The sequence below is a fragment of the Lontra canadensis genome, unplaced genomic scaffold (assembly GCF_010015895.1).
Source record: "Lontra canadensis isolate GAN:19392208 unplaced genomic scaffold, GSC_riverotter_1.0 scaffold7, whole genome shotgun sequence".
Taxonomy (NCBI): domain Eukaryota; kingdom Metazoa; phylum Chordata; class Mammalia; order Carnivora; family Mustelidae; genus Lontra; species Lontra canadensis.
This window is the reverse complement of record NW_022631001.1, coordinates 25,125,097-25,335,486: the sequence shown is the minus strand read 5'-3', so window position 1 is coordinate 25,335,486 and position 210,390 is coordinate 25,125,097. Positions and strand designations below refer to the sequence as shown.

Sequence of the window (210,390 nt, the reverse complement as noted above, 5' to 3'; positions counted from 1 at the left end):
TGAGCTGAGAGTGCAGGCAGGAAAGTCTCCCAAAGGAAATGAAGGTGCTGATAGCAGAAATGGGAATGGCAAAACAGCCATCAGTGAAAAACTGAGATATACACCCTATGAAGTGAGCTCAGGAGACTGATGTTAGAAACGAAAAACAAAAAACAAAACAACACTAAACTTCCTTGTATGACCCCAGGCTGGAAATTGATGTTTAATCCAGCCATGAAGGACGCGTGATTTATTAGGAAACTTCAGTGTCTCCAGGAAGGGGCGAGGTGGACTGGGGCAGATACCCTTGGCTGATTCAGGCCCTCACTCCCTCCCCTTTTAGCCTTCGCTTCAGAAACAGGATTTCCTGGAGCTGGAGCTGCTGCTGTGGACCTGGCTCTCAGACAAGCAGAAACCTCTGGTCAAGGACACATGATACCAGAAAGAGAGATGTTTGCAGAGAGTGCCGCCCTGGGGACAAGAGAGGAGGATATTGGCTGTGGGCAGAGCTGCCCTCTGAAATGGTACAGGGTGGTGGTGGGGGACAGAGAGAGAAGTGGCAAAAATTAAGAGGCTTTAAGCTCTGGCAGTAGAAATCAAATTCCAAGCCACAAATCAATGCCTCCATTTCTAGGCAGGAATGATCAGTGCCACTTACTGGTATGTACAGTGAAAGGGGGATTCATATGGTTTAGAGACAGCAAGAAAGAGACAGGTGCTCCCCACGTGTGTTAAGACTGATGAGACCTGTGTTATGAGTCAGGGTACAAGTGGGGACAAGATGTGCTTGACAGCAGCTTGGAGAATCTGGCCCTGCCAGGACAGCTGCAAGGGAGAGGGAGACCTTACAGGAAAATTATAATTCCCTGGATTTCCTATGCAGAATAGCTTTTATTCTCTACCTCTCTCTACCTGCTCTCTGGCCCAGGAAGCTGACCTGTGTAGACTTAATCAACAGGAGTCCTGTACTTCTGGCTTCAGGCTGGGTTTGGCCAGCAGAGAGTCCCAGCTGGAGACATGAAGATGGAAGCAGAGTGAGGTCAAGGTATTTCTTCCCTTGGCTCCCTTCTTATGGCAGAGACTTGGGCTGGCTCTGCCCTCAACTAAAGGTCACTCCTCTTCTTAAGGAGGCCTACTCCACAGGACTCTCATTCTACCTTCTTGTCACTGTTCCCCTCCTCCCCTTGGTCATTCAGGCCTAGAGGGGATGACAGTTTTACATTCTTGCACTTGAGGCTCCCCTGCACTTTGTAAATAGTCCCTATATAAAGAAAACCTTCCATTTTCAGTCGAGTGGGCCATCTGTTTGTTGTCAGGACCTGAATGATACTGTCCCTGAAATTCTCCCTTTTAACAAAGCAGGAGGAGGAAGAGGGGGCAGTGAGAGGACAGTCCTCAGAGAACAAGAAAGAGCAGCAGAGTTTTGGCCGAGGAGCCCCTGGGGAGGCAGAAAGGAGGTAGATAAGCTCAGCCTCCTGCTTCTGAATGCAGGCAGAAGTCCTGGGCATCTTGCCCCCCCCCCCCCCCCCCCGCTAGGGAGGTCTCGTACCCAGGGGGATGGGCAGTTGTTGGCACTGAACAGGTCCCTGTAGCCGCTGGTCACACTGAAAGGCAGACTAAGGAATTCCAAGGACTCATACAAGTTTCAAACACTCACCATGACCAAGAAGGCCATCTTGTGGCAAGGTGCCTCCGAGGGAATTCACTAAATGCATCATTTTTCCCCTTTCCAAGAGATGAGGTGCTGGGAGCTGGGGCAAGCAGGGGGCTTCCTTGTGCTGTGGCTAGGCTAAAGGAGAGTTGAAGGGGTGGGCATGGGGCTTGTCTCTGAGGGCAGAGGAAGTGAGAGAGAGGATCCAGGCTGAAAATTCCACCAACTCTCCAGGCCCCTTTTGATGCTACTGCTTCCACATTTCAACCAAGAGTGGCTCCAAATCTCCCTTGTTTCTCTTCCCCATCAAAGCTCAGTATGTGTGTGCATGAGGCCTGGGGGAGGGAGAGAGGCTCCCTTGAAGAGGCGGGGGTGGGGGCGGGGGTTTCCAGCATGAGAGGGGAGGAACTTCTGCCCCTGGACGCTCACTGAGCTAGAACCCCACAGGCTCATCCCAGGACTACTGCTGGAATAAACTATGGTGAGAAAGCAGAGACAACCTGAGCCATGCTCCCCTGAGAGTGGGGGCCTTTGTGAACATAGACAGTGAACCAGAGAGTTCTGAAGGTCGAAGGTTCATCAGAGGGCCTATGTGAGCAAGCTTGTCATGACCAGGATGTGGTGGGCCTGGGAGGAAAAAATGGGTCTACCCTGCCCAGTTCCTCATAGTCCCTGTGGCTCCATGAGACAGAGCACAAGAGTTAGAGGAGGGTCAGGAACCAGGGAGCTAGATAGCAGCCACTAGGCCAAGCAATGGGGCCCTGACTTGAAGGAGGAGCTGGGGACAGATAGTCAATAAAGAGGCCAGGTCACCCTGATCTGCAGAACTCCTTGACAATGAGGGGGCCATAGAGCTGAACAGCACTGAAGAAACTACGCATATCTCTTCTGGGGAGACCACTACATCATAGAAGCCACCAAGGGCAGAAATTCCCAGAATAAGCTCGGGAAACCCTTTTCACTGCAGGGCAAAGTCAGGGTGACAGGCGGTCTCACGAAGCTTCCTCCCCACCCCTAGGAGTTGTCCATCCCCTCACCAAACCCCTACAGTCACAATTCGGACCTGGGTAGGATAGGATAGATACCAGATTAAAGTTTTAAATTGGACTGGTCTGATTTTTAATACCCAAATGAGACCAGAAAGTTGTAAAAATTCTACCTTTGTTATTAAAAAAAAAAGAGTCATGGGGGCGCCTGGGTGGCTCAGTGGGTTAAGTCTCTGCCTTTGGCTTGGGTCATGATCTCAGGGTCCTGGGATTGAGCCCCACTTCGGGCTTTCTGCTCAGCGGGGAGACTGCCTCCCCCTCTCTCTCTGCCTGCCTCTCTGCCTACTTGTGATTTCTGTCTGTCAAATTAAAAAAAGAAAAAAAAGAGTCATGGGAGTGACTAGGATTGCTTCACATGTCTGCCGTAACAGGTTAAAATTCCTCCATGACTGGTTGCCATCATAACATGGCCACTGGCCATTGCACTGACCTGAGCCAAAGAGATGGCCTGTGAACCAGAATGCCTGCAAAAGTCCTCAGATTCATCCCGACCAGGCCATCCTGGGTGACGAGGCCACTCCTGAACAAATCACTGTGGCCGAGAGACCACGTTTACAGATTATAGTCAAGCTTAGATCATCTTTGCACCCCGGGAGCTGGCTTCCCTGGAACCACAGTGTTCCCCAAGAGGATGTGGGTGTTACAGGGAAGGGAGGATGAATTTGGGGAAGGGTTGCATTACAGATTTTCCCCATTCACTCCTCCGAGAGCCTTGAGTTTCTGCCCTAGGAAGGGTGTGGAAATAAAACTTAAAATTCCAGGTGTTTTATAATTCCCAGAATAAGAGCCGGTGGCACGCTTGAAGACAATGCCAACAGGTACATGGGAGGGGCAGAGCAGAATTCAGTACCCCTGCAGGAAGAAAAAGGGAGCACAAGTAGGCATGCGGGGAGTCCAGGCACCTGCCTGCCCGGTGGACACCACAAGGGAAGGGGAACAGGACCCGGCTGCTGCAGGGAGAAAAGTCATGTCTGAGGGGGAGTTTTCTGAAGTCAGACTGTGAAAGAGAAAGTGAAAGAAGCCACAAAAAGAGCCCCCTCCTTTATTGCCTGAAGGAAACCAGTTAAAAAGTCGATCTTCCTGTTATGGACCAGAGTGGGGAGACAAGGGGACCAAATGCAATGTGGTACCCTGGATGGGATTCTGGAACAAAAGGGGACATTACTGGAAAAACTGGGAAAATCCAGTGAAAGTCTGCAGTGTAGTTAACAGTAACTACCAATGTCAGTTTCTGAGTTGGGGTAAAGGTACCATAGGAAGGTAAGATATGAACAAGGGGGAAGCGGGGGAAAGGGGGGGGAAATGGACCCCTCTGCACTATCTCTGTGCATTTTCTATAAATCTAAAATGACTCCTGGGGCACCTGGGTGACTCAGTCATTAAGTGTCTGCCTTTGGCTCAGGTCATGATCTCAGGGGTCCTGGGATCGAGCTCTGCATTGGGCTCCCTGCTCAGCAGGAAACTCTGCTTCTCCCTCTCCCACTCCCCTTGCTTGTAATCCCTCTCTTGCTGTCTCTCTCTGTCAAATAAATTAATAAAATCTTCAAAAAATAAAAAAATAAAATGACTCCAAAATAAAATTTATTTTTATATAAAAATTATTTTTTATAAAGTCAGTTTCTCATGCTATAGATTCACTTTTACCATGTGGTAAAAGCCCCACATCGGGAATTTTACATATAAATGAACACACGTCTGTCTTTAGGTCATCAAGTCATCTCCGGTACAGCTGCGGAAAGAGCCAAAGACCAACCATAACCCCTCTAAGATCCCGTGAACTGGCCTCGTGTGGAGGAGGTGGAGCCTGTGAGGCACTCAGCACAGGGCCAAGCCCGTAACTAGCGCCCAGGGGAGGTAAGTAGTCTTAGCCCTTCCCATACCTGGATATGTTGGAATGTGCCTGCCTTCTCCTCGTGGCCTCCCACAGCCCCCGTCTTGAAGGTGGGGTGAGTTGTTCAGCCGCTTAATCGAGTCTTTCCACAGGACTGAGAACCCCAGCCCTGAGTTCTTTGCATCTTTGGTCCCAGCGGGCTATACCTCACCTCCTGCCACGTGTGTGGACAGCCTGAGATAACTCTGTGCTGGACTCTGACCCGATTAATGTTATTGAATCCTTACATCGGTCTGGGAGAATAGGGATCACTGTCCCCATTTTACAGAGGGGGAAGCTGAGGCTTGGAGAGGCTGGTGTTTGCTCTCAGAACAGCCTCCTGAGACAGATAAGACAAACAAGGCCAATAACTCTGAGTAAGCAGAAAAAAATGGGGAGTGCTGGAGAGCTTGGAGAGGAAAGCTCAGTTTTGCTTCCCTTAGTCACGGGACTTTCGAGCCAGGAAGGTTTTCAGGGAGAAGAGGATGAAGAGAGCATCCAAGAGGTAGAAACAATGAGAGGCTGGGCACTGAGATAGGATTCCTTGAAGTCTAGCCGTTCTCAGGCAGTCGTTCTGCGTGGCCTAAAGCCCAGGATCCAAGCAGACAGTGGGTTGGGACCATAAGCAGAGGGATTGGTGGGACCCCATAGGGCTCTTTACATCCCTGTCTCTGGGCTGGATCCTGCCTGAGGCTAACATCCACATTCCCTCATCTGTAGCTAAGGATTGCCTACTCCAGGACCTCTTTGTTTCTGTTGGAAGGAGATCCCTGCTAGGGCCTTTATGGGTCACTGCTGGGAGGACCCAAAATAGGGCATAGATGGGAGAAACAATTTAGTATCTATTTTGGGCAAAGCCCTAAAATGGGCTGTGGGGATCAAAGTGACTCAGTCGCCTTGTCCTAGGAGCACTCAGGCTGGGGAGCATACTGACTGCCACAAACAGGTGATGAGCTAGTCCATGAGAAACAGGGCCCAGGACTGTGGGTGCTCAGAGAAAGCCCCCAGCTTCTGGGGGTGGAGGTTCTCCCTGGCCAGACTGGGCCAACCTGGTAGCTGGGTAACCAACAGAATCAGCAGTCCTAGTGGGAAGGAGAACCCCACGTTCTTTGGCTGCCTCTCTAGGAGGAGAATCAGATCCAGGAAGAAGTGGGGCCCCTCCAGAGGCCCAGCAGGGTAAACCAGGCCTCCCCATGTGAACAACCACCTTCCCACAGGGGGGTGGGATCTGGGAATGGCCCTGTGAGCAGGGCCTGTTGAACAAGGGCTTGGCTTCCAGAAGGTGTGATGGTCTCTCACTGTTCTACATGACCTCTATAGCTCATACAGTGGGTGTGATGCTCTGAACTTGCCATTTGCCAGCTGTCTGGCACCAGACCAACTCAGAGACCTATTCTCCCTTCTCCTGCTAAGGTACATGGTGCCAGTACTCTCTCAAGTGCTCTGGCCACTTCTCTGAGGGTGTGCACAGTGCTGAAGTCCCCTGGGCCTAGAGCCCAACTCAAAACTTGCATTTTGCTGCAGAGCCTCTGGGAAAGGGTTGCATCTATGATGGTGAGAATACAGGCAGTGTGCTCTCACCATCATAGATGCAACCCTGATCCAACTCAAAAGTGTTGTCCATTACTTGGGGATCTTTCTCCATGCACCATTCTTTCTATTGTTGCTAGATGAGTAGGAAGGAGCCAAGACGATTCCCTCTTGGAGGAAACTCCATGATTTCAGGGGAAAAGAGCCTAGAGAGACCAGAGGTGTATGGGACGCTGAGCACGAAGAAGGGAACAGGAGCATCAGGGCTCTCTGTTGTTCTTGGGGTCTTAGATGAGATGTGGAAAGAAAGACCATGAGGCTGGACACAGGTGGATCCTGCCACAAACAACATGGACCTGAGATGATTGCTATAGGTGGGGGGACAGAGTGGGCCCCCATGGACAGGGGTCCTGCATGGGCCTATCCCTGACTCTGTCAGGATCTCAGGATCACAGGATCCTGGATCATCAGAGACGAAGGAGCTACAGAGCCCCTTGCATCCAATCCATGACATTGAAGGGAAGACAAAAGTCCAGAGGGAAAGATGGCATGGCTTAGATCATCTAGTGTGTCAAGGCGAGGTCCAGCCTCAAACTAGGGTCCTGCCTCCCAGATCAGAGCATCTCCTTTCCCTGCTCAGGCAAGTCCAACCCAGCAGGAAATGTTCTCTCTGGGACTGGGGAAAGGGCCTCTGGGGAAACTGGTGTCTCCACCTTCTTTCTCAGATAATGAAGTATCAGAGATGGGCAGGGACTTGCCTGAGGTCAGGCAGCCAGAGAGCAGCAAAACCCACTCATTAGACTTAGGTGTCCTGACCCCCAGCCCAAGACATCTCATTGCACAGTGTCTCCCAAGGAGAGGAGAAAGGAGCTCACATTCACTGAACATGTGTTATGTATCAGGTCCCTGATACATATTCTTTCCAATCCCTGAAACCTGGGAGACAGATATTTGTCCATGTTTAACAAATCAGAGAGCAGGCGTTCAGAAAGGTGAAGCAACTTGCCCAAAGCCACACAGCTGGTGGTTGGCCCCACAAAACTGAAGCTTAAGTCTGCTACTTCCAAAGCCCGTGCTCTCATTCGTAATCAGGCTAAGCTGGGTTTGGGACTCAGGGTTGACAATGCAAGGAAGTAGCTGGGGAAGCCGGGCAAACTCCAGGCACTGCCCAGGCTCCCAGGCTGCCTGGTTGTACCAGTGATAAAGATCAACAGAAATGACCTTGGGACAGCAGGATCTTGCCTCCCCCTGACAGGTTTTTTTGTTGTTGTTGTTGTTGTTTTTTTTAAGAGTGTATTGATCCACACCCTGCAACAAAACCACACAAAACAAACAGCTGATGGCATAGTTTCTGGTGTTGCTAAGATACTCATTACCACGTGGCTTGGGGCCAGGACACAACTGGCTTCAGAAGCTTGGACTTCTAGAAGCTCTAACATGGAAGGGCCTCCCAAGCTGTCAATCTACCCCAAGTAGGGGTAGACTTCCCAACTAGGCCCATCCAACCCTGTTCCTACCTCACTGACTATCTCTAGAAGCTGCCCCTTTTGGCTTTCTCACTCTGAGCTGAGACCAGCATTCTGGGACATCCCCATAGTCTCCTCTGGGGACCCAGAGTTAGCTGTTCTATGGCCCTGAGTGACCCTATTAAGCTAGGAGGACAGTGACTCCATATTCTCTGCTCTGGGTCTGAAACTACCTGGCCAGGGGCATCAGGGCTGAAGTCATTCCTGAGAAATGGGCACAAACCTAAAGAGAAGAGCTGATTGTTTTCCTCCCACTTTTTAGGCTTTACGCCTCTGCTGATACAGCCAGACATTAAACCCACCTTTGTGGTGATCATATCCCACTGTGTTCTTATCATCTCAGATCCCAAGCCTTTTAAAATTGGTCCAAGAATAGGATCTTGCATTTCCTTTCTAATTTCCATCTTGTAAATATTAGCAATTCATAGTGATATGGTGCTTTACAGTTTCCATAAAGTCCCCTTGGGGGCGTCATCCCCTTTCATGCTTCAGACAGTTAACTGGACCCCAGAAAGATGACTGATGTGAAGTGTCCCTTGGGGAGGCTGGTCCCAGCAGGAGTTCCAGCAACAGCTGCTGGGATGACCATGAGCATTAAGTGGTCACAATCCCATGCTCTGAGGAGCCCAGAGCAGGGAAAACCATGTGCAGCTGTAAGGATATCCAAAAAAGCTTTCTTGAGGGATGGCTCAGAGGCAGCCCAGAGCCTGTGGCAGGGCTCCAGGAACAAGTGTGATCGGAAGACAGCAGGATGAGGAGAGAATGAGGAGTCCTCCTGGTTTGGGTGGAGTCCTTCCCAAGGCAAGGATGGGCCAGATGTTCTGGAAAGTTCCCAGCCAGTGTTTGGGTCCCCTCAAATAAGTATTACCAATCTTCCTTCCCTCTCATTGGCTGAGGAAGAAACAAAAGCTCAGCCAGGACTCGAGCCAAGGTGTCCTAGATGGCTCCCTAGCCAGGGATCTTCATCAACCCTGAACCAGGCTGGCCCAACAGTCAGTCCGGCGATCCCTTAGTTGGCTTGAGGAGGAGAAAATTTTCCCCTGCCCTCTTGGGCGCGCGACTGGTTGGGAAGACAGGCTTTTGCATTTTGAGTGAGGTCATTTAGGCAAACAGATTCCAGGAAGGCTGATGGTGGAAATTGGGCACTGGTGACAAGCCTGTAGACATCACTCTGGAAGTGGACCAGCATCCCAACTCATGCTCCTGTTTCTGGGCCTAGGAGGGGTTGTTTGGGAGCTGGGTCTGACTGGATCAGAGAGGACCCACCCCAGTCCAGGGGCCAGGCCTATGGGTGGGTGCTAGCTAAACTTGCACACAAGGGTCCATTGTGGTTGCATGGGCAGGCCCTGGGCTCCGCCAGCTCTTCCGGCTCCCGGAAAATGCTTCCCATCTGGCAGCTCCTGGAGCGGTCTGTCCTTGGCCAAGGCACCAGCCCCACACCCGGCCTCTCTAACCCAGTGGGGATCCTGGACTCTTGCAGCTTCAGAGCTCTGGGGTCCAGCCCCCACTTCACAGCCAGAATCCCTGAGGCTCAGGGCAGTGGGCACAGGTCAGAGCAGCACACCAGGACCAGAATCAGGATCAGAACCTAGCCCTCTGGGGTACCTGGCTGGCTCAGTTGGAAAAGCATGTAAATCTTGACCTCAGAGTCATGAGTTCGAGTTCTACATGGGGTGTAGAGATTACTTAAAAAAAAATTTAAAAAAAGGAACCAGCACTCTGGCCATTTTTTCAGTTCTTACTACCCACAAGACGCAGTAGCATTTGGACTCAGAGAAGGGAAGGGTCTGTCCCGTCATACAGCCAACTGTGGCAGAGTCTGGGTGAAATGACTGGTTCCTAGGTGGCTGCTGGGCCACCCGAGACTTCTGGGGAGATCTGGTACTTCTTGGTTCTGCTGTGTGGCCTTGGGAGGTTGGCTGTTCTCTGTGTCTGGAGGTTAGGGGGATTTCAACTGGCAATCTAGCTCTGATGTCCTGAGTTTTCAAATCAGGTATGGATGCACGGGGATGGGATGAGGAAAAGAAGCTCTGGAATTTGGGGGTTTGGCAGCTTGCACCAGGGCTGAGGCTCTGGGGGTCCTGAGGGCCCCCAGCCCTTGCCTGGGCTGACAGCGCCACCTGGAGCCTAATCGGTCAGGGGCGTCCCACTGAGGCTAGCACGCTGAGCATTCCTTCCGTGAAGGCCCTCGGTGCCGCCCAGTGGTAGGTGCTGGGATAAAGAAGGGACTCCGGTCCCTGACGCAATGGCAATAGCCCACGATGACTGCTTGGCATGAAGTGACAGCAGACAGTCCAGGACGAGGAGGGGCTCTGAGAACCACAGGGCTGTGGAGGAGAGGAATTACCATTATGGCGATTCTCAATGACTATCCTCTGGGCCAGTCCTGGGCCAGATCCTGGGGACCCTCAAGAAGTTGACTTTGGGGGCACCTGGGTGGTTCAGTGGGTTAAAGCCTCTGCCTTCGGCTCGCGTCATGATCCTAGGGTCCTGGGATCGAGCCCGGCATCGGGCTCTCTGCTCAGCGGGAAGCCTGCTCCCTCTTCTCTCTCTCTCTCTGCCTGCCTCTCTGCCTACTTGTGATCTCTCTCTGTGAAATAAATAAATAAAAATATTAAAAAAAAAAAAAAAAGAAGTTGACTATGGTCTAATGGAGATGGAGGGAAGTAGAGGTGGGAGCCCAGGGCCAGACACATGGAGCTGGGTCTTGGAGAATAGTAGTAATTTACCTTCTGTACTGAGGGCATTGCAGGCTCAGGGAAGAGCCTAGGGCCAAGGCAAGGAGAGAGTTCATGTGTGTAAGCTTGAAGGCAACAGCTAGGAGAGAGGAAGTGCCAGAATATGAGGTCAGAAAGGTCACAGCCCTGGGTACCTGTGGCCAACACAGCTTCCTCACAATTCCCCCCACCCACCTCCTGCTTTGTCCCCCAGTGCTGGCGGGAATAGAGCCCCTGCCTCAGACTCTAACCCCATCTCCTCTAAGTCAAGCTACCCAGCTGAGATCCTGATTTCCGGCATTCCCTTCCTCCCCAAGCCAGGAGCTGGGTCAGACTGTCCACAGGCTTTCCACAGGCTGACACCATCCTGTGATCCCTCTGGCCTCCAGGGAGCCCAGGCATAGCTCTTGGACCAAGGGAAGAATCTCCAAATACTTACTGAACTCTGGTCTCAAGTTCAAGTTCCTCAACCTGGGCATAATAACAGTGCCTACCCCAGGGAGATGTGGTGAGGATTAAAGGAGAAAATGTGCAGAAAGCCACATTACTAACATGGGTTGATGCCGGCTATGGAGGCTTCTTCCCACTTCCCCTCTGGGCACATCCCTTCCAGAAGGGAAAGCTCTGGGATCCAGGTCATTCCCCCGACTCCCCGCCTCCACTACCCTCCCCAAGCCCTCGGGCCTTCTACTTTCCTGAGTCCAGAGAGGCACAGGGAGATTTGTTTATTATGTTTTTCTACATTTTTTTAAAGAAAATGTAAACTACACAGGAAAAAAGAAAATTATAAACAAACATCCATATGCTCCCCTGGATTCAATAATTAATGATTTGCTTTATTCACCTTATCGCTTTCTTTTTTTAAAATATTTTATTTATTTATTTGACACAGAGAGAGAGATCACAAGTAGGCAGAGAGGCAGGCAGAGAGTTGGGGGCGGGGAGCAGGCTCTCTGCTGAGCAGAGAGCCCAATACGGGGCTCAATCCCAAGACCCTGAGATCATGACCCAAGCGGAAGGCAAAGGCTTAACCCACTGAGCCACCCAGGCGCCCCAGGCTTTCTCTTTTTTAAAAAACCTGATCCGGGGCACCTGGGTGGCACAGTCAGTGAAGCATCCAGCTCTAGGTTTTGGCTCAGGTTGTGATCTCTGGGTCATGAGATGGAGCCCCAAATCAGACTCCACACTCAGTGAAGAGTCAGCTTGGGATTTTCTCTCTCTTTCTCCCGCTGCCCTTCCCCACACTCTAAAATAAATAAATAAATCTTTAAAAAGAGATTTTTAAAAATCTGAACCATTTGGGGGCCCCTGGCTGGCTAAGTTGGTAAAACATATGACTCTCAATTCAGGGTCATGAGTTTAAGCCCCCCATTGGGCCTGGAGCCTACTTAAAAAAAAAAAATCTGAATCATTTGAAAATAAGTTGCAGATACTGTAACACTAGATGACACTTAAGACCTGAGCACGCAGCTCCTAAGAACAGTGGCCTACATAGTCATCCTCACAATCCTGAGAAAAGGATGAATCATTCCATACTATCGTCTAATGTCCAGCCCATATTCGTATTTCTCCCAATTTTCCCCAACTGCATTTTACACCTGCTTTTGGGGAGGAATGGGGAGAGATCCAGGATCTAATCAATGTTCACTCATTGTATTTGATTGTTGGTCTCTTCATTCTCTGGAAAACACTTCTTTTCTCCCCCAAATAGGAAAAATTACAGAAGAAAATAATCTGTAATCTGACCACCTTGCGCTACCCACTGTTGGCATTTGGGCATTTTTTTCTTTCAATTAAATGATTCCTGGGGCACCTGGGTGGCTCAGTCAGTTAAGTGCCTCGCTTTGGCTCAGTCATGAACGCAGAATCCTGGGATTAAACCTCACATTGGGCTCCCTGCTCCGTGGGGAGCCTGCTTCTCCCTCTTCCTCTGCCTGTCGCTCCCCCTGCTTATGCTCTCTCTTTCTGTCAAATGAACGAATAAAATCTTTAAAATTTTTTTTAAAGATTCCTAATATATATGGCATTTTAAAAATGACATCTCCATTGAGATATAATTCACATATTATTTAATTCACTCATTTAGAATATACAATCCAATGGCTTTTAGAATATTCACAGACATACACAACCCATCATTACAATCCATTTTAGAATATTTCTATCACCTCAAAAGAAAAAAATCCTGCACCTTTTAGCTATCACCCTGTAGCCCTGAGCAACCACAAATCTACTTTCTATTTCTATAGATTTTTTTCTATTTTTATAGATTTCTATAGATTTCTATAGAAATTTATAGAATATATATAAAAATAAATAAAAAAGAAATATATAGAATATATATAAAATAAATAAAATAAATAAAAAATAAGAATATATATAAAATATATATAAAAATCTATTTTTATAGATTTCTATAGATTATTTCTATCTATTATGAACGTTTTATATAAATGGAATATATGGAGCACCTGGCTGGCTGAGTCAGAAAAGCACGAGACTCTTGATCTCATCGTCATTAGTTCAAGTCCCATGTTGGGTGTAGAGATTACTTGTATAAATGTTTTTTAATCTTGAAAAAATGCAATTATGTAGCATGTGGTCTTTTGTGCCTTTTTCCATGTAGCATAATATTTTCAAGGTTCATTTGTGTTGTAGCATGCATCAATACTTCTTTCCTTGTTATGGCCAAAATGATGCTGCATTGTATAGGTCTACCACATTTTGTTTATCCATCCATTAGCTGGTGGACATTTGGGTTGCTTCTATCTTTTAGATATTATGAATATGTTGCCGTGAACATTTGTGTTCAAGTTTTTGCATGAACATACGTTTTAGTTTCTCCTGGGTAGATATCTAGGAGAGAATTGCTAAATCACATGATAACTTTGTTTAACCATGAGGAACTGCTAAGCTGTTTTGCAAAATAAGTGTAACATTTCGCATTCCAACCAACAATCTGTTAGGATTCTGATTTCTTTTTTCTTTTCTTTTTTTTTTTTTAAGATTCTATTTATTTATTTGACAGAGAAAGAACAAGAGAGCACAAGCAGGGGGAGCGGCAGAGGGAGAAGCAGGCTCCCCACAGGGCAGAAAGCCTGATACGGGACTCGATCCCACGACCCTGGGATCATGACCTGAACTGAAGGCAGACGCACAACCAACCAAGCCACGCCGGTGCCCCAGGATTGTGATCTCTACACATCCTCCCCAGCATATGTTAGTTTCTAACTCTTTTTTTCTTCCAAAATGGAATTTAAATTCTAGTTAGTTAATATATAGGGTACTATTGGTTTCAGGAATAGAATTCATTGATTCATCACTTATAGACACCCAGTGTTCATCACGACCAGTGCCTTCCTTAATGCCCATCACATATCTAGCCCATCCCCCATCTAGCCCATCCCCCACCCACTTCCCTCCATCAACTCTGTTTGTGCTCTATTGTTAAGGCTCTTATGGTTTTTTCCCTCTCCCATCCTTTTTGTTGTTGTTGTTCCCCTTCCCATATATTCATATGTTTTATTTCTTAAATTCCACATATAAGTGAAATCACATGGTATTTGTATTTCTCTGACTGACTGACTTCGCTTAGCATAATACACTCCAACTCCATCCATGTCACTACAAATAGTAAGATTTCATTCTTTTTGATGGCTGGGTAATATTCCATTACATATATATTCATGCTTACTGCATATGCTTTATCCATTCACAATGGACATCTGGGCTTTTTCCATAGTTTGGCTATTGTTGATAATGCTGCCATAAACATACCTCTTCAAATCTGTATTTTTGTATCCTTTGGATAAATACATAGTAGTTCAACTGCTGGATCCTAGGGCAGCTCTATTTTTAACTTTTTGAGGAAACCCCATGCTTTTTTCCAGAGTGGCTGCACCAGTTTGCATTCCCACCAACAGTGTAAGAGGGTTCCTCTTTCTCCACATCCTCTCCAATATCTGTTGTTTACTGTGTTGTTAATTTTCACCATCTGACATGTGTGAGGTAGTATCTCATCATAGTTTTGATTTCTATTTCCCTGATATCCAGTGAGGTCGAGCATCTGTTAGCCATCTGGATGTCTGACTTTTTTATCATGACCATCCTTGTGGTTAAGACGTATCTCATTGTGGTTTTGATTTTCATCTCCTTGATGTCTAATGATATAAAGAATCCTTTCTTGGGGGATGTCTGGGTGCCTTAGTAGGTTAAGCACCTGCCTTTGGCTCAGGTCATGATCCCAGGGTCCTAAGATCAAGTCCCACATCAGGGCTCAGCAGAGTCTGCCTTTCCCTCTGCCTGTTGGTCCCCCTGCTTCTGCTCTCTCTCTCTCTCTCTCTGACAAACAAATAAAATCTTGGGAGGGGGAGATAAAAAAGAATCTTTTCTTGAGTTTATTTATCTATTCATTTATTTTCCATCCTCTCTGGGGAAATGTTTAGTTAAATCCTTTGCCCATTTTTTTAAAATTTGGGTTATTTATTTATTTGTTTTTTCAGGCAAGAAAACCTTTTATTTTAAACCACAGATAGTCAGCAGATGGCCACAACTACCCATTTTATTAAAATCACATAAAATCTAGATTTAAAAGCATCACTTATTACTGCTCTAGAAAAACTCTGTGAAAAATTCAAATATGTACAATAGAAATACCACAGTATGCACGAGACTCAGTTTTTAGAGCCAGTGCATGGAATGTTGCATGAATTTTGCACACAGCTTCCAATATCAAATTGACATTTATTTTACTTGAGGATGATACAAATTTCCAAAAGGCATGATTATAAAAAGACAAAATGTCCATCCTTATATATCTTTGTATGCCAACTAGTAGTATCCTTAAAATTAACATTTACAAAATCCTTAGTAAAACTAGTTTGTTTTTCTTTTTTAAAGATTTTATTTATATATTGACAGACAGAACACAAGTAGGCAGAGAGGCCGGCAGAGGGTGAGGGAGAAACAGGATCTCCGCTGAGCAGGAAACCCGATGTGGGGTTCGATCCCAGGATCCTGGGATTATGACCTGAGCCAAAGGTAGCTGCTTAACTGATTGAGACACCCAGGCATCCCATAAAACTAGCTTTTTTAAAGTTGTCCCAAGTGGGACATAATCCAACTTCAATGTTTCACAATTCATTCTACCTTGTGATCTACAGGTTGTTTTCTGTGCACCTTCTGCTTTCGTTTCACCATTTCCAGATGGTGCAGGACCTTCCTTTCCAGCTTCACACCCTCCCTCTTTCCTTTAAGTACCTTTGTCAGTCTTCGTTCCAGGTTCTTTGTGCGCAGATATTCTTCCTGGTTTAGGTTCAGGTTTTGGTGGAGTGGGTTTTGCAGACAACCTGGCAGACAGTCTGGTGGTCTCCTATTTCGTTGCTTTGGATCCATTCTCGCCCTCTGTATTCTCTGGAGACTTTGTTTAGGGCATGAAGCTTATGTTTGTTACAGCAGCAGCTGAACAGTAAAGCAATGGGCTTGATCAGCGGACACCGCGGCTCGCACAAAGGGTATAGCAGAGCCTGGCTTCTCAGACCTGCACCTCCTGGGTTGTTCTGGGTTTGTTTTCTTTTTTATTATTATTGAATAGTAATCTTTATATATATACATATATATATTCTGGATCTAAGCCCTGATCTCATATATGATTTGCAACTATTTCCCCCTCTTCTGGGAGTTGTCTTACCATGTTCTTGATGATATTCCTTGAAACACTAATGTGTTTCATTTTGATGAAGTTCAATTTGTATATTCTTGTTGTTGTCAATGTGCTTTTGGTGTCCTATCTAAGAATCTGTTGCCAGATCCAAGGTCCTAAGATTTACTCCTGTGTTTTCTTCTAAAAGGTTTATGCTTTTAGCTCTGACATTCCAGTGTTTAATCTATTTTGAATTAACTTTTGTTACATGGTATAAAGGAAGCATTCAGCTGCCTTCTTTTGGATGAGACACCAACTGTCCCAGCAGCATGGAGCTGAGAGGATGAGGAATGCTGGCTGCCTTCCTGTCTCAGGAAGTTAACAGAGCCTGCTGCAGGGAGCTGGAAGGGGAAGGAACCTGGTATTCTTAGTTTCAACAGTGTATAACAGAGTTTCCATCAGGTTGAGGGGGGGTGGGCAGGGAGACAGTGAATCATGGCTCAAATGCTACAAAGTCACTGTTCTTACCAAGATTTAGTAGATTTTCCTGAATTTGCTGTATGCCCCTAGGATGATTTCTAGAGAATATATACATAACATTTCTAACAGTTATGGTTGTTCCACTGGGAAGAGGGTCTGCAGGGCTCCACATACCACCATCCAGAAGTCGGCCACCAGCTCTTTACTTTTTATTGCCAAGTAGTATCCATTGTTTGTATGTGCCACACTTCATTTATCCATTTACCTGTTGATGAACACAGGGTTGTTTCTTATTTGAGATATTACAAATAAAGTTGCTGTGAATATTTGCATAAAAGTCTTTGTTTGGACATAGGCTTTCATTTCTCTTGAGTTAAGGCCTAGAAGTGGAATGGCTGGGTTATATGGTAGGTTTTCCCAAGTGGTTGTACCATATTACCTTCCTGCCAATGGTGTCTGAGAGTTCTAGTTGCTCCATATCTTCATCAACACTCAGTATGATCACTGTAAAAAAAAAAAAAAAAAAAACTTTAGCCATTCTAACAGATGTTATTGGCATCTCATTGTAATGACTAATGATTGATGTGTTTGAGCAATCTTGGATCTGTGTTCATGCGATCGGTCTGTAGTTTTCTTTTCTTGTGATGTCTGTCTGGTTTTGGCATTAGGGTGATGTTAGCCTCCTAGAATGAGTTAGGAAGTATTCTCTCTGCTTCTATCCTCTGAAAGACATTGTAAAATATTGGTATAATTCTTTCCTTAAATGTTGGGTAGAATTGACTAGTGAACACATCTGGACCTGGTGTTTTGTGTTTAGGAAGATTATTAGTTATCGATTCAATTTCTTGAATAGATATAGTCTAATTCAGATTGTCCATTTCTTCTTGTGAGTTTCTGCAGATGGTGTCTTTGAAGGAATTGGTCCATTTCATCTAGGTTATCAAATTTGTGGGCAGAGTTGTTCAAGATAATCCTTTAGTATTCTCCTGCTGTCCTTAGTGAATTCTTCCATTTCTTTTTTTTTTTTTAAGATTTTATTTATTTCTTTGACAGACAGAGATCACAAGTAGTCAGAGAGGCAGGCAGAGAGAGGGAGAGGAGGAAGCAGGCTCCCAGCTGAGCAGAGAGCCCAATGTGGGACTCGATCCCAGGACTCTGGGATCATGACCTGAGCCGAAGGCAGAGACTTTAATCCACTGAGCCACCTGGGCACCCATTCCTTTTCATTTCTGATATTAGTAATTTATGGCCTCTCTCTTTCCTTCTTGTTAGCCTAGCTACAGGTGTATCACTCTATTGATTTTTTCAACAAACCAGGTTTTGATTTCATTGACTTTTCTCTATTGATTTTGTTTTCCTTTTAACTGATTTTTGCTCTAATTCTTTAAGATTTCTATTTTTTTAAAGATTTTATTTATTTATTTGACAGGGATCACAAGTAGGCAGAGAAGCAGACAGAGAGAGAGGAGGAAGCAGGCTCCCCTCTGAGCAGAGAGCCCGATGAGGGGCTCTATCCCAGGACCCTGAGATCATAACCTGAGCCGAAGGCAGAGGCTTTAATCCACTGAGCCACTCAGGCACCCCAAGATTTCTATTTTTAAGTAATCTCCACACCCAGTGTGGCACTCAGACTCACAACCCTGAGATCTGGAGTCTCATGCTCTCCTGACTGAACCAGCCAAGTGCCCCTTTGCTCCAGATCTTCCAATTTCTTTTCTTCCATGTCCTTAGGTTTTAATTTGCTCTTTTTTTCTGGTTTCCTAAAATGAAACTTAGAATAAAGATTTTAGATCTCACTTCCTTTCCAACATATCAATGCTATAAATTTCCCTCTCTGCACTGCTTTCACTGCATTCCACAGATTTCGATAAGTTGTTTTTTCTTTCTTTCTTTTTTTTTTTTAGTTCAAAATATTTTTAAATTTCTCTTGAGATTCTTGACCCATGTGTTATTTGGAAGTGTGTTATTTAATCTCCACTTATTTTGGAATTTTCCAATTACTTTTCTGTTTCTGATCTCTAGTTTCATTCACAACTGTGCTGGGTACAACCCCTTTCCTGGATGTGTGATTTGCAGCAGTTGCTAGCAGTCAGTGGCTTGTCTTTTCATTTTTTTAACAGTGTCTTTCAAATAGCAGGTGTTCCTTATTTTGATCAAGTCCAATGTATCAATCTTTTTTATTTCTGAATCATGTTTCTGGTATTGTATCTATGAACTCTTTGTCTAAATCAAGGTCACAAAGATTTTATTTCTCTGCTTGGTGTTCCTTCTAAGTTTTGGGTTACCTTGTGTGTATTATTTTATATTTTGCCTTTTTTTCCCAAAACCTTTCTTAAAAATTTCAAGTCTATGGAAAAGTTAAAGGAGTAGGACCACGAACACCCACATACTCTTTGCTGACAGTGCATCGGTTGTTAATAATTTGCCACATTTGCTTTATTTCCCTGGATACTTTCTTCCTTCCAGAAACATTTGACAATAAGTTGCAGAATTTTGTAACACTGACTTTTCCCAAAGTCTAAGCAAGCTGTCCTGGAAATGTGCTTTAAAAAGCAGCAACAGTAACATGTGTCACTGACTACAGTGACAAAGGTAGCACATACCCAGTGTGGAGGGCTGGGAAGAAATAGAGGAGTAAAAGAAGAAAACTGCCCTCTGGCTTTATTCCAACTCCAAGATCACAGGGGGCCACTTGCCTGAGAGGTCACTGGTGAGGATGGACAGGGCTCAGGTGCAAATCCCTGATTCCCACTGTAGCACCCCCTTCCTGGGGCCACTTCCGGCTGAAGAGCTCTCAGCTGGGAGGCCAGGATTTCCCAATGAGACCTTGAGCCGGCTCTGCCCTCTGTGGGCGTGTCTACGGTAAACATAGACGCCACGCGGCTTAGCCGCCCTCCCAGGAGGCTATTTGTGTCTTTACTAGGGTAACTCCTCGATGGTGAAAGGGCTTGGGGCCCCTCCCTCCAACACCCCACCCCAGACTGGCCTTAGGATCCCTGCTGCTTTTGCCTGGAACATTCCCTTCCCCCCTCTCCAACCATCACATCCTATTCTTAGAATCACCTTGCCTCTCCCTCTTTACTTGCAACCAATCATTCATTCACCTGTCCTGGGCCAGGCTTGTGCTGGAGGCTACTCCACACTCTTATCTCACTTCGTGCTCACAATTACCCTTAAGGGAGGTTATCATAGCCATTTCAGACTAGGAAACTCACCCTGAGCACACTGGGCAAGGTCAGTCACCCCAAGTTAGGGCAAAGCCAAGCATGTGCAGGCCACTATCTCTGCCTGTCAAGACATCGGAGCCCTTGTCTGCAACCTCAGTGCCCTATGTGCAGAGAGGTCAGGTCTATGCTGACCTATGTGAGATCTACACCCTATCCCCCTGTGTCTGTGAATCTAAATCTGCTTCTTGCTTTAGAGTCCAGATAGCTTCAGGGTTGCCTCCTCCACGAAGCTCTCCCTGATTCTCACTGAGAGTGATCTTCGTTTTCTGGACACTCTCACACTCTAGAATCAGTGGCCTGATTTCTTCTGTCTCTCCCATCCCCATTCAGATCCTCCTTCCAACTGTGCAAGAGCCTATACGCTGGGCATGTAATCAGCTTCATTCAATACATTTTAAATTTTATTTTAATTTGTTTGCATTATCTCTAATATTTATTGATTTTCTCTTTTTAAAAAAATTGTTTATTTGTTTGTTTATTTGTTTGTTTATTTATTTCAGAGAGAGAGCACGAGCAGTGGGGAGAAGGAGAAGCCGGCTCCTCCTGAGCAGGGAACCTGATGTGGGGCTCAATCCCAGGGGCCTGGGATCATGACCTGAGCCAAAAGCAGACACTTAACCGACTGAGCCACCCAGGTGCCCCTTATTGATTTTCTTTTACCTTCTTGTATAATATATTTTCTCTTATTAATACATGTTCACGGGGTGCTTTCAGCTCAGGTTATGACCTCAGGGTCCTGGGATTGTCAGGATCAGGCTCCCTGCTCAGTAGGGAGTCTGTTTCTCTCCCTCTGCCCCCCACCACTCATATGTGTGCTATCTCTCTCAAATAAATAAAAATCTTTAAAAAAAAATACATGCTCACATTATCAAAAATTTAAGAAAGAAGAAAAATCATTCCAAATTTTCCATAGATTACCATATTAACATTTTCATAGATTATTTTTTGGTCTGATTTCTGTGGCCACATATATTTTAGGAGTTAAGACCACACTGTATAAACAGTTCCAACGCCTGCTTTAAAAAAACAACAACAACAGCAAAAACTGAGGGATGCATGGGTGGCTCAGTCATAGGTGGCTGCCTTTGGCTCAGGTCATGATCCCAGCCTTCTGGGATCGAGTCCCACATCGGGCTCCTTGCTCAGTGGGGAGCCTGCTTCTCCCTCTGCCTGCTCTGCTTGTTGCTCCTCTCTCGCTCCCCCTGCTTGTGTTCCCTCTCTTGCTCTCTCTGTCAAATAAATTAAAACATTTAATAAAAATATTGACATTATACCAAGGATATTTTCCATGTCACTAAAAGTTACCTGGATCATACCCATTAAGATGGCTAGAATATAAAAAAGATAATAAAAGAGGGAGCAAGGATGTGGACCAATTTGAGCCCTCATACACTGCCAGTGGGAATGCAAAATGGTGCAGTCCCTTTGGAAAATAGCTTGATGGTTCCTCAAATAGTTAAGCATTGAGTTAGCAGATGATCCAACAACTTCACTCATAGGTATATATTCAAGAGAAATGAGGGGCACCTGGGTGGCTCAGTGGGTTAAAACCTCTGCCTTCGGCTCAGGTCATGATGCCAGGGTCCTGGGATCGAGCCCCACATCGGGCTCTCTGCTCAGTGGGGAGCCTGCTTCTTCCTCTCTCTCTTTCTGCCTACTTGTGATCACTGTCTGCCAAATAAATAAATAAAATCTTTAAAAAAAAAGAGAGAGAGAGAAATGAAAACATGTATCTGTACAAAAATTGTACATGAGGGGCATCTGGGTGGAGCAGTCAATTAAGCATCTGACTCTTGGTTTTGGCTCCAGTCATGATCTCAGGATGGTGAGACTGAGCCCCGCATGGGGTTCCACACTCAGGCGTCCGCTTAAGACTTTCTCTCCTTCTCCCTCAGCTATACCACCAAATAAATAAATAAATATTTAGAAGCAAAAAATTGTCATGAGTGTTACTGTCATTTTTCATAATAGCTGAAAAATTGAAACAACCCAAGTATCCCCCAACTAATGAGTAGATAAATACAATATGGTAATCCATACAATGGAATATTTTTCAGCCATAAAAAAGAATGGAGTGACGGGGCACCTGGCTGACTCAGTCGAAGGAGCTTGCAACTCTTGATCTCGGGGTCATGAGTTTGAGCCCCATGTTGGGTGTAGAGATTACTCAAATTAATAAAACTTTAAAAAAAGTTTTAAAATGAATAAAGTACTGATATATGCTAAAACATGGATAAATCTTGAAAACATTCTGCGATGTGTAAAAAGTCAGACACAGAAGACCACATATTATATGATTCCATTTCCATTAAATGTCCAGGAAAGGTAAATCCATAGAGACAGAAAGTGTTACCTGTGGGCTGGTTGGGGGGAGGGGAGGTTTGGGAGCAAATGAGCAGTGACTGCTAATGGGTATGGGGATTTGTTATGGAGTAATGAAAATGTTCTGAAATTGATTGTGGTGACGGTTGCCAAACTTTGTGAATATCCTGAAAATCATTGAACTGTACAGTTTAAGTGGGCACATTTTATGTTATGTGATCTATATCAATAAGTCTGTTATTTTAATTTTATTTTTTAAATTTATTTTAAAATAATCTCTACACCAATGTGGGGCTCGAACTCATGACCCTGAGATCAACAGTTGCATGCTCTACCGACTAAGCCAGCCAGGCGCCCCTCAATAAATCTGTTATAATTAAAAACAAAAGAACTCCATGGCAGCACTTTTAATGTGTTTAGATGTTATTCTTTTGTACAGCTGCATCATAATTTATTTAGATTCCTATTGTTGGAACTTTATGTTTTCTATTAATTCCTTTGTTTCACAACATTTCAAACACAAAAATGAATTGAATAGTATAATGAACCCCTGTACCCATCACCCACTTCAACAATTGTCACACAAGTGCTGTTTTTACAGACATGGATTTATGAACATTCTTGTGCATAAATCTTTGGTCAGAGTCCACACTGTTTCCTTCCATTTATACTGAATTCAATTCAGTCCCCACCACTCCCTCACAATGCCCTCCCAGCATACCCATGTGATTTGACGAATCAGACACCGCCCGACTCCTGGGGGGCTCCCAGTCTGATGATGGAGGCAGATACTGGATTGAAGCGACCAGTAGGGGCAGGGGCTGTGTAACTGGAGTGAGCCCTCAGCCTATTACCCAGGAGGAGCCCCTCCACACACCACGGTCCTTCCTACTAAGGAGCCAATTTCCCAAACCTCTGCAAGCCCTGTCTTTCTTCCCTTTTGCCACACAGGGGCGCAAGAGTCTTTCACAACCTCTGAAATCGTCCATCAGCATCGTGGGTGGGTGGCTCCCGTGAGTGAACTCTGTGCACCTTCTCCTGGTGACCCTGGCCTGGTGATGGCCATCTCTTGGTCTTAGGATTCTCACACAGGAAACGAATGAGGTGAATTCAATGAGCCATCTGGACCCAGCTTTAGCCAACTCTCAGAAGCAATATGTCCTTGGGGTCCGTTCCCCAGCACCTGCTTCTGGGTGGTCCAGGGGATCCTTGTGCATGCCGCTCCACTCTGGGTCCCAGGAGAGACTAATGCCTACCAGGGCAACTTCCCGCTTTTTAGAGGCCCACAGGAGGCCTCAGATTTGCTGAGACACTCCAGGTCCTGAAGCAACATTAGGGCTGTGGGTGGTGGAAGGAAAAATGAGTCACCAGGGACTTCTAAAGTCCCTCTGGCCCAGCCCAGAGGATATTCGGGCCTCAGGGGGAGGGCATGGTCTGTTGAGGACCATAACGTGCCTGGCACAGCTGAGGGCTGAGTCAAGGGACAAGGTGTTTGTTTTCCTAAGAGGGCTTCTCCAAAGTTGGAGTGTTTCCAGCCCTCTAGCCCCTCCTGGCTCAGGCAACAAAGGGGACCCTGGGCCAGGCTCTGAACTCTGACTGGATGTCTGTATCTCCCTGGGGAAGTCTCCCAGCTGGGATCCCAACACACCCCTCCTGGCCTTTCCTCTCCTTGTCCTTGTCCTTCCCCCAATGCCCCCTCATAATCCAGTGAGCTGGTGGCCAGAAGCCACTCCCCAAATGGCCAGGCATCCCAGTCACCAGGGGGAGGAAGGGCCCGCTCACGTACACCAAGCACCCACTGTGCGTGTGAGCCTTTCCCTGTGCCTGTCACTTTGTATCTGTTATCACATTTCTTTTTCACAGCAGCAGCCTCATAAGGCAACCATTACACACTCATTTAACAGATGAGGAAGTCAAAGTCAGCCCAGCAGCACGAGGCTCACTCAAGACCAGGCTGGTCTGACTCACGCCTGTGTCTCTTTCCTTCTCCCCACCTGCTTTCTGCACACACTCTGAACTGCTGTGCAAGACACCTACCTCACCGACTGCTATTTCACTCCTGCACACACCCCTGCCCAACCAGGGGCTCCCATGCTCCCCAAATCCCATACGCCAAGTGGGGGTGGGGGTGCACTGATAGACCACATGAGCCAGACTACTGAGGTATGGGTAGGGATACCTGTGAAACAGAAGGCAGGGAGCCTGGCCTTGGGGTCTGGCTGCAAAGTAAAATTTCATGATCCAAGTGTGGCCTGCAGCCCAAGCTGGGACCTTTCTCATAACCCACTTCAGAGTTTCTAAATCAGAATCTGCAATTTAACAAGATTCTTGGAATATCAGGGCAGAGAGGAGGGAAGTGAGCAATTATCCCTGAGCAAGAGGGGGCTGGCTTTGGGTCTGACCCTGGTGTCTCCAACCTGTGCCCCATCAGCAGGCTGAAACCTTCCGCCTCCTCTCCTGTCTTTGGCAGTTGGTGCTACTGTGGGAGGTTATCCAACTCAGCCTTGGGAAGGTAGGTTGGGTCCCTCCACCCTGTTTGAAAAGAGTATAAATAGCCAGGTCCGTCTCCTGGTCCTTCCCAGGGCTCTGACAGGCTGGGGGCTGGGAAGCGCGTCAGGGCCCCAGCAACTGGCAGAGGATGGCTGCTCTTCAGTCCCTCTCCTGAAATGTGTCCATACTTGTTTGTGACTCTCCCGCCCAGCATCACGGTGGGGTCATGGCCAGAACTCTGGCCGACCTCTCCCTCCTTGAGTAAGGTGAGGGCTGCGTCCCTTGGGGCTGTTGGAGCCTGAGGCCTGGGCCGGTGCCCCTCCCTATCCCTGCTGCGGCTAATTTTAGGGCTGTCTTGACAGCTGCCTCAGCTCACCTTGGGTCAGTTCCCTGCTCAGCATTAGGGTCACTTGGGGTCAGATGGGGAGTGGGCCAGACCAGCCCCAGCTTTGACTACAACACATAAAATTAGACTCCTGACCCCTGGGCCACCATCCCCGTGGCCTGGAGAGCGCCCCTCAGTACTGAGGGGTGGGACAGGAGCTGGTCCTACTCTCAGTCTAACAACCCTTCCTAGGCAAACAAACCAAATCCTGAAGCCACAGAGATCAGAGAACTCAGGACTTGAAGACCCTCTAGCTCAGTACCTTGCCTGCAGAAGGGAAAGGGCAAGGGGCCGAGGCCTGGACCAGAGTCACACTGCAAGTGAAGGCAAAGCTGGGGCTGAAGCCCCAAGGCCGGGTGCAGGTATAGATGGGTCCAGCATTTGAAGTAGCCCATGAAGGTCAATCCTGGGCCTTGGTACCTCCCTTCCTGGAAGATGCAGAGAGGGGACAACTCTGATGCCACCCCAACACATACTTCTTAAGCCCCCTTACCATGCCCAGCTCTCTGGGATTCAGGAATTGATGGCACCTGGAACAGTTAGTAGAGGAAGGGTTTTAGCCCCACAGGGTTGGAGTCCTTCTCTCTCACCAACATTCTGGTCCTTTGTTTCCTCCCTGTTGACATGGTATATGTTTATACATATTCACAGACTGGTTGGGACAGAGGGCGATGAATGGATGATGGGAAGAGCACTGGGAACTCAGGAGTGTGAGGTGCCCACTGGGCTGCCAGCTGGCTGGGGACACAGGCTCCTTCCCATGGGGAACCAGAACCCGAGTAGTTCCCACAGTCTTCACCCCCGTTGTCTCCATCCACATCATCTCTCACCCAGTGATGTTGCAAGAGGAACGGGAAACAAGTCTTTTTTTTTTTTTAAAGATTTTTTTAAATTTATTTATTTGACAGAGATCACAAGTAGGCAGAGAAGCAGGCAGAGAAAGAGAGAGGAGGAAGCAGGCTCCCCACTAAGCAGAGAGCCCCATGTGGGGCTCGATCCCACGACCCTGGGATCATGACCTGAGCCGAAGGCAGAGGCTTTAACCCACTGAGCCACCCAGGTGCCCCAGGAAACAAGTCTTGAAGCTGACCTGGGCAAGCGGGAAAGGAAATGCAAGCCGGGGTCACAGAAGGAAGCTGTGGTTCTCTTTTCCTCTACCCGCAGCCTTTGCTCCTTCTGTCCCTCTGTTCCAGCCTTCTCTCATGCCCTTGTCCTGTTCATTCATTCCAACCACCCACCTCCCTAACTCTCCTGTCTCTTCCTGAGATCTCTCACCCTGGAGCCCTCTGCCCCAACCCTCAGGGTTCCCTGGTTGGGTTGGCAAGTGGGAGTATGGATGATTGCGTGTTCGTATGGGACTCCGTTGCACAGGGCTGGCACTCAACAAAATATTTAATGGCCCACCTCCAATCCTTTCTGAAACAAGGCTGTGTGCACATGAATAAATAGATAAACGTTGACTGACTCTAAAAACACACACATGCACCCTGAGAAAAGCCTTGTTTATCCATCCTCCCTGGATAACAAGTTGATTCCCACCGTGGACTCTCCAGATGATTGAAGGTGGAGGATTCTCTGGGTTAGGAAGGAGGGAGTCCTTCCAGGTGGAAGGGATGTCTTGAGCCAAAGCTGGGAGCTGAATGCTCAGTAGTCTGCAGAACAGCAGTGTGAGAGGAGCTGGTGAGACTGGCAAATCATGAACAGCCCAGAATGCCAGGCCAAGGAGCAGACTTTCTCCTGAGGGCAGTGGGGAGTCATGGGAGGGTTTTGAGTGGGAGAATGACGAGGTTGGATTTGCTACCACTGGTATTTCATCTCTGGCTCCTGCATGGAGTGTGGATTTTTTTTTTTAAGATTTTATTTATTTATAGGGACGCCTGGGTGGCTCAGTTGGTTAGGCAGCTGCCTTTGGCTCGGGTCATGATCCCAGAGTCCTGGGATCGAGTCCCGTATCAGGCTCCTTGCTCAGCCAGGAGCCCATTTCTCTCTCTCCCTCTGCCTGCTGCTCCCCCTGCTTGTGCATTATCTCTCTCTCTCTCTCTCTCTCACTCTCTGTCAAATAAATTTTTTAAAAAAGATTTTATTTATTTGACAGAGAGAGAGAGATCACATGTAGACAGAGAGGCAGGCGGCGGGGGGGTGGTGTGGGGGGAAGCAGGCTCCCTGCTGAGCAGAGAGCCCCATGTGGGCCCAGGACCCTGAGATCATGACCTGAGCGGAAGGCAGTGCCCAATCAATTGAGCACCCAGGCACCCTTGGAGTGTGGATTAAAGGCAGAGGGAGGGGAGCTGAGGAACCCTCGGCTTTCAGAGTCAGGTGAGAGAAGATGGAATACGAACATAGGTGAGGCTGAAGAAGTTGAGAAGGGGACGATACCAGAGGATATCAGAGAAGGATGGCCAAGACCAAGTGACAGATCAGATGAGGGCAAGGAGGGAGGGAGAATAGGCTCTGTGATTCCAGGCCCAGGTGACCAGCTGGCTAGAAGTGCCCTTGCTGTGGTTGAGAGCTGAGCAGGTCTGGGGAAAGATGCAAAGATCAGCTTTGGACACATCAGAGAGATGGTCTGACTAGAAATGGGAATCTCTAGACTGGTCAGAGGGCTTGGGCAAGGCAATCTGAGTAAGAATCTCTGAATGACTTGGAAGTGTCCCACGTTGCCCCAGGGTAGTCCTAGGAGCCCCAACCACCTATAGTGTCTATGACCCACAGGACTTGGACTTGGGCCGCTGCGAAGGATGAGGACGGGATCGGCAAAAGGTCTGACAGAATGGAGGGGAGAGTGTGGGACACCCCTGGAGGTAGGGTAGGAGTGACTGATGCAGGGTCTGGGATGGAGAGGAAGGAGAAAGAGGCCAAAGGTGGGATGAGCTGGCAGGCCTTACAGACCAGCCAGCCTGAAGCTATCCTTGTAGAGACAGGCAGAAAGAGGCCTGGTGAGGGGTGGGAATGGGCCAGTGAGGCAGACGGGCTGGCAGCTCCTGGCTCCATGCTGTCCCCTGGGCCACACTGTGTGAAAGTGGTCCTCTAGGTGGGACTCTGGGATTGAGCTTCCTGACCATGTCCCAGTGTCGTAGTCTTGTCTGGTTTAGCAGGGTGTGTGGGGGCAGACAGGTGACACTCCGAAACCTACTGTCAATCCATCTCAGCGCTGTGCTACTACTGTCTCATTCCTGGACTGAGGCTGGGCCGAGACAGACGGGAGCCACATTCTGGGACCTGGAGACTCACAGCCCCTCAGAGAGCTGTGCTCCTGGCAGAACCTGCGTTCTGCGGGATGCAGCAACTACGGGGATGCGGCAACTACGCCATCATGGAGCATGTCCCACACAAGGCGAGAGGGAAGAGGGGCAACAAATGCTTATCCAGCCCCTACTTAGTGCCAGGCACTGTCCTAGGATCTTGAGACATTGAGCACGATTTATGTTTTAACTGGAGACTGACAAAAACCAAATGAATACATGATATAATGTCAAGAAGGACAAAGCGAGATGAAGAAACACAGAACAGGATTGGGGGGTGGGCAGTTTTAGCAGGGAGCATGGAGTACTCATTTGAGAGAAAGAAGCTCATTGTGGACCCGACTGGCTGGGTGACCTTGGTCAAGACCCTGCCCCCACACCCCACCGCACTGGGAATTGAGCTGAGTCATCTCTGAGGGCCCTTTTGGCTGACTGTTAGAAGGGCCTGAGTCGGATGGCTAGGCAGTGAGCCTTCTGGTAGACCAGCCTCTCCCACAAAGTGGAGCCCCACCCACCCATTCCTGAACTGACTAAGACCCCTTCTCCCCGCCAACTTCACTCGTCTGGGCAAGGAGCCCAGCAGGAGCTGAGGAGCCCAGGGCCTTGGCATTGTTCCTGATCTGTTCTGACAGGTGGAGGTGACTCACCTGGGGGTGTCAGGATCCGGGAAACTGCCTGGGGGGTAGGCATGGGGGTGGGGGGCAGAGCAGGAACTGAAGACTCCTGCCTTGCCTTACCTGGAAAGGGCCTGGCCTCTGGGGTCCTTCTGCTCTCCTGTAGGCCCAAGTTGCTGCCAAGGGGGTGTGAGGGGCCCAAGGGCTTGCCAGGGCCTCGGTCTCCTCGTCCACATATAGGGGAAAGGATGGAGCGAAATAACCTTCCACGTTCCTTCCAGCTCCAAATTCCTGTTTTGTTGAGTGTGTTGCAAGAGGCCCAGGACCTCTCTGATGGTTTCCCGGAGCCTCCTTGTTGGGGTCAGTGGCAGATTCTGAAATAGGGAGTGGGCAAAGGTTTGCCAGGTTTGGCAACTAAAAATTTGAATTTCAGAAAAGCAAGGAATACTTTTTTTTAGCATAAGCGTCACTCATATTATTTGTGCTGAAGAATTATTTGTTGTTTCTGATATGCAAATTTCAGGGGGTGTCTTGTATTTTATCTGGCGGTTCCAGGTAGAAAAGGTGGTTGGAGCCAGGACTTAACCGCAGGAGGGTCCTAGCCTCTCAGATGACCAGAGTTCTGGCCCCCTACCTAGCTGCTCCCCGAGTCCCTTATCCATGGACTTCTAGGATGACTTGCTGGACAGTAGTGAGTGAGGAAGGGAGAACCAGTCGTTGGGGAAACTGAGAGCTGTGAAGAGAGGCTCAGGGCCCCAGGAGGCGGCACCTGAACTCCTTGTGCCCTGTGCACCATCTCACCTCACTGCCCCACCCCCCAACAAGGCAGGCCGGTCTCTCCACGGGTTCCTGCACCACCCGACTCCTGCCTTCCTCCACACCCCTGCTCTATGCCTGCCCCCCTTCAGGCCTCTACACACTCTACCCACTGCAGGGACCCTCCCCTGGTGGTTCCTTAGCCTCAGGACTGACTCCTCAGAGTCCTGCGGGACAGACCCAGCAGCCCCTGCCCCCATGCGGCACACAGTCCAAGCGGGGAGACAGACACACCAGCCACCTCAGAAGGGAGAGATAATTGCCCTTTCATGGGACCTGATGAGGCTTTGTGCAGGTGGGGCCCACGTTCTGCTTCACGGAGGCCCTACCCCGGAGCAGGCTTCCGTCAGTATTAGTGGAAGAAATACAAGTTCTGAGGGAGGAGAGAAAAGGGAGGGCCTCTGGGAACCTTCCCCGACATTGTTGGAAGAAGGGCTTTCCGCGTGGAGGGAAGAGCACATCGAGGGCCTGGTGTGAGCAGTGAAGGCGCAGGGCGCAGGTGTGGCTGGCGTGGAGGGAGGACGAGGAGGGCCAGCAGGGAAGGGAGGTCCCCATGCCAGTCGGCGAGCCGGGAGGGTCCTGCTAGTGCACAGGACAAGTGACCTGGGGACGCCCGACACTCTGTGCCATTGATCAAACAGTGGCTCGTCCTCCCACGTTCTACATTTCCAAAGGGCAGGGGCGGGGCCTTCCTCTTCTACGTCCTCCAGGATGGGGCCCAGAAGCCAGCATGGAAGATAGGTTGCTAGAAAGCCGAGGGCTGGCCGAGAGGACCAGTCACCCAGCCCCATTCTCTCCCCTTGGACACTGGATGGTGCTGGGACAATTTTAGTCAGTGATCACAGTCACTCAACAGTATCAGGAAGGTGACTGGCTTTCTGGCCTTACATGAAGGCCCCTGTGGCTTTTAGTATCTGTTTGCCCCCCGGGACACTTCACCACCAGGGTCCAGGACAGCGACTGGTGAAGTCTTCCTACTTGTCGTCAAGTCCACGACAGGATGAATGAGCCAGGCTCCCTACAGACACCATCTCCTGCACCCAGATTAAAGGAGACACTAAGGCTAGGGAGTTGAGGTGCTGGGAGTTTAGGAGTTTAGGCTAAGCGGGGATTTCTTTAAAAAAAATTTTTTTTTAAGATTTTATTTATTTACTTGACACAGAGAGAGAGAGAGATCACAAGCAGGCAGAGAGGCAGGCAGAGACAGAGAGACGGGGAAGCAGGCTCCCCGCTGAGCAGAGAGCCCGATGCAGGGCTCAATTCCGGGACCCTGGGATCATGACCTGAGCTGAAGGCAGAGTAAACGGGGATTTTAACCTGGCTTGTCCAATATGGAGGCTCAGACTCCTGTGACATGAAGCTGCCCTTATTTTTTAAGTCCTCTCCAAGGTGGTACTTTATTTTGGTGGTTTATCCCATTTTTTTTTAAATTTTGTTTATTTATTTGACAGAGAGAGAGAGATCACAAGTAGGCAGAGAGAGAGGAAGGGAAGCAGGCTCCCCGCCTAGCAGAGAGCCCGATGTGGGGCTTGATCCCAGGACCCTGGGATCATGACCTGAGCCGAAGGCAGAGGCTTTAACCCACTGAGCCACCCAGGTGCCCCGGTTTATCCCATTTTTTATCTTTGCTATTTCTGCCGCAGATGCGGACAATGCTGTTGCTTGTCTGTGGACTTCTGCACTGTCTTTTGTCCAGAAGCAGTAAACTATGGAAGGATGGAAGAAAGCAGGAAGGGATGAGCTCCTCCTGGGGTTCATTTGCCCTTTCCCTGGAGTACCGCACCCTTCCTCCAGCCTGCAGCCCTGCCCTCCCCTGAGTCATGTGGCTCCCTGGCACTCTTGGGACAGCTGGGTCCTGTGCACGCACACAGCATTCCTCCTCCGCCACACGGGCTCCCACGTCCTCCCACCCATTACCCGACAAGTGCTTCACACACACCCCCCACACTGCCCTAAGTGTTCAGTCGCCTCGATCCAGGCTTACTGCTGGGCAAGATTCTTTGTGAGTTTGCTGTGTGCCAGGTCTTCCCTGCTAGACCATGGAGGCCTTGAGGACAGAGGCCTTTCATTCCCCCATCTGAGTGCTCAATAAGCAGCTACTATGTGCCAGGCACAGTGCTGGGCACCAGGGTAAAACGGGGGACTGATATGCCCTGAGACTCCATGGCTGACCCTGGGTGTAACAGCCTGGGCCTCCTTACAGTCCTTCCACTAAAGGGCCCATGTTCGGCATATCAGGGCTCCTCCAGGGGCTCAGACCATACCAACCCACGTCTTGGATCTCCTGGACTTCCCTTGCCTCTCCAGGTGTGTGACTGGCAGCACAAGTTCTCACTGGAGTGGAAAAGGGGCAGTGTTCACGATGATTCGTCTGATGAAGTCCTGGAGAATATAGAATACTATTGGATACAGACATGCACGAGAACTTGAGAGCCATTCTGCAATGGTCTCCTCCCCATTTACCCTCCCCAGCGACCCACAGTCAAATTTGTCTATGGGTTCATCCTTTGCTATTCCTTCCTTTGTACGCACTGGCTCCAGGATCCAGCTGGCCCTCTTTCTGTTCTGGCTTCTCACTAATGGCCTTGTGGCCTTCGTGGCAGGTGTGAATCCCCTGGAAACTCTGGGCTACTCATCTGCTTTGTCCAAGAACCTCGACAGGAGTCTGAGACCTTGTATACCAGGTGCTGTGTTAAGCCCATTATATGAATAATCTTATCTCATTCTCCAATAATTCTGTAGAACAGATATTATCATTATCCTCAGTTTATAGTTGTGGAAACTGGGGTCATGGGGTTTAAGGAAGTTAATAAGTAATGGAATCAGGATTTAAATCTAGAGCTATGTATTCCAAACCATTCCTCTTTTTTTTTTTTAAGATTTTATTTATTTATTTGACAGAGAGATCACAAGGAGTCAGAGAGGCAGGCGGGGGCGGGGGGGTGGGGGGAAGCAGGCTCCCTGCTGAGCAGAGAACCTGATGCGGGGCTCAATCCCAGGACCCTGAGATCATGACCTGAACTGAAGGCAGAAGCTTTAAACCACTGAGCTGCCCAGGCACCCCCCACCAAACCATTCTCTACCTCCCTGCCCTGCACGTGTAGTTAAGAAACGCCTTGGTCTAAGGCCTCCGTGATATCTTCATGTACCAAATGGAGGAATGTTTGCTCAATAGAGAAGATGATGATGCCTGGTTAATGGGCAGGAGTGTTTGTGAATATTGTGCTGGATTAAGATATTGGCCTACCGTTGACTCAGAACATAACCATTAGCCCTAAGACCACACCTCATGGGAAGACAGTGAGATGTCTCATCTAAAGTTCTTCCTGGTGTAAGTCCCCTGGAGAAGGTGTGTCCAGTGCCTGGGAAGAAGGACTTCTGTATGGTCCTAGGCTATTGAACAGAGACCATGGCTCTCTTAGTTCGTATTTTTAAAGGTATTAGTGTCTACAAACATGCTGCCAAGTCAGGAAGAGGCAGTCAGGGACTTAGAAAGCAGGGTCACAATTAGGCAAGAACTTAGCTCTCTCTCTGGGGTCAGTTAACACCTGGAGAACAAGTGACACCTGCTACAATTGTTCAGTAGTGACACCTACAGACCGGGGAGTACTTCACGCTCTACTCCCTTCATTTCCCCATTGTCATCTCTGTTCCAGTCCTTGAAAGGATTTTAACCCCCAACCGGTTTCCTCTATTGTAAGATGGAGATCTTCCTCAGCTTACAAAGGGCTTATGTCCCAAGAAATCCATCATAAATTGAAAATAGCATTAAGTCAAAAATGCATGAGTATATCTAACCTATTGAGCATCACAGCTTAGTCTCTCTTCAATAGCCTACAACCCTACAAAATCACCTAACCGAAGGCTATCCTATTTTATAACAAATTGTTGACTATCTCGTGGAATTTACTGAATACTGTACTGAACGTGACAAGCAGAATGCCTGTATAGTACAGAGCAGTTTTAAGCGTATTGGTTGTTTACCCCCAAGACTGCCCAGCTGTCCAGGAGCTGCACCGTCTGCCAGTGACCAGCATCACCAGAGAGCCAGGAAAAGATCAAACCCCAAAACCTGAAGTACAATTTACTGCTGAATGCGTATCGCTTTTTTGCCATCCTCCAGTCGAAAAATCTTAAATGGAACCATCGTAAGTTGGGGACTGTCTGTATTCATGACAACGAAAGAACGGACGTGGATTCATTATTATTAACTAAAGGAAGTCCATATTTTCTTAGAATTTCCTTAGCTCTTACCTAATGTCCTTTTCATGTCCAGAATACCACATCACGGTGCCTCTTTGCTTCTGCCCCCTTTCTGGTCTGGGACTGTTGCTCGGGCTTAGCTTGTTTTTGATGATCTTGACAGTTTTGCGGAGTACTGGCCAGATATCTTGTGGACTTCCGAGTTGAGTTTCTTTCCTTTTTTGGGGTAAAGTTTATTTATTTGTGTTAGGAATGTCTAAACCCAATGTCAGCCCAAACTTACAACCCTGAGTTGATGCTCTCAAGAGTGGCATGCTCTTCCCACTGAGTCAGCGGGGCGCTGCTCTGTTTGAGTGTTTCTGACGATCTTCTCTTGGTTAAACTGGAGTTACAAGTTCTTGGGAGAAAGATCATGCGCGTAGAACACCAGTCTCATCACATCAGGTCAAGGGTATCTATTACCAACATGACTTAGCACCATGGTTGTTAACCTTGATGACGTGGCTATGGTTGGTTCTATCTGTCAGGTTTCTCTGCTGCGAAGTTTCTCAGAGGCCTTCTGTGTCAAGCCAACCCCAATCACTAAGGTGGGAGGGGAAACACCTGAAATTCTGCATGGTGGTGATAATAAGAACCAGTTGGAGAATCTGCAGTGCGAAAGGTGAATTTCAGAGGGTCCCTCCCCTCCTTCAGTTTCAAAGGCTTTGGGTTCTACCAGCTCTAGCAGGGGGCAGGTCTCCTTCATCTCTATGTTCCCATACTTTTTTTTTTTTTTAAAGATTTTATTTATTTATTTGACAGAGAGAGATATCACAAGTAGGTGGAGAGGCAGGCAGAGAGAGAGAGGAGGAAACAGGCTCCTTGCTGAGCAGAGAGCCCGACGCGGGACTCGATCCCAGGACCCCGGGATCATGACCCGAGCCAAAGGCAGAGACTTTAACCCACTGAGCCACCCAGGTGCCCCTATGTTCCCATACTTGGCAGAAGGCTCTCTGCTGAATGCATTGGGTATCTTTTTCTTTTGTGGATGCATTTTTTGAAATTTGAGCTATAATTCACTTAACATAAAAGTAACCATTTTAAAGCAATGGCTTTTACAGTGTTGTGCAACCAGCCCCTCTATCTCGTTCTGAAATGTTGTCATCACCCCCATTCCCCTCTCCCCTCAGCCCCTGCCTCTCTTTTGGTTATTTTGTACAAATGGAATCATGGAACATGTGACGTTCTGTGTCTGGTTCCTTTCATGTAGAATAACGTTTTCAAGGTTCATCTGCATTGGAGCATGTATCAGAACTTCATTCCTTTTTATGGCTGGGTAATATTCCTTTGTAGGGCTAGACCACATTCTGTTTATCCATTCATCCATTGATGGACATCTGAAGTGTTTCTACCCTTTAGCTATTGTGAAAAGGGCTGCTAGGAGCATTCATGTGTAAGTATTTGTTTTTAGTACCTGTTTTTCAATTCATTTGGGCGTATACCTATGCATGACTAGATTTGTAAAGAAGGTAATACTTCTTCACAGGTTTTTAGGATGCTAAGCAAACTCATACAGAGGCTCTGGTTAAGGACCAGGGCCTGTGAGGTGGAGATTTCTGTCTTGGGCCTGGTTTAGGTTATCATCTTATTATCAGTAAGTTGAATAAACACAGCACACATATATCAAACTCAACCCCAACAAGGAGCCAAGAAAATTCACAATGCATTCACAATGCAAAGCCTACATTAGGTTTCTTCAAGTGACCATCCAAGCACAGAATGTGGGAGAATAGTGATGCAAAAGGGGGCTCGGAAGGCGCCTGGGTGGCTCCGTTGGTTAAGTGTCTGACTCCTGATTTCAGCTCAGGTCATGATCTCAGGGTTGTGAGATAGAGTCCCGTGTCAGACTCTGCACGGGGCATGGAGCCTGCTTAAGATCTTTTTCTCTCCCTCTGCCCATCCCCCCCACCCCAACTCTCTCTCTCGTTCTCTCTTTCCCTCTAAAAAAAGAAAACAGGAGCTCAGAGTTTGAGCTGACCAGAAGCTCAAAGGAGCCAAGGCATGGGCTGCACTAACAGGGGCAAAGGGTCTGGAACTCAGAAGACTGCCTTGCTCCACTCCACAGTCTGCCGGACCCACTTGGGCTCTGAAGCCATTCTGACGTGCTCAGGTATGCTCTAGATCAGAAGAAAGTGACCAGACTACAGAGACCCAGGAACCAGGTCATGCAATTGGTGGCCAGAGGTCTCAAGTGTAGGCAGGATAGCTGGAACAGGGTCTTTGTGGCCTGGGGCCTGCAGGGCTGGCTGTCAAGGCTGTCAAGGAGGAAGGCTTCTTTCCTATCAGCTAGTGAGCTCCCTTCCTTCTAGGGTTGGGTGTGTAGAATGAGCAGGGGACAGATTGAGAAGGACATCAGGTGAGCTCAGGCGATTGCCCTGGGGTTTTTCAGTTCTAAGAAAAGGACTCAGCCAGAGAGAGGAGCAGGGAGAATATATCTTGAGGCCTTCGGTTTTGTCTCCTCCTTCTCTTTTCTCTCTTCCTTCCCTTCTACCTCTCTTCCCCTCCTCCTCCTCCTTCCCTCTTTTCCCCCAGCCATTCTATCCTGGGGAGAAGCAGCTAAATCCCACACAAATTAAGGGCTTTGTTCAAATGAGGGGCTGAAATCCACAGGGCAGGATTTAACCGGTTAGGTGATAAAAACCCAGAAAAAAGCTTCTGTTGTTATGGTGACTGAAAAAAAAAACCCAAAAACAAAAAAACACCAGAGGTTACAATTATGGATACATTATGACGAGGTTAAAATGCATTAAAAATTCTGGTATAAAACACACCAAAATCTTTTTTTTTATTATTGAACTGTAGCTGACATACACTGTTACATTAGTTTCAGGTGTATGACACAGTGATTTGATAATTCTACACATTATGCAATGTTCACCATAGTGTACTCACCACCCAGCACCCTGTAATGTTATTGCAATATTATTGACTATATTCCCCACGTTGTACTTTTTCAGCCCCAAAACACACCAAAATCTTAACATCCGTTATCTGGATCAGGACTGTCAGAATTGTTTATTTTGTGTTTTCCACTTTTCTGTACTTTTCGTATGTTCTGTAATAATTTCTATAGTCAGGGAAAAAAAAAACAATTAATGCTTGAGAATGAATTTAACTGGGGTAGATGTGGGTGGAATGGCGCCCACAGTTCTCACCTGGCTTCTTCCTGCTCTGCCCTGCGCTGGCTGGGTGACCCTTCACCTCCCTGTCCCCACTCTCGGTGGCTCTCCTGGTCCTATGGGATCACCTCCACAGGCCCCTGTTCCCAAGCAGGCACGTGGGAAACTATGGCTGCACACTGCCCCAAGAGACTCTACAAGCCTTCAGCTTATTGCTTGGTGGCTTGTGTCTTGTCCTTCTTGGCCTTGATGGGGCTCCACTGATGGTTTGGTTACTGCACGTGAGGACGCTTTAACTGTGGTCTTGGAGGAAAGACCGCCTGCTCACTTCCTCATCTCTCAAGGATGGCAGAGTACTGCGAGTGACAGGTGCAGAGACCCTCACCCCCACCTTGGCTCTGGCGGGCTGTTCTGGACCCTGGGGGGCATGGGGGAATCCTGTTGAAGTCACATAAGGCAGGTCTCAGGTCTCAGGTCTCAGGTCCCAGGTTGGGATGTTCCTACAGCTAAGGGCACTGTGAAGGAAGACATGAGGGCAGAAGGCCTTTCTATCTCTTCACATTCCAAGGTTCTACACTTCCAAGACTCTGAAATATTTAGGGGGGAGGGGGCTGTGGCCAGGCAGTGGTTGGTGCCTTCTACCCAGGATTAAAACCACGGGCACCACTGACACATGCCAAGAATGGCACTGGAGTTGGTATGGCTGTTGGTAGGACTTCTCCTGAAGGTGAGAGAGACCAGCCCCTGGAGGTCAAGGTACATTTGTCTCTGAACTAACTTGACAAACATTTTCTATCATGTGCTAGGGAGAAGGGTTATCTGGGCTGAGTGCTGGGGACACAGACGGTGATCACCCAGTTCCCGTCCTTGGATGGAGGCCAACAGACCCAGAGCTGGGGGCTCAATGTTAAGGCAGAAGGGCACACAGAGGATGCAGAGGAAGGACCCTTACCTCTGGGGACATGTACTGAGGGCTGGTGCTTTTCTCCCTCCAGCTCCAGGAAGGCCTCCAAAAACCTGGGGGACCCATGCTGGTGACCTCAGAATGACTAGGATTATGCTGAGTTGGCCTGGGGCCCAAGCCTCAAATACACTTCATCCTGGCAGCCCAGCTCTGGTCCCTGGACATTAGGAGAGAGTCATGGCTGTCTCATGAAGCCCATTGGGCAAATGAGGAGAGGCTAGTGGTTTACGGGTGTTGAGTAAGTGCTGGGCTTCCTGAAACTTCGTTTCTTTCACTCCCCACTTCCTCTTTCAGGGTCAAGCTGGGGGCTGGGGAGTAGCCACAGGCCCACATTCAAGTATTTTTCCATTCAGCCATCAGCTGCTCACCACCTCCCCTGCTCCTGCCTGTCTCAGGCTTGCAGGACTCTGAGATATCCATGGGGCTCTGCCCTTCTGGGTCTCCCCAGCTCAGCTAACAGCATCTATCCCTACAGCCATGGCAGAAATCTGGGCATCAGCCTGGACTCCTCCCTCATGCCCCTTCACATCCCCCTTCTATTTCCCTGTAGTGCCCTGTACTTCTCCTGTCACATTATTTATCATCTTGAAAAAGCTCCCAGAGTCCATCTTTCCCTTCTAGACTCAGTGAAGGCAGTGACTGTGTTTATCTTGTTTCCTGCCATATTCCTGGCACCTGGCACAGTGCCTGGCACTTAACAGATGTTCATTAAACAGTGCTGAATCAGTAAATCCCTTTTTTTTTAAGACTTTATTTATTCATTTGACAGACAGAGATCACAAGTAGGCAGAGAGGCAGGCAGAGAGAGAGGAAGGGAAGCAGGCTTCCCGCTGAGCAGAGAGCCCAACGCGGGGCTCGATCCCAGGACCCTGAGATCACGAACTGAGCCGAAGGCAGAGGCTTTAACCCACTGAGTCACCCAGGTGCCCTTCAGTAAATCCCTTTAATCCCATTTCCTTCATATTCCTTGGATCCATACTCTCCTCCTCTCCCCCAGCCACAGCCTTTCCCCAGATCTTATCCTTCACCAACTACTGAACAGCCTGCTCATTGCCCTCTCTACCTCATCACCTCTCCTATCTAATTTATTTGCCACACTATACAGCCAGAGTGCTCATTATAAATTGCCCATCTGCTCTACTCAGAACCCTTCCTGGCTCCCCATTCCTCACAGGAACAAGGCCACATTTCTGGGATGAAAAAGGGATAGCAGATGTCACCAATCAGCCTTTCTCTACTCCCTGTGAAAATGATCAGGAAGATAAGCAAAAATACAAAACTTGCAGTGATTACTATACACATTAAAGATAAGAGAGGATCACAAGGCAAAGTACAAAGGAGAAATTACATTAACTAGATGACAAATGGGGACAGATTGAGAAACACATTCTTGGATGACAACATCATCTGCTCCTCCCTCTGAAACACAACAGTCTGTGTCACATGGTGTCATTAACAGACCGTGTCCCTCTCCTTTCTTTACTGCAAGCTCCTTAAAGACAAGGACCATATCTAATTTATCCTGGTGTCTCTGGCACCTAGCTCAGCAGTTGGCCCATAGTAGGCACTCAGTAAATAATTGTTGAATGAATGAATCAGAGGATTAATGAATTAGTGAATGAAGAACGAATGGCTTCCAAAGTCAATAAAACAAACCAACCCTGTGTATTTTTTTTTAAGTGGGGGAGGAGGGGCAGAGGGAGAGGGAGAGAAAGAATCTTAAGCAGGCTCCATGCCCAGCACAGAGCCCGATGTGGGGCTCGATCTCGTGACCCTGAGATTACGACCTGAGCCAAAATTGAGTGGGATGCTTAACTGACTGGGCCCCCCAGGCGCCCCAACCCACTGTCTCCTCTTCTGTCAGGGACCCACTGACCAGATGGACTTCTGGTCATACTCCGACAACACAGGATATGTTCTAAGCCAGTCAGAGTGGTTGAGGACCCAGATTCTGGGACCAGAAAACCTAGTTAGAGTCCTGACTCCACCAGTTATCAGCTGTGTGAGCTTAGTCAAGTAATATAACCTCTCTGTGCCTCACCTTTATCATCTATAAAATGAGTATAGTAATAGTACCAATCTTAGAGGGTTGTTGTCACAACTAAATTTACATCTGTGTGTAAATTTAGTGTATATCTATATATATTCAGCATATATATGCACACATACCTATATGTAAATTTACATGTATCCTATATACTATCCTGTATATACTGTATCTATTAGATATATTGTATATTTTCTATATATAAATATCTATATAATGCTATATACATATGCATTTGGCATTGCTGCTTAAATGCCAGTGAATATTAATGATGAGGCGATGATATATCCTTAATCCACCCCATCAAATTTCTCTTCCTGTGTCTACACTGTCTGCCTAATAGTGGTACTGAGACTTCAATCGTTATGACGCAATGCCACATAAAGTTGAGAGGGTGAAGAGGTGGTCCCTGGCCTGGCTTTATTTCTGCCTGGTCAAGAGAAGGAACAAAAACAATCAGTAAGGAACCTATGAAAAGATCCTATACACAAGGAGGCAGAAAACTCTCCTGAAGATTCACATGAAGAACTTACTATCTTTGAAATGATTTTCTATAAGAAACAGAATAAAGCTCTGAAAGTCATCTGTTTGGTAGTCTCAAAACAAACACCCACCCCAGGAGGCTTTGATATAGTGGTTATTTGCTGGGTGCCTCCCAAGTGGGCAAAGGATGTGAACAGGCAGTTCACAGAAATGGCAAAGCAAATGGCTCTCAAGAAGGAAAAGATGCTTCTCTCACTCCTAAGAGAAATGCAAACCAAAATTATAACAAGACATGAGTTTTCACCTATCAAATTGGGGGAAATCCAAGACTTTGTTTTTGTACCCCCCTCCCAAGATTTTTTTTATTTATTTATTTATGTGTCTTTATTTATTTATATTTTAGAGAAGGAGAGAGTGAGAGCATGCATGACTGTGACCAAGGGGAGGAGCCGGGGGAGAGAAGCAGGGGCAGGAACAGAGGGAGAGGGAAAGGCAGCCTCTGCGCTGAGCCTGGAGCCCAACTTGGAGCTGGATCCCAGGACCCTGAGATCTTGACCTGAGCCAATACCAAGAGTCAGACGCCCAATCACCCAATCGACTGAGCCACCCAGGTGCCCCCAAATCCAAGACTTTAATATTGCAGGATTGTGAGGCCCTTGTGAAATCCATTGTGAAATCCATTTTAAATCCTTGTGGGGATTTTACTTCAAAGAAGTCAATGCCTCCCTCCCTCTCAGCTATTTAGCTGAATATTTCAGTTATTTAACTGAGATTTCCTCCTCTCCAGCTCCGGGGATGACCCTGGCTGGCTGAAGCTTGCTAAAGTTCTCGTCCTCAAGAAAAGATCATGGAATAATATTGGGTGACCTTGGACAAGCTACTTGGTACTCTGAGCTTTGTTTCCTCATCTGTAAAACACAGACAATAGCACAGACGTGGAAAACATCCAGAACAGTGGCTAGCACATGCTCAGTAAGTTATTTATTGACTTGGTAATCAGATACATATGAATTTCAATATCTGTGCTTGACTAAGCTAAAGGTTTATACAATTAACAAATCAGAGTTTTACTTTCTAAAGCATTATTGAAGATAAAAACAAGAAAAGCCTAGAAGGGGGCGCCTGGGGGGACTCAGCGGATTACGCCTCTGGCTTCGGCTCATCATTTATGAAATAGATATAAATAAATAAAGCTATGCTTTTGAAGGCATATTTTCTCACATTCTCATATATTTTTAAAAGATTTTATTTATTTATTTGACAGAGAGAGCAGAAGCAGGGGGAGCAGCAGAGGGAGAGGGAGAAGCAGGGAGCCTGACATGGGGCTCGATCTCAGGACCCCGGGACCATGACCTGAGCTGAAGGCAGAAACTTAACCAACTGAGCCAACCAGGCACCCCTTTTTTTTTTTTAATTTAAAATTTATTTTTGAGTAATGTCTACACCCAACAAGGGCTTGAACTCACGACCCTGAGATCCAAGACCCAAGCTGAGATCAAGAGTTAGATGCTTAACTGACTGAGCCATACAGGCACACCAGGATTTCTTACTTTTAAAGTAATCTCTGCACCCAATGTGGGTCTTGAACCTACAACTCCGAGATCAAAAGTTGCACACTCCAATGACTGAGCCAACCAGGTGCCCCAGAAACTTTCTATAGATTATTGACTAACAGAGCATCAAAACAGATAAAATACAAAAGAAGGACAGGTTGATGTAAACAAACAAAAAAGGAGTAAGAGAGAGATCATCACCAGCCTAATAGGTTATTTAGGCTAAAAATAAGTATGGATATACTTTATTTGAAAATATATGTGTGTGTATATAGTACAAGTAGACTAATAAAACATCGAAAGATGGATCCTATAAAAAGAGAACACATATCTCCTTTTTAAAAATCCACAGAATGCATAAAATGAAATTCCAAAAAATAAAATATACACAAACTCCACACTTCATTAAACCAACTGATGGGGTCTTAGAATATGAGGTTGGGTGGGGTGAGGTCTGGAGCCGACGACCAAGAAAGAATTCTTGAGAAGCCTTTGGTGCAAAATGGTGGTTTATTAAGGCACAAGTGAACAGGACCCATGGGCAGAAAGAGCTGGTGGTGGGGAGGGGTGTGGGTGGTGGTGGCCTTGGGGCTTGGGGCTAGAGGAGTAGTGATTATACTCCACACTTGAGGAAGTAAGAAAAGGGAAGTTTCAAAAAACCATTCATATACTAAAGTGCACGGACACACACCTACAAGATACCAGAGGTCTGTCCATTGTCAAGCTAAGGCTGTTTTCCCCTCTAGCAAGGTATTAACATTAAGATAATTGGGAGATTTTTGGAAGAATGTCACATAGGTTCCACCCGGGAGTGGGGGGTTGGAGGGTTGCAGGGGGTCTTTAACGCTTTGCCTTCAATGTCCCCCATACACGGGCAAATAAAACTAGAAATTCATAACAGAAGTTTAAAAAATTATAAGAAATAACAACAAAACCTAAACAGTCCCCTGAAAAGACTTACGATTGAAGTCAAAGAAAAATTAAAAATACCATTATTTTTAAAATAGTGAAAAAGAAAACTTTACATTTAAAAACACAATAGAGCCAAAGCAGAGGTCAGTGGGAAATCATAGCCTTCAATGCTTATGTTATTTAGAAAGAATGACAATACCCAAAATAAGTATTGGTTTTTAATAAAATTGTAGAAAAAGAACAGAAAAACTACCCCAATGGAAAAGCTACTTTTTATTAAGAGAAAAAAAATAAGACAGAAACGAATTACTTAGTAAACTACTATAAACTAAGAAATAAATTCAAGTGCATTTAAAAAATATATGACCTGCACTGATTGGTATTTGCCATCATCTATCAGCCCCTTGACAATCTCTCCTCCCTCAGTCTTGGGCACTCGATTCCTCTGATTCTGAACTATGGACCCCTTGCTATCTGAACTCAGGAACCAAATAGATTGATACCGCTAAAATCTTTGAGAGAGGGCTGGTATCCCTGGTTCTCTGAGCTCTCGTTCCTTGCCCACTACTGCCATCTGCTAGCAATGTCCAAGGGCCCTTCAAGGCCCAGCTCAAAGGCCCCCTCTTCCAGGCTTTGTGGGATTAAACTATGGCTCAAGCCAGAGAGGGATAAGCAAGGGAATGGGTAAATCCAACATTCTTGGCAGAGTGAAGGTTAAGTTCCACTGTGGGGGGTGAAGAAAGCTGCCTAGTTGAGGGGGCATTTGAGCTGGCTCATGAGGAAGAAAGGGATCAGCCAGCAAAGGTCACGGAAAAAAACACTCCAGGAAGAAGGAAAAGCATGAACAAATGCAGAGGTGTGTGTGTGTGTGTGTGTGTGTGTGTGTGTGTGTAAGCACCAAGTGCTTTGAAGAAATCTGGGACTTCCCACATGACTGGGCTGTGGAGGCCTAATGGGGAGTAGGGACCGGGGAGTGTGAAGAGGTCATTGGGACAGGTCACAAAGGGCCTTGAATGATACACGGAGGAGGTTATGCCTCGACCTCCTGTGGGTGATGGAAATTAGCCCGCAGTTTCTGAGCAAGACTGTGAAGTTGGGACTGTCAGGTGTCTAGCTGCCTGAGCCCCACCCTCATTGAGGTGGGGGAAAATGGGGTAGTGGGTAGATGAGGGGGGACTCTAAGCTGGCAAGCTGTCCAGGAGGGGAGCCAGGGAGAGGTAGGGTGTGGGGTTCTAGCCCTGGAGGCAGGGGCTGGGGGGAAGGGCTCAGCCCTATCTGTTTCTCTTCCTCCATCCATTTCCTGGCTCCTGTGTGCCACCCCCATCCCCATCACAACCAGGGAGGGTCTAGGAGACGGCTCCTGGCACCTCCCTCAGTCATTGTGGGGCTTTTCTACCCACCCCTTTGGCCCAGCCCACACAGGGGCCTCTGTGGTCAGGCCTTTGTGTCTGCACAGTGGCCCTCTTTGTCCTGGGTGGCCCCCACCACCACCTCCCTCCTGCCCCTCTCTTTCCTTCTCTCTCTCTCCTGTGTCACAGAAAGCACCAGTTTTGCAGAAAGATCGAGAGGGCTCTAATCTTGGCTTCTGCCACTGAACCTCTATATGACCTTGAGCAAGTGTCTTCTTTCTCTGAGCCTTACTTTTGATTCCCTGAAAAGACTCTGTGTGAGGAATCAAACTCCTGGCAAGAACTGATCTGCTCCTCAATTCTGAGACCTAAACCACAAATGATGGCCACGGGGACCCCTGCCCAACGTCCATGCTCTTCTCTGAACCTCCTACCTATACCTCCAACCTCATCCTGTCTACTGCCTGGGCAGGTGGCTGTCATTCTCCCACTTGACAAACAAAGACACCAAGGCCTGAGGACAGGGCTGACTTCAGAAGTTTGTGACCTGGATGGTTACACAGCGCCCTGTGCTTTGAAGGACCCTGCACTGATTTACTGCTTTGCTGTCCCATCTTGAAATTCTTACCTAGTTTTTGTACAAGGGCATCTTCTTTTTTCCTGGGTCCCACAAATTATGTAGCTGGTCCTACTTACAGGGAGACTATGGGGAGGCTTGCCCAGGTCTGGACGAGGCTTCCTGCCTCCTGGGCTGCCTCCCCTGGGTGCCTGCATCCTGGCATGCCAAGAGCCAGAGCTTCTAGTTTGCATTTGGTGTCAGGGATCTGAGCCCTGCCTGGGAAACCTGAGGAGCAAGGTTCCCAGCCCGCTGGCAAGGGAAGGAGGGAGGGAGGCAGGGATGGTCGGGCTGATGCAGCGGTTCGGCCCCAGCCCTATGTAACCAGAGCCACCGTGTGGGTACCAACCCCACAGCTCAACCATCACTCCAGCAATTCAGCAGGACCTTCCTTCCCTGGTAGTTACAGGGTCGGGGGACCCACCTCGGACTCACTGTGACTTTGGACATTCACTTCCCCTTTCTGAGCCTCAGTTTCCCTGTTTGTAAAATAGTCATGATAACACCTACCTCACAGGGCTCTGGGGAAGATTCTTTTTTTTTAAGATTTTATTTATTTATTTGACAGACAGAGATCACAAGTAGGCAGAGAGGCAGGCAGAGAGAGAGAAAGAGGAGGAAGCAGACTCCCCACCGAGCAGAGAGCCTGACACGGGGCTCGATCCCAGGACCCTGGGATCACAACCCGAGCCGAAGACAGAGGCGTTAACCCACTGAGCCACCCAAGTGCCCCTCTGGGGAAGATTAAAGGAGAATCTTGAACATGAGGACCAGCACAAAGGTGATCACTACATCAAGTGCCTACTCCCTCATATAACAAATATTCACGAAGGGTGACCAGTGACAGAGACAGTGCTAGGTGTTGGGCATTTAACCATGAATAGGAAGACCCCGGCTCTGCCTTCAAAGAGACGCCCACTGGTGGGGGGAGATGAGGGAGTGGTAACCGGTGTGACAAAGGGAGGTACCAGGAGGGCCTTGCTGGCAGGGTGCAGAGGCGGGCTTTCTCCAGAAGGCGGTGGAGCCACAGACGGCTGGGAGGGGCGACAGATGCCCCACCTGGGCCTGGGAAAGAGGGCTTGGAAGAAGTATCTCCGCTGTGCAAGGCCAGGGGCCTTCATTCCCAGCACCGATTCTCAGAGCAGAAAGTTTTCTCCGGGGAGACGAGAGAACTAGATGGAAGATGAGAAGGCATCAGAACGCCAAGAGCCTCCTCAGGGTCGGAGAGACAGGAAGACTCCTAATGCACAGGGAGAAGTGCTCTCGGGCTCACCCTTCCCCATCCTGACCTGCTGCTGCTAATGGAACCCCGCAACCGTCTCCCTCCCTTGGCTCCATTAACCATCCTCTTGGGGACCATTACATGCCTGGGTCTTTACCACCAGTCTGCCTGGGCTGCTTGGTTCTAGGGAGGCTCCGTGGAGGCCCCTCTGACCGTCCAGAGAGGGCCTTGTGTGGGGCTTGTTGTGGGACTCATTGAGCCTCAATTTCCTGGCTCGGTCAAAGGGTCTAAAATCTTTCAGCCACAGAAACTTCCATATTTTCTCGACAAAGGATTGCCAGGAAATGTAAATAAGTACGAAGATAAAAATAAAGGCACTTAGGTGGCAATGGATGGGGCGGGGGGTGGGGGGTCCTAAGCCAAACCAAGCAGAGGGAGGACTCAGCTGAGGGATCTGGAACCTGCTGGACTTGATCTCTCAAGCCCAGTGATGAGAATGGGAGAGGAACATGTTAAGAGACCCAAATTTCCAGCCCCTCCTTAGAGGGGATACTGACCCCTCAAATAGGGGCAGCTCAGGAGGATGGGCAAAACCCTAAAAAAACAAAAACAAGACAAAAAAAACCCTTCAGGCCAGTGAGAAAGTGACTATTACCATTTTGCAGAAGAAGAAAGTGAAGCTCAGAGTCATAGGAGAGGTGAGGCAAGACTCCAAGGGTGTAGGGTTCAAGGACATGTCCCTTTCTTCTGTTTCTCAGGCCTTTCTAAGTCACTTGTGGGAGCTCCGCCTCTGGGTGTCTCAGGAATGCAGTTTCTTTGTCAAGTGAGGGAGTTGGACTAGAGCAGGAACAGGACTCTGGGCTGCCCACTCTGGAGACTGAGGCAGAGCTCTGGGTCCTCTTCTTGGTATCAAAGGAATTTTTTCTCTTGAGCTTAGTAGTAGTAGAGGTCTGAAGGCTTGGGAGAGAGAGGAGGAGGGTGTTGACTGGAGCCTCCAGTGACCAGGGAACTTCCCCACATTGGGACCCCAAGGCCTGGGCTCCGTAAGTGGGAGGCATAGGATTCCCAGCCCCTAGAAGCTGCATGGACCGACTTGGACAATAGGTAGAGAAAGCTGGACAAGAGGCCTTTGTGTCTTCCAGGCGGAGGTCCCCGGGGGACTGAAGAGGCGGCTCCGCTATACAGGGCTGTGTGTCTGCTCTGCTCCCGCTCCTGGCAAGACTGCAGCCAGTATCCTTCTTGGACCCATTCAGGGCCCCTCCTGGGGCCAGCAGCCAGGCCTCGATCAGCTGATGGACCCAAGGAGGCCAAGGCCCTGGGCAAGCTCCTTGGCCACAGAAAGATGCCTCCTCCACTCTGCACTTTTCAGACACCCACTATCCAAAGCCTCAAATGGATGAACGTTGTGATTGCCTCTATGTCACAAGAAAAGAGGCCTGGGGAGGGACTGGAACTAGGGGTCAAGACCTCCCTGAGTTCAGTGCTAAAGCAATACTCCTGACACCTAGACCAGAATGAGAGAAGGGGGCATTCACTCATTCATTCATCCATTCAATGTTAGACAAGTATTAAGCCACTCCTGGGAACGCTGGCTCCAGCTGTAAGCCTTCCTCCTCCTGGCACTCATAGTCTAGAAAAGGAACAGACATAGGGTCCCTGACCAAAGAAGGCCATCAGAGTGGAGTTGAAAGCAGAGAGGGGAGTGCTGTGTGGAGTCTAAGAAGGCAGCTCAAAGGAAGCAGCTCAAGAGGAGAGATGAAAAAGCCAGATGTTCAGGAAATTTCTAGAGTCTATCAGGCTCAGTAAAGGGAGCATAGGTGAGACTCTCCCAGTAGCTCCTTTCTCTCTGGAACTGGAGAGACGCAGGACCCTGAACGTATGTCCTCTCTAGGCAATGGGGACACCCTCCCCCCCGCCTCCGAGTCACAAGCAAGGGAGGCAGGTTCTCAGCGTGGTGCTGGGAGCAGGTACCTGGCTGGAGAGGGCGCGGGTTCGCTGAAAGGTCTCCCGGTGGACAGCGGGACAGGAGCCACACAGGTGCCCGACAAACTTCGCAAATTTCATGTCTCTGAACACCTGCCCACATCTTGCGTGAGGAAGGCGGGGGGGCCTCCGTCCCGCCGGGCGCTAGGTCGGTCGCCACAGACCCCAGCCCGCTACACGCCTATCAGCCCGGCGTCCCCGCGCGCGTGGCACGGTGGTGTTGGTCCCGGCGGGAGGGGCGGTGCCAGGGTCCGTCCAAAGTCTGCCCCGCCCCGGCCTCAGCCGGCCTGGGCAGGGAGCTGGGCGGGGCGGGCGGGGCTCGAGGCACGTGGCGCCCGGTGGCGGCGGCGGGACGCGAGCGCAGGCACCGGAGTTGCGTCCGGAGCGCTGCGGGCTGCCGAGCGCCCCCGCCGACCAGCCGGCGGGGCCGCCTGGAGGGATCGGAGGAGGGGAGAGGCCGGCAGGCGCGCCCGGGACGCGGCGGCTGCGCCCCTGGGCGCTGCGCATGGCGGTCCGAGGGGCGCTGGGCTCCGCACGGTGCTAGGGCTCCGGTGGGGCCGCAGTCGGACTCTGTCTCCACCCGCGCGTGCACCTCCGGGAGTATGATCCGAATCCCCGGCGAGAGTGTATCGGCGTCTTTGGGAACGTCTGAGTATCAGCGGGTGAGTGCGTGCGCCCCGGCGGGTCGAGTAGCTGAACCTGTGGGACTTGTTTGTGTGTGTGCTCTGGTGTGAGCGCCCCGAGGCGCGGGCAACACCCGCGAGCCCCTGGAGGCCCGTTGCGCCCCCGCATCCCGGGGGCCACTGTGGGCCTCCATCCCACTGGGGCCTTGTAAAACTGGAGGTGAGGGTGGGCACGGGGGCTGGGGCAGTGGCCTGGAAGGACAGTTAAGCCGCTCTTGGGGGACTTCTAATCCGGAAGGGTCAGATTGAAGAAAGGCAGTGCCCTAGCTTCTCTTCCCAATTGTCTGTGGCAGGTTGCCGCCCGCCCCCCTTTCCCCAGGAGCCAGACCCAAGGGCCAGGCCCAGCTGTGGATTAAAACTGCCAGTTAGGGGTCCGTGGGGGTGGTGGCTGCTGTTCCTTTATGCATGGCATCCTCGATTACCCTGGGCCTGCAGCCTGAGGTGCCTGGTTTGTTTGGGGCTTGAGGCTGGAATAATGGGGAGCTTTTGAGGGCTAGGGTGAGGCCCTGGTGAAGTCTCAGTTATCTGTGTGTGGGAGTGGTTGGTGTCTTGAAGCAGACAGGGCCCACAAAAGCTCTTTGGAGATTCAGACCTATATTCCAGTCCTGCTTGGCCGCCCTGTGACCTTTTCTGAGCCTCAGTGGCCTCATCTGTGAAAGGGGATTAATAATACTATGGAACTTGAGGGCCATTGAGTTGCTGGTGTGTGGGTCATGTTGAGGTAGCGGTATCATCCTGGGTAGGCTCACTGCTTGGGGATCTGAGTGGGGTCAGTCCCTGGAGGGAACTTTCTGAAACCCTTATCTCCACTATTCTCTTTCCTGGGCTAACAAGACCCAGCCTGAACCCCAAAAGCTGGGACTCAAGGCCTCCAAGAACTGCTCCTTGCCAATCTCTCCAGCCCCTTCTCCTCCCTGCCCCATCATGCTCTAGTGATTGCGTGTAGCACTGCCTGAAATGCCCTCCTAGCCTCATCTTCCTAGGTTGGAGAATTACCCAGCCTTGGGGCCCAGCTCAGATGTCCCCTCACTGGGGAAGCTTTCTTTCCTTGATCCCACAGTTGGGTTGGAGCCTTTTCTGACTATTGCCAGTCCCAGTGCTGACAGCCCTGGTTCCACCTTGGGCTGTTACAGTCTCTGGCTCCTCCTTCCCTCCCCAGAGGTCTGGGGCCCCCTGGAGGGCATTTCTTTTTCTGCCAGCGCCCTGCACAGTGCTGGGCTGAACTGCCAGAGCAGTCTCCGCCCCTGTCCCCTGCCCCCCGTCCCCCCCCCCCCCCCCCCCCGTCACCCGCCCCCCTGCCTGCGCTTTCCCAGTGAAGGTGTGCCTGCAGTGGAGCTCCGGGTCATCACAAAGAAGAGGTAGAGAATCCATTCATGGAGGTAGGTGGCGTGGGTTGTCAGAACAGTGTGTTCTGGGACACTACAGGACCCAGAGTGTGCAAGCTGAAAACTTCAATTTCATCTTGAAGGCCATAGGGAGCCATAAAAAGTTTGTGGACAAGGAAGATTCATGGTCAAAGCAGGATTTCAGAGAGATCTTTCCAGCTGCGGAGTGAAGAATGGATTGAGTAGTGCTGTACAAGGAGGTCAGATAGAAACATCAGAACCACCCAGGCATTATTTATGCTCTGAGCCCTTGACCCCTCAGCCAAACACTTCCCTCAGGCCTTAGATGCTCCTGCTGAGGAATTTGGGGATACTTAGGACTCTCCCTCCCCCAGTGGGACCTGCAACTGATCCCATCCCAGCTCTTCCCCCAACTTGCTGGCTGACCTTGGGTAGTATCTGCCCTGCCAGCCTTTTAAAGGGGGCCAGCACGGGTAAGGTCCTAGCAAGAGCATGTGCTCAGGGAGACCAGGGGCCAGAATTGTAAGCCTCCTCTTCTTCCGGCCTTGGGCTGTCCTGGGGTCCGGCCAGAGAAGTTGGAAGATCACAGTGGGCGACCCTCATAAATGTTTGGCGGGCTTGGGCTGCAGAGTGAGGGTATGACTCCTCCCTCCCTCTGCTGCTCTTCTCGGGGATGCACAGGGCTCTGAGGCTCCTGGAGCCTCTAAGGACCAGTTAAATGCTTTGATTTGGCTTCTTTTCTGGCTGTGGCCCTTAGGCCATGGTGCCCCTCTAGGTGTCAGTTTTGCCATCTGTAAATCGAACGCGGTGATCCTTGCCTCAAATGCAAGGTTGCTATGATGGTTCTTCAGACAGTGGTCAGGAAAGGGTGTTGTAAGCGGTGGAGGGCAGTGCACAGGGAGAAGTGTGATACTCAGAGACTTAAGTGCATTTTGAAGTTACTAGAACGTGGGTACAGTAACAAGGGGTTGTGCTAGTTATCAGAATTTTTTTTACAGTTTTATTATTTTTTGAAGATTTTGTTTATTTGACAGAGAGAGATCACAAGTAGGCAGAGAGGCAGTCAGAGAGAGAGGAGGAAGCAGGCTCCCTACCAAGCAGAGAGCCCAATGCGGGCCTCAATCCCAGGACCCTGAGACCATGACCCAAGCTGAAGGCAGAGGCTTTAACCCACTGAGCCATCCAGGCGCCCCATTACCAGAATTTCAACTACTGACTGCCTTCCTCCCCCTGTACCCCCCTCTGCAGAAACAGCTTACTAGGAAATATTTATAAAAGTTCCTCGTTATACTCTCTACCAACCCTATGAGGGAGGAATTACTATAATACCCCATTTTGCAGACGAGCAAAGAGAGATTCAGAGTTTCCTCCCCAAGATCACAGAGCCAAGGTGGAGCTAGAGCTTCTGGCTCCCTGACCCAACTTACTTCTCCCCACTCAAGACAAAAGCTTCTGGAGCTCCTGGAGGAGGAAGGCCTGCTCCTCTGGGTTTCAGTCTGAAGGGAGTTTGAATCTTGCCCTGAACACATGACTTGAGGTCTTGCTTGTGGCCTCATGGACCATGCCGGTCACAGGACCAGGGAAGCCCAGCTGATCCAGTGAGAAAAGGTGGAGGCTTTCCTGGTGAAATCCTCTCCCTGAACTGTCCTCTGTGGGCCCGGCTGCTGTACTCTTTTGTCCGCACCTACCTCTTGGCTGCCTTTGGGTCCTCAGTCCTGGCCTTTCCCAGCCATCGGGTCCTGGTGGGGCGAGGCTGGCCGTGGGGCCTTCCCTGACATCTGCTAACCCCCAAGATCAGCTGCAGGACGAGGCCAGCCTGCTGTCTGTCTATCCGCATCACGGAGCCCAGGCTGGACACAGATCAGGTGCCGAGGAGCGTTTGGGAGATGAAGGGCCATGTGGAAGTGAGAATACGGAGGGGAGACAAGGGCCTTGCTCCATGGAGAGCTACAGCGGGCACTTGAGCAGAGGACTTCCTCTACTTCCCTGTTATGGCATCTCCTAGGCCTGAGTATTTCCAGTCCGGGGTGAGTAGCTAGAGTCCCTGATGGGAAGGTGGGCAGCCTGGGCCCTCCTGGGCTCCTGCTTCCTCCTTGGCCCTCTACCATGTCACCCTGGCACTGTGTTGACGGTGACAGTGATAACTCTTGGGCCCTGGAGCATGGGAGGAGGACCTCTTTCAAGCTTCTTGGGGCCCACATGACCCTCTATACTCTCCCTCCCTTGGGGGAAGGCGCCTGGTGTTGCTCTGGTTTCTTGGTGAGTGCCCAGTTTGCCCAGCCCCAGCTGTGGGAGGAAGAGTCTTGCTCTGGCTGTGCTATGGGCCGCCAAGGATGCTCCCCATCTCTCAGAGAATCCAGGGCCAAGAAACCTGCGTCTCTCACTAGACTGTTACATGTGTAGGCCCCTCCTACTCCTCTCCTCTCAAGGTCACTCAGTGTCCTTCCCTACTTAAGCCCTGCCATGGCTCTCCATTGTTCTCAGGATCGAGGCCCAGCTCCTCAACCTGGTATTCAAGCCTTTTCATGTGAGTCCCCCGGACCCACGCACATGCTGTGCCATCCACCCCACCATTCTGGCCTCATACGACCTCCTGGCCGCGCTAGCACACCCCTGAGTCGCGCAGGCTCTTCCTTTGGCCTTCAGTGCCCTCCTCCTCTTGTTGTACACCTGTCAAACTCATCTTCTATTGGGTCCCAGCTCAAATGACCCCTCCTCTGGGCAGCCCCCACAGGCTGGTTAGCTCCATGGCTCCTGGGCTTCCCTTGGTCATGGCTTAGTCACCCAAGTGGACTTAGTCCACATCTGTGTCTTTCTCCCCGTCCAGACTGGAGCTCCTCACCAAGTCTGATCTGAGTCTGGGTCTGCAGGATCTCTCTGTGGTTGGGCACATGGGGACACTGGCAAGTGTTTGCTGAGACTCTGTGGCTCCAGGGACAGTGATCTGTGATTACATTGCTCTGAGAGCCCAGCCTCCTGTGGAAGGCTATCAGAAGCACTGAGTAACAGACTTGAAGAAACACTTAGAGCCAGAGACTCTTGGAATTGGATGGACTATCAGAACCAGTGAAAGAAATTCTGAAAGCACCCAGAGTGAGACAGTCCCAGAAGCACAGGCTTACTTGTACCCTGCTCTGTACTTGAGCTTGTACTTTTTTTCTTGTACTTGTACTTTTTTTCTACGTTGACTTTTCCAGTTCTCCCTTTTCCTCCCAAGCTGGATTCTTCCTGCTTCTCTCCAGACCTGATGACCGCCCCTTCCCAGAGCCTTCCCTGCCTACTTGGACTGTGACTTGGCCCCTCTGAGTGGTTGGTTACCCAGGAGGGGCCCCTGCTGAGAAGGGTTCCTGTGTCTCTTTGCTAGATAGACACAGCCCCCACCCACATCAGGACAGAGCATGATTTGCTACCTGCGTGGAACATCACTGGCTTCCTTGTCTTATTCATTCCCCCAGAGCCATCTGGTAGAGTGGGAATTCTCCCCACCTGATCAATGAAGAACTGGAGGCTCAGAGAGGGGAATTGACTTGACCAAGACTGCACAGCATGGGTGGTTCTAAACTGGAGCCTGAACTCAGGGTTCTTTCCTCTTGACCCTGGCTGAAGGCATCTCAGTGTGAGAGGCCAAGGTGGAGTCCAGGGCTCGCTCTCCTTGACCCTGGCTGAAGGCATCTGAGTGTGAGAAGTCAGGGTGGGGTCCAGGGTGGTTCTGGACAGGCTCAGGTTCAGCTGTGTGTCTCTAGCGCGCTGGGCTGGGCCACGCCACGCTGAGTCAGAGGAAGGACAGGTAGTTTGGAGCCCTGCTCAGGGCTGGGGCAGAGGGTGCTCAACCCACACTGAATATAATTAGAACACCAGACCTTGAGGACAGCCCTTCCTCTTAAGGATTCTCAGTCTCCTGATCTGAAAGATGGGAGGCCAGCCTGGTTGGTCTGACACCCACACTCAGATGTTCTCTCAGTGTGTGGTTCCCATGGCCAGATTCTAGGGGCTTCCAAGAAGGAGAGAGCCCTCCAAAAGGGGCTGCCAAACCCCAGGGTCTCCTGGGGGAGACTGCACAGGCTTCACACTGCAACAGCACCTGCAGATAACATCTGAGCTCACCCGCCCAGCCATTGCCCCAGACCAGCCCCAGTGCTTGTGGTGCAGGGAGCACACCAAGCAAAGCTGGGAGCTTGTTGGCCCTCCACCATGTGGAGGACACTTGGGAAGGGGTGCAGAATAACTTCCAAGATCCTTCATGTCCTCCTGGCCAGCCTTGCCTTCTCGGAGTCCCTCAAGCCACAGGGATGACTGTCAGTTCCGGAGACACACTGTGTGATCTCTTGCTCTGATTTTTGCTCATTCTGCTCCTCTTCTCTTTCCACTCACCTGACTGCTCTCCATCTTCTGAAATGCAGGTCAGATGTTCTCTCTTCTAGAAAGCCTTCTGTGACCACCCCTCCCCCACTTCCCATTAGAGGCCCTCTTGGCAGCTTCAGCCCTAGTGCCTCTGCTTCCTTCAGCCCTGATCACCCTGGGTTGTCAGTTAGTGCTTCTGGGTCTCCTGCCACCCTCCCTCCACTTTCCACCTTGACAGTGAGCTCCTTGAGATCACAGAAGGGTCTGACCCACCTTGGATTCCCCAAGTGTCCTGCATGGGGACAGGCATAGATATGGCAATCTTTGTAAAGGGTGAGTGAATTAAGGAGTAATTATGGGGTCTACTTCCTGCCAGGGTGGGGGGTCCCCTGAACTGCCCTCCCTTCTGAGGATGGCCTTCAGGTGAGAAACTTGATCTATAGCCAGAATGGCTGTGACCTTGCTACTCTGCCCTGATTTCTCTGGGTTTCCTGCCCGTCCTGTCTTCCTGGGATGTTCCCATCCTCCCTGCCTTCCCCACCTGCTGAAATTGTATCTTTTTAAATTATTTCATAAAATGAGTCTAAATCATCTCCTTTAACTATCTCAACAACCTTATGCCATGGGTGCTCTTCTTAGATTGTAAAATTGGGACTCTGGTCGTGGAGCTGACACTTGTCCAGGAACCCTAGCTGGGAATGGCAGAACTGGGATTTCCCGCCTGCCCATTGTCCACCCCTGCCCCTCAGTGGTGGTCTGGGTCCAAGTCCTCTGTTTGCCCGCATAGCACCTCACGCCCAGCAGGGGCAGGGTGCAGGGGTTTCCAGAATGGTGATGTCACACTTCCCTGCCAGGCTGGACAGGGCCAGCCAGGTAGGCGGGTGAGTGGGCGGTCCATTCATTCTGCAGCTGCCCTAGTGGAGAAGCGGGAATGTTGTTCAACCACTTTGGAAATTCTGTAGCCGGTCTGGAAACTGCCTCAGCCCCTCCTCATGGCTTTGAGTTAAGTAGCCTGGGGCTATAAGGAGAAGCCCATGTGGGATAGAGGTGGAGGCCGGTAGAAGGGGGCAGTTAGTCTGCCCCTCACTCATTGGTGACTTTGGATGAGATCGTGGGCTACCCTTTCTGGCCTTGGTTTGTTGTTAGTGGTGGTGTTTGGAATTGCGAAATGGGTACGGTAACCATCAGAGGTGTTTCACTCTGAGGAAAGTAGTAGATTCTAGTACCTGGAGTTCTAGAACACTAGGGTGTTCCCTCTGGCAGAGAACTGACCAGAGAGGCAGAGTCATGGGGCTCAAAGAGGGCTGGTCGGGGAGCTTCCTGGAGCAGAGGATCTGGGTTGTAGAGGGTAGGAGATAGTGATCAGGGGCACAGTTCCTAAAGTCAGATCAGGGCTGCAATTGGCTAGCTTTGTTAGCCTCTCTGAGCTTCTCTGGATTAAATGAGAGGCGGTCTACCTAATATGGATTGGTTACAGAGAAAGCACTCCACTCTTGTTATGACATAAATGTTAGAAGATAGGACTGTGGGACTGCTGTGCTTGGGATGGGAAGATGAGGCTGAAGGCAGAGAGACAGAGTTGTCCAGCGGGGTGACCCGGGTCTGCTCAGCCAGAGAGCCTTGAATGCCAGTCTCAGGAACTTGGTCATTAGCCTGAGGGGAATAGGGAGCCATGGAAGGGTTTTGAGTTCAACAGTATAGGGTCAGATTTGCGTTTTTGGAAGAGCCAGTGACTGCGGTGTGAAAGAGGGACTGTAGGGGGCAGGGTGGGGGCGAGGATGAGAGCAAGCGTGTGGGCTGATGCAGTGGCCTGGAGAAGAAACACAAGCCTGAGGCCGTGGGCTAGGCAAGAGGGACCTGTCTGAGCCGTTGCACTGGTGGAACTGACAGGGCCTGGTGAGTGGGGGTGACACACGGGTGGGAAAGAGCTATAGTGTGGAGCATATATTAGAGTTTTACAGCGTGGAAGGACGGGTGGGAGAGATCCTTCTCTGAAATGGGAGAAAAGGCTTCGAGAAAGTGCTCTGCTCCACCTTGTCTGTTAAGTGAAGGCATCTCCTGAGGAGATGAGTAGGGTGGGGGGAAAGGTGAAGCTCTTTCCTTGGTCACCGGACTCCTCAGCAGGTTGGCAGATCACTAAGACGTTTCTCCGCACCACCCCTCCTGCCCTGTTCCTGCACCGGCTGTCTCCTCCTCTCTTCTTCCCACATTGGCACCACCCGCCCCCCTTGCACTTTGCTTCCAGCCTGGAGACCTGGCTTTAGCTGTCTCAGACCAGCACCCAATGCCCCCCGTTGTAGGGAAATGGAGCAGATGGAAGAATGAAGGAGATGTCCTTCTCTCCGCTGATGAGCCTGAGGTTCTGGCGGATGCTGGGACTTGCACATCCGGAGGGGTCCCTCCCCCAGGGAACCAGCCACCCCATCAGTGAAACCTTGTGCCTGTTGTGTGCAAGGGTCTCGCAGACAAGACAAGAGATAAGAACGAGGGCCAGAATCCGGGAGGCCTGTGCTCGTCTTGGCTCTGTCCCTGGAGTATGGTGAGGTCTGGTGTCAGGGCCTCAGTTTCCTCCTCTGTCAAATGGGAGTTTGGTGCAGGTGATTTCTTTCTTTCTTTCTTTTTTTTTTTTTTTTTAAGATTTTACTTATTTATTTGACAGAGAGATCACAAGTAGGCAGAGAGACAGGAAGAGAGAGGGAGAGGGGGAAGCAGGCGCAGGGCTCCATCCCACAACCCTGAGATCATGAGCTGAGCTGAAGGCAGAGGCTTAACCCACTGAGCCCCCAGGCGACCCTGGTGCAGGTGATTTCTAAAGGCTCTTCCAGGCCCTGTCTAGGACACCATGTGGGCATGCGTGCATGTGTGTGCTCGTGCTGTGTAGACATCTGAATGTGACTGTGTAAGTGTCTGGGTATCTGGCTATGTCCATGTGTGTTCATGTGTGTTTATAACACCTATGGAGGAATGATTACAGGTGGGACAGGGAGGAGGAGGATTCCAGAAGAGGCCTAGCTTGAACAAATCTGTGTTGGCATGAGTACTGTTGAGTGTATACCAGGCAACTGTAGGGACTGAAACACAGACCAGGATGGGGGTGGGGGGCAGTACATTGGAGATGGTGCTCAGCCCTGCAGGTTGTGAAAGGAAGACTTTCCCCAGCAGAGCCACACTCCTGTGAAAGGGGCTGCCGGGGGGGGGGGGGGGGACGGGGGAACCCTCCCCCGGCCCGACCGCGCCCCGGGGGAGGGGGGGGGGGGGGGGGGGGGGGGTACTGGGAGCAACCATCTCTGCACCACGTGAGCCAAGGGTAGATGGCTAGGGGTGTGGGTGGGCAGCGGGCACTCCTACTGGGACAAGTACACCAGAGCCTGCCTCTTCTGGACTGAGGTTAGAGCATCAGAAGTGGGCCTGGGAGGGCTCTGCCCAGGTGACTTCCTGCAACCAGCAACCCAAGAGCACCTGCTGTCTCCACTTCCACAGAGCCCACAGCATGGCCTGCCCTGAGAAATGCTAGAAGCTGGGTGCAGTCCCAGGCCTTGGGACCTGTTTTTCCTGTTTCCCGAAGAATCCCCTGCGTCCTGGTCCAGGCTTGTGCATTCATGAATGAGAAACCTGAGCAGGCGCTGAGCATCCCGATGGAGAGCAGGTGCTGGTCAGGTATGGGCGTGCTGGGAGGCTGGGAGGGCCTCCCTGGCTGGGAGGCCCGTGCAGCTTCACTCGTGCACGTGTATATGCTGAGCAGGGTTCAGTTGAGGGGGACCCTACTCTGCTCCCTCATCCCAGGCTGTGATGAGTTCAGGTTTCAGAGTCAGAGAGCCCTGGTATGAAGCCCATTTTCTCCCATTCCTAGCAGTGTGACCTTGAACGAGTAGCTCAACCACTGTGGCAGTATCTGCTGAGGAGTAAGTGGGGGGGTGGTGAAATGAAGATGCTGCATTGAAGCTGTTCAGCCCAGGCTCTGCCCCTACAAAATGAGGGGTTGCGGGTAAGGGGGCACCAGGACTGGGAACTCCTGATCCAGGCTGACCCCATGACCTGAACCAGGGATGAGCAAGATGAAAGAATGTGTTTGGCTCAGACAGCTGACGCACCTCCAGGATGCCTGGGTCCAGTTCCCCTCCCCCTGGCATTTCCCTGGCCTGGCCGGAGAATGGCAGGCCTCTTGAAATTGAGAAGCAGTCCAGGTGCCTGCCTAGGGCAGGAGGAGGAATAGGCCTCGGGTGGACCGGTCCCCAGGAATGTTCCCCAGGAGGGCAGCTAGGGTAGGCAACTGAGAAATCTGTGTCAGGGCCACTCTGGGAGGCCCTCAGAGGGATAAGGGAAAGAAGAGCCACTGTCATAAAGCTCAGCCTCGGGGTGCCTGGGTGGCTCAGTGGGTTAAAGCCTCTGCCTTCAGCTCAGGTCATGATCCTAGGGTCCTGGGATTGAGACCCACATCAGGCTCTCTGCTCAGCGGGGGGCCTGCTTCCTCCTCTCTCTCTGCCTGCCTCTCTGCCTACTTGTGATCTCTCTCTGTCAAATAAATAAATAAAATCTTTAAAAAGAAAATAAAGCTCAGCATCCCCTGGACCCCTGTATCCTTTTGTGCTTGCTTCATTCATTCATTCTCTCTTTCTCTCATTCGTGTCATACCTGCTCTGGATCAGGCCTCTTCCTGGGTGATTGGGACAGAGAAAAGAATCAGATGGATGCAGCCCTCTAGGAGCACCTGGAATGTGTTGGGGGGTAGAGGGTGGAAGGACAGATTGCCAACAGGGTGTGAGGAACGTCAGGGTGGTGGAGGGGCAGAGCTTCAGAGACGAGGTGACATTTGAGAAGAGCCTGGAGGGGTGAGCAGGATGGGGTACAGTGCAAGTGGGTTCTGGGAGGGCTTTCCAGGCAGAAAGAACAGCGTAAGCAAAGGTAGGGAAGCCTGGCAGGGCACTTACAAGGCAGGACCAGCCAGAACCGGGCACAGAGGGACTGGCAAGTGGTGTTGGACAAAGTTAGATGGGAGCTGGGGGTGAGACCCCGAGGGCATTGGGGGTAAGGAGACGCAGAGCAGAGGGCCAAGGGAGAGGGCTGGGGATTTGGTTATCTTCATAAGCAGGAGCTGGGGGGCCAGCCAGTGGAGGGACAGGGCAGGCAGGTTCATTCTGGATGAAGGCCATGGCAATGGAGTCCCCAGCTGGCCTGAGTGGGTGGAGGCCAGGATATCTTAAAACAGGTGGAAAGGGCAGTTTCCTTGGTTCATGATTGACTTAGGGAAGTCCCCACCCATCTCACTAGCATCAGAAATTCCACCTTTAGTGATTAGCCAGAAAACTTTTGTGTAGAGATACTGTAGCTTGGGGTGGGTGGGGTGGGTGGGGTGGGGGGTGGGGGAGAGGGCCCTGACCCAGAGGAGAGACTGGCCAGACCTCAGCATGGTCATATCTGACAAGGAGTGCCTCTCTCCACATACCTGCTCCTCCTCCCCACCCCTGAGCCAGGCATCCCACCAGCCTCCCTTTCCCGCCCCTACCCTCCCCAAACTCCCTCTGGGCTAGTTTCTCCCCTCTCAGCATCCCGAGGCCTGCCCCCAGCCTGGGCCTTAACATCACTCCTCTGGCTGACCACAACCCCCTGTTGCACAGCCTTCAATGAAGACCTGTCTCTCCTCCGCTGGTGACCTGAGAGAGCTTCCTAAAGATTCAGGAGAAGGCCACTGTACCAGAGCGAGGAGCAGGGTTCTCTCCTGAGAATAGGCAAGAGCCACAGAGGGTTTCAAGCAAAGGAATGACTTTGTCTTTACAAAGACTCCTCTGGATTGGGGGGAACTGAGGCTAGAGAGGCAGGGAGGGTGAAGGCAGCATGGGCAGTGTGGAGCCGGGATGGAATACAGGAAATGCTTTGATGCCAGGTCCTGAGTCCTGGCTCTGGGCCAGAGGGGTCCCAGCAGGCCAGCCCTAGCCAGAGTTCCCCCTGGGGAGGGGGGTGCTGCCCCCACTCAGTTTGGCACCACATAACCTCCCTGTCTCCTTCACCCTGGGTCAGCCCTGCCTCCTCGAGAAGGAACCTGTGTCTCTGGGAGGTACACACTCCTTTCTTCCTGTTTGCACATTTGCTGACAACAGGAGACACATAAGATTCTGGGATGAGGGGTGTGGGGCATGGGCAGAGAAGGGAAACTGAGGGACCTATGTGTCTTTCAGCCTCCTAATCTCAGCCTCAGGGGGCCTGAACTATTGTTTCTAGGCTGGGCAGGAAGCTCATGGCCTAAGAGAGTGGGTGTTACCGGCCCTACAGAATCCTGAAGTCCCAGCCTCTCAGGACCTCAGGTTCCAAAAGGAAGGGAATTGTACAGCCCCAGATTCCTAAGATAGGGAGAACTCACATGTCCTCTCCCCTCTCTGTCCTCCCAGACACACCCACACACAGGACACAAGCCTTTCCGCAGACTCTGCTAGAAGAGCCTCTTACCCCCCAAACAGGGAGTTCACTGCCTCCTTCCTATGACCCTTCCATTGTGGGGTGGACCTGGATAGGAAATGCAGGCATCCCTAGCTATGTGACCTTGGCCAATTTATTTTAATGATCTGTATTTTAGACTCTTTTATTTTATAGTAAGAAACTGTCTATGGTTTTTTTTTTTTTTTTAAGATTTTATGTATTAGAGAGAGAGAGTTCATAAGCAGGGGGGAGGGTTAGAGGGAGAAGCAGACTCCCTGATGAGCAGGGAGCTGCTTCATGTGGGGCTTGATCCCAGGACCCTGGGATCATGACCTGAGCCAAAGGCAGAGGCTTAACTGACTGAGCCACCCAGGCGCCCCTAAAGGAAAGAACTTTCTAATGCTTCCAGGAAGATAGGGACTGGCCAGAAGCAGGCAGTGGGCACTGGGTGTGGGCGGAGCCAGCCATCCTTAGAGACCCCTTTCTGTGAATCTGAGATGACACTGCGGTGGAACCCCCAGCTTCTCAGATTCTAGAGCTCAGGGTCCTCGATTTAGAACTCTATGCTCCTGAGGTTCTAGAGTGGGGTGGCCAAACTTTTTTTTTAAGGCCAGGTGGTAGTTATTTTAGGCTTTCAGGAACATACGATCTTTGTCACAACCATTCAGCTCTTCATAAATAGGTGGGGATGACTGTGTTCCAGTCAAGTTGTTTTGTTCTGTTTTGTTTTGTTTTCAGAACCAGACTGGTAAGCTGCCTCTGGCCCTCCGGATGTAGTTTGCCTATCCCTGTCCTGAAGTTTTAGAGGTATGTGGCCCTGCTACTCAAGGAGCTCACGCATTCTCCACGTTCTAGGGTTCCATGGTTCTGGGCCGTCTGGGTCGGGGAGAGAGTCAGGTCAGAAGGCTACAAAGGCCTGGAACCTGGTTGGGCAGATCTGAACCAAAGGGCTCTGTGGGTGCGCGGGGTCCTTCATGGCCCCCATCCGGTGGGTGTGTCAGGCTCCCCACCCCAGCCCCAGTCGTGACACTGACGGCTCTTCTCCCCCCACCCCCCAACCCCTGCCATCCCCCTCCCTCTCAGGGCGATGGCCACAGCCCTGGGACGCTGGAACGGCACGGCCAATAACTCTTGGGAAGGGGCTGAGCTGGGCTACAAGTGCCGTTTCAATGAGGAATTCAAGTACGTGCTGCTGCCCGTGTCCTATGGCGTGGTGTGTGTGCTGGGGCTGTGTCTGAACGCCGCGGCTCTCTACATCTTCCTCTGCCGCCTCAAGACCTGGAACGCGTCCACCACGTACATGTTCCACCTGGCCGTGTGCGATGCGCTCTACGCCGCCTCCCTGCCACTGCTGGTCTACTACTACGCGCGCGGCGACCACTGGCCCTTCAGCACGGTGCTGTGCAAGCTCGTGCGCTTCCTCTTCTACACCAACCTGTACTGCAGCATCCTCTTCCTCACGTGCATCAGCCTGCACCGCTGCCTGGGGGTCCTGCGGCCGCTGCGCTCGCTGCGCTGGGGCCACGCGCGCTACGCCCGCCGAGTGGCGGCCGCCGTGTGGGTGCTGGTGCTGGCCTGCCAGTCCCCCGTGCTCTACTTCGTCACCACCAGCGCGCGCGGGGGCCGCATCACCTGCCACGATACGTCCGCGCCCGAGCTCTTCGGCCAGTTCGTGGCCTACAGCTCCGTGATGCTGGGGCTGCTCTTCGCCATGCCCTTCGCCACCATCCTGGTGTGCTACGTGCTCATGGCTCGGCGGCTGCTGAAGCCGGCCTACGGGACGTCGGGAGGCCTGCCGCGGGCCAAGCGCAAGTCGGTGCGCACCATCGCGGTGGTGCTGGCCGTCTTTGCGCTCTGCTTCCTGCCCTTCCACGTCACACGCACTCTCTACTACTCCTTCCGCTCGCTGGACCTCAGCTGCCACACTCTCAATGCGGTCAACATGGCCTACAAGATCACTCGGCCGCTTGCCAGTGCCAACAGTTGCCTGGACCCTGTGCTCTACTTCCTGGCCGGGCAGAGGCTCGTGCGCTTTGCCCGAGATGCCAAGCCGCCCACCAACCCCACTCCGGTGGCCCCAGCTCGCCGCAGAGTGGGCCTGCGCAGGTCGGACAGGACTGACATCAAGAGGACCAGAGAGGTATCGACCACCAGTGAGGACTCTAGGCGGACAGAGTCGACACCAGCTGGTGGTGAGAACACTAAGGACATCCGGCTGTAGGACCTGAGCCCCTCAGGCCTGTGCAAGTTCATATGGGGGCTGGGGCTATCGGGACTAGGACTTCTGCAGATGGGATATTCTCCCTAGATAGGGCCCATTAGTGACTCATGCCTGATGGTCAAGGGAGTCGTGACCTCAGTGCTCTGTCATTTGGCAGGGGCTCAGCATGCTGTCTGTGGCCCAGAGATCTCAACAGTCCCTAGGATGCCTGTCACAATTTGTGTGTGTGAGTTGGGGAATAAGGCTTCAAGAAAGGCAAGGGTAAGGCCCCTGGCCTGGCTCGCACACGATAGCTGGCGGCGCCTGCCAGGTCAGGTCAAGGCTTGATCAAAGCCTGATCAAGTCAAATGGAGAACCGGGCCCAGAGGGGAAAGCGACTTACCAAGGTCACAGTCTGGGCCTGAGCCACCTGGGAGGGGCATGGTTACAGGCTGACCAAAGGACCCTGGTAAGGTGCTAGCACTGAGCCAGAGCTTCCTGCAGAGGGGTCTAGGGCAGGTCTGGATGGTTCTTTCCTCTGAGGAGGAGCCCCATCCTTAGTGATGAATGGAAACATCAGGGAACTGATGTCAGAAACACAGCTGGAGGCACCCCTGGGCTGGGAGCCAGTTTGAGGCTGTAACTTGTACTGATGTGGTTGTTACCTACTGTGTTGTGCCCTGTTGTGTGGTTTGAGGATGACGGTACAGCCGAAGAAGCTCTCACCAGCCACATTGGGGTCCTTTCTCCAGCCTGTACTCCTCTGCCACCTGTCCTCCCATTAGCTGCCTCAGCAGGCAGGAGTCAGGTGGGGTCCTGTCCTTGGGATCCCCCCACTTTAGGGCTCAATGGCTATGACCAGTCATGTGCTGGTAAATGCTAAACCATCTAACTGGTTCTCCAGGGGGGTGAGGGGAACCCTTTATTTGTAGCCTTGCCAACAGCAGTGGTGCAGATACTCCTGCCTTGGCCAGTTTCAGACTACTAATGTGACATCAACCTCCTTTCACAGTTCCTGAGAATGTAACACTTGGCTCTTGCAAGCAGAGCCAAGAGGCTCCAGCACACCACCGATAACGCTGTGTGGTTGGGGCTGTGGACCACTGGGTCAGAGAGGCTGCCTGGAGTGGGGGACACTCTTGGGCTGTAGCTTCTGAGAAAAGCAGTTCATCAGAGAAGAACATCCAGGTGCAGGGTGCATCTTGGGCAAAGACATGGGGACAGGAAAGCAGGGTATGCAGGAACTGGAAGCAGGCCGGGCAGTCGGTGCCCAGGCTCACAGCAGGAATGAGGCTGGGGTTGGATCACCAGGATAGCAAGACAGGGCTCCCTCCTTGCCTTTCCCTGAGGTTTCCTTCGCATAGGCACTAAGTTCGGGAGAGATTCATTTCTCTTCCTGTCCATTCCTCTGTCTCTTGGGAAAATCCAGCTATGTGGCATAATAGTTCGTGCTTAGCCTGGGTCAGGGCTTAGGTTGAAGGAGATCTTTCTCACCTGTGACAGATTCTGGGTCCACCCGGCATGACTGTGGAGATTTGTAGAACTCAGATGAACAGGGCCCAGCTCAGCTTTAGGACAGGGGTAGGGCAAAGCTGATAGGACAGGGGTAGGGCAAAGCAAAACAGGGCCCAGCTCAGCTTTAGGACAGGGGTAGGGCAAAGCTGATCACTCTTAATCTCAAATGTAAAGACTCACTCCCTTCCTCGGGGACACCCCTTGCCCCATCAGCCCACTCTGCCTGAGAGAAGATTCTTTTCTCACCCAAATTCTGCCTCCCTCTTATGACTTCTTCACCCTTCCCACTCTACTTTGTCAGAACAGAGCACCCTTTCCTCAAGAGTTTGAGTCTAGCTCCACAGCTCCCTGATGCAGCAGGAACCCATCAAAAGCTAGGACCCAGAAAAATTATTCTGGATTGCAATGGTGGTGATGTGCTCAAAGTAGTGTGAAATGCTCACCTCCCACATTCTAGGTCCTATACTTCTGTTAATGTGACCAGAGTCCCTGTGAGCTTTTTTGTGACTATTTTTTGCAGACTGTCCTTGAGCCTTTCCTGCAGGCCCAAGCCTGTCTCTTTCCTACCAGTTGCTGCTCAGGCTGAACCCCATACCCAGGTAAGATTACACCTAAGATTGTAAATGCTGGGCTCTGATTCCCTCAGTCCTGCTTAGACCCAGAGGCAGGAGGTTGTACCCTATGATTCTGGGGGCTCCTGAGTGTGCATCTGTGGTTGGGGGTAGGGCTGTGGTCACCACAGGCCCAAGTACCCTTAGTCCCCATTCCTTTCATGTTCTGCCTATCTACTCCTCAAGTGGCTGTCCTGGAGACCCTGAGAACCCAGGGCCCTACAGCACATGGAGCTAACACTATGACCTAGCCCCAGGAGGTCTTCCTTGAACCAGCACATTCTCAGCACAAAGGACCTGGGAAAGGAGGGCCTTACTCACCATCTAATCCAGTGTCAGACACTGGATGGGGGGGGGGCGCGGGCAGGCAGAGAGACTTTAAGGGAACCAGGGTCAGGCTCAGGGTTCCACTCCTGGACACCAGTAAGACTGTCTGACCCCTCGATGTGGACGTCTGTCGTTGCTGCTCAGGGCCTAGACCATCCACCTAGTGGGTGAGGTTCTGACCCCTGCCTTGTGTTATTTTCAGCTGGAGTGAGAGCAGGATTTTCCACTCCCAGCCCCTGACCATTGTCCAGTAGTGACGTGGGGGGACCTGCCTGCTCTCAAAATATCTCCTCTTACTCACTGGGCCTCCCTGCTCCCTCCCAGCCACCCCACCTCCTTGCCCTGACATCACTTCCTGGGGCTGTTGACTCTTGAGGCCACTGTGAAAGGGCATAGTCACCTGATGGGGACCCTGGGGATTGTCCAGCCCAGCTGTAGACTTGAGAGGGGTGGGGCCTGACCCAAGGTCACTCAGTCGGTCAGCATGGAGCCTGGATGTGTGCCAGCAACTCAGGCTGTTACTGCTGCTCTGCTCCCTTTAGTTCAGGTCCATGCCTTAGTGGGATTCCTGTCATCACCCCTGCTGCCTTAGCACCCTCCCCTCCCCCCACCACATGGAGCTGGTGGGTGGAGCTGTGGCACTGAGCTCTGAGGCCTGGGTCATAGAAGAGAAGGGGAGCAGTGGGCGGGGAGGTAAAGGTCTGCTGTCCTCCCTGCAGCGGCTAGTCTCGGTGAGCTTGGTGCATCCAGGATAGGGGCCCTGGCACGTGAGGGGTCTCTGCCCCAGGCGGAGGTTGGGCAGCTATCCCAGGGCTCAGCAGGGAGGGCCCCCAGAGCTACCCCTCTGTCACCACCCTGTCACAGCAGACTTGAGCTCTTCTGTTCCGAGTCAAGCTCATGAGGAAGGATACTCCTGTATTAACTCACGACCCAGGCACCTCTCGTTGCTCTAATTTATTCTTCCCCATGACTGTGTGAAATAGACATTATCATCCCCATTTAGCAGAGGAGGAGACAGGCCATGAGATGTGAGGACTTGCTCCAGGTCATACAGGCAGCCAGGGGTGAGTCAGGATGGAATCTTAGGTCCATCAGATAGATTAGTTCCCTTTCGGGCATCCCAGGCTGCTTGCAGCCGCTGCTGGGCAGGAGGATGTGCAAGCAGCCCTTCCTGGGATTCGAGCTGGAAGGGGCGTTGTAGTGGGGGTGGGGAGCCCTTACCAGTGCTGCCTGAGTGGGGTCTCTGTGTCTTGCGGCTGTGGCGCCTCGGGCAAGTTACTGAATCTTGCCAGGCCTCCGTTTTCTCATTTCTGAAAGGACATACTCCCTCCATGCTGGACATTGGATTGATAACGCATGAAACATTTCGAACAGTCCCAGGCACTGGGTAAGCATTTCCACGGCTGGCACAGTGCCAAGGTGAGGCCAGGCAAAGCGGCTGGACCTTGCCCTCGTAGAGTTGACATAACAGTGTATAACCACGCTAGGATGTATTATTGGAGGAGAGGAATGTCCAGCCAGTGAGCCACAGTGGGCCTCCCGTGACCAAGGCTTCCCAGGATGGAGCAGGAGGAAAGCAGGTCTACCCTGGGGTAAGGTGTGGGAACTCCCTCTGTCCTGCTCTAGGTGGCCATCAGGTCCATGGGCGCGTGTGTGCGTGTGTATGTGTAGAACCTTGTTGCCAGGCTGTGAGAGGGCAGCATGCAGAGGCAAGAGGGGGATGGGGAGGAAGGGCGTTGATACCAAATTCTGGTCTCTGTGGTCCAGAGTGCTCCCACTCGCCATGGCAACAGGCTTAGCCATTTTTCCCTAAGTGATGGTTGCCGTTATGGGGTGCTGTAACAACTACTTGGTTCAGCCAAGACCCCGGAGACCCAGACCAGCTGGGAGCTGGGCCAGAGCAAGCAACAGATGGGCAACTTCGCTGTGTGGCCGGAGGCTAGCTGCCTGCCCTCTCTGGGCCACTCTCTGGAGCTTGGATCCCGTGCCTCCCAAGTCCCAGTTCTCCTGCCTCAGGGCATCAGCCACCTTGCTCTTCAGCAAAGGCACAACTAGCAGTTGCTCCCCCAGGCATTCTCCCAACCCCCTGGGCTCTCAGTTCTGAGGACTAGAGTCAGCAGCAATTCTCCCCTGGCATCAAGTGACAGGAAAAGCAACTCCATGGGCAGCCCATGGGAACTTGGAGCAGAGCTGGTCCACTGTTTAATGGCCCTGCCCCTTGCAGATGGAGGGTGAGAGAGGTGTTTGCCTTGCCAAGTAATATGTGCAAGTGGTTGGGGGGAGTTGAATTCCAGAAGCCAGGCTCTCCTCCTCTCCCCTGTGCAGCAGATGTCTTAGGGAATCCCTTCTCTCTGGGCCTCAGTTTCCCCATCTGCCATGCGGCTTGGCTCTGCCCAGCTGCTCTTCCTCCAGTACAGGCTTCCTGAGCTTACCTCCGTCTTGGCTCCCGTTCAGCCAGGTGTCCAGTCTCAGCCCTGTCCCAGTCAGGAACAATGGGCAGGGCTGGGCCAGTCAGTCATGGCCCCAGACTCAGTCCCCAAGGGCTCACCCTGGACTATTTTCAGCTGTTGGAGATGGAGTCAGAAAAGGATTTTCCACTCCCAGCACAATGGCTGCCCTGGGCCATTGTTCAGCAGTGACCAGGAGATCCGCCTGCCCCAAAATATCTTCCCTGCCCCTACTCCCTGGCCGTCCCCACCTTGACATGGCTTCCCTGTTAGCTCCCAAAGGCTGTTGTGAAGCAGCACATGAGGCCCCTGGAAGACAGGACTGGTTGGAATCCGTTTTCCTTCCTGGCAGGGACCCCAGGGATGGTTTGGCTGCTTAGAGGGACAAGAGGCCCAGAGAGAGCTGTGCCTTGGCCAAGACCACACAGCAGTCAGCATGGAGACTAGATGCTGCCCTCATCAGCACTGAGCTGTGCCTTCTGAGAGCTTACCTTGGAGGAGCACAGGTGGGCTCGCTGGAAAGAGGCCTGGGGGACGTGGGTGGAAGGGGGTGTATCTTGAGAACCTGGAGCACCCGGTTCAGTCCTGTTTTTACCAAATGTGGCTTTAGCTTGCACTGAATCCGGGCTTACCAAGTTGTGGCTCTGGGGAAAGGAGGAGTTGGGGGACCCAGGGAAGTCAAGGTAGGAGGAGCAGTGTTCTGTCCCAGCTCGGCTATCACCAGCTTTTTGAGCACAAATTCGATTTCTTTGTCTGTAAAATGAAACTGTTAATACTTCTTTTTCCAGTTTGCTGAACAGTGAGAATGCAGGCAGGCACAGACACAGCTATTTTATTTTTCTATCAGTCCTGCCTACCTAATGTCTAATTTCCCTTTCCCATCCATAAACTGTTTATATGGTAAACTCCAAATAGTTGAGTCACTTGTAACAAAGTTCACTCCACCTGAAGGTTCCAGTCCCTACTTAATTTAATGCCCACCCCTCCTCTTCCCAGTGCTAGGGGGTGCCTCCTCACCCCTCCTTTGGGTCCCTCTCTCCTCTGGGTGTTGGGCAAGGTGGGGAGGAGGAAGGGGACCAGTGTGTCTTCCCCAGGACTGCCACAGCCCTTTCTTGCTGTCCTTGCTTCTCTGGCTGTGACCACATGACCATCAGTGCCTCTCTTCGTGGAGCCCTCCAAAAGCCAGCCCACACCGTTGTAAAGAATCTCTTCGTTCACATAGTCTGAGTGTGCCCTATCTTGCTGAGACTCTTGCTGAGACTCTTGGCTCCTATGCCCCAGTCCCCTGAGTGATTTTTCTAGAGCTCCCCTCACCTGGCTTGGTTGACAGCTCACAAGAGCAGGGATGTTTTCAAGGTCACTGAGTCCAGTGTTCAGCCTGTGGAATCAGCATGGAGGGTGGTAGAGGGCTGGGGTAATAAACTCAGAGAAGGTGTCTGGCCTTGTTTTCGGGTTTCTGTTGAAAGTAGGGTATTTTACCCACTATGTATCTTCAGATTTATGTCCTGGAGCCAAATTCCAAATCAGCAGCCACATGAAAAGTCCCACCTCATTGTGGGATTAAACTGTTAGACCAGCCTTTGTGACCAAAGCAACTGCAAAATGCGGAGGAGGAAATTCAAAGCCTACTCCATGGGTCACCACGTAGCCTGTGCTAATGTGTGTATGTGTGTGTGTTTATGCCTGTGTTGAGTTGTCATATCTGTGTTCTAGGGAGAGTGCTGGGGGGGAAGGGTAGCCCCCACAGACACCAAGTAGATACCTGGAGAAAGCAGAGGGAAGAAGGTCTGCCAGGAGGTCAAACTATTGGAAGGAGATGGGCTTGGAGGTGGCAGGAGGATTTGGGGAGTCTGGAGAGGACCTGGTGTATGTGTGTGCTTCATGGCCCTCTTAAGGTCTCTATTCTTAATTTACCACCAAATCCCCAGCTGCCAGCTCTGGGGACCCCTTTCTGCTCCCCTCATTCCCCACTCTTCTTCCTTTTCCCCAGCTCCCGCCCCTCCACACTCCCCATTTTCCTCCTCTTTTTGGCTCCCTGTAACAAAGGGAAGCAAACGGGCCACTTCAGAGCATCAGACCTATTCATTCTTGAGCGCTGGCTTTCCTCCCTCCATGGCCTCTGCTTGGGCCACTGTAGGTCCCCAGTTCGCGGACGCTGCCCTGCTGCCCTCTGGTGGCCAAAGTGGCTGCAGATGCAGGCCCCGGGGCTGCGGTCCAGACCTTCCCCTGTGTAAGTGATGAGAGGAAAAGGATCCTGCTGGCAGCCAAGTTGTTGGAGAGAGCGAGGCGCAAGGGTGGGACTGAGAATTGAAACAGGGAACACAGTTTGCAAAACATACACTGACTTGCAAAACAGGTAATAATACTTGATCAAGCCATGCTGTCCATCTCAGACTATCTAAGTGCACACATAATGTACTTAGACTCGCAGATTCCAAGAGAAGACTGCGGACAAGCGGATCTAATAGTAAGACTCCTGGAGGACTCCCATGTTCTCAACATAGGAGTTAGAGCAACTCCCTGCTCCTCAAATTCTGACCAATCTCTGACAAAGATCATCCTTTGACTAACTCCAACCCCCCATGATCCTATAAGCACCCTTCTGACTCCCCACTTTGGAGACACCCTAGGGATCCCCCACTGTGAAAATATTTGTTCCATCAAATAAGAAGCCCAGATTTGTTGGCTGCAGGTGTGTTCGTGGTGGAGCTGCCCGCACTGACAAGAGATTCCTGCAGAAGGAGTGAGAGCAGGTGACATTTCAGCTCTCTACCCACCCCCAGGGGCTCTCAGGGACTGCCCCATGTAGAGCCCTCCAGCCCCTAGCTAACCCATCTCAGTACACTCTGGCGCCAGGACAAAGTGCGACACTGGGTGTTTTTCTTCCTTCAGAGGAAGCACACCATGTCCAGATGTTGGCTTTGTCAAGACAAGACTGAGGGGCAGACCCCACTGCTCCATCCTCCCGGCATTGCCCCCGCCAGCCTCCCCAGTCTGAGGTTTCAAAGATGCTCCCTTGACCCTCTCTTGTTCTTCCAGGAGCAGGGGCAGGGGTGTCCCTGAGGATGGTGCCATGATGTCCTCTGGCCATGTGTGTCCCTTTGACCTCCTGCTTACCTTCAGGGCCCCAGACGGGGTTCCCCACCTTCACTGGCTGTCAGGAAGGCAGCCAAGCTCTGGTTTGGAGAACACAGATGAGTGTTTGGGAGAGGGGTGAGAGGCCCTCCTAAGGGGCTTTCTCAGGCCTCTGCCCCCAGCCCTGCCCCATTCCAGTGCCTCCACCCCCACCAGAGCCCCTGACTTCTGGATGCCCCTAGAAGTCCTTGCCTCCTCACAGGGTAGCCTCTAAGACTGGACTCCACCCCCTGGGAGGTGTGACCAAGCTCAGCTGGTCCTCCTAGCGCCATCAGAAGTCAGGGTCCAGCCACTGCAAAAGTGTTGTATGTAATTTGGACCCCACCAGTACATCAGTACGTAAAATTTATATGACTCTCAGGCATGTGGAAGCAGGGAGTGGGAAGTACAAAGGTGAGCCAGCCCTCCAAGCCCCACCCTCACATCTTCGCTCTAAACCTGCAGCCCTCACCCACAAGCTTTTTCCTCCACCTGAATCCAGGTGCCTTCATTCACGACACTTAGCACAGAAACCTTGGGCTGTTTCCATTTATATCTTGGCTCTGCCACTAATTAATCAGATGATTAATGGGCATTTCAGTTTCCTCATAAAATTTACATTTTGTTGGTACTATCTCTTTCTGCTAGGGTGGAAGCTCCCAGAGGACAGGGGTCGTTGTCTATGTTGGTCACTAATTTATCCCCAGTGCCCAGAACAGTTGCCTGACAGATGGTAGGTACACAACAATTACTTGTTGAATGAATGAATGAATGAATGAATGAATGAATGAATGAATACAGAGCGATTCCATAGTGAGGAAGAATGAGATAACCTCTATAAACTGTTTCGTAGACTATCTAGTACCAGTGAATACTCATTAGACATTAATGCCTTTCATTTGCAAAACAGGTCAAATTAATTATTTCATGTAAGTTTCACAATGGCTCTTTGAGGCAAAAACATTATCGATTCATTCATCCACTTGTTCAACAAATATTTACACAGAGTCTACTCCTATATCCCAAGTATTGTTGTAGATCGTTGGAAACCATTAGTGATTAAAAGAACAAAGAGCCTTCCCTTGTGGAGTTCACATTCTAGGGGGTTGAGAGAGACAAAAAGAACCAGTCTTAATTAAATGTAAATTCCATGGTATGCTATAAGGTTAATAGCAGAGCAGAAAGAGGCATTGGGAGGGTGGGCAGGTAGAGGGTAAGGGGTGGGGGTGGGATTTTAAAGAGAATGGTCAGGTGAAGCCTCAGGTGGTGCCCAAAAGAGGGCATTTGAGCAGACTTGAAGGAGGAGTGGGAGTTAACCAAGGGGCTCCCACTGCCTAGGTAAGGAGGCAGTGACTGGGGTGCAGGCAGGAGATGGGGGGAATTCTCGTAGGACTTGGAATGAGGCAGAAAATCACGACAATCCTGCTTGCATTTTAGAAGGATCTGGCTAGGGGCACCAGGCTGGCTCAATTAGTTAAGCAGCCGACTCTTGATTTTGGCTCAGGTCATGATCTCAGGGTTGTGGGACGGAGCCCCATGTTGGGCTCCAACACTCAACATGGAGCCTGCTTGAGATTCTCCCTGTCCCTCTGCCCCATCCCTGCTCCCACTTGCTCCCTCTTTCTCTCTCTAAAAAAATTTTAAAAAAGAAGAGGGGCGCCTGGGTGGCTCAGTGGGTTGAAGCCTCTGCCTTTGGCTCAGGTCGTGATGTCAGGGTCCTAGGATCGAGCCCCACATCGGGCTCTCTGCTCGGCAGGGAGCCTGCTTCCTCCGTCCCTCTCTGCCTGCCTCTCTGCCTACTTGTGATCTCTGTCTGTCAAATAAATAAATTAAAAAAAAAAAAAAAGAAGAAGGATCTGGCTGCCATGTTGTGCATAAACCAGAGTGGGGTAAGAATCAAGCAGCAAGAGCAGGAAGGAGCTAATGCAGGAAGCCGGGAGAGAGATCTGGGATTGGGACCAGGTGGTAGCATTGGAGGTGGTGAGAAATGGACCAATGCCAGATGTATTTGGAAGGAACAACCAGTAGGATTCCTGATAGTTTTTCCTGCAAAGTTTGGCTGCCAGTGAAACTGTGGTCCAGAGGAGGTCTGGTGGGCTGGGACACACCCAGAGGTCCCTGAGTGGGTAGAGAATGGCGCTCGGGATAGCAGGAAGTTCCCCAGGTGTGGGGCAGTGTCTGGGGGGAGGAACGGGCAGGATGGGAGGAAGGGTTCTTCTGTTGCAGGAGGTCACAGACCAGCCCAGGGCACCAGGGCATTGATTTGATCAATGGCTTTTTCCTCTTCCTGTGAATTCCCCAATGATGGCCTTTTAATTGGGTCCCTTTGTTCCAAGACGATAAGCTGAGCAGATGCCAGGGTATTTGCCTGTTATTAAATAGATTAGAAAATGGCCCCATGTTTTGGGTTCTGGAAAATTCAGAGCAGATGTGTGGCTTCTCTGAGAAGTAATCACAGGCTTCTGGTTCAGGGCAGAGCCCACGCCAGGCATCTTGTCTTTGTCCTTGTCCCTGCCTGGCTTACTGGCTAAGGGTCTCCTCCTCCTCCAAGACTCCCTTCAAAATCCCCTCCTCAGGAAGCCTTGCTGATCACCGTCCCTGCCCCCTGGCCTCACCTCCCGGGGCAGAGAACTCTCACAGGTAGGATGAAAAATCCCTCAACCAAGAGCCTACTTCCAACAGCGGACATGGTCTAAGTGGGGGTTTTTAGGGAAGAAGGACACCCAAAAAGCATTTATATCACAAAAGTCAGTAAAAACCACTTTTCCATTTCCCCCAATTCCCCCCCACAGAGCAACTGGATTCCGAAGAAGAGGTGAGGTGGGTGCAGGCAGGGAGGGGAGGAGAGAAGTGTCAAATTCGTATCATGTGTGAGGAAAGGAGAGCCCTCTTGCACTGTTGGTGCAGCCACTCTGGAAGACAGTATTGAGGTTCCTCAAAAAGTTAAAAATAGCACTACCGTACGATCCAGCAATCATACTGCTGGATATTTACCCAAAGAATACAACACTAATTGAAAGGGATACTTGCATCCTGATGTTTACAGCAGCGTAATTATCTACAATAGCCAAATTATGGAAATAGCCCCAATGTCCATCAGCTGATGAGTGGATAAAGATGTAGTATATACATACAATGGAATATTACTCAACTGTAAAAAGAAATCTTGCTATTTGCAACAACATGGGTGGAGCTAGAGAGTATCATGCTAAATAAGTCAGTCCGAGAAAGATAAATGGCCTAAGATTTCACTCATCTGTGGAATTTAAGAAGCAATTTCTTTTACAAAAGAAAGAGAGACAAACCAAAGAAACAGACTGTTAACTCTAGAGAACAAACTGATGGTTCCCAGAGGAGGGGGAACAGGTGAAACAGGTGATGGGGATTAAGGAGGGCAATTGTCATAATGAGCACCGAGTGTGGAAGTGTTGAGTCACTATACAACTGAAACTCATAGTACACTGTAACTAACTGGAATTTGAATAAAAACTTTAAAAAATTAAGTGTGCAATTCGCCATTTCAAAATTCATGTCATGGGAATGAGATGGAAATGTACACTTGCCTGGAGAAAAAGAAAACCATTTCCTGCCAGTAACTCATTCAGACTGTTAAAAACAAACAAAAATGAACAAAATTAAAAAAAAAACTGGTTCCTTACATGTTAGACATTGTCCACTGATTTGTCGTGTAAAAGATTAAGTTATAGTTTTCTTCCCTCATTCTCCCACTGCAATTTCTGGGTAAAACAATATTCAGTGCTTAACATTTTTTGACCTCGCAAGTATTGTTTGCAGTAACATAGCATTCTATGATTACATTTTCTTTCTTGCAGAACTTTTTTTTGTTTTTCCTAGAATTAATAATTGTCTCACTGTATACCCTTAGGAGGGACATATGCTAAGGACAAAGACAATTACAAGGAAACCTTAAACAGTATTTGTAATCATAAGTGGCCATTGAGCGCTAGAAATATGATCCTTCTGAATTGAGTTGTGCTGCAGGTATAAAGTACACAATGGGTTTCAAAGACTTGGGTCCAAAAAAAAGGGATGGTAAAAGACTAATTTTTTATATTGCTTGCATATTGAAATGGTAACATTTTGGATATAATGACTTAAAATATATTACTAAAATAATTTCATTTCTGATTACTTTTCTAATGCGGCTCCTTGCATATTTGAAATTTACACCTATAGCTTGCATTGTATTTCTGTCTAAATCTAGGCAGTGATTGTCATGACTACCGACAGATGGAGCAGTCCCTAGGACCTGGACGCACTGACCAATAGAACATCAGAAAAAAGAGAACTAGATGTGGTGCAAAAAGAAGTACACACCACTACCTGTGAATTTTTTTTAAGATTTTTATTTATTTGTGTGCATGCGATGCGAGAATGAGAGAGAGAGAGCAAGTGGGGAAAGGGCAGAGGGAGAAGGAGACCCCTTGCTGAGCAGGGAGCCCGATGCGGGGCTCAATCCCAAGACCCTGGGATCACAACCCAAGCCATCCTGAGATCACGACCTGAACCACAGGATACACTTAACGATTGAGCCAAGATTCTGCATTTCTTTCTTTTTTTTTTTTTTTTAAAGATTTTATTTATTTATTTGTCAGAGAGAGAGTGCACAAGGAGGCAGAGAGGCAGGCAGAGGCAGAGAGAGAAGCAGGCTCCCCGCCGAGCCAGGAGTCCGATGCGGGACTCCATCCCAGGACCCTGGGATCATGACCTGAGCTGAAGGCAGCGGCTTAACCCACTGAGCCACTTAGGAGTCCCCCACCTGTGAATTTTTGACAAAAAAATGGAGCCTGAGTCAGATGTCTGGATTTAACTACCACTTTTCAGGAGATGCAGGGTACATACGAATGTGCTAAATGACAATGTGGACAATTGGCTAGATTCACAATCTGAACACTTTTATAGGATAAATGACCCAGTTTCCTCAGAAATACAGGGAGGAAAATGGAGGAGTAGACACAGACATGGAAGTCAAAGCCAGTGTCCCTTCTCTCCTCACGGCTACAAAGTAGAAGTCCCCAAGTTCCTAAATGTTCAGAAGCCATTTATCCTGAAGGGAAACGGGGAGGAAATCTGAAAGAGCGCAAAGGCTGGACAACATTTGGGTTTTCTCCCCTGTTATAAGCTGCACTATGTTTCCCCCTCAAATTCATATGGGAAAGTCCTGACACCCTGTACCTCAGAATGTGAGGATGGGAAGACATGGAGAAAACAGCCATCTACAGGCCGAGGAAGGCCAAGATCTATCTCTCACAGCCCCCAGCAGGAACTGATCCTGCCGTCACTGTGATTTTGGACTTCTGACTTCTAAAACTGTGAGGGGAAAAAAAAAAATTCTGTTGTTGAAGCCCCCAGACTGGAGTCCTTGTTATGGCAGCCCCAGCAGACGAATCCATCCCACTGTCAGTGGGGCGGGCACTCATGAGAATCTTCCCGTCTGTTATGGGTCGGGGGGTGGGCTGGTTTTCTTTGCCCATATCTCCCCAGACGGGAACACCTGGTGGAAACTATTTTCCAAGGCCTGAGTTTCGCCTTTCTGTGTTGACAAGTTGTCACCATGGTGAGAGCCCTGGTCCAAAGCACTCTATTCAGGCCAAATTCTCCTGTTCACCCCCCACTTCAAACAGGGCTTCATGGACTTCTCTTTTCACCCCCAAAATGTTGATGATCTTTGTAGCAAAGAACATCAGCTCGTCTACCAGTTGCGTGACTCAGCTGATTTTCCTACTCTTTATTGTCATTTCCAAATACCATTCGGTGACCTTAATGGCCTATAATTGCTCTGTGGCTGTCTGTAATCCATCATTGTTATAAGGCCAGCCATCTTATCAGGTGTGTATGTGTGTGGGGGGGGGGGGCGGGGAGGGAGGTATGGGATTTGTTGGAACCACTGCGCATAGGGCATATGCTTAGGCCAACCTTAGGTAATGGGAATGGCACCAACCATTATCTAGATGATACCTTCCTGGTCCTCCAAACAGCTTGCACCAGCGCCTGTGTCAATGAGATCGTTTTCACTGCGGTGGGCACTGATATCCAGGACCCAGTCTTCGCTGCTTTCGTTTTCACTCAATCTGCTCAAGGCAAATCAAAACTCTTCGGCACCTACTGTTCTCACACCAGTGCCCCTTCTCTTTTCTTTGGGTGAGCGACATTTGTGGGTCTTACACACTCTTCTCGGGGGTCTATGAATCAGGGTCTACGAACTGGTGTAGTTTCTATTCCAATGTGGGCCCATGCTGAAGCCCCTCTTAAAGCCAGAGGGGAAAAATGGAAAATCCTGGTTAAAAATCCAGGAAAGGAGTGATAATGTAAGGGGATCTAAATTTTTATTTCATTGGCATTTTCTCATGGTGGCTTTTGTTCCTAACTAAGTTCATTCTACATATGGAGAAATGTTTGTTTTTTTCTTAAAATAGACTCTTTATCACTTCCGTCATAGGTAATCTTGGCTTGTTCTTTGCGTTCTCATCTACACACCGTGTAGACAGGTTTGACTAAGTGTGGCTGCTTATACATTACACACTTGTCCCTTCTCTTTGGCACCCCTTTGTCTCCTGCCCTTTCCCCTATTCTGCACATATACTATGAGTCCATAGTGACCTGGAGAAAAGTTGAACACTGCAACTGGCTTACCTAAACCCAGAAGTGCCAAATATTCTGGAAAGGGCTCTCTTTCTTGTCAGTTCTGTTACTGGAAGAGGCAGCAGGATTCCAAAGAAATGCTTCTCTTTCAACCTGTATAAACAGCTCAGAGTGGACCCAAACCGTCTTGATCTTGGTTTATTATTCCTAGTCACCCTCGCTTTGTTATTCCGGCCTTTCTTGTCTGCTTGTAAGAGTGGCGACATCTAGGAGCTTCTGCCAGCCATATCTTCAAGAGGTCGCAGGTGGAGGTTATTTCCACATAAAACCATGCTCCCTGGTGAGTAAGGACCTTTGGGACCCCCCTCCACAAAAGAGAAGGAAGTCAGGGCTTTGTCCTTTGAGATGTGAATCACATCCCCTTATTCTCAAACTTTGGAGACAAAAAATAAACTGTAAAGAACAATTATGTTGCTTCTTATCTGATAATTTTCTTCTTTTTAAGGCTTATTTGGGGGCGCCTGGGTGGCTCAGTCGTTAAGCATCTGCCCTCGGCTCAGGTCATGATCCCAGGATCCTGGGATCAAGCCCCGCATTGGGCTCCCTGCTCAGCGGGAGGTCTGCCTCTCCCCCTGTTTGTGTTCCTTCTCTCGCTGTGTCTCGCTCTGTCAAGTAAATAAGCAAAATCTTAAAAAAAAAAAAAAAAAAAAGACTTGTTTGAGAGAGAGAGAATGCATGCATGCAGGGGAGAGGGGCAGAGGTGGGGCACCTGGGTGCCTCATTCACTTAAGCATCTGCCTTTGGCTCAGGTCATGATCTCTGGGTCCTGGAATCAAGCTCCACATCAGGCTCCCTGCTCAGTGGGGAGTCTGCTTCTCCCTCTCCCTCTGCCACTCCTCCTGGCTCATGCTCTCTCTCTCTTGCTCTCACTCTGTCTCTCCATCTCAAATAAACAAAATTCATAAAAAATTTTTTTTTTAAATTTTTAAAGAAAGGGGCAGAGGGAGAGAATCTTCAAGCAGCCTCCCCGCTGAGTACAGAGCCCAGCACAGGGCTCCATCTCACGACCCATGAGATCATGACCTGAGCAGAAAGCAAGAGTTGGGCCCTCAACCCTACTGAGCCACCCAGGCACCTCGATTTCTTATCTGATGATTTTCACTGCAGGACAGCAATACTCTGTTAGTATTTTTCTGATCTGCAAGTTGCCAGAAAACAAAGTGAGCATCATGTATGTCGATACAATAAAACATTACATGATAAAGAGAACCTATGACCATGCCACCATTTTGACACCATTAATGCCCCAAACAGCCCTAATCCAGGGCGATTAAAGGACTAGTTACGTATCCAAGAACTCAGGGGGGAGGGTGGTTGGTGGTATGAAAGTTGCACAATATTACCTAAAATGGCATCAAATATTCTTTAAAAATTGTAGCCCTTGCGGCGAGTTTTGTCATTTAAAACCGCTGAATGTAAATTTGGGTAAATAGGGATGCCTGGCTGGCTCAGCTGGCAGAGCATGGACTCTTGATCAGGGTTGTGAGTTTGAGCCCCATGCTAGGTGTAGAGATTACTTAAATAACACTTAAAAATAATTGTAGGGGCACTTGGGCGGCTCAGTCAGTTAAGCGTCTGCCTTCAGCTCAGGCTGTGATCCCAGGGTTCTGGGATCAAGCCCCAGGTCAGGCTCCCTGCACAGCAGGGAGTCTGCTTCTCCCTCTGCCTCTCCCCCTGTTCATGCTCTCTCTCTCTCTCAAATAAATTAAAAAATATATATATTTTTAAAAATCATATAAATAATTCATCTGCTTCTTAATTTTACAATGAGGTTCAGCATGGAAAAATCAGCTGAACACCAACAATAACAAACTGTCAGCCTACAAGTTTAGGTATGTGGGTCTACCTAACTTTGTCTCACTGATAAAACCACAGTCATCAGAGCACCTGGGTGGCTCAGTGGGTTAAAGTCTCTGCCTTCGGCTCGGGTCATGATCCCAGCATCCTGGGATCAAACCCTGCATCTGCCTCTCTGCTCAGCGGGGAGCCTGCTTCCTCCTCTCTTTCTGCTTGCCTCTCTGCCTACTTGTGATCTCTGTCAAATAGATAAATAAAATCTTAAAAAAAAAAAAGTCATCATTAGGACAAAAGTGGTTTCCTATACTTCCTTCATTTCCTCAGTGCTTGCTTCTCCCTTTCTTAATTTATATGCCAAGAAATATCAAATTGAATATCAATTTGAAATATCAAGAAGTATCAATTTAATTGGAATATCTTGTTCTATTACTTAAATAAAGCACTCCAATAGTTAAAGAGAGGATTTGATTATTTACTCCAGGTTAGGCACAGTGCTAAGAGTTTTACTTACATTGCTTCAAACCACACAGGAGGACAGAATTATTATCCCCCTTTTTATAAGGGACTGGCTCTCTGAGAGGTGCAGGTGAGGGTTTTGTTCTGCCTTTTCTGTTGTTCCTGTTAGCAGGACCCCCGGCTCCAGTTCCTTTCCTTAGAGATTGGGTGACCTTGGACAACACCATGGGTCTCTCCCTTTCTTCCTCTGAAAAAATGGGAGTAATCATGTGTTCTATATAAGGCCTAAGAAAATTAATGTGTGCATTGATGCAAACTAATTAGAAAATGGTAAACCCCTGGGACACCTGGGTGGCTGAGTTGGTTAAGGGTCTGCCTTTGGCTCAGGTCCTGATCCCAGGGTCCCGAGATCGAGTCCCACCATGATTTATCTAACCAGTTCCCTGTGAATAGATATTTAGGTCATTTCCAGGCTTTGGATATCAATTTTGTTGATTTCTTCAGGACCTGAAATTAATGCAAGTATCAATTCTTTCCTCATGGTGATGTTTAAATTATGGAACCAAACAATCACGTCTGGGCGTATCTCAGATTCAACAAGTCTGATTTAAGAGGGACGGGAATCTGTTGGCACCAAGTGAGAGATTTGCCTCCTGATCTCAAGGTTCAACTCTCATGTTACTTGACTCCTGGCTCCATGTGTTGATTTTGTCACCCCTGTGCCCCCCAGCAGCCTCAGTGTTATGGAGCTCAGTGAGGCCGTAGGGGCAGTTGAGCTGCAGACCTCTCTGGAATGTCACCTCTTTTGTCAAAGGTATTATATTCCTTTTATTTATTATTATTACTATTACATTATTACTTTTTTAAGATTTAATTTTTAAGTAACCTCCACACCCAGCGTGGGGTTCGAACTTACAACCCTGAGACCAAAAGGGCGCCTCTGCTTTCAGAGCATGTTAACTTCTGAATCAGGAGCAGCTTTGATGGGCATGAAGCTGGTGGGAAGGAGCTGAGCTGAATGGAAAAACACCTAAGTCTCACCTCTGAAGTCTTGAGTTCCAGTTCTGAGCAATACTTCCTAGATGTGTAACCTAACACAAGTCATATAAGTAGTCCCTCTGAGCCTCAGTTTCCTCAACTGTAAAATGGGAATGATCAGAGTGGCTACTCAGACTCCACTTACAAATGAAGCATGATGATGAATGTAAAACATTTGGCGTAATACTGGTTCAGGGCACACACGAAATAAATAGTAGCATGTTTTATTAGTAGAGCTTGGCAGGATAAATAAGACCCACTGAGAAGATAAGGAAAGGAATAACATTCCAAGAGGGGGAGAAGCATGTATAAATAGCAGAATTTACAAAGTATGAACCCTCCGCGCCAGCTGTGGGAGGGAGGCAGGGCAGGGACTGCTAACCCAATTTTGCATCACTGGGGAGACCGAGACCCAGAAAGGGGCAATGATTCACTCGCATCCACCATCGCCCTACACGGGGAGGCAGAAGAGGGATCCAGAGCCCCGAGAAAAAGCTTCCATGGCAGAAATTCCTGGGTCACTCAGACTGGCAGCTGGAATAGTGTGGGGATGGGAAACGGGGTACCGCCATGGGCTGGCCATGGCTTCCGGACTGACAAAGCAAATAGGAGCAACAAATGGCTCCTGGACCTCAGGAAAGGGGTTGGGGAGTCCCGGGGCCATGGCTAGGGCTGAAAGAGCGGTGCTGGCCTCAAGAGGAGGCTGCAGGCACATCAAGTCTGGGGGCTGACTGGTGCAGGGTAGTCTCGGGAGTCTCTGGAAATGCCAGACCTAGCTCCTCCAGCTCCAGGTCTCACTGGACGCCTGCCAGCTGCCAGCTTTTGAGGTCATGGGCCAAGGCTAAGAGGGGGAGGAGAAGGGAGAGGAAAAGGAGGAGGTAAGTTTGCTGCCAGACGCAGTTTAATGAAAGGTTCTTAACCTCTCCTGGGGCCAGCAGGGGATGCTGCCTGGCTCCTAGGCCAGCTCTGAGCCTGCAGCCCTCTTCCGCCTTCTCCCAAGCCTGTCTTCCCTTGGCCTCAGTGACACCACATTGGTCTCCTGCTCAACTCACTGCTCTGGCTGCTCCTCCTCAGTCTCATCCCTGGGTGTCTCCTCGTCCTCCTTTAACCAATGGCTCTATCCTAAACGTTCTTTTCTGTTCTTCTCTCTCCCCTTAAGCAATCTCACCCACCCTCTGGCCTAGAGAACATATGTTAAGCCCCAAATCGGTGTCTTCCATCCACTGCTAACCTTGGGTGACAGGACTTGATTTTATTAAAGAGTCACCAAGTTTCTCTGCCTTGATATGGGGGCAGGGATCAAATCACTTAGCTAAGTTAATCAGAAAAGGCATTTCCAGCAACTGGAGCAGTCTCCACTGAAATCGGGCAAGGCTTTGCATACTCAGGAGGCCCTAGGGACAGTGGGTGGATCAGGCAAGGGAGGCTGAGGCCTGAGGGAAGGATGCTGGGGAACAGTCAGGGCCACCAACCCAGCCCCCACTCTCCCAACTCCGTCACGGATTTCCCTCCTCTGCCCACCTTGGAGAACCAGGGCTCAACCTATTGGGAGTAAATGGGACTCCTCTCGCCCAGCCCATGACCCTCAGTACCCACTATTCCTCACACCCCTGCCGCTTCTCATTGAAGGTGTCTGGGACTCTACCCAGGGGCTTTCTCTGGTTGTTTGGAGCACCCTTGGCCACAAGTGCCAGACAGTTTGGAGACCAGCCTTTAACCAATGACAGCTGGAGTTGGTGGGTAAATTTGCTCCAGAGTCCCTCCTTCAGGTGGGACCTCTCCGAGGCCTGTTCTGTGCTGCCTCCTAGTGGTTCCCAATGAGATTGACCCCCATTGATGACCTGCTCACTGACCACCCTGAATTCGTTTCCTTCTCTTTGTCACACTTCCCCAGACCCTACTCACGCTTCCCCGGATCACCTCAGAAATTAAGTACTTGCACTTAAATCCTCAACTCAGGATCAGTTCCAGGGGAACCCAAACCAAGATACCCCCCAGTCTCCCTCATATTCATATCCAATCTGCCTAGGTCCTGCTGATTCTACCTCCTAAAAGCCCCACAACTTACCATCTTCTTTTTCTTCTTAAGATTTTGTTTATTTGAGAGAAAGAGAGTGAGAGAGAGCAGGAGAGGGGAGAGGGTCAGAGGGAGAAGCTGAATCCCATCTGAGCAGGGAACCCGATGTAGGACTCAATCCTGGGACTCCAGGATCATGACCTGAGCCGAAGGCAGTCACTTAACCAACTGAGCCACCCAAGCACCCCAACCCATCTTCTAATCAGCTCCTCACTTATCATCCCTCCTCCATCGCCACTGCCTGGACGACTGGTCCAGCTTTCCCACTGGTCCCCTGCCTCCTCTTCTGCCCAGTACAGCAGCCAGGACAAGCAATCATTCTAAGACAGCTCTCTGATTATATTCCTTCCCTGCTTAAGCCCTTCCATGGCTCCCATCGTCCTCAGGATAAACCAAGAGTCCCAGCATGGCATTCGAGTCCCTGCAAGACTTGGTCCCCGCCCCTTCTTCAGCCTTGTCCTGTCTACTCCTCCTTGCTACAGTAGGACTGTGATTCACAAGGTCCCCAGAATTCACAATATTCTCATCCCCATCTGCATGCTGCCACCTCCCCAGATTTTACCCAGACAATTCAAGTTGTTCTCGAACACTCAGCCTAGGACACACTTGCACTCTACCACCCTCTGTGCCCCTGTCTCAGTGCAAGTCTCTGTGTCCCAATGTCCACCACATCCTGCTTTATCCTCTCGCCACACTGAACACTTCTCGAAGGCATTAGCCACAAACAATTCATCTTTGGATCCATGGTCCTACACATGCCTGGGAACATAGGAAGGGTCAGAGAATAAACACATGATAAGGATGACTCTAAATCCTCAAAAAAAAAAAATCTATATTCATTCCCTCATTTAGATAGTTGCAAAACCCAGCGCCAAGTGTGGGGGAACATGGGGCTGGTGAACACCAGACATGGTCCTGCGCTGAGAGACTTCTCTGCCGGGAGGGGAGAGACATGGAGAGAGACAACATTAGGCAGAAATGATTGGGTATATCAGAGGCCAACCCTGGGGCCTGGCAGCCGAGAGCAGCACTGGGCCCTGTCTGGTGGGGAGGAAGGCAGAGAAAGCTACTGACAAGAGGTGCCTCCTCTCCATGGGGCCCTGCTCACCCTCGGTCTTGGTAGACCGTGCAGGGAGTCAAGAAAGAAACAGAGCCCATCAGTGTGTCCCTTATAATTCCACCTCCTCCTTCCCCTCCAAGGTGACCTCTACCCTATTGGTCATTCCCACTCATATCTTCATGCACTTTTACATGACTTTGACATTATCTCACATGTTTTTAAACTTGGTGTTTATGGTATCATTCCATGTGCTCCCTCCTGTGTATGTTTTTCAGTCATGTTATGCTTGTGAGACATAGCTTTGTTGCTATGTGTTGCTCTGGTTCCCTAAGTTTCTCTGCTATAGAGAACTCCATTATATGACTCTACAGCCATCCCTTATTATCAAGACATAGTCCATTCCTAACAGCAAATTCATGAATAGTGAAAGCTCATAGTACAGAATTTTAGCTGGGAAAAACAATAGGTTCCCAGCTCACCTAAAAACTTCAACTGATTTCCCCCCAATAGCACTAAAATTCTTTAAAGGTATTAATAATCAGCAAAGACTTCAGCCCAGTATAAAGCCATACTGTCCAGTACAGTATCTGCTAACCCCACAAGGCTATTTAAGTTTAAATGTAAATTAATTGAAAGATACAAATTCAGGTTCTCTGTTGCACTAGACACATCTCAAGAGCTCAATAGCCACATGGGACTAGAGGTTACCCAGTGAATGGCAGATATGGGACGTTTCCCCCATTGAGGAAAGTTCTAAAACATTTAAAACACTGATTACTCCATTATCTAACACTGAATGAGCTTTTTTCCCTGTTTTCTCATGCACAGAACAGTTCCTGTGTGTGAAGAAGGAGGACGTGGGCCTGGCCAGGCCTCTCAATGAGTTTTATGACTTCCACATTTTCTTCCAATGTATGGGCTTCTCTAAGCCTCTTGGGGTTACCTGCTTTCTTCTCAGGCTTTCCAACTTCCTTAGAAGACATTTTCACGTAATGAAAGGAAGATGGTGACAATTATGGATCAAATGAGTTTAAGGGACATTAGCATGGGGCACGATCCTGTCATCTTGGGAGAACAGCTGAGTTTAGGACCACCCCCCGCTCCACACCTGCTTACCCAGACTCACTCTGGTGAGCACATGGAGCTCCATTATGTCAGGTTTTCTACAAGTAACATTTTTGCGAGCCATTATAACAAACGCCAGGAGAGTGAGAGTTCAGACAGCAAGGGATACCTGAATAAAAATGTATCTTTCCATTCTCCTGTTAATGGACATTTAGATTGCTTCCAGTGTTTTGCCTTAGACACAATGCTGTGATGTACATTTGAAGCATCCGTGGGTTTCTCCTGCTTATGCATGTTGAGTGGCATGGCTCAGTCTTAGACTCTGTGCACCTGCAACTTGTAGATATTGACAAACTGTCCTTGGACTTGGTTGTGTGCATTCTAGCCTTACCAGCAGTGCGTACAAGTTCCTGTCTCCATGCTCTCGGCAAAGCTGATATTCTCAAGCTCTTCAACTTTTGCTAATTTGATGTGTGTGAAATTGCATTTCACCGCAGTTTTAATTGAAATTTCCCTGGGTGATTATGAGGTTGAACATATTTTCCTATGTGCATGGACTGTACTTGCTTCCTCTTCTTTAAAACGCCTGTTTGTGTGTTTTGCTGTTTTCTATTAGGCGGTTTGGCTTCTACTGATTGATACTTGGGCGTTATTCATATGTGTTGAATCGTAACCCTTGTCTGTTACACGTATTGCAATTATCTTCTCTCAGCCTGTGGTCTGTCTTTTCACTTGTGTGTGTGTGGTCTGTGTGTGTGTCTGTGTTCGCGTATGTCTGTGATTAACTGAACTTTAAAAATTTTATTTGACTGGAGTTCACCAATTTTTTCCTGCATAATCTTTTTCTCTTTTGTTGTTTTTCTTTAAGAAATCCTTCCCTAGTACTGGCCCACAGCAAGAATTCAATAAATGTTTGCTGAATACAAGCTACAAAGGGAGCTGAAAGGAGGGGCTGGCTTCTGAGTGTCACAGATATTGGGGTGAGGTGACAGGGCTGATGAATCACAGAGATGAGGACATGAGGGAGAGTAACGTAGAGAAGAGGATGCTTTGGTCATCAAAGGACATCAAAGATGTCCAAGAAACAATGGGTCTGGGATGCGGGAGATAGGCTGGGCTGGAGGTCGGGACTGGGTGTCTGGCACACAGAGGTAATTGAAGGAGCCTTCCCCAAGGGACAATGTGCGGAGTGAGCAGAGAAGAGGCAGGGACAGAGCCCTGGGAGGATCTGGGAAGCAGGAGGAAACCCAGGAGGGGTATTGTGGGGGCCACCCTGGAAGTTCTTGACAGTGTCTATGGAGTGACACTCCTTTGGAGACAAGGGTTCCTAGGTTCTTGGAGGGGCTGTGTTGGGAGTGCTGGAGGGACTGAAGTAAATGGGAAAGGACTGCAGTGGCGGTGAAGGGAAGGGAGGGGACAGTACCTGGAGAGCCTGGCCCCAAAGCAGGGCTGGGGGAGATGCTGGAGCAGGTTCAGACTGGCAGGAAAGGAGACCCGGAGAGAGCGGGCTGCCTGAGGGTACGGGGGACCCGACTGCAGAAGCAGAACAGCTTTGGGCACTGGCTGGGGCCTTCACTGCGGATGACAAAAGAGCCACTTCTTGGATAGAAGGTTGCTGAGTTGAAAGGTTGGGGGCAGAAACCTGAGTGAGCCCCCTCTAGAAAGCCTGACCTCAGTCCTAGTGTCTGTCTGATGCAAGAAAGGGCCAGTGAACATTTGTGAGTGAATTTTCTTGGTGAGTCCAGTAGAGGGTGGGGTCAGCAGCTAGGATGGGGATATCGGTGAGTTAGGGTTTGTGAGGAGGGGGGATTTGGAAGGGCCACTCTGAAGGCAGAGGAGAGAGCCTCTCTAGCTGAGGGTTTCTAGGGTCCCAAGTCCCTTGAGTCACAGGCAAATACCTTCTCCCTACAAAGGGATGAACCAGACAAGGCTTTGCCTCAAGATCTATCCAGTCGACACTAGACATCCTTGGGTCTGTCCTCAGAGCTCTATCCCCCACTCCCTACCAGAGCCTGCCACCATCATCTCTTTCCAGACCGTGGAAAGCCAGCCTGCAGCCTATGGAAAGCCAACTATAGCCAGTGTCCTAGTTGGGCTCCTGCTGCCACCTTCCGCCTCTCATCCATTCCTCATTCTCCATCCAGCACCTGGAGAAATCTACAAAAGTGAAATTGGATTATGTCACTCTGCTGCTCCAAACACTTCTGTGACTCCCACGGCCCTTCAGACAAGGGCCAGATTCCTGACCATTGCCACAAGACCTGTCTGGGATGGCCACTGCTGCTCTTGTAACCCATCTCCCACCATGCCTCCCAGCTCGTGGGGCACCCCCAAGTCTGGCTGCGCTTCATTTCCTGGAACCAGAGAAGCCCTTTCCTTGCCTCGAGCCCTCTGTGTCATTTCGATTCTCTTCCCCTCACTGTGAAATGGCTGAGGCCAGCCACTCACTTTGGTCTCAGCTTAAATGGTACTTCCTCTGGGACGTCTTCCCATATTTCTTGATTTAAACTGGATGTCTCCCCTGCCGGCATTATAATCTCTCATAAAGCCCTTCCCTTTTCCTTTTTAGCACTCATCACAATGTATAATCATGTATTAATTTGTGTGACTAATGTCTGTGTTCCCCACCGGCTTGTAAACTCCATGAAACCAGAGCTCTCTGGACTGTCTTTGTGCATTTCCAGTGTCTACCACAGAACTTGACACATACTAGGAACTCAGTTGTTGAATAAAAGCTGCAGTGGTCACCGAGCCACTGGGGCTGGCTTATCTGAGGGCCATAGGTCAAAGAGGTTTCAGGGATGAAGGAAGTGGAGGCCAGAGTCCAGTAGGAGATTTTAGGAGATAAAAGAAGAGAGGCACAGGGAGTGACAGTCCAGGAGGAATGTTGACATTGATTAAGCACCACCTATGTGCCAAGTGCTGTCCCGTCACACTATCCTGACACTCACCACCCCCAGCATCACTCCAACTCTCATCTTTAGTGTGATGCCCCACCAGCTCCACGACCTAGGGTAAAATAATCTCCCCAAACCTCAATTTCTTAATCCGTAAAATAGATCTGTAACATCAGGCTCCTGGGATTGTTATGAGGATCAGGGAACAGTCTCTGGTGTGGAAAGTGCCACCAACCGGGGCTGTAGGGGTACTTGGGCTCTAGAGCCAGACTGCCTGGTTTCAAATCTCAGGTCTGCCACTAACCAGCTGCATAACATTGGGCAAGTCACTTCATCTGTTTGTGCTTCCGTTTCTCCACCTGTAAAATGGGATTTTAAAAGTCCCTGGAATTGCCATGGGGATTAAATGAGGTAACGTATTAAAATACCTAACATAGTCGGTGTCTGGCACATAACAGGTACTCAAGAAATAACACTTATTATTCCTTCCTCTCTGCCACCAGCTCAGAACTGCAGAATGTCAGAGCCCCAAAGACCCGAGGAATCACCACTTTCCACTGCCCCCAGTACAAAGAGGGAAACTGAGACCACGGAGCGTTAAGGATGCCGGAACCTGGACTAGAGTCCAGGCGGTCCTGATTCCCAACCCAGAGCGCCGCCCCCGACGCCTGTGGCCTCTTCCAGACTCTTCTCGGCACCCCCTGCTCTCCCCAAGGGGCGGGCAACCCAGCCGGGTCCAGCCTGGGCGGGACTCCAACGTGGCTGCGCGCCAGCCCGGCCACGCCCCCGCCCCAGTCCTGGTGCTCGCGCTCGGGCTGCGAGGCACGCGGGAGGCGGGAGACGCTGGGCTGGGAGCTGGGACCGCCGCCTGAGGCCGGTTGATTTGCGGGTTCGCCTCCTAACGCCAGAGCTTGAGGCGTGCGAGTTCGCCTCTCAGCGCCGGAGCGAGCCCCGTTCCCCGCCTGGAGCCGGCTGGTGCTGCGGGGCGCAGGTAAGGGCGTGCGGGTCGGGGGAATCCAGGGGCAGGAGGTGCCGGCAAGCGCGGGTCCGGGGTATGCCTGCCCGCTCCAGATCCAGGCTCGCAGCCCTGCCGGGGTGGGGTTCCTAGGGGTGCGTGTGTGTGTGTGTGTGTGTGTGTGGTGTTGACAGTGTGTAAGACATGAGTATGGAGTATGGGAAATGTGTGTGCCGGGTTGTATGCATTAGTGTGTGTGTGTGTGGCGTGTGACCAGTGGATTGTGGGGTGTGACCACACGCAGGAAGTGTGTGCAGTACCTCCCAAAGCTCTGGGTGACTGTGCGGGAGGAACCCCGGGGTTCCGTGTGTGCCTCCGGGGGTGTGCACACTGTGGCAGGCGCCGCGGCACAGTGGTGCATACATACGCCCGTTGTGCGGGTTTTGAGATGTGTATTCCGTATGTGGCACATGTGCGGCCCTGTGTGGTGTGCTGAGCCGGGTGGTGGAAGGTGAGAAGCATTTGTGTAGCCGTTACCCCGGGGAAGAACATTTTCCGTGACCCCAGGGTGGTTCTTACTTTTCCACACAGCACCCCTAAAGGCTCTGGAGAATGAAAGCTCACCCCAGATCTGGGTGGAGGAAGTGCAAACAGTCCCGCACTCACATTCACACACACAGCTTCTCTGAAGTCGCCTAATCTTCAGCATTCATGTGGATTTTGCATTCCTCTCTGTAAGATTTCCGCATTTGTTTTAATGTAAAATATTGTTTGGGTAAGTTAGCATCCCGTGAGTCGACTCAAGGCTTGGCAGGGTTTGTGCTGGGGTGGGAGCCCTCTGGCACCTGTAGAGTAGGAGTCCCCTGCCTGTCCTCCAGACTGGGGTGGCAGGACTTAACACAAGGCGTGGCTGGTGTGTGGTTGTGCTGTGTGTGCCTGTGTGCAGCACAGGTGCATTATGGGAAGCTGGAGTTGTGGATGGTGGTGTGTCTGGGATGTGAAGGAAGGGGGCCCAGTGATGTGGGGGGTGTACCCCACATGAGGGGACTGTAGTGGGGTCTGTTGGTTATTTCTAGTTCAGCAGCAGGGGAGCTGAGCTTCTGGGGTGCAGTCCTGACCATCAATGAGATTCTCGCTTTTTCTCCACTGGCTGGGCAGAAAGAGGCTGCAGGACCACTGGGGACTACGGGGAAGGGGGTCCCTATAGCAGGCTACCACCTGGGTCTGTTGAGGTGGTTGTGTGATCCAGGCTTGGTTAAATCCCAGCTCTGGCACTCTCTACATGTGGGACTTTGGTTAAAACCTGTCTATGCCTTAGTTTCTTCCTTTGTAAGATGGAGACATTAATATAGTTGCCTCATAGGGTCATTGTAAGGATATAAAACACTAGCACAAACTCCAGCCCATAAAGTCCCTTAACTGTGGGTAATAAGACTAACTGCCGGTGATAAAACTATGATGGGTGTGATGGAGCCCCTACATGAGGGGTTCCCTGTCTGCCCCCAGGAACCCCGATTCCCACAGGGATGACAATTTCTCATGAGCTGGGCAGTTGGGAATCTGAAAGCCTTCCATCGAAGCATGTCTAGGGAATCCATTCCTGTCCCTGGTCTCCATCACTCTGGTACTCTAAGTGACTCTGTGCTCCTGGGAAGATGCAGTCTGAAAAGGGAGGACGCCAAGTTTCTGGCAAGGCCGGAATGGAGTGTGGGAGGGAGGCTGGGGTGAAGTGCGAGGGTAGCCGTCTGACAGAGGACTCTCTCTCCTGATAAACACTAAAGGAACAGAAAAATGCTGGCGTGTGTGTGTGTGTGTGTGTGTGTTTGGGGACTGGCAGGGTCAAGGGTGCCCTTTGTCTAGAATGAGGAAAGTCAAGAAGGGCAAGATCAAGGATGTTTGGTCCCTGGCCCAAGGCAGGCCCTGGGAGCTGGAGGGAGGAAGTGAGGTCAGAGTTAGAGCAGGTGGGCCTGAGCTCCAGGCTGAGGCCACCCAGGAGACCCCTCAAGCTGGGCCTTCTTTAGGGGAGGGGAATGTTTGCATTGGTGGAGCAAGAGCTCTTGTTCCTGATGACTTCATTGGGGCAGTTTAGAGAAGGTGCCCAGAGGCCTCGGAGGAGGAGGGGACATAAAAGGCAGTGTTGGGAGCTGTGGAAACATATTTAGGGAGGGAACCTAAATATATCCACTGTGGTGGCAGGGTGCTGCGATGGCCTGGCAGTAAGGCTCAGGACAGGACAGAGGCAGACCAGTGTCCCCACTGTCCCCACGCAGAGAGTGCTTTGGCCCCAGAGACCCTGTGTGCTGCTCCAGAAGGCCTGGAGGACAGAATTTTGCTGGGTTTCGGGAGACCTGGCCCATCCCTGACTGGCTGGGTGACAAGGCCAGCTCTCTCTTCTCAGCTGTCAGATTTCCTTTTAATCCACAATCCCAGCTGTAATTGTCGGTGATTCTATAGCCCTAGCCCTAAGAATCTATAATTTCAACTCACACATTCTTGAAGTCTATAACCTAAGCTCTGACTTTCTGTGCTCCGGCTGTCACATTCCCTGATTCCAGCTTAAAGTGTTCAAGGATTCTGACCCTGGCTCTGGAAGCCTGAGACACTTTCAAGCTTATAAACTGCCAGAGAAAATATGCTAGTGATCACTTCTGCAGGATTATCTGAGAAGCTCCAGGAAATGTCTGTCCACAGCCAACCGCAGCCATTGGAGCTCCTCCTGCCATGGTCAGGGAAGGGGTAAGGGGAGGTCCCTGGTAAAATGACCACGTGTTCCCTGGAATGGGTGACAGTGAACCTGAAGGCCCTTCCCCAACAGGGCAGTGGAGGTACTTGAAACTCGTGGCTTTCAAGGGAGGGGGTGGCCGCGGAGAGGGAGTAGTTTGGATCCAGGGTTGGTCATCGTTCCCCTCGGGATGAGGGAACTGTGGGATCACTGAGTTCCTGAAGGGGACACAAAGAGGACAAAGGGAGAGAAAAAGAAGTGGGGCTGAGGAGACCCCAAAGGCAAACCTCACTGTGTCGGGGACTCTCTAAGTACCTTAGGTTATAGAAAAAACTCTTGTGGGGTTCGCAAGAATGGCACCATTAACGCACAGCTGTGTTGGAAGTCAGCGTGGGCTGGGGAGTGGAAGGTGGACGGCCAGGCCCCTTGTCAGCCTGGACAAGTCACTTTCCCTCTCCAGAACCCACTTTGCTCACCTGATAAACTGTCACACAGGACTAAAACGCCCTGACCTCTCGCTCCTGCTCCTGAGGATAGTAGTCTTGTTGTGGGATACCTGGACCAGACTGTAGATATTAGTCGAACAGGTGAGGAGAGCCTGAAGAAATGAACGATCAGGTGAAGAGTTAGGAAAATAGAGCACGAGGCACCGTGACTGTGACCTCTCACCCCTCCTCTCTGCTCCGCCTCAGTCTCAGCCACATGTGAGAAATTGGTCTCAGAACTGAAAGAACTGGGGAGGCTTGTCCTCTGGAAGAATGCAGGATTGGCTGAGAGTTTATGAGATTGGGGAGGGTGGGGGGACAGACTCCCTGGGTGTCACCTCTTGACCTGTAGCCTTTCCACCCAGCCCTGCCCTGAGCCCAGACAGCAGGCCTGCTAACGCACAGTGCTCTCCATGAGTTTTTTCCCGCGACCGCCCCCAAGCAGGGGAGAAAGGAGCTGTAGCTTGGGGGGCAGTGGTTCTGGAGGCTGGGGTGGTGAGCAGGAGCCTCCCAGAGGTTGGGGAAGAACAGACGCCAGAGTCCTGAGCCTCCAGGCTGTGTGAAGCGGGGTGAGGAAGGGAGTGGCATTACCATGAATGAAGAGGGAACAGGTAGCTCACATTCACCAGTGCTTACTGTGTGAGGTGCTGTGCCCAGTCCTTATCTGTGTGCTCTAGGTCCTCCAGCACCCCAGCAGGATCTAAAGGATTGGGTGGATTCTGGGCTTTTCCCTCCATTTGGTGATCAAGCCCCATTGAACTTTCATCCCGAAAACCTCTCCAGTGGTCCCCTTGTCTCCTTCCCTGTGACTCTGGCTCAGCTCAGGAACCCTCACAGCCTCTCTACTGCTAGCCCCGTTCTTCCCTCCCTTTTTATTTTGGCTGCCAGGGAGCTCAGTCACCATCTTAGTCCAGATTTCTCTACCGTTTTTTTCTGCCCAGCTTCTCATAGGATCATGTGGCCTGTGTGGCTATTGTCTGCGCTGCCTCCAGCCCTTTGAGGACAGAGTTGTAAATTCTTTTTTTCTTTTTTTTTTTAAGATTTTATTTATTTATTTGACAGAGAGTGAGGGATCACAAGTAGGCAGAGAGGCAGGGAGAGAGGGCCGGGGGAAGCAGGCTCCCCGCCAAGCAGAGAGACAACGTGGGCTCGATCCCAGGACCCTGAGATCATGACCTGAGCCAAAGGCAGAGGCTTAACCCACTGAGCCACACAGGTGCCCCCAGAGTTGTAAATTCTAAAAAAATCACAAGTAAAATCTGATTATTTCCTAGGTTCTTAGGAGGAGGTTCACTGTCTCCTTAAGTTTTTCACTTTTTTTACGGCCTATCTCACCACACTGACTCCTACCCAGATAGGCAGACATTGGTGCTGAACAGGGCAGTGTATTGGTCCAAAGCATTGTGTTCAAATCCTGACTCTGCTACTAGTAGTTCTATCAGTCTTGGGTAAGTTACCCAACTGCTCAGTGCCTCATTTCCCCATCTGTAATACGGGAATAGTAATGGTACTTCCCCTTTAGGGCTGTATGAAGGTTGAATAAGATGTTATAAGCACTGTGTTTGCCCATATAGTTGTTACCCAAATGGGCCTTTGCCGTCCTAGAAAGGCCAGTGGGAAGAAGAACTGGGTCTCTATGGAATGTTCTATATCAGTGTTTCTCAAATGTCACTGTATGCCTGGCTTCTTTGGGGATCTGATTTGGTAGGTCAAAGCAGGGCCTCAGGGTGCATTTCTAACATGTTCTTAGACGATGCCAGTGCTCCTGAGCGAAGTTCCCACTTCAGTCCGTGTGGTGAGGACCAGATTGGCTGTGGTTGGAATCCAGGAGGAGAACCAGAGTGCGGTGGAGGCACCTGGGACCAGACCCCACCCACACCATTCCGGAAGCTCCGTGGAAACTGGACTCCAAGCCAAGCCGGAAACAGGCTGAGAAGCTTCACCACTAGGTCACTAATACTCAGAAAAGCTTGATAAACACAGAATGAGTGAATGAATCACAAATCTCTTGCAGTGAGGGCTCTGGGGGAGGCTGGGCCCTCTCTGTCTAGCAATGGCCCTGTGCCCCCCCCCACAACTCTCTTTCCCCCGTTCTGCCCCTGTGGCTCCCAAATCCTGAGTGACTAATTAGTCCAAGGCCTCCCCTTGAGCAGGAAACACACAGGACTGGGCAGATGGAGGACCACACTCCCAAAAGGACTTTGGCCTGCTCTCTCTGAGCACTCTGGGCAGGGCTTGTGCCTGGTGGCCAGAGAGGATGGGCCAGAAAAACCACTTGGTGTCCTTGGGAAAACCTCAGCCTCTCTGGGCAGAAGCCAAGGACTCAGCTCTTCCCTGTGCACCCCTCTCCTGGTTCTGAAAGGTCTTGGAATGAAACTGGCTGCGGAGCCAAGCGGTTGCCCTGTGTATCCTGGGCTGCATGAGAATGCACACTTATGCAGCTGCCTGTGTGCGTGGGGGTGTGCCCCAGAGGGCGCCAGCTGCCTGGGCCCCTGCATGTATGTGTGGGCCCATGTGGGTTGTGCGGAGTTGTGTCTGGGTCTGGGTGTGCTGGGTGTGCACCAGCGAGGGACTGCCCCTGCCAGCACGTGCTCCTTCCTCCCCCACCACTTCTCGGATGCCCCTCTGACCCTCCCGATGATGGGTAACAGCAGATCCCAGACAAGAGACAGAACGGGGTGCCCAGGTTGCAGAGAAGGAAAGCTGAGGTGCAACAAGAGGGCCTAGCCTCACTCTGTCTGAGGAGACCACCAGGCATGCTGTCTGCAAGCCTCAAGGAGGGTCCAGGCCCTTGGGGACCCCAGAGGAACCAGGTCTAGCCCCAAGCCTGGGGCCAGGTGGTATCCTGTTTCAGGCAGAGAACTCAGGGCTGTGTTTCCCTCCTGGCTCCGGGGAGCAGCAAGGCCCCAGTGAGCTGTAGCCTTGGGTGTCTGGGTTTCTGGGGCGTGCAGGACACTGTTGCTGCTTACTGGTGGCTCATCACGGGCCTTCTCAGTGGTCGAGTCTGCTGTGGGCAGAGAGAGCTTTATTGGACAGATGGAGAAACCCAGGTTCTGGAAGAGGGGAGACTTACCCCGTGGAGTGGCCAGAGCTGTCCTATGAGCCCAGCCCAGAGTGAGGAAGGGGAGACCCTAAGACCCAGTTGGCAGCAAGCTGCCTGTGGGGTGGGGAGGGAATGGGACTCTGAAGTTCGTGTTTGGCAATTATCCAACAAGGACATGGGGCATAAAATGTAAAGACTGAGGGGCTCCTGCTAGTGCTGGAGGACAGGAGGGTGACTGGGGGGGGGTCAGTGCCCACGTGCCACAGAGGGTCTGAGGACCCCCTGAGGCAGGGCTTTGACCTGGGGCACACACCCATGGTGAGGAGACTACGCCCATGGTTGAGCTGGGAGCGCCTGAGCCTGAGTTAAGCCTCTAAGCCTTCCTCCTCCTCTTGCGTAACTGCTTTTGTTCCCAGAGAAAATCGAGAGCCTACAGGGACCAGGAACCCCACAAATCTCCTGGGAAAACAAGGCTTGTGAACCAGAGGTTCACAGGAGTGGGCACACGTGTGCATCACACGCAGAGACACAGACACAGGCTGCCATGCATGTGAACTAACATAGACATTCCAGGGTCACTCCCATGGGCACACATGTGTGCCCTAGACACACGGGTGCAATTCTAAACACGTGTACCCCTGTGAATACCTGTACAGTTTCTGGGTCAAACCCACACATGGCTGACACCCCCTCCCTTGTAGACCACATGTACCCAACATTCATCTAGTTTCATCCTCTCACAGCCCCGGGGTCCTGAGACAGAGGAGGGTGACCCTTATACCTACCTCAAGCCTCCACCTTCTCCTCCCGAAATTGCCTTTCCCAGATCTCCTGGCCTTGTCCCTCTCCATGTCTCCCTCCTCATCTTCTTAAAGAGGAGAGGCTTTTCCTGTCGGCCAGCAGACTGGGAACAGAGGTGCTTTTGTCTTTTATGAATTTACACTCAGATCCCATTAAGCATCAAAGGCCTGCTCTGGGGGCTACGTCAGGGTCCCACAAGCATGAGGAGGGTGTTTTTCAGACAAGCAGGGGTGTTAAGGATATAATATCCCCTGTCACATGGATAGCACTGAGAAGTTTGCAAACTGCCCTCTTGCCAGTGGCTTGCTCCTTCTCTATGACAGAAAGAGATACAAGTGTCTGCATTTCTTGTCAGATGGATGAAGAAACCAAGGTCTACAAAGAGATGGGACCTGCCCGAAGTCAGACAGCAGGGTGAGGCAGAGTTAACCAAAACCCTAGTCACCTGAGCTTGAGCTGGGGAGAAGTGGTCTCAGCCCCCTGGGGCATAGAGAAGGACATTTTGGCCTGTCTACGGTGGGAGAATGGGGCAGGCTGCGACTACCAGGTACCAACGGAGGAGCACCTCACAGTCATTTGCCAGGAGCTGGCTGAGGGCACAGACAGCCCCCCTAGGCCAGCGCTCTGCCGTGAGGCTCAGCCCTGAGTCTGCCCTTGTGGACATGCCAGGGGAGAAGGCGGGAGGGGGAGCAAGGACACCTTTGCCCCGTTGTGGGATCCAGGCCAGTCCCTACCTGTGCCTATCTGGGTCTTGTGCTCTCTCAACAATGGGACGCTGGAGTTGACTGGAGAATGTGGAGCCTTCAGAAGGCTTCCGCATGGCCATGAGAGGAAGGCAGGCTCAGGATGCTCCATGCCAGAGCCCTGATGGTCCTGAGCTAAGGCCTGTGCCCCAGAGCCTGGGCCCACTTCTGAGAACCCCTGAGGCAGGGCCTGGCACAGAATGGGGACTCAGGGCTTGGGGTCTCCTCTGGGCTGGGTGGCGGGGGAGGATGGTGATGGCACCTGTCCAGCTTGGCTGAGATTGCAAGCCCCTGGCACTTTGCCCTCCTTACCCTTCCTGATGTTGCTCTCCAGCGCACTACCTGACCTGCTCTGTAGTTACTAAACTCACTAACTAAAATAGACTGATCTCCCTGGTAGAATGTCAGTGGTGTGAGGGTGGGGCTTTGTTTTGTGTTCTCAGATGCCTTGGACATTACCTGGACAGAGTAGGTACCCAGTAAGTATTTGTAAAAAACAAAACAAGACCAAAAAAAAAAGAAGAAGAAGAAGAAGGAGGAGGAGGAGGAGGAGGAGGAGGAGGAGGAGGGGAACCAATCTTCTGGAGGGAGAGGGGCTGTCCCACCTGGCTCTAGGCAGAGCCACCCTGTCTGCCCTCTCGTCAAGCCCAAGCTCGAAGGCGGGTTACAGCTGTCAAGAGGATGGTGGCTCAGGCTCAGCCATTTTTTCTCCAAATCACCTTCAATCCAAGGAGTCATCTTAGGCCCTTAGGAGGAGCGGGTGGCATCTGGAGTCAGAGCTATAGACGACAGAGCTGTTAAGTCAGGGTCTCAGCCTCTCTTAATGGATCTTCCAGACACTGTTAAAAAAAAATCAAGTTATTTGCTCCCGATGGCAACAAGAAGCAGGGCCAGGACTCTCTCCAGACCTTTCTGAGAAAGGCCAGGAGAGGGCTGAGGGGTAGGGCAGAAAGGAGGAGGAGAAAAATGGTTACTGAGGAGTGCCTCCTGGTGCCGTCATGAAAGGCAATCTCAGACTCTCGTCCCAACAGCCCTCAGACTAATGGGCGAGTACACCCAGGTAAGCACACCCAGACGATGGGGGGCCCCGCTCACAACTGGGTAGTGGCTGAATGAGCTTGACTGGTTCTTGGGATTTGAGCCCCAGCCCTGCCTCTTGCCATCTTTGTGCTGTGGCAAATTACTTCCCCTCCTTGATTTCTTGGTTTCTTGCTACCTCTTTGGACTTCTGTGAAACATACACGTGACAGTTTGCAGCACAGGAACTGGCTAGCTCTAGGGGTTGTTCTGGGAGTCAGAATTTGCTCCAACACTTCGTGGACCAACGTGGAGCTTACTAACTGCTGGGTGAGTGTTCTGAGTCAATGACCCTGAGCTCCCACCTCCTCTCAAGGCTTCACCCCAGTCCCCCTTGCAGCCACTGTGGCCGATCACAGGCTGGAGTGGAGGTGGGAGAAGATGCGGGGATCTTCCTCCCTTCCTGATCCTGGTTGTACCTGGAGCCTGCAGCCTGCACAGGACAGAGGAGATGAAGACTTTGGTACTGGGGCAGGGGGCAGGGGGGCGCTCCGTGGAGGGGTAGAATAGTGAAGATAGAATTGGGAGCCATGTTCATCTGGTTTTGAGTTTCGAGTGGCACAGGACATGTTCCCACTTAAGGCCTCAATTCTCACTCTATAAAATGGGGATAACGATGACACCCCCTGAGGATTGAAAACTGTTAGGTATTGTATGCTGGTGAGGGTTCCCCAGGGAGGAGGCTAGGTTCTGCCCTCAGAGCCCTCTGGGAGCCTACGGTGGGAGAGGCTAAGAAGGATTAGGTGACCCGATGGGGGTCCACAGAAAAGGGGATTGGGAAACTCTTGCCTCTGCCATCCCAGCTAAATCAAAGGACAGCCTAGAGCCGACCACGTGTGACTGGTGGGGAAAGTGAGTTCTTGAGGCGCAGTGTGACTTACTGAGGGAGAGTGAAGTGGGGTGAGTAAGTAAATCTGGGGTAGGAAGCTGCATTCAAACCTTCCTGAGGTTTCTGGTGCCATCTAGCTCCTGCTAACACCTCCAGGGTTGGGGGACGGGGGACACTTAGGCAGCACAGCCCTGGGATGGGCCCTGGGTGTGTCCTGAAGATGTCTGGGATTCATGTATCATGTTTGCTCCGGAACGCGTCCCAGGCCAATTCAGGGACAACCTCTCACCCCTCAGTATGGAATGAGATGATAAGTGAAAAGGCTCTTTGCAGACTACAAAGTTCGTGCCTCTGAGGGGGCATGAGCCTGTGTATGCAAGCCCTTGGGGGTGTACGCACAGGTGAGAACATGAAGCTTGTGAGTGTGTGCGCACATGTGTGCAATGTGTGTACGTGGACATGTTCCCCTGGCCTGGCGGGGTGGGGTGACCCCACGCTGCCCAAGGCTCCCGGTTTAGCTAGGGCTTTTCTCCTCTACACTTCTTACAATCAGTGTGTGTGTGTGTGTGTGTGTGTGTGTGTGTGTGTGTGTGTGTTTCCTCATTGCTTCCTAGTTTACCAGAAAGGGAGCAGGCCATGGTCCAGAAACCTAGCAATTGTCTCTGAGCCTGCTGACTCTTCTTCCCTCCCGCCCACCATCGCCTCATCCTGTGATTGTCCCTAGAGGCCTGACTGCCTGTCGCTCCCAGCCTGGCGTGGTCTGCAGGGCTGGCGCCTTGCCTGGCTCCTCTGTGTGGCTCACCTGCCACCCACATTTCCTTCCAAGACTCTGGGCTGGCTGCTGTCATGCCGTTCTCCCATCCAGCCCCCTCCAGAAGTGCTCTTATGATTCCCATCTTACACGTAGGAAATGAAGCCTGAGTGAGGGGAAGTGGCTTTCCCAGGGTTACCCAGCCAACTAGTGGCATTTCTGGAGTTTTTTAACCGTGACCCGACTCCAGAGACTTTATTCTTAACTGTTGTGACTCACCTAGTGGGCATGTGCTGGCTGGTTGGCCGAATGAATAAATGAAGGAGAGAACAAATGAATCAATCAGTCAGGCGGTACTGAGCGGAAAGAGCAGGTGAAGTGAGGATAGCAATGGCTGCCATTTATTGAGCACCTACTAGGTGCCAAGTGCTCCAAAGTCCTGAGACTGAACCAGCGAATACAACCAACCTTGTTGCTCTCCCCATTTTGCAGTTGAGGAAGCTGAGGTTCAGAGAATTTAAAGCATGGGACCTGGGATTCGAATTTGTCCTCCCCAGAGGAGGGAAGAGTCGGCAGAGTCTGGCGACTGGTGCTCTCTGTAGCAGAGGCCAGACAAGACTCTCAGGCAGCTGTGTCTACAGAGTTCTCCCCAGTGACACTCCACCCCAGCTCTCTGGTCCCGGGCCCATTTCCCCATTTGTCTCTGAAATGGGTTCCTATTTCAGTCTGGTGGGTACTGGTGGCCCAGCTCAGACTCTTCCTCTCTGACTGTCAGCATGTCTAGTAAGGGCCAGAGCCCCAGCCTGAGCAAAAGGAGGTGGCCTCCTGTTCCCCCTGCCCCAGGGCTGGCCTTGTCACTAGCAACTGCCATGGGAGGGCAGGCCTGGCCAGGGTGCTGCTGTGGGTCTGTGGAGATGGCCTAGGCTAGGTCTGTGGTCTCCATGCCCAGCGCTGCGCTGGATGCCAGGGACCCAGGAGTAAGTAGGTGCAACTTTCCACTTAGCCAACTTGGGACGAGTGCTGAGCCCTGGGTGGCTTGCATCTCTAGTAGTGCAGGCAGATCCTGGTACCCTGACTTCCAGCGCAGCACTTGTTTGGGAGTGGGGGGTGGCTGGGACTGAGCGAGGGCTGTTCTGTGGCCCCAGGAGTGAGCTGACCTGCGGTGTCTAGGAGACAGATCTCAGCCCAAAGGGATGACATTGTATCTGCTGAGCCAGGGGGTTGAGAACCAGCCATTCAGGTCAGCAAAGTTTTCCTGAGCACCTCCGATTAAGGGGCAGAGACGGGGGGAACCCTCTGCATAGGGAAAAGAAATCAGACGTTGAAATCAGAGCTGAGTTTGAATCTAGGCACCAGTATTTGCTGGCCGTGTGATCTCAGACAAGTTACCTAACTTCTTGGAATTTCAGTTTCCCCACCTGTAAAATGGGATGCTAGAGCATACCTGAAAACTCACAGAGTGGTAAATAAGACCGCATAGCATTACTGTAGGTTCCTACAAAGTGTTAATTCATTTCCCGCCTCACCCTGGAGAGCCCTTCATCTAGGGAGGAGACACTCCTCTAGGCAGCAGCTGGTCTGGTGGTTAAAGCAGGAGACAAAACTTGTAAAGATGTTAGGAGGAACCCTATAGATTCACCAACATTGACATCATGGGGCACAGTCTCATTTCTCATGTCTCAAAGGGGAAATAGAGACTCAGAGAGGCTGATGTGTGAGACATCCTGAAATGTCTCTGTTGTAAAAAGTTGCTAGAATAAAGCAGATACTAAGTTAAAATCCAACAGCCCCCATCCTCGGTTTCCTGACCCTCCCGGAAACCTCCCTGTCAGACTCCCAGGCTTAGAGAGATTCACTAAGGACTTACTTTGTGCCAGGCCTAAACCACAGCTGTATCACAGATGTACTTTACAGTAACAGCAACAACCATGAAAGGCAGATACTATGTTTAATAAATGGGTAACCCAAGGCTTAGAGGGATGTGTAACTCGTTCAAGGTCATACAGCTAATAGTAGCAGACGAAAGTATCCCAGGGAAGACTAACCCTGAAACCCTGACTCTCCTACTCCACGGGGCACTGGTTCCATTAAAAATGTCAAACCTCAGATAAGAAATACATAAAATAAAATGTTAAAATGGGAATGACAACATGAAAAAGCAGTAATTAGGACAATAGAAATCAAAATCACAATATAATACCACTTTACCCCCATTATAGTGACTTTAACGAAAAAAACAGAAAGTAGCAAGTGTCGGAGAGGAAGTGGGGAAATTGAAGCTCCCATACATTGCTGCTGGGAGTGTGAAACAGCACAGCCACTTTGGAAAACAGTTTGGCAATTTCTCAAAAACTTAAATGTAGAGTTGCTATAGAACCCAGCAATTCCTCTTTTGGGTATATATCCAAGAAAGCTGGAAGCATGTATCCATGCAAAAACTTCCTACAGTGTTCATCGCTGTGTTATCCATAATAACCCAAAAGTGGAGATAACCCAAATGTTCATTAACTGATGAATGGACAAACAAAACTTAGTATTTCCCTCCCGTGTAATATTACTCACCTGTGAAAATGGAATTCTGAGCCATACATACATGTATGAATCCTAAAGACATTATGCTAAGTGAAATAAGCCAGAAACAAAAAGGCATGTATTCTGTGATTCCCCTTTACATGAAGTCTCCAGAATGGGCAAATCTATAAATACCGAAAATCAGTAAGTAACTTCCACAGAATGGAAGGAGAGAGGAATGAGAAGTGCTAACGGGTACAAGCTTTCTTTTGTGGTAAGGGCAATGGTCCGAAATTAGATAGTGGGGATGGTTACACAGTCTTGAGAATATACTATAAGCCACCAAATTGTACATTTTGAAAGTGTGCATTTTATGGTAGGTGGATTACGTATTGATTTTTCAGAAAACAGAAGCAGGAACATACAAGGGGCCCAGAAGGTTGAGACTAATGTGGACGCTAGGGCAGAAGCACAGATAAATTCGACTGTGAGCTTCCTGGCATCTGGACCAAAAAGGGAGAAGCATCCTCCCGGAGGAGGAAAGGGCCAGCTCCAAAGGAAGGCCAACTCTCCCACAGTTTCACTCTAAGGTGAGAGTCCTCCAAGCCTGAGTCGGCTGACTATCATAATAAATTGTCGAAAACACGAATTCCCTCCATCTCCCACCAGCAATTCTGAAACAAGGATCATCAAGAACTTTGAAGGGCCATCCAAGCTGACAGGTTAGCCTACTGCGCTTCTGACAGATGCTGGCAGAAGACCTGACTCCTGGTTGCAGATGGAGAACTTTGTTCCTCAGCAACAGAAGCAGGGAGAATGTCGGTATTAGCACTGGCTCGGCAAGCCCCAGTTCCCACAAGGGCAGTAGAACACAAGGCCGAGTAATGCCTGCACACACAGTGGGCTGCGTTCTGATAAAGGAACCTGGACCTGAGGCAACTGGAATCTTTTACAATGGGCAGTCAGCCTGCCTGATCTTTGCCCCAGAGGAAGGCATCACCAACTGTGCAGGGTTTTCCCCTCCTGATGTCAGCCAGTTCTGACACCAGCTCTGAGGGGGTAGCCTGGACCTCACAGGGGAAGGGTTCAGTCCCACAGGACAAGACTGTCCCCCAGCTCAGATGCCAGTCACCAATCCTGGACCTCGCATGCTTCTGACTGACTAGCTGTATCTCAGGAGTTCCTACAACCCCCTTCTCAGGTTTGATAATTTGCTAGAATGGCTCACAGAACTCAGGAAAGCACTTTATTGAACTATTACCAGATTATTATTGGTTTTTTTTTAAGATTTTATTTGTTTGAGCGAGAGAGCACAAGCAGGGGGAAGGGGCAGAGGGAGAGGGAGAAGCAGACTCCCCGAGGAGCAGGGAGCCTGATGTGGGGCTTGATCCTATGACCCTGGGATCATGACCTGCCCCGATGGCAGATGCTTAACTGACTGCGCTACCCCGGCGCCCCCTACCAGATTATTTAAAGGATACAACTCAGGAACAGCCAAATGGAAGAGGTACATAGGGTGAAGTATGAGGGAAGGGACACAATCTTCCCAGCTCTTGACCTGTTCACCAACCTGGAAGCTCTCCAAACCCTGCCATTTTGGTTTTTTTAAGAAGGCACCATTACATAGACATGATTGCTTAAATCACTGGCCATTGGTAACTGACCCAATCTCCAGCCCCTTTCCTTTCCATGGAGATTAGGAGCAGGGCTGAAAGTTCTAAGTTTCTCATCAATATTTGTTCTTTCTGGCAACCACCCCCATCCTGAAATCATTCAGAGGCCAGCCAAGAGTCAACTCGTTAGAACAAAAGATGCTCCTATTATGCAGGAAATTCCAAGGAATTTAGGAGCTCTGTGTCAGGAATTGGGGACAAAGACAAAAATATACATACATATACATATATATGTGTGTATACACACGTAAGTGTGTGTATATATGCATGTATGTATATACATATATATAAAGATTTATTCATTCTAGAGAGAAAGCATGCACGAGCTGGGGTAGGGGGAGAGGGGGAGAGAGAATCTCAAGCAGACCCCCCCTCCACACTGAGCACAGAGCCCGATGCAGGGCTTCATCTCACGACCAACCCTGAGATCATGACCTGAGCCGAAACCAAGAGTTGGCTATTTAACCAACTGAGCTACCCAGGTGCCCCCCAAATATGTTTCTTACAGCACACCTAAAAGTCACCATTTTAACCTTTTTTGAACGCACAGTTCAGTGGCACTAAGTACATAGTTGTGTAATCAAAATCACCATCCATCTCTAGGACTTTTTTGTCATCCCAAACTGAAACACCATACCCACTAAATAATAACACCCCACTTCTCTCTCCCCCAGCCCCAGGTAACCAGTGTTCTCCTTTCCATCTCTATGAATTTGAATGTTTTAGATACCTCATATAGGTGGACTCATACAGTATTTGTCCTTTGTATCTTGTTCGGGTCACTCAGCATCGTGTTTCCAAGGTTCATCCGTGTTAGAGCATCTGTCAGAATTCCCTTCCGTTTGAAGGCTGACTAGTGTTCTGTTGTAGGGATAGACCACTGTTTATCCATTCTTCTGCTGATGGACAGTCAGGTTCTTTCTACTTTTTGGCTACCGTGAATAATGCTGCTGTGAACATTGGTGTATTCATATCTGTTTGAGTCTGTTTACAAAGAAGTTTCAATTATTTTTACCTAGAGGTGAAACTGCTGGATCTCTAAGGCAATCCTATGGGTTGTTTTTTTGTTGGTTTTTAAGGAACCGCCATACTGTTTCTCACAGCGGCTGCGCCATTTTGCATTCCCACCAGCAATGCACAAGGGTTCCAGCATCTCCGCGTCCTTCCCAGAACTTGCTATTTCCTGGTCTTTTGTCTTGTTTTGTTTTGTTTTAAATAGCCATCCTAATAATGAGTGTGAGGTGGTTTCTCATTATGGGTTTGACTTGAGTCTCCCTAATGATGAGCAGCAGCTTTTTGTGGGCTTATTGCCATCTGTGTGTCTTCCTAGGAGAAATGTCTGTTCAAGTCTTTTGCCATTTTTTGAATTGGGTTGTTTGGCTTTTTTGTTGTTGAGTTGTGGGAGTTCTTTGTTTGGTTTGGATATTCATCTTTTTTCCAGATACATGATTTGTAAATCTCTCCCATTCTGCACAAAAGTTTTAAATCTTGATGAAATCCAATTTATCTGTTTTTTTCTTCTGTTGCCTGTACTTTTGGTGTCCTAGGGGTCAGGGCTGCTTTGATTGCAAGTGACAAATGGAACTGGTTTAGGCAAGAAAGGTCTTATATGTTAATGTAAAGAAAAAGTCGAAGGTAGACCTGGATGAGGCCTGACTAAATCTAGCAGTGACAACAATGCCATCAGCACTCTTTTTATATCCTCCCTCCTGACTTTCTGCTTGTTTCCTACATTGGCCTGCAACTTCTTTCTAGAAGCACCAGGTTTCCATGACCCTCACAATTAATAATCCTAGAGGAAAAGGGAGAGAAACTTTCAGACTGGTTCCCCCACAATTCCTAGAGCAAACTTTGATTGGTTTCCCCTAAACCAATCACCAGTAACAGGTCTGTGTGGAGGTTCTAACTGGTCAGCTCGGGGTCGGATGCCCACTTCAAATGAACAAGATCACCATGTGGTGAGGGAGGGAGTTTCCCATAGCAAGAGATGCTTGACAGGCAAACATTCCTCCCCCAAAGAGGTCTGGGAAAGGGCATCCCTCACCTCAGACTTCCCATGGGGAGCCTTGGGAGAAGTAGAAGGAATCCTTTTAGTTGCTCCCAGATGACTTCCTTCCCTAGGGGAAGCCCCGTGACTAGTGGGAGTGTGAGCTCCGGTCAGGCTGGGTCCCAGGCAGGTTGGGCAGAGATTGGAGGGGCTGGATTTCCCTGGCACCTGAGAACCTCCCTACTCCAGCCCTAGTGTATTGTGGGAGCTTAGAACATGTGCCTCTGGAGCCAGACTGTATGCGCTCCTTGCCCAGTAGCCGTTCTTTCTACCTGTGCTACCTTGGGTAAGTCAGCTAACGTACCTGTGCCTTGGTTTCTCCACTTGAGGGATTAAACGGAGATAATACCTGTCTTATCTCAGGGCCGTCATGAGGATTGCATGGAGTGTGGTATATCTGGCACACAGTAAGGGTCCAATAACTGAATCATTAATAGGATTCATTGGGACCTCTTTTCCAGCTGCATTTGCCAGTACACTGGCAGCTCCAGCTGGGCTCAGCATCCTTCAACATGCCCCGTCTAGCCTCAGCCCTTGCTGTTCCCTCTGCCTGAAATGCCTTTGCCTCCATGTGCACTTGGCCTTTCCATTACTGCCTCCTCCACGGAGCCTTCCCTGCCTGCAGAACCATCCCCTTCCCTTGCCTGGGCTTCAGCAGGAGTCTGGAGCATGGATGCCTGCCTCAGTAATGGGTCTTCAGGATCCCTGTCTGCACTGAGCTCCTGAGGGCAGGAAATGGATCTCCTTTGTCACTGAGCCCGCGGTGGGGGTTGGCCAGTGGCAGATGTGAGGAGCAGGCAATCCGGGGGCCAGCGGAAAGAGTTCTGAGTGAGGAGCAAACATCCCAGGAACTGAAAGTAGCTCTAGGCCCCGCAGGTCGCATGTGAGGGACAGGCATGAATGCTAAGAACAGAGATGTCAGCAGGGCCCTGCTTGGCCCTTATCTCCAGGCCCTGGGGAACCATAAAATGCTTAGGCAGGGGAGCGATGAGGTCAGATTTTTGCTGAGCAAAGATCCCTCTAGCTGGCTGGGGAGATGGAAGACAGCACTGGGTGGATGTGGTCTAGGCTGAGGCAGGGACCACAGGATGAGATGAGCAGACAGTCTGATGGATGTTAGTCTTTTTTTTTTTTTTTTAAGATTTTATTTATTTATTTGACAGACAGAGATCACAAGTAGGCAGAGAGGCAGGCAGAGAGAGAGGAGGAAGCAGGCTCCCTGCAGAGCAGAGAGCCCGATTCGGGGCTCCATCCCAGGACACTGGGATCATGACCTGAGCCGAAGGCAGAGGCTTTAACCCACTGAGCCACCCAGGCGCCCCTGGATGTTAGTCTTGGTGATTGCTTTTAAGTGGAAAATGGCAATGAGCACGTCCTGCCCACCCCCACCCCCCGCCTCTGTGGATGAGGCTGGATACAGACGGGCACCAGAGCTGACCACCTCCAACAGTCAGTAACCATATCCCGCATGCAGTACCACATGCTCCCCACAGCCCATCCCCTTCCCTGGGTGGGGTCCAGGTCAAGCACAAGCCTGGACACTGAGGAGGCTTGGTCACATCTCTAAGCTCCAGGGACCAGAGCCAGGTCTCTTCACCCACCCCACCCTGGGAGAGCTGGTAGGGCTGGGGACAGAGGCCGGGCCTGGCTGAGCTGTGCTGGTGAGATGGAAGACTCCCTTGGGCAGGGTGGGACCTGGTGAGATCATCTGACTCCCTTGGGCAGGGTGGGACCTGGACCGGACAGAAAAGGGCCCAGCTCCAGCCCACAGTTCTCTGGAGCAGATGGCACATGGTTTCTTCCTGTTTTGTCCTCCTCAGCTGTGCCTGGCAGAAACACAGGCTGGTATGGAAGGGGGGTGCCCCCAGGAAACAGTGCTGGCCACAAGGGCAGGGCCGGGACCACATACTTATGTTGTAAGAGCTCCACCCCTCACCAGCTGAGTCTCCTCAAGAATCATGAATCCAGCTGCCCCCTGGCAGGGCCAGGACTAGGACCCAGGAATTCTATCTCCCACACCTGATGCCCATCTCAAGGCCCAGAGAGCTGTGTTTCTCACCGGCGCCGAATGCCTCTCTTCTCTGGGCCTCAGTTTCCTCAGCTACAGAATGGGTGTGAATGGAAGGGAGAACTCAGGAAGCTCTATGGGCTCCCCTCCCCAGATGGAGAGGAGAGGGCCTATGTGGGCCTGGCAGTTGGAGCAGGTTATCCTTCCGGACTCCTTATCTACCCAGGAGAGGAGAGTCAGATTGGAACAGCAGCCTTGAGAACAGGGTACAGGGGCAGAAGGCCCCCCATGGTCTCACTTCAGGGTTGTAGGCCATCCTCTTAGCTGCTCTGCGCCTTGGATTCCTGACTGTGAACTGAGGACTGGACCAGGGCATCTCTGAGAACCTGCCCTCTTCCAACCTATCTTTTGAGCACTCTGGCTATCCGGACTTATGCAGGGGTGTGTAGAAGAGGGCTGTGAGCCTGGCTTTTAAGGCTCCTGATTTGGCCCAGGACCCAGGACACCACTTGGTCCTTGTCCTACTGTCTCTGACCATGACTCTCTCCTTAACCAATCCCACCCTCTATCCAGCAGCTCAGGAGACCGCCTTATCTCAAATCTGATCACACCTCTACCCTGCTTTATACACTGTTGAGGGCTCCTTGATTGGCACCCACAGTACAGGGGCCAAATTTATAGCCTGGCATTCAAGGCCTGTTGGGACCTGGCTCTGATGATCTCTCAGCCTCAACTCCTGCAAACACAGACACCTGCAGTTACCCTGTGCCCTCATACCTCCAGCAGGCCTCTCTGCCAGGAACACCCTCCCCTTTCCCGTCCACCTGCCGCCAAAGAATCGCCTCTTCTAAGGATCCTTCCTTGATACCCCTGGCAGGGATGGGGCCCTCCTCTGTCTTCCTGTGACAGATGCAAACCCCTTCATCTGTCTTTTCCATCAGCTAGGGCTCCTCCAGGACAGGGACCAGAGCCCAGTGAAGTCCCTATGCACTGCAAGGCCTCCTGCCAATACATGTCAAAAGTGTGAATGAATGAATGAATGAATGGGTAAATAAGAAAAGGCAGTGAGTCCATCTCTCAGCTGGGCTGTGATGAAATTATGAGTGGTAATAGAAGCTTCATGGAGGGAATATCTACTTGTTCCAGATACTGGCTGGGTGTTTCAGATCTGTTACATAATTCGGGCCCCAACAGTGTCAGGAGGTGGGTATGATTATCTCTGTTTTATACTTATGGACCTGGGGCTCAGAGAGGTAAAAGCACCACTCACGAGCTGTGGAGCCAGGACAGGATCCATGCCCAAGAGGTGCCAAGCTCTGCAGAGGGAACAGCGATGTGTGGCCGAGGGGTTGCGGGTGCCAGGGATGGGCGGTTGGATCTATGTGACCTTGGGTGGTGGGGGGTAGGTTAGGAGGAGTGTAGGGGACCACGTGGAAGAAACCCTATTAACGGGGTTTGAAGAACTCTGGGTTTTCCAGGGAGCTCTGAGCAGAGACCTGTTCTGGGATGAATCCTCCTATTTCCTATTACCCAGGTGACACTGGGGGTAGCATGCCCCCCACACTCACCTGTTGCGTGATCAACAGCCCCTACTGTTTGTGATGTTCTCTCAAGCCCATGTCATGAGCGATGGCAGGGTGTCAGGCCCCTCTTCTGCTCCCTCCAGAATCCCCAGCTGTCACCTATACAGACGTTCTGAAGATGCCGCTGCCCAGCCCGGGCCCCCGTCCAAATTCCCAGAAGAGCCCAGGCCCATTCCTGGAAGCCACAAAGACAGCTCCCCTCCCCCAGCCCTGCCTCATCCTCATGGCACCAAACCTGAGCGACCTCACAGTGGCCTGTTTTTTCCCCAAGGCCGGTTATGTCAGGATCACCTCTGAGATTTCCTCAGGATGGGCTCCAAGGTCACTTGTTCCCACGGTCCCATCTCACCAGCCTCACCCAGGACAGGGTGCCCACCCCCTTCCCTGAGCTGGCCCCAAGGCTCCCTGCATACAGCGCCCTGGGCAGATTGTAAGGGGGTGAGAAATGAGGGCAGGGAGGGAGGATGGGAGACAGAGGACTGGTGGACCAGCTGAACTGTGAGGGAAGAAGCACAGCTGGAGGCGGGAGAGGATGAGGGACTGTGGGCTGAGGGGAAGGGCTGGGCCAAGGGCGGAGCGGCACTGCAGGAGGCCGCCTGGGGCCCAGGAGGAATGAGAGACCAGGAACGGATTCAAGTTTATTTAGGTGGCCAGGAAGTCGAAGGAGGCCCTTCTGAAGGGGCACTCTGAGCTCTGAAGGAGGAGTTGAGGGCTGTTGGGGTTGAGGGTAGGGCTGACAAGAAAAACTGGGCAAAGGCTCTTAGAAGAGACGGGAAAGGGCCCGTTCGAGGACGGGCAGACATTTGGGGACTCAGCCAAGTGGGGTGGTGACCCAGTCGGTGCGGCCTCAGGGCCAGTGAGAGGCGGCCCCACGGGTGGCCTTGAAGTCTCTATCAGCACCTGATCTCCAGTAAACATACTGTAAATACACTGTAGTTTTCGATACAAGCATAACATCATGCCTAGTCCCCTCTGCCCCCATCACATTTCTGCCCCTCGGTCCTCTCTTGTAGACATTCTTGAGTCACCCCTAGAAATTCCCCATCCATCCATCCATCCATCCATCCCACAAATATTTACTGACTACCTGCTCATGTGAGGTGCCACCCTAAGCACTGGAGATGCAGGAGTGAGTAAAACAAACGACCCCGGCCTGGTGGAGTTAAGGTCCTGGCGGGAGAAAACAGACAGTAATCAAACCAATAAATAGAATCATATGTTAAAAGATGACAAATGCTATGGAGAAAAATATAGCGGAGAAGGGGGATAGGAAGTGTGTGGGTCTAAAGTGGGAAGTGGCCATATTAGCTGGTATGGCAGGGGAGGGCCTCCTGGAGGAGGTGACGTCTGCCTGATGGTCCTCAGGCACACGCCGCACGCAGCCGAGCACTCTGTGGCAGGAACCGCCTGTGTCACGGCTGACCTCCCACATTCAAAGCCGGGTGGTTGCCCTGCCTTTGATTTCCTCCTTCCAGGTCAGCCCTCAGATGCCTACAAAGCATGGCTTCTCCCACGCTAGGTTGGCCACAAATGGAACCCCAGTCCATCCTACGTGCCTGACGTTTGTGGGCAAGGATTAGGGGTTTGGTGGAAAGCAATCCAGCCGATTGGAAAACCACCAGCTGATTGGTGGCCTTGGCAAGATACTAAGCTTGGGTGGGGGGGTTGCTCAGTTTTATCCTCCCAAAATGGTAAGAGGAGACCATGTGCCCCTTACAAGCCTCAAGCAAAGGGTTTTGTCTTCAGATTTGGAAACGGGCCTGGCTCCCTGGCCTCATGTCTGGTTTATGAGCTCCACCATGAGGTTTCCTGGGCCTGGACAAGGAAGAACACTGGATTTGGCCTGTTGGAATGAAGACCAGCTGATGAATAGTCATGGGACATTCTCTGCAGGGGATCCTAGGACCTGGAGACTTGGGGAGAGCCGAAGCAGGCCAGACAGGAAGGGAAGCAGTGGTTAGGAGCAGATCTCAGGGTGTTGTGTGAAGCACATCTCCCAGAGAGCTTTCTCATGGTGGAATGCAGCAGCCTGGGAGAGATGGAGTGAGTCCCCTGTGATGGGCAGCATGCAACTAAAGAACAGACAAGTCCTGTCAAAGAGGCTTCAGGGAGCCTCCTTCTCTGAGAGCCTAGGGAGAGCTCAGGGTCATTCTCTTAAGGCCTCTCTGGCCCCTAGAGTCCAGAACACAGAGCCCTGTCATCGACCCCTAGGCTCTGGGGCCCAGTTGGGTCTCCTCTTGCTGCCAGATGGACTAGATGATATGGGTGGTCAGAGCAGGACCAAGGCAAAGGAGCTGCCTTTCATGGGAGGTAAGAGGTTATCTGAGACTTCTTGCCTATGAGAGCTTTGGACAAAGTTGCCTACCTTTGGGACCTCAGGGTCTGTGTCGGAAATGGGTAGGATCATAACCCACAGTGAACACTCAGGCAGTGGTGGCGGTTTGCCTTTCCTGAGAGCTGGAGTCTGGGGGACCCAGGTAGGCACAGAGGGGCTTCTCTGGCAGCCGTAACCTTCATTCCCTTGATAAGCCTTCCCTGTCGTCAACCAAGACAAAGTTGGTTTGTGTTTTTTTTTTAATAGAGCCCGGCAGCACCAAGAACAGAGCCCTGTGGTTCATCTTTACAGACTAGGCTCGCTCAGTCAACATTTCCCAGCACCACTTGGGAGCTGGAGCTCCAGGGACCCCAAAGTCAAAGCAGACTTTGTCTGCATAGGACAGTAGCTGGCATATAATTCACCTGGGTCTAGAAGCTCCAGGCTCACTTCCTACCAGCTTTGCAAACCCATTGGAAACCCTGCCTCCTCCCCAGTGTTCCAGTAAAATGTCCAAAATTGACTCTGAGGCACATAGCGAAGCTCACCCATCCACCTCTGAGCCTGTTCAGGGCCTGAGGACATACTCTTCTCTCACAGGCAGGCCTAGGTCACAGGTCTGCCACCCCCAGATCATCAAGACTTGACAGGAAGGAGGGGATCCCCAAATGAAAAATAGGAGGCAGGCCATTATCATGAGAGGGGTCTGGGACTTGGGTGGAAGGAACTGTGAAGGAGAACAATGACTGCCTGCAGGACAGGCCAGATAGCTGGAGATGGGCCATGTCTTCCCCAGAGGACTGGAGCCTGGTTATCTGGAAGGATGGGTGGGTCCTGAGGCTGTCAGCCAACCACAGTCCTTGCTGGTAAACAGCAGGTTCTTACTTGAAGGGGAATCCAAGTAGCATACCTCTACAGGGGCATTAAAAACCAAAACCAAAACCCAAAAACCCTGAGCAGCGTCCAGGCAAGGAACAGAGACCCTCTCACACTAGCTCCAGGGAAAAGCGGGGATTGGGAGGTTCTGGAATCTTACAGAGCCCATGGGCATGGATTTGGAAAGCTGGCACCATGTACCCCACCATCCCTGGGACACTCCAGGCCCCTGTCTTCTCTCCCACAGTTCCCCAGCCCTGAGGCTGCCCCATGCCTTCTCAGCCCTGTGCCCACCTGGGCCACCATGGTCACTGACCTCTTCAGTCCCCTTCCTAAGAGAGAACCTCTTGCTAACTGGGCCACGCCCCAGCTTCGTCATCTGTAAAGCTGAGATGGACTGAAGAGAAGGTGAGATGCGGCGTTTTGGACAGTGATGGTGTGAGGTCAGTGCTGGATAAAAGCATCTGTCCAGATTGTGGTGGGGACTCCATGAGCCCGGCTGATGGGCCTGGAGTGGAGCATGAGATGCTAGCTCCCTCTGTGCTCAGCCTGTAGGGGCCAGAACGAAATTAAAGGAAGCAGCCTCAACTCCCAAATTCCCCAAAGCTACAGCTTCCCCTTCCTTGCGCTCAAAATGGCTGTTTCGGTTCCAGCTTTAATTCCTGTTGAGTAGAAGGTAAGAAGGGGAAGTCAAAAAAGAGAAGAGAAATCAAGTTTTCTGCCCATCCTGTGCCCGTCTCCTATCAGATTTGCCTACTTTCACAGCCAGCCTGGTACCCCAGGGTGGCTGGGGGACCCAAATTCCCCCAGGAGTGGTGGGCACGGCCCCTGCCCACAGTCCTCTCGGCACCCGGAGGCACTGGCATCCAGAACCTGGACTCAGGCTGGCTTGAGGCGGGCTCCTGCCCCAGGCTGGATGCTTCTGGGTCGAGGCGGGATTGGTGACTATAGCAGCGGGCGTAATGACCCTGGAAGGCAGGCACCATGACCTGTTTGCCACGTGAAGTCTCCGGCTCAGAGAGAGTAGGTAACTCTCCCTGGGTCATTCAGTAAGTCGGTGATGGATAGCAGTCGGTCTGCCTTGTAAGGGAAAGGAAGCTGAGTCTTGACCCCTGTCATCCTGTGCCCTTGCTGCTAAATTCACAAGCTAGAGGCCAAGCAGGGGGGTTTCCAGGCCATATTTCCCAGCAGGCAGGCAGGCCAAGTTTAGGAGGCTTCTTCCCACATCCAACCGGGTCTGGGCTGGTTCCTGGCTGGCTGGCAGACAGTGACTCAGGCTTCCAGCTCCTGTCTCTGGCCTCCTCATCCCTTCCAGATAGGAGGGCTTTGGAGCAGGGACGGGGAGGGAGCTACAGAGTCATCCAAAGGGGATCCTGAGACCATAGGAGCCAAGCAGCCCCAGGAGCTTCAACCCTTGCCAGTTCTCCCTGACATCTGTCCTGAATTGCTTCTGCTGTGGGCACAAACCAATCCCACGTGTTACCTGAATTGAGAAAAGGAAACTGGCCGGGTTGTCCCTTCTCAGCAGTGAGGGACTTCAGTGTTTCTGCCAAGGGCATACCTGGAACAGAGATGGGTGGCAGATGCCTGGTGTTGGGGCAACACTCTGAGAGCCTCTACCTCAGACAAACAGGGCTCAACACTGGCCCTGTCCCCCCGTGTTCCCAGTGGCTCCTGTGAGCCACATGGAGCAGGTGAGGCTCTGAGAACAGGGCTTGAACCGATGTGGGAATAATAAATAGCAGAAAGGCTGGGGAGTGGGTCAGGAGGAACTGAGGCTGGGAGCCCAGGCCTGAGGTAACTCAGGGCCAGCCCCAGAGGGGAGACCTTGGCCTTGTGTAGACCTGCTGCTCAGCCCTGTCCCGGGGGCAGCTGGCAAAAGGCTTGAGCCTGGCCATCCCAGGCAGTCTGCTGGCACCATCTCATGGCCGGAGGCCCTCGGTGCAGGAAAGACAATCCTGGGAATTTCCCAGCCCGAACTTCTAAGCATGGACTTCAGGGAAACCTTGGATAAGGGGTCTGTATTGAAATGTCCCCTAGCTGGGACACATTGGGGAACTCACTGAAATTTCCTGAGTCTTACTTCCTTCATCTATAGAACGGAGAGAACACTGTTCCCCACCACCCGCCCGCACTGCAGATAAACCATCCCACAGAGGGTAGGCTGTTAAGAAAGGACACGGTTGGGGGGGGGGGGGGCGCCTGGGTGGCTCAGTGGGTTAAAGCCTCTGCCTTCAGCTCAGATCATGATCCCAGGGTCCTGGGATCGAGCCCCACATTGGGCTCTCTGCTCAATGGGGCACCTACTTCCTCCTCTCTCTGCCTGCTTCTCTACCTACTTGTGATCTCTGTCAAATAAATACATAAATACATAAATAAATAAGAAAGAAAGGACACAGGGTCCATAGGACCCAGAAGTGAGTGTGGACTGCTGTGCATGGAGGGAGTCCAAAGTGGGGGCCTTTAAGTGGGGCCCGGAATGCATTCATTCCGTTAACAAGAGTGTGTGGAGTCTGTGCCATGTGCTGGGACACTTCCCCTGTGCGGTTCCTTTTATGTCTTACCACAGCTTAGATGGCAGGTACCACTAGTCATTCTCATTGAAAATGAGATATGAGAACTACAGAAGGATAAGCAGGGATTATTTGGAGAAGGTGGGGGGAAAGCATCCCAGGCAGAGGAAACAGCATGCACATTCGCCTGGGGGCCGGAAAGCCTGGTAGGGAAGGGCTGAAACTGGACTCGGAAGCCCTCGAAGGCCTGGGAGCATGGCCAGACCCCTCAGGCCTCCCGCCGGGCCCCTCTTCAGATGACGCATCCCATGCTATGCTGTTGTTCATTTCTCACATGAGGTCGGCTCCTTCCCCACCTGAGAACATCATGCCCTCTTCACTCTTCATTCGTCCAAACTTTCCTGGCCCTTTAAGGCCCAGCCACAGATGTGCCTTCTCCAGGATCCATTCTGGGTCACTCTGTCCTAGGGGTACCCATAACCCCCATGATCTGAGCTCTCCTCTCTGGGCCCCACCCAGATAGCAAGAACTCAGACTCAAGCCCCGCCCTGAGGCTGACACCCCCAGGAAGCCCACAGAACTGCTCCCATTCTTGGGACAGACACTATGATAGGGGTGACCACTGGAGATTGTCCTGGGAACCCAGCAAAGAACTGGTTGCTGGGCTGAAGGCCAGGTCTCCTTGCCCTCAGGGGCTCCAGCACCACTAAAATCAGAACAGGAGACCCACACTTGGATCTGGCACAAGCAATCTCCTAGCACAGACCTGAATAAACAGTAGGTGCTCAATTCTTGCACAGCTGACCAAGTGTTTGCTGGCAGTCCAAATCTGAATTTTCTCAGTTTGACCCAGACTTTTGTCCCTGACTTGGTTCCCTAATCCCCTTGCTGGTAAAGTGGGTTTGGGTGGGAGGTCAGTGCTTACACCTTCCAGGGTAGAAAGGGTCCTCCCTCACTCTGGCCTCTCATCCTCACAACATGCTGGTGGCCGGTATGACCACATTCCACTAAGGCTCAGAAAGGGGAAGGGGCTTGTAAATAGGGACCAAAGTAGAACAAGAACCTGGGCCTCAGATGCCCAGGGACGTGTTCCTTCCCTGCGCTATGCTGTCCCCCCTCCCCTAGCTGCCTCAGCTGCTCCCAATCAAAGCCTCCTTCCTCCAGGTCACCCCTCTCAAATGCTGCTCTACTACCGGAGCTAGCCTCCTGGGGATAATGAGAAGCCACCTCACTTCCCCTGGCCGTCCTAACAGCTGTGAGTCTTGGTTTGGGAGCGAGGAGGGGTTGGAAGAGAGCTTGGCACTGGCAGGAAGACTCTCACTCAGGTGAGTTTTCTGGAGGTATCTATCCCCACAACACACACCTATCCCTCCCAGGGGCCCCAGACCTGCCATGTGGAAGGAGAGAGTGAGTGCTAAGTGGAGGTATATAGGAGGATTGAAGGGTATACAATAGAAGTTCAATAAATGGTTTTGGAGAAAAGGAAGAGAGGGAAGGGGGGAGGGAGAAGGTGAGCAAATAAGTGAATGTCTAAGTGGATTGCCAGGTGGAGGGATGGACATGTTCGTGAATGAGCTATTGAATGAATGGAGAAAGGAGGGATGGCTAGGGAGTGAGTGCCTGGAAGGTGACTCTGGGTGTTACAGCTAAAGGGGGAGCCAAAAGCTCTTTTATCACCAACGTGCCCATTTGACAGATGAGAAGACTGACAGAGGGCTGAGGAGAAAGGAAGCTGCTGGGTCTGTAGGGGTAGCCTTTGACCAGCAGCCTCTGGTTCTCTTCCCACCTCTCTTTCTACCCTCACATCACCTTCTTTCCTCTGCTGGGGTGGGGAGGGTTCCAGGAAGGAGACATTTTCTCCGCCTCCTTGCTCCTCTAGGCCCAGTTTCCGCCAGGCCTCAGTGTTGGGGGGTGGCAGGGAGGGGGTGGCCCCCGCAGGGGCTATTTCAGTCAGAGACAGCCCTGCCAGGAAACAGAGGAAGCCGCCCGCCCCATCGGAGGTGTTTCAGCCTGGGCTCAGGACAGGAGAGTGGAGAGCCTCACATCTGGCTTTCCCTTGTGCCAACGCATTCAAGGCCACCAAGGTGCTTCGGGGACAGGAGGCTGCATGTGAGTGTTGGTGCATCCTGGCAGCGGGGGCCAGTATGAGGCGGGCATGGGAGCTGGACCCAAGGAACTGTGACTTTGGGTGGGCAGGCAGGCTGGGCCCCGCACTGACCTAAAGGAGGCCCACAGTGTTGGGGGGTGGGGGCAGAAGAAGCAACTCCACTCAGCCGGAGGCCCAGAAAGGAGGAAGCAAGATCAGATCTGGAGCTGGATGGACACTTAGTGTTTTGATAGGCATGGGATAAATGGCACTTCGTGTGCCAAGATGGGGAGGCCAGAGGGGAAGTCTGGATCTCTGGCTTTGAACGGTCTTGTGGCAGAGGTGGTGTCTCAGGGACAGTGCAACAGGACAGGAGGGGACAGAGGGGTGCAGCCAGGGGGGCCTTGGATGAGGCTGGAGGGCTAGGCAGCAAGCTGCGATGTCAGGAGTTTGAGCTTTCCCTCAAAGGGCAGAGGGATGCAGGGAAGGATGTCATCTATCAGAGCAACTTGCTAGAAAGCCCCTGACCGTAGTCAGAGTGGCCGGAGCCCAGGAGGACATTGGGGCCTGAGATGGCCCAGGGCTCAGGGCTCAAGAATGAGTGACAGCCGTGAGAGATCGAGCAGCCCGTGTTAGCTGCTGCTGGGAGGCAGGGGCCAAGGGAGACCTCCCTCAGAACCATCCCCTACCCCGCCTAGTGCAGCCTCTGACTCCTTCCAAGAGGACTAGTCTTACCAGGGGGTGGAGAGCGGAAAATATCTGGAGCCTGGGTGCCTGGGTGGCTCAGTGGTTAAAGCCTCTGCTTTTGGCTCAGGTCGTGATCCCAGGGTCCTGGAATCAAGACCCACATGGGGCTCTCTGCTCGGCGGGGAGCTTGCTTCCTCCTCTCTCTCTCTCTGCCTGCCTCTCTGCCTACTTGTGATCCCTGTCTGTCAAATAAATAAATAAAATCTTAAAAAAAAAATATCTGGAGCCTCCCATCACCTGAAGCAGAGGTCTCTTTCCTGGGGTGGCATCCGAGGACAACAAGCCTCCCAAAAATGTTCAGAGGCACAGAGCTGCTCCTTCTACCAGCTTCTTCCTTCTTACCATGACGGTCAGCCCTAGTAGGCAGCTCTCCTCTCAAGGCCTGCCTCTTCTCCGCACCCCCAGACCTGAGGACACCCCTCCCCACCCAGGGATCTCCTCCTCAACCTCCCGGGTCATGTTCCACCCTTTCTCCTCCTCTGAAAAGTCTCTTCCGTCCTATGGCTCACATGGGTCCCCCTCTTCAGACTAGCAGATGTGTATGTATAATTTTTATATCTCTATCTACATCTGCATCTGTATACTGTACCTGCATGTGCCCAGCAGGTAATAAGTGTTCATTTAAATGCCTGACAGGTGAAAACAGAAGAATGAATGCATAAATGAAAGAAAGGCCCAGACAAATGAATGAGGTGATGAGGAAATGAACTTTCTCTGCCTGTACTAATCTTGGCTTCTTGGTTACAATGGGGGACTGGCCATGCTTCTGCCTCTGCACCCCCCCCACCTCCTAACAGGCTAGCTGGGCACCCAGCATTCCTAGCACCTGGGCTGAAACCCCACAAAGGGTTTTTCGTAATTTAAGGTAATATGGCCTGTGGGACTATAAACTAGAAACTCGTTGAACCTCATTTTGCAGTTTCCCAGAATGTGGGAAAAATATTTCATCAAAATCAAATTGAAAGTTGAAAGAAATCAGTTTGGGTAGTTAGGTTTTGCTCTAACATAACTTTGAAAAATATCATAACTTGACTTAGCAGGGTGTATTCACATTAAGAATAGCCAACACCTGCCCTGTGCCAGGCACTGATCTTTATAACAAGCCTAGGAAGCAGGTACTATATGAGCCCATTTTACAGATGGGGAAACCAAGGCATGGAAGTCCAATAATGAGCCTTAAGGCCCCACAGTTCACATGTAGCAGAGCTGGGATTTGAACCTGGGCATCTGGACCAGAGCCCACGTATTTGGCCTCAACCCTCTATCCTGTTCTGTGTGCATTTGCAGGATTTCATATTTTTTCCTTTGCTTGAGTTTTTCCCATCTATTAATAGGGAGGGGGGTGATCTGACCCACTATCTCAAAGGGTTTTTTCTTACAGGTCCATTGGATTTAAGTTGTGAATTCTCGCTGGACACCAGGAAATGTGGACATGCTGGTTGGGAGGTAGGTATCAAGAAGTCAGACATACCTCACCATGGAACCCCCTTAAGGCACCTGTGCTTCTGACTCCCCCAAAACCTAGCCTGAGGGAAGAATGTAGGGATGAGGTGTAGGATACAGCAGCACAGCATAGCGTTTATTAAGCACCTATTATATACCAGGCCTATGATTTGTTTTACCGATAAGAACAGAGATTTAGAAAAGTCAAGTTTGACATGTCTTGGGTTGAACAGCATAGAAGTAAGGGAGCCAGGATTTGAATGAGGTTTGCCTAGCTCTGACATTTGGTTTATAGCCTCTACATTCCATGACCCTGGGCTACACTAAGTTGCAGCCTCTCAGTCAGGAGGGCAGTCTATGGTTCTGGCTCTGCTTCTAACTCACGGAGTAAGACTGAGCCACCACAGCCTCTGGCTGTGCTGTATTTTCCTCTCTATAAAAAGCAAGCAGGAGGGGCACTTGGCTGCCTCTGTCACACAACTCTTGGTCTTCGGGTTGTGAGTTTGAGCCCCACCTGGGGTATAGAGATTACTTAAAAATTAAAGTCTTAGAAAAACAAAACAAAACAAAACTCAACTCAACTCAACTCAACTAAACAAAACAAAACCCTGAAAAACAAAAAAACAAGGAAGCAGATTCGGCTGGTGTCCAGCCATTTGCCTTCAGGAACGCTGTTCTCACTGTAGCCACCAGAGGGTGCTGTGACCCAGTGGCTCGGCCAGACCGGCATTTGTAGCCTGAAGTCAAGTGGAAGGAGCTTAGGGGACTCCTGAATCACTTTCTTCCTCCATTTTACAGATAAGAAGACTGCAGCCAAAAGAAGGACCATGGCTTTGGAAGGTGGAGTCCAGGCTGAGGAGGTGGGCGCTGTCCTTTGTCAGCCCACAGCGTATGGACGTTCTGTTCCTGTTGATTAATTCAGAATTACCAGGGCCTTCTCTGCCCTGGACCCAGACCACGCTCTCAGACACAGAGGAGCATCAGACCTGGCACCTCTCTTCAGGAGGTTCCAGTCAGTGCTGGAGAGACAGACAGGAAGGCTCACCATGACCATAATCTCCAAACTCCAAAAAGCCCAGGGAAGCCCTGCATAGTTTGATTTAGTACCTCTAATCTCATATCATTCTGAAAGATGGGTGTATCTTTCTGCCATTTTTCAGATAGGAAAATTCAGACTCAGATAAGGTATATCACTAGCCCAAGGTCACATAGCTAGTAGGTAGCACAGGTGGGACAGAAACTAAAGTCTGTCTGGGGTACCTGGCTGGCTTCGCCACCAGAGCATGCATCTCTTGATCTTGGGGTCATGAGTTTGAGCCCCATGTTGGGTGTAGAGATTACTTAAATAAATAAAACTTTTTAAAAAAAGATTTAAAACAAACAAAAAAACAAAAACAAACTAAAGTCTGTCAGTCTCCACTTCCAGAGGAGACATTTGACTAGGGTTTTGAAGGATGAATAGAAGTTCACCAGGAAGGTTGGTGGGAAATGAATATTGTAGAAAGTGAACCAGATTTTTCCCAAGCTTGAGCTTTATTGTATTCTAGGTTTCCTTAAAGTGAGGACTATGTAGGGCCTCCATGGGGTGGTGAGTATCAGAGATGGTTCAAGTGGAGATAAGGGCCCAGAGAGGGACAGGGGCCTACTAGATGGTCACTGAGGATGGTTACTGACAGGTTGTGTGTTGCTTCCCCAGCCTCTCTGGATGTAGGAAGCGCAGTCGGGCAGCCATGGAGTGGGACAATGGTACAGGCCAGGCCCTGGGCTCCTCGCCCACCACCTGTGTCTACCAAGAGAACTTCAAGAGACTGCTCCTGCCACCCGTGTACTCAGTGGTGCTGGCAGCTGGCCTGCCCCTGAACGCCTGTGTCATTGCCCAGATCTGCACCTCCCGCCGGGCCCTGACCCGCACAGCCGTGTACACCCTGAACTTGGCCCTGGCTGACCTGCTCTATGCCTGCTCCCTGCCCCTGCTCATCTACAACTACGCCCAGGGGGACCACTGGCCCTTTGGCGACCTCGCCTGTCGCCTGGTCCGCTTCCTCTTTTATGCCAACCTCCATGGCAGCATACTCTTCCTCACCTGCATCAGTTTCCAGCGCTACCTGGGCATCTGCTACCCGCTGGCCCCCTGGCACAAGCGTGGGGGCCGCCGCATGGCCTGGCTGGTGTGCGGGGCCGTGTGGCTGGCCGTGACAACCCAGTGCCTGCCCACAGCCCTCTTCGCCGCCACCGGCATCCAGCGTAACCGCACCGTCTGCTACGACTTGAGCCCACCGGCCCTGGCCGCCCGCTATATGCCCTATGGCATGGCCCTCACCGTCATCGGCTTCCTGCTGCCCTTCATCGCCCTGCTGGCCTGCTACTGCTGCCTGGCCCGCCGTCTGTGCCGCCAGGACGGACCAGTGGGGCCAGTGGCCCGGGAACGGCGCGGCAAGGCGGCCCGCATGGCCCTGGTGGTGGCAGCTGCCTTTGCCATTAGCTTCCTGCCCTTCCACATCACCAAGACCGCCTACCTGGCAGTGCGCTCCACAGCCGGTGTCCCCTGCCCGGTGCTGGAGACCTTTGCCGCCGCCTACAAGGGCACGCGGCCCTTTGCCAGCGCCAACAGCGTGCTGGACCCCATCCTCTTCTACTTCACTCAGAAGAAGTTCCGCCGGCGGCCACAGGAGCTGCTCCAGAAACTCACAGCCACGTGGCAGCGACAGGGTCACTGAGTCCGCTGGGACAGGACACCTGGGGCCTGGGCACCAGAAGCCCCTCCAACCCCAAACCAGGCAGAGAATTAGAGCTTAGCTCAGCTGGGCATGGAGTGAGGTCCCCCACAGACTCCAGAATCTCACCAATGACTATTCCTTGAGCCCATGCTCTGGACCTGTGGGCACAGAGAGACAGGCTTGAACCTGGCCTTCCAGAAGGTGCCAGTCAGCCCCCCGGGGAGTCAGGGAAGCTGCCAGAAGCTGTTCGCAAAAATACGGCATAACACGTACTGTAATTGAGGAGTGTGCTGGATGCTTTGGAGTCAGCAGTATAGGGACTGAGGGAAGATTGGAGGAGGAGGTAAGAAGCTCTGGAAAGGAGTGTTCTAGCTGGACTTTGATGGGTTGAGTATGAGCTCTCTGGAGGTGTGTGATGGTCCCTTCATTCAGCGCACCTTTACCTACACCTTGTCCTTGGGCCTGGCTTGATTCGGGGGCACTGGGAGAACAAGTCCTAGCCCTGCCCCATATAGGCTCCCAACTACTGGGCTTACAGACACTTAACACAATGATGTCAAGGCTGGGACAGATAAATAGAGAATGCCCATGATCCAGTCCAAGGAGACAGGAAAGATCTCTTGGGATGGGATGGCGGGGGGGGGGGGGGGGGGGGCGGAAAAGGGGGGGGGGGGGGGGGGGGGGGGGGGGGGGGGCATCTGAACCAGATGTTGAAGACTGAGTAGGAGGTCAGCCAATAGACGTGGGAGCATGTTCCCACAGGTCTAGGCTAGACTCTGCCCTGGGGTAGAGGGGTAGAGAGAGCTGGGGTGGGGGGCAGGCATATGGCCTCCTGTGTGTGAAAGCTGGGGAAATGAGAGCTGTCCCTTGGCCACCTTCCAGATAAGGGCAAGCGTGGCCTCGAATGTTTCAGCCTGTGGGGACTCAGCAGAGGAAGGAATCAGAGCACGTCTTCAGAGAGGTGGAGCTTGAGCTGGGGAGGAATCCAAAATGTAGAGAGAGGCAGGCTGCTCCTGATGGAAGGCACTGTGTGTCTATAAAACCCCAGAGGTGGAGATGTGCTGAATCTGGCCCTGAACAGTGAGTTTCCGTTAAGCCAGGAGGGGGCGGTGTGGGCAGAACCAGAGCACTGAATGCCAGGAAGAGCCCCAGACTCTACCTCTTCTCCACCTACCTCTTCAAATGTGCCTCTTTCAGCCTCAGGGGAGCCTGGGTGCCTGAGAACCCCTCCACCAGGCCTCCCAAGTAAGAGGAAATACCCCTTCAACAGTGCTTCATTCTAGAAGAAGTCAACAGCCTGAAGAGGTGCAGGGCCACCAGGAGGCTGCAACATGGAGGTGCAGAGGTCCTGTGGCCAGGAGCCTGCCAACCAGTCTCAAGATAGCCTGTTCCATGTGTTCTGCTCCTGCCCTTCCAGCTCCATCATTCTGGCCTGTGGGTGCCTGAGAGCCGCTGGAGGCCATCTCATGGAGGCATCTCAAACACACCTGAGCCTTCGAAAGCTTTGGAAAGGCATCTTCACTGAAGATCTCTGAGAGGTTCCACCACATAAGAACTCTTTACCTGCCCTTCCCACCCACGCCTCCTTTTAGCCCCACCCATAGAGCTCCTTATTTTCTCTGCTCCTTTTCCTCTCTATCTCCACCACCCTGCCCACCCCATGCCCCGCTTCACTTCTCCTCAGGTCCCTGTTCCCTCCTCCCAGAGCTCAGCTTTCCTCCTGTAGAACAATCTAGCCTGCCCTTGGCTGCTGGTATACCACTCAGACCCTGTACACAAACCAGCCGTGACCAAGAGCCTCCCTTCTCAGAAAGTGGAGGGGTGAGGGCAGGGCAGAGGGACAGGGCAGGGAAGGGAAGGACTGCGTAACTTAGTATTTTTCTTTTAGCCCTCTCATCTCCAGGGCTGTTGGGTAATGGGGCCCTTCAGAGAAGGACTCTGCCGGAGTTAAACTCCATAGTCATGCTGGAGACGTGCTTGCAGCTGGCTGAGGAAGGGGGAAAACCAGGCCCAGCCCATCTTGGAAATCCATCAAAAGTGCCCCGATAATTTGGACAGAAGGAACTCTTTGGGTTACAGCGGAAAGACGTGAGGCAATGTCAGAAGAGGTCTGTTCCCTCTACAATGCAATGTCATGCCAAGCACTATAGATCCTAACTACTTTGCATCTTGTTCCGAGTCAGCTGCCAGTCCCGGGGAAGTAGGGGAATGGGCGACCAGAAGGCAGAGGACCTCTGCCCACAGTGCCGGCTGAGCCCTGTGGGGACTCCCAGGTGACCGTGCAGCAGACTGCCAAGAACTGTGACGCTCTGGTTACTTTTCCAAGAGTGGAAATGGTGGGCCGCAGGTGAATCCCTTTCCCAGCTTCCCTTTGAGAGCCAGAATCGCATAAAGGGTAGGGATTCCAGAGCCAGGTCCCCTTGGTGTTTATCTTGGCCAGACCGCTCAGCAGCTGTCTTACTCTGTGCGAGTTCTTTAGCCTCCTTGTGCCTTAACTTCCCTAGCTGTAAAATGGAAACAGTAACGATATCTATCTTGTAAAATGGTTGTGAAGGTTAATATGTGCAAAGCACTTAGAATAATATCTGGAACAGAATAAGCGTGCAATGCCGGGTACTATTATAATGAACTTGCCTATTGTACGCACAAGTTCCTTCAGCATCTCTCTCTAGGAACTGGCCTAGGAGGTTTCTAAACAAGAGGCTAAGAGCAGAGGATTTCTCCTTGCCTTCACCTGGAAGGCAGCTGGTCTTCTAAGGAAAAAACTCAGCACACTTTTGTCAGAACAAGGGCCATAATCCATGAGCCCCATCTGTTCCTGCAAGAAGGAAAAGTCATTTATTACATGAGAGTACAAGAAATTCCAGGTGCCATTCGGGGAGCCTGAATTGCCCCCTTCCTTTTCCCTCCTTTTGTCCCCACACCCCTACTCTCTTCACTTTAACCCAGAGCACACTCCGTGATGGGGGCTCACACTGGAGAGGTCTGCTTGCTGGGGTGGAGGGGACAGAGACAAGGTGTGGGGATAGAGCATGGTGAGGGGTCTGGGGAGCACATGCGTTCACAGGGGTCCAGGGTGATTCTCAGGGCTTGGGGAAGACTTCCTGGGGGGTAGAGTTGGGCCACTGGGGCTTGAAGGATGGCTGTAATTAGACTGAAGACGAGAGGGCCAGGTTGTTCCTGGGGCAGGGAACGGCACAGCCCAAGGCATGGAGGCTGTTGGAGGATGGTTAGGAAGGGTTGTGGCATGAGATTGGGCTTAACAGCTGTCATGGCTAAAGAGTCAAAAGCTTGGTGCCAGCCCAGGGAAGCACCGGGAAGTCACAACAATGACAGCAGTGGCCATTCGCTGGGCTCTGCAAGTTCTAGGCACTGTGCAGTGTGCTGTATACACATTTTCTCGTTTAATCCTTACATTACCTCCAATTACAGATGGGGAAACTGAGGCCCAGTTGTGGGAATCAACATGTCAAGGTCACACAGTCTTTTTCTAAACCAGATACTAGGATGCCCCCCTCCAGCTCTTCCATACTCCCTCCCTTCCCTTTCCTTTCTTCAGTTGCCTTCCAAGTGTCCACCTGCCTCAGCCAGTCCTAGTAACGGGACCGCCTAGGAAATTGTGACAGAGATACCTAAGTGCCCACCGCAACTCTCTTTTAATTGGGCACCTGTCCTCCTAGGATGAAAACTTCATTTCCCATCCTTACCTGTAGCTAAGTATGACCAGGTACCTTAATCCTGGGCAATTGGAGATAAGCAAAGTACCTTAAGGCAATTTAATATGGGGAGGGGGTGAATGTCTGTAAAAGAGTGGTAGTATCTGTCTGTCCTTTGCCTCCCCTCCCTTCTCACTGCTTACAAAGGGGACATCACAACTGGAGCACCATCTTGGACCATGAGAAACAGCTTGGGTTTCTGACCATTCGTTTGGGACCACCTAAATTGGGACTTTTGCACAAGAGAGAAATAAATGTCTATCTTTTCTAAGCCACTAGCTTTCCGGGCTATTGTTACCCACAGCCAGATGAATCCCTTTATTCGGGTTCTATGCTAAGATGAGGATGTAGGGGGAGGCCAGGCAGTGTCCTGGACTGGCATGGGGGCCAGTGTCTAGCCTGGTGACAAGCTAGGGGTCAACAGGGTCTGGGGATACCCAAGAAGGCTTAGAAAAGTTGCTGCAAAACTTGGGGAGTGGTCGTGCTGCGTTTGGCTGGAGGCTTAAGGGATGGATGGGTTTCCTGAGGGAGAGACTAAGAAGGAAGGGCCTGGAGAACGCTGGGAATTCCATTAAGGGGCTGGGGAGGATGGGGAGCCAGAGATACGGCCTGGGGTTTTCAGAGTGGTGGTGGAAGGGGAGGTGGGTGAGGAGAGGAAGTGGAGGTGATGGGTGGGGAAGAAAAGAGAGAAGAAGTTTCCCAGGGAGGCCCTGTCCAGGGAAGGCAATTCTATGACAGGAGACCTGTGAGTGTTGGCTGTTGTGGGTTGAGGACAGGGTCAGGGCCAAAGATGGAGGAGAGAGAGAGAGTCAGGAACCAGGGTCTGTCCTTTTGGAAAAGCCCAGGGGCGCTGGATCTGTCCTAGCAACAGAAGCAGCTTTCTCCTCCCTCCCTCATTCATTTGTTCCACACACATTCTCTCTGCTCCTCCAAGATGGCAATGGGAACACAGAGGCAGCTCAGACCCAGACCCTACCCTCAGAAAGAATCTGGGGGTGAGGGTGGGGGTACAGACAAGGAAGCAGTTCAGCCACTAGACAACATTTATTGAACATTGAACACCTACCATGTGCCAGGCATCATACTGAGCAGTGGGTCCCTGCCCCTCAGGGAGTTCCTAGTCTGATGGAGGAGAACGGCAGTAATGAAATAAACAGAAACCTGTTAGGGGAAGAGAGCTCAGAAGAACATAAAGAGGGGTAGGGGGCGGGGCGCCTGGGTGGCTCAGTTGGCCAGCTGCCTTTGGCTCTGGTAGTGATGTCAGAAGCCCCACCTCCGGCTCTGCAGGGAGCCTGTTTCCTCCCTCCGCCTGCCTCTCCCCCCAGCCTATGAATATGCTCTCCCCGCCTCTCTCTCAAATAAGTAAATAAAATCTTTAGAGAAGAAATCTCGGGGCGCCTGGGTGGCTCAGTGGGTTAAGCCTCTGCCTTCGGCTCAGGTCATGATCCCAGGGTCCTGGGATCGAGCCCCGCATCAGGCTCCAGAGAGCCTGCTTCCCCTTCTCTCTCTACCTGCCTCTCTTCCTACTTGTGATCTTTCTCTCTGTCAAATAAATAAATAAAATCTTTAAAAAAATAAATAAAAAATAAAAAGAGAAGAAATCTCAAAAAAATTATACACAGCAAGATGTCCTTTTGATAAAGACAACTGAAATGAAAATATATACTTTGAAGGAATACACAGATGCAACAAATCTGTACAAAAAGGAAAGCAAAGGCACGATGAACACAGGAAGTAATGGTTATCTTGGGTGGCACCGCAGCAGAATGGGTTAGAGAAACTATGTAATGAGATGTAGGACACTGTCAAAGTCCTAGCTGTTCTGTTTTGTGGTGGGAGCCAATTAAATAAGTGGTGAGAATGAGTCATGAATAAAAGGTTATAAGTAATCCAATTCTGTGCATTTGAGGTCTAATTATACAGGAAAGGGGACAATCTCAGGTCATTTCTAATTGACTTGGGAATGGAGTGAGGAGCCTGATTCCCCCTAAGACAGTTTCTTCCTGGAGCTCATTGCTTCTTGGGGTCTTCTCCTCATTTTTTTTCCCTCTTATGTACTCAAGGCCCATCATTGGCCATGACTAGGACTACCACAACCTTACTATCTTGATTTCTCCAAGAGATTTACAGCCCTGATCTTGCTGGGTCACCATGACTTACTGGGTAGATGGATTAATGTTTTCATTCCCCTTTCATAGGTGAGGAGCCGGAGAGTCACCTGCTGAGGGTCCCAGGCATGTCTGTTAGGGTGCCTGCATTGGGCCCAGCTCTAGATTCCCAGCACAGTGCTCCCCTCTCCACCTTGGGGCCTGGTGTTTCCAGACACCTCCTAGATGAGTCTTTGAAGGGCTAAACACAATCAGGGTCTCTGTATACCTAGAAGATGATTTTCTCTCATACTGAATCAGAAGGGGCTAAAGCTGGGAGGACTCAGGAGGTGCTGGGAGCAGCCAAGCCACTCTCTGGGTAAGTATCCCATTGGGTGGAGGCCCAGCTCAGATCCTTAAACACTCTCCCTCCCCAACAAGGGAAATTCCTGATCCAGAGGCCCCAGTCAGCCTACCTCCAGGCCAAGCTGCAGGATGCTGAGGTGGCCTGAGTCTCCGCTCCTATCCATCAGTTCGCCTATCTGTGATATGGGAATAAAAACCTCTATTCCAGAAGTGATATGAAGACAAAATATGACAGGATGTGAAAGAGTTTGGAAAATACAAATTTGAGATGCTAGGGACCATTGTCATTAGAGTAAAGCAGTGACTCCTAGAATGAGGTCCCCCCCCACCATACCAAAAATTCCCCAAAAAAGTAGAAAAACACTACAGAGCAAACAAAAGCCTGACTTCAGATAGAGTCAGAGAGGTACCCTTGGGGAAATCTAGACCCACTCCTCACTTTCCAGATGAGACAGCTGAGGCCCAGGGAAGTGTAAGTATATGCCCCAAGGCCACACAGCAAGGCCAAGGTAGAGAGGCACTAGGCCAGGCAGGGGTCTCCTTCTTGCCATCAATTCCTCGAGAGATGTCCTTTTGAGGCAGAGCTGAGACAAAGTTGAGGTAAGGGACTTAACAGGAGGCTGGTCTCCACTCCAAGAGGAAGTTTTCTCCCTACAAGGATTTGCCACAACCCAAGGGAAGCAGTAGGCAGGGCGCCAGATCCCAGCTGAGTCTTCCTTTTCTCATGAAGTAGTCAATCCCTCAGTGTCTACTGTCCTGCCCTATACCCATCCCTGCCCCTCTCATCTGGACCGGGGCCTCCTGCTCCCAGGGCCTATCAGCCTAGTCAGGCCCAGACACAGTCCTCTTGAGCTGAGGGGAGTGTGAGTCAGACCAGGCTATCCTCTGTTCCTGGGGAAGGTGAGGAAGAAGAGGCTGCTGGGGGCTCAAGGAGGGAGAAACCCTTTCTTCATCAGGGATCTGGGATCAATGAAGACTAGAGGGGAGCATAGTGTTCGAAGCCCCTCAAATCTGAATTTGAGTCATTGAAGGTGCTGCCATTTTCTGACTTTGACAGTAGTCAAAGTTACATCTCCTTCGTGACCCACAGAGAAGAGGCAATATTATTCACCTACAGGGTGGTTCTAGGATTAAATAAAATGAATGAAATAATATTATCCATACATCCAAGGCACTCCATAAACTCTCATTGGTTCATTCAGATGTCAAGGAGGTCCCTTGCATTTAAGTTGGGACCCTGAGGATGAATGGGACCTCCCAGAGGCAGGTGGGGGTGGGGAAGGCCCCAGTACCCGGGACAATGGAAGAGTTGCCAAACAAGGGCAGAGGTGGAAGGAGAGCTCAACGTCGGATCAGACTGAAGCGAGAGGCGACCCACTCCTATTAGGAGCGTGAGGGCCCCAGATAGGCGTGTCGGTTTGGCAGTGGCAAATCAAGGGCGTTTCAGTTGAAGCTCCAGTTGTGTGTGTGGCGAAGGGACTAGGTTTGGGAAAAGGTTCTTGCAGGGATTAGTTAAGGGCTGAAAGAAGGGAAAGGAAATGAAGACTTCCCAACCCTCCCATTTTGGGGGGATGGGAACTGCTTTACTTGTCCAGGACTCCACATGGTGGGAGAATCCGGCCGGTAGAGGGCGTAAGAGCCGCGTACCACTGAGCTCAGGAGGGGGGGCGGGGGGCTCAGGGCGGAGCATCGAGGAGAGGGACCTTGGAGATGGCCGGGGCAGGTGGGGGGCGTGACTATGGTGGGGAGCTGTAAACGTGAGGGCGGGGGGGCGTGGCCACAAAGGGTGGAGCACCTGGGGCGACGTAAGAGGGGCGGGGCCTTTGGGGCCGCAGGCAGCTGGACCTGGTCTCCGCGACCATAGGATTCACCGCGGAGGGCCGGGTGGGGGGCGTGGCCTGGGCGGGGTGGAGGGGTGGGGCAGGGAGCCGCAGGCTCCCAGGTCAGCCTGTGGCTCTCCCTGCTCCCCCTGGTGGCGAGTCCCGCCCCTTTCCTGCTGGAAGAGTGTTTCTGGGTGTACCTGAAAGTCGGTGTATACCAGTTTATGGGTCGAAGGTTGCCATGTCTGAGTTCCTTTGGCCGAAGGTGTTACCGTGCAGAAGCGTCTGAACCGCAGTCGGTGCGCATCCCCGGCTGTATGTCGGCGCAGCTGACCACTCTCAGAGGTTTCGTGCATTGGAGCAAGTCCTTGGAGGAGCAGCTTGGCGATGGGTTCCAGAAGGGGTCCTCTGGAGGGTCGCTTCGGTCTGCATGTACTCAAGCAGTCTTGTTTCTCCTTCGACTCCTCCCCGATTCCCTCCCCAACCCCCAAATCCCGATTCCCAGCCTCGCGCGCGCCCGGAGCCCACCCCCTCTTTTGGGCGCGAGGCCCCGCCTCCCGCCCCCTTTCCTCAACCACAAAGTTTATTTGCAACAAAAGGGAGCGCGGAGCGAGCAGCCAAGAGGGAGGGAGCGGGAGCCGGAGCGGGAGCGCGAGGGGAGGCAGGCAGGCCGGCTGGCGGGCACGGAGCCGAGGAACAGAGCACTGGGATCCTGCCCGGACCGGGTCGGGCCGCGATGCTCCGAATCGCACCGGCCGAAGAGGGGGCTGGTCCCGGGGGTCGGCGCTGAGGCGGGAGGGACAGCGCTGGATGGAGCCGATGCCGCCCGCGGCCTCAGAAACTTGAGCGGCGGCAGATAAACCTCTGATTGAGTCTCTGCGCCCTCTGCCTGCAAACCCCCTCACACTGCTGCTGCAGAACCCAGGCCTTCGGACCCCGGCTGCAGCGCTCCTTTGGGGCGAGGGCTTGGGGGGGGGTTGGCCGCGGCTCCCCGAGGCCAGCCCCCCCAGAGTGAGTGCTGCCACCATGGCGGACGGGGCGCCCCGGTCCTCGCTCTATCGCAGCGTCTCGTTCAAGCTGCTGGAACGCTGGAGCGGCGGGCCGGGGCCGAGGGAGGAGGCCACGGACACCCCCGGGCTGCGGCGCCGCGCCTCGTGCCGGCCCGCCGCGTCGGTCCCGGGCCAGCCCTCCCGGCGCGTGTCCAAACTGGCGTCGGGGCCCCCGGCCGCCCCCGCGCAGCCGCGCCCGCTCCGCAGCCTCTCGCCGTCGGTGCGACAGCTCTCCCGGCGCTTCGACGCGCCGCGTCTGGACCACGACCACTCGGGGGCCCGAGACGGGGGCGTCTCCCCCGGGGCCGCAGAAGAAGCGGCGGAGGGCGCGGCGCGCGGGGCCTGGCCTAGCGTCACCGAGATGCGCAAGCTCTTCGGCGGCCCTGGCTCCAGGCGGCCCAGTGCGGACTCCGAGGCCTCGGGGACGCCCAGCCCCGACGGTGCGGTGTGGGAGCCCCCGGCTCGCGAACCCCGGCAACCACCGACGCCACCTCCTCGGACGTGCTTCCCCCTGGCGGGCCTGCGCTCCGCGCGGCCGCTGCCGGGCCCAGGGACCGAGGGGAGGAGGCGGCGGCAGCAGCAGCAACAGGAGCGGGCGCAGCGTCCGGCGGATGGTTTACATTCTTGGCATAGCTTCTCCCAACCGCAGGCCGGGGCCCGGGCCTCCTGCTCCTGCTCCTCCTCCATCGCCTCCTCCTATTCTGTCAGCCGCGGCCGGGCTGCCAGCTCCAGCGAGGAGGAAGAGGAGGTCCCGCCGCCACCGCCGCCCGGGGCGCAGAGTCCGGCCTACCACGGAGGCCACTCCTCGGGCAGTGACGAGGACCAAGACGGTGAGGGCGGCCACCGCTGGGGTGGGAGGCCGGGACCCAGGCCTGGAAGCTCCCTCTTGGACAAGGACTGTAGGCCGGACAGTTATGGGTTAAACCTGGGCAGCATGGATTCAGCTGGGGGAGCCAGGAATCCCGAGCCCCCCAAATCTCCAAGAGCTTGTAGTGAGGAAGGAGCCCGAGAGTGGGGTACTGGCTTGCCTCGCTGTGGACCAGGTCCCCAGGAGGGACTCCGGCCCGTGTCTGACACTGTGGGGGGAACCTTCCGCGTGGCCAAAGTGAACTTCCCTGCATACCTAGCCAGCCCAGCAGGCTCCCGCGGTAGCAGCCGTTATTCCAGCACCGAGACCCTCAAGGATGAGGACCCGTGGGCTAGTCGGGGTTCTGGGGGCTGGGGCATGTACCGCTCCCCTAGCTTCGGAGCTGGAGAGGGGCTCCTAAGGCCTCAGCCTCGGAGCCGCACCAAGGGACCTGTGGGCACCACCAGGGCATTGAGAGATGGAGGACTGGAGCTGGACAAGAGCCGGCAGCGGAAGTCCCTGTCAAATCCAGATATTGCCTCAGAGACCCTGACGCTGCTCAGTTTCCTTCGCTCAGACCTTTCGGAGCTGAGGGTCCGAAAGCCCGGTGGGCGCCCCAGTGACCTCGGCAGTGGCCCTTTAGATGGCAGAGACTCACCGTCAGCAGGTGGCCCCAGGGCACAGCTTGGACCCACACCGGCCCCAGCCCCAGCATCGCCTGGCATCCGCCCCACACTCAAAGACTTGACGGCCACCCTGCGGAGGGCAAAGTCTTTTACCTGCTCTGAGAAGCCTGTGGCCCGCCGCCCATCGCGCACCAGTGCCCTGAAGCCCAGCTCCTCCGAGCTCCTGCTGGCAGGCCCAAGTGCTGAGGAGGACCCACTGCCCCTGGTGGTCCAGGATCAGTATGTACAAGAGGCCCGTCAGGTTTTTGAGAAGATCCAGCGAATGGGTGCCCAGCAGGATGATGGAAGTGATGTCCCCTCTGGAAGCCCTGACTGGGTAGGAGACATGACCCAGGGGCAGCGGTCCCAGGAGGAGCTTTCTGGTCCTGAGTCTAGCCTGACAGACGAGGGCATTGGGGCGGACCCTGAGCCTCTTGTTTCAGCCTTCTGCAGCCTGAGTACCACAGGGGTGTGGCGACCCCTTTCCTCATCCTCAGCCCAGACCAACCACTATGGCCCTGGGGCTGAAGATAGTTTGGGAGGGTGGGCCTTGGTGTCTCCTGATACCCCTCCCACATCAGGTGCCCTCCGACGGAGACGCAAAGTCCCTCCTTCAGGGCCTGGTGGGACTGACCTGAGCAATGGGGAGGCCGGCGAGGCCTACCGGTCTCTGAGTGACCCAATTCCACAGCGCCACCGGGCTGCCACCTCCGAGGAGCCCTCTGGGTTCTCTGTGGATAGCAACCTTTTGGGTTCGCTAAGCCCCAAGACAGGGCTTCCAGCAGCCCCAGCTGTGGACGAGGGCCTGACCAGTGGCCACAGTGACTGGTCTGTGGGCAGTGAAGAGAGCAAGGGTTATGAGGAGGTAATTCAGAATATTGTTCAGGGGCCTGGTGCCTTGGGGCGAGTGGTGGATGACAGGGTTGCTGGCAAAGGCCCCAAGAAGAAATCTCTGAGTGACCCCAGCCGCCGTGGGGAGCTGGCCGGGCCTGGATTTGAGGGCCCCGGAGGGGAGCCCATCCGAGAAGTTGAGCCCATGCTGCCTCCATCTAGCAGTGAGCCCATTCTTGCAGAGCTGTGGGCAGAACCAGAAGAGCCCAGTCCTGCCAGGGGCCGGGCACAGTCTGAGAGGGCCCTACCCAAGACCCCACCTGCCTCCTCCACTGCCCACCGTGACTTCCATCTTGACCCTAAACTGGCTCATGTTCTGTCCCCACGGCTTATCCGACGGGGTTCCAAGAAGCGCCCAGCCCGGAGCAGTCATCAGGAACTACAGAGAGAGGAAGGCAACGAGGACCAGACTAGCAGCCTGTCTCGGGCCCGGCCATCCTCCAAACACATTCGCCACGCGAGTGTGCCTGCCACCTTCACACCTATCATGGTGCCTGAGCCTCCGACTTCTGCCGGCCCCCCTGTGGCTGTGCCAGAGCCCGTGGGCTTTCCTGCCAGAGCCCACGCCGCACTGCAGGCGCCATCACTCGAGGATGTCACTAAGCAGTATATGCTGACCCTCCACGCTGGCGAGGTTCCTGCCCCAGGACCTGTGGATATGCCCTCCTTGACCCCTGCTGCAGCGCCTTCTGCTGAGGCCAAGCCCCCTGAGGCAGCCCGGGTCCCAGATGAACCTGCCGCAGCCAGCAAGTGCTGCAGCAAGCCACAGGTGGTGAGTCCTTTGTTGGGGGCTCTGGAGGGAGAAGCAAAGAAGGCCACGGGAGCTGACTTCCTTAGGAGCCTTTTGAGTGTGCTCATTGGGTCGGTGCCCTGGTCTGAGGGTGCTTCCCTGGTCCTGGGAATGCTCAGGTAGTTTTAAGGGTGTTAATGACACAGGGTTCTTGTCTACTCAGGCCCCGAAGGCTTCTGCCAGGGCTGATGAAAAAGGTTCTTGCCTGCTTCGCAGTGTTCTGGGTGATAATTACAAAGGGTTCTAATCTAGTCCTTTAGCTGTTTCTCAGGGACTGCTTTTACAGATTCTATCTGGTTCTTTTTTATAAATACACAAGGAGGTGTGAGTCTTTCTTGAGTCATACTGCGCTATCAGCCAGACCCTTTGTAGGATATTAGGGCTTGGGGCCCACAGCTGAGACAGGTTTGTACTTCCTATTGTGGCTCTCCTGTGGCAGATTGAAATGTGGGATTGTCCCCGAGCCTGGGAGAATTGGAGAGAGGGACAGCTGTTACTTTATGGAGGAGCAGAAAAGACTCCATAAAGGACTCTGGTGGCCCCGGCCTTTCTCTGTGCCTCGACCTCTGCATCTGGGAAAGAAGGGGCCTGTGGACAGGGTCCCTATGCCTCCGTCCAGCTGTTGCTGCCCAGATTAGGGAGTTCACAGGTTGGACTTGAGGCGTCCTTGGTGTCTGAGGTCTGCCGGCGCCTCTTCTGATTAGAGCAGGAGCTTGCAGGGGAGAGCAGGGACCGAGAAGAGGCTGCCCGAGCCTAGCGGACAGGGGCCTGGAGAGAGTTGGGGAGGGGCTCCAGTTCCCACAGGAAGGCTGCCTCTCCACTGGCCCCCCATCCTGCCAACTTCCGTCTCTCCCTGCCCACCACCCCCTTCCTAGTGACTCTGAAATGTTTCCCCCTTCCTCTGCCAGACCCCAAGCCCTTGGGGACTCCATCTTTCTGAGGCCCCCACTTCTGCCTTCAGATGTCCCTGGAGTGTTGGCTGTGGGTTCAGATAGGTTCTGGGCTCCGCGATGGCCCCGCACCTGTACTGGAAGCTCGGTTCTAGGTTTTGGGTTCTGGGTCTAGTGTGGGGATGGTTCAGGTTATTTCAACCACGACCTGCATGCCCACTGTTTTCCCTGCCCGTGCGAAGGGCCTGGAAACCCTAAAGCCTGGACTGATTTGGTCACTCCCAGTTCCCAGCACTCTCACGGCCCCTCTGAACTCTTTGTGTCTCTCTTTTTCTCTGTTACCCCCTTGTCCTGGCTCTGGTGTCTCTCATGGAGGCCACAGAAAGCCAGCAGGCAGGGTGTGGGGAGAGGGGAAATTTCGGACCTGTCCTTCCTCGAGAGAGCCTGGTGGGACAGCTGCAATGCCCTGAACTCCAGTGCCTGTTGTCAGTGGAACATGGGTGGGGGAGGGCAAGAGAAAGGGCAGCTCCTGCCAGGGCCCCTTCCCCAGCTGTCTTTCCCATAGCATTATCTCCTCAGGGGGCCTTGAAGGCTAAATTGGGGAAGAAGGCAGGAATGAACCAGGAACTCAGGGAAAATATGGGAGAGGGTTGCTCCTAAAAAGAAGCATTGAGACCCAGAGAGGAGGTGGGAGTTTTTGCAGAATTGGCTTTTGGTCTGCCTCCCTTCGTGTCCTCCCCCCTGTCCCCCAACTTTAGGGAGACGCTTAGCCCCCTCCACCCCCGGAGGACTATGAGGTGGGGCATATGGGCCCATAATACCAGCTTCTCCCTGTCCTCAACAGAGCTGCTCTCCAGCCTCCAAACCTTAGCCCACTCTAGTCCTCCCATCTTTCTAGGCCTAGCTTGATGTTCCCTCTTGCCTCCAAGTGGAGAGAACTAGTAAGTCTATATTTGGAAGAGCAGGGTTTGAGCCATGGCTCCAGATCTCTGTATGGCCTAGGATCCATCACATCCCTGCTCCATAACTCACTTTCCTCTTCTGTAAAATGGGTATAATGGTTTCTGCCTGGCAGGCTCTTGTCAGATGAGTGGGTGGTGTGACCACTCCCTCCCTAGGAACAGGAGAGAAGGGGTGGAAAAACAGGCTCCACTGCCCCCGCTGCTTCTCAGTGACCAGCTGTGGCCTCTCCTCCCTGCCCCCTCCTGGTTTCTGAGCACCAGGCTGGGCACTCTGAGCCTCAGTATTACCAGGTGGACTTGAACTGGCTCAAAAGAGAATCACTATCCCCTAATTCCCCAAACCCCTCATAAAACCTGGAAGTTCTCCTGTCTGCTAGCCCAAATCCCTTCTGCTGCCCCCTTCCTTCTGCCTCCAGGAAGATGGGGAGCAGCTCTTCAACCCCTCCATATGGCCTCCATGGAAGAGACAATGTTGCCTTGTTTCGGGCCTGGGGCTCCAGTCACGCTCCTTGGGCTGTGGGTGGAGATGGTGTGGTGTGAGCTCCAGAATAAGAAGGGAAGAGAAGAGGCTTTCACACTTTGCTGATGAAGCAGAAACCAGGCTGAACCCAGCCAAGGACAAACAAGAGAGGCCCAGGAGTGGGGGAGGGCAGAGGTGGCCCCTGACCCAACCCTAGGCTCTGGGGAGTCCCTCAAACTCAGGTCTCTCCCAACCCAGAATCTGCATTTGCCCTCTGCATGGCATGTCCCCATTGTGAGCAGGTGGCCTGGGCACCCAGGCCCAGCTCAACCTCTGACTCACTCTGAGACCCGGGCAGAGTCACCTTGGGCTTCAATTTTCCTATCTGCACAGTGGGATGTTAGACAGCCTGGTCTTTGAAGCTCTGAGAGAGGACAGCCGGCAGAGTGGTCAAGGGAAACAGGAAGCGTTGGAGTGTTGCTGGAAGAGAAAGGCAACTCTGCAACAGCTGTGAGAGCCTAGGAGCCCAGGGAATGAGGACTAACTCGTGGTCATTTTATTCTCTGAACACCTGCTTGCGTTTCTGCTGGGACCAAGCAGAGCTGTTGGAGCCTCCATGCCCTGCTCCTGCCACACACCTTTGTCATTGCTACTTAGAACCACAGTGGCCTGGGTGATAGACTCTTCCTTCCAGGGCTTCCCCTACCCTGGCCCTAGAGTACAGAGTCTTATAGCCTAGTCTTCTGTCCCCAGGTGCTGATACCCCTTGACAGATGTAGCCCAGAACAGGAAATGACCTGTGTCTCAGAATCACAAATGGATTAACTCACAGAATTTTAGCATACTGCAATAGCAGTAACAGTGGCTAACATTTATTAAGTACTTACTGTATGCCAGATACTCTGAATATTTCATTCTTCAAATGTCTAAAGCTTTGAGAACCTTCCAGTGCCGGATTCTTAGAATTGCAAGCTGGTAGATTCCCGCTGAGTCCTAGAATGTCAGTATCTTAGACGTGAAGGAACCCAGGTGATCCCTGTTTCTTGGTGGGATTGGCCTGCCATCTAAATAATGGGGACAGGGTCGGGGAGAGTCGGGGGGGTGTCCTCTGCATACCCCTGATGGCCTGAACACCTTCCTGGTGGTTATTTAATTCACTGGGCTCTGGGGGTGTGTTGGAAAGGACTTTAAGACTCAGAAAGGAGGATGCTGGGTCTAAGGTCACACAATAAGGCAAGGCACGCCAGGCCCGAGTACCAACCCCCTGTCCTGGCAGATACACCCTCCACCCCCAGCTTGCCTAGCCAGCTCCCTGCCTTGCTGAAGAAGGCCTGGGTTGCTGCTTTTCATCACCTTTCTTCTCTCTGTATCCCCTTAGCAGGGAACCCACGGGGGTGGGGGTTCTCTCTGCTCCCTCCTTGGCTCTTTACTGTGATTTTTCCATGGAAACTGGTTCTGGGAGGGGAGACAATTAGGACATTTGGAGTTCTGAGCGGTACCAAATATCTATAATTAAATGTCTTGTCACCCAGTAGGAGGGTGGGATGGGGAGGACAGGCAGAGGGCTGTCCCTTTCCTCTGTTTATCCCCTGCTCCCCTACTCCTTCCTAAGGGGCCCCAGACTATTGGAGGGAGTACAATCCAGAAATGGGTCGCCCGCCCCCACAAACATGGAAGACTTGGGGGATGGGCCAGAGTTGAGTCTGACATTTCTCCCCCACATTTCTGAAACCAGCTGGGTTTTGGGATGATCTGGGCTGTTGCTAATCCTGTCCCCAGCACCCTCCCAGTGTAGGGACTTGCCCCTTCTGCTTCCTGCCCCTTCCCCCCTCCCCACATCTGTGATCTCAGGCTACACATGGTGCCTTGCAGCAGATGGAGGCACCCCCAGGCCTGGGGAACCAGACACTCGGAGAGTTCAGAATCTAGAAGCAGCCAGAAGGGACTCTAGAATGGTGAAGAATCGACCTAAGGGATGGCAGGGGAGACTTCCTGGAGGAGGCTATGCCTGGAGCCTAGGGTGGAAGCAGGGAGGCTGGTAAGGAGGCCACTGGATAATCTGGGTAAGAGCTGCTGGTGGCTTCATCTAGAGCGAGGTAGGGGAGTAGTGGGTTTCTGCTGTAGCCCAGAGGATTTTATGAGGGCCTGGACCCCAGCATTCAAGGTGAACACAGCTACTGAGGCTCTCATAGCTGGGCAGTGTGGGAGGGGTTGATTAGGGTGGGAAGGGGGGAGTTGATCAAGCCCCCAGGGTGTCATGGAGCTGTAGACTACACTGACTGCCCCCTGTAGAACCACACTGGCTGGGCTCCAAGAGCAGGAGGGTGGAACCACCATAGGGCCCTGGTGAGGATAGCAACAGTGCCATGTCCTACTGGTGTCTCTTCTAGAGCCACAGTGACGCCCATCAGCTCCAGCTTGCATATCTCCTGGGACAGGGAGCTCCCGCCACCCTAAGGTAACTCTGTCCCTCCCGTCTGGTCCCCTAGCCAGGTGGGCATTGCCCTGGACCCAGTATATGGATGAAGAAGCAGGTCCAGAGTAGACAGAGGTTTGCCTAATGCCCTATGGCTCAAGTATGGGATTTCGCCCCAGGTATCCTGACACCCAGGCCATACATTGGCCCCACAGAGTTCCCACTGAGCAGAGTTGGCTAGAATGGTGGAGTAGGGTGGGGGAAGGGGGAGCCCATGTTTCCCAGAAAGGCTTAAAGCCCTGCCATGCTTGTTGGGAAATGTGCCCAGGCAGCCTGGCGCCTCGCTGGCAGGCCTTAAAACAGGGGCTCTGGGTCCCCTGGGAAGCAGGAGCCTATTGGAGCCAATGCCCCCACCTTGGGAGTTGAGCCTCTCCTCCCACTTCCAGCCCAAGCCTCTGGGGCATTCCAGGGGTGGACAGGCAGAGGACAGCTGCCAGGCTGCCAGGCCCTGGGCAGTGAGTGAGCCCCAGCTGATGACATGCAGGGGCCTGCGGCCCCAGCCAGGGTATCTGAGCTCCCAGCGGGGTGTCCACAACCACCCCCTCCAGTAGCCAGGGTTACCAGGGATGACTTGGTGGAGCACATGGAGGTTTGCACTAGGGGTCAGGAGACTGGGTCCAGCCTTAGCCTCTCCAGTTTCCTGGCGTGTGGCTTTAAGTAAGTCACTTCCCCTCAGAGCCACAAATTCCTCCATGCTCTTGGACCCCAGGATGGAAACTCTCCCCCTACCCCAGGCCTGGTGGGAGAGGCACTAGGTTCCCTGAGCAGGTCCCAATTTGTAGACTGAAGAGCTGGAATTAAGCAGCCGAGGAGACTGAGGCTGAGTGGGGCTGGGCCTCACTAGGTTTGGCCCCCGAGGCCTTGCCCTTGCCACTGGCGGCTGCTCTGGGCTCCACCACACACATATATGAGGCCTTTCCCCACACGGGTGGCAGGCTGTGTGGCTCAGGCTGGTGCCTAGCCAGGATTTTTAAACTCCGTCCTGGGCCTGAGGCTGTCATGTGGCTCCAAGACACTCCGGAGGAGGACGGGATAGACTGAGGGGGAGGCTAGTCAGCTCCTGAGGTCAGAGGGACTGTTGTGGATTCCAGTCCAAGATGGCGAATGAGTGGTGTATTGGCTTCCCATTGCTGCTGTGGCAAATTACTACACATTTAGGACTTAAAACAATACAAATACTGTCTTACGGTTCTGGAGGTCAGAAGAAAAGGGTTTCAATGTGCTAAGAGTTAAGGTGTTAATAGGGCTGGATTTCTTCTGGAAGCTTTAGGGGAAAACCTGTTTCCTTGCCTTTGGCAGCTTATGGTGTTGCGGGCACTTCTTGCTTTGTGACCCCTTCTTCTGTCTTCAAAGCCAGCAGCATGGCACCTTCAAATCTTTCTCTCATCCTGTACGTCCTGCCGCCCTCTTGTCAGGCCCCGGTGATCACTTTAGACCCACACGGATCATCCAGGATAATTTCCTCCTCTCCAGATCCGTACTCTGCAAAGTCCCTTTTGCCACGTAAGGTAACATATTCATGGTTCCAGGGATTAGGACGTGGACATCTTTGGGAGCCAATATTCTGCATACCACAGGTCAGAGAGGGGCCAGGCTGTCAGCCCCTGAGATCCAGAGTCCCCGGGAGGTGCTGGCCATGAGGCGGAGCCTGTGAGCACAGGCCTACTGCATCTGTCCTGCACTAGTTTCTTCCCATGGTCATTTGTCATCTGTCATTCGTTCATTCTGCAGTCAGTTGTTGAGCCCCTTAGGGGGCAGTGGGGACACACAGGGAAAGCTTGGACATCATCCCTGCCTGACAATGCTTTTCAACAAGGGTCCTTGTCCCCTGAGGTGGGTGGGATCCACCGGGTGGCTGAGCCCTGGCGTGATGAGAAAGGGACACATGTCCGTAGGTCTTACGGGTGGGCTTGGCTTTTAGGGGCAGCTGGCTCCGAGCTTGCTGACCAAAAACTGGGATGAAGCAGCTTCCAGGAGGCGCCGTTGGCAGGGCCATTCAGAGCCAGGGCAAAGAGGGAAGGTGAGAGTCTAGGAAGGGAGTGGGAATCCCATCTCCGTGGAGCTGCCCTAGGTAGAGCTCGGGCAGATGGGGAGGAGCTGCACACTGGGGATTGGTGACCCTGGTGCCGTGGGACCAGAGGACCTGTCAGGCCACTTCATGCCCTGAGAGGCCGAAGCACTTCCCAGGAGGGGGCATGTGGAGGGCAGGAGCCGACCAGGATCCTTTCTTCCCCGAGGCTGCTTTGGTTTGGGACCAGGGCAAGCATGTAGAGACTCCTCAGCATTGTCCCCTCGATCCATAGGGATTATTGTTCAGATTAAGGGGAATCCTGCTAAGAAGTCTTGGCACATAGTGAGTGCTCAAGGAGCGTTAGTTCCTCCCTTCATGACTGAGAGGCAAGGCACTAGGATTCTAAGATTCTAATAGACACTGACTCCAACATGCTCAGTTTCCCAGCATCCCTCTCCAGCTTAAAGCAGAGGACAAAGCTCTGGGCAGACGGGCAGGTGGGGTACTGACTAGGTAGGTTTGGTGGCCCAGCAGCCCCGGCCTTTGGAGATTGGAGGTGGGCAGAGGAGAGGGCTAGGTATTTGGGTGGAATCAAGTACCCAGCGTCCTTGCTCTTCTCTCCAGCTGCCCCTCTGGCTTTGTTGCCACCAGCCCCAACCAGGGAGACTAAGCAGAGCCAGAGCCCTCTCTGGTCAAAGCCTTAGACCCACTGGAACCAGCCTCCGAAGCAGGGCTCAGTGGCTCCTCCAAGCCAGGGAGACTAAGGGTCCATCCATGTGCCTGGTGGGCTTGGGGGTCAGACCAATGAAGGTTAACATCTTAGAGTAGACTCTGGCTCCCTCACTGCGTGAAAACTCACAAGTCATTTCATCTTAGCGCAGAGCCTCAGTGTCCTACCCTGTCAGCCCAGGACCCCGGGTTTAGAAGCTCTCAGAATGGTGACCACTTTAAAAGCATGTGCTTTCGAGATTGCTAGTTCAGAGTGTAGAATCTGGAATCTTGCGCTTTCAGGATGAAGGATTCGGTTTTTTCCAGGAGTCCATACCTCTTAGCTTGATTTTGTTCATGCATTTGAGATGTTCTGAGATTCTGGGGCCAAGGAGGGGGGGCAGGTCCTGGGCCTGTGGGGTTGTTGGGGGGGGCAGGCAGACTGTGTTGGAGGGAGCCAGGCTGAGGGAGCCAGCGCCAGGTTGGTGTCTGTTTCCTGTTTATTGGTTCCCAGGGGGTGAGCAGGCCCTGCCCCAGAGCAGCAAGGAGTGGGAGGGAGGGAGGCGGGGTATCCTGGCTGCCAGCCAGCCAGCCAGCCCCACAGTTCAGCCTCCTGGGACTGCTGAGACCCCTCCCCCTGAGCCCCCTTAGACAAACATCCAGTCCTTTCCCAGGACAGGGCACTGGAGGTCAAGGAGCAGATGTGGAAGGGAAGGGCTGGAAGGACAGGAAGGGACCCTTCCCCCCAAAAAATCCTACTGACTCCATCTTTCTTGGCTGCCTGTGTCACTGAAGTCTCACTCCTGGTTTCTCACTGTCCTCTTCTGTCTTCTGTCTCCCTGGGAGGGGCGGGGGGTGTGGTGTGGTAGTGAGATAGGAGGAGGCAGGAGGAGGAAGGCAGGAGGAGGAAGAAGAGGGATAGGGCCCTCGGTCCCAAGAGGTCCACCTGGAAAGATCTTTAGAAACCAGCTGTGTCAGGATGCCTGGGTGGCTCAGGCAATTAAGTGTCTGCCTTTGGCTCAGGTCATGATCCCGGGGTCCTGGGATTGGGTCGCACCTCTCGCACATTGAGCTCCTTACTCAGCAGGGAGCCTGCTTCTCCCTCTGCCTGCTGTTCCTGCTGCTTGTGCTGTCCCTGTCTCTCATCCTGAGAAAGAAAGAAAGAGAGAAAGAGAGAAAGCGAAACCAACTGTCAGCTATGTCTTCTAACCATCCCTCAACCCAACATTATTCAGAGGGTAAACTGATGGCCAGCCAGGGCAGGGATCTTCCCCAAGCCCGAGACATAGTGGACCAGGCACCTCACTGCTGTTCCAGCCTTACACTTGGACTGCTGCATATAAGGGGCCACTGGGAATTCTCGAGACAGGGGATGGCATGGGTCACTTGGCATTTAAGGGAGTTGGGCTGAACCAGGCAGGAAAAAGAAGCCTCAATATGTGTCTGCAGAGAGGTCCCCTTTTGACCAGAGCACACAGGGAGAGGCTGTGTGAGCAGGCGCCAGGCTGAAGGCCGGAAGTGCCAAGTTAAATGGGCTGGGCCTTGTCCTGTGGGCAGTGGGGAGCCATGGAATGTTAGGAGCCAAGGAGGAGCATTGCTAGATGGACACATTCAAAAACATCCTCCAGTTGTGGACTGGAGAAAGCAAGAGATGAGAAGCCCGAGCTAAGGGGTACAGGTGATGCAGGGATGGAGAAAAAAGGACTTACTAGGGAGATCATTTGGAGGTAAAACCCGACAACTTAAATTTAGGCTCAGGGGCCCTACCAGAAAGCAGCATGAGGGGAGCGGGGCTGCCTCCCTTGTTGCAGTTCGAGAATAGGGCAGTGCGACAGAATGCACGGTCATCTGAGTCATCCCCCTGCCTCAGGGCCGAATGTTCCTCTGCGTTTCTAGAAGGGGAAGGGAACTCTGAATCAGCTCAGGTCCGTGTCTCTGTGCCTCATTTGCTTCCTGTCTAACTTCAGTACCTCCTGTTCCAGCAGAAGTGCCTGCTTCTCAGTGGGGTTATCAGAGAAGAGCAGAGCTCCAGGCTACACCCCCAGTCCCCGCTACCTCTGGGACTGGCCTGGGTGGGGAGCTTGGGTGGGGGGGTGGGCAGGAGCAGGCCTGTGCTGCTTTGCTAGCTATGACCCAAGACCAGTCACTCAGTCTCAGTCTCCCTTCTGTGAAGTGGGAATCCCAGATGTGGCAGAGTCCAGGAAAGCTCTGGACTGTGCAGGCTCTTAGGAGCTGGGGGTGGAGTTACTGGTAGGTAGACAGGCAGGCCACCTTGCTAGCAGCGCTCACGTGGGTCCTGTAGTCAGAGATAAAGTATCCGTATGATATTTGGACCACCAACCCCAAGACAAGTGCTGTTCTCTCGCCCTGCAGTCCTGGAGGCCTTCCTGGAGGAGAGTAGTCTGTAGAGAGAGGAGTAACTCAGATTTGGGGCCTGATCTGAGGCTGTTTCTTCATCAGATGCCTAATTAACCTTCTAGCTCCTTGCTGCACCCTGGTCCTCTTCTCCCTTCCTCCTGGACCAGAGCTTTCAGGCTTCTCCCCAAGGCCAGTGGGGGCGGTGCCTGGGGCGGGTGAGGAATTTCCGAGGGAACAGCTAAATTCAGCCCTGGCTAAAAATAGTCCTGGGTCTGGCCCCAAGGCTAGAGGGGGAAGAGGAGGAGGAGGAGGAGGAGGAGGAAGGCAGGGCTGGCCTTTATCCTGCCTGCCCCACCCCTTCACCTGGACGCAGGGCCTGGGCTGCAAGCTGCCTCCTCCCTCCTCACTCACACCAGGCCTTTCCCTTACTGGGGTTTTTTGCTTTCTTCTCTCCTCCCCCCTCTGTTCCTCTCCCTGCCCTCCTTCCCCAGCCTGGCCCCTTCTGGCTGTCTCTCGTCCCTGTATCTCCCCGCCTCTGACAGAGCCAGACAGAGGCTGGTGGTCAGGACCAGGACTTCAGAAGAGGGCCTTGTGTAGGGAGGTGTCCCCTTGGCATCCTAGCCGGCATGTCAGGAATCACCTCCCCTCCACCAGCAGCTGATTGCAACCCCTCTCTTCTGGGGCAGGAGTATAGGGGACGACAGACCTCAAAGGTTCGGAGGTGTGGTGATGTGGGTGGGGCCCCCGGTTCACCCCGTGGCCTGGTACATGGTTCTGGTCAAGCGGCCCCACCCTTGCCAAGCCCTGCTGTTCCTGGCACACAGGGCATCAAAACACATGTATTAAACAAATAATGTGGAGGGAGTAGGGAAGGCAGGAGGAGGAGAGCTGGAGCCAGCCCTTGGGGGAATTCCCAGGCTGCTCAGAACTCTTCCCACCACCCATGTCTAGCCCTGTTTGGGCTCTGCCCTGGAGATGGCAGGCCTGAGCACCCAGGCAGGTGAGAGCTGGCAGATGGGCAAAGGGTACTGTCCCAAGCCAGTACCAAGCGGTACTGGGGTGGAGGTAAGGTGGGAACGCTGCTGAGGCCCAGGGAAGGTGAGATTCCTAGCTCAGATCGCAGAGCTCAGGAGAGAGATGGTGGGATTAGAACCCAGGCTGGCCTCACTCCAAAGCTGCTGGTCTAACGTAGCAGAGAGGTCCAGAAGGAAGTGGACGAAAGTCTTAGGAGATCTGGCCCATAATACTTGATTGAATATGGCGCGACTCAGGGATGGGGGCAGGTCACAAGTAGTGGCAGCAAAGCGTGTCGAGCTTTCCCCGTGTGCTGGGTGCTGGTCTGAGCGCTTCCACGCATCCACTCATTTAATCTCACAGCCGCCCGTGGGGAGGTACTGTCATCCCTGTTTCTAGATGAGGAGCCTTGGGCAAAGCATGATAAAGTAGTTCACAGGGTTAGGGACGCTAACTAAGCGAGAGATTGGAGTCTGGTTCCAGGATCTCTGAATGTCCCCAAGGCTCCTGGCTTTCAGACTGCCTGGGTGGGGGCGGTGCCATCACCAAGGTGGGTTTGAGGGAGGAGAGAGTGGATTCCGCTTTGGACACGGGAAACCCACTGGATTTGCAGTCCGCAGTCCTAGCCCCGGGAAGGAGCATAGAGTGGAGGCTCGGTAAATACTAGCTGAATGGCTCCTTGAATATAAGGGGCCCTTGGGCTGCAAGAGGAGGTGATGGACAGGCAGAGGGAGTGAGCGTCTCCCCCCACCATTGGCCCAGGGACCTTTCTCTTGGTGCTAGAGTGCAGCTGAGGTGGGTGTCAGGCTCCTTGCTTGTGGAGAAAGCTTTGGGTTGGAAGGGTGCTGAGATGAGCCACAGGCGAGGGAAGGAGGGGTGGGTAGGGGCAGGCCAGGCAGTGCTGGCGCGGTCCCACCAGCAGTATCTGGAAAGCAGATCTCTTGGGCCATGGCCGGAGTGACTCAAATGGAGACAAAAAAACCTTCCATATTTGGACAAAGAGCCCAGAGAGGCCGCCTCCCCCCACCCCCTGTCTCCCTCTGGGCCCCTAGCCCTGAGCCCTATCCCACTGAGCTTAACTCTCAGGCCTCAGGCAGCACTGCGGCGTCCTCCCCTCAGCCATCAGGCCACCTTCCATGCAGCCAAGCCTGGGCCATGGGTGCTGGAGAAGAAACAGCCAGCTCTGGACCCTGAGCCTGAGGTAGAAATGCGGAGAGGAGTCCTGGCAGAGCACTCAGGTCAGAAGGGCTTATACACCTACACAGACAATGCACATGCCGTGGGGCAAGTTGACTATGGTATGAACCCAGCATGGCAAAGCCTGAGGTCCGCAACATGCAGGCAGGTACACACGCACGCACACACACATACACACTCATACACATTTCTTTTCAATCCCCAGTCAACTTCCATATTCACAAAGACGTCTGTGCAGATATCAGAAGTGAGGGCCCAGCCTGGGAACCTCTCACACCTTTCCCAGAGCAAGCGTTGATGACAGCAGACTTGGAGTAGATAGGGACAGCCAGAGGTCAATTTAACAAGCAGTGTAAACAGTCATCATCCATCTGGGGACATGCAGACAAAGCCGTCTGTCCCTGCACTGAAACCCCGAGTACCCAGCGTGTGGGGCTAGGTTGTGCGGTGGGTGCCTGAACCAGGTGGCCAGGAGGGGGCCTCAGCCCATGTTCTGCCTGGAGCAGGACCTCATTCCAGGGGGAGAACCCAGATGCTCGCTGTCACTGGCGGGATAGCTGAGCTGATTCCACAGCTGCTCCGAGCTTTTCTAATGAGCCCTGGGTAATTAATTCTGGAATCAGCCTGGGTAATGGGTTTGGAGAGCCCAGGGTAACCTTTAAAATTCAGCTCCACTGTCACCCACTGGTACCTATATTTGCAGGGTTAGCATGTGGGCTACAGGACAGACAGACAGAGGTGGGAGCCCCATCTGAGAACTGAGGATCCAAAGGAGGCCAAAGTGGCTGAGGGCGAGGGAGGCTAATGTGGCTGGAGCCTTGAAGAACCAGCAGGACTTACTGGTGAAAATGGGGCCAGGCCTTTCTGTCAGAACCAGGAAGGCAGAAGCCTGTGATGAAAAAGCCCTGGTGTGTCTGGGGTGCCATGAAAGCCCACTGGTTCTAGAGAAAGTCAGGTGGGTTCTGGGGAGTCTGAAAGGCCAGCCCTGAAAGTCTGGAGTTCACCCTGGGGCAGGAATTTCCAAACTCTTACAGATAGAGCGGTGGCGCCTGGGTGGCTCAGTAGGTTAAGCATCTGCCTGCACCTCAGTTCATGATCCCAGGTCCTGGTATTGAGCCCCGAGTCGGGCTCCCTGCTCTGCCAGGAGCCTGCTTCTCCCTCTGCCCCTCCCTCTGCTCGTGCTCTCTCTCTTTCTGACAAATAAATAAATAAAATCTTTTTTTAAAATAGTGGAACCCTATCTTCTAGAGGAATCTTGACACTGAACTATAAAACAGGTCAGCTTGGAACCTTGTTGATATAAGTGGAGGTAGGGGCATATCTGCCTTCTTGATCATGTCTCCCCCGTGTGCTTCCATGGAGCCCCCTGGGACTCAGGCAGAGAATCCTGTTTGGGGCAGAAGGGCCCTGGTGGGGGGCAGGGAGGTGGGTTGAGAGCAGGACAAGCGTCTCCCTTCAGCTTCTCCGCAGGCTCAGAAGTTCCACCCAGCCAGATTCCCTGGGCAGGGACAAACCCTGGGGGGGCCATGTCTCCAGAAGGAGCCAGGATGATGGAGCACCCTACCTTGGGACTCCAATGAGCAGGCGATGTCCCCTACCAGGGGTCTGCAGAGCTGGGCTGGGCCCTGCTTGATTAGGAAGACGACCTTTCAGAGTGGTGGGGAGGCCCTGATTGCTGACTGCTGTTTCTGGGAAGGCACAGGCCCTTTGAGGAGGCAGGGGGATAGCAGCTAGCCGTGCCCCCAGCATAGGCATGCTGCCTGGCCCAGCTCCATCACTGGCTGAGGACAGGGGGAGGAAGCTGGCTCAACTGAGATGAATCGGGAAGGCTCCCCCAGAGCTCAGAGTCGCTGGAAGTGTGAACAGCTATTGTCAGGAGAAGGCCTGAGCTAGGCAACTGGCAAGTCCGAGACCCTTTGCAACCCAGACTTTGCCCACCTCGGGCACCAGCCTACCTGGCTTGCCACCTAGCTTAGGCTCCCACTTCCCTGGCCATTAAAAACATGGGTGGAGGCAGAAACGCCCGGCATAAAGACGGAGGTGGACGCACCTTGCAAAGACCAGCATCTGCTGAGGCCTGGTGTGCAGGAGAGTGATGGGTTGGAGGAATCACTGTGGCCGGAGCATCATGCAGCCAGGGTAGGACATGTGTGGGGAGGTGGGGAAATTTGACCTGATGCTGGTGTGTCAGCAAGAGCCGGGGCACCCAGAGTGTCGGGGGCAGCCTGAGCACTCACCTCTGATCCTATGTCCAGCTGTGTTGGTCTAATGACTAGAATAAATTGGAGCCAGATGGCTCAGGTTCAACTCCTGCTCTTCCTCTTAGCTGTATGACCTGGAGCAAATATTTAATCCCTCTGTGGCTCAGTTTATGCACCTGTAAGATGGGGATGATGGTGATGACAATGACAGCACCTATTATAGGGTTTCCTTAAAAATTAAAGGTGATAATGCCTGCAGTGGTTGGGCTAGAACACTGACCACAGGGGATCAGTGGGAAATCATAAAGTTGGAAGAGGAGGGTAATGACCTGGCCTGGCTGAGGAGGGGTCCCAGGGATGAGAAGAAGTGTGTGGGGTCACCAGGAACAGCTTAGAGTCATCTCTGAGGTAGAAGGATAGACTGAGTTCTCCAAGGGAGGCTCAAACATCCCCCCCCCCAGGCAGCTGTCATAGGATGAGAGCTTTGCCATAGGAAGGGGCTTTGGAGAGGTGGGGTGGGATTCCGAGGGCTTGGGGACCTACTGAATTCTCATGGGCAGAGATTCCCACCCTGCTATGACGTTGCCCATGACTGACCTCACTTTACAGTCAGTATCTGTGGCCCAGAGACAGGCAGGATTGCCAGGGTTGCCCAGCAAGTTCCAGCCCCGTGTTCTTCATCCAGGCTGGGGACTCATCTCCAAGCTTTGGCTGGGTCAAAGCCCAGCTCTGAGGTTGTCTGACTTGAGGAGGCGGGGTGGCTATGAAGGAGGAATTTGACAGTTCTCTGCAGAAGGGGTTAGGAACTTCCTCTCTGGCTTCAGGGCAAGGAGGCAGGGAAAGTGTCCTAGAGGAGAGCACCGATGACACTGGAATTGCGCAAGAGAAGACCGAGTGGGAAGCTGAAGGGAGAAAGCAAAGACAAAGGCTCCAAACTCAGGGTCCCAGAACAAACCCTCCTTCTTCTAATGAAATCTGGTTTTCATTCACCAGGAGCCCCTTCGGGACTTGGTCCTGTGCGTAGGCTGGGAACACAGGGCAGTGCCCAGGGGTGATCGGGGGGCCTAGGTGGAGATGCCTGGAGGCGGGGGGAGCACAGAAAGTCAGTGTGCATAAGGGACAGTTCCTGGGGAAGAGACTGAAGCTAAGCCTTTGATGGGTGAGAGGGAAGATAAAGAGGGTCGCAAAGGCTGAGACGGAAATTCAATGTATGTATTTAAGATTTTGAATATGTAACATACTCATGTGGTTATGAAAAATAAAAAGGGGGGCGGCGCACCTGGGTGGCTTAGTCGGTTGAACATCTGACTCTTGGTTTCAGCTCAGGTCATGATCTCAGGGTCCGGGGATGAACCCAGAGTCGGGCTCCACACTCAGCGGGGAGTCTGCTTGAGATTCTCTCCCCCTCCCCCTCCCCCTGCTCTCTGTGCACACTCTTTCTAAAACAAATGGATAAGATCTTAAAAACAAACAAAACAACAACAACAACAAAAATAAAAACGGGCAAAAGTCTTCCCACCAGCTACCTAGTACCTGCCTTGCCCCACCCAGGATACCCAGTTATTAGTTCTTAGGATTCCTTCTATATGCAAAGGCCAGCAAATGCACTGTCTTTCCTCCACTTTCCACACAGACAGAGGCACACCGCTGTCTGCTTAGTGAGATCTCGGCCCAGATCTTCCCTTCTCAGTGCGTTACGAGCTTGTGTATCCTTTCTCGTACTGTAGGGTGTCCTATCACGCTGACTACCGGATCTGTACTGAAGCCCACATTAAAGGATGTTTAGGTTATTTTCAGTCTTTTGCTGTTACCAACAGTGCTGTTGCAAACAAGCTTGTCCGTAGGTTATTTTGTATGGGGGCTGGTGTATGTTTAGAGCAACGTCTTAGGAGTCAGATTGCTGGGACAAAAGGTATATGTGATTCTAATTTGATGTTTCATGGAGGGGCCGCCGGCTAAGGAGACTGTGTCCCCACAGCATCACCGAGTTGGACCTGTACTATTTTCCCGGTCTGAGAGGTGAAATGGCATCTCAGTGTATTTTAATTTGTGTTTATCTTACAACGGGCGAGGCTGAGCATCTTTTCACCTGTCCAGGAGACATTTGGATTCTCTTTTCAATGAACTATTTCCCCTTTGCCCATTTTTTCTATTGGATTGTTGGCTTTTTGTTTTCAATTCCTACGAACCTTTATAATATTAAGGAGTTTATTATCGTCTGGGTTATGAGTTGTAGATATTTTTTTCCAGATTTGTCACTCGATTTTTGCCTTTGTTTATGGCATATTTTTGCCCTGCAGAAGGTTTTGTTTTTGTGTGGTCTGATTTATCAAGCTCTTATTTTATGGCTTCTATATTTGGAGTCGCAGTTAGAAAGCCCTTTCCCACTCCAAGGTTAAAAGGCACTTTCCCTACGTTTTCCTCTGGTGTTTTATGTTTTCTTGTTATGTTTTACATTTAAATCTTTGACCCATTTGGAATTTATTCTGGTGTGTAGTGTGGGTTATGACTCCCACTCCATTTTTTCCCAGAACTAAAGTATCTTTTTGGGGTGGGTATGAAGGCCAGAGGCTGTAGCTGTTGAAGGTCAATGGCAGAGTGGTAGGAAGGGCTTGGGGCAACACCAATATATTGGGATAGGCAGGTGGAGATTGGGCCAAGGCTGGGGGCATAGCATGCCCAAATACATCTTTGCTGTGTGACATTGGACAAGTCCCAGCCCTTCTCTGGGCCTAAAGTATACCTAGAGTGTCGCTGAAGGGGTCCCGGATATCACCGTGAACCCAGGGCTGACTGTGAGGGCGGTGGTGGCCGGCAAGCTGGCCAGCAAGTGGGGGCCATTCTGAGGGCAGGGACAGAGAGGCCAGCCATGGGTCCAGCACCCATTCAGTTGGGCTGAAGTGGAGGGGATTGGGGGATTGGCAGCAGAATTCACTGTGTTCTTGGAGTGGGCCGGTGGGAAGGCAGAGAGGGGTGGGCACCCATTTAAAAATACCCACTGCCGCCTGGCACTGCAGGCAGGGGTAGCGGGCAGGCCCTCTGCCAGCCCTCTGGGTCCAGGAATGCTGAGGGTTGCTGGGGCAGGCACACTGTCAGTTGTCTGACTGTGGACCCAGCCCAACCCAGCCATAGCTCTTCCTGGAGGTCCTGGTCCCCCCTCCATGAAGCAGGCATCCTTGTCCTCTCCAGCAGAGAAATAGGGACAGACCACTCTCCCAGGGGCTAGTCCCGGTACTGTCCTGGACTTGCTCTGTGACCTGGGGCCAGTCCCCGTCCATTGGGGTCACTGTCCAGCAAAAGGGGCTACTGGACTTGCCTCGCATGTTTCTGCCATACCTGGCCCTCACCCAGATTCCAGTTTGGATTAAAGCTGGGTGGTGGGGGAGGGCTTGAGGTCCTTGCCTCTTCCCCCTTTACAGATGGTGAAACTGAGGCTACAGAGGGGACCCTGACCTCTGCCCTGCCTTTTCTCTTCTTGGCTTTCTTGGGCCTCTGGACCTTCCTCCCTGCCCCCACAGGGCCTTTACCAACTTCCCACCCCCACTCCTGGGCCCCAGTGGTCAAATTCCAGGGCTGCCATTGCCGTGGCAACAGCCAGCTCACAGGGCCCCTCCTTTTGGGGATTCTCTACCAGGCTTTTGTCCAGGGAGGAGGCAGAAAGGGCCTCCCGCCCCTAGGGGACTAGAGGGGTTGGGGATAGGGAGGAGATCAGACCCAGCTGGTTTCTCATTTGTTTTCCAAGGGAGAAAATGGAAAAGGCACAGAGTGCTGCCAGCAAATGCTACTCTGTTATCCCAGACACAATGGGAGGGACAGAGATGGTCACCGGGGCTGGGGACAAGAGAGCCACCCAGAAAGGGTCCTCGAAACTTACACCTGGAGAATTGCCCCATGAAAGGATTTGGAATGGGAGATGGAAGATCCTAAGGTCGCCACCGTCCAATGCCAAGGCTGCCTCGGGACTGAGGGGCCCATCCCATCTTGGGCTTTCTTCCAAGTAGACATGCCCCATTGTGGAAGGAGTTGCCATGGTACTCTTGGAGGGGGTGAGCTCCTTGGCCATGGGGTTATGCAAACAAGGATTGTCAGGGGAAGCCTACAGTGGGAGGGGGATGTTGCCCTCAACCTCTCAGATGACCTGCCTCCTTTTCTTTTAAGAGCTACCTATTTATTTTTTTAGAGGGAGAGAGCAAAAGAGAGTGTGTGCACACATCGGGGGGGGCGGTGTGGGCAGAGAGCGAGGGAGAGAGAATCCCAAACAGACTCCTAGCAGAGCAGGGAGCCAGGCCCGGGGCTTGATCCCATGACCCCGAGATCATGACCTAAGCCAAAACCCAGAGTCAGACACCAACCAACTGCACCACCTGGGCGCCCCTGAGATCACCTGCCTTCAAAGGTTCTCTGGTTATTCATAACGTGCCAGTGTTTATGGAGGGCTCTGTTCCAGGCACGATGCTAAGTAAGCCCTTTATATCCCGTATCGTATAGATGAAACTGGCACTGATATGGGCCTCCTGGAGGTTGGGGTGACTGTCTGTGCAATGTGATCTCTGGCTTTGCCCTCCTTCTTCCAGGGCTCCCATCCGCTGTTAACTTCCAGGTGTGTGGCGGGTTTGCTTCCAGGCTTTTTCTCCTTGCTTATATGCACGTATATATGCAGGTGTATATTGTATGTATGTATGCATACATCTATCTCATGATATGGTGATGGTGCAGTACGTAGGCTTCTTGCTTCTTTCAGTTAATATCTCACTGAACACTTCCCTGTGGCCCTTTAAAGAGCTCCCTAAGTGCACGATTCCCGCAGCCCTGCGGTCAGTTCCCACTGTTGTGAAGAAGGCAGTGTGAGCGTCCTCGTCCCCCTCTGCTGCTGCTGTCCCTTGGGCTGGAAGGCAGCCCCTTTCCTGCACAGTGGAACAGATGTGGACAGACATCCTGACCCCAGGGGACCCCGTGGGCACAGACCCTGTCACCATGAGACCTTGAGTCCAGTCCTTAGCTTCTCTGGGCCCATCTCCTTTTGTGTAAAGCAGGGTAATAATAGGGCCCACCTAGGAGGTCTGCCATCAGGTTAAAGTAACTTTGGGTAAGCAGCACTCAGGAACTGCTTGAGAGAGATGAACTCCTGTTTGTCCGCCATTGCTCTCTTTCCGACCTCGGGCACTGCAGGTCACCGACAGAGGGCAGGATTTGGGCCCCAGCCTCACTGCCTTCATCTTGAGAACCTGAGCAAGTTATGACTCCTCACTGAGCTTTGGTTCCACCCCCTGAGATGCTCCAATGAGATTAGGCCCTACCAGCATTCTGTAAACAGTGAAGTGCTGGGTGGGGTCACTTACTACTATCAGTGTCCGGAGAACATGGTTGCAACCGCAGAGGCTGAAGGTGCTCCGAGGAGGAGGGGTGTCGCCAGATCTGGGGTATTAGGACAGCTTCCTGGAAGTGGTAGTCCTGGTCCTGGGGCTTTGGGACAGTGGAGCCTAGTCCTGTCTCTAGCTGACTTTCAGCTCTGAATCCTGTTGTGTGTGTGTGTGCACACCCATGTGCGTGCACGCACACACGGGTGACTGTGGCGGCTCAGACACTAGGACTGGTCACTAATTGTCGATCCTGAGCAGCAAGGCTTGGAAGTTGAGGCTGCCTGGTCGGCCCAAGGTAGGGGCCACTTCTACCAACGTGACCCAGACCCACTGACAGCCCCCCTGGAGGTTGGGGTAGAGGGATTGGTGGGCAAGACTTGTTTGTTTGTTCCCTGTCCCGGGCAGCTCAACCACCCTCAGCTTAGCTGGTATGAGGGGAGGGTCTTCTCTGGGCTAGTCTAGGTTGAGCCAGGGCACCCAGGGCTTACTTTAGAGCCAGAGAGACTTACTGATGGGTTGAACTTGCTCCTCTCCTGGGGTGTCCCCTGGATCTTGGACTAGGGTAGGGGTAGGGTATGTGGGGGCCACGATGCTCCGAGTAGGTTGGGCCCCTTTGGACCAGATTTAGTGCCAAAGTCCTAAGGGCCCAGTTCTAGCCTCAGCTGACTGCCTACTGCCCTGGGGGTCTCAAGACACTCTCCTCTCTGAGCCTCAGTGCCTATCCGTAAACTGAGAAGGAATGGACCTTTCTTTGGCTCGCTCCTTTATAAGGAAAGCTGGAACGTGGGCATTCTAAGCTTGCTGTGCACGTTCATAACACTGAAACTTACTTTCATTCATTCACTGATTCACTGGGCACTTGCTGTGGGCCAGACTGTTCTAGGCATGGATACTGAAATCTGCGAGCTCCAAAGGAGAGGGATTACCCCTCCTTGTTCCAGCAGCATCCAAACCTAGAACAGGTCAGATTCGTAGGTTGGTAGGAGCTGATAACACCTCAAGCTTCCCTCAGCCTTTGGTGGTTTGAATATAATTTCTAGCACCGTTGTAAGTGGGGAAGATGGCCTCTTTGTCTGCTCAGCTTTGAGAGCCCCCAGGATCATATCTGCAGCTCAGACAGGCCCTGCTCCCTCCTCCCTGCCTCTCAGCTCCCTGGGGCTCTGGCCTGAGGCTGGCCTGGCCTTTCCCAGGGTGCCTGGCCCATAGCCCAGTGAGTCATCTTCCGTTCTAGAGGCAGGACACCCCATCCCACCCCGAAGGCCCACACAAATGGAGCCCATCCCCTCCCTTCCCCCAGCTTGTGCCTGGGTCCGAGAGAGGGAGGGAGCAGGAGGGTCTGGAAACAGACACTGGATAACTTCCTTTCCCACGATCCCTCACCCCAGCCTCCCTGCAAGCTGGTGGAGGCAAGGGAAGGGAGCCCTCCTTCGCAGAGCATCTGCTGGGCAGCAGGTGTTCACCCTCATTTTCCAAGTGGGGAAACTGAGGTTGAAGGGAAGGGATGTTTGCAACAGCTAGAAGGTGGCAGTGCTAGGGCCAGACCATCTGGCCCAAATCCCTGTGGTAGTCTCTGCTGAGCAAGGTTTAGACATTCTGAATGAGAGAGTTTCTGGAGTTCGGAGGGGAGGGCTCTGGGAGGTGACCTCATGACCTCACACACAGGTTCTGAGCTAGGACTGGGACCATGGGCCAGACCACTATTGTGGGCACACGCGTGCACAGGGTTGGGTGGGTGTATTTCCTGGGAGCGAAGGCTGCTAGATTTAATAAATCCTACTCTAAGGCTTCATCCAATTCCCAGTGGTGTCCTTGCCCCCAACCCCTGGCCTCCAAGAGTGGGCCAACCTGGCCCCTCAGACTCAGATGTGGGACCCAGAAGTTCTGGGTTTCAGTTTCTCTGCCTGAAAAGTACAGATGACAAACCGAGCCCCTTGGGCCCTGGAGATGAGGCAATTCAGAGCATATTAGCTGGTCAGGAGGTGTTTTTCACATCCTTTGGGGTCTCTCCATCCACCTACCTCCCCCACCCCCCACCTCCCGCTTCCGGCCATTATCCTTGATGTTAAGAAACTTTTCTTTTCCAAGCTGGAAGGTCCAGCTGTATCTTCTCAAAATTAAGTGGGTATGGGGGAGAGCAGAGAAGAAGAAAGGGAAAAAAAACCCGCATGAAAAAAGACCAGTTAAATTTAAACCACATGCACCGCAGCTCCTGCCATGCAGGCCTCTGCTGCCATCTGGGGTTGTCTGCTGGAAGTGCAGTTCTGGAGGCCCAGCTCTCTCACTAAAGCCGAGGGCTGGATCCTGGTGCCTGAAATCTAGGAGGATGGGCAGGCATGGCTTCACTTACACACCTCCTTCAGGGAGCATGGTGAGGAATCTGGAATCCACCTGAACCCTCCTTCCTTCCCCATTTGTCTACAGAGGAGGAAAGGATCCCAGAGTGTGGAGTGACTCTGCTAAGTTACGGAGCAAGTCAGTGGTTTGACACGCATGTATTGTGCACCTAGTGTGGGTCAGGGGCACAGCTATGAACACAGAGTGTCCTGGACTCTGCCCTTTGGATCTTATTGGAGGAAAGGGGTGCCGTGGACACAGACCTTCCTCTTGTTTCCATCTCTCCTATTATTGCCAGTCATCCAAGGAAGCGAATACAGACCATCACCATCTATTTCAAGGTGTCCTGCATTTGGCTTGATTCATTTATGTGCTCTGTGACCTTGAGGAAGTCACTTGCCTCTCTGTTAGGCTGATTATTTGGGGCCAGATCCCAGCTTTGCCAGCTCCCGGTTTTGCCACATCCAACTTCTTGACCTCAGGCACATTGCTTCAGTTCTTGGAGCCTTTGTTCAGTCATTTGTGAAATGGAGGTAATAGTTATACGTAACTTAGAGGATTGGTGTGAGGATTAAATGAGATAATACATGAGAAGCAGCACCTCATGGGACGTGAGCTGGTAGTAAAAGTCAGACCCCACCAAGGGTGTGGGGAGTGCACTTCCCTCCTGGAGGTCCAGGAGGGGGTCAGGAGTGCAGTGGGGGGAGGCGTTTCTTCTGCGTTGAGTAGTGGCCAGCATGGTTCATCAGCCAGAAATCGGGTCTGAGCCCCCAGCACAGGGAGTGAGAGCTGCCACCTCGAATTCCTGTCAGCCAGCAGGGTCAGTTTCTGGAAGGTGATCTTCTAGTGCTGCTGGGACGAGGGCTCCCAGCTAGACTCCTCTAGGCTAATAGATGAAATCTAGGTCTGTGCAGAAATCATCCCCTTGCTTCCCTTCTCCCTTCAGGACATTAAGGACCCTGGGTTCTTAGCCCAGTTCTGCCGCTTCCTGGCTTTACCTGGCTTTGTTACTTCTCTGAGCCTCAGTTTCCCCAGCTAGGTAGTTCTCACTCAGTCTTCATGACTGGGTTGGAATCCCCTTGGAGGCTTCCTTGCTCAGAGACCTGGCAGTGCATGCAGGCATCTGGGTGGGACCTTATCTGGGCGGTCAGTTTCTACACACGGCCTCTGCCTGTGGCGTGGGCTTCCACCCAGTGCGGCAGCCTGGTTCCGGGAACAAGGGACACAAGACAGCAAGGTGGAAGGACGTGCATGGCATTTTTATGGCCAAGCTTTGGATGTCACATGGTATTGCTTTTTGCTGTCTTCCGCTCACCGAGGCAGTCACAGAGGTCACCTGGTTGCAAGGGGGAGGGGACCCAGGCCTCACCAGGCTATGGAAGATTGTCAGTAGCACACTAAAAGAAGCGTAGGCGGCACAGAGAATACTGGGGTAGCTGTCTTTGGGAAGTACCAGATGCCACACCTCCCCGGGTGGCTCTGCGGATAAGATTCGACAGCGGTGTCAAGTACTAGGCTCATCTCCGGCACGTGGTGAATGCTCAGGAAACAACAGCTATGGCTGCTTTTGATTATCATGGAATTATCAAGGAAATGGCCTTCGCTGTTCATCTCTGCCACAGAACCACATGGACCGTCTCCCCGAGATGGTCACGTGGTGATGGACCGCTGACAGGTATACACAGACACGTGGACAAGTCCACACAAATGGGACACACGTCATGTCACTCACAGGCCCATCTAAGCAGAGCAGCGGCCTTCCCGTGGCAGGAAGGACCTGAGGCCCCTTTGGCCCTTGATCTCTCCTTCCCATTCTCCAGAATTCTGGGACCCAGCCTGAGCAGCAGTCTCAGGGGAGCCCTGTGGTTTGGACACTGCCTGGGAACTCTGTGGGGCCTTGGAAGGCTCCTCCTTCTGGAAGAGAAGGTCTGTAGGGGACAGGCCATGACCTGGGAAGGCAGGACAAAGAGACAGATGATGGGAAGAAGCAGGAAGGGGTCTCAGACGAGAGCAGATGGAGTGACAGACCCCAGGAACTGAAGTGGCTTGTTGAAGGTCACATTGCCACCAAGTGGTAGAACCAGGATGTGAGCCCAAGCGGTGGCCTCAGAGCCTGCTCTCTTCATTTCTGTGCCAAGTAGTCCCTCTCTTGGAACTCTGGTCTCAGTGATGAACCTGAAGCCCCAGGAGCGCAGCACCATCAGGGAAATGACTAGCCCATCAGGTCAGGGACATCCAGCACTAGTCCACACCGGTGGAGATCAGTGGGGTCAGGAACATGAGACGGTCCATCTGGGTCATTAACCAGGGCTTGGTTTCCAGGGAAGAGGATTCTCTCTGATCCCAGCATGGCCTGTTGATGCATTTTGTCTTCTACCAAAACCACCTTGGGTCAGGAGAACCTCTTTACATCATTATCTCAGTACCAGTGAGGCCGGAGAAAGGCAGTTCAGGCAACTAGTGCACCGGGGAGGCAGGGGGGAGGCCAGGCTGAGCGCATGAGGCTGGAGGGGCAGTGGAGAGGAGCTGTCCTCTTGGAGGAGGGGGTGGGTTGCAGAATATGGACCCTGCAGGCCGTCACCTCAGCATCACCTTTTATCACTTAGGTGACTGCCCTGAGCCTCATTTTCTTTGTTTGTAAAATAGAGGAGAAGCAGTAACAGAGCCCTTGATGTAGTGTTGCTGTGGGGATTAAAGGAGCCAGAGCTTGGAAAGCAATGGTGGGGGGGTGACACCCGAAAAGTATTCTGACAGCATTAGTGATGGTGAGGATTCTAAGATTATGGTGCTCCCAATCTGTGTGGGCAGCTCTGGCGTCCGGACCCTCTGTGGCAGATACTTAGATAGAGCTGTGTGGATAGGAAAGGCTGGAGACCCTTCCCCACCCCACAGGAGCCTGAGGAGACCCACTGCCCCGGAATCTGAATTGCCTTTGTCATTTCCTTTTCACTTCCTCTCTTCCCATTTAGACTGTGGTGCCCAGCAGGGCATGGACCGCTTTTCTTCCCTGTAAATCCCCAGCACAGTGCTTGGTACCTGGGAGGTACTCAGTAAAGATTTGTTGAAGTAATCAACAAATGAATAAAATAAAAACTCCATGAATTACTCATCCGTGAAACCATGTTTCTGCGCCTCCACTCATGTGTTCCTTTGTAACATTCATCGTTCTGCTCACCCGTCCACTCATCCATTCACCTATCACCTATTCACCTATTAGTGACTGGGCTGGAATCCCCTTGGAGGCTTCCTTGCTCAGAGACCCATCCTTTCACTCGGTCAGCCCGTACTCATCACCCATCCATCTGTCCATCCATATGTCCTATCTCATCCCCGGCCGCCAGCTGGTCCAGCACTAGCTGCAGGACCAAGTGGGCCTGAGCGGGCAAGAAGGCTTGTAGGAGGTCTTGGTGGGGCTCATGGTGGGAGGTGTGTCCAGAGGCAGGAAAACAAGGTATCAGGCTTCTTGGAGAGATGGGGAAGTGTCAGCTGACTGATTGGAGGGAGGGAGAGTTAGGTGTTCCCCAGGAGCAGCAGAAGGGTGGTTCCACCCAACTGGGGTGCCCAGCCTGCTTCTCCTACAGGGCGCGGTGGTGTGGCAGAGCAGAGCCCTTTGTCCCTCCCTGCCTCTCATCTCCCCTGGCCTAAGGAGGACGGGAGCTGCTTGGTGGGAGGAGGGTGGTGTATGTGTTGCAGTTGGGTGTGGGGTACGGAGAGGAGAGGAGGGCCCTTACCAGCCACGTCGTACACTTGTAAAAACGATTCCGAGCCAGACCCACTCCAAGCAACTGCAGATACCCAAAAGGAAAAGAGACGTCAGCACCTAAAAGGAGGGTTCAGTTCAGCCAAACAACAAAAGAACCAGACCTGCACGGGGTGCTCTGGGCATACATGGTGTCCCCAACACCCATCCGGGCTGACCTCACCCTGAGGGGCTCCGATGCCTTGCTGTTGTGGGAATGATCCTTGGACACCCCAATTCAGCAGCTGTGTGCTCCTGTTCCTTCTCTCAGCTTCCTTTCATTCCCCCACCCCACCAGCTCCCCTGTTGCCATGACAACAGGCTTGGATGTAATTAGCCATCTTTAATGAAGCAGCAGCAGCAAGCAGGGCCTCCGCGCCAAGCCCTGCCCCCTTCTCTAGGGCAGCGGCCTCCCGTGAACTCTGCTATCTGGGCACCCACGTGCCTCTGGATTTCTTGACCTCAGGAGGTTGTTCAAACCCCACCTCCTCCAGGAAGGCCTCCCTGAATATCCCCTAACTACCCCCTACCCCAGGCAGAGGTGACTCCCTCTGCTGAGTCCTGTATATTGTCTGGCAGCTCCTGGATGCCAGCCAGAGTGGTTCATCTGTGCAGGGCCTTGTCCTGCTGAAGTGAGTGAGGGCATAGACATACTTTACTAATAAGTCCAAGCTATGCACAGCCCCCCCAGCTGCTCAGGGGAGATGAGGCCCTAGGTCACAGAGCTGGAGACAGGGTCAGATGCGGGAGGAGGTGCTGAGAGAAAACTAAAGGTGAGTTAAGTAGCCACCATGATCAAGCAATGGGCTAGAGATGGGGTGCTCGAATCATGGCCCTCCTGCTAGTGTGGGATTATCTTTGAGACCTGGCTATTTAGATTTCCCCGGGGGGTGTGTCCATCCTCTGTGCTTAAATCATCACTCCATGGTCAACTGGTCTGCTGGTTCCAAACCCTCCCCCAACATGCCCAGCCCCCAGGGAAGTCCATAATCCAGCCCATAGAGACGATAAGAGGCAGCTGGACTCATTGGATTTCTTGGTTCAATCTAGAGGTAGAGGAGAGCTGGGGGCCCTCCTGGGGGACCCTTGTTCTGCCTCCCAGGGGTAGGAGGGGCTCGGGCAGGACCTGTGCCCTAGGATGGGAATGTGCATTTCCAACACATTCCCTCGGGGTCCACAGCGCCTGCCCTTTGAGAACCAGTGTCATAGAGGGACCAGCAAGGGTGTCGGTGCAAAGGACACACTCATGCTTCCGTTCATTCTTTCACTCAACAAGCTGGCTCAGGCATTACCCTGGGCCAGGCCCTCTTGGAACACAGGGGAGAGGGCAGCACACACTTAGCAAGCCTCTCTCAGGAGTCAGGCTCTGCCCCCTCGTGCAGCCTCACTTCCCTGGGAGCCACCTCACTGCCAGGTGGGGTCACGCCTGTTTTCTCTGGCTACTCTCTCTTGGAATTCTCTGTGCCTGTTTTCATTGTTGACTACTTTGGGATTGTCTGTTGGGAAGTTAAAATTTGAGTGTTGGACATTTTGGATCCTCTGAGGAAGCCAGTGCTGCTGGGCCCATGTCCTGCCCTCTCAGGAGAGGAGAAGGAAGAATTCCCTTGGGTGGGGCTGTGGGGTGTTGATTCACCTGACTCAGGGCTGAATAGGGGAAGATGGCAGGAGGCTGCAAGGGCCAGCAAGGGGTTGATCCTGTGCCTTGGGGCTGCCAGGGAAGATTCCTGCGCAGGGAATTACAGGGTTTGCCTCCCTGTGATGACTGCATAGTGTGGGGGGAGAAGGGAGGGGGAAGAGTTATAGAAGTTTTGTTTATTAGCCAACATCTATGTGCAGAGTGCTGTGGTTTACAAAGGGCCATGGACCCTGCCCTTAGGGGACCTACAGTGTGCCGGGAGGAGATGGCCATCAACCTAGCAATTGTTCAAATGTGTAATTACAAACTATGGTATCTGGTTAAGAAAAACAGAGAATCTTTGAGAGTGCTGAGCAGGTGCACTTGGCCTGATCTGAGGATCAGGGAGGGCTTCCTGGAGGAGGTGACAATCACGCCAAGATTCATCTTAAAGGAAAAGCAAAAACATTGCTAGGAGAGAGCTTGGTTTGTTTCTAAGAGTTAAAACAGAAGTGGTTGCAGCATATCAATCAAGGCAGAGAAAGGGAATGAGGGGACTAGCTTGGGCAATGGGTCAGAAGGTGTCCAACGTGCCAGGAACCCAGCAGAAAGCAGGTTTGAAGGAGGGCATCAGGAGTTCGGTGAGTGTGGGAGCCCTCAGTACACTGAAGAAGCATAAAGTTAGCCAGCCCAGAGACACAGCAGAGGGACCCCCAGTGAGCTGCAGGGTGCATCAGAGTCCCCTGGTGGGTCGTGGAGGCTGGTACAAAAACAAACCTCACACTGCCTCCACTCCTGATTAAATGGGTCTGGGATGTGTTCTGGCATCGCCTGCAATTTGAGGACCAGGTCCTGGGGATCATGCTTGGATACATTCTGGAGCATCATCTGGTGATGGTGGTAGGGGTTGTAAATGCCTGAGCCGCCCCCCACCCCCATGCTGGAGGGGGGGTGGAGAGAACTAGGGCTGGAATCCACTAGGACTGTCTCAAGTATAGACACTGGTTGGGGTGGGAGTAGGCATGACTCAGGGTGGGCCCTTTCTGCTATCAGGCCCTAATGCTCTGCACACCCACCCACCCACCCGCCCCCCACCCCTCCCAGGACAGTGCCAGTTTCCAGGGATGTACATGTATGCTCATCCCTAAATATGTGTGCCTGTTTGTGCCTGGTTCTAGTTGTGTGAACCGGAAGCATGTGCCACCGTGCAGCACTGGGTCGGGTTCATGTGTGTCCGGGCTCAGGTCTGTATGGGACTCTGTTGATGAGTGTGCACTTGGCCCCCATCCACACCCGTATACAAACCAAGGCCGGAGGACAGGTTTCCATGTATATGGGCCTGTTCAGCGTAGGTCCGTGCATGCCCGGTTGGGTACAGGTGTGGACAAAAGTCCCATGTCTCCCAATGTACTGGCCTTTGTCGACTGGTGTGCGCCAACTTCTGTCCTCTGAGGGGGATGGGTCCGCAAGGGGAGGCTGCGGCGTGCGGGAGAGGCGGGGGCGAGGTCCTGCAGCCCTCAGCGTGTTGGGGGAGACCCGGCTGCGCGGAAAGGGGGCGGGCGGAGCGGGGGGGGGGCGCGGGGGGCGGGGACTCCCCTCCGCTCCTCTCCGCTCCCCTCCCCCCGCGCCAGCAGCGCCAAGCGCGCTAGGCTCGCCCAGCGCACTCGCGAAGCGGAGGAGGCAACAGCGCCGCCGCCCGGGCCGACGCGATCAGATCGGCGCTGGAACTAACACCGCGGAGGCCGGGCTGAGCCCCTGGAGGGAGCGACGGTGGGAGAGAGGGGGCCCGCCGTCCCCCGCCGCCCCGGCACCCCCGCCCCGGCGGCGGCCCGGCCGCATGCTTCAGATGGTGAAGACCCTGGCCCAGTTCACCATTGCGCTGGAAGACATGCGCGATCTGGGCCCGGCCACCGCCTCCGGGGAGCCCGCCGGGAGCAGTGGTGCTGACGCTGAGGAGCCTGGGGAGGCCCAGGTACGGGGAGGGGGAGACACAGCCAGGGCCCTGGGCCAAGACTTAGAACCCAGCGAATCCGGGCCTGGGGGAGGCATAGGTAGATGCTTGGGCACAGGACCGGGAACTCGGATCAGGCACACCACCTGTCCGGCCGTGGGCCTGGGGGCTCAGAGACTAGTGATGGGGGCAGGGATGGTGCGGCTGGCAGGGCGTTGAGGTTTGGTGGTACCAGAATGCAAGCTTGGTACAGCAGAAGGGCTGGCAACCTCAACTGGGGTGTGGGCCTGTACCCTGAGTCCCAGCCTTGGCAAGGCCTAGTGGTTCCTAGTGCGTGATATGGGTCAGGGTCTAGGCAGAGACCGGCTTGGGAGGTATCCTGGGTTCACAGGCTCCGGAAGGAGAGGTTTCATCAGCCTCTCGCCAGCAGGCCTGCAGCAGTCCCCAGGTGTATGTGTGTGCTGGGGGGATGGGGCCTTGGGAATAGCTGATCATGCTCCTGCCTTGCCATTCTCTCCCTGCCATTGGACCTGCTGGGCCTGGAAGGTGTCATGCTGTGGTGGCAATGGTGGTGTCCCCATTCCTGGCTCGGTGCTCTTCTCCTGTGGGGGAAGAGAAGGGGGAGGCTTCCAGGGGCTGTGTCCGTGCCTTTGTGTGTGTCTCTGGGTCCTGTCTCTCATTGTCCTGCTCTCCTGGGCTCCCGCCGGGCCTCTGGTTCTGTCTTCCTCCCCATGCTGTGCTGTGTGTGATGTGTTTCTCCCCACCACCTGACATCTCTGGGCTGAAGGCCCTGGTTCTCAGCTAGGTGACTTGGCCACATTTCCTTTTGGTCTCTTCTCAGAGTGTCTGGCCTTTATGGCTTCTCCTGTGTACATGTGTCTCTGTCTTCATGCTGTGTGTGCAGGGTCTGAAGCTTTGGGTCATGATGTCCCAATCACACTGGTAGGAGAGGCCCCCCTCTATCTCCCTGCTGTATCACTCCAGCCCCCTTCCCTCTCCCACTTCTGCACTCCCTGTAGTAAAGGTCTGAGGATGGGGCTGTTGAGGGGTGACGGGCTCTGGGGGGGAGGCTAGGCCTACAGGGCTGTCCCGCCCAGAACAGGTGGGCCTGCTGATCTGCTTGACAGCTGCATCGCTCCGCTCCTGCCTCCCCACCCCCACATGCACTCACACCCGTGTCTGGGCACGTGCAGAAGGGCACTCCGTGCAGTGACAGGGAGCTGGCCTTAATTTCCATGCCTCTACCTGACAGCTGAGTGACAGCCCACTGTGCTTTCAAGCAGGAGGAGGCTGGGAAAGGCGGGTGTTGCAGCGTCAGCCTCCCTTCGTGAGTTACCCCAGCCCTCTGCGCTGGCAGGCCCAGCCTCAGCCCTGCCTCCCTCAGGAGGCCTCCCTGCCTGCCCGTGACCCTCAGCCCTGGGCCTAGCAGGGCCGGGCCCATGGAGTGGAAGGCGGAGGGAGGCTCGGCCCTGAGGGGCGCAGGGCCCGGTTCTTCTCTCAGGGAGCTCCATGTGGGGCAGGGAGATGAATATAGAAGAGCCATTTTGCTGAGGCAGAGTAAGAACACTGAAGACCGGGCATGTGTGGAGGGAGCTGCCCCAATTCCCAGCTCCCTGCTTTCACAGTATGGGAGGAAGACATTATTCATTCCATTTCATAGGAGAGAATGTGGGAACCTAGGGCAGTTACCCAAGGTCACAGAGCTCATGAGGGCCCAGCTGGGGACCCTGTGGCCGGTGGCTGGTCAGTCAGTGTGGGCAAGAACTCGGGGTGCTTGGGCCCTAAGACTCAGCATAAGGTGGCTAAAGAAACTGGGGTCAGGGTGCTTGGGTGGCTCAGTCAGTTAAGGGTCCGGCTTTTGGTGTCAGCTCAGGTCATGATCTCAGGGTCATGAGATTGAGCCCCACATCAGGCTCTGTGCTCAGTGGGGAATCCACTTGAGATTCTCTCTGCCCTCTCTCTCTGCCCCTCCTCCTGCTGTCTCATGTACGTGCACACTCTTTCTCTCTCAAATAAGTAAATCTTTAAAAAAAAAAAATAGACTCGGTCCCCACTCTGCCAGCCACTAGCTGTGTGACCGTGGGCAAGTCAATCACCTCTCAGACTTGACTACCTTGTCTATAAAGTGGAGATGATGACACCTGCGAGTGTGAGGCAGAAATGAGGCCATATCTGTGAGTGCTGAGAGGGCTCTGGGGGACAAGGGGAGGACTGAGCATCTGGGCCTTTCCTTGGGAGGCCCTTCTGGCCTTTGAGGCTCTCCCAAACTCTCCATCCTAGGGTGGTCCCAATGATGTTCCCTCCTACTAGAAGCTGCCCTGGTGTTTTAAGGGCCTTCAAATCACTGAGGGTAGATGATCTGACTGTAGCTGGGGGCTCTGAGGCAAAGCCCAGTGTCTTGTCACTCATCAGAGCATGCAGCTGGTGGGGGTGGGGCAAGGCCAGTCTCCTCCCCTCCCTCAAGGGAGAGCCATTCGCATCCCTCCCACCTGTGAGTTCCTAGCACAGGAGCCTACTTTTCTGAGCATGTCCCATTGTTGACAGCTTTGGGGACAGACCTGGCCCCAAGTCCCCAAGTCAGAGGGAGGGGATCACCAGATGGGTATACCTCTGGTAAAGGCTTCCTGGAGGAGTGGGCCAGAGGTATAGGAACTGGTGGCAAGGGGCAGTAGGTAGGTAGTAGGTAGGTAAGCTGAGGTCCAGGGAGTCAGACACAGAGAAGGCATCCTCTTCCTGGCTTCTGGCAAAGCTTTCCCACAGAATAGGGGCTGCCCTGTCAGGGCAGGATGGACACCCTATCCCTGGAGGGGCAGGTGCAGAGTCTGGTTGACCCTCAGGAACTCCATACTGTAGACCATCACATGCTTAGTTAGGATGGAGGCATTAGCTCCTGGGTCTCCTTTTCCCTATCCTTAAAACGGGAAGAACATTGTCTACCTCACAGGGTAGTCAGGAGGATGAAATAATGATATGCTCAGAGCTGGTGTGGAGTAGGGCTCAGTTAACCTGTTTTTACTGAGAGAATGGATATCTAGCCTTGTCTGAGAGTGGGTGAACCCTGCCCCAACCTGGCTGTGTGATCTTTGGCACTGATGTCACCTTTCTGAGTCACCTTTTCTTCATCTGTGGCAGGAGGCCACAGTCTCCACTCTCAGGGATGGTGTGAAGCCCAGCCTGGTAGGGTCTCACGCCGTAGCACTGAGCCTGAAGGAGGGTTTTTTGAAGTTGGCAGCTGGGGTGGGGGGTGGCCTGGAGGCATCTTCCTTTGCCAAGGTAAGAAGTTATTGGTTGTTTTGAGTCCTTTTCAGGAGCCCATTGGGTAACCTTGAAGTGAACAGGAGATCACCAGTTCTACCAGCAGCCATGGGGTGGTGGTGGAGGAGTAAGGGGCACACCCTGGAAGGGGGGCATTTGAGATGTGGGGGGAGGGTGCCCCCTGCATGGGGAGCGTGTGAGCAAGTTCTGGAAGAGTGGAGGCCCATGGTGCTTTGGGGTAACAGCCAGCAGCCCTGCATGGTGGGAAAGCAGGCTTTGAAGGCCAGGCAGAGGAAGAGGGTGGGCTCTCTGGGTCATTGTGCCTGCGGGGGGTGGGGTCTTAGGGGAATAAGGCATGCTCACCCTCTGCCTTCTGTCCCCCAAGGACATGCGGAAGCACGTGACCATGACTCTGCTGGACACGGAACAGTCGTATGTGGAGTCTCTGCGCACCTTAATGCAGGTGAGGCTTGAGGCTATTAACCAGGCCCCTGAGAGCGGCCCTTCTGAGTCTAGGAGGCTGTCACACACATGGGAACAAAGCCACTTTTATGGACGGGATGGAGGCTGGAGAGGAGAGAGGAACCACCCTGGGATACATCACCCCTCTGTGGAGAACCCCCCCCCCACATCGTGTGACTATCCCAGAGGAGGAAGCCCCCACCAGGGTGGGGGACAACATGGAGGGGACTTAATAAGGCCAGACAGGCCACCCCAGGGTAGGTGCTCCCTTCTTTTACTGTCCTACCACCTCCCCCTGGCAGCCCTGGGCCTGAGCTTAGATCTGTGCCCCTGCCCACGGTAGCCCCATCCATTTTATTCATTGACTGGGAAAATGATCATTGAATGGAGTAAAATGCTGGGCCCTAGCTGTGTGCCAGGCCCCAGCCTAGGAATAGGAAGCACAAGGATGAATAAGAGAGGCAAGCCGCTGCCACAGGATCTCATCGTCCCATTGGGCACAGAATTGAGTATATGTTCATTCTCAAAGCATTGAGGGGCCACCTGTGAGGTGAGGGGGTCAGGGAATTTTCCCTGGAGGACGTGCTGTCTTCCTCCCCACCTGTCTTGACAGCAATAGGAACGGCACGTGCAAGGTCAGGTAAGGAGAGGCCAGCATAGAGCACAAAGGGTTGGTCCTCTGGATGCAGGGGGCCACATGGTAGAGGCCTTGACTACCAGGAAGAAGGTTTGGACCCTACCAGGGGCCCTGGAGAGACAGTGAAGGGCTTTGAGCCGGGGGTGGCATGTCGTCTCATTCATGCTTTACATAGTCTGTCTGACTGCTAGGAAGGTGGACAGCCAAGGGGGGCAGGCACTGAGGGTGGGTGAGGGAGGAGAGGCCAGGACCAGAGCAGAAGCCACAGGGAAGGAGCATCGGGACAGACACTCAGGAAGTGGACTGACCAGGCCAGGCCTGGTAGCTGGTCGGCTGTGGGATAAGGCCTGGACTCCTGGTCTGGGTGATGGAAGCACTGTAGGAGCCCTACACGTGAAAGTTGGGGTGAGATGGCCAGATCAGGTTCTGATGGGGGAAAGCCCCCAGCCCAGGGTGCACATGTAGGCCTGGGGCCCAGGACTAAGAACATGGATCCCAGCTGAGGGGGCCTGGCCTTGACAAATTTACTCAAGCCATCTAGGCAGACTGAGAGCAAAGAACAGAAGGTAGAGCCCTGGAAACATCCAGAGTGTGCATTCATTTACTCCGCAGATCCGCAATGAGCATCTTCTGGGTGCGGACCATGTTCTTGGTGAGGGTTCAGCAGAGAGCATGAGTGATAAGGTCCTGTCTCCTAGAGCTCATGGTCTCCGGCAGACACGGACAGTAACCAGCCAGGCAAACCGCACGTGAGGAGAGATGCAGGTTCACAAGTGTGCAGAGGGTGTATCCGTAACAACTGAGTATTGTCCAGCCAGAGAAGGGAGGAAATTCTGACATGTGCCACAACATGGGTGAACCTCAAGGACACGAGGCTAAACCAAAGTGAGCCAGTCACAAGAGGACAGATACTGTATGACTGCACTTCTGTGGGTCACCTAGGATGGCCAAGTTCATAGAAACAGAAAAGTCGAATGGTGCTTGCCAGGGCCTGTGGGAGGGGAAGTGGAAGATAGTGTTTAATGGGTATGGAGTTGTGGTTTGGGAAGATGGGAAAGTTCCAGAGGGTTTTGGGGATGATGGTTCCACAGCAACGTGAAGGTTTTTAATGTGAGTGTACTAACTGTACTTAAAAATGATTGAAATCGGCAAGTTTTATGGTGTTTATATACATTGGTTTTATTTTTTTATGTTATTTTTTAAAAGATTTTTATCTAGTTATTTGAGAGACAGAGACAGATAGTGACAGAGATAGTGAGAGAGAGCAAAAGTAGGGAGGAGAGAGGCTTCCCACTGAGCAGGGAGCCCGATGCAGGGCTCGATCCCAGGACTCTGGGATCATGACCTGAGCCAAAGGCAGAGGCTTAACCCATTGAGCCACCCAGGGGCCCCCACGTTGCTTTTTTATATTAAAAATAAGCACACAGTGGCTCTCCCTTTCCCCCTGCTTGGGTTCCCTCTCCCGCTGTGTCTCTCTTTGTCAAATAAATAAATAAAATCTTTTTTAAAAAATAAAGAAAAAATAAGTGCATGGAAAGAGGAGGTCATAGAACAGGGCCTGCCTTGGTGTCACAGGCCAGGGAGGGCTTCTCTGAGGTTGAGATGTTCAGCGGAGACCTGAAGGTTGGGCAAGCGTTAAGCAGCGGGAGAGCCTGGAGGGCACCCTTCTGGCAGCTGGGACAGCGGGAACAAAGGCTGGAGGCTGGAGGAAACCTGGAGCAGTTAGCCCTGGAGAGGTGGCCGGGGTGGCTGCTGTGCAAGGTGCTGGGACACAACTAGAATGCCGTCTTTTAGCGATGCCCTTGGCCGCTAGGCGGTGGTAGTCATGCAGGGGTCCAGCAGGGTGTGGTCCTTTGGGGTCTCCTGGGTAGGAGTTGAAGGCATTGGGGTCAGGCAGTCCAAGGTTTGAGTCACTCGCCTCCCTGCTGTGTGATGCTAGCCTAGTCACCTTGCTTCTCTGAGCCTCGGTGCTTTTGTGTGCAGAATGTGACTATCACACCCATGTCCTGGTGCTAAGGTGCAGAGGTAACAAAGCTGCTCTTGCCTTGTTCACACACGGGAGGCTGGCGCGACCCGGGCAGGGCGCTCTGCCTTTCACTCTCCTGGCCAGTTCAGGGCGGCACATGTGGAGGCTTGCAGGACCTGCCAGGAGGAGAGCTAAAGATAGTTCTCAGGAGGCCGGACTGAGAGTATGGGCAGGAGAGTGTCAGCCGAATGGACTCCACGGCCCTAGTGTTCCCTCACAGTGACCACTGCCACCCGCATTGATTGGTATCCTCCCTGCAAGCCAGGAGTTTCTTTTTTTTTTCCTTTCTTTAAATTGAGGTATAATTAACATATGGTGTTACATTAGTGTCATGTGTAGGCCAGGCTTGGTATTTCTTTAAAGAAGAAATACAGAGGTTAACAGAGGCGATGGGATTTGAACCCACATCCTAAGGCTACACCTTTCCTCAGGGTCACCCTCCCACTTTAAGTCTTTCTTTAACCCCCGAATTCCCAGCCAACAACCCCCCTTTTCCCTGACCCAGCCCCCTTCACCCAGCACTCCGGACCTTGTCTTTTTTCCCAGAGTACTTACTGCCTTCTAACACACATGTAATAATTTCAATATTTATGGCGTTTGTTTTCTGCTTCTCTCCACTGAGGTGTCAGCTCAACAAGCACGGGGACTTTTGTCTACCCCCAGGTGCCGCCTGGTGCTTAGAAGGCGGGACACTCAGTAGTTGCCCAGTGAGTACGTGATGAGTGGGTGCAGGTGTTGGCTTCTAGAAGGTTCTGGATCAGGGTCTCTGCTTAGTCTTTCCTCCCCCTGTGTGCATGTGTAGGGTGCAGTTTAGCTCCTCTCCTTGTGGGACAGCAGGCCTCCCCACCGTCCCCACATACCTCCCCCCCACCTCCCACCCCACCCCCAGCCAGAGAGGACCCTGGCTCAGACTGGCCTAGGAATTCTTTTTTTTTTTTTTTAAGATTTTATTTATTTATTTGACAGACAGAGATCACAAGTAGGCAGAGAGAGGGGGAAGCATGCTCCCCGCTGAGCAGAGAGCCTGATGCGGGGGGGTGGTGGGGGGGGGCTCCATCCCAGGACTCTGGGATCATGACCCCAGCCGAAGCTTTAACCCACTGAGCCACCCAGGTGCCCCTGGCCTAGGAATTCTAGGAGGGAGGCTGCCTGCCTGCCCCTTCACCATCACCCGCTGGCCTTTTAAGAATCCCCAACCGGGCAAGAGGATTCTGTTGAGCTTGACTTTCTCGAGGCTGTTATATCAAGCCAGTTTTTAAAAATGTTTGATATAAAGTTTGCCAGAACATTGCATTACTTTTTCAAACATCCTCATTTCTTGGGCTTGTAGTTAGAGTTTCGGCCAGTAGAGGGCGACCGCTGCGTGAGCACGCGTACTGCGAAGCAGGGCTCTTCATTCTCAGGAATCCGGGTTGAATGCAGATGGGAGGCGAAAAAGAGTTTTAATCAGACTTGACCGTAGCCCTGAAAACCATGAAAACAGTGCTCAGATGGTGGGACGAAAGGCCTCCCAGGCCCCTCCTTGCTTTATTTCCCCAACAGCAGTTCTCAACTTTTAACTTTCCACATGTAACTGATTTGAAGATAAACATCTCTGAACTCCAGGTTCATCCTGTAATTGATGGCATATGATAACTTAATTGGCAGCAATTTTTTTTCTTAACAATTTAATGAAATGTGGTTTATTTTTGTTTCTTCCTCATATCTGTGTGTTCCATCGCACTAGACTGTAAGCTCCGCTGGGCAGGGAGTTTGGTCTTCCTTGCTCACTGCTGAACTGTGCCTGTGCACAGTGACTGCTCAGTGAAGTGTCTGCTGAGTTAGCGCATGTGGGTCTCCCAGGAGCCCAGTCTTCTTGCTTTCCTCACTCCACTCTCTGCGGGTTCATGCATCCAACAAACTTTTACTGAGCCCACTCACCCCCGTCTTATGCCAGGCCCTGGGCCGCACAGTGAGAGGTGTGGGGATAGGTCTTCCTCTCTCCGCTAGAGCTCTGAGTCTAACGAGGGAGATCCGGAGGCATGGCCATTGAGTCATAGGCTCAGGTGATTTCGTATGCCCCCCATGCCAGTGGGTTGGGATGCCATCCCTCTGAGGGTACCCGGACTGACCTGTAGGGGACCCCCAGGGCTACATGCAGCCGCTGAAGCAGCCAGAGAACTCCTTGCTCTGTGACCCATCGCTGGTGGATGAGATCTTCGACCAGATCCCCGAGCTCCTGGAGCACCACGAACAGTTCCTCGAGCAGGTGCGGCACTGTGTGCAGACCTGGCATGCCCAGCAGAAGGTGGGAGACCTGCTCGTCCAGTCGGTGAGTGGCTCTGCTGCCCGCTGCTACAGCCCCCACGAGCCTGGGCCCCTCCCGGAAGGGGATGACTGCTGCCATGGACCCCTCACCTTCCCCCACTCCACCTGGACACTGACTCTGATCCCAGGTCCAACCCCAGAACCTGGGCAGACAGTGGCACTGACTCCAGCCCTGGGGTTGACCTGAACCTGGACACCCCAAAATCTCAGAGCTTGGCTAGACTCTGGCACAGACCCCAGCCCCAACCAGTTCCTGACCCTGATCCTGGACCCAGCTCTAGTTGCTGGCACTAACTTTGACCCTAGTCCTGAACTCGAGCTGGTCCTAACACTGACCCAGACCTCAGCGGTTGCTGATACTAACCTCAGCCCTTACGTTGACTAGCTCTTTTCTCCATCCAGCATTTTAATCAGATAGCTAACTACTTGGCACTTAAGTGCTAGCCATTATTCTAAATACATTACATAAATCCACAAGGCTAGGAGAAAGGTGCAATTATTCCCCCAAGTTTAAAGTGGATGAGTCTGCAGCATAGAGAGAAAGTAACGTGATCCAGGTCACAGTGAGTGGTAAAGGGTTCAGGCTCCAGGAGCTGCAGCTCCAGTGCCCACACTCTGCCCCAGTCTGTGCCCCCCTTCATCACGAGCACGCCCCCACCTGTGAGCTCTTCAGGATTCCCACCATAGTGAATGGGACCTTAGAAAAGGTATTGGCTTCAAAACTCAAAAAGAGCTGTAAAAGCAAAGCTAATAAACATTTAATTAAATGTCTGTAAAAACGTAGCACACCATTTTCTTTAGTTGTTAAATATAGTATTGTTTATACGAGCTTAATTGCATTTGAAAAAACTTAAGTTACATTTTGTTTTTTGGCCAGAATTCCCAGGAATGCATGGTGATGACTGATAAATCATAGCCAAACACAAACTAAACTGCTTACTCAGAGCCGAATGATTTCAAAAACAAAATTGTAAAATGCCTTTCAAAAATTGTACTAGCAAACAAACAAAAACAAACTTACAAACTTACCTGTTGTTGTGAGATGTGGATGTTCTTTCATGTGTTTGTGATGATGTGGGTGGGCCTTGGGCCTAAGAAGGTCTTAGAAGATGCCTGCTGACCCGGGACGGATGTGGCAAGAACTCTGATGGGATCCCCGTTGGGTGCTGACACCTCCAGGCCATTGCCACCCTCGCTGTCACCAGGCTCATCCCCTGTCTGGACTTGGATGCTGACCATGGTCTGACGAGCAGAAGCTCTGGTCCCAGGGAAGGGTCAGCAGAGCAAGCTTGGGCCCAGGGTGGGCTGGGGCATAAGGGCTGTCTTCTTCTCCGAGCCTCTGCTCTGTAGCACATCCCGGGCCTGGGGAGGGGGACAGTCAGTACCTTAGAGACACAGGGAGCTTGTGGGCCCAGAGGGGCCAGAAACAAATACCACCATAGGGCCCTTAATCCATCCGTGGTTCAGCTGACACAGAAACCAGGGTGTCCCACCACCTAGCCAGCGCTTCTGCCCAAGAACTTTAACATTTAGCCCAGCTATCACCTGGCCGTCGGTGCTAACCACCAGCTGTGTGCCCCCACTGGACAGGATGGACATCCCTATTGCCTTCCAGAGGAGAAACTTGTCCCCGGGGGAATCAAGGGAGGCCAGATTTCAAGTTTGATTCCAGAAAGAGTTCTAGTCAGGGCAGGGAGGGCTTCCTGGAGGAGGCACGGTTGGAGCTTAGCCCTAAGATTGGACGATGGTGAGATTTGGATGTAGTAAGGGCATCTGGTGGAGAGAATTACATGGGCAAAGGCCAAGAGGCTGGAATGAGTCTGTGTTTCTCAGAGGACAGTGAGGAGGGGGACCTCCTGGCTGGACTTAGTGAGGCTGGAGAGCAAGGGATGGAAATGCCCAGTTGGAAATGGGAGAGCCTGGTCTACAGGACACTTCTAGGCATATGTATTTCCATGTACACACAGACCCTAAATAAGATACATGTTTGCACACACACATGCTCACAGGTTCACACATACAAGGTGTATGTGTATACACAATGCAGGAGCACATACCCTGTCCCTTAGAGACCACATCATGTCCAGTTGGAGGGAAAGGATGTTGGCTCGTGCATCATTGGAAACCAGGACAGGGTGAGGTGAAGTAAGGGACACCTTGAAGGTCCCCAACCTACCTCTTCACCCACAGTTCTCCAAGGACGTCCTGGTCAACATCTATTCTGCCTACATTGACAACTTTCTCAATGCAAAGGATGCCGTGCGTGTGGCTAAGGAGGCGAGGCCTGCCTTTCTCAAGTTCTTGGAGGTACTGGGGGCCAGCTAAGGGGGATGGACATGACTCCTACCTTAACCAGCTTTGGGAGGGGGCAAGAGCTCCCAGACTGGGCACCATAACCTTAGGCTAGGGTTCAGTTTTTGCCCTTGGGCTGGGATGGAGGCACTGGCTGGGGACCTGTCCCCAGTCATTCCCTTCTTTGCATGACATTCTTTACATGGGTGCCCATCCACTTTGTCTCTGGTTTCAGCAAAGCATGCGTGAGAACAAGGAGAAGCAGGCGCTGTCTGACCTCATGATCAAGCCTGTGCAGCGGATCCCACGCTATGAGCTTCTGGTGAAGGTGGGCATTGGAGGCACGTGAGGCTGCAGGGGGCTGGAAGGTCCCTCCTCGACTGAGCCTGACGTCAGTGTCCCCAAGGGTCGGGTAGGAAGAGAAGTCCTCTCTGGAGTTTCCCTGCAGTCCTTCCTGCTCCAGCCGTCAACATGGGGCTGCCGGGCCTGAAAGGGGCAGCTGATAAGCAGGGGTCTTATCCCCATCTCCACACCAGGACCTCCTGAAACACACACCCGAGGACCACCCAGACCACCCACTCCTGCTGGATGCTCAGCGGAACATCAAGCAGGTGGCTGAACGCATCAACAAGGGTGTTCGGAGCGCAGAGGAGGCAGAGCGACATGCCCGTGTGCTGCAGGAAATTGAGGCTCACATTGAGGGCATGGAGGATGTGAGTGCCCCCGCCACCCAAGTCTTCATTTGCACCTGTGGTCCCCTGCAGTCACTGTCCCGTCCACCTCCACAGCGTGTCTGCCAGCATCCCCACCCATCTCTGTCCATAGCCACAACCGTGTTGTCTGCCTCTGGCCACAGATCCCACGGCCTGAGCGCACAGCATCAGGAGGACAGAGGGGATGCTGCTTCTACTGGCCTGGCCCATGGAGGGGGGCCAGGGGTCCCTGGGGTCTGGGGAGGAGATGGGATTAATAATTGGCCTTCAAGGTTTTGTCTTTCCTGCCCCACAGCTCCAAGCCCCTCTGCGGCGATTCCTAAGGCAGGAGATGGTCATTGAAGTGGTAAGAAGTGTCCCGTTGTCTACCCACCCGTTCCCAGCTCCCTATTTTGTTCATACTTCTGCTCATACCTGCTGCCCTTGGGCCTCCCTGCTCTTCCCCACAACAGGAGTCCTGGGTCGAGTCCCAGCTCTGCCTCTGGGCATCTGGGGCAGAGCCCTCACCCCTCTCGGGGCCTGGCTGTCCCCTTGGGCACGGTGGGCAGGAGGGTGGGCCTCTGGGCCTGAGTCCTGCCTCGGACCCCACAGAAGGCCGTCGGTGGCAAGAAGGACCGGTCTCTCTTCCTGTTCACGGACCTCATCGTCTGCACGACCCTAAAGCGGAAATCGGGTTCCCTGCGGCGCAGCTCCATGAGCCTGTGAGTGGCTGGGGCGGGGCTGGGCTGGGGCAGTGGGGGAGCAGCTGTCCTTCCCTGCCCCCACTGTGCCGGCCTGGCCAGAGCTCCCCCTTGGCTCCCCACAGGTACACGGCAGCCAGCGTCATCGACACGGCCAGCAAGTACAAGCTGCTGTGGAAGCTGCCGCTGGAGGACGCGGACATCGTCAAAGGTGGGGCTGGCCCAGGCCTGCCCTGGGGTTCTGGGTGTCCGGGCCCTCCTCTCAGAAGCCCTCCTGGAGGGCTTGCCCTGTGGCCGGGCTGGCTGCCTGGATCTGTCTGCTTTTCTGTTGCGGGGGCCTCACTTTCCCAGCCAGTATGGGGGGGGTGGCCTGCAGGATCGGTGTGCCCACCACAGAGCCACACCAGGACCTGTGCACACAGACCACCTTCTGACGGGGCAGGGACCTCGCCTAGGCTGGGGTGGTACGGGGGCACAGACACACCTGCCACCAGCCACTGACCATGGCACTAGCATCCTATTAGACGACGATGCACTGCTCTGGTCCAGCAGTTTAGCTCATAGGGAGCAGAGACTCACTTAAGTCAGTGCAAGCAGAAGGCTGGTTGGAAAAATCTGTGTTGTTTGGGGCTGAGGTGGTTTCAGAGAATTGCTCCTCCTGCCTGTTCTCACTGCCCTTAGCTTTCTCTGCTTCCTCCTTCCTTCCACCTCCTGTGTTCCCTCATGGCCTGCTCCGCATCGTGGCCTTTCTCCCTAGCTGCTCCAGGATCCGAAGTTTACCTTTCTGAGGGGGCAGGTTGGTCTGGGATGGTGGTGTGGGTGCCTCTGGGCTGGCAGGCAGTTTGGGTCCAGACTCTGTCCCTAGGCTTAGCTGCGGTGGCCCTCAGGGCAAACCCAGGCCGGCCTCACGTGGGCCGCTGTGGAGGAATACAAGCTGATGGTTGGTCTGGTTTGTGTCTTCTCACTGGAACACAGGCCAGTTGATAAAATGACTACCTTTAGGTCAGGTGTCTGCTCCTGGTCCCATCAAGTGTGGTCAGAGTGGGGCAAGGTCCTACAGAAGAAACCAGGGCTGCCCAGGCAGTGAGCGTTGTTGGGGTGGGGTGGGGGGAATGGCATCCTTTAGAAGGAGTAGGAGAAAACCCAAGCCTTAGCTTTTCTAGTACATTCCAGTGCTGTCTACTCTGCCCATTGGTGGGTTCCTGGTCTAGGGTGGACACCCCTGGCCAGGCAGTGTTGGGTGTGGGGATGCTGAGCTGGCCTGTGGGTCCAGCTACTTGGCTGTGGTCAGGTATGGGGTAGGACTAGAGAAATCCAGAGCATCAGCTCATTTTCCCCTCCGCTGTCAGGGAACCGAGTCCCTTGGTCAGCAGATTTGACTGCCCGAGGCTTTGGCTGCCAGGCCGACTCCCTTGTGGGGGCCGCACCCCCGTGGCTTCCGGTGTCAGCGGGAGGCTGCCGAAGCTACAGGGCTGTCCGCCGCCTATAATGTGTGCCCATCCGGGGGCTCTCCAAGGGACCAGCACCCTGGGCCAGGTGGCTCTGAATCAGGCCCAGTCCCCTGTTGCCAGGCCTGGTGTTTCTCTGCGAGCCACCTGGCTGTCACTCTGTTCCTTGGGTCTTGGGGTTGACCAGCTCTCAGCTTGTCAGGCCACTCCCCATGCTTGAGTGCAGACTGTGAGGAAAGGACAGGCTGTCTGTCCAAGCCTGACCTTGTCTGCTTCTGTATCTGTCCATGGCCTTCCTCTGTCTCTACCAGGGGCATCCCAAGCCACCAATCGGGAGAACATCCAGAAGGCTATCAGCCGCCTGGACGAGGACCTGACAACCCTGGGCCAGATGAGCAAGCTCTCGGAGAGCCTTGGTTTCCCCCACCAGGTCTGCCCCCTGAGGCAGGGGGAGTGGGGTGATGGGGGTTCCCAGACCCTATCTGAGGGAGAGAGAATAGCCTCTTCATTGCCTGAGGAAGAGGTCACTCAGCTCTGTCATTTATTGGAAGGGAAAAGTACAGCCTCATGACAACTGAGGGAAGTGATGTGTTCCAGGCCTGAGGGTGGAGACACAGCTCTGTCCCCAGCTGAGGGAGGAGAGAGGGCCCATCATGTCTGGGGGGGGGGTCAGGTCCCCACTTAGTTCTCAGGGCGGGAGCAGGCTGTGGGGAGATGTCAGGGCCTAAGGCTGGGTCCTCCTTCCGGCAGAGCCTTGACGAAGCACTGCGGGACCTCTCAGCTGCCATGCACCGGGACCTGTCAGAGAAGCAGGCGCTCTGCTATGCGCTTTCCTTCCCACCTACCAAGCTGGAGCTGTGCAGCACGAGGCCCGAGGGCACAGACTCCTTCATCTTTGAGTTCCCTCACCCTGACGCCCGCCTTGGCTTTGAACAGGCCTTTGATGAGGCCAAGAGGAAGCTGGGTAAGCCAGGCCCATGCCGTTGTCCTCCTTCCAGCACTTCCAGGCAGTGGGCGGCACCATGCCATGGTGTGGGAGATCAGGAACCAGAAATCCCGAGACCCCTGTGTCCTGTGCTTCAGTCCCTGCTCAGGGGGAGGGTGGCCTGAAACTCCTGAGAAGAAACGGGACTTGCTTCCCCGGGCAGGGAGAGGATTCAGTGGATGGAAAGGGTGAACTTAGGACAGGGGCACTGCTGTGGAGAGGAGGCAGGACCCTCCTCCCTGCGCGCCCTCCGTACACTCTGAGCAGGCCTGGAGCAGGAAAAGCTGTTAGTGTCTGTGGCTTAGAGGATCTTTGAGACTTCTGGGTCTGCCTCCCACATTGTACAGGTGGGAAAATTGAGGCCAGGGACAAGCAGGGCATAACCCACAGCCCCCTCGCTTTCCCCTGAGAGACCCTGATGAGCAGGGCGGGAAGGGAAATGGTCGAGGGCAAGGTGGAAGCTGAGCAGTGTTTGTCCATCTCTGCTACAGCCTCCAGCAAAAGCTGTCTAGACCCCGAGTTCCTGAAGGCCATCCCCATCATGAAGACCCGCAGTGGCATGCAGGTGTGTGGGGGCCCCGGCCCCGCAGGTACACATGGTTTTGTTGGGGGTCCACTAGGTGCCTGTCTCGAACATGATAGCCTCCCCCTGTGTCTGCAAGTGTACTACTCTGCACATGCATGTGGCTACTACGTGGGTCGCATACACATGGGTGCGGCCACACACATCTGTGTGTGCACGTGAGCAAAGGCTGTCCGACGGGCGTGAGGTGTCTAAGTCACGTGCCTAAGTCTGACTACATCTGGACAGCGGTTACCACTTTTCACACTTGTTACCTCATACATGTGGGATCGTGTTTAGGGCTTCCACATGTGTGGCTGTCTGTGTACACATACCTATGTGAAGGGACGAGACCGACATCATGTGGGCATATGTGCCTCTGGCTCACAGAGTGGCCCATGCGCTGTGCGTGTGTGTGTGTGTGTGTGTACACGCGTGTACAGAGGGGTGTCCTGGGAGTTCAAGCCCCCGCACTGTAGGCCCACCTCCCTCCGTTCCGCCAGCCGGCAGGAGAGTGGTGGGGAGCTGGCAGCCCTTCCCACATTCACCTTCCCCTGTCTCTTGGTGCCGTCTGCAGTTCTCGTGTGCAGCCCCGACCCAGAGCAGCTGCCCTGAGCCCATGCCTGAGGTGTGGGTGTGCAACAGCGACGGCTACGTGGGCCAGGTATGCCTGCTGAGCCTGCGTGCTGAGCCCGACGTGGAGGCCTGCATCGCCGTCTGCTCCGCCCGCATCCTCTGCATCGGGGCAGTGCCTGGCCTTCAGCGCCGCGGCCACAGGTGAGGCCGGCGACAGCGGAGCAGCGAGACACATCTTGCTCCCAACCCCTCCGCAGCTGTGGGCGAGGCTGGTGGACGGGGCGGGGCCCTGGGTGCTGGCAGCCAAGCAGTGGTACAGAGCCCTGGCTCCTGGCAGCTTTCATCCCCACTCCTGTATCTCACAGGGAGCGGCCTGCCTCGCTGAGGAATCCCCCAGAGACGGCCCTGGAGACCCCTGGTCCAGAACTGGACGTCGAGGCTGTGGATGAAGAAGCAGCAACGCTGGCAGAGCCGGGGCCCCAGCCCTGCCTCCATATCTCCATCGCAGGCTCGGGGCTGGAGATGGCTCCAGGCCCCGCCGAAGGAGACCCCCGCCCGGAATTGGTGCCCTTTGACAGCGACTCCGATGATGAGTCTTCACCCAGCCCCTCGGGAACCCTGCAGAGCCAAGCCAGCCGGTCCACCATCTCCTCTAGCTTTGGCAGTAAGTGCCCGGCTTGGGGCTGTCAGGCAGGGTGGACTGCCCTGAGGAGGGGGCACCCAGCAGGTACTGATGGGTGAGGAGGGAGCAGCGTCAGCGAAGGCATGGCATCGAGTCTCAGGATGTTAACACACAGAGCAGGGGGAGCCGGCAAGGTGGGGAAGGGGGACTGTGACAGCAAGGACCCAGAGGGCAGTGGGCCAGTCAGGCCAGATCCTGAAGACCCCAGAACGCCCTGTCAAGTAGGGGAGATGGAGTAGGGACTGGAGTGGCTGATCCGCCTGTCCACAGCATGATGGTGGATTGGTGTGTGTAGCCAGCAGAATAACTAGGCCTGAGAGGGGCAGATGCCTCGGGGAAGGGGGGAACGGGTGGGAGGCCCTCAGGAAGGACTTGGCCGGGAGGGACGCACAGAGGGGAGATGGGGGTCTGGAAAGGTGACAGGTCGTGGGCCCAGCAGAGAGGAATGGAGGTAGACACCTTTGTCTCCCTCAGATGAGGAGACTCCGAGCTCCAAGGAGGCCACGGCAGAGACGACCAGCTCAGAGGAGGAGCAGGACCCTGGCTTCTTGCCCCTGTCCGGCTCCTTCGGGCCTGGCGGTCCCTGCAGCACCAGCCCCATGGATGGGAGAGCCCTTCGCCGCTCTAGCCGTGGCTCCTTCACCCGGGGCAGCCTTGAGGACCTGCTGAATGTTGACCCTGAGGCCTACCAGAGCTCTGTGTGGCTGGGCACTGAGGATGGCTGGTAGGGGCAGGACAGGAGCCAGGGACACAGAACCCCGAGCTCTGTGCTTGGGAAACCACGTGGTATCCTGAAACAAGCGGGAGGGCTTGGGGTCCGACCTCAGGAGTACGACCAGCCGGGGCTCCCGTGGGGTCTGAAGCCTACAGGGAGGCTTTGGGATCTCAGTATCTTGGCCCCTGGCGTGGGGGAGATGGTGGTGGGACCGAGGTGGAGGGCGAACTTCGGGGGCAAGCCTTGGTCACAGGTGCATGCCCCGATCCACAGTGTCCACGTGTACCAGTCCTCCGACAGCATCCGTGACCGCAGGAACAGCATGAAGCTCCAGCACGCGGCCTCTGTGACCTGCATATTGTAAGGCCCTTGGCCAGTCCTCCTGGTCCAGACCCTCCTACCCATGCAGGCCTCCTTCTGTTCACCCAGCTCTCCCCAATCTACCAGCCCCTTCCTTCTGTGGAGGCTTGCCCTAGGCCAGCTGGGCCTCTCCTACAGTGTGTGACGGTGGGCGAGTTACTACCCCTTTCTGGCCTTGGGCTCCCTGCCTGGAGCGTCAGTCTCTTGGGCATTGTGGCCATTCTGTCTGGGAGTCCCTTGGCCCCGGGTGACCTCCTCTGGCCTGAAACCCTTGACTCCTTCCCCTTTGCCCTGCCCAGGTATCTGAATAACCAGGTGTTTGTGTCTCTGGCCAATGGAGAACTTGTGGTCTACCAACGAGAAGCAGGTGAGTGCCCTCCGCACCCCGCCCCGCCGGTGTGACTGGTGCAGGCCCTCTCCCTGGGGCCCGTGAGTCCGGAGACGTGGCTCTGGGCACCTCTCAGGCCCTCTCTGGGCCTCGGTGTCCTCGTGTACAAATGGGGAGTTTAGCATCTATAATTACATTTGTGGGGGTGAGGCTCCAGGGCAATACCAGACTGAATTTGCTGTTTTCTTTATCCTGCTCCCACTCCAGGCCATTTCTGGGACCCCCAGAACTTCAAGTCAGTGACCCTGGGTTCTCAGGGGAGCCCCATCACCAAGATGGTGTCCGTGGGTGGGCGGCTGTGGTGTGGCTGCCAGAACCGGGTCCTTGTCCTGAGCCCTGACACACTGCAGCTGGAGGTACCGGTGGGGGTGGGGGCGGGGACAGAATTGGTGATTTGGGGTAAGCCTGGCCCATGAGAGAGGGAGCTGAGACCATGGGGGCCATAAGAAAGCATCCATCTGTCCAGAGAGAGGCCCGTGATTGATCCGAAAACCCTCTGAGCTCTAATATCCTTTGATCACAGAATCACTGAGCTGCAGGGGAAAAGCCAGCTCCATTTTTAATTTCTGAGGCTTAATGGGGGCTTCACTGAAACCAGGCTTCGACAGGTTGGTCATCTAGACCAAGGAGCAAGGCCACCTCTGCCGTCAGCCAGTGGGCTTTCTGGAGAGGTCTGGTGTGAGCTCTAGGGGTGAGGCGGGTGCTGGTGGAGCATGAGGCAGGGAGGGGCTGGGGAGGGCCAGTCGCCCACGTGCTCTCTCTCCCTGCCCCTCCCACCGCTCCGGCCAGCACACATTCCACGTGGGCCAGGATTCCAGCCGCAGCGTGGCCTGCATGGTGGATTCCAGCCTGGGTGTGTGGGTAACGTTGAAAGGCAGTGCCCATGTGTGTCTCTACCACCCGGACACCTTTGAGCAGCTGGCAGAGGTAGACGTCACACCCCCCGTGCACAGGATGCTGGCAGGTACTGACCTCCGTCCCCCCCTGCCCCTTCCCCCTGGAGCCCTTCTGCCCCCATATCGAGGAGGCTGAGCCGGGGGCCGGGAGGCAGCCCCAGCTCCAGTCTGTCTCGCCCCCTAGGCTCGGACGCCATCATCCGGCAGCACAAGGCCGCCTGCCTGAGGATCACGGCGCTGCTGGTGTGCGAGGAGCTGCTGTGGGTGGGCACCAGCGCCGGCGTCGTGCTCACCATGCCCACCTCACCCAGTGCCATCAGCTGCCCGCGAGCGCCCCTCAGCCCCACCGGCCTAGGCCAGGGGCACACCGGCCACGTCCGCTTCTTGGCTGCCGTCCAACTGCCAGATGGCTTCAGCCTGCTCTGCCCGACCCCACCACCTCCCCCAGACACGGGTGGGTTTTGCCCCCTCCTCTGGCCCAGGGGTTCCAGATTCTGTTTAAGATCCGCCCCCTTTTCCACCAGAAGAGGTTTTTAAGAGGGAAGAAGAGTGTAGTACGGGCTGGAAGTGTCACAGAGAGCAGGAAGTAGGCTCTAAAGTCCCCAAAATAAAACCTTCCCGGATGTGGGCTCTGTGCACACCTCGGTCCAGAAGTGTCACCGGAGACAGGGAGTGAACTGTAAGAACTGTCACCTAAGAATCAGACCATGGCACAGCGAGGGATGCAGACAGCAGGCAAACAGAGAAGACCAGAAATGAGGGCCAGGGCAGGGCGTCAGGAAGTCCCGGGCAGAGTGGGAAACGGAGCAGCAGCAACTAGACCACAGAATGGCAGGCGGGACAGACGTGGACTGGGAGGGTTAGCAAGAGAAGCGTGTTAGGAGATGACATCTGTCAAGGAGCGCCACAGTGAACCAAGGCTTGCCTTGACCGGGCAGGAAACCGTATTCCCACGAGGAGGTGCCTGTGGGAACTGAGAAGCCGGGAAGCTTTGGGCGGGAGAAGACCTCAGCTCCCCGGCTGGGAAAGTAGGAAGGGGTTTGAGGAGGACAATACATGTGTAATGGGGGAGGGGGGGTGCCAAGAGCTTATGTCACTCTTGACTAGGACGCACAGATAAGAGGTAAGAAGTTGTGTGACTGCCAGGAAGTGGGTATTTCTTTCCAAAGATGTTCTTGGCTAATAGGAAGTAGGATTCCCCCACAGAAAGTATGCCTGTCTTTCTTCCTGTCTTCTGGGGTGAGGCAGGCCCTTAGAGGACAGCACAGCCACCAGTCCCACCCCTGCTAACAGACTGTCTCTCTCTCCATCCTCCAGGCCCTGAGAAGCTGCCATCCCTGGAGCACCGGGACTCCCCTCGGCACCGAGGACCTGCCTCGGCCAGACCTAAAATGCTTGTTATCAGTGGTGGGGACGGCTATGAGGACTTCCGACTCAGTAGCGGGGGTGGTGGCAGCAGCGAGACAGTGGGCCGAGACGACAGCACAAACCACCTCCTCCTGTGGAGGGTGTGACCCTGTCCACTGTGGCCCAGGACTTGCCTGCCCAGCTGCCCTCGGCCTGCTTGCCTCTTCCCAGCCCACACTTGCTAGCGGTCTCTGACCAGGAACGTCCCACCAGGGGCACACCTGTGCCTGCGCGGGCTCCCTCCCAGCCCCGAGGAAGTATTCCTGATGGAACACCTGCTGGCCAGCAGGCCAAGGCCTTTGCCGACCCTCTGGCTGCTTCGGTGCCCCCAGTCATGACAGGGGTGGGGCAGGGGGGCATGTGGGCTGCCCAGGACCACTGTCCCTGGAGCTTCTACCAAAGACACAGCCGGGCCTGGACCCCCTGGGGCTGGGGAGGGCCATGTGCAATATTTGGAGGGTTTTCTGGGGGCAGTGGGAGGGCTAGGGACAGAAGCCTTTCCCATGTACAGTATTTATGTTTCTTTCTAGATGCATACCTTCCCAAGCACTTATTTATGCAATGACCTGGGCAGGGGTGATTTGAGGAAGTCACAGAAGGGGAAAGACCCTATTCCTGCTCTGGGGGCCACCCTGGGGCCCTAAGCGAGCCTTCCTGGAAGGACCAATCCCCACTCATTACATACTTGCACACACATGTGCATAGACACATGGGTGTGTGCAAGCACATGTGCGTGCACGCGCACACACACACACACACACACACTGCATGTTCAGGGCACTAGAATATTGCCTCTTAACATACACTTTCCATGGCCTTGTCATGATTGGGCTGCCCTCCAGTATCCAGAGCCAAGGACCAAGCACCCTCAGTCATCCAGAACAAGGTGATGGCTGCAGGGGGCAGTGACTCCCGTGTGGGGAACTCCCCAGGCCTTGGCATTTCCTAACTTGTTGGCAGTGCCTTTAGTCGTTTCCAGATTTGTTAACACTGATAGGGATTTGGACAGGGCTCTTTCCTGGCCTGAGCAGGGAAGAGGAAAGGGCCCTTGTTCTCCTCCAAGCTGCCCCCCAGCTCCTGTGTCTCATGCACTGGCACGTATGGTCACCTTGGCAGGGTGGGCCTGGGAGCCCCCCTCACTCGGACCATTGAGACCCTCTTTTCACACCCTTCCTGCCAGGGCAGCCCCTCCAGGAAGAATTCCCAAAGCCCAGGGGCTGGATATGGCCTCTTCAACTGGGAACCACTTACAGGCAGCCTCTTCCCTGCTCCTTGGATGGCAGGAGCCAGTCTGACCCCCAACCCCCTTGCTTCTTCAGCTGCAGCTCCAAAGGTCTGGTTTCAGATGGGGTTGGTTTGGTTCTGTTTTTGTTTGGGGTGCGTGGGTCATTGTGGTCTTAGATTATGTTTCTCTTGCTACCAAACAGTCATGTATTAACTTTCCTTGGATGATGAATTTTAAAGAGTCAATAAATAGAAACACCAAATGACCATTCCCCATTGGTGGCACGGGGACCTCCAGCCACCAGCCTCAGGGATCCCCAGCAGACGGGCCTCCCAACACCACTCACCTGAGCCGAAGGGAGGGCTCAGAGACCAAGAAGGTGCTGGGAAGGCAAGGCCACCACTCCCCATGTTAGGCCAGGCAGGTCGCTGTCCCTGTCTGGGCTGTTGCTCTCTCTCATCAGGAAAACAAGGTCTCATGCCCATTCACAGCTTTGTGACCAGGGTGACATGTTAGAACCCCTTACAGATTACATGTGTGAATATAAAGTATGATCCATAATTATATGTCCATATAAGTATACATTCCCAGGCTCCCCACAGCTTCTCAGTCGCTGGGCCTGGGATGGGGCTTGGGAGTCCGAAGCTGACAGGCAGCATGTGACAAACAAGGCGACCAGAAGACCAGACGGCTCCAGCAGGAAACAGTTTTCTGCAGCAAAGCCTCATGTGAAGCTGGGGAATCTGACAGAAGCCAAAGTGACTTAACGCTTTAGAGCAAGGGTGGAATCCAAGTCTGTCTGATTTCTGGTCCAAAGTGGTACGTCATTAAATCAGACAGAAGAACGCAAAGGCCAACCCATGGGGCCGGCCAGTCCTGGAGGGCAGATTCCCTCCCCGTGTGGTACCCCTGCAGAGCTCAAGATGGTGACTACTTGTAAAGGGCAGAGGCAGGGCCCCACTCTGTGCACTCTAGTGCCCCACTCTGTGCACTCTAGTGCCCTGAACATGCAGTGTGTGTGTGCTGAACACCTTGTAACGTTTTTCAACCTAAGTGATGAGTTGCTGAAAGGGGAGTGTAGTTTGATGCTTTGCAAACTGGTATACACACACCTCGGGTCTGCTGGGCCCTCAAGGCCCATTTCTCCGCAGCATTCACTTCACCTGGAATATCTGGGGAGGAGGGGATGATATTAAACACACATATTCCAGAGTGGAAGGCAACAGTCATGTGGAATTCATGGTGAAAAACAGAACACAGGCTTTGAAGCTGAACAGAAAGCTTTGCCACTAACCAGCTATGTGACCTTGGAGGAGTTCCATCCCCTGTAAGCCTTCATTTCCTCATCTATAAAATGGGGCCTATGATCGTTTTCCCCCACGAAGAAGAGATTTGTTGTGCCCTGAAATAAAAGGGGGGAGCTAACTAGTGGAGCCACTAATTCAGTAGTTGCCAGCACAGTGGCCCGGATATTAGAGCTCCCTCAGGACACCTGGCCCCTACACCTTGAGACTCTCCTCCCTCCCTTGCTGCCACATGACTGCTGTTCTCACTGCTCACAGTGGCTTCTGTGGCCTCCTGGCCTCTGTGCCTTCAACATAGGGCCCCTGGCCAGACTTTAGTTTCAGCGCTGGGCACCCAAGGGCGGGTCCCCGACGTTTTCCCAGCTCAAGCGCCTCAGCAGAACTGGGCGCTGGCCCAGCCAACTGTTACTTAGGAGGTCACATCCTGGGGCCCTGGTCAGCCTGTGGACAGGTGGTTGGCCCTGAGCCAGTCAGCTGTGGGCAGGGAGGTCCTGGGATGAACAGTCATCAGGCTGCTGGCCATGGGGAGAGTTCTGGAAGAATCTGTTCCTCTAAAGCAGTAGTTCTCAATCTTGGCTGCACATTAGAATCACCAGAGGGGCCCAGCCCACACCCCAGACCAATTAAATCAGAATCTGGAGTGTGGACCCAGGTGCCACTGTTTTTCAAGGGAACTGTGTTGAAGTATAATGTTTGTACAGAGAAGTACACAAACTTGTGTTTGTTAGCATATGACTTGAATTTTTGTGACGTGAACACCTCCAGATCAAAAAAACGAATATTTCATCACCCTGAAAACTCTCCGTATCTTCCCTCTGAGTCTGTCCCCCAACACTAACCACTACCCTGGCTTATGACACCATGTTTTAATTTTGCCAGCCCGAGCTTGAAACCAGGGTATGACCAGGGCTGGCCAGGGTATGACCAGGGTCAGAGGAAGTGGGGCTTAGGTTTTGTATGGACACGGAACAGCCTGAGCCAAGGCAGTCAGGGGAGGGCAGGGCCCAGAGGGAGGAGTCCGAGGGGCAGGCCCAGCTGGAGCAGAGGAAAGGGCAGGGGAAGCCAGAGTGTGAGCTCTGTGAGAGGCCACTTATTTTGTTCCTTGCTCCATTCCCAGGCTGCCTGATACACAGTAGAGGCTTAATAAATATTTGTGGAATTCAATCTGGAGAATCCAGTTGGGGTCCCCCTTTAGGTCTTAAATGTCACAGGACAATAACTCCAGCTCCCAATTATTGTTTGCTGCAACTCAGGAGCATGGACCATCTCGCTAAATCCTCATGACATTGGTACCATTATTCTCTTTTCAGATGAGGAAACTGAGGCTCAGGGAGGTAAAATGCCTTCCTCAAGGTCACTAGTCTGCTAAGTGGTGCAGCCTGGATTCACGTATGGTCTGTCTGCTTGAGGCTCTACAGCTCAAGGGAGAGAGGAGGGGCGGCCACGCGGAGTGGCTGGAGGACAGGAGGATGGAGTCTGAGCAGCCACATCCAGTCACTCAGGAGGTGTCTGGCTCGTGTTCTGTCGACCAGCCCAGGGCAGGGTGTCCTGATCTCAGAGGATGGGAGAGAACCATCTCTTCTTCAAAGGGGTTCTCCAGGTGGTCCTTGGGCTGGGGACAGAGGGCAGGATTTAGCTAGCTAGACATCCGCCTCACGGGGAAGATGAGGCACAGAGAGGGTTAGGGACTTAACCTCAGGTCACATAGCAAGGCATCACTGAGGCTGGGGAGCTGGGGTGAGGTGGGTTAGAGGACAGCCCAGGCAGGAAGATTTCCTGTGGTCACAACAGTCAGAGAAAGACCCTTTGAACCCAGGAAGCACAGGACCGGATTATCTGGTCTCCAGGGGCCCCATTGTACACCTCAAACTGGGGTTAGTAGTAGTCTGCAGGTCCAGAAGTCTTGGTGTAAGCCATGGCAAGTCTGGCTAAGGCCCTGGCTTAGACCTTCTGGGGAGGAGATGGGGTACCCAGACATCCAAACTCAAGCCTCAGCCCTAGCCTCCCCTCACTGTGTGACCCTAGGCAAGTGTCTGCCGTCCCTGGAACCAATGACCTCTGTGAGCCCTTCACATCTTTTGTATGCCTGCCAAACACCAATTCTCCTTTCTGTCCTCGAAGACTTTAAGCCACAGTCCAGGTTGCAGGAAGCAGCAAGGGGAAGTGCTATTTTGGGTCCATTATGGCCAATGAGGAGCCTTCCCTGGCAAAGGCAAGTGAACAGACCTCCTAAGCTGGATCAGGGAGAAATTGCAGGGCTGAAGTGAGGAGGGAGACATTGAGCAGAGTCCACATGCCAGACTGTGGGGAGAACACCGAGCAAGAACTGAGGACACAGGAGGAGAGGGAGCAGATAAGGGTTCTGAGCCCAGTGTCCTAGAAGAAGCTGGTGTCCCCAACATGGGGTCTCAATAGATCCTCACTATACCCTGGGCTGGTGAGCTCGCACTCAGAAAGGTAAAGTCACTTGCTTAAGCCACACAGGCCACACAACCTGGCAATGGCAGAACTGGGACTTGACCCCTATCTCTGTGACCCCAGAACCCAACCCCAGTGAGATTCCAGACCCAGCTCAGGGTCTAGACCTAAATTTGGCCTGAGCCTAGCTCTCAGGCCCAGCAGCCTCAGCTCAGTTCCTGTCCTGCCCCAAGTCTGAGGCCCACCCTGGCCTCCTAGCCACAGTTCCTCCTTAGACCAAAGCCCACCCCTCCCCTTAGCTCCCACACACAGGGGGCAGCCGACATTTAGAGGGGTAGGACTTGGCCAGTTAAAGGTTAGCCAAGTGCAGAATATTGAAAAAAAATTTTTTTTTAATTTTATTTATTTATTTGACAGACAGATCACAAGTAGGCAGAGAGGCAGGCAGAGAGAGAGGAGGAAGCAGGATCCCTGCTGAGCAGAAAGCCCAATATGGGGCTCGATCCTCAATCCCAGGACTTTGGGATCATGACCTGAGCCGAAGGCAGAGGCTTTAACCCACTGAGCCACCCAGGCGCCCTTGAAAAAAAATTTTTTTAAAGATATTTTACTTTTAAATAATCTCTGTACCCAATGAGGAGTTCAAACTTACAACCCGGAGATAAACTGTCCTATTCTCCACTGACTGAGCGGGCCAGGCGCCCTTAGAGAGCATTCCTCCTGCTTTGTACTTCCTTGTTAAAATTCCAGTGCGGCCAGCAGAGGGCGCCACGATTCCTGGTCCACACCCGCAAAGGCTGACATTTTGTTCAGATCCCTTGTCAACAACAGCATCCCATGGCTCAGATCCTGTGGGACAGGGTCCCCACCGCAGGCAGGGCCTCTGTGGGGCATGGAGCCCACACTCCTGACTCTGGAGCACCATCACAGGTCATACCGGCTTACTGGGGCCTGTGCCGGGTCGCCTAGGGTGAGGTGCAGGCTTTCTCTGGGCTCAGTTCCTCAGCTGTACTATGACAAGTTCACATGAGATGGTCTCTGAGGTCCCTAAGGGTAGGAATTGTAATGCTAAGATGTCGCGGGCTCATCTGCGATGCCAGGAGTTTTAAAAGCCTGTGATTGTGAGAGTCCTTTGTTCTCCAGCCTGTGGCTCTCCAAGCTCCCTAAGAAGTCAATTTAAATCTTCTGTGGCCTCCACAACTCCTTCCCTGCCTCCTCACTAGATGCTCCCAGATTCTTGTGCAGGGTCCCATCTGTAGCTCATTGTGGCTCAGGAGTCAGAGCTCTCAGTAAATAACAATTAGGCTCCCTCATAACCTGAGGGCTCGGGGAGAGAGGGGAGGCGCATGATCTGTGGCTCCAGGAGCTAGGACTCTACAGAGCTGCAGCCTGAGAGCCCGAAAGTGCCAACCAGAGTCCCCAGAGCCACAAGAGGGACCACATCAGCCCCACCATCCCTCCTCTGTTCTCTCGGCTCTGGGGCTACTGCCCGCCCTTTCCACTTGTGCAGGTGGGGCAGATTGCCTCGTCCCACAGACAACTAAAACAACCTTTAGGTAACAAGTCTGGCCCCCGGAATTTCAGGTGCGGAAACTGAATCTGGGGAGGGATTTGACCAAAGCCTCACAGAGAGCTGGCAGTAGGGCAAACCCTCTGTAGTATGTCTGATTGACGGCCAATGCTCCTTGACCGAAAAGCATTTCCCTATTTGGCCTATTAAGTGGCACATGACATGCCACCATTTCAACTGTGGAACTTGGAACCGGGGTATAGAAAGTCCCCTTATAAAGAAAACATTTGCAGGAACAGAGAGGTTCTCTTGGGTGCTCGCTCCCCCTCACCAGGTCCCCTCTGTCTCCTCTCTGAGCTCCCCCCTCATGCCCTATGGGCTTGGATTTGGGATAGTCCCCCCTGGGACCACCCGTGCTCTAGCCCTGGGGGGCAGTCTCCATTGAGATATGAGGGGGAGGGGGCTGTGATGCAGCCATCAGTCACCTGGAGCTCTTCCTGCTCTTTTCCTACAACCTGGGCAGGACCCAGGGAAACAGAAACTCTTCTCCTACTCCCCTCCCTCTGCGGGTGTCCATTTCTCTTCCTGGAATCTCCTGGACCCTGGGGACCTGACCTACCCCACCTCCTCACCCCACAGTTCAGATTCTATGACTCAGTTTGTTTAGAATTCTCCACCTCTCCCCACCATCTATCCCCAACAGACTTTTTTACCTTCCTCTTCCTCTGTCATGGTCTATGATGATCCTGATCCCAGACAGGCCTCTGCGCCCCTCCCCCTCCGCATGAGGCCCTCCCTGCTGTCCTGGGAGGACCACGGGAGTTCCCCCTCAATAGTAATGAGTAGGGGGAAAGTCCCTGCTGAGCTGCTGCCTCCAGATCGCACAACTCCAGGGGGCACAATTCACAGAGTTGGGAATACAATGTGCTCAGTGTCTTGGAGTCCCTAGTCACTGCCTTGCTGGGCACCCTGATGGCTGGCAATGGGAATTGGCAAGGTGGGACCGCTGATGGTAAGAGAGGGAGAGCAGTGTGTCATCTGTCCTTCTGGCAGGAGGGACTCACTAGCCTATCAGACGGGTGGGTTGGTGGGGGCGTGGAGACGGGAAAGGTGTCTGGAGAAGGATTTGGGCTGGTCCTGAGGAATGCGCAGGAGACGGCCATATGGACCTCCATTACAGATACACTTTTCACCTGGACTTTTCTCACCAATTAGGCGGGAGCATCCAGGGGCGGGCCTGAGCCTCGTCAACAAAGCAAGGTTGTTCTCCCCAGCTGCCGATTTCTTTCTTTTTTTTTTTTTTTTAAGAGTTTATTTATTTATTTGACAGATCACAAGTAGGCAGAGAGGCAGGCAGAGAGAGAGGAGGAAGCAGGCTCCCTGCTGAGCAGAGAGCCCGATGCGGGACTTGATGCCAGGACGCTGGGATCATAACCTGAGCCAAAGGCAGAGGCTTTAAACCACTGAGCCACCCAGGCGCCCCATCAGCTGCCAATTTCTATGAGGAAAGCAAGACCCAGGAAGGGGCAGCGGTGGTCCTGCTTGGACTGGCAATGGTGACGGGACCCGGAGTAGCACCCAAGTCTTCAGTCTATCTTGCATAGCGCAACCCTTTCTTTCTTGGTTTGGAGCCCAGCTGATCCAAGAGGCCTCTTCTCGCGCAGCCCCCTACAGTTCCCTAGGGGCGCGAGAGATGGCGCCACAGAGCAGCGCGGCAGGGCGGGAGACCTGGAGGCCCTCTGCCGCTGCCAGTGGTGGGGGCCCGGGGGCGCGAGCCGGTGCTCTGACGTCGGGGGCGGGGCCGGCGGCCGTGACGCGCGGGGGCGGGGCTGAGCACTTCCCCGGCCCAGCCGGCGATTCATTCAAAAGGCGCGCAGCCTTCGGGGTGGCTCGTGCGTTCGCCGAGCTCGGCCCGGGGCTGCGCTTCTACCTTGGGGCCCTGCCGGAGCTGCTGCACGGCGGCCAGGTAAGGAGGGCGCTCGGGGCCTCAGCCTGGGATGTGCTTCTCGCTGCCGGGGCTGGAGGGGTGAGAACCCGAGTGGCGCCCCCTGCCTCCCCGCGTGTCTGAGGAAGTTGGCCCGCGCGGCGGATGCCGCAGCCCCGGCCCTGCGCCCCCACGTCCTGTCCCGGCGTCTTCCGCGCACCGGTCCCCACCCGTCTCTCAGACCCCTGCCCTGGGACCTGCGCGTCCTCGGGCCGCGACTCCAGGCCCGGCCAAGAGCGGTTGGCGAAGCCGCGGCGGGACTTGCAATTTGAGGAATCGGCGGGCCGCGGAGACGCCCCCGGCCCGGGGAAACTTGGACCGAGACCAGGAACGGGTGCGGGACGGGACGGCTGCGGCGCCGGATGGACGGAGGGGGGCCTCTGAACGGTGTCAGCCCGTGACTGTGGGTGACACGGCGGGTGAGGCGGCCCAGCCCGGGAGAACGTGTGGCCGGGACGCTGAGCGGTGACGCCGGGGCCAAGCCAGAGACACAGAGGGGCTCTGTGTGTCTCTGACAGGCCGAGTGTGTGCGTGTGATTGTATGAGAGAGACCCCAGGTCCCTGCGGGTGACCGTGACCCCAGCTTGCTGTGAGACCCAGGTCACAGAGTCTGTGTGTGGCCTGGGACATGACCAAGGCAGGGCCAGAGAGACTCCCTAATGCGACTGAGTGTGAAACAGAGGGAGAGAAACCCCAAGTGACTGTGAGAACCAGCCCCCAAATCACTGGCGCGGTAGTGTGCTTGTTGGGTCAAGTATTGTCAGTGTCTGTGTGTGTTTGTCTGCGTGTGTGTCCATCAGTGTGTCCAGCCCTGGGGAATGAGTAAGAGGCCGAAAGAGGAGGGACCTCAAGCACCTGCCAGTAGATAAAAGGAGGGAGAGGAGGAGAGGCCAGGGGGTCTCTCCAGAACTGTCCCCAAGAGGGCACCTCTCAGCATCTCAGTTTAGTCAGTGGGGAGGACCCTGAGTGACTTGCCCTGGCAGCGGGAAAGGACATTGAGGCTGGGTGGCATCTGGTGAGGTGACTGACGCTTCTGGTAGCAGCTGAAGGGCCCTGAGGTAGTCTCAGGCTCCACCTCCCAAACACACTCTCACACTGAGGTCCTAGATGCCTGGCAAATCTTTGTCCCCAGTAACCTGTATTCTCACTGGGCCCATCTTCGTCTCAGACCCTGCCCTCACTGGGCCTCAGTCTCCCCTTCTGCACACTGAGGTGTTGGGCTGTGAATGGACTGTGAATCATCACTTTGGGATCCTCTATTGTTTTGGGGTCAACTGCTTCTGTTCTCCCCTCCCTCCCATTGTGGTCCAGGCAGAAAGACTGCAGTGGAGGGTGGGGGCAGGCTGGCTGCTGGGGACACAGTGGCCTAGGGGCTGCTGGTGAGAGGGATGAAGTACAGTTCCTCAGACCAAGGCCAGGATTCTGATCCATAGACCCTGACTTCTCTGGCCCCCGTCTCCTTCAGTTCCCTTTGTGTGGGGAGAGGGGGCATGGACTTGTTCTCCACCAGTGGTCTCTGATTTGGAGAGCTGGCACAGGGCCCCTTCACCATCTGGGCTAGACCCTCCTAGGCTCCCACCTCCACAAGAGGGTCTGTTGGGTTCATGCAGGGTGAAATGGAAGTTGGGCTCTCTAGACCAGGTGGTGTGAGGGGATACCTGCTAAAGGATCTGGAAGTTCTGTCCTCCTCTGAAAATGTTGCTTGCATTCTGTGTTGGGGCGATGAAAGAGGGACAGTGCCAGGTGCTATGCTGAACACTTTATGGTGTACGCTTGCTGAATCCTCACAGTTGTTCTGAGATGTGACTGTTTTTCAGAGAAGGAAACTGAGGTTCAGAGAAGCAAAGTGACTTGCCCAAGGTCATGCAGAGTCAGGAGTGTGCCAGGATTGGAATTTCGGTTTAAAAGACCCCGAAACCCTGTGAGATGCTTGGAGAGGGCCATCCACCTTTTTCCTATCTGTTCATGGCTTATCTAGGCTTCTTCTTTTGAACCGGGCTGACAAGCATGGCCTTGCCAGAGTGTGCCTTTGTGAGTTCTGAGTGTGGTGTGTATTTGCACACATGTCTGAAACACTGTGGTTGGTAGGTTATGTGGTGTTCCTGTTCCTCCTCCTCTTCCCTTCCCACAGTTCTCACCCCTAGCCAGAGATCACCAGAGAGGCCCGCTTCCTATCTTCTAGAGCCTGCATCCCCATAGCTACAAAGAGTGTCAGGAGTCAGCAGCACAGCCCAGGCTCCCGGGGGAGGGCGGGGAATGGCAAGAAGAGCTGAGAGCCCCAACTGATCTTCGCAATACTGGCGAGGCTTTATTCCCCTCCTCAGAGTTGCTCTAGGGACACCTTCCCAAATCTGCCCACGTGCTGTAGTGGGGGGCAGGCTGGGGTGACCTTGAGCTTCTGCCCGACCCTCTCAGTCCTTCAGTCTCCCTGTTCTTCCCAAAGGCCCCTGCTAGTTCTGACCACTGCTGCCGCTTGGCCAAGAGCTAGAGCTGGGGGGTCAGGGTGTCCCTCGGTCCTCTCTGGAATGACGAGCTGTGCTTCTTGGGGCTGATCAGAATAGCTATCTTGGTCTCCTGGGGCGAGCCTGAGTTATTTCCATCCCCAGCAAACAGGGAAATAGCTCAGGGCCTGGGGAGGGGTTGGGAGAGAGGAAGGTTTAGCCTCTTCTTGGGGTCCTAGCCCTGATGGAGGCCCTCCCAGCCCTATCCTGTGCCTTGCCAAAGCTAGACCTTTCTGGGAACTTGGCTTCCCAGGATGACATTGGGCCAGCCTGGGTTTCTACGCATGGCCCCAGTTGGGACTCATCTGATAGTGGCCGGAGGGAGGTTCCTATGTCTGGCCAAGGAGGGGAGACTGTTACGGGCAGTCAGCACCCTGCCCCCACACATAGGGTCAGCCTCATTTTACAGCGAGAGGGAGCCAGCGAGCGAGACTGAGTTTTGAGAAATGCTGAGACTTACCCAAGGGCCCCAGAACCCTCTTATTCTGGCTCTCACCCTGCAGACAGGGACCCTACCTACCTTCTGTGCGCCACATGTCCCCCGGTAGCCTGGATATGGCCCAAGACTGGAAGCTGGCCCGAGACACACATTCACGAAATCACGGCTCCCTCTTCTGTTCCCCTCCGGCCTTGCTGTCCTGCCCCAGACGCCGGGGCCGGCCTCTCTGCCTCCATTTCCAGTTCTTCCATGCCCTGTGAGAGCATCCTCCCTAAGGCAGCTTACTTTTTGCCTACACAGTATAGTCCGGACTCTTCATCCTAGCATTGACATTTCCTTCTAAGATCTTTGGAACATCTTCACCCTTTCTCCCTACCAGATGCCTTGGTTCAGCTCAGCTTTTGCTTTTGCTCTCTCCTCTTTCTAGAACCCTCCTGGCCATTCAGGGTGCAGCTTCCCCTCACCCAGGAAGCCCTCCCAGCCCAATGGTAGTTCCTCTTTGTTGTGGCCCACCTGCCAGGTGTCCCCCCTCACTTTCGGGAACCGGTGTGGGCACTGCATACCCAGCTGGGTAGGGCGGCTCCAGCCGGAAGCCTGGCCTCCCTCTCTGCCGTATCTGTGCTGGCCAGGCCTCTGCCTGAGGAAGGGCAGCCACCAAGGGCCTACTGTGTGCTGGGATGCACAGGGAGACTTGCACCCAGGGTCTCTGATGCTCCTACATGTGTGCTGGGGGCTTGGAGGCAAAGATTCATGGCCATCCTTTTTGTAGGGACAAAGCCCCCCTTCTGGGCCAGGAGGTTGCCTGCTGTGTGCCAGGCCCTGGGCTCAGGTCTCAGTGGTAATGACCGAGGATCCCCTTCCTTCCCAAGCTGCTCTGTGGGGACGCTGAGACTCCAGGCAGAGGGAAGCAGACCTAGTTTGAGCCACACAGCCATGACGCTGGAGTTTGGCACTCAAGATCTTCAAGATCTTGCCTTGCCCTGTCTCCAAGTGGAGGCAAGTGTTGTCTGACAATTTTGGCATCAGTTTCCACAGAGGGACTGTGCTGGCTACCTGCCTTGGGAGGAGGAAGGGGTGGGGCTGGCTGGATAAGGCCAGACTCCTCCTGCATGGGGCTGGCCCTTTGGCCAGGTGGCAAGGAGGGGTTTTGCCTGAGATCAGCCAGCAAGGCCCATCCGGCCCCACCCCCATTCCGGACTGGGGGTGAGTGGGACAAGTTCTCTGGCAGAGCTCAGCACCTATTGTTTCCTGAGGCCCTGGGTGCCTGGGCCTGGTCCTGGTGCCGGTGGCTGGGGTGACAAGGAGGACAGGAAGGAGCCAGTGCAGCATCCCTACCATGTGCCCAACCCTGGGATTAGGACCCCGGAGGCTTGCACATCTTTAGCCTCATGTCCTGAGGGTCAGCGGTCTCCTCCAGGTACAGGCAGGGAAAGGAGGGCCCAGAGAGGGGAAGGGACTTGCAAGACCCTAGTGTCACTGGGATCCTAACCCCGGACTGTCTGCCTGGAAGGCCAAAACTCTTCCCTGGGCCACCCTGGGAAAGATGAGAGCTCTATAAATAACCGGCCCATGTGGCTGTGAGCGTGTGCCCTGGCTACTTGGCACAGAGAGAGGGATGGAGGGGCCTCTGCAGCCAGTTAGAAGCAGGGTCTGACTGTGTGGGTGGAGAGAGAAGGAGGGCTTCTAGAAGGAGGGACCTAAGCCTGGGTCTGCAGATTGTGGTCACTGTGAGAAGGAGCAGTGAGCTGAGGGAGGGGCCTGGCCCTGCTGTGTGCCCAGCTTCCCGCGTGCACTTGCCTGCCTGCCTGCCTGCCTTTCTGCCTTCCCTCCTTCCTCCAGGCAGCTCACAGGTGGCTGAAAGGGCCAGGAGAGGGGAGGGTCCACCCAGACAGGGAGGCTGGGAAGGCTTCCTGCAGGTGGTGGCACCTGGGCTGAAGCCCCATTGTAAGAAGAGCCACTGGTCTCCTATGAACTCTGGTTCTTCCAGTCAAGAGATCAGCTGAACTAGTACAACTCTCCACATTACAGGGGAAGAAACCGAGGCTTGGGGAAGTGGGCCGGCCCTGGGGCTGGGGAGACCGTCCAGGGCTGGTGGGGGTCCCCGCAGGAAGCCCAGGGTGCTGAACAGTTGGGTGTTGGGTGGGAGCAGGGCCTGCAGGAGCTGTGGGAAGGCCAGGCCTGGCGTGGTGGGGATGAGGGCTGCCTGCTCCCACTCCTGGGTGGTAAACCCCGTCTCCTTTGAGACCAAGTTGTTACAGGGTGCTCCTTAGCCTCTCTGAGCCTCAGTTTCCTCATTTGTGAAACCTGGGACCCTATTGTTGAGGCCTGGAATGGGAATGAGGCATGCAGTGAGGAGGTTGGGGGGGCCCCAGAGTGCCCCCGAGACGGCTGTGTGGTTTAGTGCCCCCCTCCCCTGGCCCCAGACCCCGCTCAGGGAAGGGGCAGGCTTTGCCTCTGTACCGCACCAGACTGGGAGGAGCTGGGTCAGCCCAGTCTGGCCACCTCAGCCTCTTCTCAGCCTCAAGGGCCAATTAGCTCCCTCAGCCCTACCTGCTCCCCTCAACTCCCTGCGCCTCTGCTGGTGGAGCTGTGGGGCAGCCTGGAGGTCTGAGGGCCAGAACCATGCTATCCCCTGTTGCAGGATTGGGGGTACGCGCGCATGGGCTCCTTACCCAAGGGTAAGGGAGATTACCTGGGAGATTATGGCTGCCCAAGGCCGGGGTGGGAATGCGGCTGCCCTTCTCCCCAAATAGTCCTGAGCCAGCCTCCGGCATGGCTCTAGGCCCCCAGCAGCCCGAGGAGCTGGCCTCCGCCCTGCGCCCTCCCCTTCCCACCCATTCCTGGGCTTCTTGCTTCTCACAGGGCCGGTGCCTTTCTGCGAAGGAGCTGGCGTGGACTAGGGCAGTGTGCAGATAAGGCTGGCTACAGGGAAGCCCCAGAGAGCCCTGGAACGGGGGGGGACAGCACCTCCTCTCCTTGGGACTGCCTGGGTGCTTGGGGTGCTCGGCGGTAGCCTCTCCTCGAGCTGCTTCCCTGTGCCACTAGCTCCTGAGCCTCTGCCATGGAGTCAACGGAACTGGGGCTTAGGCCAGGCTCCAGGGTTGGGGGCATCAGGAATGAGGGAGGAAGCAGAGTCAGCCAGACCTGGGCTCTGCCCCTGTGTCACCGCTCCCTGGGTGTGTGACCCATACGAGTGCTTGCCCGTGGCCTCAGTTTACCTGGGGGTGAAACAGGGCTGCTCACCTCTTCTGTGAGGAGTAGAGCAACACAGACCAAACCCAAGGGAATGAGAGTCTGAGGGCGGAGGATGGCTGAGAGGCCAGTCGAGCTGCCCGTGCCGCCGCCCACTGTGGCCACTGCCCTACTTCAGCCCCAGTTGCCAGGGAACCACGGGGTTGCTTGCTAACCTGGATTTCTCTATTGATGGGCGGCCTTTATCTTTCTGTCTCGGCCACTGCCAAGGAAGGCCTGTGTCCAGATGTTTCCAGGCAACTCTAGCCTCTGGAGGCTGCAGGGAGGTCCACAGGCCCTAGAGCCCCTGGATGGAAACAGAAATAGCTGCCTCCCACACCCTGCTCCACATGGGGACCTGCGTCCCACCTCTGTCTCCCCAGACCTGCCTCCTTGGCAGGCTGCCCAGGGAGCCCTCTGAGAGGCAAATTGTCCCGTACCTCTCCCTACCCCGCAACCCTCCAAGTCTCCCATAGGCCCTGAGGGCCGTGTGGGCTTCTCAGCTCCCATGAGAGTCTTGGTGTGACCTGGGCTCTGACCCCCTACCTTTCCAGACCTCTCTCCCTTCTTATACCCTCCTTCCTCCCACATCCTCACCATGGCTAACCCAGCGCCTCCTGTGTACCAGGCTCTGGGCCCAACACTATGTAAATGGAGAAGAAGCTTTTATGCCTCACACCTGCCTGTCAGGTGTGCCCCGTTCCACGCTCCATAGCGTACACATGGGGAAACTGAGGTATGATGAGTGCTCACTGAGGGTTGACTCTGTGCCAGGCCCTGCACTGAGTATTAAGGTAAATTCTCTTGGCCTCACAACAGCCTTCTGTCTTGGTGGGAGAGGGGGTGCCCACAGCCCTGGAGCCCGTGAAGAGCAGAACAAGGCAGACTGATTCTCCCCCCATATTAGCTCAGGTGTTCAGATCCAGTTTCAAACCCTCCTGCCCAACTCCAGCCTCTGGGCCTTCCTGGCCTTGGCAGAAACTGTACATTCTCCTGATCCTTGTTCTCCAGCCACCCCCCAGGTCCGTATATACCTACCCACTCGCCAGGGCCAGGGTCAGGCCGCATGCTGAGCACTGGGCATGGAGGTTGTTGCGGAAGAGGCTGGGTGAACGGGACAGTTACACACAGGATGAGGAATGCATAAGGGGGGCTTCCAGGAGCAAGTGGCTGTGAGTTGAGCTCTGAAGGAGGAGGAGGTGTTGGCCAGGTGATGGGAAGGTTTTCTGGGTGGAGGAAACAGCAGGTACCAGTGGCTCTGTGAGAGAGGCAAGTGTAGGGGAGTGCGAGAAGCTCAGAATGGCTAGGAGGGGGCAGGGCCTCATCCCAGTGTTAAGATACCGAGGCTGCACTTGGGGCTGAACTGGAGGCCAGGGACCAAGGGCGAGGGGTGGTGGGTGATGTTTGGGATACCGCAGAGCTTCTCTGGGAGGCCAGGGTGACTTGGAGAGGAGGGACGTAGGCTGGAGCCTCAGACGGTGACCAAGTGACCCCACCAAGCCAGGTCTGGGAAAGGGGAAGCTGACCCAGGGCTGGGTGGTGTCCCAGCTTCCTCTTTCTCTGAGGCCTCCAGGCTGTACCTCCTGGGGCTCCGTGGCCCTGGTTGGGGCTTCGCTAGCTGGTTTTCTTCCAGGGAATTTCTGGGTCTGATTGGGCATTTTTGGAGGTGGGGTGGGCTGCCTGTGAGGAAGCCTGTTCTGTGGAGGCCTCCTGCTCCAGACACTGCTGGGGGGAGGGTGCGGTTTGCGGTGAAGGAGAGAGACACCAGGCCAGCCTGTGCTGTGTCAGGGTGGGGAGTGGGGGCGCAGCACAAGTGAGCAAACAGATACTTAATTACAAACCTGGGCCTGAGGGGCAGAAGGAAAGGGAGGGATGGGGGAGGAAATCACAAGACCCGCATTGCCCTCATCACCTCATGTAAACCCCATTGCAGGCCTGCCCTGGGAGATAAACGTCCCCATCTTGCAGATGAGCATACTGAGACTCAGCAAGCTGAAGCAGGGGCTCAGGTCCCACAGGGCATTGGTGGCAGTGGGGACAGGCCCAGGCTGGGAGACTTCAGGAGTGGCCTCTGGGCTAACTTCCTCCTCTGCCCTGGGGCCTGTCGGGTTGGTTCTCTGCCGGGAGCACTGGGCCCCCACTGGACCTGGGAGAGGAGGCTCCCTGCTGTGGGCCTGGGTCTCCCCGCCTGCCTGTGACAGTCTTCTTCCTGGAGCCCCTCTGGAGGCTTTAGAGGGTCACTGACTGCCTGGCCTTAGGACTAGGCAGATGGTGACTTCACAGAGTCTCCATTGGCCCACCGAGCCAAGGGGCTTTGACCTGAACTTGCTTTTCAGTCAAGATTCCAAGAGTCTAGGCTTAGACGCTAGAGTCCTTGCTAGGAAGGAGGTGCAGGGGGAGGCCAGAGCAGCAGATGTGTGCACAGAGGGGGTTCTGGGTGGCTGGCATGGGCTGCCTGACTGGACAGGTCCATCCGGGGGCTCAGTCTGGCCGAGGGTGGGGGCGGGGGGGCGGCTGTCAGCAGAGAGACTGGCAGCCAGACTGGAGTAAGTACTGGTTTGGGATAATTAGAAGGCACGTAATTAGAAGGCGTCAGGGCGCTAGGCGGCAAGTGTCTGTGAATGTGCCCGAGTGGGCCCCTGCTGGCTTGGAGTCTGGGCCTTTGAACCCCCATTTTTCTCCTGGAGGTCTCGAGATCGCAGCTCCTCATTTGCCTGGAGGTAAGCAGCTACACAGCCCCTCTGTGTGGGCTTGGGTCACCCAGTGGGTGCCAGTCGGGGCCAGAGGTAGCACTGGGGCCCTCTCTGGAGCTGTCGTGCCTCTTTTCAGCCCTGCCTCAGCCCCTGTGGAGTCAGCCTGGGCCTCGTGGTCGAGTCTGTGGGTTAGAAGAGGGATCTTCATGCAGGGAAGGGCTTGATTGGGAGCTGGGCCTGGGCAGGGGAAGGGCCACTTTGGGCCAGAAACTGGAAAGGAAGATTCTTGGTCAAGAATGACCAAGTTAGAAGAGGGAACAGGTTTGGGGGGTGGGTCTGGGTATGCCACCTGTTGGGAGCTGACCGTCAGTGTGTGGCCTTAATGCTGTGGCCTGACCTTCTCCTGTCCCAGGTTTTCCCCTGAGCTGGCCTTGGGTCCAGAGCTGCTGCCAGGGACCTGGAGAGTCCCAGGGACATCACGCCTGCAGCCCCTCCCCCTCCTCTGTGGTGTAATTCAAACCCCCGGCCGCTGCCACCAAGGTCCTATAGGGGATCAGTTTCCTCTGGCTCCTTTTGCAGGTGGGAAGGCTGGGCCATCTGTAGGCCCCAGGGGCTCGAGTGGGGCCCGGGTTTGACTGCAGGCGGGGCTTCTCCCGTTGGGCTCGGCACCAGGCAGCACAGGGCTCCAGGTGGGGTCCCCTCACCCTGCTGGCGGCTCTAACCGGGGGCTTGGCCGCCCCATAGGGGTCAGAAGCTGTGTGGCCTGTGGCAGATGCCTGACAAATCCAGCTTCCTTCCTTCCCCCTCCTGAGCCTGCAGGCAGGCCTCCTGGAAGTATGTGACCGGGACTCACTTCCCCTTGTTCTGGGGCAGCTCCTTTTGTTGTCTAAGCTAAATCCCCCTCCTACTCTTCCAACCTGTCTACGGCTAGGAGCTTCTCTCCAGAGGACCACATACCCCGAGCCTGGGTGCTCAACCTTAGGCCAGTGGCATCTGCGCCCTCACCCTGCCTGTTTGTTGGCACTGCCCGCCATCTGGCAGGGGGCCATTCCCCGTTCATCTGTTGGCCGTTGGCCAATAGGGATGTGAGCTCCCTGAGGACAGGGACAGTGTCTGTCTTCTACTATCTGTTGTGCTAAGGGCAGTGCCTGGCACACAGTAGTACAGTAGTAGGTGACCAAGAGGGGACAGAAGTCTGAATCCTGGCTGCAAGGATAGGAGAAGGTCTGCTTCTGCCCCAGAGATGCAGTCAGATTCATCCCAGCATCCTTCCACATCGTTTGGCGGAGAAGACCGCCAGGTGGGGAGTGGGACCTGTAGGGAGAACAGGACTGTGATGCGGTGGGGTAGGGAGACATGCAGGGCTTTGGGCCTGCAAGACTTCAAGAGAAGTCTTGAGACATTTCTGGAAAGCAAGGCCTTTGTATTGGGTCTTTGATGGCTGAGAGAAAGGGATTTCCTTGGAGCAGAAACTGCAAAAGTGAAGGCAGAAAAGCAGGAAAGGCTAGGGCCCACAAGGTGGTCCAAGGGGTGGGACCCTGGGAGCTGGAGGTGAGGTGCAGAGTCTGGGTGTGAGGGGATGGCAGGCCCTCTCAGCCCCCACCCCAGGACTGCTGCTGCAGGCCCCCCTGCCCATGTCCCAGTGCACCTGGCTATTTATGGAAAGGGAGGGAAGCCCTTCCTCCTCCGGGAAGCCCCCCAAACCTGGCGGAGCCCTCTGTCCCTACTCTGCTGCCCTGGGAGGCTAACCCCAGCCAGCGCACCCCCACCTCTACTCAGGTTTGTGGGGGCAAAGAGAGTGTAGTGATTCTAGGCTAAACTCGCCCAGCGTTGCCTGCTCCACAACACCTTGCAAATTCCCATCTGGTCCTGTCATGGAAGCAGTGCCAGGAGGAGAGACAGCGGCTGGCGGCTGCCTGTCTATTCCCTCCTCCTGCTGAACCTCACCTCTTCTTTCCCAGGCTGGCGACTCCCAGGGCCTGAGGATGAAGCCAAGCCCGCCACATTGGCCCCTGTCCTGCCTTCTTGTGGTGAGTTGGAGATGCAATGTTGCTACGAAGCCCTGTACCCCAGCTGTCCGTGCGTGCTCAGGGACCCCATGCCAGGAGCTGTGCTAGGGTTGGCTACACAGCTCTTCCTTTGTAGAATTGCAGTTTGACCCTAGGAAACCTGTCCTGACCTATGCAGCTCTTGGTGCAGGAGGCCTCCCAGCACTCAGCAGGTGCTGGGAGCCAGATCTGGGGCCCAAGGAGGACTCCAGAGCCTCCTGCGTGATAGTCCCTCTGCCCTTCAGGGCAGTTGCCTGCACTCTGTGCCTGTTATCCCAATCAGGGGCCAAATTGGAAGACAGGGTTTCAGGGAGGATCTCCCCACAGCAGGAGGGATTCAGGGCAAGTGTTCATGCTTGGAATGGGGAGCAGAGGGAGCCCTCAGTGGAATGTGCTGGGAGATGCAAATTGAGGTCTTTCCTTGGGATGTAGCCCACCCTGTGTGGGGTGCAGGAGTGTGAACTGGGTGGCTTTGTGTGGAGTGGTCACAGAGGATGTGGTCCCAAAGACTCTCTTGAGGGCCCAGAATAGGAAGCGCCAGCCACAGACCCGGCCCCACGGGTGATGGACAGGGCTGGTTACCAACATGGCCAGCTGCTGTGCTGGGGCCACAGCTGCAGGAAGGGGGGCGGTACTTGAGAGAGGAATTCAGAAGCCCTTCCTCTTTATCGTCCTGGCTAGCTGGAATGGGTGTGACTCAGGGACCTGAGGGCTTGAGATCCTGACCTGGCTCTGTCTGGGGTTTCCCTGCACTTTCTAGAAGCAGATATGGTTTTCTCTCTACCTAGGCCAAGGTGACCTAGCAGGTGTGGGACAGGCAAGGTTTTATGTGCAGCCTGATGGATGGAGGTTGGAGAGTGTCCCTGAAACCTCAGGGCTGGCCCCGAGTGGTCATGGTCCCCACCCCTGGGACATTAGGAAGTGGGTGGTGGACAGATGGCCCCAGAGATGCCACATCCTGGCACTTTCTGCTTGCTCAGTGTGTCCTCCCTGCCATTCTTCTAGCTGCTCCCTTGGCCTCTGGCCACTCCAGTATCAACGACCTCTTGGCAGTGCCCACCTGGGAAGGAGCCCCACCTGGTGAGTTTGCCCTGCCCACCTGACCTGTCCTGGGAAGACTTTAAGGACCAGGTGCAGGTTCTCCAGACCTGGCTTCCCAGGAACCTGAGGCCTGGCTCCTGGCTTTGTTCTCACCCTTTCTCTCCCACAGGACCCGGGGCAGGGCACATTATGCAGATCCTGTCCCCCTGGCACTTTCTCTGCTTTGTGGGGCCCTGGCCCATGCCAGCCCCACTCGAGCTGCAGTCCTCGAGGGAGGCTGGAGGTCCAGGCAGGCACAGCGACTCAAGACACTCTATGTGGAGACTGCCAGCCTGGGTGAGCCACAGGGTGGGGCTCGAGGGCTCATGGCTACCTGACCAGGACTTTGGGTCCTGGGGTCCCAGCCTCACCCACCTAGAGCAGGCCTCAGTCTTCCCATCTGTGAAATGGGATGGGCCAGGACTAGTGAGTGTGCCTGGCAGGAGCCTCTCTTAAGGATAGTTTTTGGGCCTCAATGATGTGTTCTCTCCGTGCAGGTGGGTTGCCACTTTGGGGGTCCCCCATGTCCCCTGTCAGCCATGCTCCTGGATGCCTCTGGGTACTCGTGGCTGCTCTGGTGAGTGACAGATGGGGGCTAGGATTGGTGAGAGTGTGCACAGGAGGGGACCCAGTGAGCTTGAGCCTGGGGCCCCCACGGTGTCCTTCCGGGACAGTGGGGCCCTCAACCCTGAGCCCAGGGAAGGGTATACGGCCAGAGTGTGTCCAGCAGGATGGGATCAGTTGTCCCACTGGCAGTGTGTCTGCTCACTTTGTTTCCGAGTGGTAGAGACCATCTAGCAGGTGGCAGCCACAGCTCGGGGGGAGGGGGCTGCTGAGGGGTTAATGTCCTTCCTGTCTCCTGTCCTCATCCCCTCAGACATGTGCACATGAGTGTGAGCACACACACCTCTCACCTGTCATCAGGAGCTTTCTGAGGCAACTATCTCATGGACGCAGTCAGGGAGAGACGGGAGCCGGGATCTGTGTGCACTGTCACGTGCTCACGTGCTGTCTGTTCACCCCAGAATGAGGGGGATGGACCACAGGGCTCAGGGTCTGGCTGTCCTGAGGTCTGAGGAGGTCTTGCTCAGGCTGATTGATAAGATGGCCAAAAACATGTGGTAGGGGGAGTTGGCCTATGCTTCCCTAGCATGGTGGAGAGTGGGTGGTAGGCAGCTCTGGACATCGTAGTGCCCTCTTCATACCACTCCCCCCCACCAACTTTAATTCAGGCCCTGGGCCTCTCTGCCTCCCTTTTTTCTCCATGCCTCCATCCTCTGGCGCTCAGAGCGGGGACGGCGGGCCCGACGTGGCGTGGAGGTAGCAGCAGGGGCCACCAGCTCTGGGGACACGCGGCAGCCTGGGAACAGCACCCGGGCAGGTGGCCCTGAGGAGACGGCTGCCCAGTATGCGGTTATTGCCATCGTGCCTGTCTTCTGCCTCATGGGGCTGCTGGGCATCCTGGTGTGTAACCTGCTCAAGCGGAAGGGCTACCACTGCACCGCCCACAAGGAGGTTGGGCCCAGCCCTGGAGGTGGAGGCAGTGGTGAGGCCTGGCCTGGGGTCTGGGTGGGGAGGCCAGAGGGCACGGAGGAGCCCAGCCCAGCTGGGGGGCTTCTCAAGGGAATCTCTTGGCCTGGGTGGTCTGACAGGGAGGGGCCTGCAGGGAGCTAGCCAGGAGGGCTTCCTGGAGGTGCAGCATGTGGGCTTGAGAGGTGACTCTGCAGAGTGTCGCAGTGGAAGGAGAGGTGAAGTGGCCTGAGGTGGTGACAGGGGCAGAGCAGAGGTGAAGTGGCTTCAGTGGGATTCTCACCCTGGGTGAGGTCCTGCCCAGCTGTAGGGGTCTGGACTCCTTGGGGGCTGCAGTTCAAGGGTTGGTCCATCTTCTGGGAACTCAAGCTGACCTCTGACCTCAGCATTGGCAGGGCAGTTGTCCTTGGCAGCAGCACGCTGCCCCCCCACCCCGCAACGAGGGGCTCAGGTTTCAGCTCCAGGCTGTGGTTTGAGTTAGGAGTCCTGGAACCAGAGGGAGAGAGGCGTTCCTCCCAGTCCCACCCCAGGGCCCCAGGCCCCTTCCCACCACTGCCCCCCCCCTCATTCTCCTGAAGGCCAGTAGGGCAAGGGTCCCCAGGGCACATACATGTCCCAAAGAGCCTTGTGGCCAAGTCAAGATTGAAATGGTGCTTCCTGGGCCTGTGCCCCAGGCTGCCTGGGGTTGGCCAGAGCCCTTCCCACCTCCTGCCACTGCAGTCTAGAGGGGGCAGGAAGATGGCAGCTCAGGCCATTTTGCCCAGGACTGCACTTGTTTTCCTAGCCTAGGTCTCCCTTTAACTGCTGGCTCTTGCCTGAGTGCAAGTTCTAGGAGCTGTTGGCTGCTGGCCTAGGATTGGTCACGTGGCTCATTCTCATGCTCTTGAGGTTTGGGCCCTCATGGCCCCCATTTAGTTATGTGGACACGGTGGTGTGCAGGGAAGTGTGATAAGCCTGGACCAGCAGAATTTGCCAGAGAGCTATCCGGGGGTCTGGGCAGAAAGGTAGCCCACAGCTCCCTGAAGCTGTGGAGGGGAGACAGCAGGCCCCAGAAAAGGCTGCTCCCCCACCCTCACTCCATAGGGAGACATGATGAGGAGGCTCCAGAGCCGAGGCCCGAAGGGCAAGCAGTGCAAACACCCATGCGCAGCACAACTCGTAGGGAGGCCTGGGGTGCCCTCTGCTGCCACATCTTGGTGTAGCCGTCCAGCCCAGAGGCCCACTCCAACGAACCCCACCCACCCCCCCGCCCCCGCCCTTCCCCAGGATCACAGTTGCGGCTTTTTTCTGCAGGGATCAACCCCGCCTACAGGGCTGAAGATGCCAACGAGGACACCATCGGGGTCCTGGTACGCCTGATCACAGAGAAGAAAGGTGAGGGGAAGGTCTGGCCCTGTCGCCAAGCCCTGGAGAAGACAGTCTCCCAGAGCCTGAAGCAGCCATAGGGGTCAGAGCATCCCCCCACCCCCACCTGCTCTGCCCCTCCCGCCGGGACACCCAGGGTCAGCCTGGCGCTCCCTGACCAGTGTGGCTGAGGGTGCTGTCCCTTTTCTTTTTCTTGCCTGATGAGTGCTGGAGGGGGAGGTGCTAGACCCTAGCTGGGACGGGGGCTGGGGGGGCATGGAGGGCACAGGGAGCTGGGTTCTGACTGCCGCTGCCCACAGAGAACGCGGCGGCCCTGGAGGAGCTGCTGAAGGAGTACCACAGCAAACAGCTGGTACAGACAGGCCATGGGCCTGTGCCCAGGTGAGCGGGCAGGGGTCCCACGCCCACACTTGGGTCGGCTTGCTTCTGGGAGGATTCACCACTCGGATGTGTTCACGTTACTCTGTTGGTGACCCCTGGCATGGGCCTGCCCTAGTGACTGCTCCCACTTGTGTCTTTTGCAGGCTGCCACTAGGCCCCCCCAGCTTGCCACACATCTGCCCGCATCGCCACCACCTCCACACCGTGCAGGGCTTGGCCTCACTCTCTGGCCCCTGCTGCTCCCGGTGCAGCCAGAAGAAGTGGCCCGAGGTGCTGCTGTCCCCTGAGGCCGCAGCTGCCGCTACCCCCACTCCCAGACTCCTGCCCAACCCTGCCAGGGCTCCAAAGGCAGGGGCCAAGGCAGGACGCCAGGGCGAGATCACCATCTTGTCTGTGGGCAGGTGAGATGGGCACTGATGCAGGGGGGTCAGGGAGAGATGTTATACTCAAGGTTGGGGAGATGGGGCCCTGTCTGAGCCCTGAACATCCTGTTCAGTGATGCTCCCCCTCTGGCCTCAATAAGCTTCTGAGCAGAAGGGGTGTGCGGTGGTCAGGGAGAAGTCAGGTCTTCCTAGCTCGGCTGTGTCTCACTCGAGCCCTTGGGCCCCAGGGCAGGGTCCTGGCCTCCATCACACCTTGGGACCCTCAGGCCAAAGGACTGTTTATCTATAACCTAGGGTTGGGGGCAGTTGGGGGCTCATCTGTGGATGGGAGGACATAGGAAGAGCTCAGGCTCCGATCCATGAACTTGGTGTGGGACCCTAGCAGGTGCTGCCCTTTCTATACCTAAGGTTTCCTCTTTTAAGGGGGGGGGGTTGTCATTATACCACTACTCCTCGTAGGTTCCGAGTGGCCCGAATTCCAGAGCAACGGTCAAGTTCAGCAGCCCCTGAGGTGAAGACTATCACGGAGGCTGGGCCCTCGGGGAGTGACCTCCCTGATTCCCCACAACCTGGCCTCCCCACTGAGCAGCGGGCACTGCTGGGAAGTGGTGGAAGCCATACGAAGTGGCTGAAGCCCCCGGCAGAAAACAAGGCTGAGGTGAGGGCCTGAGGGGGCAAGTATGTTGGCACCTGGACCAACCTGGATTTGCAGATGGGAGCTCTGGGCAAGGGCTGGTTTCCTGGAGCCCAGAAGCCCCCTGACTCAGTTCTGAGTCCTGACTTCTGTCTCCCAGGAAAACCGCTATGTGGTCCGGCTAAGTGAGAGCACTCTGGTTATCTGATGGCCTGCCTCAGCTGAAGACACAGCAGCCCTGCCCTGGGAGGTTCTGGAGGCTTCCCGGAGGAGGTAGAGCTGCAACTGGGCCTGTGAGGATCAAGAGGCAATGGTCCAGCAGGCAGAACAGCAAAGGCCAAGGCCTGGAGGTGGGAGTGTCCGCCCCGTGCAGAGGCAGGCCAGCAGGCAGGTGCTGTGTGCAGGAGCAGGTTGAGGGCCCCTCCCCTGCCCCTGTGCCTTGCCCCAGCCAGACCTAGGACCCTGCAGGACCCTCTGTACCACCAGGTGGCTAGCCTTGGCTGGGGGGAGGGGCCCTTGGCCTGGCACCCTTGGCCCCATACCTTGGTAATCTACTGCCCCGCCTCCATCCAGGGCCCTAGCGAGGACCTCTCCCTCCTCTTCCGGCGGGCCTCACATAGGGAAGAGGCAACAAAAAGCTGTGGGCTGGAGACTTGAGCTCCCTGGTTCTAACTGTGGGCAAGTCCCTGGCCATCACCTGGTTATAGTTCTGACCATGGAGTGGGGAGAGAGAGGTGTCTTGGGACGCAGGGCTTCTCCGGTTCCTTGCAGGTTCTGACCTGGGTTGTGTGCGGGGAGAGCTTGACTCCTTGCCACCCCTTCCATTAGTAGCTTTATCCGTGGCCCCATTTTTGCAGCTTCCAGGGCCTGTGCCTTCAGGCCCCCATGGGGCTGCCCATCCCTGGCTCTGCCTACGGAAGGGGCTTAATGCATGTATCTGCCCCCCTCCCCGCTGTTTTTATTGAAATTGGAACCACAGTCTTGACCTGGGCAAGGCTGTGATACAGGTTGCCAGCCTGCATAGTCACCCCAAGATCTCAGGAGTGCTTCAGGGAGGGGGTTGTGTGCGGGGCTGGAGAGGCCCCTCTGGCCTCAAGTCGTTTCTGTGTCTCTGTGGTGTTGGTGTCTATCCCCCAGCTGGGCAGTACAGGCGACTGCCCAGCCCAGCTCCATGTCCACTGTAGCCCAGTGACCTCGTTATTTATATGGGGCCGTGCAGGCATGGGCCCCACTGCCATCCCCATTTCTCTTATTTATTGAAAATTTGCTGTTGTCCTGTCCTTGTCTACATTCCCATCCATTTATTGGATAATAAAAGGTGGGAAAGTGGGGTCATGAGGAGCTTCTTTCCCTGTGCCTCTTCCCAGGTCGTCTGTCTGTTCACCAAATACTGCTGTGTCAGGTATGGCGTGGGGGACAGGCCACCATCCCCCTTGCAGGGCTGGCTCTGTGGTGGGTGGGCATGGGACAGCAGGGGAGGTGGGGAGGCCCCTCACCTCACTGGTTCTCACTGAAGCCCCTAGAAGCACTGCTGTCCAGTGGAAATACAGTCCATATCATGTAACTTAAAATTTCCTAATAGCCACATATTTTAAAAGTATCAATAATGTATTTCAGCTAGTACAGCTAAAATATTTTCACTTCAATATAAAGTCAGCATTAAAAATTATGAATGAGCCATTTTTTGCTTTGAAATCTGGTGTTTTATAGTTAAAGCACATCTTAATATGAACTAACCACATGTGGCTAGTGGTTCCTGTCTTGGACA

General features: G+C 53.3%; 4 protein-coding genes and 1 pseudogene across 15 annotated transcripts; 4 read left to right on the top strand and 1 right to left on the bottom strand.

Moving 5' to 3' along the window:
• Positions 1-9,729: 9,729 nt before the first annotated feature.
• Positions 9,730-15,753, bottom strand: LOC116865271 (annotated as a pseudogene).
• A 32,705-nt stretch (positions 15,754-48,458) lies between these two features.
• P2RY2 (purinergic receptor P2Y2) lies at positions 48,459-64,603 on the top strand. 3 transcript variants are annotated; one of them, XM_032853159.1, is made up of 3 exons: positions 48,459-48,688; positions 61,546-61,614; positions 61,891-64,603. In XM_032853159.1, exon 3 carries the CDS (start codon positions 61,895-61,897, stop codon positions 63,026-63,028), a length of 1,134 nt encoding a protein of 377 aa, XP_032709050.1. In that variant the 5' UTR covers positions 48,459-48,688; positions 61,546-61,614; positions 61,891-61,894; the 3' UTR covers positions 63,029-64,603. The 3 variants fall into 3 exon arrangements, 2 of the variants coding, with proteins under 2 accessions (XP_032709050.1, XP_032709051.1); XM_032853160.1 differs by lacking the exon at positions 48,459-48,688 and adding an exon at positions 58,024-58,053; XR_004382150.1 differs by lacking the exons at positions 61,546-61,614; positions 61,891-64,603 and adding an exon at positions 57,877-58,023.
• A 24,401-nt stretch (positions 64,604-89,004) lies between these two features.
• Positions 89,005-122,631, top strand: P2RY6 (pyrimidinergic receptor P2Y6). 9 transcript variants are annotated; one of them, XM_032853154.1, is made up of 5 exons: positions 98,139-98,170; positions 102,396-102,581; positions 119,220-119,284; positions 120,080-120,141; positions 120,978-122,631. In XM_032853154.1, exon 5 carries the CDS (start codon positions 121,012-121,014, stop codon positions 121,996-121,998), a length of 987 nt encoding a protein of 328 aa, XP_032709045.1. In that variant the 5' UTR covers positions 98,139-98,170; positions 102,396-102,581; positions 119,220-119,284; positions 120,080-120,141; positions 120,978-121,011; the 3' UTR covers positions 121,999-122,631. The 9 variants fall into 9 exon arrangements, with proteins under 9 accessions (XP_032709049.1, XP_032709045.1, XP_032709044.1 ...); XM_032853152.1 differs by lacking the exons at positions 98,139-98,170; positions 102,396-102,581 and adding exons at positions 116,235-116,260; positions 118,475-118,530; XM_032853151.1 differs by lacking the exons at positions 98,139-98,170; positions 102,396-102,581 and adding exons at positions 116,310-116,330; positions 118,475-118,530.
• Positions 122,632-130,624: 7,993 nt separating this feature from the next.
• On the top strand, positions 130,625-184,617 carry ARHGEF17 (Rho guanine nucleotide exchange factor 17). Its single transcript, XM_032853148.1, has 21 exons — positions 130,625-134,211; positions 167,146-167,223; positions 172,014-172,196; positions 174,383-174,499; positions 174,720-174,812; positions 175,021-175,197; positions 175,493-175,543; positions 175,789-175,898; positions 176,003-176,088; positions 177,637-177,755; positions 178,076-178,289; positions 178,802-178,875; positions 179,450-179,649; positions 179,814-180,112; positions 180,605-180,854; positions 181,119-181,205; positions 181,505-181,572; positions 181,801-181,949; positions 182,383-182,557; positions 182,674-182,943; positions 183,807-184,617. The coding sequence occupies exons 1-21, from the start codon at positions 131,014-131,016 to the stop codon at positions 184,001-184,003; spliced, it is 6,195 nt and encodes a 2,064-aa protein (XP_032709039.1). The 5' UTR covers positions 130,625-131,013; the 3' UTR covers positions 184,004-184,617.
• Positions 184,618-192,298: 7,681 nt separating this feature from the next.
• On the top strand, positions 192,299-209,952 carry RELT (RELT TNF receptor). Of its 2 annotated transcripts, XM_032853146.1 has the most exons (12): positions 192,299-192,319; positions 199,416-199,530; positions 203,163-203,231; positions 204,255-204,329; positions 204,460-204,626; positions 204,827-204,906; positions 205,618-205,875; positions 207,153-207,233; positions 207,524-207,605; positions 207,749-208,006; positions 208,448-208,646; positions 208,783-209,952. In XM_032853146.1, the coding sequence occupies exons 3-12, from the start codon at positions 203,187-203,189 to the stop codon at positions 208,828-208,830; spliced, it is 1,293 nt and encodes a 430-aa protein (XP_032709037.1). In that variant the 5' UTR covers positions 192,299-192,319; positions 199,416-199,530; positions 203,163-203,186; the 3' UTR covers positions 208,831-209,952. The 2 variants fall into 2 exon arrangements, with proteins under 2 accessions (XP_032709037.1, XP_032709038.1); XM_032853147.1 differs by lacking the exons at positions 192,299-192,319; positions 199,416-199,530 and adding an exon at positions 192,684-192,860.
• The last annotated feature ends 438 nt before the right edge of the window (positions 209,953-210,390 follow it).

Bases quoted from the DNA above. Each gene is read 5' to 3' on its own strand.
- P2RY6 (XM_032853149.1), top strand. From the start codon at position 116,221: ATGAGAAGCCACCTCACTTCCCCTGGCCGTCCTAACAGCT. The intron at 116,261-119,219 runs GTGAGTCTTGGT...TTTTTCTTACAG, and splicing joins CCCTGGCCGTCCTAACAGCT to GTCCATTGGATTTAAGTTGT. The intron at 119,285-120,079 runs GTAGGTATCAAG...TCCATTTTACAG, and splicing joins GTGGACATGCTGGTTGGGAG to ATAAGAAGACTGCAGCCAAA.
- ARHGEF17 (XM_032853148.1), top strand. From the start codon at position 131,014: ATGGCGGACGGGGCGCCCCGGTCCTCGCTCTATCGCAGCGTCTCGTTC. The intron at 176,089-177,636 runs GTGGGGCTGGCC...TGTCTCTACCAG, and splicing joins GGACGCGGACATCGTCAAAG to GGGCATCCCAAGCCACCAAT. The intron at 182,944-183,806 runs GTGGGTTTTGCC...TCCATCCTCCAG, and splicing joins ACCACCTCCCCCAGACACGG to GCCCTGAGAAGCTGCCATCC.
- P2RY2 (XM_032853159.1), top strand. From the start codon at position 61,895: ATGGCCACAGCCCTGGGACGCTGGAACGGCACGGCCAATAACTCTTGG.
- RELT (XM_032853146.1), top strand. From the start codon at position 203,187: ATGAAGCCAAGCCCGCCACATTGGCCCCTGTCCTGCCTTCTTGTG. The intron at 203,232-204,254 runs GTGAGTTGGAGA...CCATTCTTCTAG, and splicing joins CCCTGTCCTGCCTTCTTGTG to CTGCTCCCTTGGCCTCTGGC. The intron at 208,647-208,782 runs GTGAGGGCCTGA...TCTGTCTCCCAG, and splicing joins CGGCAGAAAACAAGGCTGAG to GAAAACCGCTATGTGGTCCG.